At 38.9% G+C, this 217500-nt stretch overlaps 20 protein-coding genes across 22 annotated transcripts; 13 read left to right on the top strand and 7 right to left on the bottom strand.

Moving 5' to 3' along the window:
* Positions 1-4402: 4402 nt before the first annotated feature.
* Positions 4403-8415, top strand: riok2 (RIO kinase 2 (yeast)). Its single transcript, XM_079251852.1, has 10 exons — positions 4403-4559; positions 5195-5333; positions 5422-5538; positions 5958-6133; positions 6253-6341; positions 6445-6636; positions 6726-6818; positions 6958-7359; positions 7581-7680; positions 7949-8415. Exons 1-10 carry the CDS (start codon positions 4494-4496, stop codon positions 8108-8110), a joined length of 1536 nt encoding a protein of 511 aa, XP_079107978.1. The 5' UTR covers positions 4403-4493; the 3' UTR covers positions 8111-8415.
* Positions 8416-9444: 1029 nt separating this feature from the next.
* On the top strand, positions 9445-13535 carry LOC306764497 (protein limb expression 1-like; the record flags this gene model as incomplete). The annotated part of the gene is made up of 6 exons (XM_079251671.1): positions 9445-9526; positions 10098-10303; positions 11649-11795; positions 11871-11966; positions 12900-12977; positions 13080-13535. 6 exons carry the CDS (start codon positions 9445-9447, stop codon positions 13533-13535), a joined length of 1065 nt encoding a protein of 354 aa, XP_079107797.1.
* Positions 13536-15229: 1694 nt separating this feature from the next.
* epg5 (ectopic P-granules autophagy protein 5 homolog (C. elegans)) lies at positions 15230-33280 on the top strand. The gene is made up of 46 exons (XM_079250857.1): positions 15230-15366; positions 15674-15816; positions 16192-16827; positions 16936-17196; positions 17294-17492; positions 17586-17722; positions 17818-17925; positions 18018-18091; positions 18246-18348; positions 18932-19046; positions 19133-19283; positions 19401-19559; positions 19639-19796; positions 20009-20160; positions 20484-20624; positions 20725-20886; positions 20969-21091; positions 21193-21455; positions 21584-21724; positions 21818-21962; positions 22214-22411; positions 22523-22630; positions 22732-22854; positions 23833-23999; positions 24090-24326; positions 24425-24548; positions 24868-25012; positions 25343-25514; positions 25587-25749; positions 25839-25981; positions 26092-26248; positions 26515-26709; positions 26802-27015; positions 27277-27446; positions 27555-27762; positions 27873-27948; positions 28279-28376; positions 28595-28770; positions 29275-29499; positions 29626-29835; positions 30631-30775; positions 30875-31117; positions 31205-31418; positions 31511-31729; positions 31820-31934; positions 32033-33280. Exons 2-46 carry the CDS (start codon positions 15763-15765, stop codon positions 32213-32215), a joined length of 7710 nt encoding a protein of 2569 aa, XP_079106983.1. The 5' UTR covers positions 15230-15366; positions 15674-15762; the 3' UTR covers positions 32216-33280.
* A 3567-nt stretch (positions 33281-36847) lies between these two features.
* Positions 36848-46811, top strand: dnajb5 (DnaJ heat shock protein family (Hsp40) member B5). 2 transcript variants are annotated; one of them, XM_079251089.1, is made up of 4 exons: positions 36848-36982; positions 37794-38059; positions 38738-39399; positions 44812-46811. In XM_079251089.1, the coding sequence occupies exons 2-4, from the start codon at positions 37849-37851 to the stop codon at positions 45043-45045; spliced, it is 1107 nt and encodes a 368-aa protein (XP_079107215.1). In that variant the 5' UTR covers positions 36848-36982; positions 37794-37848; the 3' UTR covers positions 45046-46811. The 2 variants fall into 2 exon arrangements, with proteins under 2 accessions (XP_079107215.1, XP_079107214.1); XM_079251088.1 differs by having other exon boundaries at positions 36881-36982; positions 37791-38059.
* A 2597-nt stretch (positions 46812-49408) lies between these two features.
* akr1a1a (aldo-keto reductase family 1, member A1a (aldehyde reductase)) lies at positions 49409-51532 on the top strand (the record flags this gene model as incomplete). The annotated part of the gene is made up of 8 exons (XM_079251853.1): positions 49409-49489; positions 49585-49704; positions 50272-50423; positions 50539-50734; positions 50821-50870; positions 50951-51100; positions 51188-51347; positions 51467-51532. 8 exons carry the CDS (start codon positions 49409-49411, stop codon positions 51530-51532), a joined length of 975 nt encoding a protein of 324 aa, XP_079107979.1.
* A 430-nt stretch (positions 51533-51962) lies between these two features.
* vcp (valosin containing protein) lies at positions 51963-62145 on the bottom strand. Its single transcript, XM_079252148.1, has 17 exons — positions 62005-62145; positions 60290-60401; positions 60002-60174; positions 59774-59916; positions 59519-59649; positions 59298-59429; positions 58769-58871; positions 58485-58618; positions 58007-58142; positions 55890-56002; positions 55426-55590; positions 55199-55321; positions 54118-54330; positions 53659-53967; positions 53066-53221; positions 52792-52946; positions 51963-52549 (listed from the first exon to the last, which is right to left on the bottom strand). The coding sequence occupies exons 1-17, from the start codon at positions 62019-62021 to the stop codon at positions 52444-52446; spliced, it is 2421 nt and encodes an 806-aa protein (XP_079108274.1). The 5' UTR covers positions 62022-62145; the 3' UTR covers positions 51963-52443.
* Positions 62146-62927: 782 nt separating this feature from the next.
* fancg (FA complementation group G) lies at positions 62928-68751 on the bottom strand. Its single transcript, XM_079251520.1, has 14 exons — positions 68628-68751; positions 68131-68227; positions 67896-68021; positions 67646-67818; positions 67083-67236; positions 66516-66646; positions 66288-66434; positions 65896-66056; positions 65730-65799; positions 65286-65602; positions 65154-65194; positions 64882-65055; positions 63645-63759; positions 62928-63069 (listed from the first exon to the last, which is right to left on the bottom strand). The coding sequence occupies exons 1-14, from the start codon at positions 68706-68708 to the stop codon at positions 62967-62969; spliced, it is 1890 nt and encodes a 629-aa protein (XP_079107646.1). The 5' UTR covers positions 68709-68751; the 3' UTR covers positions 62928-62966.
* Positions 68752-71005: 2254 nt separating this feature from the next.
* Positions 71006-74626, top strand: LOC306764669 (neurofilament medium polypeptide-like; the record flags this gene model as incomplete). The annotated part of the gene is made up of 4 exons (XM_079251869.1): positions 71006-71756; positions 72917-73116; positions 73218-73342; positions 73432-74626. 4 exons carry the CDS (start codon positions 71006-71008, stop codon positions 74624-74626), a joined length of 2271 nt encoding a protein of 756 aa, XP_079107995.1.
* Positions 74627-77443: 2817 nt separating this feature from the next.
* Positions 77444-85825, bottom strand: thoc5 (THO complex 5). Its single transcript, XM_079250813.1, has 20 exons — positions 85743-85825; positions 85422-85526; positions 84231-84374; positions 82251-82364; positions 81849-81946; positions 81574-81720; positions 81354-81468; positions 81012-81144; positions 80830-80907; positions 80607-80650; positions 79970-80069; positions 79106-79214; positions 78900-79001; positions 78717-78813; positions 78522-78633; positions 78344-78447; positions 78160-78247; positions 77964-78079; positions 77662-77852; positions 77444-77551 (listed from the first exon to the last, which is right to left on the bottom strand). Exons 2-20 carry the CDS (start codon positions 85518-85520, stop codon positions 77488-77490), a joined length of 2055 nt encoding a protein of 684 aa, XP_079106939.1. The 5' UTR covers positions 85521-85526; positions 85743-85825; the 3' UTR covers positions 77444-77487.
* A 328-nt stretch (positions 85826-86153) lies between these two features.
* On the bottom strand, positions 86154-93009 carry tfip11 (tuftelin interacting protein 11). The gene is made up of 15 exons (XM_079251375.1): positions 92894-93009; positions 92258-92463; positions 92004-92169; positions 91742-91898; positions 91511-91638; positions 89375-89536; positions 88936-89127; positions 88597-88776; positions 88343-88477; positions 88097-88200; positions 87807-87975; positions 87422-87665; positions 87165-87307; positions 86872-87037; positions 86154-86704 (listed from the first exon to the last, which is right to left on the bottom strand). Exons 2-15 carry the CDS (start codon positions 92461-92463, stop codon positions 86358-86360), a joined length of 2499 nt encoding a protein of 832 aa, XP_079107501.1. The 5' UTR covers positions 92894-93009; the 3' UTR covers positions 86154-86357.
* Positions 93010-93484: 475 nt separating this feature from the next.
* On the top strand, positions 93485-95016 carry srrd (SRR1 domain containing; the record flags this gene model as incomplete). The annotated part of the gene is made up of 6 exons (XM_079251670.1): positions 93485-93630; positions 93754-93794; positions 93885-94075; positions 94157-94255; positions 94533-94684; positions 94773-95016. The coding sequence occupies 6 exons, from the start codon at positions 93485-93487 to the stop codon at positions 95014-95016; spliced, it is 873 nt and encodes a 290-aa protein (XP_079107796.1).
* An 868-nt stretch (positions 95017-95884) lies between these two features.
* LOC306764810 (clustered mitochondria protein homolog) lies at positions 95885-106589 on the bottom strand. Its single transcript, XM_079252074.1, has 28 exons — positions 106532-106589; positions 105125-105234; positions 104865-105036; positions 104238-104375; positions 103991-104145; positions 103740-103894; positions 103447-103569; positions 103221-103353; positions 103040-103132; positions 102771-102937; positions 102457-102636; positions 101915-102352; positions 101758-101831; positions 101557-101661; positions 101350-101450; positions 101110-101262; positions 100952-101014; positions 100621-100853; positions 100118-100202; positions 99811-99964; positions 99559-99698; positions 98760-98840; positions 98545-98670; positions 98300-98409; positions 98127-98220; positions 97911-98036; positions 97745-97818; positions 95885-97642 (listed from the first exon to the last, which is right to left on the bottom strand). Exons 1-28 carry the CDS (start codon positions 106578-106580, stop codon positions 97093-97095), a joined length of 4182 nt encoding a protein of 1393 aa, XP_079108200.1. The 5' UTR covers positions 106581-106589; the 3' UTR covers positions 95885-97092.
* A 1069-nt stretch (positions 106590-107658) lies between these two features.
* On the top strand, positions 107659-124481 carry ddhd2 (DDHD domain containing 2). The gene is made up of 18 exons (XM_079251771.1): positions 107659-107758; positions 108321-108494; positions 110335-110527; positions 110642-110835; positions 110976-111065; positions 111281-111401; positions 111491-111580; positions 111653-111794; positions 111923-112131; positions 112227-112288; positions 112402-112521; positions 112655-112750; positions 112992-113147; positions 113729-113884; positions 118816-118918; positions 118999-119160; positions 122281-122449; positions 122573-124481. The coding sequence occupies exons 2-18, from the start codon at positions 108375-108377 to the stop codon at positions 122652-122654; spliced, it is 2265 nt and encodes a 754-aa protein (XP_079107897.1). The 5' UTR covers positions 107659-107758; positions 108321-108374; the 3' UTR covers positions 122655-124481.
* Positions 124482-132296: 7815 nt separating this feature from the next.
* On the top strand, positions 132297-146035 carry LOC306764117 (transforming acidic coiled-coil-containing protein 1-like). 2 transcript variants are annotated; one of them, XM_079251158.1, is made up of 13 exons: positions 132297-132640; positions 134124-134215; positions 137478-137901; positions 139937-139991; positions 140081-140162; positions 141096-141148; positions 142116-142247; positions 142345-142421; positions 142656-142699; positions 143316-143476; positions 143929-144035; positions 144144-144264; positions 144403-146035. In XM_079251158.1, the coding sequence occupies exons 1-13, from the start codon at positions 132534-132536 to the stop codon at positions 144469-144471; spliced, it is 1524 nt and encodes a 507-aa protein (XP_079107284.1). In that variant the 5' UTR covers positions 132297-132533; the 3' UTR covers positions 144472-146035. The 2 variants fall into 2 exon arrangements, with proteins under 2 accessions (XP_079107284.1, XP_079107283.1); XM_079251157.1 differs by having other exon boundaries at positions 142113-142247.
* A 1144-nt stretch (positions 146036-147179) lies between these two features.
* On the top strand, positions 147180-148094 carry LOC306764495 (uncharacterized protein; the record flags this gene model as incomplete). Its single annotated transcript, XM_079251669.1, has 2 exons — positions 147180-147339; positions 147877-148094. 2 exons carry the CDS (start codon positions 147180-147182, stop codon positions 148092-148094), a joined length of 378 nt encoding a protein of 125 aa, XP_079107795.1.
* Positions 148095-152291: 4197 nt separating this feature from the next.
* plekha2 (pleckstrin homology domain containing A2) lies at positions 152292-165096 on the top strand. Its single transcript, XM_079251855.1, has 12 exons — positions 152292-152479; positions 154579-154739; positions 154874-154930; positions 155124-155172; positions 155295-155392; positions 159214-159345; positions 159767-159856; positions 159935-160003; positions 160105-160175; positions 160967-161030; positions 164058-164135; positions 164269-165096. Exons 2-12 carry the CDS (start codon positions 154599-154601, stop codon positions 164695-164697), a joined length of 1278 nt encoding a protein of 425 aa, XP_079107981.1. The 5' UTR covers positions 152292-152479; positions 154579-154598; the 3' UTR covers positions 164698-165096.
* Positions 165097-172750: 7654 nt separating this feature from the next.
* Positions 172751-182305, top strand: tbx5b (T-box transcription factor 5b; the record flags this gene model as incomplete). Its single annotated transcript, XM_079250844.1, has 8 exons — positions 172751-172882; positions 173174-173268; positions 173520-173639; positions 175128-175275; positions 177885-178037; positions 179656-179747; positions 180732-180985; positions 181722-182305. 8 exons carry the CDS (start codon positions 172751-172753, stop codon positions 182303-182305), a joined length of 1578 nt encoding a protein of 525 aa, XP_079106970.1.
* A 16934-nt stretch (positions 182306-199239) lies between these two features.
* drc10 (dynein regulatory complex subunit 10) lies at positions 199240-202068 on the bottom strand (the record flags this gene model as incomplete). Its single annotated transcript, XM_079251667.1, has 3 exons — positions 199240-199521; positions 201830-201901; positions 202012-202068. The coding sequence occupies 3 exons, from the start codon at positions 202066-202068 to the stop codon at positions 199240-199242; spliced, it is 411 nt and encodes a 136-aa protein (XP_079107793.1).
* A 2350-nt stretch (positions 202069-204418) lies between these two features.
* tpcn1 (two pore segment channel 1) lies at positions 204419-214445 on the top strand (the record flags this gene model as incomplete). Its single annotated transcript, XM_079251371.1, is given in 27 exon segments — positions 204419-205000; positions 208070-208203; positions 208630-208806; positions 209311-209424; positions 209586-209716; positions 210030-210118; positions 210272-210306; positions 210448-210506; positions 210620-210719; positions 210852-210968; positions 211092-211216; positions 211315-211363; positions 211465-211528; positions 211633-211677; positions 211762-211818; positions 211912-211965; positions 212092-212164; positions 212427-212534; positions 212636-212797; positions 212956-213071; positions 213179-213225; positions 213318-213386; positions 213675-213771; positions 213932-214071; positions 214141-214221; positions 214301-214420; positions 214422-214445. Coding segments are annotated over 27 exon segments (2478 nt in total). The 5' UTR covers positions 204419-204909.
* Positions 214446-215121: 676 nt separating this feature from the next.
* slc8b1 (solute carrier family 8 member B1) lies at positions 215122-217384 on the bottom strand (the record flags this gene model as incomplete). The annotated part of the gene is made up of 8 exons (XM_079251666.1): positions 215122-215685; positions 215769-215833; positions 215923-216003; positions 216089-216242; positions 216682-216803; positions 216914-217055; positions 217141-217265; positions 217369-217384. 8 exons carry the CDS (start codon positions 217382-217384, stop codon positions 215497-215499), a joined length of 894 nt encoding a protein of 297 aa, XP_079107792.1. The 3' UTR covers positions 215122-215496.
* Between the last annotated feature and the right edge of the window lie 116 nt (positions 217385-217500).

The following is a 217500-nucleotide window of genomic DNA, read 5'->3' as shown; positions in this document are numbered from 1 at the left end:
AGGCAGAGAAAGTAGATCTCTTCTCCTCTCCTCTAATCTAATCAAATTTGATGTTTCCAAACACACAGCAGCTGGCTGAAGGCACAGTGATGATAACCTAGGAACAAAGCCCACGCTTGTTGGAAGCTTACCTAAGCTTCTCCAATTCCTGCCTCAATTTAGCATTCTCTCCCTGAAGCTTAGAACCAGAAAACAACAAGAAAGCAATTTAATGGCCTGACACTGTATGCGTGTGTGCCTGCACGTTTGTAGGTGTGTGTGTGTGTGTGCATTACCCTCAGAACTCTCTGTGCCTGTTTGAAGGAAAAACATCAGCAAACTAATGGGAGCAAGTCCTCCATGATTTCATATTTACTCTGTGGAGAAATAGTCAGGGGAAATTCAAACACCTACAAACAGCAAACATCAACTATCCTGTAGGCTTTCCAAAAATATTCTTTAATAAAAGTGCATTATATTTTCAGTCAAGTCAACAGCACAACGACAGGGTTGTTTTTGCAAGTTTTTTTTTTTATCAACTCCCATCACAATCAAAGTAAAAGTTAAAAACATATACAATCTGGTGGTCAGGACAGAATGAAGTGGTAGATATTTGACTACTTTTAAGCTTTCATATATTATTAAAACATCATAAGTACTCTCTTTTTTCATGTGCACGTAATAATAGGGGACGGGTTGATTTCTTTGATAACCTATGTGTGCATCAAATGTAGAGATCACTTCAGTCAGTGCTGCAAAGGGCCTTTCATCACTTTGACCTACCCTGCTTTTACTTTTATCTTACGCTAATGAGGGGCTCATTAATTTCTAATCAAAGGAGCTGGATTTACTGCAGGACCATTGAGAGTATTCAACCATCTATACACAGAAAACTGATAGGATCATCAGATTTCAAATAGTTTATCTGAAGACCAGTGAGAGCATCCATAAGCTTACAAAGTGAATCTGCCCCCTGGATACCTTTCATTTAGTTATATTTATAACGTCTCATAAAAATAAATGAAAATAAATAGAATGAATAGAAAGCTGATTCGTGATGAGCCAAAGCAAAAAGAGACTTCAGCACACCTGGAAAGAATACACTGTTTGAGTCTGTGCTGGTGTGTGAGCACACAGAATGGCTTTTCCACTGTATACGTCTCAGATAATTCCACACTCAGGCAGGGCTGAGCTTTCCCTCTATGCTCCCAGTCAAGCTCAACCAACAACACTGGCCACATTGGTCTCCTCTTGTAACAGATGACAACACCTTTGTATCAGAGGTTCAGTTTTGTCTCAAGATTTAAGTGTTGCAACTGCTGAAATTCAGACCTGTTAATCTGTCAGATAAATCAATCAATCAAATATCTACCTAGACCTAGCAGTAGAAGTGGAACAGCAACAGAAGGCTTATGAGAAATTGAGTTATGGGATGGTATGATGATTTAATCTAAATCAGACATGGCCTTTTATTACTGGTAGCCAATCACGTTAGAATGTTATCATGTGCTTTAATTTGTTTCCAGAATGAAATAAAAGAGAAAAACTGTTGAAAAATCTAAGAAAATATTACCAGAAAAAGATTTCTTATAGGATATCTAGAATATACACAATGAAATTCAAACACAAGCCAAACAGAAATAAATTTTTAAGCATGTCTGACAATGTTTCAGACATGTCTTTGATCAAACTACAGAAAGGCTGAGCTATTTTACTATCATGCTCTGCTCCTTTTCCGTCATTTAAAATAAGGATATTTCAAACTTTTATACATTTGCTATAGTACTACTATGCATCGTGTATGAGGGTGGGAAAACATCTATAAGGCAGAAAATGCCAATAATAAACAACCTCTTCTGTCTCATTATTAAAGGCCTGACACTGAAACATTATCATCTGATGCTTTAAACACAAACACAAAAACACTCACGTGCCAGAAACAACAATAGAGTTTGAAACAAAAGACGCTTCAGTCTGCTGATGTCACAGTGACATCTAGCGGCCAAATAAAAAATTAACGTCATTTACAACTGCTGATTCACAGTCATAGTGGGGGGTTTTTTATTGCACAACTGTATTATCTTTAATTTTGTAATAGGTTTGTATGGAAATCAAGATAATCACGTCATAGCACAATTACATAATCATCACTTTTAGTCCTCTGCTGAGAATAGCTGCTTCCTGTTTCAGACTTTCAGTTTTGCATATCATCCAGTGGACATCTGTATAGTCTAGCAAAGTATACCGCTGCCATTTAGAAAATCTGTACATAGTAACTCATTGAGGCTGCAAATGTTTGGATTTTGTAGAAAATGTTTTGAGCATTTTGCTTTCAATTAATCATTTTTTGGTAAATTTTGTGGAAGTGGTGTGGTAATATTATGAATTTTAAAGTGGTTAAATGCTTCGATGCATCATGTCCATTACAGTGGACACCTATTTAAAGGTTTTTTTCTACTTATTGAAATTTTGCTACTTTGATGAACATTAGGAGAGTCACCCAATACATTGCCACTCGCTGAAGAATAAACAAATGTACAAAATTTCACATACAAATTATTACTACGTTTACCTCAGTGATAATATATATGACAATATTTTGTTTTACAAATATTTCCATAGAATATACAATATTAGAGACAAAGGAAAAAGTCTCTGCACATGGAGGAAGAAGTAAAATACTGTATGTAAAAAGTGTGGCATTGATTTTCTAATAATTCATGCATCAGAGGGTCAAGATGTCAACAGGCATTGTACAACATACTGCAGAGACTGGAACACCAAAGATGATAAACTCAGGTAATTTTCCCACGACTGTTTGATTCACACTTTTGTAGGTCATAAACTTCTGATGCATGACAATAACTTTAGAAATAAAGGAGCCCATTTTATCTGTTTGTGTGTGTGTGTGTGTGTGTGTGTGTGTGTGTGTGTGTGTGTGTGTGTGTGTGTGTGTGTGTGTGTGTGTGTCTTTAACTCTGACTCCCCCTGTGATCGACAGACAAGCTCTGTACTGTCATGCTACCCAAATACACCGACACACACATACACACAAGCTCTTCATACAGCCTAGCCCTGGAATGTACAGAATCCAGCTGCTAGGGCAACAGTAACTTTCCAGTAAATCTGTTTAACACACTGTCTGTCTGTCTGTCTTCTCTTTATCACACACAAACACATACACCCGGCCTTCAGATTTCAGTAAAGTTATGCAGTGTTATGTCACATGCAGAATTTCTTTAGATGCACATCTTTCATATTTTGATTCAAGATTGTACATTTTATTTCCCTTGTGGGAGACTTATTTTGTGATCTGTGATGACTAGACTATATATATAATAAGCCACATTTAAAAGTAAATAGTTAAATAAACAAATATCAGAGGAACCACAAACTGCCAGCTGAAAAGTATCGGACATATCTGCACAATAAATAATATTGAACAAATTTCCACACTGAGTCTCCCACATATTACAGAAAATTCAATTATTCTGAGCAGAAAAAGTAAATAACATTTACTGTTTATCAGTAAGCCATGACAATGTGACAAACAGTGAGACAGATGTGCAGTTTGAGGCCCGTGATTTAATAATAACTGTGTAATTTTTTTTTTTTTTTTTATTATTAAACCAAGAGCAGGACATGAAACTGACTTTGTACTTTGACTTTTTTATCCCCATAAATCCAGATTTTGATTTGTATGATTAAAAAAAAATTAAATATATATATATTTTTAAAAAAATTATATATATATATATATATATATATATATATATATATATATATATATATATATATATATATATATATATATATATGTGTGTGTGTGTGTGTGTGTGTGTGTGTGTGTGTGTGTGTGTGTGTGTGTGTGTGTGAAAAATCTCCATAAGATAACTTTTCGGTCAGTGGAAATGATGATCATGATAATAACTTTATTGCAAAAGAGTATGGTGCAAAGATGTAAACTTGGCACTGATCACTGTCAGGACATTTTATATAATAAGAGAAGTTCTAAAACATGTTAATAAAATTTAAATAGTAAAATACTCTGGCTTTTTATGCAGTTCTTTCTATTTAGCAGTATTTCTATCTTTAGGCTCCTTTGAGGTCTGACAAATCTTTTGTTTAACATAAGTTGAAGCTTTTTCCTGAATCACCTAACATGTCTTTTCACATATATACTGCACTTTTCACAAAACAAAAGCAGTGTCACAAGATGCAGTAAAGGGTGAACACTCATGCGTAAAAGTAAAATACAAGTAAAGATCTCATGATACGTTGTCTGTTTATTATTTTACTTTTTAATCTTGTGTTTCTTTTTTAAAATTGTGTTGACGACAAAGATATTAATAAAGTTTGATTTAATATGAAAAAGGAGGTGACGTATCTTCCGTCCATTGAACTTCCGCCTAACACATGTTTACCAAAATTAGCTTCTCTTTGCCGGTAGCTCTCTAAAACTCTTTAGTAACCGACAGCTTACTTACATACACGGATTTTGAATCGATTGAAAAATGGGGAAGCTGAATGTCGTGATATTGAGATATTTATCGCGAGATGACTTCCGAGTCCTCACTGCTGTAAGTAGCATGCTGACTGATCGGACTTGGCCCAACAGTTAGCCTATGCTAGGCTAACCACTGTCTGTCACCACTCTCTCTTTATATACAGTCTGTGCTCACCATCCCCAACTAATCCAGTGAAGTTTAATGGTTCTTATGAGACACTTTTTCAGCAGCACACTGTTGACATGATGTGTTGGTGTTTATAAATACTGTTATAATCATAATTACCTCAAGAATAATTAGACGTAACTCGTATATTGTTGTCTACCAATCAGTATGATTTATTGATTGTTTCCAGATCAACTGTTACAAATGACAACAAATCGCCAGAACTTACTATCATTTATAGCAATCTAGCATCTTTGTTGTGTTGTGTTTCTGCACTGTTATAATCATAATTACCTCAAGAATAATTAGACGTAACTCGTATATTGTTGTCTACCAATCAGTATGATTTATTGATTGTTTCCAGATCAACTGTTACAAATGACAACAAATCGCCAGAACTTACTATCATTTATAGCAATCTAGCATCTTTGTTGTGTTGTGTTTCTGCATGTGATTTGTACTGCTGCTGCTCTATTTGGGAATTAAGGTTGCTGTAATCACGACTGTACTACAAACACGATCCAACTCTGTTTCCCTCACAGGTTGAGATGGGGATGAAGAACCATGAGATTGTTCCAGTGAGTCTTCTGTCATCCATAGCAAGCCTCAAGCATGGCGGCTGCAACAAGATCCTCAGAGAACTTGTCAAACACAAGCTTGTAGTCTATGAACGTACCAAGAGTAAGAAAACGCAGACATGCTTGCTTTGTCTCACAAACTCAGGTGCAGATTATATCTAATCGTACGAGGTGTGTGTGTTGATTTTAAGGTGTGCAGGGCTACAGATTGAACTACGGAGGATATGACTACTTGGCTCTGAAGACCCTTTGCGCTAGAGAAGTGATATTGTCAGTTGGCAACCAGATGGGTGTAGGCAAAGAGTCAGGTAAGAAACCAGAAATGTCAGGTAAATATTAACTTAATGCAAAATCTCTCTGCTTTTTTTTTTTGCTTTTTTTTTTTTTTTTTTTTTGTGATTAGTTAAAATAAATTTATATGCTAGTATTTTTTGTTCTGTTTTATCTTTTAACATTTATGTTTACATTTGGCATTGTTCCTAGGCTAAAAAGTGTTAAATGCTTTGAATAGGTTAAATATATCAAATGTTCTGTCAAGATAATGCTAAACTTGATGGTGTTTTAAGTTAAAATGGATCTTCTGACTCCATTTTTTCTTACCTTATTTAACGAATTTTAAACTAATGCTAAAGAAAGCACCGAAAAAATTATTTAATAGATCAATAAAACAAAAAACAACCAACATAAGGCTATTATTTACTATTGTTTTTTTCCTCAATGTGTATAGACATATACATTGTGGCAAGTCCAGCTGGGCAACAGTATGCTCTGAAGTTGCATAGGTTGGGCCGTACATCCTTTAGGAACCTGAAGAACAAGAGGGATTACCACAAACACAGGAAGAACATGTCCTGGCTCTACCTTTCACGCCTATCTGCCATGAAGGAGTTTGCCTACATGAAGGTAAGGGGCCAAGGTCAAGGAAATGTGTAAGTTGTGTAGAATACCATAAAATGCCACCAGATCAGTACCAGTCATTTTGTGTTGTTGATTATTTTGATTTATCTCATTCCTCTTCCCAGGCCCTGTATGACCGAGGCTTTCCCGTTCCCAAGCCTGTGGATTACAACAGACATGCTGTAGTGATGGAGTTCATCAACGGATTCCCTCTGTATGTAAACAGGCCACTCTTCTTTCTTGCCTCACATAATAGTAAGTCTAATAATAGTCCAATTTAATGTGTCTTACTTGCATAATTTTACATTGAATTGCAGATGTCAGGTGCATGAGTTGCAGGACCCATCTGCTCTGTACAGTGAGGTAATGGAGCTCATAGTCAAACTGGCCAATCATGGCCTGATTCATGGAGACTTTAACGAGTTCAACATGATGCTGGATGACCAGGACCACATCACTATGATTGACTTTCCACAGATGGTGTCTACGTCACACCCCAACGCTGAATGGTGGGTCTATTTTCCAGACAGATTACATTTTCACAGTTGAAATGCAATTATTGCAAGATGTTTGATTTATTCACCTCTGTACAATGCAGGTATTTTGACCGCGATGTTAAATGTGTCAGAGATTTCTTTGCAAAGAGATTTAATTATGAAAGCGAGCTCTTTCCGACCTTCAACAACATCAGGTAACGTCTTAGTTGCAACTACTGCACTTGTATATACTGTTATAGGGTGCTGGATATATATAATCTACTTATTTTATGTAAATAAATCAAATTCTGTACTATGACTATTTCTTATAAAGCTCCTATTGCTTTTATACAGGCGGTCTTGTACTCTAGATGTTGAAGTCTCAGCCAGTGGGTTCACCAAAGATCTGGAGAAAGACAGTGAATTACTACATCCGGCAGGACCTGGGGAGGAAGAAGATAGTGAAGAAGAAGATGATGATGATGATGATGAAGTAAAGGCAACAGATGAGAGGGCAGAGAGAGAGGAGGAGAGTGTGGATATGGAGGAATATAAACATGCAATGCTAGAACTGGAGGGGTTAAAAATCAGTGAATCACCTGCAGTCGGACAAGATCAGGAGGAGGAAAAGGCTGAGGCAGAATCCCCAACTAGAGGTGATGAAGAGGCGTTAGAGGAAGAGCTGAAGGAAGCAGAGGATGAGTGTCCAGAGCTGACGGACCTCTCTGCCTCCAACAAAGAGTTCAAACCTTTCAGGTAAACACAAAGAATTAAGTTCTCATTTGAAAACTGTTTAAATATTCCACCTGTTAGGGCTGTGGTACAAAACCTGCAAATAACTTTAAGCTTGTTAACAAAAACCATATAGCAACAAAGTTCAGACTTTGGATATAAATATAATGTGATATCTGTCAAATTTGGGAATTTGTGTCAAGTATACAACTAAAATAGCTTAATGTTTGTTTTTTTTTCTTCAGAGACATGGACAGTCTTCAACAAATTGCAGAACATAGGAGGAGGAGAACGGACAGCGAAGCCACTGTTGGCAGTGTGGGGAGCTGCTCTACCATACCACCAGTATGTATAGACTCACAGCTCTGTGAATGTGTGGTAAAAAGATCAGAAAATGTTTTTTTATGATAATCCCTGGTTTTTACCATTAAAATGACAGCAAATATATTTTGGCACAAACCAGAATGTCACGTTGATGCTGCTAAAGGTTTTCTTCTTGCGCCGCTGTTTGTAAAAACACGACTTCAACAGAGACAACAAGCTTACATAATTGAATGGAAAGTTGGCAAACATGCAGTTTATGTGTAGTAACCTGCTGTTGTGTGTGTTGCAGGAGATTGTCCGTCAGAAAGTGCGAAGACAACTCACCAAACAGCAGAAGGCAGCACAGAGGAGACGTCTGCACAAAGGAGAGGCCAACTTGGTGACCAAAACTCGGAGGGAGAACCACAATAATATCAAGTCCAGCTTGGAGAGTGCTCATTTCTGGGGATAAATAAGAATGCCATTGTGGACTCACAGAGTGCATTTCAACATGTTTTTACTGGTTAATTTTCATCTTTTGTGGTTCCTCTTTGGTGTAAAGATGGCTAGACAATGTCAGAGCCATTACTCAGCGTTTGTTGTTTTACAATCACAGAGGAATGGCAAATTATTATGAACATCTCCTTTTGGACAAACATGATGACAGGACATTTCTCCATGCAAACAGGAGTGTGTATCGTGCTGCTTTACATAGTCTAATGTAAATATTGACCACCTATTTTATAAAGTGGTGTGACTGACTTCTATTCAATGCATGACTGCTGAGGAATGTTTTTTTTATGTTTCTAATAATACAGTAAACAACATGATCACTGTACTTAATATTTAGACTAAATCTTTGTTTATCAAGTTGAATTAATTCTGTCACATTGGAAAAACAAGTGTTGCAAACACAACTTCAACATTGATAAAATATACTTATTATTGGTTATTCTGCTATTTAAGCTGATATTCAGGGTTTTTTGTTTATTGCTGAAAATACTCTGGTAAGCAAGTAGTCACAAGGTTGTGGTAACAGACATCTATGAAGTAGCAAGAAATGCTCCTGCAACAAATAAAAATGAAGGGGAGAGTAAAGGAAAGAAAAGAGGAGTTGGTTGCCAGGAAACTAGTTTTTCTCAGAATTCGGCTAATTTATGTGTAAGAGGCTTTTAGAAAAGGGCTGGATTCAGACTTGAACAATGGCCATTCATATTGAAGAGAGTGAATGGACTCGGTCCCAGAGCTTAGTGGGTTTAAATTTGAGTTGAGTCAAAAAATGTCCCATCCCCCACATGTCCCACCAAATAATACAGTCATTCCTATGATCCCAGATACTAACATGTTTTTTTTGTTGTTGTTAAATAGATGCATCACGTGGCTTTGTGCTTTCTTTTTATTTGTGAAGTCTGCTTAACTTGGGACTTTCTACAAGTTTTAAATTGTCCAGTTCTGTTTGGGGATTAGCCAGCTGCATGACCAGAGGGGAGGGGCCCAACATTCCTCTCTACACCTCTGTGTGAGCATGCGAACAAGGATTGAGGGGCCCTCGGATGTAATTGGCAGAGAGAGTGACAAAGGTGGTGCGCTTCAAAAGAGAAACCCCAATGAGTTGTTAACATGAGAGAAGCAGACTAGGAGCAAGGAGGTTTAGGGGTGTTGTGCCTTGAGAGTTGAGATTTTCTTACATTGTTTGTACATATTTGAATGTTCCTGTCCTGTCCTGATGGTGGTTGATGGAGGTGGCTGTAGAATTTTAGGGTCATTTTATTGGTGGACCATTTAAACAGGTGAAGTTAATGCTGGATGAAGATGACTTACCTTGAAGTGGAGGAGAGCATCATGTCATACTTATCCCAGAGTGAGACCGACACCGATCCCAAAGACTGTGAGTAACTTTCTAATAAATTTACAGACCAGTTTAAATTTGAAATGGATACATATTTTATTTGTGAGGAGAGTGAAAGTGTTACAGCTCAACATGGATTTCTCTTTACCACAAATCTGAAAATGATGCTTGAATGATTTTCTAAAACTCACATCTTTCTTTGACTTGGGGCCCTACACACATCTTCTGTATTAGTTAACTGCAATGCCAGAAATCAAAACCTTGTGATCTGCATAGCATAGAGGTGTGAAAGGAGGCTCTGGAAACACTGATACTACTTCATTACATGTCAGTGCTACAGTCTGCTGGCTTGAGTATATAAAGGTGTGTTTGCCTTTAGCTCCTAATGCTTAATACATGGAAAAGCTGATACACTGTACCTAGATGACTAGTTTGTATACCTAAAATAGCAACTATTGAGTTAAACATAACCATTCGTCACACAGAGCTACATCAATATTTTACTATTTAGAATTGAAGACAATTCATGCCTTTATTTTAATCCTTACATGTCAACATTCAGTTATCTTCCATGAAAGTCTTTAACACTGTTGTATCCATCGGTGTGCAGTGAATGTGGTGGCCATTCTCCATAACTTCTGGGAGCGGAAGCAGGCAAGTCAGATACAAGATTCCTCCAGTGAATCAGACGGTTTTGATGGGAAGACAGCTGGACAGAAAGAGAGCCTGCTGTTGTATGAGTCTGCACCTTCCACTGGTCCTCCATACGTCTGCTATGTCACTCTGCCTGGAGGAAGCTGCTTTGGTAACTATAAGGTGTGTCCGCTGCCCACCACTGACATCTGGTAAAATAAAAAAATCTCAAATAATCTTAGATACAAGAAATTATATTTACTAATCTGATGGTGGTGCAGATAACATAATTTCTGCTATTAATACAATGAGAAATATCACTTATTATTACTGATTCAGAATAAATGTTTTTGCGACGGGAATTATATTTCTTTATTATTTCAAATCTGCATGTACTGCAGCTTCACAAAGTCATACTCAGATTATATTACGCCAAACGTTTTGCACTGATCAGAGCTGGTGGTGTCTTTATAAGTACATATTAATGAACAACTTAAAAAATATTTTCGATTAGAAAATAACTTGTGTTTAAATTGAATCTTTACGAAAGCATCAATATTTATTAACATGAAAACAATCAAATAAGCAAAAATACAATAGCAAAAGAAAAGTAGACATAATTATGGTGCAATTTTATAAACTTTGCAGCAGGTTAATGATTGTTGTCATACTGAAAGGTAAACATATGTCCAAGTCTGTTATCTGTAACTCTAACATCAATTCATCATCAGAATGTCTGTATGTGACACCGTCCATCATTTCCTGTGCTGATAACAAATACTATCAGAGCATAATGGTATCACTACTGTGTTCATAGCAAAGGTGGAGATGGGTCGGAATTTTTTCTATTCTGGCCTAAAAGTCAGTGTTAATTTAGTCTTACAAATTTAAACAAGCCATTTCAAATTTCCCTAAAGTTTAGGAGAAGTTTAAAGCTTTAAATTGTTTTTTTTATTACTCTCAAAGATAAAACTCTGAAGTTGCTTCCAGGATATAACACTAAGTAAAAACCACATGAGCTGATTCTGTGTAGCTTAGTGAGGATTCTGAAGACACTGAAAGATTTTTTAACAATTTTATTTATTTATTTTAGAAGTTTGTATCTGTGCTAAGTTTCATTACATTTACTTGCATTCACATTCAGGGTCAGATGTTTAAAAGTCATATTTAAAGACAGATCAGTAGGAACTATGTTACACGCACCTTTAAGGTTGGTCTACATTGTTTTTGTTCGCTTTAAATTCTTTGATGTGTTTCAATGAACTTATTATGACCCAGATAACCGCCCCCAGTCATGTGATTAGTTATCTATGAATGCCTCTCTGTCCTATTTTTAACGGTGATTCAAGTTCTGATCCTCTGCTTAGCTGTAATGAAGTGTGAAACCATCAAAAAAATGTAAGAGTAAGTGCTCACCCATATCCAGTGACCCTAAAATGTCTACTTAAAGAGACAAAGCTTCCCACATGTTTCTCTTGTGCTCTCATTTTCAAATTTGTACCTTTTTGTGTTTATATGTCCTCCTCAGGTGTGTGACACTCAAGCAGAGGCTCGCAGAGATGCAGCTCGTGTGGCTCTAATGAACTCTCTGGCAAACGAGCTGCCGTGTAGACGCATCAGCCCTGAATTCATAGCACACAGTTTGCATCAGGCAGCCAGAGAGAGTGCTGGAAGTGTAAGCCAGTGCAAACACACATTATTATGATCAGTTTTAACAGGAATATTGATCTATGCCGCTGTTTTTGTAAAGGTCTCTCTAGACGAAGCATGTGATTCCAGCACCAGTATAGGAATCTACAGTTTGCTGCTCCACTCCTACATGGGAAAGACCATGCTGGAGTTCCAGGTAAAACAGGAAGCCTTTGTGCAAAATTATAATTTTCTTGAGCTGGGCTCATAAATCATGAGATGTCGTGTGATAAATGTATGAAAGTTTTTTTTTTTTCAAAGGTTTCAGTTTCTGAAGCATTACTTTGCACCTACAGATCATACATATTGTATTCATCACCAGGTCCAAAGTCTAAGTGGTATAATTTAGCTAAATATGTTATTTCTAAGTCAAACATTGGGTGGTAGTTCTGGCATTTACTGCAATCATTACATTTATTGTTTTTCCATCTGCATTTTCTAACTCCTCTCTTAGACCTTGGCAGAAAGCCATGGCAGGGGAAAAAATTATTTTTCTGCCTTTGAGTAAATAAATGAATGTGCAGACAAGGGGTTATTAGTTGAAGGAAATAGGTTCGTTATCATTCCTGCAACAGCTCAATTCATTTCAATGAAAAGCCCCAAAACTACAAAAAAAATTATAAAACATATACACTGAAATCTAACCACATACAAACAAACAACTCCCATCATCAACTATGAGCTGTATACCTTCATATGCTTTAGTGCATGTAGTGCAGGAGGAGTTAAATTATTACAGGTAGAGTCATAAGCAAATAAGACAGGAAACAGTCTAAACAGGCCAGCAAATCCAAAGTGAACTTTAACATCGAACAACTTATTTGTAATATTTTCTACCTATGTCCTATTTGTCTGTTTAGCACGAATGTCACTTGCTCCTAACACATGGCAGCTGTTCACCGAGGCGGGGATTATAAATCATGGTGAAAATTGCATCAAACCTTAGATTTGGGACATTCTATCAACCCAATCACATGCAGTTTGGGCACAGCCTAAAGATATTTTGAACTGCTTTTTGTCAAACTGACAGACACTAATCTGAATGTTGGGGTTTGCTTATCAAGTCTCCGTTGCCTTTATCTATCTGTAGGAAATGATGACAATTTTCCAGTTGTTGCACTGGAATGGGACACTGAAGGCCCTGAGGGAAAGGCAGTACTCTCGACAGGTACATGTCTTGCCAGCTGTATAGGTTATTCCCAGTAACGCTAAACTTTGATGCGGCATTTCCACCATAGCTCAGTGATGACACACTCTTCTCTCCTCCCAGAGTGTGATCACCTTTTATTCCAAGCGAGGACTTGATGAGTACATGCGCAGTAATATGGCTCTGGATTGGCTTGGACGGGAGCAAAGGTCATCAGGGCTCCTTGGTGCAGAGCTGCAGGTGGCGCAGAGGGAGCTGGTGCTGGCTCGGCGCCGAGGCATAGAACTACGCTTCTACAAGGAAAAGACAGAGATACTAAGCTTAGCTCTGAGCCAGGCATACATTCACCACACACCTGAAGTCTTCAGCCAGCCGCCAAATCACATGTCCTATCAAGAGCAACTCCCTTTACACACATTATATAATCAGGACTCTGAGGACCAGATAGCACCTTGCAGTTTGTCACCAACCCTCTACAACAACACATTGCTCACTTTTAGCACAGAAAGGCTCTCCAACAGTTCCTCTCCATGCTCAGAGTGGACTTTTATGCCTTTAATTAACTCTGCAACAGAATAAGTAATAAACAATAGACATCCTTTAACTCTGAAAATTAGTTTTTCACTTGATTCATGCATTACAGAGAACAGAATTAAATAAACATTCAAGTTTTCTTTAATAATGCAAAGTTAAATTATAACAGAGATTACAGATATCATGTAATGTCCATCGTTAAATTCAGTTTTTATCACAACTAAGATTATTTGTTTAATGTGGTGCTTCAAACTAAAACAAAAGAAAAATAGCTTTTTAAATTACCTAATAGAAAATTTATTGACATTGTAATGTATTTTTGTGTAAAATGCATGTTCTTGTACTTTCTCTCTTTTTTTTTCACTTAACTTCTGTTTTAACTTTAGCTCAACATTTTCTAAATATAATACCATTCCGAATGTGCCTTAACTTTTTTTTTCATGGTGCTTGCTTAATTTTTTAACCCTGACCAGCTTTTCTGAATTTCTTATGTCAATTTTCTCAAAAGAAAAGATTTTGCACAGAAATGCAGGATACTGATGAACTATTTGAATAAAATTAAATGTGTAGATTTGAAATTTTGGGACAGAAAATCAGTTATGTTTAGTTTAAAATGTCACAGAGCAGCTGGGTAAAAAGGCTGTTTGTGTATTTGTATGGAGAAAGTAACAGATCAGCTCAAGAAGAAGAAAAAGAGGAATCAGAAGAAAGGAGAAGGAAGAAGAAGACTTGAAATTTTCTAAAGAAATTTTGAAAGGTGCCAATGCAGCTACTGCTCCATCCTAGTGTGGCAGGCATTTTACTAAGACTCATTATCTTTGTGAGTGTAAGGGAGAGGCTGTGAACAGACATGACAGACATCTGACATGTAGAAAGATCTACAGTATGACGTAAGGACTGCGTATGTGGGTGAAATGAATGAGATTTGGCAGAAATGAGAGTGAAACAGGGTCACTTAGGAGATGTATAGCTCAGGTTTACTTTCACTTAGAAACATCATTCAAAGTTTAAACAGGTCACCAAAGATTAAGCTTTCTGACTGAAATTATATTTTCATACTTTTTTACTGTTTGGGCACATTTTCTGGTTATGCTTCAGGGAAAATCAGAAAATTGCCCAAAATTCTTCTCGCTCAAGGCATCAGTCACTACAACCCAAAATTCTTTAATAAGCAAAATTTAGAAAAAGCCATACTAATATGTATGCCTTAATGCTTTTACCATTGGCATCCATAATTACTAACCAGTTTACAAAGCAACAAATAAAACAATCAACAAATGAAAAGAAACTAAATTAGCAATAAGAATGGTATAATAGTTATAATAGATTAGGTGTTTGGAAGTTGGGAGAGTTTCAGTTTCATGTGTTTAGCCATTAAAAGGATATTAAGGACATGTTTTAAAAGCTGATGTTGAGTTGATAGTTGTTTATTGTCTAAATAAACATTTTCTGTCATAAAGCCTTTTTTATTATTATTATTATTCTGGCATAATTCAATCCTGGCTGTGCTTGATTTAATTTTTTTTTTGTATGTTTTAGGAAATCATACACTTCCTCCATAAAAATTTTATTTTACATTAAGTGTGTAATGTTGCTTTTTTTTTTTTTTTTTTTTTAAATCAAAACGGCGTGTGCGTGTGATGACTTTTGACAACGCTCGGATTCCGTAGAGAGGTGGTGTAATCACGTGATCGTAGATCGCGATCGCGCAGTTCCTGGAACAAACAAAACAAAACAAATGACAGTCGACCAGCGGACGGAGCTGTCATGACATTCGTGGCGAGTCGTCGATGTCGTATTTACACAACGTAAACAACAACATGGAGAACACAGAGCCGCTGAGACCAAGCGGAAACACAGCATAATAAACCAAAAGGTAGACGTAGCGTTGTTTAACTAAGTGGACTCTCTTTAGCAGGGGCTTCTTTCGTTTTTCTATAAATCATTATCTGGATACTGAATTTATCTTTAGGGACATGTCGGTATTTGCCTTGTTGTCCCAAACTATTAACATATTTCTGAACAATATAACAGTATTTTGTTTACAACCAGAGTCTGTTTTTATCTTGATAACGCAGCCAGTCAGCCTTTACCTGCTTGCAAGACTAGCTAGCTGTTGTACCTTCTGGTTGTTATGAAAACATATGACGACTAATAGTTTTCAACTGATGAACATTTTGCAGTTTATTGTTTCCGCCAGTAGACTCTTCAGTCGGTCCTGTGACACTTGTCATCTGAGCTGTACGTGAACTAATGTGATCAGGCACTTAAAATGGAGGCTGTGAGACCAAAGAAGCCCAAAGCAAAAACCAGCGGAAAATCTCAGGTGAAGACACAAAATACTGAACAATACTCTGCACTTTCATCTACTTTTCTCTCCCAAGCTCTTTGGTGAAATAGTAGCCAGATCCATCCAGTGGAGTTGTTGTGAGGCAGCACAGATTTCACAGTCACAAGGATAAAATAGGAAAACAGCCATATAATCAGTAAAATGGAAGATTAAGTGTCTAGTTCAAGATACTTTTACTACCCAGAGTAAAAAATATAGGATAACTGTTACTGAGTTGTGTGTGTTTGCGTGCAGTGCAAGTTAACATATGGATATGTCTGAAACAACAACAAACAACTACTTCTCATGCTGATGTTTTTAGCCTGTAAATTTTGTTTCGTGCCTGATTGTCCCAATTGTTTATGCTCTCAGCTGGTTAAGAAGCAGAAGCAGGCAGAAGAGGGCAAAAAGGCAACAGTCCCCTCAGCTGTCTGCGATGAGGCCTCCAGCTCTGGTTTCACAGACATTCCCCTCAATGTGCCCGATGTTCTACCTCAGGCTCCTCAGGAGGAACATCAGGAACCTGTTCAAACCTCTGAGACCACAGCACAGCCATCACAACTGGCCTCCAAGAAACAACAGACTTCCACAGCACAGGCGTTATGCACTTCAGAGTTAAGTGGGACTCTGCAGTCAAGTCTACTTTTGTCTAAGGACTCAAACAAGGAGGAAGCGGAGCATGATGGTGTGGGAATGCAGGGGACTAATCTTAAAGTTTTACCTCAAATCACAGAGGTGGGAAAAGACACACAGTCGTGGAACCTTGTTTCTAAACAGTTTGAGGTCCTAAGCGCTCCTGCATTGTATCCATCTCTCCCTACACTGGATGAGGGTTCTGTGACACAGTTTTATGATGAAGATGTGAAAAGGTGTGAAAAAGAACCTGCAGTGTTGGCGCTTCCTGAGCAGGAGTCATCTCCCCCGAGTTTGCAGCCTTTGGAGTCCATCACTGAGCTTTCAAGCAGCAAACTGTATCCAGAGTTACCCAGAACAACTCCAGAGATGCAGGTGATCTGATGTTCCTTAAACATTCTATCTTTATCATTGCATACTGATGCTGAAAGCTGGTTACCTGTTAACTCCCATAACTGTGTCCAACATGTATTTTCTCTGTAGGCTTTTTCACTGGAGCAGTTGAGTGTCTGGGAACCAGGTGGAGGGTTACGAGCATGGCTGGAAGGTGTTGAGGTTTGTGCTGCCCAGTTCTGTGCTCTGGCCCGGCAGGAGAACCATGAACTGACAGAATTGTTGCAAAACTACTGGCGTTGCCGCAGACAGCTGACCCAGTCGCAGACCCAGCTGCACACACAGTCCTCTGACTGCAAGAGCACACAGAATCGCCTCTGGAGCTTCAAAGATGAGCAACTCACACTTCAGGTTTGTTTTTGTTTTTTTCCTTTTTCTTTTTTTGTCAAATAGAAAGTACAGAAAGCTATAACAAGCCTGTGTTCAACGTTCATGTTTTGTCCTGCAGGGTGTTTGTGCAGACCAGACTAAGGTCTGCGGATACCATCGTTTCCAGCAAGCTGAGTTTAGCCAGTCTGTTCTGGCTGAGCTGCGGAAATTGCTTGAGGCTTGCAGTGAGCTGCTCCATCAGAAGGTGGTGTTGCATGCATACACTGCTCTACTGTCACACCTGCAGGTGGAATCATACTTGTATCGACTCCTAAAAGGTAAGACATTTTCAGGCACTCTTTTTCCAAGTAATTATCCTCCCTTCAAATATTGTTTTTCTCACTCACAGTGTTTGTTTTGTTTTTTGTTAGATTGTTCTGGCAGCCAGACACAGCCTTGCTCTCTCCAACCTCTGAAAGAGGCCATCAGTGTCTTGTTTAGTTTCACACGCAGAGTCCTTGATGAGCCACAGTTCCAGATGGATATCCATCACTGGCTGGAGAGATTGGTAAATGAAAAACTGTTTGACTTTGGGTTTCACTAGATGGAATTATGGATTATATGTCCTGATTCATCATGTAATTGTGGTCTGTTCTCCACAAGGTTTCCGTCTTGTTGCATGTTGGAGGGTCAGGGGAGCACCTGTATCTGCTATGCCATCTTTTATGCTGTTCAGCTGGGGTGGGAAAGTGGGCTGCACCCTTCCTTCAGGTAAGTTAGGGACACATATTTTTATTATAATTTGTCATGTCAGTGGCTGTACATGCAGTTGATTAGAGTTTTCTTGTCGTTATCTGTGCCAGATTCAGGTTTGGGGGAACACCTCTGGAGTTCAGCATTTTATGCAAGCACTAGCAATCTTAATGTCCCCTGCCAGGTAAATACAGGACCCTCTATAGCAGCTCTAATATACAGACGATGAAGGTTACAGTTTAAATGTTTTCCTTTCATTGTCCAAAAGAATCCAGTTTATCTTTTAGGGCTCACACCACCTCACCATTATAATGTATGGCTCCTGTGTTTTCACCCAGACATCGTGCAGAGTTTCTGGCTCATATGAAGCCATGTGAAAGTCAGAGCTCTTCTGGACCTGAGTCAGGAAACTGGACCCTCGTTGATGAAGGTGGAGAGGAGGTCAGTGCAGGGAGGCACTGGTTAGAAAGAAAAACAAACCAGTTGTCTAAAGACTGCTGTAATTCCACTGAACTTTTAATGACTTATTCTTCAGACTGATTATGTGGAAGCATGTTATGTCATTGTCTTTATAAGTACAGTGTCTCTTTCTCTTGTTCTTCACCTGTTATGATGCAGTTAAATCCACAGACTGCTTGTCATTTCAGTAGAAGTGTTGTGTCACTGCGGAGGTGTAGAAAAGTAGATGTGTCCTCAAAACAGAATGTTCTGATGCTCTGAGTCACTTACTAAAACACTTAGGACCATTTTAATGTCAGACTGCCTACTTAAAACCATGACTGCTGCCAGTACTGATGTGTTATCTAGGAACCACTTTGTAATAAAAATCTTTATGATTCATTTTATCTGACAAAACATACTATTATTTCTTTTTTTTCTTAAATTCACACCTGTTATTTGGTTATACAGTAGTTCTTACCATCTATTATTTATCTTTTACTTAAAAATTGTTTAAAAAAAAAAAAAAGATTAGACTCAATTCAGGTTCAGGTTATTGCAATACACTGTTGGTCTGTGTGTTCAGGATGAGGACCCAGAGAGCAGCTGGTTGCTGCTCTGTGAGGAGGACCTGATCTCCCTGCTGACCCAGTTCCCATTTCAGCAGCTCTACTCGCACATGCTGGGGATGAGCAAGCAGGGTACGAGGTTGTTCTGTCCGTCCTGTGTTTGTATTGCTCATTTGGCATCATCATGGGCTAAAAAAAAAAACCCACTCTGTTTCCAGGTGTGTATGAGCCCCAGGCCTGCTCCAGTCAGAAGATGATGCGTGTGTTTTCTTTCGCTTCCTCACTCATTGAAATTCTTGCTCTTGGCCTGCAAACCTACAACAGAGCACGATACAGACAACTGGTCAAACGAATAGGACACATCATACGGTCAGTGCATAAGTAAAATAAGCAAAAGTCTACTGTACAGACTCACTCTTCTTATGGTAAATTATCAAGACAGAAAATACATCAAATAAAGTGTTAATCTCCTGTTTTTTCACTCAGAATGACAGTGTGCTATGTCAGTGACCACTGGGCCCAGTATGTGAGTGTAAGTGGTGGCGGATCCAGCTCTCATGCACAGTCTCTGTCTCTGGAGAAACTGCAGGTGGAATATGATCATCTCTTCCTCAGAGCTGTTTTACATGTTCTCAGGAACAAAAGGTAAGAAATTTTCTCCAAGTTGCCAACTTTCCAAATGTTTTTTTTTCTCTAATAACTGAATGTCTTTTTTATCTCTCAGGTTGGGCATTTGGTTGTTTATGTCTGAGATGCCATATGGGACTTTGTCCAGCTCTATGCTGTGGAAGGTCCTCTATGTTATGCAGTGTGCGGAGACAGCAGGACACGAAACACTCTGCAATGCTGGTGACACACTGTCCTGCATTCAGGCACTCAGAGGTATTATCATACACACCTGCACAAAAAAGGGAAAACAAAATCCCCTTGCAACCACATTTTGTTAATCCTTTGATAAAGTTTTGCAGTTTATTTTTCTGAAACCTAACTTCTAGTTCTTCAGGCACCTTTGCTGCATTTGGGATTTTAAAGTCAGGCATATGTTCCTCTTCATCAGGAGCTGTTAGCACTGTTTATTTTTCTCTCTGTTACAGACCCAAAGCATCAGGAGAGATTTGAGCAATGGCTGTGTGAGGTGAACAGCTCTGATGGCATCTCTCTCCTCACTGCACTGGCTCACATGGCGACACCGACTCAGCATTCGGACCCGGCATTCATCACCACCGTAACCCTGCTGATTTATCAAGTATGGGACAGACATAACTAATGCAAAAAAAGTGGAGACATTTAGAAGACAAACTAATGTGATTTAGTCACATGTTTGTTTATAATGTATGGAGGATTATGTTAATTGCCTTTACTTAATATTCAGTATATGAAATACGCATACAAAATGAATTTGGTTATCTATTCTAAGATGTAATCAGAACATGACACATTGTTCTAGTAGACTGGAGTACAGTTTGTAATTACATAACTTTTTTGCTTTTTTTTTCTGAAAAACGCTGGTTAAAGATCACATTCTGAACCTTTTTTCTTTTTAACTTTCCTTTTATTAATTTTCCACAGGTGTCTTATGTTAGTGTGTCTACCAGAGAAACTTACTCCAAAGTAGGGAGGGAGTTGCTGGCTGTTGTCGCTTCAGCTCATCCCTACGTTATCTCTGTGCTCCTGGAGAGACTGAGAGAGACCATACAGACTGTAGGAATGGTCAGTGCCACTATTTTAAAACTAAAAGTAGTGTAAACATATTTATTGTGTAATTTTGGAAGATGTCAAACTCAAAGAGTGTATGTTTTGTGTTTTTTAGGTGGCTCTGTACTTGTGTAAAGAGCTGCCTCTGAGTCTGTGGTGGCCACGGATAGACGAAATATGTGTGATTGGAGCCTGGCTGCTCCAGCACCCCCTCTCTGCAGTGGAGAACCGATTGGCTTGTGTTATCCTGGAGGGCCTGAACTGGGGTTACACACAGGTAGTGATGAATGCATTGAAAACTTTGTCAGACTTATCACCGTTATGCTTTTGTAAACAATATACCCTCTTTTGTTTGGTAGGATGGTTCGTTGGCCCTGTCGTCATTTCTCCACAGTGAGGTAGCTTTGCTGGTAGCTGAAGCCTATCAGAAGTACCTTACAGACAAACCGTATAGTGGCCTCATATCGGAGGGAATCAAACAGGTCACACTTTCCCACTTTCCTCCACATTAACTTCAAACTACCTGATTGAGCGTCACTTTTCATAGTTTTTCATCTTTTTCTTTCTTGCTTTCTATGTTTAGGTGTCATACCTTGCTAGTGTCCTGCGTTTGGGTGTATCTCCTGAAGCCTCCTTTAGCCAGTGGGCATGGCAACTCTTGCTAAGGCTTAAGCTTCATGGCAATTCCCAGAATCCTAAAGGGGCTTGGGCAGTGCCTGCTTTGGCATCAAACCCTCCTCCAGAGCTCACACGTGCACCTAGCATGCACTCTGTTCTCAGGGCAGTAAAAGCAGGCATCCCTATTGGATGCTATCTATCCATCGCCATGACAACAGTGGGGCATAGGTTTGTGATTGCATTTAAAAGCTAAATATGTATAAATTATTAATAATTATGTGTGATTTCCCTGTAACTGTGGAGTTAATTAAAATGTATGTTTCTTTTTGTTTGTTTGTTTGTTTGTTTTCTCCCAGCCTGGAAAATTTTTGCACTGATGGAGTTGGGTTGTTGAAAAACTTGATACAGTCGCGTCACCTGAGAGCTGCTGTTCATGTGCTGGATAACATCCTACCTCCAACCTATCCACTGAGCTTTTACCTCCTGAACAACGCAGAGTAAGCAAGGCACACTCTTCATACAGGACACAGAAGCTGGCACTTGCACTTCCCAGCCTAACACAGGTTCCTCCCTGTTTTGTGTCCTGCCAGGTTTGTAAGTTGTATCCAGCTGTTTCTGCAGTATGACAGTGTATGTCCTCAAGGTGTGACGCAGCAAGTCACACATCGAGTAGCACCACTCTTCACGGGAACCAGCTATGGAGATAATGTCCGTCTCCTCAACAGTGTCATTCAGGTACATCAATAAAACTTAGGAAAAAAAGACAGCATGTGTGTATAAACACCATTTACAGGCCCGATTCCTTTTTTTTTTTAAAGGCAGAGAACTGAGACCGTATTAAGAAATAAATATAAAAGATTTTGTGATGTTTTACATAGACAGTGTTTCCCTAGTGTAATGGTAAAATGTTGAAGAGTTGACTTAAGATTTATAAACGCCTCAGTCAGAAAAATAATGTATGAAGATCTTTGTTATTTATCCTTCAGAGTCACATCACTGAAAGCTCACGGCCTGGTCGGGTTGGAGCAGCAGCAGTGATGGAGTTTTGGGTTGGAATTCTGACTCAGCAGAACTTGTGGTATCGAGACAAAACTGTCCTGTTCCTCATGGATCAGATCTGCTGTGCAGCTTTCATTCACCACCAGGAAGAATGTGTGCAGAAACTCCTGTACCAACAACATAAGGTTAGGTTTTTTGTTTTATTTATTTATTTATTTATTGTTTAATTGTTTGGAGAAAATTACAAATGACAATGGTAATATTTGTATCCGTATGTGTTTTCATACTTCATATAGAATGCCTTGGGTTACCATGGAGATCGTGGTCTTTTGTCGTCCCTGGTTGGCTGGATTGCTGGAAATGCCACGCCATCCTTCATAGAGGGCTCCTCTCTGAGTGCAGAGGTAAGTGCCCCCACAGCACCAATAATATGTGCGAGCACTAGTAGTAGTATTTAAACAGTTCTCAGTCCTTACAGGCTTGCTGCTGTCTGTGCTGTTTGTAGGTTTGGTTTGCCTGGCTGGTGCTGAATATGGAAGGCATGTTTGAGGAAGATTCTCAGTTGAGACGCTGCGTTGAGCATGAACTTCTTTCAGATTCCAACATCTCCCCAGATCAAGCACTAAAGGTAGGCAAACACATATTATTAGCAAGTGTTAAATGTTAGTTTAGACTGAATCATATTACAGTTAATGCCTCTACCAGCTAGTATGTGAGATGAAGTATTTCATTTGTTTAAAGGTGTATCTCACAATGTTTTCGTGAATGTTAATGTGGACTTTTTGAAATGTCAAATTCTGAAGCAATATTTTAAAAGGTTTCATACTATTGTCTCCTGCTAGTTCATATTCTTAAGTGTTGTGTTAGGATTAAACGACAAGGAGCCATGCATTACACAGTTATAATGCATAACGCTGCACATTGTGGTGTTCTAGACTATGCACTGTGCATTAAAATTGTGCAATGCATGGCCCCTTGTTAACGTTTTATATAAAATGTTTTTTTTGTTTTTTTGAGGTTTTTTTTGTTTTTTTATAAAACCTGCTAAATATACCAAAGTATAAGAACTTTTTTGTGTTGGCCTTGATGTACTTTCTATGCTAAACAACCATTGTCAAGAGAAATGGAATGATCAGATTTTATTCAGGTACGCATATAAAAAGTGGCAAATAAACCAATGGCAAGTCAATGGCCTATATGTCATTTAACTATTTACATTTCATTATTTAGACTAATTTGGTTTTTTATTGTTGGAGTGATGGAGTTGATGTTAACGCCTTGTGTCTTTGCTTTTCCTGTTCTTCTTGTTTGCTCTCCTCCTCTTCCCATTCATCAAAAGTTTTGTTTCAACCAAAAACATAAAAATTCCCCTTAAAATCAATGTTACAGCGCATTTCTTTCATTGACTTGTGAAAAAGCCAACAGCTCTGAATCAGTTGATTCACGCTTTGCTATGGTCACACCAGTAACAGTGATAAAACAGTGATTTGATTTGCTGAACTACGTGTGCATTTATAAGAAAATAATGCACACTAGTTGGCATTAACATGGTCACCGACCATAGTATAAATTTAAATAACAAAGAATGTTTCTGTGTCTGAGCCAGAAGGTGCAACAGAGGCTGAAGTTGCCAGTAGCTCCATCTCTACAGCGGCTGCAGGTGTATCGCTGGGCATGTCAGGCCACAGCCACACCACCTGACCACCCCCTCCTTCCACTCATTTGGCAGAAGTTCCTGCAGCTTTATCTCAGACAGCCAGGACCTGAGTATGGGTAAGATGAATTTCCATTAATGTACTTAACCACAGAAATCAGAAAAACAAAAATATTCCAGTATCTCTTTTTCTGTTTGTTGCCTAACAGGCTAGTTGCAGCAGGATGTATCGGCAAAAGGTTCTTCCAGTCTTCTTCTCAGGCCACTTTACTTAAAAATTTAAGGCAGAGAATACAAGAGGTGTCTGACTTCCACCACGCTGCCAGTCAGGCCCTCAGGGTGCCCCCACCGCACACACCTTCATCAGATACCCAGGGCGATGAAAGTCCCAATGATGCCAGGCCACCTTACCTCACCTCTCCTCAGCTCCACACAGAGCTGGTCAGGTAGGTCACAGATGCTGAATGAGTCCACTGGAAAACATTTCTTCCTGTTGTTGGAAAGGTAGCTTACAGGCTGTAATTTGTCCACTGTGTTTCTGCAGGTTGTTTGGTGTGTTTGCTTTGTGGTTGGATGATGAGACTCTTCAGAAGCAGGAAGTGTACCTTCCATCTCTTCCTCCAGAGTATGAACCTCACAGGCTGGCACAAGTCATGCAGCGGCAACAAGTCAGTCTGTCTTTGTTTTTGGATGTTTACACAAAAGAAGGGGAAAAGAGAAATGCAGGAAATCATTAAAAGGGAGCTTTTGCTTTTCCACTGTCACCTCGTGCATGCTCAGTATGAGGGATTGGATCAAAGTCAAGATTGGATGTTTGATCTATTGGTTTTCCTTAACTATATATTATGATTTGGCTTGAATTAACACGTCTTTAAAGTCCCCTGAGATGCCATTGTTGTGAAGTGGTGCTATACAAATAAAGCTGAATTAAATTGAAAAAAAAAAATCACATTTTATATCATATTTTCCCATCATGTTTTGTTCCAGGAGCTGTGGCTGGAGTATGTAGATCAGGAGCGCCTGCAGTATGATGAGATGGAGGTTTTATCTCTGTGGGAGAAGGTGCAGAGTGAACCGACATTCCTGCAGACGCAGAACCTGGGATTCACCGACTATACCAGCCTCAGCAATGGTACATAAATGAAATTATTACTCTACACTCAAAGCATTAACCAAAGCCTATTAAGTGATCTGATGGGAAGTTATCTCAAATGCATAAATACAATAGATGTAACAGCATCAACATTTTCATGTTGTTATAGTTCTGTGTTTATTTGCCTACATGTTTGCTGAGGAAAAAACTCTGTTCAAAGCCAAAAGTGTATTCAAAAAATAGGAATTGTTGCAACATTTCATCCAATCAGCATGATTCAAAAGTTATTTTATATAGTTTTTTGTATGTCATTTAAAAAACTCTCTTAGGAAATGTATGTAATATTGTTTTCTGTTCATCTACGTTCAGCAAGAGAGCGTATCCTGTCAAATCTTCAGAAGCATCCGATTCCTCTGCCCGCTCCTGAGCTTCATCAGCACAAGGCCCCTGTGGCTGAAGTTCCCACCGCTTGTCTTGTTGACTCGAAAGCTGCCAATGAGCTGTTAAAGTGTGACCTAAGCATATTACAAGAGCAGGCCAGGTATATACATCTTCCACACATGCACATAAACGCACATTTCCTTTCTAAAATATTTTATCTTGTTGTTGTTAGACTTGCAGTCGCACGGGAAGCGCAGCAGGTGGCGATGGAACAGGAGCTACTAGAGAGTCTTCCACTACTCTTTAAAAACCGACCAGAACAAGTCAGCATGGCCCTGGAGTGTAAAGGAAAAGGAGGACAGCCATGCCAAGGGCCCGCAAACATCACAGTCACGGTACGACCATTCAAAACACATCCAGAAACATTTTAGTGAACTATCATACCGTGATCTGTTAATAACTATATGTGTGCACGACTGTGTAGTGTGAGTCTGTCCAGAGACAGGAGGCAGTGCACAACCAGATAACATTACTGCGCAGGGATGTGAAGAAGCTTCAAACTGATGCAATGGCACCTCCACCTCAAACCCTGGCCCAGGCTGCCGTCCACACTGAGAACTTTATCACGTCAGTGCAGACATATCTTTTCACCTCCAAATAGAGGATTAATGGTGCATATTGCAATAAGTGTAATGCTTAGAGGACACATTTGAAATATGTTTGTTTTCTGTGCTCAGGGCTCTTGTGAATATGTACAAAACCCAGAAATCTGTGGCGGTGCAGCAAGTTGGTGTGTCGGCCTTTTATCGGGTGGTCTCTTTTGTGTGTGAGGACATGCTGCGACATCCTCCAACACGGCAGTTTCTCTCTTCATGCGTGGAGATACTAGGACAGGTGACATACTCATACACCTTAGGTAGACAATCAGGATTTGCATACAAAAATCCACCCTGGCAGTATGAGGGTGCCTCTATAGAGCTTCAACCAAAAAGATTTCCAACATCTGAGTTGTACTTTGGCCACAATAAACTGTAAACAATAAAAAGGTCTTTATTATATTATAAAATATCTAGCAGGGCTAGCCCATCACAGGTCACATGTCTGTATAAAGTGACTTTTACAGCACAGCATCTGAAAGTCTGTTTATTCTTTGGGTCCAGGTGTTTATCCAGGGAAATGCACAGGAATGCAGTCTTGTCCTGAAGACAATTCTGGAGGAAAGACGTCTTTGTCCTCTCATTTCCCCTTTCTTCACACCCAACGCAGCCCCTGACCAGCTCGTCTTCCTCTACCAAAATGTGGTGACGTCCCTCCACCTTGACAGTGCTGATGTCATCTTCATGCTCCTCACTAAGGTTGCTCCACCCAAGAAATGCATTGAAGAAGCACAGTAATTAATACCACATCTCATGAGTTGCAGGAGTTACGTATGCATTTTTCTTTGCAGTTTGATTTGGTCCAGTGGCTGAACGAAGCCCATCCTGTTTTTTCGGAGAGAACGCGTTTGCTGGAGTTGGTCCATGGAGCTCTGTGTGTCTGCGGCCGGGACCCTGAGCCTGAACTTCTCATGCCTTTTCATCTTTTCACCAAACATTGGACCTGGCTTTTACGGCACCATTTTCCAGACCATTACAGTGACTGTTTACGTCTGCTCATGACCAGTGAGTTAGTCTGTCATCATCTATTCATTCAAGCAAATGAAGAAATGTCTTCTCCATATCTAATAGCAAATAATAAAATGATTTCATAAACCAGACTAAAGGCAGCTGAAGCATTCACTCACTGTAAAGAGTCAGACTTCAGTTGAAACCTGTCAATTCATCAAAATGAGAAAAACTATTTCTTTTTACTACTAATAATAGACAATATATAGTTCAAGTTTCTTATTGTGAAACTTAAAAACAAATTTCCTCTCTCATCAGGTTCATCTAACCAGTTGTTGAGTCCAGAGGTCTGGAAAGTGACCCTGCGAGTTCTGGGCTGCATACCTCCATCCCGCAGCACCAAGAGCAAAGCTGACCAATCCCTCAGCAATGCTATGGGACCCCTAGCCTCTCCTTACAGATCCCCCATCAGCCTTTCTCCTCAGCAGGTAACTGATTTTTGTGTTGTTAATTCAGACATTCCTGCTTGATAATGTTTATGTTGTTACTTTCCCTTTAATACAGCAATGTTGGGATACGTTATTGTTTGCTAACAGGTGGATGAGACCGTTGACTGGCTGAGTGATTTCTTTTTGAGGAGTCGTCTTAGTAAGCAAGACCTCCAGAGCTTTGGCCTCTACTCTGCCTGGACTCCCTACGTCAGTGATGTTGTTTCCTTCTGGGAACATTTGATCACTTGCCTAATAAATGTGCAGCTTAGCAGCTGTGCCAGAGAACCAGTGGGCAGCAGCAAAATAATGAAAGGTAACTCTACACTGCCAGGTTACAGTCATGAGAAGGCATGTAATTATTAGTTAAGTTTTAATGTTTAATTTTGTGCAAATGAAGGAAAAATGTACCTTTCCCCCTCACAGCTCTGCAGGACCTGTACAGCAAGCTTGTAAAATTATTTAAGCCATGGATCTTTCCTCTAGACACTGGGGATGGCAGGTAAGCATGGCACAGGCAATTCTCTCATATGATTGCTTTTATTGTTGTTGATTTTTGGGTCTCTAGTGGCCTTTATTTGATACTAGCTCGACAGGAAAGAGATCAGAGAGAGGGACTAAACTCTTGACCTGGGCTGCACCAAGTAGCTGTAGCCTCTGTATATGGAGCACACAGCCTGACTGTGCTGTAGTTTTTGTCTGATTTATCCAATCTTGTCTCTGAAATTCACTTTACAGTGGATACACAAAGAACATGATATTGTTTAGAGAGACAATAGTCTTATTGCATTATTTCAAAAGAATGAAAATATCACCACCATATGTGTCTCAGTAAGTGTTACCCTTGGCTGGAGACGGATGGCAGTGCAGCAGGATGTCTGGTTGGCCTTTATGCTCAACTTACTGACACACTTCATCACAAATTCAGAGGTAACTTTTCAGTTCAGTTTGAATTAAGCAATGCCAACAATATAAGTTTAATATTAACTATCAAAAATTGGATGGATAGTTTGCAAATTCAGAACATGACTGAAAAAAAAACCCATCAGTTTCACCCATTTTAAAGTTTCAGTGTAGTGGCCTTTAGTGGACTGTTGATATCATCTGGTTTTAACAGTTATGACTTTGCATGCATGTTTACGTTACAGATCGCCTGCTGCCTGGTCAGAGAGGAGCACTGTGGCTGTGTATGATGCAGTACTGTGAGAGCTGCACCTCTCCTCGCACACCTGAGTACCTGCTGTACCTGTACCATACCCACCTCCGCAGCCTGCCCTGGAGGCACCTGCACCCTGACACTCAGCTCATGGAGCAGCTTTTCAAAGTGAGATGCTTTGCCCTCTGATCCCTGGCACCCACAAGCCTGGACATGCATGGCCCAGTGGGGCTTGTTAATCTGAGACCTTGGCCCAGTTTCTACTATTAGGCTAAGTTCTGGTCATTTTTGTACTGTCAGGCTGTTTTTGGAGAAGATCTACATCAGTGCATACAAGCTGATATATATGGATTTTGAATAGATTATGAAACTGAAAACATATGTTTAACTTTTTTTTGTTTTTTGAAAAGCTAGTAAACAAAATTTTCAGTTGATGGTGAAGCATTAAAAAACCTGATGTCTCTATTCTTCTATTCTTCAATCGTTTTCATTAATGGTACCTAATGTTCATTAGGTGGGGTTTTCCTAATATAAATATATGACAATCACCAGGTTGTTAACCAGGGTACTGAGATGATATTTTATTATGTTAATTTATGATTCCTTGCATTTCCCTATTATCTAAAATTTACTTTCCAGCTTATGTAATTTTGTGCCTTTCTGTTCCTGCAGGTGGAGAGAGGTAGTCCCAAAAGCTGCTTCCTCTTTGTGGGTGAGCTGTTATGTGAAGTCAACTGGGTCAGTGTCTTAAGCGACTATTTACAAACACCTCCCAGCTCTACAACATATCCAACTGTACCAGAAATGGGTGTGCAGAAAGAGACACAGACCATGCTGGTTTATTTGCTATACATGCTTGTTTTTCTGGCAAAAGAGGAACAACTTCTGAGCCAACAGGTCAGTCAAGATTACTTTGGAATTGCAACGGGGCCAGAACACTTGTCACATCTTTCATTCATTTATTTTATTTTATTTTATTTTATTTTATTTTATTTTATTTTATTTTATTTTATAAACCTCCAGGACTCTCCTCTGCTCAGTCTGCTGGTTCAGTCCACTTCTCTGCCCTGGCATCAACTGGACCTGTCTTCATACCAGAGCATTCTGGGATATGTTAGCACCCACTATCCTCCATCTGTGCTGCTCTGTACCGATTCTCCACCTCAACTGCTGTTGAAATTACTCCGTAGGGCTGCAGGTCTCTACCCTCGCCCCAACGAAACTCCACACCAGGTGTGATGGCGCAGTCTTGTTTGTTGTATTAATGCAGACTTGATTTATAAAGCACTTTTATGCGTGTGATCACAGTAGTAAACCTTGAGCAAAATGTGTATAATTGGGGAAAAATATTCTGGTTTGGAAAAGCTACAAAACATGTAAAAAAAAAAAAAAAAAGGATTTTTTTAAACAGTAAATACCCAGCAAAATACCATAAATGTAAAAGAATGTTTTTGGCTAATTAAAGTGGATATTTTATGATTCAACTGAAACAGCAGCTATAAGTTCTCAAATATGACATCTGCTGAGTAAAGACTAGATTTTAATACTAGAGAATGTAAAGATTCAGTGATCTGTATCTGCTTTGTCTCAGGTGGGCACATGTAGTGACAATAGGAGGCTTGAACTCCCCACACTAAATTTATTTATTCATTTTTAACTTTTGCCAACTTTCTATCTCTTAGCCAAAGTTTCCTCTTTTAACTTTGCTGTGGTAGTTGACACATTTGACACACCTCCTTTTTCAGAAAGGTGTGGCATCTTTCATCTTTTGAGAATTTTTTTTTTTTAAAAGAAAGGGGTAAAAAAAAAAATCCTTAAAATAAATTAGTAATTGATTATATATCTTACTACTTGCTACTTCCATTTGGGGCAACTTTAAAACTACTTTTAGATTTTTAAATGTGATCCCTTGGTTGGAAGACGCTGATTTCACTCTTGTTTATGGCAACTTAAATGTTTTAATGAATTCATTTGTTTTGTTTTTTTTAAATATAATATTAACTTAATAACCTCACTCTTCTTCGCTAGGAGGAGACACTCAAAGCTGGAGCCTACTTGCACTGGTGTGTGCAGTCACTAGTGACATTAGAACAAGGAGGAAGCATTAACCTGAGCAGCCTTGAGGCTCAGTTGGAGACACTTCTGGAGAGTGTTGTCATATTTAACCCACCAGGTGCTCAGCCTTCAGTGACTTTCTTCATCTGCATTCACAACCTGTAATAAAATCTTTGATCATCTCAGTACTACATCTGTCCTCTTTAATCCCCTGCAGAAGTGGGTTTGGAGCAGAGGCACATGGCTTTCTGTAGTCTCTTCAGTGATACTCTGACTCTGCTCAATGGAGTGGGCGTTTCAACAGGTGAGGGGCTCGCTGCTCACGTCATAACCTGGCTGGACAGGAAGGGGAGGGGCTTGCCCATTCTGCCTCTTCTCACTGCCTGCTCCCGTTGCCTTGCATCAGTGCGACATATGACGCACATCATGGAGGCATGCATCACAGCATATTTTAACCATGGTAGGCAGTGTTTACCAAATCTATATAAATTCTACAAACACATACATTTAGCTATATTAAGATTTTTTTTGTCTTTGTTCACTTTAGCTGAGGAGGATTCTGTAGGTTGGGGTCCTGTGTTGGCATCTCTGCAGGTGCCTGAGCTCACAGTGGATGACTTCCTCTCCGAGAGCCAATCAGGAGGCAGCTTCCTGACGCTTTATACCTTCATCTTGCAGCGCCTCAACTCTGAATACACAGCAGCCAATGAAAAGAGGACACTGGCTCTCATTAACACATGGACAATGCAGGTCTTCCCCAGGTTTGGTCCTTATTCATCTTTTCCAGTTTAAGTGCTCTGTTAGCTGCAGGCTTCTTTTGCATATTAATATTGAGGTTCTCATTTATGTCCAGTGGCCCAGGTGATGAAGCCAAACTGTTCCTTTGGTGGCACAAAGTACTGAATCTCTCTGTGGAGCAGCTGCAGCCACAGGCAGGCCAGAACGAGGTGTCAGGAGTCGTAATGGGGCTGATGAGGTTGCAAACCCGGCTCCTTCAGCTTGGAGAAGAAAGATTAAACTCTGGGCTACTGGGAGCTATCGGCCTCGGAAAGAGGTCTCCGGTTTCTAATAGGTAAGTGTGCCTGCATGTTATTTGAAAATGAGAACACCCGATCAAACTGTGTTCTTTTAATGAACAAGCTGTTCATTCTTTAACATTTAGGTTTAGGGTGGTGGTTCGCAGTCTGGCAGCATTTCTGAGCGTCCAAGTGCCCTCAGAGACAGAGATAAGACTCCAGCCCGCCACTGACTTGCAACTCTCTACAAAAGCACAACAAGTACGAAAAAAGAAGAGAAAAGTCAGTGTTTTTATTTTGCAGTATGCAGTTATTTCCTTACAATAACCGAGTTTGCTTGTTTTCTTTTGTGCGTGCAGATGTTGGGGATGCTGGAGGCCATGGCCAACAATAAGCAATATGCTGACTTTGAGGAGACTGTGAACAAGGCTGTCCAGTTCATCCGATACCCAGGACACTGTCTCAAAGATGGATCTCGACTGTTGGCTCTTCTGGTCAACTTTCTATACCCGGACGTTCGATACCTACATGTAATACGTTAGCCTTGATTTGATCTGGCTTGTGTTAAGGTTCGGAGGATGTTGCACTCCTGTGGCAAACAGAGACAGTAAATATCTGCTCTGCACAGGCGAAGTCTTACTGGAGCATAAGATTTTCAAGTATTGACACAAGTGCTGAATTACCTTTGTTGTTCCATCAATGAGGGCTCTGCATGAGAGAAACTAATTTTGTGTCAAAAAAAAAATTCAATTGTGGCTGGTGATGGGTCGTGAAACCAGTCAGAACTTGAAAAAAATTAATCTGACATTTTTTAGCACTTTATTTTCTTCTGTTATGTTTCTGCCTTGTTGCTTTTTAAATACCTTGCCTGATGATTTTTCAATCACAATTTGGAGGGATGATGCATATATTTATTGAAGCAGAATATCTGAATCAGACTTCACCACTGGGCTTTTGGTGTGAGCTTCACATCTGCATGTGGAATTTAGCAGAAAGATTATTTGGAGGGAGCTGAAGGACAGATCTAATAGGCCTATAAGCTAGGTAGTATTTACTTGAAGTATGGTGGTGGGCAATGCCAAGACGGCTAGTGAACAGTGTTAATTGCCTGATACAGCTTGCTTGGCCTGAAGATATGGTCAACTTTGTCTCCGTTTTTGGTACTATACACATGCAACAGTTGTGTTTAGTAACAAAACATTTGCAAGACTTATTTTTGTTAAGCCAAAAGTGCTCTCCTTGTTTCTGCCAAAGAAATGTTATTTTAATCAGCTCCTCTACTTTTGCATTTAAACCATCAGGACCATGAGCTCTGGTTGTTTTATCTGACTCTGTAGTTTCCAAGGCCTGCAGTGTGAAAAGCACACACACCAAGTACACAATGTGCCACACCATTTGGCTTCCTTATAAAGCCGTATGCGCAGTGTAATTCAGATGGCTTATGCGGCTGGTGTTTCTCAGCAGTAATGCTGTTGAAGCTAGTTTGCAACTTGACTTTTATACACTTGTTTAAGGATAAGGGCAGATTTTACATCCATGACAGTTTTCAAAGTTAATTGCGCTCTTCAGTTCACCACTTCTGTAACCCTGTGCCATCTCAATAACAGCTGAGCTGCACTTCTGCAACCTGGAGGTTGCTTTATTTTTGGTGTTACGTGATGGCTGTTTAAAACAAAAGCATTTCTTCTTTGTTTTATGAGTCAGCCATCAGGAATGGATCTTTCGAGCTGTTTCGGGGGGTGGGGAGCTACAGAGCCAAGTCAATAAAATAGACTGAATGTTTCAACACTGGTATTTATCTCTAATATTGTGTTGCTAAACCATCTGCATACATGCAACATCTGAGACCGATCTAACCTCTGATAAGTCATGTCAATATACATCTAAGTAAGGCATTGAGCTAAGTTGAAAGGAGCCAGTTAGGACGTTGAAAACAAAAGCTAGGACGATATTCTGTGCAGACTTAAAAACACAACTACCTGGTCTTATAATCTGTTTTTTCCTCAATATGTTGCCACTGTTTAGGCGGACATCACACTTTCCTTATTTTAGAAACTTGTTGTGACAAGCATTGTTGTTGAGTGAACTGATTGACATGTACATCTTGTTGCAAAAGTACATGTGCACTCTTAAAAAAAAAAGTAGTTTTGGCAAATGGTTCAGAAGGGAATTTTAAAACTTAGCTGTGCTTTTTGCTGCATATTTACATTCATCATCCTCATTTGATACAAACATGTCTGCCAGGGAGAAACCTCTCCTCAGGCAGCGGTGGTCTCTATGGTTACAGGATGGCTAAAATTGATAAAAGGAGGTGGAAAAGGTGGGGTAATCTGAGGCTTTTCGACAGAACGAGGTGGAGAGTTGGTTGGAGATGCTTGCAGATACGCTGTGCTACTTCCTCTTTGCTCTCAAACATGGCCTATGTGTGTTCTATGAAGCCTTCCCCTGCTGCCTCTTGCCTTTTTTAAATCATCTTTCTGCTCTGCTCTCTCAGTTCAGGTGGTAAAGTACTCTGAGGTGGTCTGTATCCACATAACAGAATGTTGTTTTTTTTTTTTTTTTTTAGATATTAGCTTTACAGGAAGACTTGTTCCATGTGTACACTGCATACATATGCACGTGCTCAGAGAACCCATTGCTGAGACGGTATGCCTGGCAGACACATCACTGTCTGGCAAATTCCTATGTCACCATGGAAACCCAGCATCAAGTGAGGAATAGCTGTTCCCAGACTATTTCAGTGCACACTCAGCATCAGAGCCACACATGGATGAGCTTGCATCAGTCATCGCTGGCAATAAGGATGCAGACAGAAGACAAGCAACTGCAGAGGTGTGATCACATTCTCCAAAAGATGACCAGTTATGTAAGAATTTCTGTAAGTAAAGAGTAAAAATAGTTTATTATATAGACAGGAGATTTCAGAACTCAACCAGATGGCTCGTTCATTGCAAATCTGTATGTATCGGCGTCTATCGCAGGCTTCACTGAGGCTCCTGCATGAATAAAAGTCCGCTGCTAACCAGCTGCTTTTCTGTGACAGCTGCTGACCCCGAGGTCGCTCCCTGCTTCCAAAACACAGGCACTTAAGTTGGACACACAGCAATTTTCTCTTAACATTCTTCTGTGCTACAACAGCTATCCAACACAGCGACTTCTCTGTGTGCTCACATTATTTTGGATGCTAATTTTGTGTGTGAACAGGGGTGTGCAATATGTTTGTGTGTGTCAGACAAGACTCCTCCATTGTGACACCCACTTTCTCACACCTCCCCGACAGTCCAGTGACTCAAGCTTAAATAAAGTCCTCATTTCTCTCTTATCCTTTCTCTCCCAATGACCAATCAGAGCAGATGCGATTCACCCTGCTGAGTGTACCTTCCTGTTCATCAATAATGAGTCAGACCTTCACCACTGAGGATGAATTTATGAAACCTGAAGAGATGCTTGGTTTGGAGCTGAAAACTGTAATGGAGTCATGAGGAAAATTTGTTTGTTTTTTTTAGTTTGTTGGAAACACCAAATGTCTATATTGTGAACCACAATTAGTCCAAGAGGTTGGGGGAGATTATGCTGAAAGTGTCAGACTAAGGTCTCATTTTTAGCTAAATTTAGTGGCAGAGTAAAACTGGATCAACAGCAATCAAAGACTTCATACCTTCAGGGAGGCCAGTGGTGCTATACTTATGAGTCAGCTGCTTTGGTATATTACCAACAGTTGAAAAAAGTATTCACATTTCTTACTAACTATAAAGTACTTAAGTAAAAGTATAGCCATCCTCCCTATAGTTCTGCTGGAGGCTTCTTCCAGTTTAAAAGAAATTCTTCTTCTCCACCCACGTGCTGCCCCATTCATGTTAAGGACAAGAGAGTGAATAAAACTAGGCAGAAAGAATATAATTGAAATGAATCATATTTAAGTGTACACCAACTAAACGTGTTCAGTTTTTCTGTACAGTATCCTTAGAAGGCTGCCATTATGAATAAGCACTACTCAATAAGCTGAACTGCACTGAAATGCCTCCTTTATAACATACTGTTTTGTGCTATAACCTGGAATTACACATTTACTTTACATTTACTGTATAAGATAATCCAAAACACAATAAAGTATTAGAACTGGTTTCAGAGAAATATACACTGTGATGTTTCTCATTTCTTGGCATAACCTAAATCATTGTGCATTATCTTTTGAGCAGTATTGGAGTTTTTACAGAAGTTGGTGCTCAGATTAACAGAGTAATTATTTGAGAATTTGAGAACTTGAATTTGTTTAAGTGAGATGTAGTTTTACTTAACCAAGATTATTGTTATAGGCATGAGAGGAAGAGGTGAAGGGGCTGTGTGAGTCTTTATTCAAGTTATCAACGCTGGGATAATTTGGTGGCTTCTTGCTGCAAATGTGGGATGTGAATCCATGTTTTGACTTTATAAAGATAAATTTGGTTGTGTGTGGACTCATATGACTCAGCAGTGTTTAGACCAACTCAATACAGACAGTGTTATCACGTGTATGCACATACACACCTACACTTTCTTCTTCAATAAAGATTCTCCCAACATGACACTCCCCCTGCAGGGTGAAGAACCTCACACTTCTGACTTGATGTGTGGACTGGTCAATCTTGTGGGAGTATAAAGTTCAAACAATGCCACAGAAGCAGATTTTTCTATTCTACTTAGTTCTGAATGTGTTTGTGAGCGGATCTTGAACACAAAGCCCTGCTGGCCGTTGGCTGGCTGGCTGAGGAGACTGGGTTGGGTGTGCTCTACAGTCCAAGTAGTGATTTTCAGGAACTGAGCCAGGAACGGACGCAGCAACAGAAACAGGCTTGGTAAGGAAATGTTTCAGTATCTACTTATGCTGCTGCGATTTTACTTTAAAGTTAGTGCAGATCTTAAAGTGCAGAAGTCGAACAAGGAAAGGTCGACCACAGATTGAAAACTATTATTCAAACCACCTCTAGGGAATAATGTTTGAATCGTTTAGGTTCATGCTGTAGTCCAGTTTGCCTCGTAACAGCCGCAGTAATACTGGTTTAGATACAGGTTTGGATACAGGTTTCTCGCTGGCTCTGTGGGCACTTGTCCGAGGTTTTCCAGTGAAACGTCAGATGGACTTCTGTGTTTGATCAGTGGTTATTTCAGAGCCAGTGATCCTCCCGGTGTCCTGACGTCAGTTTATAAGGACCCAGCAGTGCCGGGGAGGAAGGCAGACAGCAGGGCTGAAGGGAAGCAAGAACCAGGCAGGAGAAGACAATAACCGGGATCATGTTCATCTAATTCATCCTTAATTACACATAATTCTGGTAGGATTTCGTTTTATTTCCTTTTTGTGTGTGTTCCCCCTTTAAATCTGGTTTTCCGTTATTTGACTGTGGTTGAGGTGCTGTGCGGAAGGTATTTTGTCGGGAAAACCCGCTAGCTGGTGGAAATGACTGGATTGAAATGTGCACGCTAAATTATATATATATATATATATATATATATATATATATATATATATATATATATATATATATATATATATATATATATATATCTGCCTGTATGCTGTAACCGAGGATCTCTTCGTAGATGCGGTGCAAGAGACGTATTATAATGTTAGACATTTGTGGCCGGGTATACATTTCTCCCTCATTGTTCTCTCTTGGTCAAACTGGAGAATACTGTGCCCAGTTCAGACACACCGCAGTGAAGGGGTTCCTGCGTGTCCAGCTGCTAATGCTCTGCTAAGTGGGAGCAAATCTGTGTGAGCTGCAGTCATGTTAGTTTTACTTTCACATCTCTAACATTACAAGGCAAGTGCATCCAAGGTAAAAGGCTCTCTACCCATCAGCCATAACTGGCAGAAAGAAGCCCTTTGATAAGGAGATGCAGGGAATTCCTCTACACTCCACCTCAGGATGCATTGCAACCTTATCCCCATAGCAACAGTTAATAAAGCAGCACTCTGTGTTCCCAACATATCACTAAATAGACTTCACCGCAAAACCCCAAAGGGGACATCTTGCTTGCATGCTGCACCTTTGCCAGGTCATACAAAAATAGTCTTGTCTGGGCAGCATCAGTCTCAGAAGGGTATTATAAGACTCTCACAGTAGCCTTGTGTCTCAGCAGTGATACGCCACAGCCTGAGCTGAAGAAGGGTTCTCAGAGTCCTAAGAGTGCAGGTATGGGGAAGGATTACTACAAGACCTTGGGAATCCCCAAGGGCTCCAATGAAGAGGAGATCAAGAAGGCATACCGGCGCATGGCACTCCGCTTCCACCCTGACAAGAACAAGGATGCCAATGCGGAGGAAAAGTTCAAGGAAATTGCAGAGGCCTATGAGGTACTGAGTGACCCCAAGAAGAGAGTCATCTATGATCAGCTAGGAGAGGAAGGTAAGGAGGAAGAGCACTCTTGTCTTGGTTTGGTCCTGTATGTCTGATCACACAGGGAAAGTTTTCAGACTGCAGGTAGAGCAGCCTTGTTAAACTGGCATTTTGATGGATTAAGCTGTTACTGAGACAACAGAGGGCCAGATCTAATATCACAGAGACGCTTGGTGGGTTTTCAGTCACTAAAGTAATAATCTTTTTTTCTTCCACGTCTTTGTATTTATTTGCAGAAATGTGAAAGATTGTCCGTTATTTTCTTCTGTAAAACACTTACCATTTCTGATACCTAATATTCTACCTCAGCTGCTAGTGGAGCGTGTCCATGTGTTCGCTGACAGACAGATGGCTAAAGATCATTACATGAACGGGACATGAATAGCAGCGACTGCTGTAGTTTGCATTCGTGGGTGTTTTGTGCGTGAGTCTCTGCTGTTGGATGGAGTGACCTGGTATTTCATAAGTTCCTCCATCACCAGCTCTGTTGGAAGATTAGTGATGCTGTGGGATTTTTCCCGCCCACGTGGGCTCCACTTTTCACTTTGCAGTAACCCACTCTGTATTTTCTGAACAGGGTCCTGCGTCTGGTATATGAGTTTGTGTTAGTGTGTTTCTTCAGCTGCTGAGTGTTCAACCATGCATGCGCAGTCTAGCATCTTATCCATTTTTTTTTCTCTCTCATAGGTTTGAAGCAAGGAGGAAGCAGCTCCTCAGGTGCTCCTGGCAACTCAACATACCACTACACTTTCCATGGAGACCCCCACGCCACCTTTGCCTCCTTCTTTGGTGGCTCCAACCCCTTTGACATGTTTTTTGGCTCCAACCGCAGTCACAGCCGCTCCAACGGTTTTTCCTTCCACAACGACCACAGCAATGACACAGAGCAAGATGTTGAAATGGATGAGGATGATCCCTTTGCTCATTTTGGCCGGCAGTTTGGCTTTCCTGGAGGGATGAACAATGGCTTCCCAGGGGAAAACCGTAGGAGGAGGGGGGCACCATCAGAGCGGTTGGGGAACAATCGAAAGCAGCAGGACCCTCCAGTCGTCCATGAGCTTAAGGTCTCACTGGAAGAGATCTTCCATGGCTGCACCAAGCGAATGAAGATTACCCGCCGGAGGCTAAACCCAGATGGACGGAGCATGAGGACAGAGGACAAGATCCTTAATATTGTCATCAAGAAGGGCTGGAAGGAAGGCACTAAGATCACTTTTCCAAAGGAGGGGGACGAGACCCCTGAGAACATTCCTGCTGACATAGCCTTTGTGCTTAAAGATAAAGGGCATGCCCACTTCAAGAGGGACGGCTCCAATATAATTTATAACAGCAAGATCAGTCTAAAAGAGGTGTGCCTGTTTCTCTTTCTTTTTTCCATTTTTATATGTGCTTTCTGTTTTTCTTATTTTTGCAAGTTTGTCTGCAGATTGTTTAGTAATGCTTCTGGGGCTTGGATTTTAAGTCCCAATGGAGCTAATCAGGCAGAAAGTTAATGCATTTATGGAGCTGCAACAATCTGGAAGAATATCAAGAAAGTATAGAAAAAAAAATTCTGCTTCTTATCTTCATAATAGTCACTTAAACCGGGCAATCAGTGACTCAGGTAGAGAGCTGTGAATGTGATTTAAAGGTAAGAAAATGTTCTGAGTGGGTGCGTATATACGCCATATATATGAGGCTGTTGCCTGAAGGCAGGATTAGTGGAAGCACAGTTTCTGCCACTGTGGTGTGAGAGAAGCAGAAGGAATGTGGTGTCCTTGTGTGACAGACTCTGAGCCACCAACCTCACTTGTTCTGTGCTGCAGTATGAAATCATATACATCAACACACAAGCAGCACACAAACATCAAGCTCTACACACCCACAAACATGCATGCAAGTACACACATCTGCATCTTCAAGCATATTTGCAAACACTCTCGGTTAAAGATGGATTGTAGTGTAACAGTGGTGATAATCCAGGCTGCTATTATAATGACTGATTGTCAGGACATTTAATTAGCTGCAGTATGAGGGCAATGGGTGCAGCCCGGCTTTAATGTTTCTAATAACATTGCCAATCACTGGCCTGTGCTCCAAGTGGTCATACTAATGGCAGATGTTTTCAAGTAGTCCTAGAAGTTGGCAGATTTCCTTTACTCAGTTCCAACCGGTTTTGATTAACTAAAAGCTGCACTGACTCTGGCAAAACATCACAGAGGCAATGCACTGGAAAACACCATTACCCACACACAGTGACACTGAAGAATACTGCACTTTAGAATTTGTAGGGTCACATTAAGTGAGACACTGCACTTAATCAAACCTACACAGGGATTAAGTTGGCTCCTCAGAACTCCTGCTGCTAAAACCCTTTGCTCTCTCACCACAGCCAGATAAGAGACTTAAGTCTGATGCAGCTGAAGACGAGATGGGGGAGAGAAGGGGAGATGTGGCTGGGGTGGAGGGAGTGTCTGGGGAATATTAGGGAAGTGGGTCAGATGATTCAGTTTCCAAAGCAAATAGGAGCTCATATTGCACTCCTTCTTTCTGCTCTGCTCTCTCTGAAGATGTGATGCTAAATGCTGCAGTGAAAACACTGCACAAAACATACTGGATTGAATTGGACTGCATCTTTAAAAGTGCCCTGATATGACTTTGGCATAAAATGGCACTACATATTAAGCTGAATTGAATTGAACATGCCACTTACTGGAAAATAAAGCAAGCACTACCCCAACAGTTAATGTAACCTCCCCAGTAAGGTAACTGTTTCCATTAGCTAAAACTCTGCAACTAAGGTACAGAGAAGTTTAGAAGTCTAAAACATATTAATATATGGGAGATATAATTATTTTGTCATATTTTGATGGAACTGATGCTTCCCGAGCCATTTGTTCGCTCACTCTTGTTTTCTGTCTAAGCTGCTCAAGCAAGCAACCCAGTTTAGTGCTGCCAAAACAGTTTAAACATGCTCAAAAACTCCTGGGAAACTCTTTTGGCCACACAGTGTTTTCACCTTGACAGCATACAGAAACAGCAAAAGCTCAAATCTAACACACTGATTTCCTTTAAACCAAAATCTATTAGGATTTATAAGCAGGATCTAACAATATGATACTGCTACAGTGTTCAATCACTGACTCTCAATGCTGCTTTCAGCTCTGCTGCAAAACCCACATCCAAAGACAAGCTATTCGGCTCCACAGGCAAAATGGGTAGCTTTTGACAGTTCCACCTCTGCCATCAAGCAAACTGCAGTAGATTGAATCTGTAGAAATGAGGCCACACATGCATTTTTGGCTGCTATTGTGTTTTTAATACTGCCACCTCAGTTAGTGTTAACATCCAGCTCTCAAGACAGGCTAGAGAGTCCATTTACATTTAACTGAGACAAAAAAAGAGAAAGAATGAAATGAAAATTGCAATTGTTATTAAATTATGGCCGTCAGAAAAGAAGGCAAGAATTTTATATAGTAATATAAATATAGTAGTTTGTTAGTGGCAGTGTCTATGGTACAGTTGTCTGAGCTGAGGCTTATGTAATCAGTGGCCACCCCCCACCCTTCAGCTGGCAGTGTATGTCGAGCGTCATGGCAACCTGTCTCTGTGTGTAAGGCCTGTGATAGTCAATGGCATTGTTCATAACGAGAAGATGAGCCACTAGTCTCTAATGCAGACTTACACTGAGTCATACTGTAATGTATGGTAGGTAAAAGGACAGTGATGTCATGAGTGGAAAACTTTGTCCTCTGAAGGATCTGTGCTGCTTTACTGAACTTCAGCAGTCCACATTTACATCCCTGTATATCTTAAAAGCCCATCAGACCCATAACAGGCATTGTGGAATACTTGCGACAAAATGACATGATTGAGGTCTTAGACGTTAAGCATGTGTTAATTCAGACTAGCGCACTATTACATCATGTAGGTCTGGTGGACTCAAAGTCAGGGGTGTTAACAGTTGGTAGGTTTTGGGAAAATGAAGGCTTCACTATCTATTAAAGTTTCTTGAGTAACTTCAGAACTTAAGCAATAGAGTCATCCTTAATAGAGCCTATTTTATCATATTTATTTTTGCATAAGACACATTAGTATGACATGACGCCTTCGATAAGCATATCAGCATATGTTTTGTTTTGTGTTGTTTGCAGTAGGAGTCTCGTTGCGCGTGTATAGTCATGGCGCTGTTGGCACTGAGTTCTTTTCAAAGAGCCAATTTAGACGAAGGTCATTATTTCTGTCTCTCTGTATTCTGTATAGCGATAGTATAACAACTTTGTAGGATGCAGTTGTGAAACTAGACAGATCCAACACATTACTTAAAAATGAATGCCAAGTGTGACAAAAGATACACTCTTACAAATGAGTACTGAAGAAGTTATTACAGATTTTTAACATCCCTACTATATCCTCCTGACTACCAGTAGTTCAATTTGTCCTCTGTGGAGGACCTTTGTAAACCTAAATATTTTAATCTCCCTGAATTCTACTGAACTAACACCTTTTGGTCTTTAAAGAGGACATTTGGTGCTTTTAAATGGTACCTATTTGTGGGGGTGGGGCTTTGTGAACTTTCTTTCTCTCTTCAAGAAAAATGGCCTCCTTTGCAACAAGCGTGTTTTATGGGAAGAGCAAAAGTGCATAATACTTTTCTTTGTGCTGATTTTTACTTGAAATTTTGTAGTTATATTTTCATTGAATATCTTATAAACACATTAAATCGTTTCTTAGATAAATATAACTATATTTTACCACAATATTTAAAAGTTTAATCAATGTCCTCCGTAGTGGACATTTTTTAGTTCCACATTTTTTTTCCTGGTAGTCAGGAGGATATGCTTCGGGACAAGATCTCAGTGGTGTTGCACCCGGTGGGGTTATAGCAGGACTGTGTCTAGTGATGAATTTTAACAATAGGTTTTAATTAAGTGCTGTTCAATTATGTCCTTTTTAACACATTGTTGACACTAAGATCTCTTTTTGACAGCTTCTTTTATACCAGAAGTTAGGAATAGAGGCAAGGTTATAAGAAAAGGGGCCTTAACTGGTCAATATAATATTTATGTTACAATTATAAAACTACAATTTTGCTCAAAGTCAAAACTGTAAAATGTTAATATCATGGATTTTACGTCTGAAAATGTGTCAGTTTAGCATTAATCATTGTCCCTGACATGGTACTCTCAGTGACAATGATTCATTATGATTTCTTCAAATACATAACAAGCTGCAAGTCATAACTCCTTCATATCTATTGTTTCCTGAAGATAATTGTAAAAATTCCCTGACTTTTCATAATGCACTAATATATTCAGATTTTTATTTATATTCTAAGTTATCAGTGTTTTTGGACTAGCACAATTTGTTGTAGAAATAGATACTTCTCAGACAATCATGGCATATTGATCCCTCAATTCCATCATGTAGCATTATTAACACAAGATCATAATCTTTAACCTTTATGTATGACCAAATATCCATACACGCCTCAGCTATATTTGTGTTTACTGCTAATTATAAAACAATTGTATACTAAAGCATAACAATAATAAACCTTGATAGTCAAACATGTTGACCAATTGATAACTAGCATTGCTAGCTTCATCACTGAAATGTATAGTAACATAATGAAATTAACATTTAGTTTAAAGTTTCCTAAGTCCAGTTTGTTTCAAGATTTCACACAGCTCAAACTATTGCTAAGATGAATCTTAACTTCTGCTAAGCAATGCAGAGCAAAGACACACCATATTGGCAGAGAAATGAAAGAAAAAGTAATAGGAATGTGTAACAAAGCTCTTTAGGCAGCAACACAATTTTACAGTTATGCTTCAAAATGCTTTTTCTGATTCCCATTTTTATATCTTCATGTTTGATCATTGGGTTAAGTAATTAGTTTCTGTTACTGAGGGTTTATGTATTTATTTATTTATTTATTTTAACACCTTTCCTACTTTCTTGATCTAAATCTTACCTCTTTATGACCATGTGCTCATCCACAACAGCACTATATCTCTTTATGAACAAATTTATGGTAATTATTTATTGATTGCATTATGTGTAGTAATTTTAGCTTGCAGTAGCTGCCCTGAAAAATTCAGTTAGAAAAGTCTGGTACTTTTGAGGCTATTCATTTAGTGAGTGGTAAGTGTGAACCGTGGTTTCTGTTCAGTGCAAATGTGGTGAATGATGCTTACTAAGAAGCCCTGTGAAGTTGTGATAACCACAGATCTCTGTAGTTCAACGTTCTGTCTGGATTCATGGGACATTGTGATAAGGAGGTGAGGCTGTGTGTGCTTGTAAGTGTTTGGATCTGACAAGCCCTCCAACTATTTACGAGCTCAGCCGATTCCTGCCTCACTTCATTAGCCCAAGATATGAGACCTTTGCTAAAATTAGTCCCCTGTGCAACACTGACACACATACACACAGGCACACACACTCACACACAGACACAGGCATGAACACAGAGACCTGAAAACTTTTCCATTGCCAAGTCATGTTTTCCTAATGTTCCTGTTCCAGAGGCTGCTCTCTAAATCTCACTGTGCTATTGTCTATGCTAAAGGATTTGTCAGGGAATACACTCTTTCTCATTTTCTCACACACATTAACAAGCATACCACATAGAAAACACAACAAAGACTGGCCTGTGATGACATAGTGTGGGGCAGATAAACTCCAACTTTACTTCATGGAAAGATTAAGTCATTGAGATATTCATGGCTTTGGCATATCCTCTAAAGATTTTAACTCTTTCTATATCCTCTCCTCCCCAGGCGTTGTGTGGCTGCACTGTTAGTATTCCCACGCTGGAAAATCGTGTCATCTCGCTCCCCTGTCATGACATCATCAAGCCAGGGACAGTGAAGCGACTCCGAGGGGAGGGCCTCCCTCTTCCAAAGAACCCATCACAGCGCGGTGACCTCATCGTGGAGTTTTCAGTACGTTTTCCTGATAGGATCCCCCCTCAGTCCAGAGAGATTATCAGACAGCACCTCCCACAATCATAGGAAGACACATGTCAAATTCTGTCAACCCGGAGAAGAAAAATATTTGTGACACTCCCTCATGTACTTTTGTATATGTCCCCTTAAATGCCCTGTATAGTAAACAGTATTTTATAGATGCTGGGGTTTGTGGGGATGAAGAATGTCAACATGTAAGGCAGAATAAGACTTACCTTAGTCGTGTTTATTTGGTCTTTTGGTCCAAACATACACGCACGCACACACAAACACACATAAACATGGATCCGAGCAGTGAAGTGGTCGTAAGGATGCGCTCAGCACAACATGTGGCTTCACCGGACCTTCTTTTCTTAACTTTTTTTTTTTTTTTTTTTATAGATTTATTAATGGTTTTATAAGCTCTCCTACTCTGATCCTTGTCTTTTTGTGATGGGGTGAAACGTGAAGTATTTTTTTAAAAGAAAGATTATTTCCAGAATTTTCTTTTGCAAATATTTTTAAAAAAAGTAGAAATCTTTATTTCAACCTTGAGTGTACCAGCAGCTTCAGTCTGTCCAGTGCAAACTCTAGTTTTAACACAGCTCCTACTTTACCTGTTTTAATCATGCTTTGAGCCTAAAAAAACATAAAGTCCGCAAGCTTTTTAATATGACCTAATTTCCCTAAAATAAATGGACTCCTGTAATACCACAGTTTACTTCAAGTCCAGCATTACATTACAATCAGTGTTAGGATATCTCAGCTGCACTGGAAAATCTGGAAATGACAATCACATACTGTAATAGCTGTGTAAGTTTGGATATTGCTGTCTGCATGTAATATGGGTGCTTTCTCTTCTGAGCTGTTTGGCTGCTCTTAGCCTGGCTCATTATTTGAGAAACATTTAGGTGCCTTAGCCCAGTGTCACACCGCATATGTGAGCGCACAGAGGTCACACTGTAATATATATAAACAGCCATTGTGAGTGCACAAAAGCAGATGCCCTATGCTGTGTTGGATAATACCAGCTGGTAATTACAGAAAAAATACACAAGAATTTGAAAGTGTTGTGTTGTATGTAAGCGAGGATCTTTATAAGGAGCGTTTTCAAGCAATATTAAGATTTTTTTTTTTTTTTTTTGTCTGTGGATTTGTGTAAAGTGCCATAAAATTCAGGTTGGATTTCCCAGGGGAATGTAAGCATGGTTTTATTCTCTGAAATAAACAGACGAGTTTCCTCTGATAAACCCAGCTTTGTTCTGTATATTCCGCTTTCTCTTTTGGCATTTGAAGGCCATGTCTTGGTGCTAATGTGAGCAGTGCCAAAAATAAACTCCACTGGTGTCTGCTTTGGGATTTCTATGAACCTTTGTGATTTGATAACTGATTTGACTTCTCTAACACTTGTACTTTGAACTTTACATATGTACAGTAGAAACCTATGTTTAGGAAACAGTTTCTCTTAACACTACAGAAACAGCTGTTCTCTGTCTCAGTTGCAGAGGGCTCTGAAACTTTCTCAGTTCTTCCTCTTCTGGTTAAAAAAAATATAAGATGTATGTATGAGCATCAGTTGGGCAGAAAGTCCTTGTAGGTTATATATAAGGTTCGTATGTAGAAATTATCTTATTTGTCATTAATGAAAATGCACTTTTTGTTGTAAATTTACTGGAAAAAAAAAAGAAAAAAAAATCATTATGGCATGATAGAAGAGACTTGAAGTTGTCTGAGTGTGTGATTGTCCATCCTGCCTCTCTAAGTCTCAGAGGACACTGAAGAGTGACTACAAGCAGAGTACACATGCTACTACTGCAGAAGGACCCACTGTAACTGCTTATCTGCAATCAAAAATACAGTATTTATTAACTTTTCAACAAGAAATAAATAAACCAAATGTGTGAAGTTAAATTTATTGTCATTTGAGTCCCTTCTGTTTTAAATACATGTTGATCATGGCATTTGTAAGACGTGCTTCTCAAACTTTTTTCCTTGTGAAATCATCAATATTACGGGTTTGTGTTAATCAGTGCATCATGATTGCAAAGTGATGCTGAATCTTCTACTTCCTATCCCTGCATACAAATTCAGAACAGTATCAGGTTCTTTAATCATCATCCAGCAGGTGGTTCTTGACCACTCACCATCTCAGCCATTTATACAGTATGTGTATTTGAACAGCTGGTGATGAGCAGAGGTTTGAATTCCAGCTGTATGGAAATTGGGAAAGGTTAACATCATACCTTTTTATTCTTTTCATTTTCATTTTAGATGTAATAATCATGTAATTACTCACAATCATACTTTTTTTTAATCACCATATTCAACCATATGGTTCTACCTGATAACTCACTGGTACAGATGATCTACAATGCATTCATCTATAGGCTTTAGTTATATCTTAATACGAACATACAGAAATTATCATACAAAAACTATACAATAACTGTTTGAAGCTTAATAAAGTTCAATGATCCAATGACTGTTCAGATACACAAAACTAATCAAATTTTTTGTTTACTTTTTCTAACATTTTATTTGTAATGTTATGAGCTGCACTCCCATTGGCAACCTCACCAGAGTGCCAGAACCGTAAGTTAAGAGCCAGAGACTAGCTTCATGTGTCACTGTGTTAATCTTCCCACTTCACTGCAGAATGCCATGTCTCAACAGATAATGCATCAAATCATGAAGCAGATGGGCTCCAGCAGTTGAAGACCACACCAGGCCCTTCTCCAGTCTGGTCATCTATACCTTTTTACAGCTATGCTATAAAGAATCAAGGCAATTCTGAAGGTAAAAGTGGGTCCAACCTGGTACCAGGTGTACCTAACAAAGTGACCAGTGAATGTATTCAATATACAAGAAGAACCTTTTTTATGCAGAACAGTTCATTTAAATTCATCAGGGATGATATGTATTTGTATTTAAAAAAAAAAAAAAAGTGACATCTTACTGTTTTTTTCATTTCCAAAAGCACCAGGTTTTATCACTGAACCATTAACCATTAATTTATCTGATATTTTCACGTAATGTGTGAAAAATGGGAGCTGTGCAGGATGTAACATTTTTTTGTTTAATTTTTTAACATAAATTTTGCTGGGAACACTCAGCAGGAATGAGCCTCCTGGAGGCTGAAGCTGGTGAACTGTCTGTGTCAGAAAAAGCACTTTTTAAATTTCTTTTGGTTTAAGAAGTTTTTAAACAATATTTAAAAACACTGAGAGGACAGTGAACACATGAAAAGACCGGGTTATAACTCCTTTTGAAACATGAACCATGACATAAACATAAAAATCCTTATGAAACATCACATTTCCTTCTGTTTTTAAACAATCTAAAATGCAGGTGAGTTTTATTTACATTTTTAGGTTATTATCAGGAGTTCCAGTGATGATCATGTGCTAATCCAGGGTTCCATATTCTGGTCCTACAAGAGCTGCAGTCCAGTTGGCTTTCATTGTATTTTTGGTTCAAAACACCTGAACCAAATTAAATGCTTTTATCAGTCTATGATGTTCTCCACAATGACTCATTAATTTGAGTCAGATGTGTTTGTGCAGGAAACATGGAAAACCTACTGGAATCCAGCCCTCGTAAGAATAAAATATGTAACCCTGTGCTAGTGGATGGTAGAGATTTCAAGCAATTAAAGCACATCTATGTCTATAAGACCTAAACCTGGAGTATTTTTATGTCGAGTCATACTGGAATTGTATTTCATCTTTCTCGTAAGTGTGGGTATGTTGAGTTTTACACATTTTTCATCAGTGTGTGTTAGAGATAAACAAACGGAAACAGACTTTGACCTCAACCTGTCAAAATTCAGTGGAGTACACGATCGTCCCAGTTGCTGGATTATCCGTCAAGATGATCCCAGGCATGATCAGAAGCCTTGACTGACAGGAACATTTTATTAACTTTATGTTTAACGTAGACCGTGTGTAAGGATTAGTGAATTACATGCTGGCTTATGTAGTTGGGTCAGGAGGCAGTCAGCTCAGGTGATTTGTGATGGGACACAGATCACGTGAAACAGCTGCTGTGCTTCGTGAACAACGTGTGCACACCACATGGTAAGTATAAAGCTGACAATTAGTGAACCATGGGGAGGATGTCTACGATCTGCTCCAGGTTCTGCTTAGATGGTGAAAAAAACATCAAGTAATTCCCCAAATGTTTTGCTTTCTGCCAGCTTGTATGATGGCTGTTGCACTGTGAAAAGCTTTTTCATGTAGAATACAGCATACATATATCTGTCAACTGCTGCAGAGCAGAGTTAATGAATCCTGCTGTGAGTGATAATCAGTAACAGAGTATTAGGACTTAGTCATGATGACTGGACGGCCACTGCACCCACTTCCACAGGAGTCTACAAGTGGCGACTTCACAGATTTCTCTGTCATTGTCAAGTCCTCAGGGTGGAAACATGAGCACTTCTGTGACTCTCTCGTCAGGGCAGAGGATGCCTATGATTGGACTTGGCACATGGAAGAGTGCTCCAGGGCAGGTAAAGCAATAATCCCTCCCACAAGTTTTGTTAAATGATTTCATCCATGTTTCTGGATGAAAGTTTATTGTTTATTTATTGTGTGCAAATTTCAGGTGAGGCAGGCAGTGCTGGCAGCTTTAGACTGCGGGTACAGACACATTGACTGCGCAGCTGCTTATGGCAATGAGCAGGAGGTTGGAGAAGCTTTAGCTCTGTGGGTTGGTCCAGGGAAGGTGAGAAACAATCTCCCTATTCTCTCAATTTAGACAATTTCACCCCCAGTCATAGATTAAGCAGTCTCCCCTTAATGTCTAAGTCAGATCAGTTGTCATGCAGGTTTTCAGTCAATTTGAAACAATAAAGATACAACCATATACAACAAAATCTCAAAGTACATATAGTTGTTCCAGAAATCAGAAGCTGTCCATTTTTGGACAATGAAAAAATGTAAATATTTAAAGTAAATGAACTGATCACTGGATATCTGATAAGGTTTAGAGATAAAGATGTATGAAAGCTATTACATTTTGATTTGTTTGCAAATCAATGCCAAGTGATGAATAATAACTTCTGAGAAAAGGTTAATCCAGCAGGACAGTGTTGGGTTAAAGATTAACATTGGTAAAGGTTACTGTGGTGAGTGAAACTGCAATCAGGGTTTAAGGTTGTCCCAGTCTGCAAAGATCCAGGAAAATTTGGGTGTGTATTATCTAATCCAACTTTGAAATCAGTAATTCAGGTTTGGTGAAGGGGATTTCAACGCATCCCCTTCCAGTTATTTGCTGCTCTCTTAAATTCAGGCTCTACGCCGTGAAGATGTTTTTGTGACTTCCAAGCTCTGGAACACCAAGCATGACCCAGAGGATGTTGAAGAGGCATGCCGAACAAGTCTGTCTCACCTTGGTCTCTCCTACCTGGACCTTTACCTCATGCACTGGCCCATGGCCTTTCAGTGAGTGGCCATATGTTGAGTAACTTTATTTCTTTCGTCCGCAGCCGTTATGTAACATGAAATCAGCATGAAAAGTAAACCCTGTTTCATGTAATTAAACCTGTGCATGTTTTAGGCGGGGGAACGTGCTGATGCCTCGACGAGATGATGGAAGCATTTGTTACTCTGATACACACTACAGACATACTTGGATTGCCATGGAGAGCCTTGTAGATAAAGGTCTTGTCAAGGCTATAGGACTGTCCAACTTTAATGCCAAGCAGACTGACGACATCATCAGCATAGCCAGACACAAACCTGTCATGAACCAGGTACAACTATTCAAACAGGGAATTTTAAACCTAAAAATCATGTTCTTGCATGAATAGTATAATAATAATCTGTCATTGTGCCACAGGTGGAATGCCACCCTTATTTGTCTCAAACTGAGCTGCTGTCACATTGTCGGTCAGTGTAATGCCTGTTTAATAAAAACAAAACTCCTTTTCCCGGAGTATAGCCATAAAAATGTCAAACCTCTGTTTTAGGTCTATGGAAGTGTGTGTGACAGCCTATAGTCCCCTGGGAAGCGGGGATCGACCCTGGGCATCTCCTGATGAGCCGAGTCTGCTGGAGGATCCTCGACTGGGAGTCATTACCCAGAAATACCAGAAGTCTCCTGCTCAGGTAATCCTCAGGTATGACAGAAATTTTCCAAATGAAACAAACCAAAAGTGTTGATCTTTACCTGTTGTAAATGTAAAATACATTAAAAAAAATCTCAGGTGGCACATTCAGAGAGGAATCGTGTGCATCCCTAAAAGCGTGACACCATCCAGGATCCAGGAGAACTTGAAGGTGTTTGATTTTTCCTTATCACACGAGGACATGAAATTGATCGATTCCTTCAACCGAAGCATGCGTTTCATTGTTCCAACAGTTGAGGTGAGCCAGTAATTCTACGATTCCTCATAAAATTTCACAGCCTATGAAGCGTGACTTTGTAACAATGGTATGAAACCATAAGAGTTTGTTTTTTTTTTTTTTTTTAACCTTTTCAACAGAAAGATGGCAAACGAGTTTGGAGGGATGCACAACACCCTCATTTCCCCTTCCACGATCTGTACTGAGAATATGATGAAAGCAACATGCGTGCTGTGAAGATGACTCTCAATTACACTGGAAAAAACATACAATAAATGAAATATAAATCAAGTCTCTGTCCAGTGATTAATTTGATTAAAGTTAGACGTTTGAAACACCACTTAAAAAAAACAAGAAAAATCCATCAAGAGCTGCACTAAGTGACCAAAGATACAACTTTTAAATCCAGACATTACAAGGTGCTTTCTTGTTCAAGTGTTCAGCCTGTTGCACTTCTAGACACCATTCAACCAAAGCATTATGAAAAGACATTTTATGTCAAACTCCTTATTTTTAAAATGATCCCAGAGCAAATAGGTAAGTGTGTCAGTAAAAAAAATAAATAAATAAAAAGGCACAGTTCAGCTGAGATCTTGCAATGTAGTCTGACTAATAATTAAACAAGATCAAACAGACTCATTTTTGGTGAAACTTTATTTTCAACATAACCTTGACAAATTTGTAATACATTTTTATGCTACTGTTTATTTTTAAAAAAAAAAGGGGGAAAAAAAGTCATCAGCAATGTTTGTTCTCTTTCAAAGTCTAGCACAGAATCCCATCAATATAGCCATTCATGTTTGTGATATACTGAGAATGAGGCCACTCAAAAAGAAAATGTCAACCCTTTTGGGAGAAAAAACATTTTGCATCAGTCAGTCACATTTCCAACATCCCATTATCCCATCCACATCAAAGTCAGGGCAAACCAAGTGGCTACATGCTTTCTCCACGTGAATTAATACAAAAAGAACCAAGAAAAAAAAAAAAAAGAAAAAAAAAAGAGGAAAAAAAAAAAAAAACACATGAAAGAAGCACAAAGTCCTAAAAATGTGGAATCTGATGAGAATTTGTACAGGTGTGATCCCAGTACTGACCACTGTGGGGCAGCAGACATTTATCCATAAAGGTCATCATCATTATCTTCATTGAACACTGGACCACTGCCAGTGCCACCTGAGCCGTGACTTGGACCACTGCCGCCTGCAGCACTGGAGGGAAACCTGAAAGAAGAGAAAACAAGCCAATGATCTTTATCAGTTTTTTCCTTTTTTTTTTTTTTTTTTTTTTTTTTTTTTAAACCCAGAGAAGAGATAATTTAATGATTAAATTTTTAGTTGAAAAGTAATGACAATTTATATAATAAATCTGTCTTTTTAGGTCAAAGTCTTCTACTTGGAGGAGGGCCACATGTTCAAAGCTAATGTCCACAGATTCCAACACAAACACTGAACGCCAAGTGTACCTGAAGCTGCCAAAGCCACGGCTCTGCTGCAGTGTCTGAGCAAACATCTCATATTTGCGAATGTCATTGTCACTGACTGAGCGACGAGCAAATCGCATTGCTTCTTCAAAATGGTCCTTCCTGATCTCTGGCACAGGGTCATCTTCTTCTACCTCCTATGAAAAGTTTAAAGAGGAAAAAGAAAAAGAAAAAAAAAAAAAGACCACCATGAACATGACAGATGACAGACAAGAACTCACGCAGATGTGAAAAGATGGGCAGAACAAGTACAAACCATAGCTGATGGGTTGGTTTGTCTCTCCCTCTCTCTGCGGATTTCATTCTCAATGCTCTCTCTGATGGCCAGTTTACACGCCCTCTGGCAGATTTCTGTGAGATCAGCTCCAGAGAAGCCATTGGTCATCTTTGCCAGGAAGTCCAAATCCACATCCTTTCAAACAAAAGCACAATTAAGATTTAAGAGAGGAGGAATAAGGAGGGGAGGGGTGTTAATTCCACTTTGTGTATTGTTATTATGTTACAACCATTTTAAACCAGTTATAAATTTCTAAACAACATTAAAGTTTATGGGCTTTATTTAGGACTCCCTTTTACAGAACTACAGAAAAGACCTACAGTGCAAAGCAAATGCCACATAGGAACATCACGTAAACTTTCACTGAGATGTTAAGCTAAAGATCCTAAAGACATGTTGACTTAATAAAGACGTGAATGTTTTTTTTTTAAAAAAAAAGGCAAAAAAAAAGAAAAAAAGACAAATATGAATTCTGAGAATAAAATGTTTAGTTCTGAACAAACTACCCTGCAGACGGGACTGTTCAAGGCATTGATGTGTTTGTGGTGTAAAGAGTGAGAAATAATACTCACCTTACTGATGGGACTCTTGCGGAGATTAGCCTTCAGGATGCTGATCCTGCTCTTCTCGTCGGGCAGGGGGATATAAATGAGCTGATCAAGACGGCCAGGTCTCAGGATGGCAGGGTCGATGATGTCAGGTCTGTTTGTGGCGCCAATGATGAAGACGTTCTTCTTACTCGACATTCCATCCATTTCCGTCAGAATCTGGTTGATGACACGGTCAGCTGCTCCACCACCATCTCCCACATTGCCCCCACGAGCCTTGGCTATGGAGTCAAGCTCATCAAAGAAGAGGACACAGGGGGCAGCCTGACGAGCCTAAAAGCACAAGTCACAATATAGTTGGGGGGGGGAAGTATTTTTTTGTAAAAGTTTAAATCAACTCGAGACTTTTACAGAAGATTTGTAATGAATTCAAACTTAAGTCTTCTCTGCGTTAAACACCAGACACCTTAACAGGACTCTTACCTTGTCAAAGATCTCTCTGACATTGGCCTCAGATTCTCCAAACCACATCGTGAGCAGCTCCGGTCCTTTGATGGAGATGAAATTTGCCTGGCACTCATTGGCAATGGCTTTGGCCAGTAGGGTCTTACCGCAACCAGGGGGGCCATAGAAGAGCACACCCTTGGAAGGGGTCATGCCAAACTTGAGGAACTTGTCTGGGTGCTCCACAGGGTACTGCAATAACAGAGTGAGGAATATATCACCACAGAAAGATCAGCATTATCAATATCTGTATCAATGTGTTACCAAATATTTATGAGTTTCTTCCTCTTTTTTTTTGTACAAGGACACTTTAACTGCTAATTGATTATTGATGAGCCTGCTGTCATGTCTGGAATGAAACCACCTTAAAAAAAAAAACAAAAAGTACCATTTCATTGCATAATTTCCACCTCCTGCACCTTTAAGATGTATGCTTTGAGACCACTGGAAACTTTTTATATCATTACAACTTCAGTAATCTATATATATATATATATATATATATATATATATATATATATATATATAAATAAAAATATCTTGCTTTTTGAGGCAAATATAGTTATGATCTTAAAATATTAGTTTTAATGAACAGCTTTAATTTGATCTTTTTTCTCTCTTTTTTTTTTTCCCATATAAATCAAGTCTCACGCCTAATATTTTGACAGCATTTGGTTGCAGTTTCTGTTGTGCACACATCAAGGGTAGACTTACAACACTCGCTATTTTGGAATGAAAATGTGATTCCCACTAATATACCAATTAAGCCCGAAAGCCAAAAAGATGAAATGTGAAGACTAAAATGTTGCGCTGTAGAAATGGTAGTCAAACTGAATAATACATCAATGTATTTGAATCTCTTGATTTTACGTCGTTTGTGAAAAGCACTCGTATATTCGTTTTAACTTTTTTTTTTAAACTATCAAAATAATCTTGAGAAAAAAAAACAAAGAAAAAAAATAAAAGTTTTCCCAGAAATTGTCAATACCAAAAATATACTCCTCCTGCTTAACTAATGCCACACTTTAGGACCACTCTAAAGGAATCATCTCACTCATACCTGCACCAACTCCTGCAACTCTCTCTTAACATCTTCCAGACCTCCAATATCATCCCAGGTGATGTTGGGAACCTCAACAACCGTCTCCCTCAGTGCTGATGGGTTGCTCTGACTCAGAGCCCACTGCAAAACAGCAATACTAACATTAGTATCGACTCAGAAGGCCATTGCTAGTTCTATACCAATTTACTCTTACTGGATTTCAAAAGATCAAATTACAGGTTTACCTTGAAGTCATCCATGGTAACAGCAAGAGAATTCATGACTTCAGCATCAATGGTTTCATCCTCAAGGTCGATCAGATCCATCTTCTTCCTAATGGCCTGAAGAGCTGCCTCAGAGCAGAGAGCAGCCAGATCTGCACCCACGTGGCCATGGGTCTCATTGGCTACCTATATATATATAAAAAAAATAAAATAAAATAATATATATATGTGTGTGTGTGTGTGTGTGTGTGTGTGTGTGTGTGTGTGTGTGTGTGTGTGTGTGTGTGTGTGTGTGTGTGTATATATAAATATATTATATTTATATACACACACACACACACACACACACACACATTTTTTTTTTTTTATGTTTTAAACAAGCATGGTTAAGTGTGGCAATTACATTAGTAAAGAAAAAGAGGGACATAAATGAAGCGGCAAATGCAGTTATGAAAGCCGCTCCAAGAGAAATTATGTGCACAAACCTGTTCCAGGTCAACATCGTCAGCCAGTTTCATGTTCTTGGTGTGAATCTGGAGAATCTCCAACCTGCCAGTCGCATCTGGGATTCCAATGTCAACCTCCCTATCAAAACGTCCTGAAGTGGTGAGGGGTGAAAACACAAAGTAGTGTCAATGAGTCATACAAACAGCCATTAACAATGTGCACCAGACATATCAAGACAATTTAGAGAAAAAAAGAAAAACACTGCACCTAAATGTCAACTTAACAAAAAATCTAAACATCAGCCAGATCCTAACACCTATCTTTACTGGAGTAAAGACACGTAGGATTGAGACACAAGAAAGAATACTTGAGACTACGGTGTAATGACAACTGTTGACCAAGGATCAGGATCAGCATTTGAGAACTGCAAGATGCATTTTAAAAAAAATCTGACTACTTCTAACAGTTTTTACAATCATATCTTTTAGGAGCACAGACTACAGAAATGTCAGACACTGACCTAGTATGGACTCTAGTAGATAACTACAAAACAAGTTACATTTCCAAAAAACTGCTATTTTTAATTCTGTACTAAAGGTTGTGACAAATCCCTTCTTACAAGGTTCTAAAGTGCAAAAAAATGTGTCAAGTGAGACTGACTTTCACTTGGGCACACCATTACGTCTAAGCTTTCCCAGATTTAGGTTGAAGACTTATCTTGTAGGATATCTATGTATTCTGCATTTATTCCCTAATTACCGAGCTCAGGATAATGACACCATGATAACAAGCCAACTAAAAGAAAAGAGCAGGGTTTTCTCTGAATGGCTTTTATTAGTTATTGAACATGATGTCAGTTCGAAATAGCAAGCCATGTTTTTTAAACATCTGGTACGACAAAGAAAAGGGGGAATTGCAGAATAGCAGAAAACACAAGTTCCAGTTCAAGAAGATGATCGTCATGAAAAAGATTGGATTAGGCATAACTATGGGGGGAGGCAATTTGCACAGCCACATTAATTAAAGCGTAGTGCCATTTACCTCAGTGAAGCAGAAATTCTTTTAAATAATGCTCTTTTTCTACTTAAAAAACAAAAAAAAAACAAAAAAAAAAACAAAGGGGGCATTTTCATATACTCCAGTCTTGTTCACAATAATCTAAATAACCAACGCATATGGGGGCGTGTCATGTCTTCTTTTTTTTTTTCGCTTGGGTGCATCAGCAACAAAAAAAGTCATGTTTTATATATTCTAAAAAAAAAAAATTTTTTTTAAATTGGGAAACCACAACATTTGCTATGGTTACATGATTTTTTTCCCCTTAAAATCAAATTAGGGTTTACATCGACAGTGTTTCTGAATTAAGGTTCACATCGATACACATCATTACCCAATTCTGCTTTAGATTGGTCTGTTTCGAAGTGTTCTGATTGGACAGAGAGCAAACATGACGTACCGTCTTCTACTTTAATTAAACAAAGTCCACTTCCAGCTTCTTGTCTTTGATCGTAACATGGAAAACTATAAAAAAAAATAAAAAAAAACATACCAGTTTTGCCTTTACTTTTTTTTTTTTTATAATTTTGAAGTACCACTCAACATGAGCATACTTCTTCCATTTCTTCAGCCGTTGTGGAGGAGAAGGAAGATAGACTACTGATGACCGAAGGCAGAATGTGTCCTTGGGACTGGACAAGGTAACGAGCATGTGCAGAATGATCAAAAATTAATTTAGAGTGGAATTACCATTTACATGACAGGGGAATTTATTATTTCAGATTTAAAAATGTGAATAAACCAACCACTTACTACAGACTTAAGTTCAATTCTGTATTGTCTTTTTTAATTCGGAATTAGGTGTTTATGTGGTCATTTTTCATCAGTTTAAAGCAGATTTAACTTCTATTATGAAATAATACTCATGTAAATGTGGTCATTTAGTTCTTAGTAATGTCAAGGGTGTTTTTTTTATTCAGTTTAATTTACATTTACATAATGGTTAGTTAAAAATTATGCTTAAACTTTTGGAGAGCTAACTATAAATGTAAACTTCTAATAATCACTCAGATTTTTAAACAAGACACACAGAGGCTTCATGAAATGAAGCGTGTGAACCTCAAAAACAAATCAAACATGCTTTAAGAAGATCATTTACCAAATCTCCTGAGAGCTGGGTCAATGCTATTGGGTCTGTTGGTAGCAGCCATGACGATGACATGAGCCCTTTGTTTCAGACCATCCATAAGAGTCAGCAGCTGAGAAACAATACGCCTCTCCACCTCTCCATGAGTCTGAAAAGCATGACACTCATTTTCTTTCACAATCCACATATTAGATTTAACTCTATACTTCTGTGTTTTAATTCATTTGGAAAAATACATGTATGCATATGCTTTTGTATGTAATTAGAATGCCTAGGAGGAATAGTTGCATCAAGCTGCTGCAGGCTAATGTGGATTTGTACTAAAAGACTTAAGTTGTAGACAGCCATCCTTAATAACAGCAGTTATTAAGGATAAAATCTGGTGTTTCTTATAAAAAGTCTAGGTTTTGGCAGGTATTGATTTAAAAACGTTCAGAATATTTAAAAAGTCACTGTACTGTTAATTTATTAAGACTTTCATTTCACTCACCTTCTCTCTCTTTGGAGCAATAGCATCCAGTTCATCAATAAATATGATGGCAGGAGCATTCTTCTCTGCCTCCTCAAAGGCCTTTCTCAGATTACTTTCACTCTCTCCTGCCAGCTTGCTCATTATCTCAGGGCCTGAAATTTAGAGGTGAATATTTTCATTCAAGAGGAAACTTTACACATGCAACTCATCAAAATCTTAACAGCAAATAAAAGTCAGTAGTATTAGGAATTAACAACAAAGCTGACCCAAGTAAAGATAAAAATGTAAATGTGTGTTCACACCATTAATAAGGAAGAAAAAGGCTCCAGTTTCATTGGCCACAGCCCTGGCAATCAAAGTTTTTCCAGTTCCAGGGGGTCCATAGAGAAGGATTCCACGTGGGGGCTAAATAAAAAGCAAAATGTTTTTAAGATAAATTTAAAAAAGAACATACAACACAGAGAATTTTATAGAATGAAATTCATACCCCAGGTCAGAACTATATAAAATATAACAAACATTACACAAACTGGAAGAAAAACAAAAGCATTAATTAAATATGTAACTTCAGTTCAGTTTCAATTCTGAGAAATGACTACATGTCATAACAAAAAAACCCAAAAAAAAAACAGCACAAGACTCCATAACATCTGGCTAAAACTGGCCAGTACTGCTTGCTGGTCATTACTACACAAGTATGATTACAGGACAAGCTTTCTAAAAATTATAGGCCAGAGTAATTTTTCCAAACCTTCTCATTAAGCAAGTTTACTTTAAAAAAATTAACAAAGGAAGCAAAAACCTGAACTGCACATCAAGCAGGAGGCTCACCTTGACTCCTATGGCCTTAAACAGTGCAGGGTGTCTGAGAGGCAGCTCCACCATTTCTTTGATCTGAGCCAACTGCTTTCTCACTCCTCCAATGTCATCATAGCCCACCTCATTCAGAGACTCTTCCTCATCCTGTATGTTCAAACCAAGAGATTTAGAATTCCTCATTGCTTATTTCGGTAAATGTGAATCTACACATTTTGTCTATACACGATACTTGCCTCTCTCCGGATTGGCTCACCCTCACAGTGAATGACTGTGTCAGGAGCAACAATGCAGTAAGGGGAAGGATCAGTCTCTACCACCTTAAACTCCACAGCACGCATGCCTCCTCTCACCAAGAAAATGTCACCTTTACAAGTTTAAAACAAATCACAAAAAAACATCACACACTTATTACTCCAGTACTATTATACTGACTTGCACTAAAACAGACTGCAAATACAAATCACTATCATCCAGACACTGGCACTGACCTTTGCGGATTGGGCGGTAAGCCTCTAGGAAGTATGGCTTCAGGTAGACCTCAAACAGGTTGCCAGTAATTCCTTCTACTGTGTCATCTATTGGGAGGACATGAATCCTCTTTCCGTACTTCACATCAGGACATGGCTGGATGCTGAGTGAAATATTAATTCAAACATTATTCATCAACTGAATGGACGGATGGAAGAAAGTAGGACAACAATGCGTTTTTGCCCCACCTGATGACATCACCTAGGCGGACCCTCAGATTGTTGCGGACAACCCTGTTCATGCGAACCTTTTCGTCAGAACATGTATCATCAGAGAGCACAATACACACAGTCTCCCGCCTCTTTTTCCCTTTCATCAGCACTGTGTCTCCACGAAAGAGCTGCAGCTCGTCCATCTTGGTCTTAAGACAAAAAAATATATATGTACAATAATATTGAGTTATTAACAATCACTGACTCTTTGGCAAGTTTTGAATTTGCTGCTACAGCAATAACCACTAACTTCTAAATGTTTACCTGAGAAAGGGAGACCACGCTGTTATCTTCATTGATGGATTCATCAACAACCAGTCTGTTGGGTCTGTTCTTTTGCTTCAGAATTGCAGTAGCTAGATCATCATTTTTGGAACTATAACGAAAAACAGGACAATGACGAACAAGACCATTATAATTAATCTTTTCACTGTCAAAGATTCATGCAGCTTAAACAATTAAAAGCAAGCATGAGTTAGGAGGAGAATGTGACCTGCACACACTGAATACAACCACGTGTCTAAATTACACTTTTTAAGCACTTAAATAAAAATGTAACCTTTATTTCTGGATCCAATCATCTATGACCATTGTACTGCACAATGCTTAGGACTATGGCACTAAAGCCATCTTGCAGAAGCAGAGTTATTCCGAGATAAGGTGACTACCATCCGACAAGTCTCCAGATCAATTTTCTGTGCGTATCTACTGTCAACTGCACAACAAGCAGTAGTTAAATATAATAAACATTTAAATACTTCGTTCCAAACTTTAAATATATTCAAACACATGACTAATTGTTTCCCCAAAATGAGTTTGCCATCAGTACTTAGCATCTAGCATACCATCAGCTAAAATTACAATATTTTAAGAGGACTGTTGTTCCGTTTGTCTTTATTTGAGCAATGCTGCACTAAAATTTAGGTTTACTTTAGCGTCTCCACACCTGCATATGTCCCAATTTCACATACTGTGCTTGTGAACGCTAATAAACATTTTCATTAAGGTTTTGTTTATTAGCGTCGTCAAAAAAAATTAATGGAAATTGCTTTACTAATTGTTGCTTTAAAAGAGACTTTTGTAAATAACGTGTACAATTATCAAATGATTCGGGAAAACTCAATGTTTTTAGTGATTTCCTTTTCATGTTGACAGCATGCTAACATTAGCCTTGAGCTAACCGGCTGGTGAAACAGAGAAGCCAGATGACACAGCAAAAGGATCTGTGTGGAAAAACTTTGCTAGCTTGCTAGGTTTTTCTTTTGAGGTTTTGCGCTATAACTGCAGCTTGGCTTTTCAAACATCACACTAACGGTTTGATACATAAAAAGGCGAAATGCTATTTCATTTTTTTAGGCTAAGAACAAATACCTTCCATGTAGAATGACGACCATGAGTTGTCAGACCCATTAGCCTGCATTGGAAGAGTAGAGTAGCCGTAGACAACCATAACACCGCCGACCTTTTTCCTTCGTAAAACCGCTAACCTGTTGCCACGTATTGTCGAAAGATCCACTGTATTTTTAAGGTTTTGATGTCGATGTTTAAAGCAAACGAAGAACTAATGTGTAGGCCGATTTTTCTGTGAGATGGTGGATGGCTTTGGCCTTGACACTCATGTCAAGCTAACGTTAGCATTCAGACACGACAGCGATGACTGCGCTTTGTCAAGTCACTGTCTTACATCTAGTTAACATTGTTAAGCGGACAACATCAACTGTATGATGACAACATTTATTTATTAATTTAATATGATTTGATGAAACTGCTAATCGTTATCCAACTGCGGGACATAAATGCGGAGGTTGAAATAGCTGACCCCATTAGCTCTATTGCTAGCAAACTCGGTAATGTATTAGCATTTGAGCTAACTTAATAAACTAATGGATTCCAAACAAATGTTGGACATTTAAAGAGTAATGGTTTATGTCCACTGTCGTAAAAAATAATACATTTTATTAAAATAAAGTTCTACTTACTCCCCTCCCGAAGCCATGGTCGTCGACCTGTACTGATAGTAATAAATAAAGAAATTCTAGCTAAATGTTTAAAGAAGCTTAACCGGTTTTCGTTACACTACGTTCTCTGCGATAGCACACGAAAGAGCAGCAGTTTCCTTCCCTTCTTTACTGTTATACCATGAGCTCGATGAAAGCTTAGTTCTGATTGGCTGTCTGTTGTTCGTCAAACCGGAGAGCCAATCAAAAATATAAGGTCTGTCGTCACCGAAGGCATTGTGGAAGTTTAGCCAGTAACAAATGAAAGGGGAGGTCATACTTTTTTAAACTTTTTTTTTTATTGGCCTTTTATCAAAATCCAATCAACCAATTAACGTTCACCGCGTTGATACTACGGAAACGTAAAATATGAAATTGATCTTGGACCGTGTAGTACCCCTGCTAATATACTCGTGTACTGAAAGTATACTGATATGTTCTCTCTTTGTAAAAAAAAAAAAAAAAAAAAAAAAAAGAAAAGAAAAAAGTGTAGTACCCCTGCTTCTATAATTTGTCCACAGAGGGTTGAAATTTCTGTTTAATATTAGGCAAGTGTAAGCAAATAATTCCAAATTTATCCAAACAACATTCCAAATACATAAGTTTGATTTAAAAAATCAGTTCCAAAAAGTGTTTTCTGTAATTCGTTTTTTACTTTTATTCATTTTATATCTTTTTACAGAGTAACAGTTTCCATCACTGAAAAGGTCAAAATAGTCCACCGTCCCTGCAGGCCAAAATATACCATCACAGTTTTCCAGAAATCTTTCATACGTAAACTGCATGTCAGTAACCACCTACAGTGTTCATTCTCAGTTTCAAACAGCACTTAGCTTTATTTTACTGTCCCCGTTGCTACAAGTTTACTGAGGTTATAGGTTTCATTTCAAAGGCCAGAGATGACAGTCCTATTTATTAAAGAACGGGGTTTTCATATTTTGTCTTCAGGCTGACAAGACAGGACAAAGTTTCTGTATTCTGAGGCGCAGTTCTGTGGAATCCCACAAAGGGCCCCACTGACACTCTTGTACATATAAAGGAAGAGTCCTGCAACATAAAAAAAAAAAACATGTCAAAGTTGAGAACAAGGGTAACACCATAGTATAATAAAAAGCATGTTTAAAACAAGAATGTGATTTAAGCTAGTAAATGCCCAAATTTAATAACACTTTCAAATCTATCTTAAAACAAAGTGTATTCCAATTGTCTTGAAAAAATGCATCATTGAAAATGCATCAGAAAGCATTTCAAATCCATTGCAAATACACACTTATCAGTTTTAAGTTTACTAAAATACACTTAAGCTCAAATAATTTTGCACAAATTATTATATTACTATCATTATTATTAATGTAAAACCTTTAAAACTGGCGAAACCATTTTTTCTAGAACCTGTCATATCGTCATCTCAGTAAACTGAATATGTAGTGCTTTAGAAAGGTTGTAATGCAACTGCTAAACATTCACTGTGAAAGTGCAGTGCACAGTAAGCTTTTACCCAAATCCCACAAGTTTAGCTGCATTCATGCAAATAAAACTTATCCATTAAATGTTCACACTACATATGCAATACACCATATTTTACAAAAATTATAAAAAAGCCAGAAAGTGTAGTGTCTTACTCAACTAAGGATTGTGTGGGGAGGCTCCAGGTCTTTTCCCAACAAGCTGTTGCCTCGTGGCTCCTTCCAAGCCTCCACAGCACTTGACCACACCACATATTTGCAACCACACTCTCTGAAATAAAATACATAACATGTCATGTCCTCATGGACCAAACAAAGTTTATACTGAGCTCCTGAGCCACGTACATGTTACATACATTTTGTGACAAAAGAAAAAAAACAACAACAACAGAAAAATGGATGCTGTGTAAGAATAAAACCAAGTCTTGTCCACACACACATTATTCTTAGTAAAGCTTAGTTGTTTATATATTTTGGCATTCTCTCGATATTCAGTTGCAGTGGAAACAGCATTGCAGACACTTACTTTTGCAGGCTGATTGTTAATTATTTGTCATTTTGTTTCCTTTCTTTACTTGTCACACCTTAATGTGCATATCTCAGCATGCAGCCAAACCTTTGCTTCCTGTTCACAGCAGGTATATGTAACCATCTGTGTGATACAAATTTTGAGGTGTGAGGTACTTTGATTATTTTCAAAATACCACAGTTCTTTTTTGCAAAGCTGTTTTTCACATTAAAAACTGTTCAAAAATATTAATGAATGTGACAATTATGCCTCATGTCCATTCAAATTATTGTAGCCAACAGAGGCCCCAGTACATACTTTTTATTAACATGCATTCTGCAGGTAATTCAATTAAAAGTTAAAAGCTTTGATGCACCAATTAACACCCAGTATTACAATGTGTTCCAAGTGTCTTGAGTTATCATATGATCAATACTCGGTAACTTGCTCTTCATGCAAAGTAATGGGTCACACGATTAACTGTCAACAGAGCCAGAGGATACTAAAACTTCTGCTGATGTTTCTCAAAAATCACAAATGCATTCAGTTATCTGAACAATGTATTAACATTCAGATATGAGCCTGTTTAGATTTCGCCTGAGATGGATTTTTTTTTACTGCCTTTTTTTTTTTTAATTTTGAAAACAGACTTGTAGAACGGACAGAAGAGAAAAGTAAAAGGACAGTGAAATAGTTGATTCATGATGTTACAGAGCTTTGTATCAGTGCATCACTGCTGACTACACACTTGCTGAAAGTCAGAAAATGCAGTTTTCAATGTAAGAATCTTAAGGGAAACAGGGCTGACATTGCTATACTAAATTATGTTATATATCTTTAAGCTTAGCTGCGTGCTCACTGAAGTTACATCTGTGGTGTAATTACCTGGGAGGACCTGCAGGCTGAGCTGGAGGTCTCTGAGCGCCTCACTCAAGTGATCCATCTGTGCAAAGCTGATGCCCCGACCAGCTAATGACAGTCCCTTCAGTTTTTGAAGGATACACAGATCTATTTCCCACTTGACATCCATATCTGCACTAATTATTTGTGGCTGGAAACCTGTAATTGACATAATGAATAAAGTTATAGAAGCTGAAATTACAGAGAAAATAGGTTCTCTCCAACAGCAAAATCATAATAATAATAAAAATACTCACCTCTTTTTTTAAAGTACACCTTCAACAGCAGATTTAAACACCTATAATGAACAATATCATGTTGTATGTTTGTTTGCAAAAAAAAAACAACAAAAAAAACACAATGGCAGAAGTAAAACCCAGTTAAGCTACCTTGTGTAGTGGCTAACAGCTTGTTTCCAGTCCTTAAGGTAAGAGCAACAGTGACCCTGGAGGAGGTAGGCAGCTGCAACCCAGAGCAGCATCCTCACCATATTATCAGCTTCTTCCTTCACATCCATGCTACTAGCCACACCACTCTCTTCTGGCTCTTCCAGCACCACTCTCTCTGGCAGCAGCTCCAGTGTTGTGCTGATAACTTCACTGCAGAGTGCGACACAGTCTGCAGGTCGCTGGGCCATAAGCAGCGCAGCTCCAGCTTCAAGGTAAATCCTAGGTAACTTGGGGAGGGTGGAGACCTCAGCATCTATCTGAAACGACATTGTAGACAAGTAGACTGACATTTTCAGAAAGTAGCCATATCGAGAGATAAAAGAACATGGCTTCAAAGCAATATATTAAACTCAATTTTCTTTATTTCACTGTTTTCACTCTTACTCTGTGTTCATCTTCTGAGTGAAGAACAGCAGCCAGCAGGTCCAGGAAATGTTCAACACCCTCTGGTGCTCTACAGATACAAGACACAGACTCATTCATCATCTATAGTTAAATTTATGTCTCCTGTTCTCATGTATATTATAACACTCCATGCTGCTTTTCTCACCTGCCATGGATCACACACTTGCTGGCTAGACTGTAAAGGATACTATAGGCAGATGGGACTGCGAGCAGAGTGTTTAATGATTGGCTGGGGAGGAACAGGGATGGTGAGAGGAGATGGATACCAGCCACAGCAGGTTCTGTAGTAGAAGGCAACAACAAAGTCTGTGGGGGGAAAAAGTAGTTTCATGTTTCAGTATACAAGCTTGCACAAAACTAAATATGTGTCAGTCAGCAATTTAACTGTAAATATACAAAAGACTATGTATTTAACCCTAAAATGATATACATACATACATACACTAGACAACATTCTTAGACTGGTTTGCCTACAGCATTATCTTGTGTCTTTGTGAATGTATTTGCTGTTAAGTGATATGTATGTATTTTACTCACCGAATGCAGTATACGAAGTGCTTGCATCTCAGCCTGTATGTTTTCCAGCTGGCCGTAGATGAGAGTGCTCTGATAGAGAGCACATAAGCATTGGGAATCTGTTTCCAAAGCCTTTCTGTAACATTGTAGAGCCATTTGATGGCAGCTCTGTAGAAAAATGCAAACATACACATACTTACTTTATGCAGAATAATCTTGTATCTTACGATACAAGTACTATGAATGTACCATCTGAGCAAAACAGGAGCCTGAGAGGAAGTGTGTGTATGCTACAAGACGTCTGGGCGCTGGCATGGTGGAAGCGGCCTGCAGACGGGACAGTGCTTCTGAACTGCAACCCTCATTCAGCCTCTCTGCACCTTATTCAAACATATATAACAGAGCAAAAACAGGGCAGGGGTTATTACTCCTTATGTGCATATATCAAACAAGACCGTTAAAGTCATATAAACAGATTGTAGACTAAACTACTGACAAGAAAAAAAGATATTAACTTAACCAACTATTTCTCCGGATTTTAATCCATCTCTTTTTAAACTCAGTGTATATAAATATTCATATGCATACCATAAAATATTGTTTTGACATCAGATTTTTTTCTCATCTGTTTTTGTAATAATAAGATGGGCCTTAAGAAAAGAAAGTGCTTATTTTAGATTACAGCAAGATGATATGTCGTATACAAAGTCCAGCGAAGAAGCCAAGACATTAGGTTTCACTTTCATTTTAAATAATAAAAAAATTACAGTCAGTCTTTTAAAATATATATTAAGAATAACTATAAATGTCACTGACCTTGGGTAATGACTGTGCAGATCTGCAATAATTCCACAAGCCTTCTTGGGTCCATCATCAGTCTTGGAAGGTTATAAAACTTTCCCTTTGCCTCATCTCTACAACTATCTCCAGATCCACCAGTTAGGGACTCAAACAGAGGGAAGATCTCCTCCTGCATGACAGAAAAAATGCTTTATTTTTATATACACAATAAAAATAAAGTAGACCAGCATCATAAGACAAAACACAAACAGGACTGGACACTTTTGATTCAGTTTTCTTGAGTGCCTATCTGTCATAAATTGCTATCAAGAGAAGTTTAATGAGTAGCAAATGCTTTCTGCAGAATGATGATGAGTCTTAATGTGAAGCAAGAATTAAAAAATGAACCTTTCATTAGGTAACTGTATATAGTTTACAACGGAATTAATCTGCAATTTAACAAACCTATTACATGCCATAATCCAGAACAGTGTTTTTTTTCCCCATACTAAAGGAAACCCAACTAGATTAAAGACTAAATACCGTGGTTGCTTTAGCACACAGAGTAAGGGAAACATATTTTTAAAACAAAAACCTACCTGAAATTCCTTTATAGTTTTCTGCCGGCAGGTGGCCAACCATATTGCCCACTGTAGATAGACAAGGTAGAGTACAAAAGGATGCAATGGTGTATTTCCCACGGATTTGAGTATTGTTCTCCAATATACAAGTGGGTCTGAAGCATCAGCATCATCTCTTGCCACATACAGAACTGCAAGGAAGCAAGGCAAGCTGTAAAAAGAGTTTATATGTGTTGCCTAAACCATTTTTTCCCAGGCAGATGCCAACCTCTCTTTGTGGCTTGTGTGATGAGTAGCTCAGCTTCCTTGAACTGAGACTGAGAAATAAAGCACACGCAGGTATTGAAGACCACTGAAAGCTCCAGCTTTGCATGATGTGCATGAAAAGGGATGCCTGCAAAAGTTGACACAAAAACAGAGGGAAACAGCGTTAGACTAAACTATGTGTATATTGAGAAATTAGGGCTTTCTATCATACATGTAGATTGAAATGTAAGGAGCACCTTGTATTTTCTCTAATAGCTTGTGAAACTCAGAGGCACATCTTCTCACATTGGTGTGAATTTGGTCTCGGCTCGAAGCACATTGCCCTTGTTGTTTCTGAAGTGAATAAAAACAAATTCATGATGTGAACAGGATGCAACATTCAATATAGTCGTGCTAGATTTACTTGAATATTTGCATTAAATGCCGATTTAATTAACATTTATTTGCAAATAATTTGGAATATTTACATCTATAATCGCTTTAAATGTAACACAGTAATATAGCTCGCAGTATTTAACAAAAATGTAATTTACATTTAATTAAAAATACAATTAATTAAAATGTAATGTATTCTACAAGTCGTGACAAAATGTATGTGTGTAATATATATATATATATATATATATATATATATATATATATATATAAACATTGTGCAAACCTATAAAGTAGCAGGTAATGAAAAGGTGACGAGCTAAGTGCTGAATAAACAAAACACTTTAACGTTACCTACCATTACATCGTTAACCAACTCGTTATTTTCCTGTGTCCACTGTTCTTGCAAAGTCAGAGGCTGATTCATTTTGTCAGACATTATATCCCTGTCTCGTGCAAAGTTGACAGAATTTGTTTGATTTTCCCTCGTTGATGAAGGACGAGCTAACACAGGAAGCAAACATTAGCGGATGTGTCGCAGCGGGGCTCGGCTGCCCACATGTGGACAGATAACGCAACTGCACATGCAGTCACTATCTGCCCAGCAGATGGTGCTGTAAGAGAGCTGCATTTAGTTGAATTTCTAGAAATTTCAGTAACTGGATTCTAAAAACATGCCACAAAGGTAAGAATTGCCACTCTGCATATGGCAAATAAATATAGGTAAGTGCATTGACAGAACAAGTTCAGCTTGATTTTGATATTATGGAAGTCAACCATTTAAGAGTATTAAGCTGCTCCGTTATGCTGCCACAGTCTCATCCATTCACATGACTATACACATATATTGGTTTAAAGTAAACTCAATCCTAAGCCAAGCCTTAATGATATTATTTATTATTGCTGAGTCATCCCTGAGACTGCCAGGACAGCCATTTTTTAGATGCCACCCCCAAGGTGACTCCCTCTTCTCTCACCCAGTTCTACTCTTCTCACATCGCCTTTATAATATCTTACGTATTCCCAGAAAATTCAACACAACCCCCAACTCTTGTTTATTTCAATGTTTGAAATTACTGAGCAGTTTAATCTACCACTCGTGAAAAAAAATGTGGAGCTCCTGACACTTCTGTATACACTCCCTGCCCCTGCATGGGTAAGCACAAGATACCATTCTGTTGGGACAAGTTTCACTCTTTAGCTATATTTTCCTTCATATCGATCTTGTTGTTTTCCACTTTTAAATCTGTCTCTCAGCAGATGCCTTTCCAGTCATCCCATCAAGGACAAGGTCTGAAGGAGTCTCCTTTCCCTCCCCTTCTATGATTACCTGTGCCAAACTGCCATAGTTTTATTAAATGTTTTGTCATGATTATGTCAACCAATTCTATGGGTGACATCATGATAAATCTGATGCATAATGGCAAGTGGCCCGTCAATCTCTGAGGGTCCAACTCTGTTCCATCTTGAGCTACTGAAATAGATTTATTTTCAACTAAAACTCTGATGCATATTTATATCCTCAATCAGCTCTATGAGATGTATTGCAAAACCGGTAATAAAGGTGTGTTTATGAAAACATGACTAAACTGTCATTGGTTGCACTTGTAAGATTTTTTAGCAGATTTAGACAAATACAACTGAGTTACTGGAGGGCCTGTCAAGGGTTTATGGGTTACACAGTAACACTGTACTGAAAAACACTTTTGTTCACTGTGACAAAGAAAGGCTGATAAAGAAACATGATTGTGTGTGAATTCCCCTGTTCTTTGTCATGGGAATCATGTATTCAGAATTCTGTATACTTCTTAAAGTATAGAGCAAACTCATTCACCCTGTATTTGAACAATCAATAGATGCTGGTTGTGCTCTTCAGACCAGGCCCTCTTTTCAGAGCAGACATCCTTTCACATCAGCAGAGGTGGCTGACATTTTTTTCTTTGTTAATGCTGTATCATTGTCGCACATCCTTATGCACATCCACTGTTAAGTTGCAGTTAATACTGCAGCTGGTTTGGTTCCTAAATGATGGTGCAACCCAAATATATAGTAATTAATTATTCCCACCCACACAACAAAACAGAAAAAAGTATAAAACAAAACCTGCTGTTTCTTTGTGTGTGTGTGTGTGTGTGTGTGTGTGTGTGTGTGCGTGTTTGCGAGTATGTAGTAAGAGTTGTCAGTTGGCCTAGCAGTTGAGTTGAGCCCCAGGAGGAATGATCTGCAAACTCACACTGCAGCAGCAAACCTATAGAGAGCATCAGCAGAACACACTGAACACCCACACAAGAAATTCACACTGGCTTTAACTATAGCCTCAACAAAATGACTTCATTTAAACATTGTAAAAGAATTAATCAAAAATGTTTCCAAGAAAATGTACAAGTTTTAAAGATATAACAAATTTATGTAAAGTGTGTGCTGGTATTATGAATAGTCTACATAAAGACAGAGGTGATGCTTGAGATGCATAATGCATACTTTAAAGGATCTAAAGTCTTTTTTTGTTTTGTTTTAGCAAACTCTACACCTCATAATCTATATCAGTTATAACACACTTCATCAGATATGCTTAGTTTATATGGCGTTTTCTCTGCAGGCAGTAGTTTCCTGAAGAAAATGTGTCTCTTTAAAAAGAACGTGTCCCGGTGCTGACTAGTGAGTTTTCCCTCCCGCCTATATAAGCCCAGCAACTCTCCCTCCTACTGCAGTCAGCCCCCCTCCGGCCCAGCAAACATGAGTTTCACGGTAGACCACCATTTCATGGGCCCGGGCTCGTACCGCAAGGCTCGGCCCGCTTCTGTGTCCTCCAGTGGGTTTCACTCCCAGCGCCGCCGCCTCGCTTACAGCCAGCCATCCTCAGTCGACAGCATGGAAACCTTCAACGGTGACCTTACGCGGAGGAGCGAGAAAGAGATTCTGCAGGCTCTCAATGACCGGTTTGCTGGTTACATCGACAAGGTGAGGAACCTGGAGATGCACAACCGCAACCTGGAGGCGGAAGCGGCGGCGCTGCGGCAGAGCCAGGCAGGACGCGTCTCAATCGGAGAGCACTACGAGCGAGAGCTGAGTGAACTAAGGGGTCTCTTGCAGCAGCTGACCGGAGAGAAGGCCCGCGCAGCACTAGATCATGATCACCTAGAAGAAGACATTCAACACCTGCGCGTCAGGTTGGAGGATGAGGCGCGCAACCGGGAAGAATTGGAGGCTGCTTCTCGCGCCATGAAAAAGTACGTGGAGGAGTGCCGGCTGGCGCGCATCGAACTGGACAAGAAGCTCCGTGCTCTGGAGGAAGAGGCCGCTTTTCTCAAGAAGAACCACGAGGAAGAAGTGTCCGAGCTTTTGGCGCAAATTCAAGGCACACAGGTGAGCTTCGACATGAGAGACGCGCTCAAGGCGGACGTCACCAGCGCACTGCGAGAGATCCGCGCGCAGCTGGACAGCCATGCGTCAAAGAGTGCGACGCACGCCGAGGAATGGTTTAAAGGTGAGTGAGCGAAGCCGAAAGCAAAGTTTTTTCAGTCATTGTCTATTTATCTGCGCTCCAGTAATATTGCATCTCTGTCCAAGGTGCTGATGCCCAATGTCCTCTGGTTGGACTGACGGTTTATTTTAACCTCACTGATTTATTCTTACTACAGCCCAATAAAATAAATGTTAATCATGATACTTCCTATAAATGTAAGGATAATAGACCTTTCAGGGTGTCTTTTGATTGCTAATCTTTTTTTTTTTTAACCACAAAAATGACAGACTGCAAACATTCTAAAGAGAAACTGAGAACGTTAAATTACCAATAAAAACCCAATTAGATTTAACAGGATTTTTCTTTATGATCTAGCTAGTTGGTGACTGTTTTCTTTGGCAGAATATGCTGCAGAATGATTTTGTTTTAACTTCAGCACTGCAGGTGTGAGCTGGCACACAGAGAAGAAACTGGCTAATTTACACTCATCATGGGGTGGCAGTGGATTTGTGTTCTTGCGTTTGACCTCAGCATATTCTTCTTTGCTCTCTGTGTGCCAGGCAAGCAGATCATGTTCATGCTTTAACAGCCATCCTCTCCTATGCATCTCTATAGATTAAAGTACGACAGAAGTCTTATTGAAAGCTGGTACTGAGTCTTCAGCCTACATCCAACAGAACTACATGCTTCCAGCGCTTCTGACCTTTACAGTATTATATGCATATATAATGGACAACTTTGAAAGCCAGAAAGGTTTAGTGTATGTGGTAGTTTAAAGGCAATGACAGCACTTGATGAGCTATACATCAACTTTTGCAGTGCCTTTACATCCCGGTCTGATGTAAAGCGAGCGAACTGAATGACCTTCTGTGCATCCAGCTGACTGCAGCAGTGGCTCTTCATAATTGGAAGACAGAGGAAGCTGAGTCAGACTGACTGACAGATGGACAGTGTCAAGGTTATTCAGGCTCCCAGTGGTGACTGTCTGTTCTGTCTGCTCTCTAAGGCAGGACTGGTCAAATGCCTTTGGACAAAAAAAAAAATCCATGAACGGGAATCCTGAATTTGTTTTTGTTTTCCATATACATAATAAACCAATGAGTTGTGTGCCACAGCTAAATATGTGACATTATAAGTGCTGTTTAAGCTCATAAGATGCTTTTTTTTTTCTCTTCCTGCAGTGCGCATGGAACATCTGTCTGAAGCTGCAAAGTCCAACCAGGATGCGATCCGCGGGATGCAGGAAGAGATCGCAGAATACCGCCGCCAGCTTCAGAGCCGCACCATTGAGCTGGAGACTCTTCGAGGAACCAAGGAGTCATTGGAGAGGCAGCGAATGGAGAGTGAAGACAGGCATCAAGATGATCTCGGCTCACTACAGGCATGACATGAACTTGTTGAAAAACAGATATATGCTCTGATGATATATCCTCTCAGAATTTAAGTGCAAAATTGACCAGTAAAGCTGTTTTAATTTTTCAGGAGACCATTAATCAGCTTGACAATGAGCTAAAAACCACCAAATGGGAGATGGCCAGCCAGCTGAGAGACTATCAGGAGTTGTTGAATGTAAAGATGGCCCTTGATATTGAGATTGCTGCTTATAGGTTAGTCAAGGCTACAAAAAAAACTTCTATTTATAATTATTTGATTTCATGTCAAATGTTCTTAACATTTTATTGTGTCTTCAAAACAGGAAGTTATTGGAGGGAGAAGAGAATCGCTTTGTGTCTGGTGGCGGTCCATACACCTATCTGGAGAGCAGATTCTCCACTCATGTCAAAGTGAAAAGTGAAGAGATCTCAGACACTGTCATTGTAGAGGAACAGACTGATGAGACACAGGTAACGGAGGTGACAGAAGAGGCAGATGAGGAGGAAGAGGAAGAAAAGAATGAAGACGAAGAGGAGGAAGGGGAGGAAGATGAGGAAACCAAAGAGGAGGAGGGTGAAGATGTGGGTGAGGAAGATAAGGAAGGAGAAGAAGGAGAGGGAGAAGAAGAAGAAAATGAGGACAAAGAAGGTGAAGAGGAAACCAAGGAGGAGGAAGATGATGATAAAGGTGCATCCTCTCCTCCAAAATCCCCTCAGTCCAAATCTCCTGCTGTGAAATCACCAGAATCTAAATCGCCAGAGAAATCTCCAGAATCCAAATCACCAGCATCCAAATCCCCAATGCCCAAATCACCCACCAAGTCACCTGCAGTGAAATCTCCTGCAGAAGACAAGTCAAAGTCGCCTGTGAATAAATCCCCTGAATCTAAATCTCCTTCGAAGACCCCTGAACCAAAGTCACCGGAGAAAGAGAAGGCTAAGCCTGTTGTTGCCAAAGACGCCCACAAAGAGGAGAAAAAAGATGAAAAACCTCAGTCTGTCAAGGAGGAAAAGAAGGAGAAAGAGCAGCCCACGAAGGAGGAGAAGAAGCAGGAACCCAAGGAAAAAGAGCTGGAGAAAGCAGAAAAAGCTGACACAAAGAAAGAGAGTAAATCAGATGAAGCACCAACAAAGGAAGGAGCTTCAAAACCTGCAACACCCAGTAAGGCCTCCGAAGACAAAGACACCTCAAAACCTGAGCCTAAAGAGAGTGCTCCCCCTGCAAAGGAGGAGAAGTCCCCTGCTCCTAAGTCAGAGAAGTCCCAGCCTGACGTGAAGGTGGAATCTAAAGCTGAACCCGAGAAGACAGAGGATAAAAAGGAGGAGAAGAAGCCAGTGGAAAAGCCTGCCCCAAAAGTAGAGCCAGAGACCAAGAAGGAGGAGAAGAAACCAGAGGAGAAAAAGGAGACCCGTACAGAAGAGAGTAAAGAGGTGAAGGGGGGAGCAAAAACGGATAAAGCTGAGAAATCCTCTGGCACAGAGTCCAAGGAAAGTAAGGAGGAAAAAGCCAAGAAGTAAAGTTTAAACAGTGTGTCTCAGCTGTGGAAGAGAGGAGGAGGAGGAGATGCCAAATAAAACTGAAGAAGGGAAGTCAGGCAAAGGCATGAGAAGGGAGGCGAGCAGGAGAAACGAGCAGGTTGCATCCAGCTATTTAGACAGGTAAAATGTTCACAGTAAAGCAGGTAACAGTATGTAAGCAATATTGATCTCTGTAGCAAATAATTCCATGCTCCCTATGTATGGCCATTACATCCCCCCGAAGCTTCTGATGTATGACTGTAATGAATGCAGAATGCTCTAAACTATCTGAATGTGACAACTGCCCTTAATGATTAACAAGTGCATTAAAAATGAATCCTGATGGGGGCAGCAGGGTCCTGCTGTGCCTACACAAGCCTTCAAGGGTAGATGTCAAAACAATATCAAGTAAAGATTGTTACAGATATTGAATATAGAAATGTATATTTAAGGAAACAGATATGTCTGTACTATATTTGCAGTTATAATAGTAAGAACGACTTGAATTTTGCTTGTTGTGCACCTTAATGCAGCTTCTCCTGACAGGTGAACTGTGGTATCTCACTCTTCCAGTCTGCAATGCTAGGACAATGATGACTGTGCTATGTATAAAACTGCTGAGAATATGCAATATGAAACAGTAAATAAAGAGTGAAAATCAAAAAAAAGGAGCTTTGTGTTGTCTTCTTCTGTACCACATTAACCTTTACTGGGGATATTTATGAAGTGTCAGTAATAATCGTAACGTGTGAGGCCCAAAGGTAAATGATGCAAGTTACTGCACTGCATTGCGGCTAAGGAGAGGGGGAGCTCTACCCACCTTCAGCAGCCACCACACCCATCCTTCCATCCTGATCACATTCATGTATGAAGAGAACCGCTGCATGTTTGCACAGAGCAGACTCAGTTTTACTCTCTTCTTCCAGATCTACCACACTACACACTGGGGCATGCTGGATCATCATCTGTATAATCTTCTTGCATCTCCCACATATATTTATAATTACCAGTTATATAATAGGAGAAGTGTCATAAGCAGGAACTATATTAATACTTATAAAGCTTCACTTAGCAAACCTGTAATATGGAAATTCTCACCATACCTGATCATGAAAAAATATATTTTTTACATTTCGGCTTCACAACTAAATATTTTATTTCAATAGGTGATCGGGAAGGTTTTGACAAAACAGAAACGTAGATATGCTTATTTTCCACCTTTTGAAAAGCTTTGATTTGAGAAAAGTCTTTGCAGCATTAAGTGTAGTCAAGCTCTTACACACTGACAGCAGACACACTGGCTGACATTGGAAGGATAATTCTTCTGTCATGCAGTCAGTTTTTTCTTTGCATCACATCACCTCAAAACAAATCCAGCTTCACTTCAGCTGATTGATTAGCTTTGTATTAAAGCTGCAGTAAATACATTTGTTAGCAAGGCAAATAAATATATTTAAAGCCAATATTATATTGATCCTCTTCTTAAAGCCCCTTACTCTGAAGTTCTTCCTAACTGACAAGCATTGGTAGTTGTTTCACTAGTGCTAAAAATAGACCAAAATCAATAAGGTTTGAGCTCCACTCTCCAGTCAGCATTCAACCCCTTCATGCAGCACGTCTTATACAGCGTGCGGTTCAGGTAGACCACCACACAAGAGGGTGTTAAAGAACACGCTACTCGTGTTAAAGGACTGGTAATTAGTAAAAAAAAAAAATTCAGACTAATTAATTTTTTGTATATGAAAGCCTGCAAACCATGCTAAGACAAGTCCACTTCCTTGTGATCAGTTGAATTATATTTTACCCAATAAAGCTAAAAAATTAAAGCTCCCTCAGGCTTAAAATGTTATTTGCAACTGCAGTACAAAACACCATGAGGGGAAGATCCAGGCTGCTTTTACTCCTGCTGTTGTTAAAACATCATCCCCTTTAATAATTCTGTTTTTATATTCAGCGATTATATTTTTCATTGAAATAGCTTACTGACAACTGTTACCATAATAATCAAACTGTATAACCGTGAAGCCATGAGTCACTTGGATTAATTTCTTTTGTCTACTAACTCATTAGTTTTCCCAGTCTCTAAGCTTTCAGATCAGTTATAAGATCTAACGGTGATTTTTCTCGAAAAGATAGAAGACTTAGAAAACTTCTCAGACTGCAGATAGGAGACATAAAGAAAGAAAAGCAAACTAACTCCAGATCCATATGTAAAGTAGTCATCTTCATCAGCCAGCAGCTTCTAAATAAACTGTCCCCTCCATGTAATTACATAAACCAAATCAAAATTCACCAAAATACATTTGTAAGATTAAATTCTGGCCTGTTTTACATTCTGTTGGACTTGGGCTGCAAATAAGTACCGGTGAATAAAAAATGAAGTGATGTTTCCCCTGCAAGCTACCTAATAAATCAAAGTAAAACTTGAAAATATTGACAGCATCAATATGAATATTTTTTTGCATATACTGAGGCCATGGAAAAAAAAAATATAATAAAGACTAACTGCAAACAATATGCCAAATATTACATTACATGGGCATCATTCTCTGTGGAAATGACTCAGCTTACTTCTGCATTGAACCACAATAGCATAATAATCAGCAGCTTTGACAAGGCCTATAAATAGAGCAGAACATAGAGAAGTTCGGGTAGAGAGGACAGTAAAAGGATCAAACAGAAAAATATGGGTTACACAACAAAAGCTGCATGCAGCAGAACCATAAAAAGATCAGTTATACACAAGGAAAATAGCAAGTTGTTTTTTTTTTAATATTTATTTCCAAAGCTTTCAAAAACTGAACTTTGTGTATCAAAGTCACAAAGATCAAAGTTACAAAGAGGAACTTGTATAAACAGGTTTAACGGTGACTAAAGAAGCCCTGTGGATGGTTGTACTTGAATGGTTTCAGGCGATTTGGACCCCTGAATGGAAAAAAATAAGTAAATATTAGAGATAATATTTCTTATAGTGTTTTTAAATCTAATTTCATTACAAAACTAGATGTATGAATAAAAACCTTTTCTCTCCTTACCTGACAGTACGAAGGCACATCTTTTCCCGTGGGAACTCGCGAGGTCCTTCCACACTGTCATCCTGTCCCTCTGTCTCCAAATACACATCCAGGCAGAAGCACAGGCGTGCTAGCTGATTAGTCAGCAGCTGGTGTCCTGGACGTGGTCCTTGCAGCTCATTTTTAAACACATTAACTTCACTTTCCATGGCCTAAAAATGATAAACAGTAAGTTAGAGCACAGAAAATATCCATCTTGCAAGTGGGAGGGTGTCTGAAACAGTGCACAAACTTTAGGATATGATAAAATGAACATTTCTAACTCGAAGATTGTCGTCAGTGCGTCCGCTGCACTCTCCCTTCCAGCTGAGAGAGAGGGAGAACAGGGGAGAGATCTCTGGGTAACGGGGACTCAGCACCACCGCAGCCTGGAGATGAGCTGAGAAACGTGATTGCATATTAAAATTAATTCATTCCAACTGCATGACTTCCATATGTTTTGTCCATTACTGGATTTACCTGTGCCTCTTTCAACCACACCCAAGAAGTACAGATCACTCTCCTTTGCCAGACCAGCATCAGTTACATGACATGTATATGGCAGATCCTTGAAAAGATATGAAATATTACAGTGATGTTGCTTTTTATGTTATTGTGAATAACATTTCTGAAAACTTTTTTCTTGTTTTGTTTGCCCATCTACCATGTACTCCTGCTGACTTATGGTGATCCAACGTGCCAAACGGGAGATGATCTTTGCTGGAAAGAGTTGCTGACACTCGCTGGAAACTGGGATGATGCTGTGCTCTGAGGACACAAACATAAACAATCTCAGTCCAACTTTCCATGTACTTAACGTGTAAAGTTGTTTAGCTACTTACCCAAGGAGGCAAACTGTTTATGCAGAGCCAAACGGGACAGGACACGTCCTCTCAGCAGCTTCATGGTGCTCTCCATGTGGCTGGCACTCAGAGAACTGCCAACAAGCACACCCTGAAACAAACACCCCACATTTTATCTTTCTAATTAAACTGGTAAAGTGCACTTTCCTCAAACACTTCTTGATCTCAACACACCTCTGAAGAATCACTTGGAAATTGAAGTCCTCCGAGATTCTGAACCCACATGTAGGGATATCCCAGCTCCTCCACATAATCAGCAAAGGAAACAATCCTATTGTTTAGATAGATATTATGGGTTAATCCAACTGGATCTTCTTCTCTTTCTCCTTATTCACCTTAATTACTTGACATCCTTACCCAACTCTGTCAAACTGGTAGCGATTCGCTGGATTGGGAGTTTCTCTCCCTTGGTCACTAGTGTACAGACAGCTGAGTAGAGTTTCTGATTTCAGCAGCTCTCTATAAAAAGAAAAAAAAAGGACACAGTTAGAATCTTTAGCCTGAAAGCCACAGATAGCTGCAAATGCTTACGTGAATACACACACACACACACACACACACACCCTGCGCTGATGGCTGAGCTGAGGTCTGTGGAAGTGGAAACTCTGGTCTTTACGGTCATAATGTTGAGACTCATCAGGTAGTAGAAGTAGAGGTGGAGGATGCTGCCATCTGTAGAGATGCAGAAGAAAACACACACTAAAGAGCTAATCCACTGTTACTGTAATACTCTCTACACACCCTCCTTTTATTAATCCTGCCAGTGATAGCTCCCTTGGGTTTACTTTACACACTGCAGTGTATTAGATAGAAATAACAAGGTGTGGTCAGAAAAGCAGCTGGGAGCACCCAGGGAGTGCTTATAATGCTGATGGTTATCTGTCAAACTCCACTCTGCAGTGACAGTGAACTCAGTGACATGATATCATTCACACGCTTCACTTTTTGCTTGTCCTGCCCTAAAACGGCTGCTGCAGCGGGCAGCAGTGAAGATAACTGGGAAAGGGGAGGGGAATAAGCATAAACACAGAAAGTCAGTGAGTTTGCTGATGAGAGAAAATGCTTACAAGATATTGTAGGTGCTGCAGACCTATAATGCCGCAAGCATCTTTCTCACCTCTCTCCCCACACCCTCTCTGCTTCCACTTAAGGTAGAGTTACGCCTGCAATGCAGATCTCCCATAATCTGTCACCATATTCCTTTTGTTGCCAGCAGAGGGAAGACAAGGGTCAAGTGGTGTCATGTCACAGCAGAGTGGGTCAAACAATCTTTAGAATACTATCTAATAGGTATCAAGTTACTGAACACTACAGCATATACATACTCGTAATGAATGAAAAAAAGAATGGTAAATATTAAGAAATGGAATGTTTCTTTCTACAGAAATGGCACAGTAAATATGTAAGAGGGATACAGAATGAGCTACCTTTACACTTCAGGTCCAAGCAGAGAGACAAAGGGTGTCTTTTTAGCATTTCTCGTCTTTTATCATCCAGCTGGCCCCCTGTGGTTGGCCGCCTTCTCTTCTGTTCACCACACAATAAAAAAAAGCAAAAAGGTCAGAGGATGAGAAGACAGCTTGGAAAGGAATCTTCAAACTACACTGTTTAAACACCAATCTGGATCAAGCAAAACTTTAGCCTGAAATAATTAAGTTTTTTACATAAGTCACAACTTATTTTACATGACTCACAACTAAGTCAATATTAAAAATCTATCCCTAATGTTGGGAATTTAGAATAGATATAATTGCTTCAGGACTTGAAGCAAGTCCTGACCATTAAAGTATGAATTGGTTTGTTGCTGAGCGAGCACGTCCCAGATGCATTCAAGTTACAGCCGCCTCACCATTCTTAGTAAATATCACTCAGACTCCCCTTCTGGCACGGGGGGTGCAGCAATTGATCAAGTGCTGCCACTCCCCTACATGCCAGACCACAGTGTGAGAAAGCCAAGACTTCAGGGAAAGTTTGTGTGTGTGGTGCAAAGACAACTTCCTGACCTGTGTCCGAGTGTGTGCGTAAGTGAAAGGGTCCTAAAGTAAAGCCAGGCCTGGGACTCACTGTTTTCTCTTGCTCCTCTTCAGCATCTGAATCACTCTCATCATCTGGATGAAATTAGATCACATGATTTAGGTTTTTTTTTATGGTCGGCTATGCATCCATTCCAAAATATAAAAAGGAACAAAACATCCATGAATGAAAAACCAACTGGTTAACAGAGCTATGGGTTTCTATTTCATGGGTACATATGTATGATAGTGGGCATATGTAGCATTGAATGTACCCTGGGAATCATCCGGAGGTTTGGACAGGGCCCTGGCCTCATCCACATCCCCAATAATGGACACAACAAGATTCTTGTCTGAAATAGAAACAAAACTGAACCACCTAGAAGCAAAACTTGCATCATATATTGACAAAAGTACGTTTTGTTGTGAGACAGTGATTTGTGATTTAGTTTCTCACCACAAGCCTGGCAATATGCATTTGCTTGGACAAACAATACATAGAGAGGTGGAGGCAGGTGGCGCGCAATCTCCGTCTGTTTCTGAGTTTGTTCATATGGCATGGAGAGATACTCCTGCACAGGGAGCGATGCCTGTGAAGATAAACCACAATGAGGAAGTTGTAGTGTCTGGCACAGCAGTCCTCACAAGTAAGCAATTTTCTTTTTTCTTCAATCACAAAAATAAACAAACATTATCAAATATCAATGAGTTCAGATCAGGTTGAAACATTAACAGACTAATAGTATGTTTGTGATCATAATTATGACGATTGGTTTTTTTTGTTTTTTGTTTTTTTTACCTGCATGATTGCATTGAGTCCTGGCTGCAGGCTTCTGAGATGCTCCTTCTTCACTTCAATGCTCTTCTGAATTTTTTCCTTTGTCGTCTGCGACTCCTTGTATTGCTCTGCCAACCTGTTTTCCACCATAAATGTTTTAATAAACAAAATGCTTTCAATTCTCTCAAATAATGGTTAAAAAATTTCAACAGTGGATACAACTGCACTATTATGTATGCACCTCTTCCTCTGCTCAAGCTCCCAGTCCAGACGTGCCAGTGTAAGCTGGTGAGGATCGCTTTTTGTGAGGTTAGGCCTGGAAATCTCCTCCGGAGCCTCCTGGTAAAACTCTTCCTCAGACACCAGGTCTATTTCTTCATGATTAGACCTGAGACAGGACAAAGGTATTATTTAGCACTATGACAACATACTTCCAATAATCTCCACAAATAATCATCGGTATCTTACTGCGTCACTTTAAAAATACACATTTTAAATGAAATATTTTGTACTAACTTGAACTCTAGACACTTGCTGATCTCCTTCTGAAGATGCATAACTTCATACAGGAGATTTTGCAGCTGAAGGTGAAGCACATCAACTCTTTGTTTTGACTGTGGACAGAAAATGAATTAAAATTAAATTTGTTGAAAACTATCAGTGATCCTTAAAAAAACTACAACAACAATATACGCTTGGCATGTTTATAAGCACAAAAGGAAGGCATCATTGTCAAAACATTAAACTAAACCAAAGAAATGATAAACACGCCTGAAAAACAACAGTTTTCAACTTCCTTTTCTTGACCATCCCAAACAAAACCTAAAGCAAATTTTAAAATCAAACTAATGACATGGTGTGAACTTGTTTTCTTTAATATCTCACAAACAGTTTTGAAGAGATATGTGCAGGGCTTACCTCATGTGTCTGATCTCTGCCTCTCTTTAGACGCATATGAGCCAGACGGTTAAGTTTCTTTAGATTCATGAAGTGAATGCAGCTCTGTATACGTTTCTGCTCAACTTCCACACACTGAAAAGAAAGAAAAATTTTGTTAGACTTTGTAGCTGTTGTCATAAATACACTGCTGTCTTGATATTTTCTGCTCTGTGGGGTTGACACATGACAACGCAAATGCTTGCAGCAGCTGCCTTGAATTTGTTGACTGAAGGTATGGGTATAAAGTCTAACAAAAAAAAGCATAGCCAAAATACACTTTTTAATAACACTTCTGCAGCTGAGTGAGGAACTGTAGTAAAACACTCGGGAGCACTGTTGCCCCTGTTGCATGAACTTTGATTTGACAGCTTGTCTTGTCTATTGATCGTTTACTGCTGCCTGCTAGTCACACAGCCTCTCAGCAGCTGATTTCTTATATTTGTTGTGATATAGAAGAACACTTGTCTATTGTTTAATACAGGACAACTTCTGTTTCCACTGCATAATAGTAAAACATGGGACAGCATCAGATCCTAGCAGTCTTGGGTTGACATTTCAGTCAGAGCGGCCCATTGTCCCACACATCCTTTTGTTTTGCTTGTTTAGTCACATCTGCTCCTCGCATGTGGTACACTAGAAGCGTGCAGAGAGCTACATTTGTAAGCAGACAAACGTTTGCTTCTTTGAACTGCATCAGAGTTTGGTTGCATATTCACACGCTACAATTTAATGCAGAGTGCTGGTTGTATTTCATGCTCAGCCATCATGTCTGTTTTATGCACGCCACATATGGTCTAGGCGTTGCATTTGTGTGATTTGGAGTTCCTTTTGTGTTCTTCAACATTTTGTTCTAAATTACCATTTTAAAAAAACTTTAAAAAAAAAAACATTTTTACATCAATTCAGAATTGTTCACGTTCTCATTTTAAAACAACTTTGCCCCATGCCTACAAGTTAGAGTAAGGATTGCACTGGAATTAAATTGCATTACAACCAACCCAATCATGCAATTCTTCTTTGATGCAAGGTCCTAACCAAGAGGGTTATTGATTCCTCCTCTTTGCCTACCTTTTCTAACTGTTGTCCCATTGCTGTCGATTGAATAAACATAAAATTACTGGAAAACAGTAATTATACACTGAAACCATGAATCCATCTATTTTATATACCCACTTAATCTAACTCAGGATCATGTTGGACACCTATTCTAGCTGCATTCTGACGAGAAGTAAACCTATAAAAGGTCACTAGTCCATCACATGACTAACACAGACAAATGAGACAAAGAACCACTCACATCATCAGTTACTCCTAAAGTCAGTTTAGAATCAGTTACTCCTGAGGTCAGTTTAGCTTCACAAATTAATTTAAGACATAATTTGTAGGATACTGAAGCACCTGCTGAGAACCTCCACATTCATGGGGAGAATTTAGAAACTCCACACAGAAAGGACCAAATCTGATCATTTTGTTGCTGTGAGACAATGGTGCAAAGCACCAGACCACCACCCAGACCTATTCAAGACTATAAATTCATTTTAACTTTATTATCATTAAAGCCCAGAATAATTTAGAAGTTTTTCTCCTTGCAGCCACCAACTCTGATAAAAAAGTGCTCATCTTTTTGACACATTTTCCCAACTATTGGGCAATCTCTCCCTCTTTTAAAAAAAAAAAAAAAAAGTTTTCTCTCTGTGGAATATATTCTTAGGTTTAACTGTGTATCTACAGGTTCGAATAGTGTACAATATGCACATATGAGGTTTGAAAATAGTTGGATCAAAATATATGTAATTGGGGTTATGAGGAAATTAGTGTTCTGCTGTACTGAAAGAATATCAAGCCACCAGAGGCTCAGGCTTTCATACAACCACATTATGATGTGGCTATAATGATGAATTAGCTTAGTTGTGTATATTTATAAAAAAAAAAAAAGAAAAAAAAAGGAAAGATTCTTACCCCCTCTTTGGCACCATTGGCTTTCAGCTCCTGGATCTCACTCATGAGTGTGGCCAGACTCTCACATGATTCTTTGTACTGCAAGTAGTCCTGTTCAGGGTCCCTGCCATCCAGTTCCACCTCCTCATTATAGACACGCACATCCTGAAAAAAAGGAAAACAAACAAATAAAACTTCATCTATTTTTCCTGTGAATCACTGTCTTGCGGGGCTTAACAGACCTGTGAGAGTTATATTATTCTATTCAACTGTTCTATTCTATTCTTTTCTATTTATATCAGTACCTAAATACTTTATCAGCATAATTTGTGCTGACTGTGAAGATTTTAATATAACCAATTAAATGGTTTCTATTGACTTCTTTTTAAAATAAAATACCGTATATCATATAATATACTTATTTATTTTTTAACCTTTATTTGACCAGGAATAAACATTCCATTGAGATTTTAAAAAAAGAATAAAAATCTGTTTTACAAGGGAATTCAAAATAGGTAGTCTATACAAAACACTATTAACATAAGTTAACGCGTTAAAACAAAAAACAATTTTAAAAAATGACCTTTACAAGTAAATGATGAAAAATAAGTGCAAAACCCTAGATGCTTTAAAACACTACTGTCAAGTGACAAAAGCTTAAATTGTGTGCATGTGTTTAATTTAAGGACTTTCATCCATAATTCACATATATAGACTTTTCAATGTTGTAGAGCCCAGTTTAAATAAAGATGGAAAATTACATTTGCAAGACTTATATCTTGTTTTCACGTTGACTGTAAGAAAACCTAAGCACAGGAGCTGAAATACACGTCCAGTTGGATGCTACAATAGTATGATTTGAAAATCTATAAAGATACAACAGGTTGAATCTGTGATAAGGATATTTTGCTTTTAACTCCCTTGGTACTATGTTTCCAAATCCTGGTCCTCAAGTACCACTATCCTGCATGTTTTAGACGTGTTCCGACTCCAACACACCTGATCCAGTTCAATTGACGGAACAAAGTGTCCACTTACAACCTAATAACTCTGCCTCTTCCCAGTGCTCTGTTGAATTGTTAGGTGGGGGTGATTATAAGTCTGACATCAACTGGTATTAACGTGATATTTAATACGATCCAATGGGATCCAACTGGATCTAAGCCTCCCCAAGTCCAACTCATCAGGACATCAGCTGTGTCCTCCTCTTACATGTTGCTCCCCCTCTCCGCGAACTCGCTTGATCTCTGGTGTTGCCGTCTCACTTCGGACAACCTTCGACTTCCTCTTCTTAAGGGTGTCGGACGACATGGATGTCTAGATATGCAAGTATAGAATTAAGAGGAAAAAACATTAGTAAAATCTTCAGACTACTTCGGCATAGCATGCCCCTAAAATTAGCACTAAAGCTACTGATTGCTAAAATAAGCTCCCTAGCTTACAATCGTTAGCTTATCGGCTCGTGGATGCATATTTCCTCGTACGGTAACCAATCAAAGTATTATTTCTTAATAATTCTAAATATAAACCTACCTGTTTAGTAGATAAAATTGCCGTGTAATTGTTAAATCGTGAACTACAATGAAGGGAAGTCTGCAGTCTACCACCACAAAGCACAACCTGCAACGGAAGCCTAGCCAAGCCAAAAACCGTGGAGGAAAAAGCGAAATTAACAGCGCCACCCACTATTGGAGGAGTTGGAAAAATAAATGGTTTTTAGAATACTGATTGTAAAAGGATCAAATATAAATGTATTGCTGTTTTGCATGCCATATATCAACCATATGCTGATTTCGATTTTCTAAGTATCAAAATGTAAAAACTGAGCAGTAATTGTAATATATAACAAAGATAATTGCATTTGAAATGAAAAGAATAAAATCCATATTTCTTATGCATTTCAAGATATTTAAAAAAAAAAAAAAAAAGAGGTTTCACTTAAACTTTTGTTTCATTCGGCTTTAATAAAAACTAACAAGAAAAAACACAAAGTCAACTATTTATTCTCAGTTTCAATGTTTAGAAAGACAGATGACAAAAAATTGGCTAAATTGATTTTAAAACAAATTACTTTGTCTCATTTTTTATTCTTTGTACACTTGAAGGATCCCTCTTCCAAACCCCCCTTAATGAGAAGTCTGCCCATGCTCACTTTGCCATATCTATGAGACTCTGCAGGGATGTGGGAACCCAGGTTTTCTCTCCTTGCACAAACACAACCCCCCTATCTATGTATATAACAATACGCCCAAAAGTGTACAGTTGCTTTCCCTCATGCCGCTTGGCCACCAAGGGCATGAACACAATGTTGTTTTCCTCTGCTTTTGTCTGGATAAGATCTTTAAAGTTAGTTGGCACACTGGTGCTGATGCCCCTGTGAGCAACGCTCTCGGCATCTCTCCGCTCCTGCAAGGCCTCATATTGGAAGTCCTTCCTTCTCTCTGTCTGTGTGAGATATGCAATATTCTCCCTTGCACCGGGCTGCATATATCCACCTGCAGATATTTAAAATAAATAAATAAAAAACGTGTTACAGGATGTTTTGATTAGAGTATAGAACATTTAAGGAGATACTTCATGTAATGTTTGAATCAGGTTTAAAACAAACCCGCTACTCATTTTTAATGTTAGCATAATTGACATAGACTGTATGAGTACCAACCCATGCCTGAAGATACTGCACGGTTCATGATGTCCAAAGCTTCATTGAATTTCTCTTTAATGAGAGGTTGTGCCAACAGGACCTCACTAAACATGCTTTTCCAGCCGAGGTACCATTTCGTGATTTCCTCATAATTAGGACTGTTGCTCAACCAGGAACACAGAACCTGTAATTATAGTTATTGAGACATACATACAATTTTAGAAAGATTTAATTGATCAAATGATAAACAGTAATAACTTTCACAACTGTCTAGTCTCTATATGCGTTATTATGAAAGTACATTAACTAACCTGCAACCATTTTGGGAAAAAGTTTTTGTCGAGAAGTGAAACAAGACTGGATGGGGACAACATGCCTTCCCAGTCCATCACCCAGTGAAATGGCTCCATCTGCTGCTGGTGAGGGTTGATAACCAGCTCTTCCAGACATAAAGCTGTGGTGGTAAACAGAAGCCATTGCATAAAATAATATTAGAAATAACTGGAGTAGGAAATAATGTTTAAATACATTTTGGCATATTTAAGGCTGTTAACAAATGAAGTCGTACCTAGTTTAGGAATGATGTTTTTCACCATGAAGGCCTCCCATGCACCTACTGTGAAGACATTTTTCCATGGCTGTAGGATGAGGCGAGCCGATGCATCACTTGGATGCCACCGCTGTAAAGCATTGGATAGCTTGCTCCTAATTGGTGGGTAAAGAGGCTCTAGACGCGACTGGAGGAGAGGTAACCAAGGGTGGATCCAGGAGTGAATGGGCACGGTGTCAGTTAAAGGATTCCAGGTATCCACCTTTAAATCAAGGAAAATAAATATATATTCATGTAAGAGGTCTATGTGTACTAACCATATTTATGTGATCCTGAAAAAATACAGGACAAGCATAACAAACACGAATGTTAGATTATTTTAATCCAATTCTGTGTGTCTTGCCTCTCGCTGAAGTCGGGGTAAGATCAGCTGTTCCAATAGGTTATCAAGGATCCATGCAGGCAGAAGGGGAGCCCATAGTTCTATACAATCCACCATTGGTCCGACCATACGAGGCTGCCAGCTTGACACAGTAGAACGCATCACTGGGACCCACACCTCCCATAAGAGTCTATCCCAACAAAGACAGTAAACACATTCCACAAACATGTAACTATAAACCAGGTTGCAATACAAGCAAGATAAATTCAATATATTATCCCACAGGCACAGCTTAATCTACTTTTGTTTACCTATGGTAAGGATCCATATTTGAATCTGGACCACAGGGGTGCATGTCTCTAGATTCAAGGATTGCTCTCCATTGACCAATGTCTTCCAGGCAATAAGCGCCGTCCTGAAAATAAATAAAAAACAATTTATATATATATATATATATATATATATATATATATATATATATATATATATATATATAGAAGAGGTAACACAGAAAGGGTATTGGACTTCTTGAAATAAAGACCACTGTAAAACAATACCTTCAAAGGATCCCAAGAGCAAAGTTTCTCTTTAAGCAATGGATGCACAACAGCCACAGCCAGGTCTGCCAGCCCCATTGTCTTGTATTCTTCATAATAATCAGTTTGTAAGGTCTCAAAGATGCTGGCACATTCCTGGAAAGTGAGAAGGAATGAGCAAAGATTCACTATATGAATGAGAAAGCAAAGCTGGAATAATTACTCTCAATCAGCAAGACAACTGTGGGTTGTCAGTGTATTTTTATAATATGAACCTGTAGGGTGGGTCCTTCCCCTGGGGCTGTCTCTCCAGAAGGAAAACGCTCAACCAATGCCAGTACGGCCTCCATTCTTTGGATAGAATCTTGCTCTTCATCCAGTCTGCTCTGCAATGCTCGTGACTCATGGGTCAGAGACACAACTACATCTTTTTCATGCTGCAGACGTCTGGCAGACTACAGACGAATAAATAGGAAAAATAAATCATATAATTGTTATAGACACTAACAAGACACTTTTGAGTCGAGCCTCAGGCTGTCAATCTGTAAAGAAGCCTTTATCAATTTGTTCTTGTTGACAAATATTTTTAGAAGAAATGTATGGTTTCCTTTTACCTGCAATATGTCCTGTTCTGTGAGGTCTATCAGCAGCTGCAGGTTATGCTCAAGCTCAGGGAGACCAAAGCCAGAGCCCTTTTGGTCCCGAGTGGACATGCTGGGTGGAGCTTCATCAGGAACACTGTGTTTGTTGGATATCTGACTGTAACTGTAATACACCTTTTGTTCTCTTCCAGTCATATCTATTACCTAGACAGTAAAAGATATGGGTTCAATGGAAATTGAAAAACAAAACTGACAGGCATCCACATATTTCTATAAATATAAAAAAAAAAAGCTTGATTTAGTTGATTTTGTATTAGGGTCAATGAATGGCAATAAAATCTTAGAAAAGTTTCAGAAGTTTAATAAAATGCTGGCACATTTCTGGGCTCTTTTGTCATTTCAATGCACCAAAAAAGTGATAATGCACATAAATGTTGATGCTTTAACATACCTTGACCTGTGCCAGTTCTCCAGCGGATGCTGTTGTACTTCTACCAACTATTTTGCCTTTTGCCTTCAGCTCATCTGCAGTTTTGTAGGAGTATTTGGGTTTCTTCTTTCCTGCAGGTCCTGCAGGATCCTTGCGCCACTGGCCAAGTTCCTTCTGAAACTCCTACACCAAAAAACATAATAACTGTAGTTCAACTAATACATGCATAAAATTCTATTCTATTGTATTATACAGTCATTTAGCAGATGCTTTTATCCAAAGCCACTTACATATGAGTGAGAACAACACAAGCACGAAAGCAAATAATAGAGGACATCATAGGAAGGTGCTAATGGACTGTCCAGTTCGACGAAAGTCCTTACATGAAGGGCTACAGGCTGTTTTTTTTTTGTTTTTCTCCTTCCCACCCCACAATATTACACATGTTAAAATACAAAGAATTAATACTATAATGTTTGTTGCAAAGAAGTTGGCCAAGTTTTCCAACTTTTCCGACAAATATAGCTAAACTAAGTGTGGAAGTGCTCCTTGAAGAGCTGAGTCTTCAGCTTGCGCTTAAAAGTAGACAAGGACTCTGCAGAGCAGACATAGTTTGGGAGATTATTCCACCATCATGGCACAACAGAGGAAAAGAGTCTGGCTAGTGATTTAGTCCCACATATTGGTGGTAACAAGAAGCGTCTTTCACTGGTGGAACGTAGCTGTCAAGTGGGACTGTAGGTCTGGATTAAAGAGTGAAGGTAGACAGGAGCCGTTTGAGTTATTGTTTTGTAAGCCAGAAGCAAAGCTTTAAATTTGATGCGTGCTGCGACCGGAAGCCAGTGAAGTGCGATTAGCGCGGAGTGACAAGAGCTTGTTTGGGTTGGTTGAAAAACAGACACGCTGTGGCATATTGGATCATCAGCAGAGGTTTAACCGAGCATGCAAGCAGACCTGCAGTAATCAATGCATGAAATGACCGGAGCCTAAACCAAAAGCTGAGTCATGTGTTCTGTCAGGTATGGTCTGATTCTATTGATGTTGTTGAGAGCAAATCTGCAATTATGGGCATTCGAGGCAACATGGACCTTAAAGGTCAACTGGTTATCTACCATGACGCCAAGATCCCGGGTAACAGACGTAGGAACAAGTGTGATAAGAGTACTGAGGATTGACCAGTGGATTTGGCAAGCCGAAGAGAATCGGTAACAGACAGGAGAGCAGTTTCAGTGGAATGGCCTAGCCCAGTGTTTCTCAATTCCAGTCCTCAGGCCCCCTGCCCTACATGTTTTAGACATGTTTCTTCTTCAATGCACCTGAGTCACTATTTAACTTCCTCATCAAGTTCTTTGCTGCCTGATAACGAGTGCTTTATTTCATTCAGGTGTGTTAAGGTGGTGTTGCCCATTAAACATGCAGGGCAGGGGGTCCTGAGGACTGGAATTGAGAAACACTGGCCTAGCCTAAAGCCAGACTAATCAAAAAGGTTTTCATCATGGAGGAACTGCAAGACTTAGCTGAAGACTGCACGCTCTAGCAGTTTCGATAAGAACGGCACTAATGAGACCGGCCGGTAGTTTTCAACCTGGGCTGGGTCGAGTGTGGGTTTCTTCAGCAGCGAGGCGACCCGAGCTTGCTTGAAGACAGATTCAAGAGAGGAGTTGATAATATGAGTCACTGCAGCTTGGATTGTAGGAGAAATGCTTTGCAGGATATCGGTAGGAACCGGATCAAGTGCACACATAGTGGGTTTAAAGTTTTGTAGAAGTTTTAGGACTTCATCCTCATTCAGAGTGCAGAAGGAGCTAAGTGACGCACCACTAGCTGGATGCGGTAGGCTAAGTTGGTCAGGCTCAGAGAATTGATTACTGATGGTAGCAACCTTTTCGGTAAAAAAAGAATGCAAACATTTCTGCAGTCAGCGTGGCTGGTGGCTGAGCAGGTGGTGGAGAGAGAAGCGAGTTAAATGCCATGAACAGCTGTCGTGTGTTAGGAGCATTGCAGATCTAGTTCTGATAGAAGTCTATCTTGGCAGCCTTTAGGCTGGGTGTGAAGAGTGAGAGTTTATGCCGGTACTCTGACAAGTCAGTGAGTTTATTAGATTTGCGCCACTTTCTTTCTGAAAAGTGAAAGAGACTATCTTTGTAAAGACTTTACCTTTTCTTCTTCTTCCTCTGAGTCAACCACAGGAAAGTCCTGAAGGCTCTGCTGTGTTCGCTCATTGCCATAAGCACCAACGGCTCCTTTTCCCTTACGAACCTTCGCCTCAATTGGATTTACAATACCTGAAGCAATACGAGTATCATATTAAAGTTTTTTAATTCTACCATGTTCTTTATCAAAAATACAAAAGCATATAATTAATATATCCTGATCGGCCATACCTACCTTGAGCATTCTTGCCCAAACCTCTTCCTGGCTGGTATCCCATTTTCTGCAGCAGTTTCTGTCCAATTCCCCTTGTGTGCTTCTCCCAACTACCAATACCTTGTCCAGACTGTATGCCACCTGCAAATCTCTGTGATGGAGTCCCACAGAAATTGCCCTAGAAAAAAATGCATTTTTAAAGCTTTACACCATAACATCCAAGATTTTTTTTTTTCATGAAGTATACTGAGCAATGGACAAAATATGCAGACCAAAGATTTACCATCTGAAGTTTCTTGGGTGCACCTCCACGAGAAGGGGGAGGTGTGGCAGGAACATCATCATCAGAGTCCTCAGAGTCTCCTTCTTTTTGTTGCTGTGTCTCTTCGGCTGCAGTCTTACGCAGACCAGCACTCACAAAGTTCACTGGAGCAGTGTAGTCTTTTGATCTAGTAATATATGAACAAAATCTGACTAAACCTCTGGTTAACAGTTACAGTTAAAATTGAGATATTGAAGAACCAACACTGGACTTACCTCTTGCCACCAAAGCTTGGCCTCTCATCTTCGTCTGAGTCTCTGTCAGCCCAAATGCCATAAGTGGCTTGCTCTTTGGTTTGCCTAAACCTGCGGCGGTCTGGGTTGAACTCATTGGCTATATCCCAGTCTGTCACCTCAAAGCTTTCAACCTCTACACCTTCCTCCTCCTCCTCCCTCCGCCGGAAAATGTGTGGCATGGACATCTATTTACAACGTTGGGATAAAATATAAAGTAATGCGATATAAACAAACCATTTCAGCCAGTTATTGCTACTAAATTCACAGTAGAAAACCTGGTGACTGAGTTTTAAAAGGTTTTACTTTTTCCCCCCATGTTTTGTACTGTATTTGGCAGCCAATTACTCATGTACGAGACAAATAAAAGTTACGATGAAGAAATCATTTGATCATTTTAGAGGGAAAAACACCATGGCTAAATAGATTCACACAAAGCAAGATTGCTAGTCTGGCTACAATGACGTATAAACTCTGGATCTACCGCTAGGAAAACATTTTCTAAACTAGTTTCGAGCTTAAGCTAGCGTTAGCTAGTCAATGTGTCGTCATTTATTTTACTGACTGCATGAGAAAACTTTGCCTGCTCGAAGAGACTAAGGCATTCATTCAACTTACCCGAAATTATATTTATCACCCTACGTGGATATCAGTTACTCATACTTTCTTATGTTGTAATAAGAGGTAAGAAGAGAGGCAGCTAACGAAGGAGACGTTTCCTTCGCCGCACGAAAATAATAGTATTTCCGGTTTAGTTGTGTCACATCAAACTGTCCCCATCTTTTTTCTCTTGTTCCACACTTATATTTTCCAAGTTTCAAAGATTTTAATCATACAATTATTTAGAATTATCGCTTTGTTGCATTGGATAGTTATTGATCAATCTTGCCCCCGGTAATGACAGTTCATACGAAATAAATTAAAATAACTGACTAAATATATAAACACGCATATGGGATATTTAGTATTTATTTTAAATAAATGTCTGCAAATGAAGATAAACGCTATTTATATATGTACTACAAAAAACAAAACAAAACAAAACAAAACAAAACAAAACAAAACAAAAACAATGACACCGGAAGTATAACCTTTGTGTTACGCTCAAAATAGCCCTACGTGTTACCGACAGTGTAAAATGAACATTTTTGTGATGAAGTGAGTTTACAGCATTTATATGTAAACAAAAAAATCCGTAAATTAGCAAAAATGTCGGACACCGGAGATGAGTGGCAGGTTGCCCGGAGGCGAAAAGGTGGACCTAGGAAATCTAAACTTAAAGTGTTTTCAACCACAACATGCCTTCCTGAGCAACTCGATGTCGGGAAACTTGTCAAACGGATCAGGGATACAGTGTAAGAAACTGAACAGCATACCAAATATCTTGCACACCCCGTGAAAATACACCTTTCCAACGGGCTTGTTTGCTAACTTAACCAAGTCTAACATTATACATTTTGCAACTACTGCCTCCTTAGATCTGAGCTAAGATGCGAGGACTTTTGGCTTGAGTGGAAAGGTGAGGTTTGTTTCTCTTGACAACTATAACTGCAAACAATTATCTGCATGAATGAGGAGTAATTGATTTTGTCTACCATCTCGTCCTCAGAGCAGGTGCTTGTATCAACGTTAACATCCCCAGTGAGACCTCCAGAGATCAGTGGAGACCAGCTGGAGAAGGACAGAGAGAGCAAGGCGAAACAGCTAAAATGTGTTTGTTATGGCCTTGGCTCCTTTTCTTCATGTGCCTCGGCCCGTTACCAGCTTGCAATGTTGCTGCTGCTCCTGGATGCTGGACAGGTCAGAGGATAAGGTTAATCTGTAGCTAAAACATTCATGAGATCCTGATTGTTAAAATGATGTCTCCCCCCCCCCATTTAGATTCCGTTCCAGGACTGCTCTGTTTATGATCCTGTATTCTCCTGTGGAGAAAAGGATGTTTTGAGAGAGCTGGGTCTCATTGTACTCGAAGAAAATGAGGTCAGCTGTCCGCGCTTATGTCTGTTTTATCATATCAGACAAGTGTAACACTGTGTCATGTATATGGGGCAGATTATGGTAATACTTTTTCATATAAAAATTTAGTTCTGCCAAGCTGCATACAGGTAAGTTTGTTATTAATGAAAATTCATTTACACACTGAAGAGCTGTTTGTTGAGAAGATTTGTTAAATATTGTCTAAAGGTTGCTGTCTAAAAATTATTAAATTAAAGCATATAACATACAATAGAGCAACTTTTCTTACTGTATTGTGCAGGAGGGGAAGCGCCTTGTTGATAAGCTCACACTGTTCTACATGATTCACTGCGGGAAAGCCCTGTATAACAACCTACTTTGGAAGAACTGGAGTGCACAGCATTTACCCCAGGTTATGATCATCGGGAACAGCTTCAGTAGCATGAGGGAAAGGTTTGTACAGGATATTCACAATGGTGATTGATGACATGTGAGCAAGCAGATGAGATATGAGGTGACATTCTCTGTGTTGCACCAATAGGACAATCGAGAGGGAGTTCAAGAAAGACTACAGATACCTCAGCAAGGCTGTAGATTTGTGCAAGGAGAGACAGCTGCCTTGTCCTTCCCATCTAATAGATGTCTTCAGTGATACAGCCTTCATCACCTTTCCTTCTGACAGCATCCCACAATCCAGTTGGTCAGATTCACCTGAGCCACAGTACCAGCACTGTCCCAATTTGGAAATTATATTGAAGGAAACTCAGAATGGAGATACTAAATAAATCATTGTAGATGTTTTTTATATGCCGACTGTAAAATTCTAATTTTTTAAAATAAACTAACTGTTCAAAACATCAGAATTTTGTACTACTGAGAAACTAGTCCTATTATTTAAAGTTTATTCCAAGGCTTCATTATGCAGGTAAAAGTATAGTGGACCATCTTGGATTAAAAACTTGTATCTTTAATTAGGGTATCTATTAGCATTTTCATAAAAAATGGCATTATAAGTGTCCTTGTTTCAGCTGCCATATTTTGCATTTGTTGTCAATTATATCTATATCACTGCAGTTTTTTTTTAAAAATGTATAAAGCTAACCTACAATGGCTTGAATCTTGCATTATAGAGAATATTTAAGTGAGGAGAAGCTGTCAAAGCTAAGATTTAAGGTTTTACTGCTGAACGCTGACTTAAGTGGAAACTGCTCTGCACATTGCATGAGGGTGAGTAGGTCTACATGCTTGCAAAACTAGTGCATTAATGTGAGATCAATTGCTGTTTCTGCTGATAAATGAATTAATTTACTTTGATTCATTGAATGAATCAAGAACTGAATGACATGCAGTGGAGTATATTTGCTTTGTCAGATGATCTAGCATTGTTGCTTCCCAACTAGGAACATATTTGCCACAAAAGCAAGATTACTGAACTGGCAGCAACATCAGAGTTGGTCTACAAATGCGAAAAGTTGAGATGAATGCTTGAAAGAAAAATAATTGTAATGGGGTTATTATATTACTGGAAGGCATGGGTTAGATTGAACTACCTTTAACTGGACTTGGACTTGTTTACTTTCTCTGTAAAGAAGACTTCGGGTTACTTTTGAATAAGCACCTGTAACAACACCTGTACACACAAAGATCATGTTTAATTCTAATACAAACATGTCTTTAACAAACAGGAATTTGGGGAACTGCCATGACTTAACCCCAGAAAGGTGCAGACTTTTATCATTGGTTTCCTTAACAGAAAACACCATTTATGTTATCCAGGTTTAATGTCTGCTTAGAAAGGAGACGGGTTGAAGGAAACACTTTCCAAAGGGAACTTAAAACCCAGCAATAGCTCAAAGCTGTGGTGGCAGTTGACATTGGCGGATTATTAAAAACATGATTTTCCCACATAAAATGTTTTTTTTTTCACATTACATTTGAAAACATTAAAAATGATATTTTTTCCAAATCCATAATAGCTTAATACATGATGAAATAAATCCAAGCGTCTCCAGCTTTTTTACTTAAAAGGCTGGTATATAAGGCACACCTTGATATGTTGTGTTAAAAAAAAGTCAGTTTCTGGCCATGACTTCATTGATACATTAGTATGATTAATCTTGTGTTAGCACCTTTCAGATTCAAAAACATCTCGACACAATTATCAAAATATGACTTCATGAAATTAGCAATTAATACAACATAGTTTGAACAACAACAATGTGATCCGGCAGGCCAAAATGATGATGTGGAAAAGCTCTGCAGATGCCAGAAATGACCAAGCTCTGTTCCTCTGGTACAGATGTTAATATGCTGGTGGAAATCTTAATGTAACAATTCTGGTTTCTGTTTGGGTACAAATCAGTCCTAAAAATAAATTATTTTTCAGGTTTGTTTTTTTTTTTTTTTACACGTGACTGCTGATAATGTCATAGAACAACTGAATTTTAATTTCATGTGACATAAATATGTATTTAGTGTTTTTATCATTGGCTCATTTATTAAATCTAAATTTTGACAACATACATTCAGAACTTTTACACATCTTGTTTACAGTATGTGCTTCTCCATTGTGCCCAGTAAAGTGAAAACAGCAAAGTTGTTGTTAAAAAGGAAAATGCACTAAGATAAGATGTTTGTTGTTCAAGGTGTGGAGAGAAAAAAAAAAAAAAAAGCTCGACACAACAGCTCTTCACAGCATCTGTGATGGTGAAACATCTGCACCACAAAGTAATACTTAACCTCTTTTTTTAAATTGTATCATTCTGTATTTTGAATCACATCACATCTATGATCCTGGAAGAGTTTTATCATACAGCAGTGACTCATGAAAACTTTTCCACAGCCATTTATGTTTTCACTATTCACTGTTCAGCAGTCCCATTAACTGCAATATCTACTGCTTTGTTTTCTTTCTCACTGGCAACAGCTGGTTTTGAAGTGACAATGTCAGCCCAGGTAAGTTTACTTTTAAGGACTGATGGGCTGGTAGTTATGTGTGCACCTCCGTTTATTTTACCGTTTTTCTCCTCTGATCCTGACATTTCATCATCTTCATCTCCTGTCTTCATTGTAACATTTGAAGCTGCTCTGTCACTGTCTACATCATTTTCACCCTCATGTTTGTTTTGGTCAGCAGGCTCCACCACATGACGATTAGCTGAAGCCTCTGTAGGACTCTCCACAGATGTGCCTTCTGCTGGCTGCTCCTGGTGGCTCACACTGTTGCTCTCCACTGCTTTGTTTCCTCCATCCTCAGTTTCATTCCCACATCCTGCTGCATTTTCCGAACTTTTCTCTTCTTCGTTAACAGAGTCTAAAGTGGTGAGCTCTGTAATCAGTTTAATTCCCAGCTCCTTTCTTGCTGCAGCCTTACGCTCCAGGTGTTTCTGCTTATATTCCTGGAACCTGTTACTATTAAAATGCATTAAAGGCATTAGTTTAATGCAAGACTTGATATCAAATTAGGATTTTTCCTCATGTTTTTGTTCTAACTTTTCTACAATAAATATTTACCTTTGAGTAAGCCTTCTGATCCCTGTAACCAGAACCATCTGCTCCAGAATGATGTCAGATGCTGGACTCAGACACTGAAAATAGAAAGCATGGTAAAGTCAGACAAATTTTTCTTTCCTTTTTTTTTTTTTAAATGTATGTAAATGAGCTGCTGCACATACGGTACCTCCACAGTGTGCTCATTGCATTCAGCTCCTGCTTGTCTGAGAGTGCGCTCCACCTTCACCGCCTGCTTGGTTATGGTGCACAAGAACTCTTTGCTGCAGTTCGTTTGTGGGTGATCCTCTCCAAACTATCAGAGGAATATGTTTTATAAGTTGTCATTCACACAGAATCAGTCTATCATGCTTTCTCTGTCAATCTCTCTCACACGGTTACTAACCAGTGAAGTGAAGGCAGTCAGGGCCTCTTTCTCATGTGTCATAGCACTTCTGTAGTCACCCTTGCTGCACCTCCACTGGGCCAACAGGTGCTGACTGCACAGAGAAAGAAAAAAAATTAAAGTAACTGACTTCACATACAAGCTATCAATGCAAGTTAAGAATAATATTTTACCTGAGAGCTGTATGCAGATCTGTGGGGCCGAAGAAGGAAGTGTTAAGTCTAAGGGCATTCTTTAGAAACTGCCCAGTCTGATCATCTTTCAGAACCAGGCCCAGACAGCTCTATAATGAAAGGACAAGAGATATTATCATTTTTTAAATCTGGACATTGTGAATGTATTTTTTTTTTAAAATTATATTCTTTCTTTTTATGCTCTTTTTATATAATTGAACACCATTTCAGTTGCTGCAACTTACATCCAATGTTGCAGTGTATGGGTGATCTTCTCCGTGGACTGTTAGCATTAGCAGTCGAGCTCTGAGAAAACACTTCTGAGCCAAAGCTATTTCCCCTCCAGCAAACGTATAGACACCCAAGAGGGCCTACATATAACACAAAAACAATATTTATCATATTGTGATATCTAATAAAAGTATGTCCTTTAGATATTTCAATCTGTAGCTGCACCCACATATTGCTGAATAGTGTCGGGATGGTCAAAGCCAAGCACCCTCTCACTGATGACCACCGCTTTCAGCTGGATACTGCGAGCCTGTACAGAGGCAGCCAAAGTGATAATAAGAGATTAAAAGCTAACTTCATGTGAGAAATGAAGGCAGACAGTGACAAGACAATCATGTGAAAAAAAATTATTAGGGTGTATAATGCAATCCGTATTATTTAACCTATTCATCAATTATTTATACAGTGGCATGTAAACAGATTGATGATGTTGATGTGTAACTAATTCAAACGTAATTAACTGTATACAGAGTGAAGTCAGAATAAAGGGATAACAGTGTTTAGCATATTTCAATGGGTTTTTTCAGAAAAAAATCTGTTTCAGTTTCATAAAACAAAAAGACTAAATATGACACCCTCAAATATAGTATGTATTACACAGGCTGTATTGATACAGAACTTTACTTGCTTTGTTACTACTCTAAGCATTTTCTTGCATACAAAATATTCATACATTTGCACACCACTTCTTACTTCACCCAATCTACACTTCAGCATTTTTCCCCAAGAATATTTTATATTTAGACTGGAAAAGCTGAGGATTAAACCACTTGATCTTCCTTTTGGTGGATGGCCGCTCTATTTCCTGACCTTCAGCCACCACCATTACCAGAATATCACGGTAAGTCTCATTACAATGTGGTTATATATTGTAATGAAGTCAATATAGTGAAGGTGTTATCTCCCACATTCATATATATAACTGTCTTGTGGAGTAAGTGTGAATGGTTGCAGAGGGGTGGACCTACCTCAGCTGACTTTCCCTGCAGGAAGGCCACCTTTGCTAACAGGCTGTGGCAGTAACAGGCCTCAGGGTGCAGATCATCACACACCCTCCCAAAGAGGTAAACTGCTTCCTTCAGGTGCTCATGGGCCTGATCCAGCAGACCTGCAATTTGGACAAACACATTTGTTTTTTACACCACAAGAAGCTCTGAAATCACAAATATCTGTTCAAAAACATAAGACACAGACACATCAGTGTGCGTGTGTTGGCCTACCCTTCTGAATGGAAATCTGTGCAGCATGATATGCTTTTGAAGCATCCACAGTCGGAATGTGAATGTGCTTGACAACAGGGAAGATGTTCAGGATGTCATCTGGACTGATGGGCGCTTTGTTTTGGATGTCAAGGAAGTAGTCTCTCAGTCTCAACTGGGTTAGACACAGAATTAAACTTTTTAAGTTTTTTTCTGGCAGCTAATTATGTGATAACTGTATAACCAAGTATAAAATATGTTTACAAGTCTAAAATAAGATTCAAACAGACTAATATTCCACTGAAGCCATGCAGTAGGAAACTATTACCTGTACACCGGTCTTCAAACAGAACTCTCTGAGCAGTGAGAGTTTCTGAAGGCCATAGTGGTCCACCAGGTGGTTTGGACCAGAGCTATGAGAAAAGAAAATGTAAAAAAAAAAAAAAAAAACCTCTTAAAGCATACATTTAAACAATCTTTTCTGTTTGTTGTGGACAAAAATAAACAGAATAAATGTTTTTTAGCAAATGGTTGAGATGTTAAAAGACAAAGAAGTTAATAATAATGTAACAACAGTGAAAAGATTGAAATGTGAAACAGTAGTGTTATAACAAACACTTAGTTTTGATTTTATATACATAAAACAATTAGTAGGGATGGCTCAGGCAGGTTTGTTTTCACATTTTTTTTAAAAAGAAGAAATTTATCAGTCACTGCAAATTTACCTCAACCAAATGGTAGACCAGGACCTTAAAGGGTTAATATGTTTTCACACTGCACAACTGTATAACTAACAAGTCAAACTAACAAGTAACAACTATGTGTTCTCACCCTAGACTGTCAGAGATGTCATAAGTTTCAATAGCATCCTGGCAGACCAGATTCCACAGCTCAGTCCCTGTGAGCATGCTCCAGGGTGTGTTCTCAGCGGTGCCTGTCCCACGACCACGACGCCTTGACTTTTTCTTGGTATCCTCTCCAACTGAAATGGCACTGAAGTGGGGAACCAACAGGCAACTGAGAAAGTGACCGACAGCCGCAGCGAGACATGACACATCCACACCCTGTAAAGACAAAACCAGATGCTGCTCTTTATTCTTCCCGAAGCAGGTGGACTCACACTTGCTGCTTTTCCACCACCCAACAGTAAGATAAGAGGTACCTGGAGGAAACTATTAAACACCCTTTTGGCTGAGCGGACGAAAATTTCTCCAATCACTGATCTCTGGTGAAGATAGAGACAGTTAACAGAATTAATTATTAATAAACCAGCTGCATTGTGAATAGTTTTACATTTTTGTGCTCTTAGATAAAACATACTGTTATATGTCTCAAGTGCTCCTTGTGTTCTGACTTGGTAATGGCCTTGAACACATGCCCCAAGTACCGGAGGTTAATTCCTCTCTGATGTAGTGCTTGTTTTAGAGAGGTTCCGTCCATCGGTGCTTCATTGGTTTGAAGACAATTCTTCACCTGTAAACACACAAATTCTAGTAAACTAATGTAATTCTCACATACAACATGCCCATGACTGCATACTAACACAGTAGTGCTACTCACAAAGTCTGGTATCTGGTGCGTGATGATGAAAGCTGCAGCTTCCCTCAGTAATCTTTCTTGCAGTTTTGTTGAAGTACTTTCGGCAGGAGGAAAAGATATTCCTAAATGAAAAACAGAAGAGGCATGTTCTCTCATAGCAGACAGCAGTGCGTGTGCTTATGAATAAATGAAAAATTGTTATTGTGAATAAATAGTTTGTGTATTTACCTGGAGAGAAAACATTTGGGTTCAAGCGCATCTCAAAGATGATGTCGCTAACTGAGCCAACTTCTCTGCATGCAGCTCGCACTACATCAGTGGCTTGAGAATCAACTGCAAGGACAAAAATATTTATTCAGAATTTTTTAAAAAAAGTCAAACTATCATTTTGAGACCATTAAAAGAAAAAACTACTGCAACACTTCTTACCAGCCGTTGCACATTCTTCTAAGCCGCCATTTTTGTCCAGCTTCTCTTTGACATACTGAGTGAACTGGTAATGTCTTCAAATAGATATATAAATAAGTAAAAGTTGTTTAAAAAAATATAGAAGTTTTAAACAACCTTTCTTTCACATTAAACTCACTTGTGTTGGACAAACGCCTGCACCAGCTCTGGTCTCAGCCTACAGAGGCCATGTGGAAAGCTCCTTGGAAGCCCAGAGGTGGCAAGATAGGTTTCTGGCCAGCCGTCTGTTTCATTGCCCTTTGTCTCCTCATCCTCATTGCAGCTTTTGCTATTTTCTTCATCACCAGTGTCTGTTGGACTTTCTGTCTCCCCCTTTGGACAGAAGTTGGCATCAGCCGGGAAACTCCTAAATACATCCAGTAAGTAAAATCTCCCGTCAGCCCCCAGCAGCCCCTGAGCGTCCACTGAGGTGAACAGTGGTACATGGTGACCATTGGGTGCCACAACAACATGTCTCTGGAGAGAAAGTGATTTGGCTGCATGAGCCAAGAGTGCCAGCAACTGTCTGCGATTGGATGACTCTTGGTGCCCAGCATTCACCCCGTACAGCAAACCTCTGAACACAGAAAGACAAAGGCATTTAGCAGTAAGAACATAAAGTATCAGACAGTCTGACATGGTGGAACCAGTATGGCTACAAAATAAGCCCACATGTAATACCTTGAGGCAGGGGTAGCTTCCTGGTCCTGCTCTGAGCTTTCCAAACCAGGTGCCAGACCCTGGGCTGACAGGCGAACTCCTCTGTAATCTACAATGGCTGTAGGCACAGTGCGCAGCCCCTGCAAGCCCTCTAAATTGCTGTAAGCTTGCACACAATTAAGCTCGAGCCTCTGAGCAGCCCTGCAAATAGAATTTAAGAAATTATAAAGCAAAAATATTTAGACAATGCAATATAGAACCATTGTACACATTGTGGACCTTATATATATATTTTTATACTTGTTTATGCTTGTGTGTGTATTGTCTGCTAATACCTGCGACCTCTTTCACCACCAAACACTGTACTTGTGGCCCCCTGGCTCATGAACAGGCCGCTCCAAAGGAAAGCTGGGTCCTCTGAGTTTCCATTTACTGGCTCAACAAATCCATCTATAACTGTCTCTGCCCCCTGCATGACAGTCTTCACAAATGCACTGTTAACCTGATGTGTAAATAAAAAAAGATCATGAGGAAATAAAGAAGTGAAAAAGTCTTAAACTATCTGGCTGCTCTAAATAAGCTAAATCATTGCATTAATGCATACCTGTAGCAGAGTTCTCTCTCTCTGCAGTCTCTCCTCCAGACTTCCTTGTGGAAGATCTCTGGCTGCTTGTAACTCCTCATTCCAGTCTGGAATCTGCACGTGAATGACATGAACAACTTCTAATGTATTTCCATGCAATATACAACAGACAGCAGCCAGCGACAGCTTTCTTGTAAATTACCTGTGTTGCTGCCTGTTCATCCACCCCAAGTCGACAGAAGTTGTTCTTATGAGTTCGAGAGGCACAGGGAAGTCCAAGCCAGCTCAGGGTATGGTAATGGGTGGGCAATGCCTCTAGTGGTGGCTGCTGAGGTCTAAAGTAAGACAGAGAAGTGGAAATATGCAACTACTCTATAAGGGTTCTGACTAAATACAACGGCATTCAAGTATACTTGATGCAAAGGTACCTGTTTTTGAGTGTGGTAAAGGTTTGTTTGAAAGCAGGGCTGACGTGACAGAGCAGGTCAGTTAAACAGTGACAAACTGGGGAAGACGGTGCAGGACGAGGATCAAAAGTATCTTCTGTAGACCTGAAGAGGACAAAGAGGAAGAAGTTGTTTTTTTTTATGTTTTCATATAGCAGCTCAATAAATTACTTTGTCAAATAATGGAAAATAAATAGAAATTATCATTGTTGTTATTATTGCTGCTTAATGTTTTTGAGAGAGTAGTTTTGTCAAAATATTCGGAATTTCTTCACCTATTGAGGAAGAAACCTTTAGGGCAGGACGTGATGTCAAGGTGTCGGCCCTCCATTGTCAACACTGTGATGTACATGAAGTCTCCCTGCATTTTCCTGTGTCCTGGAGGTGGGTTCCAACAGCTCAGGGACAAGTCCCTCAGGTAACTGGGGGGCTGACAAGGCATGAATATAGAAAAAGAAGGTAAGTGTGTGTGTGAGTCTGGTTAAACTAGCTCATTACTCATACCAGATTCTTAGTATTTACACACCACCGGTTGTGTGCTGTGTGGCAGAAGGGCCATGAGTGGTCTCTCTGAGGAACCAGGGAGAAGGTACTCAGGTGGAGCTCCATCCTGGCAGGGGGATTCTGCTTTTGTGTTGCTTGTAGAGCGCTTCAGGCTCTTCCCATTAGGAGAGGTTGAGTCTGCCACAGATGTACAAAGATTTCACAATGAATTAGATGCTATTATGTCTTTTTGTTGTCCTCCTATTTGAGTCCATAACTAGTGTGTTTACCAGGAGTTTGTGTATGCGTAAGTATCTCCAGTACACTTGGTGAACGTCCTTCTCTCAGTGCATCCTGGGGTCCACATGCTCTCAGCAGCTCCACGACGCGAGCCAGATGGACCCTGGCCGAGTGGAAGGTGTAAGGCTCTAGACAGACATGCATTGGTTAACATGAAATTTAGACTGAGCCTCTTTATGAAAGTCACAGTAATGTGGGAAAGGTCTAATGAACTTGTGAAAATGAAAAACTCTGTTGGCACAGAATGCACAGGACAAACACTTCAGCCTATTAGCCAGGTATAGTAAGTAAGGGCGAAAGTTTATAAACAAAATTTTCATAATGATGGTTAGGTAAAAATGCTAATACTCTGTGACTATAGAGCCCATTTATACAAAAATTTGAGTCATCTGTTTACATGAACCACACAAGACCTAAGTGTTGTGTGTCAGTGTGTGTGTCTGTCTGTCTGTGTGTGTAGGCGATAAAACAGAAATCCATCTACTTATACCAAGTGTGACAAAATGACCAAAACTGCTTCAACGCCACTGGAGTACACAGTCACAGTTTGTAGTCACAAATATAAAACAACGTGGGAAAAAATTAAACAAATAAATGAATAAATAAAATGAATCTACCTTCCACCAGGCGAATGATGGCTCCTGCTTTAAGTCCCTTGAGGCTTTGCAGCTCAGCAAGGGGATCCAGAGTTGTACCAGCCAGTGACAAGGACAGGCTAGAGCGTGGACGCACCTCATTCCTCGAAAGCAGATTCATTATTGCATCCTGAACAAGCCAAAATCCACGCACCTGCAAATTATAACCCAAGTAATGCCCTTATATAAATGTGCAGAACTGATGGAAATTGTATATCAAGATACAATTGTTGGCTTTGTACCTGAAGTTCAAATGACTCTAACCCTGCACCCTGGATTTTTACAGGGAATGATATGTCCTCATCTCCCTTAATACCAACAGCCTCATTGGCACCATTCAGGCAGATTACATCTGTATCAGGGAGACATTTGAGAAGCTAAATAAAATGGGAATAACAGAACCTTACAATTTTCAGTTCAAGGTGATCTTATAAATTCCTAGAAAGCAACCAAAGAATGAATGATTTATTGTATAATTTTATTTCACAATGAATGATTTATTGTATAATTTTATTTTCAAAAAACACTTATCTATTTGTGTGAGAGAGTGCTTGGGGGATAAGAGTGAAATTAAAAGAAAAAAAAAAGAAGGCCAAGAAAAGGAAAGTAGGGTGTGGTTACTCTTTGACACATACTTGCTGAACTAGAGGTAAAGCAGGACTCAGCGTGTTCAACAAACTGAAAGATGACTAAACCTGCTGAATTTGCCTATCAGCAAATGTCATCTCAGGGTGAGAGAAAAAACTACACCCAGCGCTGGCATGTGTAAACAGCACAAACCTCAAATTCTGCAGCTTGTTTGTTAGGATGCGTGCAGGCTATGTCTGATGACAGATGATCGTTTTACAGAAGAATCTCAGTTCCTGCTGTCAGTCTTGGACAACCTTAATACTGGAAAGTACCCCCCTCCCCCCCCCCCCAAAAAAAGAAAAACCAGATGCTTGTGATTGGTTGGAGAAACACCCCACCTCTCCAAGCTAAAGCCTTTGCTTGTTCTTTTCAAGAGTTGCTGGTTTATAACAACAGAAAACAGCACTGTTGTCAAACTTTACAAGTTTGCTTTGGCATCAGTGTCTGAAGCTGAGTTGTGCTATAATCTCACAAGCAAGAGTTAGGAGTCAAGAGTTATTACTATACAGCATTATATTCTATAGTAATAGCAGAAAAATATTTGTTTATAAAATAACAAACCTGTCAGTCATAACACTATGTCAGCAGATCTTATATGAAAACACCTAAGGATAATCTAATGTGGACAGGAGCCAACACAAATTCTGCATATAGTCAATCATTCTGCTCTGTAGAGGGGGGAGTGGCTGCTGTTGAGAAAGGTGGAGGCCTTTTTAAGTGTGGCTAAAGCAGCGTGTAGTAATAACATAATGTAGATATAAAGTCACTTTTCTCTCTCTCTCTCTCTCTCTCTCTTTTAATCACAATCCTTATTCCAGGAGTAAAAAATCCACCATAAAAATGATAAAAATGCACACGAGATTCTCCAAGAGAAAATAAAGCTAGCATGAGTCATATTCACAGCAGCAGTGCGGTGCCAAATCTCCCACCCTCCCTCCACACATTCTCCAGTAAGAAAAGCACCAGACAAAAGAGAAGGAAGAAGAGATAAACATGCAACTACTCATTACATTTCTCACCCGTCTTGACTTGATTCCTTCCCCCTGCTTTCTTTACTTTATCCTTCATGGCTCTGATTTGAAAGGTTGTGTTTTTTGTGTTGGAAGTTGCTTCCTTGCAAAGTCTGGCTTCAGATTGTTGGAGCACAGTGAAGCAGAAGGAGAGAGGGAGTGGAAATGTGCACAACTGGCCTGTTTGAGAGCCCAGCAGAGTGAAAGTGAATGGTTGCCTGTTCAGGATTGTGACTCCTGCCCCTCTTTACAAGGCAAACTTGGCTTATCTCGTCTCACTTTGGAAGAAAAAAAAAGCCACTCCCTCTTATTGCTCTACACAAGCTGACTGCTAACTTTGCTGGACTGGGTGTGTCTAAATTGTAGCTTCACTCACTCCTCCCCCATAAGCCTTGGAGTAGGCATGAGAATTGAACATACACAGCAGCAAAGTTTTGACCCAGTTCGACAACGAAACATTCTGTTTTTGTTATTATACTATGTGATATTAATTTCCATTATTTTCCAACCTACACATTTCCCTCTACTCTAAGGCCAAGCACGTCCAAGTGGGTGCAATCAAATATTACTTTACCGTCAATCATGATGAAAAAAGTATATTTTTCTGTTTTAGATAATATTATAAAAGCTTTGTTTGATATGATTGGAATGCATATCCCACCATTTTCACCGAAAAACAAAAACTAAACTCAGGTTATTAGACATTCATTACGTCAGTGTTGACTGCGGCGCGGCGTCCTGTGTGTTTCATGGTCCCTTCAAGTGTTACTCGTACATTTTTAGATTAATATAAAAAGGTTCAGCTCTTCTACACCACAGTTAGTGATTTTGCACGTCCTTTTGTTTTAGAACGTAAAATTAACAGCTATGCTGTGCAACACTGCAACAGTGTTCAGAAAGAAATGTGCATTTTTGTTTGTTTTAAATTTGGTATATTCATATCTTCAATCTGGACTCTATCCTCACGTATCTCCGTATAAGAAAGTAACTTTTGGACAGTTTTACTATTTTACATTTACATAAAACTTTCTCTGGGTCTATGTCTTCGTCAGAAACCTTAATTTGGCTGATCCAGTGATGTTTTTGTTTGCTTATTTTCTAGTGTCCTTATTTCCGGAAGTTACGCGAACTAGTTTAGCAGAACTTGACAGGAGGCTGTCCTTGGCTAGCCGTGTTAGCTACAGCTAGGTAAACAACGTACACAAACCCTCCGTTTCAGTCCATGTAAAGTTGTCGGTGAGTTTTTGTAAACAAGAATCAGATAACAGTGCTATGATTTTAAACGCAAAGAGAATATGAAAGCAATTACCCCAATAGTAGTGTACTGTACGGCTAACTTGGCTAGCATAATCCACAACAACTCATGGCCTCAACCTTATTTTGTTTATTTTCCGCGTCTTTAAAATGCCCTTACATAATAGGAAGTAATTGATGAAAATTAGTTTTTGTTCTTCAATGTAATGTCCAGATTTACTGATGAATGTACTGTATTGTTACTTGAAATACTCTCATCATGTGACATGTCTTAAACGGGGACCCGATTGTTAATTAAACTTCCCAGTTAAACGTCACTGGCCAGTCTGGTGAGCAGCTGTAGTGTTTAGTCAGAGCAAGGATTAGAAAGTGAACTGTTGTCTTGGTTGTTGCTAGGCTGTGCCTTGTAAGCTGACTTGTTTTTCTGGTCCATGACTTTGCTGCTGTGTTGCAAGTTTAGGTGGTATTGTTACAGGTAATGCATTAGATCTGAAAGACGTTTTGTCTCCTGTTTGCTCATTAATGCCTGTTTTGGTTGTTACAGGTTATGCGTGGATTTCACACCCCCTCCATCAGGTAAGCTTTGAGGGCAGGGCTAATGTCAATCAGCCAGAGAGAAAAGGGGGGTCTTTCACAGGCTGCCTCAAACAACAACACCCAAGACCTCTTTGACAACCCCACTCAGATTGCAGCCACAGGCAACATACCTGAGGAGCAGGTGAGGGTGTATGTGTGATTGAGTGTAGAGGTACAAATGTGTGTGTGTGTGTGTGTGTGTGTGTGTGTGTGTGTGTGTGTGTGTGTGTGTATGTATTCTTTTTTTAACTCAGCCTTACCATTAATCTCTTACTTATCTTTTTGTGTCATGAAAACTACATGGTGTATAACCCAGGATTGTTCAGCTTTTTTCTAACAGGTATTGGAATAAAAAAATAGAATATGCCCTATTATTAGTATTTATCTAGTCTTTTCTTTATTGACGAGTTATGCCTTGGCTTTGCTGATTTGTATTCAAGGATTATATCAAAACTCTCTGTTCTTATCTCAGGCTTTGTATCTAGTCTGACACCTGACCCCTTATATGTTGGAATTGCTTTTAATTGTAACTTATCGGCAAGTTGACATTCAAATAATGGAATATTGAAATGATACTCATTAAAAATAATAGTGTTTCATTCAGAGCTAACATGAACAAGTTTTTTTTCTTTTGCTTTACAGTATAAGTCAGTTCACCCTGAGCCAGAAACAGATAGATATAGTTTCAAATAGCTCATGTACTTTATTTCCTACAAAAACTGTTATGAAAATGAATCATGTTACAATAGTACCTCAAGTTGTGTATTATATATCTTTTAATTTCAGCTCATATTTATTCTGTCTTAAAATCACCAGCATTGTAAAGTAGAAACCACCATATAGCAGCAAGATGCTATGAATTATTAGGTGAGATCATACTTTATTAATTTTTACTTTAGGCTGGTGCCGCAAAAAAACATTCATTCATTCATTCATTCATTCATTCATTCATTCATTCATTTTCTTAACCAGTTAGTCCAATTCAGAGTTGCAGAGAAGCTGGACTCTATCCCTGCAATCGTCGGGCAAGAGGCAGGGTACACCCTGGACAGGTCACCACCCACTGAAGGGCAGCAAACAAACAAACAACAACAAAAAAAAAACAACTAAAGATCTGGAGTTTGCAAAAGTATAACAGCTAATTTGATGTTTCCTGGAGTTCAAATTAACATAGTTGCATAGTCATTAACTGTTGCATAAGTTGCATAGTGCCATGGATTTGTTTAAATCTAGCTCTCAGTAGATTCTAATAAAAAGTTTTTTAAAAAAAAGAAAAGCAAAAGTAATTGTTTGTTTGTGTTCTTGTCCTCTAAGACAAAACATGCTCCGGCATTCCTTACAAAATAATTGGGTGAGCTTGTATCTGGGGAAGGGAATGAGGCTATAAGTTAGACATTTTACACCATTGTGCTTAATAGTTTTCACATCTTCTAAAGTTGTGGACATAGCAAGGTGTCCATATGAGTCAGTAAACCAGGAAGGCGTTGGTGCTGTGTCAAACAGCGGCAGGCTCTCACCTCTTAACACACTGAAACAGGAGCTGTATTGCTGATTGTAATGTCTGTTGTTTGTTGACATGATAAATTCAGTCGAAATAAATTGTTCACCAGTTATAGCTGTTACAGCTGTGGTAAGAGGAGACAAGCCACAGCTTGTAGATGAGGACAGAATAAAACAGGGCTTTGTGCCTGGCCAAGAGGAGGACTGATCTTTTGTTTCCCCTTCTGTCCTTTGTCTGGTAGTCTCAGCTTGCTTGATTGGATTTAAAGAGAAGAGCACAGACTTTGCACAAGCTACAGTGTTTTCTCTTTCCAGTATCTGCAGAGTTGGACTTGGGACTGCTCTAAAGAAGGAAAACACAGCTACTTAGTTTCTTGTAGGCATTTGTTTTTCCTCTTCATTATTGAGCAAGTATGCTTAGTAATGCAGAAGAGGAGTTACTGATTTCAGATCTTGATCATTTTGCTGTAATTTTTGTTCAGGTCTCACCTGTGTTTGATGAGGCTTCTCCCTCTTCAGCGTCCTCTTTTGAGATGCTTGACATGGATTCGGTTCCAGCCCCTTATCAAGAAGTGCAGCCTCACTGGTTCTTCTGTTTTCGAGCTGATGATAACACTTCTTGGCTTCCTTTTAGTAGAGAGGACTCTGACAAACTAGAGAACACTTTCCAAACCAGTAAGAATAATTTTACATGTGCATTGTTTAATCTACACATAAATTATTGTCAAATTTGCAGGCTGTCAGAGATGACGAGTTACGATCCCTAAATGTCTTGCTGTTGATTTGCAGCTGGAGATAAGGAGGAGAACGTGGTGGTTGCGGTGGATGGTGAGCGATACGATGTACGTGTCAGGGAGAGAAAGCGCTATGCTGTATATTGGGAGCAAGCTCCCACCGAAGTCCGCCGCTGTACTTGGTTCTACAAAGGAGATAAGGACACCAGATTCATGCCTTATCCTGAGGATTTCAGCAAAAGTCTGGAGGTAGTCTGACACTACGACTGAGCTTTCATAACTCGCAGCTCTGTGCAACAGATTCTGTCATCGCTCCCTTCTTAAGTATGCCTGCCACTTTGTTTCCTTTTGTTTTATTACTCGCCAATGTAATTCTCATTTCTTTTCAGGAAGCCTACATGATTGCAGTGACCTTAGATGAATGGAAGAGGAAACTGGAGTTTCCATCTGGAGAAACTGTCATTTTACACAATCCGAAGGTGGGCAAAATTTGGTAGATTACAAAGGGAATCATGAGATTTCAGAATACATACAGTGAGTTTTTTCAGTGTATTTCTATTGTAGTTTTATGAAGCGGTGTTTAGTATAAGGCACATGAACAAATGCACAAATGCATAAAATCAAAGCAAACTTTATTTGCAAGAAGAATGGCACAAGCACTGTTCCTTTTTCATCTGCCTCTCCTCTTTTTCAGCTGATAATGCAGTATCAGCCAATAGGATTGCAGGATGAATGGGCGTCTTCCCCCTCAGAACAGACACGGCCACGTACTGTCAAGAGAGGAGTAGATAGTATTTCTGTAGAAATACCTGATGGTATGTGTATGCAGTGCACTTTACAATAACAAAGTAATATATTTTTCTTATATAAAGTGTCAACCAGATGCATATATGCATGTTTGCAGGTGAACCAGACGATGTGGACCACCTTGTCTTTATGGTTCATGGCATCGGCCCTGCGTGTGACTTGCGCTTCAGATCTATCATACAGTGTGGTAAGTTTGAGTGTACATATATGAATATTTTGAAGTACATTTATGAATTTTTTTTATCTTGTCTGTCTGCAGTAAATGACTTCAGGAGTGCTTCATTGTCCCTCCTGGCCTCTCATTACAAGCGGGCTCAGCAGGATGGCCAAGTGGGCCGAGTTGAGTTCCTTCCAGTTAACTGGCACAGCGCTCTGCATGGGGATGCCACTGGTGTGGACGAGTGAGTATAATGAGACATTCATGTGCAGTTGGTAAAAACAAAAAATACTTGTTTCTCTTTTAACTGTTGAAAAATGGTCCAGCTTGTGTTTTTGACTTTCCTTCATCCTTCCCCTCCACACTTTATAGAGACATCCAGAGAATCACTTTACCAAGCATAAGCAGGCTGAGACATTTCACCAACGACACATTGTTGGACTTATTTTTCTACAACAGCCCCACCTACTGCCAGACCATTGTGGACACAGTGGCCTCTGAGATCAACAGGCTGCATGCTCTCTTTAAGCAGAGACACCCAGAATTCAATGGAGCCATTTCAGTAGTGGGCCATAGCTTGGGTTAGAGTTGTACCAACACACAAACACAAATATACACGAAGTGCAACATAAAAATACTTAGTATAAAGTCCTCTGCTTTGTTTCTTTTTCTTCAGGCTCTCTGATCCTGTTTGACTTGCTAACCAATCAAAGAAAGGAATCTGAAGCAAGACAGGGGGTATGACATGACACTATCACTAACAGATAACAACAGATTGATGAATACATTACATATTTTTCATATTTAAAAAAAAAAAGATTGACTCATACTGTCACTGTTCTGTGCATAAGGTGCCTTCTGGTGAACCCTCTTGTCTAAACAGTGGCACATTAGAGCAGATTCTGACCCAGCTGGGCCTACAGCAATGCCTGGATACACTACAGGCAGAAAACCTTGACCTGGAATCACTGGTATCATATACACACATTCATAATAAATGTCCAAATTAAATGTGGTTAATGTACTGATTTAACCAGATGGCTGTTTTCCAGGAATTTCTTATTCCTTATAGATTTGTATTAGAACACGGTTCTCCTCTTTTAGGCTCTCTGCCAGGACAGTGATCTCAAAGATTTAGGAATTCCTCTCGGACCTCGAAAGAAGATCTTAAACTACATCAAGAAGAGGGGGCTTCCAGAGGTCAGGCATAACCAAACAATTCACCACACATCTTCGTTTGACTCATAGCTATGTTACATGATGTATTGAAATAAAAACTCTATATGCAGTCATCTACATGAGGGAAATAAGTTTACTGTTGACAATATTACGAAGCGAGCTATTTCTAGTAGCTTTTTTTTATTTTATGGCAAATTGCTCTTTTGCTGACTATACCGCTTCAAATTCTGTAACATTACTTTATATTTCTTTATGTAAATAGACAGCTGCCGTACATGAAGAGTCACAAATTCCACCTCATGTGACCAATGATGGAAACCAGTGTTCAGGATTGACACCCCAGCAGTCCCATTTCCACAGAGCACAGTCTGTCACCAGCGCTGTAGACTACGAATACTTTGACGTCGGCATTGGACAGGTAGCGCACATAAACACAAATACAGTATGGGTTTTTTTGTTTTGTTATTTTGGGGGGGCTGGGTTTTTAGATTGGGAGGTGAAGCATCAACGTCCTGCCTCTCTCCTCCTCCTCGCTTGCCTGGACAGACCAGTGGAGCCATAGCCAAGGGGCAGGTGTGTCTCACATGGTGTCCACTTTCTCTCAGGCCTTGTTCTATTTTGTGTTTGACCTCACTTTGCCTGGAGTTTCCATTTCCATATAGTACAGTCTGGTCAGAGAACTTTTTGCTGAACTGTAGTGGCAGTTTTCTAAGTTGTAGACATGATTTGGTCACATTTAGCCATGATTAAAACTGAGCTGCATAGCCCAAAGCCACACTCTGTATATGTGTTCACATGTGTATTAGTCATGCATGAATGGCCATCTTCCCAGTCTCCTCCCTTTCCACATCTATAAGACAGTGATGTAATCTAATTTTCATCATTTCTACTGGATGTACATGTATCCTCCAAGTCCTCAACAACAAATACACTGTTTAAGTCTCAGTATAAATAGCTGATTTAGAAGCTCAAGTTTCTGATTGTAACTTTTCTCCACAGGTATCCATTGATTACCCACAGCTAGCATTCCATCCGCAGACATTTTTTGCTTTTGGTTCTCCTATTGGGATGTTTCTGACTGTACGAGGGCTGAAACGCATCGATCCAAACTACTCTTTCCCAACCTGCAAAAGCTTTTACAACATCTACCATCCAGTAAGTAATCACATATGTACGGCATCTGCGAGTCCAGGCACATATCCTGCATTCATCCCAAAAAGAACTCGACTAGCTTTTTATTTTATGCAGAAGCTGTTTTCTTTTTGTACTCTTTCAAATCTGCATACATTTTTTTCATTATTTGTTTTCAGTGTTAAGTACTTTCCCTTCATTTTGCTACCACTTCAACTAGCTGTTATACTACAGGTTATACTAAACCAAATTGGTTTAGCAAAAAGAACTTTTGCAAGACGGTGCATTTCAAAGCTCTCATTCATAGCATTCATTTCGATGTCTCACTATGGGATACGCCTCCCTGCGTGTTCCTCAGAAGCGTCTATCTCATTACGCCAATCCTGATTGGCTGGTGATTGTGATGCTCACGTCACGCTACCTTTAAGTAGCCTGCGCTACAATGCAGCACCTTTCAATAACCTCTTCTCGCTTCGAAGAATGCTTATTTCAGTTGTTTGTAGCAAGCTAGCTTAACCGTCCATAGACGGATTCTTCCACGTTTTCCGTCGCCGGGCACTAGCTGCACTACTCTGTCTTCTCCATTTGCTCGGCTTTGGCACACCAGCTAACGCCATGTTTTTTCGTTTAGCACTCCAGCTAAATATTCATTTTGACTAGCACTCCAGTTAGCTCAAAATGGCTCAAAACCTCCCTCACACCAGAGGAGACGGGGACTCCGGGGCTCGTTCCTGTGTCTGTGGGAACAAAATTTCGAGCAAGGATCCACACCAGCTCTGCTCGAACTGCCTCGGGCTGGAACACGCCCGGTCAGCTATCCAAGCCCCAGGGTCATGTTCGCACTGTGCTCTTTTTACCACGAAGAGCTTCCGACGTCGGCTAGCACGCCAAGCTAGCCTGTCGGGCCAGGACCCTTGCTTGTCTGCCACGGGTCTGCCGTCCACCGGCGATGATAAGCAGGAGACTGATGCAGAGCCCGAGCCGCGCGCCATGGCTAGCTGGGGTTCCCAGCTGGGGTTCCCAGTCTACTCCGTGGCCTCCTGTGCAACATAAGTTCCCTAAGCGGCAAAAACCCCAGCCCGTCCCTGCTGCTCCCCCGAGACAGGAGGCCAGGCCCGGTTGGCCCAAAAAGCTGCGACACTGACAACAGCTCCACCAGGACAACCTGTGCAGACAGTCAGCAGGCTAGGAAGAAGAAGAGGGCAGCCTGACAGCGCCTCCCTTCCCAACGGCAAGTCGGCTGATTTTTTTCCCCGTTCACCAGCCTCACAGGTTCCGAGTGTGATTCCAGGAGTGGTTTGCCCGGCATCCCCATTGCTGCGTATGGCGCTGGTGTGGCGCCAACCTCCGCCAGCCAGAGGGAATCAAGGCTCTTTTGTCGGGACAGAGGGCTCTGCCCCACATCTGAGTCACACAAGCACACATTCATATTTGGAAATAAAATGTGTTCGACTGACGCATCCAGACCAAGGGTCGAGGGCGCACAAAAAAATGAACATAAAAACAATAAAGAGGAAAGTGACACCTCTCGCAGGAGGCAAACTCTGTGGCGAGAGGAAGAACGTTAACCCTGCAGGCTCGCAGACATGCCGTGCATGCAGTGTTGAAAAGCTGTCACGACCCCATTCTGCCGCTAGAGGGCACCCTAACAGGTTTTAGGCACAGTGAGCTCACAACTCACAGTGGAGGATGTAAGCCCGCTGTCTCTGAGAAGGGAGCAGTGGGCGGAGCTCCCGCCTTCAGCCTGGGTCCAGAAAACAATATCTCGGGGATACAGGCTGCAGTTTGCAGTGATTCCCCCGCCCTTTTCTGGAATAGTTTACTCACAAGCCCGGGGAGAACATGCTCGCGTTCTGCAGGAGGAAATTTCCTCGCTGATGAACAAACGAGCAATTTGCATGGTACCCCCCCACCAGGGTCAGAACGGCTTTTATTCCAGGTATTTCCTGGTCCCCAAGCGGGGAGGGACTGGGATTCGCCCTATCCTGGATCTAAGGGTTCTGAACAAATACCTCAGAAAATACAAGTTCAGGATGCTCACGCAGACATCTCTGCTGCGCTTGGTCCGACAGGGCGACTGGTTCGCATCCGTCGACCTGCAAGACGCATATTTCCACATTCTAATTTACCCTCCACACAGGAAATACCTCAGGTTTGCCTTTCAGGGTGTCCTTTACGAGTTCACCGTGCTCCCTTTCGGTCTGTCTCTGAGCCCGAGATTGTTTGTATGTTGTACAGAAGCAGCGATTGCTCAGTTGAGAAGATGGGGCTTCCGTCTAGCTACTTATTTTGACAACTGGCTCCTTTTGGCACGGTCCAAACAGGAGGCAGCGTCACAAACAAGCGTTCTCATACATCACTTGGTCAGACTGGGTTTTATGTTAAACACCAGGAAGAGTGTGTTGTCCCCAGCACAGAGGATTGTGTTTCTGGGATTGGCTCTGGATTCTGTTTCGTGCAAAGCCCACCTTTCAAAGGAAAGAGTGAGCACGTTCAGAGCCTGCCTTGCCCCTTTTTGTCTACACAAAACCCTGCCCTTCAGGTCGTGTCTACGATTACTCGGGCTGATGGCATCCGCTATTCCACTAGTCTAGCTCAGCTGCCTCCAGATGAGAGGTTTTCAACGGTGGGTGTCTTCTTTCAGACTGAACCCTGTGTGTCATGGCACCCGGAGAGTAACCATAACAGTGCAGTCCAAATTTTCTGCTGCAGGGAGTGGTGATGGGTGCAGTCCTATTACGGAAAGGGATCACAACCGATGCCAGCCTGTCAGGCTGGGGCGGAATTCATGAGGGCCGGTGTGTGAGAGGTCTTTGGAGCCAAGGTCTCCAGCGATCTCTCATAAACTACCTCAAGCTCTTGGCAGTGTTTCTTTCGCTGAAACGCTTTCTTGCCTTTCTCAGCGGACACTATGTCCTAGTGAGAACGGACAACACAACGGTAGTGGCCTACATCAACCGCCAAGGAGGTCTGCACTCCTTGCGGTTACATAAACTGGCATGCAGACTGATCCTTTGGAGCAGCAAGCATTTCCTATCATTAAGGGCAACGCATGTCCCCGGTTTTCAGAACCAAGGGGCAGATTTCCTCTCCAGGGGCGTGCCGATGTACGGCGACTGGCTCTTACACTCTGATATTGTGGAACAGGTGTGGTTCACATCAAGGGAGAACGCACAATGTCCGCTGTTCTTTTCAATGCGCGACCCGAGCGCGCCGCTTGGCGTAGACGCGCTGGCACACGTCTGGCCCCACGTCTTACTCTATGCCTTTCCCCCACTAGCTTTGTTGTCCCCACACTGTCCAGAGTGAGGAATCAGGGGCACACACTAATCGCTCCGCACTTGCCTGCAATGCATTGGCTGGCAGAGATTTATCAGCTTCTGTGCGGGCAGCAATGGCAGCTCCCACTTCGCCGGGACATGCTGTCGCAGGCAGGAGGGACAGTGTTCCATCCGCACCCGGAACGCCTGGCACTCTGGGCCTGGCCCGTGAGTGGTTCAGTTTGAACACGGTGGGGCTTCCTCAGAGTGTGATTAAAACTATTCAGAGTGCAAGATCTTCCTCCACTCGGTCTCTTTACGACTGTAAGTGGAAGGTGTTTGAGGAGTGGTGCCACAAAAAGAGCCACACCTCCTTTCAGTGCTCTGTGGCCGCGATATTGTCATTTCTCCAGGAGTTCATTGACAAACGCAGGGCCTTCTCTACCATTAAAGTGTACCTGGCTGCCATTTCCGCATGCCATGTAGACTTTGAGGGAAAAACGGCCAGTCAGCATCCGCTGGTCTCCCGTTTCATGATGGAAACATGGTCTCCCTGTTTCCAGGCCCTGGTGCCCTCATGGGATCTAGAAGTGGTCTTGGAAGGTCTATCTGGACCTCCTTTTAAGCCGCTAGAGGATGCTGACCTCAAACACCTATCAATTAAGATGGCGTTGCTGTTGGCTTTAGCTTCTGTGAAGCATGTCAGTGATATCCATGCTCTCTCAGTACATCCTTCATGCACCCAGTTTGCCCCAGGGGATGTGAGGGTGTCACTCAAGCCGAATCCAGCGTTTGTGCCAAAGGTGGTCGGCTCTTGCTCTACTATTATTCTTGTGGCACTCTCTTTACCGCCTTCCTCGTCACCCGAGGAGCAGCGGCTTCTTAAGCTGTGTCCTGTCTGTACTCTACAAGCTTACATCACAAGGACGCAAGGGCTCAGGAAGAGTGACCAGCTTTTTGTTTCCTGGGCTAAGCCCCATGTGGGCAGGCCCATCACAAAGCAGCGGCTCTCCCACTGGATTGTGGATGCCATTGGGGTGGCCTATAGGCACCTGCGGGCCTGCATGCTCACTCCACTAGAGGCCTGGCTGCGTCCTGGGCTCTCTTTAGAGGGATCTCCATGCAGGACATTTGTGCAGCCGCATGTTGGTCTTCACCCCTCACTTTCATTCGGTATTACAAACTGGACGTCTCTGCCTCCAGTGTGGCCCACTCAGTGTTGCTCGGTGGGCACTCAGGGAAGCAGACTGCCACTCCCTGAGTTCTGTTGGTCACCCAAGATAAGCTGTCTGGCATTCTGGGAGTCTCCATATCCCATAGTGAGACATTGAAACGAATGCTATGAATGAGAACTTTAGGTTACTCATGTAACCCCGGTTCTCAGAGTAGCATGAATGAGATGGCTCACCAGACAGCCCTTCTTGCTGGGCGAAGCGAGAAGAGGTGCTTATCTTGAATGGTGCGGCGTCATAGCGCAGGCTACTTAAAGGTAGCGTGACGTGAGCATCACGATCACCAGCCAATCAGGATTGGCGTAATGAGATAGACGCTTCTGAGGAACACGCAGGGAGGCGTATCCCATAGTGAGACATCTCACTCATGCTACTCTGAGAACCGGGGTTACGTGAGTAACCTAAAGTTTCCCTCCATACACAATGAAGGAGCCCTTGCATTATCCCTTTCATTCCTATGTAGTATGATCCCGTTGCCTATCGGATAGAACCCATGATTGTTTCTGAGGTGGATCTGGAGCCAATGCTAATCCCTCATCATAAAGGCCGAAAAAGGATGCACTTGGGTATGACTCCTTTCTTGCCTTTGTTGTACAATATGTTTGTCTAATATCCATCTAATATCCATTTCTTTTTTTTCCTGTAGAACTTAAAGATAGTTTGACCCGAATGAGTATGGATTTGAAGAACAATGTGCTTGGATCATTGCGGACAGCATGGCAGTCCTTTGCTAGGCTTCCTGTAGCTGCGCTGCCTTCAGGGGAGGAAGGGGAAACCACAAATGAGACAAACCCACAAGAATCCGAGGGTAGGGATGTACTTTAATTTACCTATTTTTGTTTATGGGTGCTTTTTGTGTCTGAGAAAGAAAGAGAACATGGACAAGAGTGTCTAATCTTGTCTCCTCGTACTCCTTTCACCCCTCTCTGCATGTTGCTTCCCTCCCCCTCCTATCTGGTGACTTCTTTCCTCACCTCATACCTCTTTGACTTGAACCTCAGCGGCACACACTGCTTCTGTTAAGAGGGAAGACAAAAGTGCTCTTTTTTGGACTAAAATACTAGAGTGGCCCAAGGCCCTTCATATGCATTACTTAAAAGGTAAGGTAATGGCTAAGCTAGAAAGCATTGAAAACATTGGTAAATGTTCTCCTGCTGTACATTTGTGATAGTAGTTCAATGATCCGGTTTACACTTGGAGTAATCTCTGTAAACCCTCAAAAGTTTTGTGAAAGCCTGTGAACCTATAAAACATGCTTTTATTTGTTAGATATAAATAATTTGGAAAACAAACTTGTGTCAATCAGGCACAAAAAGAAATGAAATGCCTGCAAAACCTAATTTCACAGTAAAAAAGGTTCATTCTTGCACGCTCTACAAGTTATGTAATACATGTCATTATTGCCACAGGCTCTCACTACTTGTTACCCCCCCCCCCCTTTCATGACTAACATGACTTTTAACTGACAATTTAATTTACTGGCACCACCCGCAGGCCTCTTCCTCCCTATTCTGTTGAAAGCTCTGATTGGTTGGATTCCTTGAACGCTTCACTAATTCTCAACATCATAAACCATTCGAGTATCTGGCCCAAGGCAATCTTTTGGTTTAGGGTCAGCAAATAGTACTAACAGTGACTTCAGTTATTTTATAACAAGCGGTTGGAGCTGAATATGCATGGAACATTTTCTATTATTAGAAGATTATTTGTGTAGCTACATGCTTGTGTGTAGCTTGCAAGGTAATGGAGCTGTCAGAAGACATTGTACATTTTGACAGCACAATGTCCTTTGTATTCTTGTTTTGCAACTTTTTTTCTTTAAGGAGATCTTATATCATCCTTACAACTATTATATAAGCGCCTGCTTGGGGATTTTAGAGAGTAAGCTCAGCTACACGTGGAGCAAGCAAGTAAGAAAGGGGACAGAATTTTTCTCTTTTTTTGGGCCTCGTTCACAGGCTATAGTGACATGTGACTTTAAGTGAATTTTGGTTTGTTAGCTCAACAACTATTTCCCATCTCAGATCTGATTACGGTAACTGACTCATTATTCATGCACCTTAGAGCCTGAGTGTTCAAACATTCATTGGTTAAAGCAAAAGACTGACTCCACCATTATTGACATGCCAAACAAATATTTAAAAACCAATCAAATCATCAAGTCAAATATTTGATTCAAAGTTATTACACAATGTACACTTTTCCCAATAAGCTATTAGAAATCCTCTCCAGGATTGCAATGGATGGTTACTCAAACACAAATTGCCTTCATCTAATGCATGCAATGTTTTTGATAACTTGTACTTTTTAAGTACAATTTCTTTTAAATTTTCAGTAAAATATCTTTTCTTGGGACTGCCCAGTATTCAAATTATTCCTGTTCTGTCATTAATAGCAAAGCTAAAGCAGGAATAGCATCCCAATTTATAAAATGGAAAGCAAACGGCTATATGGTTTCATTGCAAGGTTTGCAGTTGAGCACTGCCTACAGACCAATACAAATTGCACCATGAGCCACATTTCCTTCTACCTCTTAGCTTAACCCTACTTGTCTGCAAATTAACCTGTAAAGTGCAAAAATACTGAGCAAAGTAATAGGGGAAATATTGAATTGAAAAATTGAATATCGGGATTTTTTACTTTACCATTTTAAAAAGGTTTTTTTTTTTTTTTGGTAAAATTAGATTTTTTTTTTTTTTTAAATCAATAAAAATGATCCATTCTAAAATTTTTGTCATTTTTATAGTTTTTATTGATCTTTTTACTTGTCTTCTTGGGCATTATAGCAGCAGAATGATGATCTGGCTACTGTGTTGTGTTTTGTCCTTTTTTTTTTTTTTTTTTTTTTAGTTTTCAGCCTAAAAGAAAATTAGCAATATCGAGGAATTGTGAGATTTGCAATTAGAATCGAATCAGCACCCAAAAAAATCAGAATCGAATCGAATCAGGACTAAAGCATATCGTTACAGCCCTACAAAATAATATTGCCATTGTGTGGAACGTGTTGAAGTAACTTGTAACGTGTAAACTCTTTTTCCACTGTAAGTAACAACTAGGTCTGAGTCAAACTGTAGTTTGTCAGCTCTGGCAATGCTCTCCACTTTAGAAATACAGGGGGTTGACTCCCTTGCAGAGGTGTACTCTCTCTGGTTTCTTTAGTTCCAAAAGTGGATTGCTTGGAACCCAAAGAGGCACTGTTCTTTTCATTTTAACGTGACCAGGAACACAAACAAAGCTACATGTTCATGCAAAGATCATCTATGGTGACAAATAGCACTCTAACACAAAACCAGTTCTGTTCTTTTCTTTATTCAACAACTTCTTAGCCAACAACTGTTGTTTCTTAAAAGGCTATGTTTAATTTTGTTTGTCTTCAGATGAACATTTTGTTCTGTTCGCCACCATTTCACTTTGAAAATGAGCTTTGCCGTCTCTTACTGGTGCCTTTTTAAAGAGAGGGAGGGCTGTGAGAGGAGGCGGTGACTCACATAAATGTACATGAACGTTTGGCTCAATGTGATGATAAATAATTGGCTAGAGATCAACACAGAGAGGCAGGGTGTGATGTCATGTTATAGTCCAGATGAAATCACAGCTCTTCTTCTTCACACAGCAGTTTTTTTATTTCCTACAATCTGGCAATGATTAGTTTCTGTTTATCACCCCTTTAAATCATTTAGATCATGAGCAAACAGTAGAGTAGTTCTGTGTTTTTGCTCCCCAACAGATCAAAGGTGAATAAAACTGCAAGGTTTGCTTTCAGTCTGAATGAATGTTACTTGCTGTAGACAGCAACTCTTCTTTTTTCCCTCCTGTCATCTTATTATGTGTTCTTGTTTTGCTGAGTATGATGAGTCAAAACCGATGCTACTGGTTAATCTTTTATCTGCCCCTACAGTCTCATCTGTACTGACTTCTGTCTCTGCAGGAGTGTTTTCAGATGCTGAATCTTCAGTGTCAGCAGAGCAGGTCGAGCAACCTGAGATTGAAATGGGGATGTTGAATGGAGGACGACGGATTGACTATGTGCTTCAGGAAAAACCCATTGAGAGCTTCAATGAATACTTGTTTGCTATCCAGTCACATCTCTGTTACTGGTGAGTCATGCATATGTGTGTATTATTGTAACTGTGCCCTTTCCATTGTGCATCTAATTTAGTTTCTTTACTGTGTCATACTTCAAAGTTTTTTTATGACTTTAATATATTCTGTCTTTTTAGGGAATCTGAAGATACAGCTCTGCTGCTGCTCAAGGAGATTTATGACAAGCTAGGTGTGACCTTTGAACAGCCGCAACAGTGATAAAGCTGTATGAATGTAAACTGCTTGCATGACAGTAACTTTAACATGAAGGACAACCAACATGGCCAGAAATTTGACAATCTTCCTCCAGAATGCCTTACTGTCTGAGGGTAACCTGAGTAGCAGACGTCCTCCTTGTTTAGCAGTGGAGACTGTTTGGTACTGTCAGGTGACCTTGGTTCATGTGTGTTTGTCAAACTTCCTAATCTCCCACTGCAGACTGAGGTGCTGAGAGTTGATTCACATGCACCAAAACATTACTTTTGCTCCTGATTGCACTTTTTTCAGTATTTTACTTGAATTTGCACTTTCAGATACTAAAATATAATGCTTATATCTGAAGCAAAATATTGTGGTTATCAGAAAACGCACAAAGTTCTTGGTATTTTGTTTATGAAACTGGATTTTATGTCCAAATATGTGGCTTTGAAATTCATTTGGAAAAATATTTAAAATTACCTGAAAAAAGCTAATATTGTGTTAAATTAGATTGAGTAACTTGTAAGTTTTCCCACCAAAGCACCTGTTCTTTTGGGACTCGTGAGACATTACAAATGTCTCAATGAGGTTATTTGTCTGCTTAAGAAAATGAAGGGTGACATTTAGCCTGTTACAAGTATCCTGGCAGCTGCATTCTCTCATCCTGCATCACAGCTCTTACAACTCAAAGCTGCCACTTCTACATGTGTTTAGTGGTGTTACAGTAATGTTTAATTTTTCTTTTATTTATAAACATAACGCACAGGGTAAATCATCGTGAAAACATTTAAATCATATCATCACATTTTTGATTTGTGGTGTGTGTGCCATCTTGATCATACTTATCAGATGTGTCTGAATGAAGTAATCCTGATGAAGAACAGTTTTATTACTGAAGTAAGGTTCAGGTGTTCAGTATTATATAAGTGTGTATACGTGTGTAAAATGTGTGAAGTGAAGAACTGGACAACCCACACTTTTCCAGGTCTTTCCCATTCCTCTTTAACAACATCATCTTCTTTGGAATTTAGTGATAATTTTATCTTAAAGTCCATAACACTAATATATTCTAATATAATATATATAGATATACATGTCCTAAAATATGGTTGAATCTTAACCAGACTAACACCTCATATAGACACTCCTAATTTAACTCTGGAGTAATCTAGGGGCCAAATCATACACTTTTCTCTTATGTACTTTTTTTTGTCAGTACCTAATCACTATTCTTTCAGATCTGTACTGCATGCACTTTTTCTTTTATTAGAGCCTTTCTCAGCATATTGTGGTCCTAACCAGATTCATATGGTTCTAAAACCTTATTTCACAGAGCCAGAGACAGAACTAAAAATGCATTTTAGTTAAAGGACTCCTAATTATATAGTTATGTGTTTAAATGATTTTGAGTTTATTTTATTTTTATTTGAATAAAAAACTGTATGCATCTTCACCATGTGAGTGACAAAATAAACCAGATATTCATATAAAAAAATTCAGGTCAAGATGACAAAAATAAAAAAAAGAGAAAAATGTGTAAGAAGTTGATAACTTTATAAACTGATTTATGTATTGTTGGAGAAATGGAGCTCTTCATCTCCAGAGCTGCAGATATCCTGTTTGGCAGCTGCAACTATAAAAGCTGCACATTTAATGAATAACCCTACTAGGATGGCTCATTTTCTTTTAGAAATGTACTGAAGACGAAATAAACACAAATTCCTTTGAATGCCACGAAATGCTCTGTAGGGTTCAGTGTCAAAACAGTGAAAGCAGGATTTTATGACTGTTGACTTTTCATTCATTTCCACAACTGCTGTTGTGACATTTGATTCTTACATGTTGATATATGTGCCAAAAAAACAAAAAAAAACAAAACACTTTTTGTCATTTTGTGCCATAATAAAATATTAATTGTGCCCATTGTCTTTGATTTTTGTACTCAAAACAGTAACAGATTTGCAGTCTATTAAAGGATTTCTTTTTAAAAAAATGTTTTTATCCCACAGGCATTATTAAATATCTATAGTCCATTTCTAAAGATAATCATTTTCTGGGAAATAATTTTCAGCAAAATATGTTGCAAATGTCCTCTAGAGCTAAACCCTAGTTTGATATGCATTAGAGATTTCTTCAGACCATTCAATGTTAGAGGAACCAATACATAATTTTACAGACAACGCGTTAAGTGTCAAGGTTAACACCAAAATGCAGTAAATCCCAGCGTTAAAGGTGTTCATCGTTATTTGTCCTGGGAGTTTTGTGCAAGCAGTCATGTGGAACGAAGCATCTTCAGCGAGTGACTTCGGACAAACGCAAAGCAGGTCTGAGTCGTGTAGCTTTTAGTTTAAAACTCTTTCCAATGCCGTTTTATCTGACAAGAAGCCTGCTGCGAAGTTGTGCGTTTCTGCTGATTCAAGCTCACAAAGACACGACTCCATTAGCCATAAAAGCCTAGCATATCGTATTTATATTGTAGCTACATACCACTAAGTACACCTATGAATATGTATGTGATATAACGGAAAAAATGTGCTAGTATTGTGATACTTGGTTGAAAATTGTGGGTGCTTGTGTAGGAATGTGGAGAATTCACTCAGAAATAGAAGACATTCGTAGTTACTGAATTTCATGTGATCCATTTTAGTGGGAGGAAAATGAACCAAAGGTCCCATGTTATCCTCAAAGACAAGTTTATCCTCCTGACCCTTAAATAGTCTAAGAATTCTAAACATAACTTATTTTGTAAAATGGATATGACAGACTGATGATCTGCTACATCACTACTCTGCACACCAGGGGTTGCCAACTCCATATTGACCTCATACAGCCCTGCAAGTGTTGGGAGTGTTCCTGCTGCAACACACCTGACTCAGATCAGTGGATAATAAGTAGATTTGTGCTGAGTTTGATGTAAAGCTCTACGCAAGTCTGCTAATTAAGTCTGATATGTGTCAGGTGTGTTCCAGCAAACTCCCAATTATTGCAGGACTGTGGCTCTCCTGGACCTGAGTTAACCCCCCCACCCCTCCCCTCCTGTACACAAATAAGGCTAATATTAGATAAAAAGCATGTTTCAACGCTTTGTTTTATACATTTTTCCTCAAATAAAAGTTTCTCATAAAAACATAATAAAATCTAATTTAATTGAATGATTTTTTGTGCTTAGATGAGAGTTTTAATTTTAGGGGCCATAATTTGCAAATCAGCAAGTGAAAAGATAAAAGGAAATACATACAACATTTTAGTTAAAAACAAAACAAAACAAAACAAAAAAAAAAACAGCTGAAGGTGATTATATTGTCGGATATAATAACTAAAAATATTTGATAAAATCCAAAAATAAAAAATTTAAATGTTTCACCATGGGAAACAATCAACATTAGAAATGTTATTTATTTGTTCAGTTTATGTCATGGATATTGTTGCAGGTTTCTGTCTTTCATTGCTGGAGCCTCATGCCTACCGTCTCTGTATAAAAGGTTAAAATGTATCTAATAATGAGATTTTCAAATGAAAGTATGTGAGCAAGCCAAGAGACCTGACAGGGAAGGGCATGTTTGTTGTCATGCTAATACAAGTGGTGGGTTGCAGGGGTGGGTTTTGGGTCACAGCAGGTAGTGGGAATGTTGTACAACAAGTGGAACTGTGTTTTATCCCGCCAACTCTCCCTCCCCCCAGGATCTCGGATCTTTTATTCATCTGGCTAACAATAGAAGAGACTCTCTCTCTTGAACAATACTCTCCAACTTGCCAGATAACCATGTAGCACAGACCACCTCTTCAACTCCCTGGACTTGGTGTTTTATTTGAAACCCACCTTTCACACACATGCAGTATTTATATATATTTTTCATCTAAAGGTTTTGTTCTGCTTAATAAGAAAATGCAGTTTTCTCCTGCTTTATGCTTGCAAGAGAGAAAGGGAGAGAGAGAGAGAGTTGACAAGGCTGAGAAGTAGAGCAAAGAGGCGGGACCGCAGCTGTTTGTGTATAGTGCTCCTGAATCTGTAGAGCATTAGCAGGGGAAAGATTGCAGGGAAGATGCTCGTTGGTTGAATAACATTTACTCAGCCATGAGAAGCAGCACATCACAGGGTGGTGAAGCTGCAGCAGCTTGTCTGGAGGGGAAGCAGAGGTGAACCTTGAAGGGAGAACGGGGAATTGAGGACATCTGGGTTCAACCTGAAACAAGCACAGACTGCTGTTGCCATGGGGGGCTCCCTTAGCCAGCAAAGGAAGGGATCTGTAAGCTCTTCTAGGAAGCAAAGCAGCATGTAAGACCAGATTCATTGTTGTTTTTATGCTTGTGAGCTTGTTGGCTATGTCTGGTGGGAGAGAAAGATGGAAGCGGAGGACTACAGTGAAGCAAACAAGCTCATCCTGCTACCCAGTTTACAGCCTCTGCTGCTCCACTAGTTTGAATACTATTTAGGTATTCAAATCTAATGAGAGGCAGAAGGCAAGAAAGAGGAGTGGCACAGCTGATTACTATTGATAGATGGTCTCTAATGTGATGAACATGAACTGATCATGCTCTGCAAATCAAGACAGTCTCCTTGCTTTGCTTGCTTTTGACAGACTTTGTTATTGTAGTTTAACTGTGCAAAAGATAATGCTGCCTTCAGCTATTAATTAGTCCTGTGTGACCCTAATTCTAAAGTGGTATGTTAATCAAAACAAGCTGTGCAGTTTATTTCTGGAATAGCAGGTTCAACGATGACTTATTTTATCCATCAAGGATGTTTGCCATGCTTAAAATATAGTGGAATAGTTTCAAAAAGAGGAGTTCATTTTGTAAATATAATGCAAGGAAAGAATATAAATTATGCAATGCTCAAGTATTTATCACAGCCTAAACGTATTTATTGGCCACTGTCCTTCCTCTTCTTTTCTACTCTTTTATGAGGAAGAGCTAGCGTTTTCAGTTTGTCCCGCCAGTCATGCTTTTCATGTCCATTTCTAAAAGCATTTGGAAGCCCTGGTTGTGATTGCCTTCTGTCAGTGCACATAAATCCACTGAGCAATATTCAGATGCTCGCCTTTTAAATTTCTCAGAGGCTCCTGTCATGACAAACAGGCTGTTAACATGAGAAGCAAAGCTGGGATGTACCAAGGCAGATGTTAGGAAGATGGCAGTATGACACAGCAAGGAACAAAAACACTCAGGCTTTAACAAAGACTTCAAAAGATCAAAGAGTTCAAAGCCAAAATAGCAGTGCTCCTAATTTTACACTTTTAAGAAGATATCTCCTGAAACACAAGCACAGTCAACATCCATATGTATTAGGCCAGGTGGGGGATGGGGTTCTCCCTGTGGGAAAAATGTGAAGCCAACCAGTGGCATGAGCATTCAGCCTATGAACTAATTTTAGTCAGCTTAATCATCCATTTTTATGCCGTAACTGGAGCAGTTGTGGAGGAAATACTCTCCAAAAGCCCTGAACTTACTGATTGTGCCACATTGGGAGCAGACTGACCTGCAGTTGGAGCTCGCTACTTTCGCTGCTTCAACGTTTGATGTGTTTTGTATTCAAAGATGTCTTCTAGATATCTTGGTTGCCATTTGAGTTCATGTTGCCTGTCAGATTTCTAACCAGTCTCTCCATTCTCCTCTAACTTCTATCATCAACAAGACATTTTTATCCCGACAGAAAGTCGCTGCTCATTAGAGGGCTTTCAGTTTTCAGACCAATCTCTGTAAACCCTGGAGATGATTGTGTGTGAAAATCCCAGGAGATCAGCAGTTTCTGAAATGATACTGACCAGCCTCTCTGGCACCAGCAGTCATGCCACATTGAAAGTCACCTAAAATACAATATGTATGCACTGTTGTCTGGGAATTGCATGTATCTTCATCACAGTCCTGAATCCTGAAAAGTAGTTCAGCTGTTGTCTGCACGTCTTCCTTTTCATGCCTCCTCTGTCACTGATGCTGCTTTACTGCCTCAGTTCCACTGAATCTTAACTTTGTTCACTCTGTGTGCTATTTTTCTGCTCTGATTACAGATAACTGAATGTTCTTCATAAAAGATGAGGCTTCAGAGACGTTAACACTGCTCTGCTTCACAAAAGGATGTCAAAAAATTGGAGCATGAGTCTCTCAGTGTATTTTTGTCATGAACATTAAGATCCATTCAAGCATAGTTTGTTAAAAATCTTCAACTGCACCACCATCTTTTTTACATATATGTGTATCTAGTCTGTTTGTAGATGCTATCAGATGTTAATACACTTGAGTGGTTGCTATGGTGATGCTACAACACCCCCCCCCCCCCCCCCCCCCCGCTCCTGTCCGCTCTGTTTATGTTTCCCGAGGTGATAGCTTTTCACACATGTAGCTGCTTCATGTTCAGCCTCCTCAACTCCTTTTCTATCACCCAGTCGGTGGCTGAAAGCTTCTATCTCCACTGATCCTCGAGTTTATTTGTGGAGATTTGGACCAGTAGATGGAGCCATATCACATGAGACATTCTAAGCTAGATGGTCCATGGACTGTCATTCTGTGTAGGAGTTTTACATGGGCAGACATTTGTTAGGTTATCCATGTCTGTTTATTCATGGATAACATAAAGCCATGCTCAAGTGAAAAAACTTAATTTTCATTGTGAGGACATTAAAGGATTTACCTATGTGAAAACACAGAAAATCAAATTACTTTAGAACTGAAGGCAAATGTATAACTATTATAGTTATAAGAACTTGAGTGTTGTTTGGCTTCATAACTATAATCACTTACAACTGTAATTTATGAGCCTGACGTCACATTCTTACTGTTTTAATTCTGTATTGTATAAACATTTGGGGATCCCTAATTTAACAAAGAATAGGAAAAGGAAGCCTAAGGTTAAAAGAATTAAAATTGCAGTTTTGTACTATAATGGAAAAAGGTCCAACAAAAATATGCTGTTAACTATAATTGTACGGGAGAATTGTACAGTTTGTCTCAAGGAGGGCGCATGAGCAAGTCAGGACTTTAGAGTTACTTTCTTTAATTGTAAATTTGTCTTGCTGAGATGAAAGGTCCTTCTTGTTGGGACAAGGACAGAGATTTGTTGGCAGGGTATTGGTCCTTTTGGTGCCGATTGTTTTGTAACTGTTGCACTCCTTGGATCAAGCTTTTTCCCATTAGACTGGGATCAGGGAACTGGGAGGCAGGGTCAGCATCTTAGCCTCTGTGCAGTGTTATTGAGGCATTCCTCAGCAGTTTTGGTTTTGCAGTGGCATGCATCGTCCTGATGTAAGAGGCTGGAACGCTAATGCCAAATGCAGTGAATTTGCTGATGTGCAGCAATTTTTTAGGTAATACTCACATAAATGCCAGGGTTCAATGTTTCCCAGCAGAACATTAAATAGTAAAATTACCGTTCAATTGAGGCACTGATGACAAAAATGTCACAACCCTCTACAATATTTGATGCCAGTCTTATTAGTGGAAGAAGCAAATGTAATGCTACTCTGTTTATTTTGTTTGAATGGGGGGAAAAATTCCAAGTGAAAAGTTACTGACATTACAGAATGTCATGTGATTTACCCCTTAAGACTGTGATTTCATCAGTACAGAAACTATCACTAATATTTGTTTCCTAAAGACAAAGAACACTTAGAGCTAATCTCACATATACCAATCTAGGCTGTAGCTTTTGTTGGGAGTAAAATTTAGACTTGAGCATAGCACTATAGGAAGATTCAAACTGATAAACTTTATATAAGCATCGGAGGTGTTAACAGCAGAGATAAACAGTTGACATGCCCTCCCAGTGTGGGTGCGTTTGTGGATATCTCATCTGGCATCATCATGGCAGATTTTATTCTTAGCTCATAGCCACACATGCTACAATCCGTCAGAATCTAATTGGTGATTGGGGATGTGCATTCTTATTGGATTAACTGACCTATAAATGCATAAGATAACCAGGCTCATATACTTAATGAAGTATGCCAGTTTATCTGCTGTGTTACAATAGCAACAGTAGTTTTATATGGATGTATGTATGTGTTGTAGGTTTTTTTTTTTTTTTTTGTTTTTTTTTTGCTAGCATGTTGCTATTTGTGGCCTTAAGCTATTGCATAAGAGCTGATTCATTTTCCTGTCTTTTTCTTCTCTGTGTGTCTGTTGCTGACTCCACCAAAGAGAGGCAAGGATATTCCCACTGTGTTGTCTGTGTTTCTGCTAAAAAATAAGTTACACAGTTGGGTGTCTTTTATGGTTAAAGAGGCGTTGCAGGTTCTGGGCAGCTTTTCTTCTGTAACAGGTTTGTCTTCTCAGCTGTCCTCACAGAGGTAATGAAACAAAGGAGAGAAAGAAGCAAATGTCAGGAATGTTACAGAATCACAAACGTTTGAGATTTTAATCCTGCCCAACACTCTCTGTCTTTCTTTCCAGTTGATAGCTATCAAATCTTCATTATCTCCCTGTTTTCATGCCCAGTTTTTTTTTTTCCTGCTTGCAGTTTGTGCATATCTTTGTTTGATTACTTGTTTAGAAGCTAAATCATGTTGTTTCGTGAGTGTGTTGGTGCACTGTGTAGTTATTTTTTAAATTTTTCTTTCTGCGTGAGACATAAATATCAGGAAATATGTTTTAAAGGGGAAATAAATGGGAGAAACTGCTACTTTTTCTTTTACTCTGAACCTTTTTTTTTTTTTACAGTGGCTGAATCTCCATCGGGTTATTAGATTAGTCATGGTCCAAGTTTTTTCAAAGAGCACATCTCATCCAACCTAGATACCCTGTTTGTGTGTGTTTCAGAGAGAGAGAGAGAGAGAGATGTATTAATGCGAAAGCCTAGACTTAAAGTTACATAAGCCACCAATGCTCAGCCTCAGAGGAACATGTGTGAGCAGTGATGTGAGCTTTCGTGTAAATCACCTTCTTTCCAGTGTGATGGGCAGACGCCTCATCACTGCTGAATCTGGGTTGGTTTTTATTGATTTGTTTTTTGTCTGACCTGGATATTTTCGGTGAACAATGGAGCCTCAGTTTGATTCCACCTCGTGGCATTATCAGCATGTCCAATTTTATGTGCCTGTACGAGTTTTACATTTAAAGGCAACATGTGCTCTCGTGTCCTTTTGTACAACCAGTGAAAAGGAGATGATAATTGCTCTGTTTTAGCAAAGCTCTTTGTCATAATTGCAGCTACCTCTACTCCCAAGTAAACAAACTATTATCTTATCAGATTACCTTCAGAATACTTTTTACACCCATTGTGATCAACGGAGCAAAGCATTTCATTTTTTTAAATACACTGTGCACTACACATTGTTTCCTTTCGCCTGTTTTGTTTCTTTTCTGTTTGTTCACTCTTAGAGACAAAAATGTCTGCTCCAGAGAAACCAGACTCTTCTTTCCTCTCAAAACAGGAAACATTGCGTCTCCTTTCTCCCCTCTTCTTTTCTCTCACAAATGTTAAACCTTGATACTTAAAAGGAGGGGGAGAGGCAAAGCAAGTGAGTTAGCAAGCACGTGGGAGCAGAGCCTGATGTGTGTTTCCAGCTGATCGTCCACCCAGACGGAGCATAGAGAGGGAGAAGGAGGGGAACAGAGGGAGGAGTGACTACTGATGCTCCAGTAATCTGCACTCTGTTAGTCAGTGCTGTGGAAAGCAAAGCAGAAACAGAAGCAGCTGCAACTCTGCGAGACACGTTTGGGTTTCACGAGCGTCAACAACGGAGAAGAGCAGGATAAGAAAGCTAAACAGCTAAGCAAAAGGAGGGTGTGAGACTCTCACACAGAAAGCAAGACAGGATCCAGGTTCTCAGGCTTGTTAATTTACAGATAAATGACTGTTTAAAGATCACAGAGTTGCTTGTTTAAAGTAGCAGCTATCTAAACTGACCAAAAAAGAAAAAAAAGAAGAAGTTTACTATTAAATCTTAGAGGTGGCATCCAGCAACGATGTCCTGGTTGTCACCGGTCCAGTGGGCCAAATGGACGTGGTCAGCAGTCACCGGAGGTACAGGAGATGATGGCCACATGACAGCAAAGGAGGACAGAGAGGACAAGTAAGAAGGATCTGCTACAGAAATCAGAATGTGTGTGAATGCAGACAGGATGATGGCCTCTGCATTAAGAAAAGATTTCTGGTGCTTCTTGGATATATTTATCATGAATGTGGGTGTTGTGATGTGGGCTGATTTTCCTGAGTCATACTAGCAGGTGGTGGATAGAGTGCAATGCACACGCAGTAACTGACTGATGCTGCTGTAATCTCTGATTCTTTCCTTTGCTAGTTTCCAGTGTCAGACTCACGCTTTAACTGGCCAAAGTAAGACTTTCTGTGAAAATACTAAATCTGTTATGTGAATAGCTTATTTATAAGCACCATCCTGTTTGACTGAGATGCCAGTCACAAAGGATATAACTGTTTTGGCCTGTTTTAGCCTAGAAGGGGAGAGAGGGACGGAGGGAGGGGGGTTTTGTGGCGGTTCGAAACTCTTGATGAAAGCTGGGGGGACAGACGAAAAAAAGCCACAGTTTCCAAAGCTTTTGAATTTAGTTCTTTCTTGTCTGTTTCTAGTTTCTAAGTAACCAACCAAGGCTGCTGCCATTTGGGCCATCACTGGTATGCACCCCTGTGCCTGTGTGTGTCTTTGGTTGTGTTTATATTAGGATTATTTCTGATGATAATTTTATATTTAGCCTCAAAGTGTCTGAATGTGTCTGTGTGTACTGTTTATCAGACACAAAGTGTGTGTTTTTTCTTGTGCTGTTTTTCATTAGAGTGCAGATGTTTTGATGTGCATTCAGACAGCTGAGATACACTCATGCTCACTCTTGATGTCTCCCTTCTTTTCTTTTCTTTACAATATAGGAATTATTTGGGCTGGTTGTCTTGGCAGCCCATATAGCAGGCCAAACACGCTGTATGTGTTCGTGCGTGAATCACTGTTGTGTGAGACAGTGCTTCGTTATTGAGGAGCAAAGGATGCAGGTGGTCTTGTAGGGCTTTGCTTCCTTTCCTCTCCCTTCCTCTGACTTCCTTTAAAATAACAGCAGTTGTGTATTCTGAGCGTCATTGAACTCTGAAGTCCATTGTTTTCATGGCATTTTAAGAAAATAGAAAACTGGTACTGGAAAGCTGTTCTTTGTCTGAATGAGTCTGAGACTATCACAAATAACCACAGATTTCACAGTCATCCATGAACATACGCAGTATATTATGAAGTAATTTAGACTGATAAACCTTTTCAACATTTTCTGTTCATAATGTTCATTTGAGCTTTAATTTGTCAGTTTTAGTTGGAGTTGTTGATGTTATCTTATGTTACAAATACCCACACAGCATAACTTTTTTTCTCAGTTTCAGCTCATTGTATTTTTTTGAATTGTAATTGTTTCAGCAAATACAAAATAATTGAACTTAGTTGAAGCTCTGTTCTCTCCCACTAAATCTGCTTTATCAGTTGTAGTTCTCATCTCTATTTTGGTGTTTGTTATTTGATTCGAATGAATTGTAAATGAACAGTTTATTCCTGTCTTCTATAGCTCAGACTCAGAGGAGACCTTCGAAACTCCAGAGGCTGAGTCTCCAGGTGTCGCGAAGCTGATGGGTCAGTTGGACAACTCAAACATGACAGGTGAGACACTACACCTGAACAATAACAATAACGGAGGTGCAACATGGATAGAAAGTTGAAGTAAGAGTGGAAGAGCGTGAGATCAGAGCTCCTCTCACTTTTCTGCCATTTAGTGTGTTAATAACACCCTTTGTGTCTGTGAACCCAGAACAGCTCACCTCATTGGGCCACGTTCACAACCCCGGTTTGCAGCTTTATTTTAAGCAGTTGTTTGTATTTCTGAGAACACCATTTGCCGTTCATAGCCATCTTTAAAGTATAATGGTGATAGCAGGTTACTACTTTGCAAGGATAATGAGGCAAACACTGTAATCTGATTCTGTTTTTGTGAAGCTAAACTGTCTCCCTCTACTGTTGTCCTCTTCAGACATTCTGAATACACTAAAGGGATGGTCAGAGATTTATTGGTAGAGATGATGTAATGACTGTGGAAAATCAAACCAACTTAGAACTAGCTCCAGCACCAGTTCTGAAACATCACTGCAACCATTTTGGTTGAAAAGGGTTTCTCAGTGTGGTGTGCTGGCAGCTTGGGGTATGCCTCCGTTGAATCAGTTTCAACAGGGAAGGTTTTTAAGTACTTAGGTCAGTTATATGCAAATAGAAAACAAAAGAAGTAAAAAGAACAATACTGAAAACTTATCCTGACTATAATGATTTTTTAAAAACTTTTCTTCTAATTGTTTTGTTTATCTAATTAGCTGGATTGTTTTTCCAATCAGCTACAAAATTTTCTTTGAAAAAAACTGACCCACTACTAAAAATTTGCCCAGACTCTCCTGTGTAAAAATTCTTTTTTTTATTTTTGTTTACTAAATTGTGTTTATTTTGCGACTGTGCTGACTGCCAAAAGAAGACACAGAATGTATTGTCATTATAATTTTTTATTCGTCATTCTGTCAAATTGTTCTTGTGTTATAGGAATTTTATAATGATAATCTTGTTATAATTTGGTAAGTTTGCAATGTTTCCATTGTATTTTTTTTAAAAAAAATCTGTACAATATAGTTGTTTGTTGTTCTGGTGTCAGCATGTCTGAGTCGGATCTGCTTTAAGTGTGAATATAAAAGACAATTTAAAAAAGGAAATTAGCTTTTTTGATTAAAATGACTGGTGGTTTAATTCATCCTTTATAAAGCTGCCAAAGAGCCTCCCACCCTTTGCCCAGTGATTGCTGGGATAGGTTCCAGCTTCTTGCGGCTGTTAATTGGACTAAGCGGTTAAGACATTGAATGAATGAATAAATAACTGTAAATAAAATCGGTTTACTTTGGTTGAAAAACTCAGCTGTTTCAAATCTGAGATGCTTTGAACACGGTACATGGGGAAAGATACCAGACAGCAACAGAGATTAATGTGTTTATTTATGAGTTTACAGACAGCATCTTCTCATGAAGCACTCACAAGCTCAAAGTAAAGTCTGGGTTTGTCTCATAAATAAGAGATCAGTTGTGTAGATAAACACGTACTCACCTTCCCTATAATTAGAATACTCAAATACTTGTGTATGTTCGTGGGAACATCTATAAGCCATATTCTACACATATTCTACATATGTGTGCCTCTGAACAATATTGCAGATGAAACTTGAGAATGTTGTGTGTCTGTTTATGCTGTTCCTCTCTCTTTGGTAGTCTTACTTCCCCTTTTGTGTCATTTTCCTCTTTTTTTTTTATTGAGTGGTGAAACCTTAATAAAGCCTAATGTTGTCTATGTTGCTAAGCCATGTAGTGGAGTGTACGCTTCATGACTGGGTGTGGTTCATCTACATCTGTTCCTTGTCTCAAAAGGGTGTGCACGTTGTGTGTGTCTGAAAGTACCGAGATTTTGAGCTGAGGATAATTTAAACTTAGATTACTTGACTATATGATATAAGAAGTGACTAACAATGTGGTGAAACGATTACCTGGTGAGCTGAAAAGAGCGACTTCATCATCTGTGCTTCCTAGAAATAAAGTTGAGGCTGTTGTTGGTTTATTATTGTGTGCAGTTATGAGTTATATTGTGTGGGGGTGATTATTTTCAGCAACAGAGATTCCTGTGTTTCAGCCGCAGTGTGACTCAATTCAGACCAGCCTGCTGTGGTCGTTAACTGGTTGTTAACGGGATGTATGTGGACACAGGAAGGGAAGTGTTCTGGGAGGAAGCAAGCAACCGTTTTAGCAGCTCCAACAGGCAAAAGAAAAGTTTCATGATTCATTTTAAGGTTAAGTCCCTCATTGATGATAAAATCTTGGGTAGACACAGGCTGGAGATTAAATGATTTATTGTGCATCAGCAGAAGAGTTGTAGGAAGTGCTTGCTTGTGTAATTTTACCATCTTAACAGGGGAAGTTTATATGTTACTGAGGTATTTGGTAGCTAAAAAGTGATATATTTAATGAATGAATTACTATAGAGGCAATTGCCGAAAAGATAGAATAATCGACATGGTAAATGGACTTGTACTTCTATAGCGCTTTTCTAGTCATGCAGACCACTCAAAGCGCTTTACACTACTTGTCACATTCACCCATTCACACACACTCGTACCCCGAGAGGCACATCGGGGGGGCAGCTTGGGGTTCAGTGTCTTGCCCTAGGAAACTTCAGCCTGTTAGAGGAAGCCTGGAATCAAATCCCCCAACTTTCCAGTTGAAGGAGAACTGCTCTTCCTCCTGAGCTACAGCCGCCCAAACATACCCAGACATAAATCATGTTGTTGTGAAAAGAAATAACTTTTTGTTACAAGTCAGCAGTATTGGGACAGAGTATGTAGAATGTTGTGTTTTTTACTTAAATAGAACCCAAGTGCCACCATGGAGCAGAAGCTTATTTCCTATCAACATCTTAAGTCTCAGTGTGAGCATAATATAAAAAAATGTCATGTTCACTGTCTCCCAGGCTGGGGTTTATTTTTCTTTCAGTTTCTTGTTTGTTTGTTTATTTTTTGTTTGTTTTAAATCCCTGTTTACCTACTAAATCATCCCTGAATGCATTGCAAATGGTCCAAAATGCTGTTGGGTCCTCTATAGGACCTTGTGTGACTAATGTCTTGATTTCTTTATACACATGTCTGGAACTGGCTTGTGATCCTGTGATCATTTTGACATTAGACATTCCAGCAACATTTGGATATGCTGTGATCCAGTCTGCTGGAATTTTAATATTAATCTTGACTTGTGTTTGTTGGATGCTTTGTTATCTTTAGTTTTTCTATTTTTCCAATGCTATGTAAAATAAATTACCTTTTACCTTCTTGGGTTTTTTTTTTATCTTGCAGTTTCTCCTGATATTTCAAACATGATTCTGGACAGACCTTCCAACCAAAATGTCGTCACAGCTGCGTCCCATGATGTTGACTCCCTAAACAACTTCACTGGCACATCATCTAACAATGGCAGCTTAAGTTTGGATCAGAACCTTAATTTCACTCTAAACACCAAACCCAGTCCAGTTGAGGGTCTCTCCCCATGCAGTCCCCTGCCCCAAACTCAAGCTCTGCGGCCTCCGTCTTTGCCTGTTGTCTCTCCTCTGAACACTCCTGATCCTTCCGAGGTGGACGATGAGGCCCCAATGATGTCTGACTCCAGTCCTGAGTTAAACTTGACCGTCAGTCCTGACATTTGCTCGGATCATGATTTACTAAATGGCAACATGAGCACAGAAACGAAAATGGCCCATGAGACCAACAATTCAATAATCACGTGAGTAAGACATTATAGAAGTTTACACACACACATACAGAGCCCACTCCTCCTCAGTCATTAATCATGATCACCTTCATCCCAGTTTATGGGTATAAGTTACAGATCGGCTGAACCTGAACTTATTCCGCCCACAGTTTCTCAGTCTGAACAAATGCTTCCCTTTTCAGTGGCTGCGGCGAACAGTAGTGAATGCACACTATTGTCCACAGTAAACTTGAAGTGATCAAATGCTTCTTATTTTAAACCACTGCAGTGTGTTTCTTGAAAAGGCCATTCAGCTGTTGTTTGTCTCCTGCAAATGCATTTGTTGCTCACCAGATTAACTATTTTTATCACCAGTTTTGTTTGTGAACGAAGAGCATTTTCAAAATTTGGTAATAAGATATTAAGATAATTATAACTTTACTTTTTTAAGCAAGTGATTCATACAACAGCAATAAAATAAAACAACTTAAACAACACAGCAATATAATCAACTTTTAGAACAGCAAATTTCCCAACAAATATAATCAGTTAGTGTCAGAAAAGGCTCTTTGATAAAAGTATGTTTTGAGAAAAGATTTGGAAGCGGATTCAGACTCTGCTGACCCGATCACCTCAGGCTACTTAGTTCAGAGTTTAGGTGCTTTGACTGCAAAAGCTCTGTCACCTCTGGTGTCCAATTGAGTCTCTGAGATCACTAAAAGCCTTTACCAGGAGATCTCAAACATCTGACAGGCTCATAAAATTGTAAAATGCCTGATGAAGACCACGAAAAGCTTTAAAAGTCAATAATAAGAACTTTAAAGTAGTCTGGGGCACATCTTGTTGATGGAGAACTGTTAAAATAGACCTAAAAGACGTCCCAACAGATTCAACAACTTTGATGAAAAACTTAGTTGGAAGTATATTTGCAGGACTGAAAGACACTTTAATTTTGGAAGTAATCTGAAAAACTCACTATAGAAAATAAATGTAAGTTACTTAAAATGATCCAAAAAGATTTATGGTCATGAAGATTTGTTGAATTTGTTGGGGATTGAAGCTCTGAAGACTCTACCTTATGATTATAAAATAACAAATGAAAAATGAAATCGGCGTTAAAAATGACACAGCGCCCACTCGTGGTTTGTTTTGTCATTACATCTATTTTCTCTTTTCACCGATATTATACACTTGTCTACATGTTAAGTCTGATGTTTTTAGATTAATTATGAAAAAGCTGACATTTATGATGAACCAAAATAGCTTGTATTCACCATGAGGCACAAAGTCTTTTGGACTGATAGTCCTGCTTATTGAGTTAGGGGTTCCTCATACTCAAGGAAAAAGAAGAAAACTAGTCGCTTCTGTCTTTTATTATGTTTTCTGGGTTGTTCCTTATCAGGCAATTCTTCCGGTATCTTACCATCATCAAATTATATAAAACAGGATTTAATAAAGTTAAAACAGAAAAATTTTCATATGTTGTCTTGTGTTTCAGTTTTCTGGTTTCAGGGTTTTGGTTTACGAAATTACAAAAGCCCTACATTCATCTTGTGTTTAACCTGTCCCATCCTGTGTCTTTTCCTTCCTTTTCCTTCATCTGTCATTTTGTTTCCCTTCTCTCTGTGTGGCATCAGGACTGCTGAGCAAGTCCATTTCCTCTGTGTTTTGTTGTAAGTACTGTGTAACTGTAATGTGTTTGTAACTGGAGCTTCATGTTTTAAACACACATAACCTCGCTTTCATTTGCAAAGGGACGGTGAACACAAAGGAATGAAGAATATGTTTGCAAAGTAGCGAACAGTGTGTTAATTGAAGCCTTTTAATTTCCGCTACTCTGTTCAGATATAGCAAACACTTATATTAATCTTTTTTTCTTCTGCATAATTCATCACTTTAGAAAATCATACAAGCTCGCTACACACAAAGCAAAGCCGTTGTCGTACAGCTATGAGACTCTGTGGCTTTTTTCTCCTTTGACCATTGTTACTTGTCCACATATACATACATGCAGGGCAGTAATTTGGTTTGTGTTAATGCTAATGATGTTCTTCACCTTCATTGTCAGGAATTCTTGTAAAGTAAAGCAAAACCAACAGATGCAGAACGACTTAGATGGACAGGTAAACTCTGATGATGTTCTTGTTCAATTTTAAGCTATGGCTAATTCATGGGAAAGCTTTAGAATTATAGTTTGTTGTTGCTTTTTGAGGATGAACAACATGGAGGCCACGCTACAGATGAAGAGAAGCTGGCAAGCGGTGTCGGTGTCAAACTGGAAAAGGACCTGACAAGTGAGTAAAAGATAGATGAAAATCTATTTAATACATAATGTTTAACTAAAAGTCACAATTCCTTCTGTAACAATGGTAAATATTTCGATTGTAACACAGTGAAGGACTCTGCTATACAGAAATCAGATATTTGTTAAAGTTTGTCAACATGCATTAGCTTCAGGCAAATAATCAGTCATGGTTAATCAATACTGGACAGCAACAAGGTCTGACACACACACATACAATGTCAATTATTAACTTTTATGTGATGTGTCATATTTAAACCTTGTGAGACAGTTAAAAACTACTTTTGAAAAAAATGTTTTAAAACTATTTTTTAGCTTTCTGTTCCCAGCTGAGATGTTGTGCTGTCAATATATATAAACATCACATGCAAATAAAGGGTACAACCAGGGGTCTTCTGTTTTACAGTTTACTTCAGGCCTTAAAACCTCCTCCCCTCCTCTCAAATGCATCTCTTCTTTGTACAACAGAATGGTGTGTTTGTAGAGTTTAAAGCCTAAAGTATTGATCCAGTTGCCCATAATCGCAGCACCTCAGGATGCGTCATGGGGTGTCCATAATGGTTTTTACTGTGATAGTTATTTATTGTTTAAAAGATCTGCTGAGAATAATCTAGGCAGAAAATATCCATTTTTGAAAAGGTTTCTTATTTGAAAAATTATTCTGCAAAAGCAAGTCTTCAGTTGTCATCTAAGCTCTTTTCACTCATAAACCTAAAATGTCCAGGATCTATGTGTAGCCTGTATGTCAGAGAAGGAACAGGAAAAAAGTTGGGGACGGTCATGTTGCATTTTTCCTTCATGTACTGCCACCTGCTGGTCATGCAAGTAACTTATTAACCAATATGATTACACTACTCTAAACTGTTCTCATCATTGTTTTTCTGCTGTTGTGTTTTTTTTTTTTGTTTTTTTATTCTCTCTGCAGTCCAAGAGTGCCATATGACACCCAAATCTGTAGAATCAGACTGCTGCTCTGTGGTAAGGCACTGTTACATTTTACATCTTTTCTCTACATCTGTATGTATGGAGCAATGTAAATAATTTGTTGGTTAATCATCAAAATAGCACACCGTCATGAATAATGGGTCAGATTTTCTATCCATATTTTTTACTCACGACTGTGATGATAACAAAAGTGACCACTAGGTGGGACCGGACCCTTCAGAGTTTTGTGTTTTCTTTTTGTCTGTTTTGTTCCAAAGAAAGAAAAATGCAGCTTTGACAAGTCGAGTCATGTACTAGCAAGTGACACATTCACCTCCATGTGCTCATTACATAATGGCAGAATTGGCCGCTCTAAGACAGTAAATTTTTAAAAAAACACAGGCAAATAAGTTGTTTGGTATGACTTGAAGCGGCAACCCCTGGTTTGGAGCTAAGTATATTATTGGTTGTAGAATGATCTCATATGACAACCAGTCTATACTGTAGGGCAGCACGAGGTAATTACTGTCTGCCACCATGTTCGTCTGCTCAGGTGACAGATGGATTTAGATTATCACCCTGGAGATTAGAATATAATCTAGAGAAGGGCAAAATGAGAGAAGGGAAAGAAGTGAATGAAAGGAAGGATTGAGATGTTAAAGAAAAAGGACTAAAAGGTATGATGTGCATGAGGTGATAAATAATACTAACAGAAAATGATAAAATGTTGCAAACGTGTGTGTGTTTATTTATGTATGTATGTATGTATGTATGTCTGTATGTATATGTGTATATATATATGTATATGTGTATATGTGTATGTATATATATATATATATATATATATATATATATATAATATATATAATATATCGCAGTGTTGCCAGATGCTGTTTGTGGGGAAAAACAAAAAATTCTTTTTTGCATTCCTCAGAATTTCTTCTGAGGCTTCATGGCTGAAGCTATTATGTCTGCTTAGTGCAAGAGCTGAACATAACTGGTTTCCTTCTGCTCTCAGCAGTATGAAGACACGTGCAATATGAAGAGTTCATCAGGGGGAAGTGAGATGCAGAAAACGGGAAGTCAGGTCCTGGATTCCATCTGCATCAGCGAGGCAGAAAAACAGGCAGTTCTCACCCTTATCAGAGAGGAGGTACACAACTGTGTTTGTTTGAGCCTCAGTAGGTCATACAGGTAACTGAAAAAGTTTAATTCATGCCCGCACGTCTGCTCACAATGTTTCCTTTTAGATCATCACTAAGGAGGTTGAAGTCAATGACTGGAAGAAAAAGTATGAGCAGTGCAAACAAGAAGTCGATGAGATGAGGTCAGAGCATGAACTGCAGTTAATTTCACTATTTTTACATAGGAGAGACAGAAAATGGCAGTACTTGTGAGGTTTTAACAAACTGAAGAGAGATGTATTGTATATCTTTTTAAATAAATATGACATTTAAGGTATGTCTTTCATTTTCAATAAAAGCAATTTAGGGGTTTAAACTTTTCTGAAAATATTTAATAATAATCTTTAAGAAGGACTGCGTGTTATGTCTTATTACAGAAAAATTGTTGCAGAATATGAGAAGACAATTGCTCAGATGATTGGTAAGTAAAAAGCTGCTACCAAAATATCTGAACTGTGTGATCAGGAATATGGAACAGACTACATGATATATGATATGATATGATATATGGTTCCTTTTTTCAAACCTTGTTTAAATGATGAGTCAAACATACATACAAAATAACAGAGCAAACAAAATAAAAGGTCACACAAACTTATGCAGGAAAAATAAAAAAGAAACCAACAAAAGAGCAACCTATAAAAGGGAAAAGGGAATACTTGGAAGAAGTCCAAAATTTATTAAATCCTACTGCTTTTTCTAAATTTCATTGCTACCCTTGATATAACTCACACAAATTACACAAGCTATGCCTGTCAATCTAGTAATGTGTATAAGCTACAAACATCCCAACTATGTATGTTCACTTGGTTACTTGTATAGAGCGTGCAAGATTTTGATAGGAATACAAAAGCAACCCACATAAACACACTCTAGACTCTCAGTTTGTCGTTATAATTCTTGTAATTCAATTTGCCTTGTATTACAAAACAGCAGTTTTGAAAAATGAAAATGAATTTAAAAAAATTTACTCAAATAACTGAACCCATTAGATGTGTGACTTAACACTCTTTAATTGTAACTTCTTTATTTATCAGAGGACGAACAACGTAACACTCTGAGCTCCCAGAAGGCTTTGCATGCAGTGACGGTGGAGAAGGAAGCGGCCGTGGCAGATCTGAACTCCGTGGAGCGCTCCCTCTCTGACATGTTTCGCCGTTATGAAAACATGAAGACCACCCTTGAGGGCTTTAAGAAAGTATGCAATATTATGACAAGTTCCTGTCTTGGTACTGATTTGCAGTAAGTGTCATTGTTGGGATGACCTGCTAACGGTAGCAAAAACTGTAGGGGGTTGTAAGACGATTAAGGCCAGTGTAAGGTTGTAAAGTATCCTGAGATTAATGAGAGTGGTGGCATGAACAGTGACGGGTTTACATTGACAGATTAGACTCAAACAACTTTTGTCCCTCAGCAAATGCCAAACAAAAGCCATTTCCTTAAATCAGTTTATGCCCAACTGTTCATCCCAATGAGGCTGTTTGAAGGGATCAGACAGCTGCGAGATGGGGCTCACTGGACTGTTTACCAGGAGAAAATGTTTGTTAAAGTAGAAGATCTTTTTTTTTTTTTTTTTAATGAAAAAACTGGACAACATGAAGACTGATACAGTCCATAAATAAACAAAACTGTGTTTCTGATCTCATACAGAATGAGGAGGTGCTTAAGAAGTGTGCTCAGGAGTATCTGGCCAGAGTCAAGCAGGAAGAACAAAGATACCAGACACTAAAACTACATGCGGAGGAGAAACTAGACAAGTAAGACAAGGCTGAAGAGAAAAGTTGTACCACACTAAAAACCTACACCAATACCCCCGTGTTCTTGTATAAAAAATGTTAATTTCCTTTATTCTGTGTGCCCCATAGGGCCAATGAGGAGATCGCTCAAGTGCGTGCGAAGGCAAGCTCCGAGAACATAGCTCTCACTGCCACTTTGAGGAAGGAGCAGATGAAGAATGAGTCCCTGGAACAAGCCCTGCAGCAGAAGGTAACATTAATCTTCATCACACTGCCAACTAATTCTATGCATGACCTTTTACATAATTTGATAAACAAGCAACCACACACTTTGTTCAGTGTGCATTTATGACTTAAAATGTACTCTTCTTCTGTGGTGTTTGTGCAGAATCAAGAGATTGAGGAACTCACAAAGATCTGTGATGAGCTGATTGCTAAAATGGGAAAAACAGACTGAGAGTTTATTCATGGGAATCAGGCTTCTTTATCCTTCCAGCCCTGCAGTGATGCCCTGTGCATGCCCCCAATAAGAAGCAGCTCATGTACTGTACCTCGTGCCTGCTCAGCGTTTCAGAGCATGCTTGTGTACAGATGCCTGAAGTAACCTTCTGTATTTTACAGTTGCACTACATGTGACCAGAGTAAGGCTCTACTTGTTGATTACATGTGATCACTTTATTTTGTTTGCATTTTGTACCCGTTATGAAACCACCTGGAGCCCATCTTTACAACAACCCCCTTGTGACTCCATCTAAATTCCCAGCAGCTTAACAGCTAAATTCCCAGCAACAAACTCCACCTGTAGGATGACATCAGATTAAATTCTGATCAGGATTTATTTTGAAGTTGTATTTGCCTTCTGCTTTGATGGGCTTTTCAAGAGGATTATTTTATTTGAAAATAAAAATATATATTTTTTATATGAAGTCCAGAATTATTTTTATTCTGACAGTCCTAAGCTCAGAGGGAAAAAAGAGGTGAAGGTAAAAGGCAAAATGCAAAAGAAGGGGAGGAAAGTATTGTTTGAGGACAAGTTGTGGTGGGGTTCCCAGAGTTTGTTAGCAATTTGCACTAAAGCCAAGCAGCAAAAGACATTTAGCATATGCTTCACCTGGTTTACAGATGTTTAGTTTCTGGACAGTTCAAGTAGCTTCAACATGTTTATCATACACACACACACACACACACAGATGCTTATAAATCTCATAACTGTAGACTTTCCCATAACTGTACACCACTGCTGGTTAAATAAATTGTGTTAGAAATCCTGAACAACTGGAAAAGTTACTATATTTTGAGAAAATTTACATAATTATTCAATTTGTAAGTGCTGCTACATGTAAAAAAATAAAATAAAAATCTGATTTGTCTGAACTGCCACTCTGTCAGTAATCAAGTGTTGAAAATTTACATTTACCTTCTGTCATGAGGGAAATGTGAGTTGTTTTTCTTTAGTTTTTTGTTTTTGTTTTTTTTTTACTGTTTTCTGATGTGATGGAGATATAAGTCCCTGTGCTTGTATTTACAGTGACACACCAGCCATTCCACAAATAAAGATGTTTCTTTGCATTTTCATTGTGTTGCACTCTCACACATTGTTTTAACATACAACTAAACACTGGTTGAGTTTGGCACAGCGTTGTATTAATTTATTTGGTTGTGAGTTAGTCAGTGGACATCACCTTGTGCCAATGTGATACCTGAGATGGTGTTTTAACATGATATTTTCTCTTTAAAACATCCTTTCCATTCAAGAAATTGTGTAAAAAAAAAAAAAAAAATGCTGTTACATCAATGTGTTTTGAAGGAACTCCCCTTTGCCTCATTGTAGCACATTTATTTTAAAAAATTGCAAATCTCTCTTAAATTGTCAGAAGCATAATCAAACTGATAAAAAATATTTATTTCTGGTACCTTAAAGTTTTTGATCTCACTTTTTTAGAGTTAGCCATCTTTCATAAAGGTTAAATGTCTGATAACAACAATGATCTCAACACCACTGAACCACTATATAGTTGTTACTCATCTCACAATACTTGTTGTTTTTCAACTACTTTATTCAATGAAATATAGTTTTGTAACTAAAGTTGCTTATTTTGATGAATACGTTTTGTATTTGTGGGTGTGTTGAAGTAATAAGAGTTTCTTTGTTTGCCTGAATAAACATTAATATAGTCTGTTATACATTTTCAACTTCTTGTTCTTCTTTTAAAGTTATTTATGCGTTTTGTGATGCAGGGACTTTTTTTGTCTGCAGCTCGAACTATATGTCAGTGTGTTCGCATGTCATGGCCACATGTGAAGCCCTAAAAACAGGTTTTATTGCTCACTGATTACATCATTCATCCTACTTTCTAAATAATTACTCTGAAAATTTCTAATAATTACAAAAATAACCTTGTAGAATATAATCCTACAAATGACCTCACACTTCATGTTATTGAGCACGATGATAGCTGTGTAACAGTGAACTGTAACTGTGTCAGTCTGTTAAAGCTCGCTCAGTTAAGTCTATTACTGCAGGGTGCTGGCTGTGCAGCATAGATAGAGATTACATGGATAAGACTTTAATGCCCTCAGACACCTTCCCATGGTAAAACCTCTCCTCCCCATCAACCCCAGTGTCCTCTCCATCAGACACTCATAATTCTTATCTCTGGACTAGAAGACACAGTGACCCATCAACCAGCTGCCATGAAGACTACTTTGGCCCTGCTTGTGCTCCTCTCTGTGGCTTGCCACAGTAAGTATCTATAATATTAGATACTAAAGTTACTTTTAGCACTTTGGAAAGTTTTTAGTCAATTACTAGTTAACAGGCAGATTTCTAGGAGATTACAGTGACAATCTGATATAGAGGATGCAGATTTTCCTCATTTTAAGTGGACAGTTATGGAAAGGAAGAGATTCAGATTTAAACTAGGATGGTGCAAATAATTTACATTTTATGTTCATTAGTAGTAAGTTCAGTCTTTACACTCGTGCAACCACACTACTATAATTAAATGCAAATTGTTTATAAATTTAAGGGGTGAACCTTACATCTTTAGGTGGTCATCTTCACCTGAAAGATCTTTTGCCTTTGTGGGGATGCTTATGGGAATGAATGAAGTGATGAAAACGAATGGTGGCATGTATGCATGGTTGTCCCCTTTGTGAATATGCATGCATACTCTCAAGCCAGGTGGTCTTTCCTGTTCTGTCTGTGAAGGCTATGCTCTCAAATGTCACACTTGCGTGGCAACCAGTGAGGACGATTGCAACCGACAAGGGTCAACCTCCTGTCCTCAGTATGCTGATGCCTGCTCCACCATCACAGGGCCAAGTGAGTAAACACACACAAACATGCACCAATGAGGACATGCAACACAGGCAATCTCACTAGAGGTCACCACAATGCTGACAACCAACTGTGGTCTCGAGCTAAGGTTTAGAAAAGATTTTTTAGTGCTTAGAATAGCACTCATACTGTTTCCATAGCCTTTTTTTTTTTTATCCTAATGCATAATTCACAAGGCAATAGGAATTTGGATGGGCTGTAAATTTATCTGAGGTTTTTATGGCTTCATACAATCATTGTTTACTGTGTATGAAAGACATCTTGTTACTGGAGATGAATCTTATTGTTACTGTATGTCCAGGTACAAATCACCTAAAACGTTGGCATGGTAGAGTGTGTTTGAATGATTGTAATCCAGCCTCCAAGTCCCCCTCACAGTTTGGTAAAAGTTGTTTCAGCACCGATGAAAACAAAAAGCTCCTGTGTTCTTGTTTGTGTGCTTGAAGACGGGTGGGATTGTGGGAGGCAGTTAATCCGATTCACAGAGAGAGTGCTCGACAAATGCGTCTCACTGTCTTTCAGACACCGTGATGAAGTCATGCACATATAAGGCCTTCTGTGACAAGGCACACGGAAGCAGCTCTGGAGCCAAGATGGAGTGTTGCTTTGGTGATGACTGCAACGGGCCCCATCGGAGTCACAGCCACGGGAATCACCACAACAGCTCAGGGGCTTTGGCCTCCAGCCCAGTTGTGCTGATCGCAGCCATGTTTCTGCGAATGGCGTTTAGTCAGCTCTGAACTTTTCCACCATAACACAGTAATTCATAACTTTCTCCTTATTTGTTTTATTATTATTATTATTCATTCAGTTATAAAAGAGGATTAGAGATGCAAAGACCTCCTGGTGGTTGGAGAATGAGGTGAAACTGTAAAATGTGTCATTAATTTGTACATGAAAGGAGTACGGCATCTTTGTCAAGTACAAGCTGTATTTCAGCAGCCTCTGAGACTTTGTTGATAATCTAAGACTTGAACACCATTTTCTATAGTTCAGATAAAATGCTTTAAAGCAAAATGTGAACCTTGGAGTATTTGTGTGAATAAATAGGTGAGCTCTGGTGTAGATTCAGGTGTGGACTCAGCTGTGGTTTTTTTTTTTACGGTGCTACAGAGCACAACCTGCTTAGAACCACTTTATTCATCTGTGTCATTGCCATGGTAATCTACCTATTTTACGCTTGCAAGCTTACCCAAATAAAACCATGATCACTCCCTTACTTTTACTTGTATACGGTTTGTGTTTAGGATTAGTGTTTCTTCACAGATCTTCATAGTTTGTGTTCCTGATGTGCCATAAAGAAACCATTCAGGCAAGTTGTCATTTTAGCAAAAACAAGGTGTTCTGTGGAAATGTCTACATTTCCTCATTCAATAGTGTGACTCCGATTCAGTGCAGTTGCCGCGGGATATGAAATCGGCGAGGTAGGTCTTTGTCCTCAGACAGGTCATATGACGTGCAACCACTTCCTCTTAACAGGAGGACAAAAATAGCTCACCAAAAGAAAGAAAAGAAAAGGCATAATCTCTCCTACAAATATATGAAATTTTTATTTCAGAACTTATAAGGTTTACAGACTCCCCACAGAGAAAGTTTCCTGTCTAAAACCAGAAATCTTAAAATAATAAATAAATAAATAAATAAACTATTAGAGTGTTGAAACAATGAGGTTAGGCCAGAGCAACTTTTCTGCCTTACAAGAGTTACATCATAGGACCTGAAATGCACTTACTTGTTCTGAAGGTGGAATAATAGTAAAGTGATCCTGAGGCGCCAATGCATACAGTTTGGGGTACTGGACATCCAGTGCAAAAACATTTAGGAAACAACATCTGACAGAAAAACAGTCCATGCTATCATCTGAGGGAACTAACTCTTATCTTGCTGTAAAGATAACTGTTTGTCTTACAGAGTATAAATTCAAAAGTCTTTAAAAACGTGATTAAATCAGAACACAATGCTGTTTAAGGTTAAACAAGAAGTAAATATGATGTAATAAAAACCTTGAAAGATCACTGAACAAGACAACTAACAAGCCCTTGATTTTAGGAGATGTTTATTTGTTCATGTGAGGTTGTATTTTTTTATATAAAATGTTCACATGGCAGTAGGATAATGTCATTCATATTTTATATATGTATTATGATATATCTGACTTGATTTTGTATTATGAGGTGAGTCAGTTCAGGGTCAAGATTTCTACACACATGTAGAAATGTACACATATGAAGGCACACCTGCGATGGACTAGTGAGCTGTCCAGGGTGTACCCTGCCTTTCACCCAAAGATGGCTGGGATAGGCTCCAGCTTCCCCACGACCCTTCATTGGATTGAGCGGCTAGGATAATGAATGAATGAATGAATGAATGAATGTAGGTCTACATTTAAAATAATTTAGAGGTTCCTGATCGTGTGGTGAAATAATGTGGATTTTTTTCTCCTTTGGACACCTGGCATTGAATGTTTGGTGGTTTTCAGAACCATTGTGATTTGGACAAACAAAGATTAGGAGTTTTCATTATATGTAGGTTTTATATTGTTATTTACCATCCAAATGCTGAATGTGACTCCTGAATAAAAATGAGTTTGACAACCCCTGCCAGAAAAAACAGAAAAATACATAAATGAACAAACAAACAAAAAAGATGCAAAATTACAAAAACTACAAACTACAAAGACTAAAAAAATGACGAGAAAATAAATGCAAGCCAACCAGACAATAAACTAGACACTAAATACAAAGTTGTAAAAAGAAACACAGACACACAAAAGAACAAAGAAAGAATCACAAACTAAACCTGGATTTTAAAAAAGGCATGACATGACAGTAATGAAGTTAAAAAATTACCCTACCCCAAAAAAATCAACCATCTGCTCCTAACTTATACCAATTTAGTGCAATTTGACTTTTATTTGAATGAACATCAGATGTCCTAATTCTCATGAATGTAGCATGTGTTGTTCTATGTCCAGCTCCGGGCTTTAAGGGCCACAATCCTGCAGGTTTTCAATGTATCCCTGCTCAAACACAGCTGACTCAAATTAGGGAATCATTGTGCTAAAGTTCGTAGGCTGTTCAATCCATTTATTTTGAGGCAGGTGTGTTGAAGCAGCAACACATCGAAAACCTGCATGTCAGAGACCCTCGAGACCGACTTTGGACACCCCTATGCCAGATGTTGCTTTTTAGAACAACACAATCACATAATTACATTATGTAGCATTTATAAAATATTATCACACCAACTGCCTATGTGTGTAATATTATTTGTAATATTCTTTACATTTAATGAAAAGATAAAAGTCATAAAACTGTGATGATTGAACAAAGTAAAATGGCCAATGACCCTGAAGAAATGCTGATAAAAACTTGTGGTTTAGCTCTGAGCAAGTTTGTTGTGTGTAAATTTGATAGCGGTGAATATTATTTGTTTGCTTTTACAGGTTTTGCTTATTTTTTGTATTAGATAAGTATTTTGGATATTCAGTTAATTATTTACTAAATTTCTAGACCCCTTTTTAAGATAAAACATGTAACTTCCAGGTGCCATCTATCTACTACCTACATTTGTTTACTATTTACATCTATCAACATCTATTTACTATCTACATTTATTTACAGGTGCACAGACTTCCAGGGGTAAGTCTGTGCACCTGTATTACCCCTCCCATCAGAAACTTTAAACACTCGCTCTTGAAAAAGCCTGCATAACAGAAAGAAACACAAGAACACACACACAAAAGCATCAATCACATCAAATCTGATGATGAAGAGCTGAAAAGACACGAATAATAATGGCAAAAACACTTTACACAGAACAACACAGAAGGCCAGAAACCGACAATAAGAAGACAAAGCTGAATGAAAAAAAATGGATAAACAGAAAGCATAATGCTCACATAATTTTAATTACTGAAAGAAAGGACCTTTCTGTACTGAGCCAACAGCAATAAATTCTCCAAATGTGTCCAGTAATATTACAGAACAACAAAAAGCAAAGAGCAAAGAAATGCATATTTATTAACATGGGGAAGATATTTGAACTGTTGCTGCATCAAAGCTTCTTCTTACAATGTTTGTCATTGTATATTTTAGTTTTTACTCGTGTCTAATTTGCAGAAAGAGATTACAGTGTTTAGATATTTTATAAATGCACATTTCAATTTACTGAAAACCATCAGTTAGTCGTTTATTACACTTTATTGTGAACATGGGACTTTTATTCAGGGTATTTAAACTATAAATATAAAAATACAATACAATACAATATAAAAAATTATTGCATTACCATGAAAGATCCAGAGATCATGTAAATGTTTATACTACGACTATACTACTAAGGGATATTTTAAGGAGGAATGTGTCTTTTTGATACAACCACCATTTTGCTTTATTATGTCGTAATTGTATGCTCACTTCCCATAGCACATGAAGCAGTGATCTTCACTGTGTTCCTGTTTGACCAGGTGTGCAATGCAGTCCCTTTTTTCACAGCTCTTTCGCATGAACCACGTGATCCAGCAAAGCGTCAGTCTGTGTGTTTGAAGCAGTTCTCCAGAAATGTTTTATTTGTTTGTAACTCGGGTGACAGTTTTAACAATTATGGCATGCAGTTGCAGACAGAAAAATATACTTCCCTCTTTATGTTAGACGTGTCATATTTAAAAAATGTCTGTCACAATAAGCAGTAAGTCAAAATGACTTTCCTAAAAGCTGGTTATAACAACAGAAAACTGTGGTTAAATTTTGACAGAATGCCTGCTAAACTCCAGCTGCCGTTTCTTGCGTAAAATAAGCGAAGCAGAGGGGAGGAGAAGCACAGAGAACAAGGAGGAGGAGAGTGGCCACATAGATCATATCCGGGGTTGGTTTATTCTAATAATGAAGCGTCCAAGCCGGAAATAAGACAAGTCTTCTGTAATCCGATCTCACAAACAAACTGACGAAAGTGTAAGAGCCACTTGCACACCGGTCTTTTAGATGTCCGCTGTTTGTAAAAGTTGTTAAAGTACAAATAAATAGTTTATCTGCCATGATCGAGCTGGCCCAAGTCGGCTGTCTTCTCTGTGCTTCGTAGCGCGGCTGCGGGGCGCTGGCTGTGGCGCACACGGACTCTGCAGCGGGTAAGTCTGTAGACACAGGCTCCTAATGACAACTACTTTCTCTCTGTGTGTGTGTGTGTATGTGCGTGTGTGCGCGTGAGATACAGTAGGTAGGCTATGGCAGGCCGTTTAGTCTTGGTGAGTCAGTGTAGGTCATCTGAGCTGGACAAATGTTTCAGAGTCAGGTGTTGGTGAGTAATTCTGCCTGATCACATTTCATTTCATGCTCATGTGTGTTCGCCCATGACGATCAAATTGGATTTGGGTGGTGATATGTACTTAGCAGTCACTTTTACAATTAAAAAAGTCCGTTTATTTATTTAAAAAAAAAAAAAAAGGCTACCTGTCAGTCATCCCTTGACATCTAGAAAATGCTTAATTTGACCGATTAAACTTCCAGCCGCAGAAGGTACAAGTCCAACAGGTTGATTTTCACATTTCAGAGTTTAAATAATTGTGCCAAATAGCACTGTTTAGCCGTGTTCATGAAAACATACTGATCTTTGATTTCTAATGCTTATAAACAAGTTAGTTTGAATCCCATTTATAACATTTTTACTATCACTTCTGTAAATCTGACTAGCAGTGTAGGAGGGTTTCATTTCATAACCCTTGCATGTCTAAAGCCTTAAAACATGATATCAGTGCTGTGATCTAGCAGTGGATTTTGCCATGGAACACAAACTCTGGGTGAAAGTTCAATAAAAACCAGGGTACTTCAAGTCTTCTCCTCTCTAAATTATATTTTTCGGTTAGATTCAGCCAAAGTTGCCAAACCTCACAATTCCCCCTGCATGTAATGATTAAGCCAGATGTTTTCTTATGCCCAAAATATATTTTGTGTGGTTACTTGTGTGTGCGTGTGAGTAGGGATGCGAGTATCAGCACTAATACCTGTGTGACTTGTGCGGTGCCACTTTCTTTTTTCCGGTACACCCCGAGTTTCTGCACAGTCTTCTGTTTGTTTGACCTGCTTCAAAGACAAACATTTATGACTGACGCATCTGCAGTGCAGCTTAGTTTCAAAATGAGACATTTTTTCTTACCCATCATTTTAAAAATAGCTCAACAAGAGTTCCACCAACACAGCAAAGATGTGTGTCTGCTGGTATTTCTTTGTTTGTCTTGTGCTCTGTTGGGTGACTTGTATGATTTTTTTCATAGAAAAGTCTTGTGGAGGACTGTGAGCCAACTCAGTCCTGCAAAAGTATTAGAGAAAGGGACAGTTATTCAGGCCTGATTATATATTTTTATATCACATTAGTGAAGCCACATTTAGCAGATGTGGCCTAGCCATTCATATTACATGTGTATCTTTCATAAAAAAATTTTCTTAGAAATTTAATGTCCTGTGAAATGCTAAATGTTTTGAAAAATCTTTTTTTTTTTTTTTTTTTTTTTTAGATTTATTTATGTGTCGCATTCAAGAATGTGCACTTTGTCATCATGATTACTTTGCAATAACCCTGGAGAGATGTAACAGAAAAAAAACACCTAGAAATCCCTGAGTAACATGGAGAGAACAACACAGAGCCAAAAACCTTTCAGCTTCTCTCAAAAATAATAGCACTAAAAAAGAAAGAATTAACATGAGCTTTATGCCATTGATAAAATCTCATGGAATATGAGACATCTCTGGACATGCCAGAGATAAAACAGTATCGAAACATCAACAGCATGCCTTAAGTTTAAGCTGGATGGGTTTTCAGTGACTCACAGGCACACCATCATTTATTGAATATGTCTTCCCACCAACCTTCCACTTCCCTCCATCCTTCTTTTCCTTCTTCGCTGTCCAGTGGAAATGTGCGTGTGTGCAGATCCGAAGTGCACTCTGTAATTTTTGGCTGTGGTGAAGGGCCTCAACTCAGCCTTGGGCTTCCAGGGTTAGCTGCTCAGCCTCAATCACGTCACATGAAAAACTGCTGAGTGCGAGTGGGTCTCTTTCTTCCTGTGTGTGTATATGTGTGTGTGAGTATTTGAACACTAAATGAGAGATGATTTTTTTTTCTCCTCATATTTGCCTGTCTTTGACTCTGTCTTTTAGGTATATTGCTCTATTTACATGTTGCCATGTTATCTTTCTCACTGTAGTCTTTTTAACTGTCTCTCTGCATCAGTGATATGTAATAGTGGCAGTATGCCATATGTGGACCGGCTGAACCGTGTGTGTGGCTTCCTGGACATCGAGGAAAAGGAGAATAGCTGCCGCTTCCAGAGGAGATACTTCATCCTAGACACACAAGGAAATGCTCTGCTGTGGTATATGGACAATCCTCAGGTGCTTTACACATAAGCTGCATGCATGACACACATTTACAAAAACAGTAAGAGGAAATGGAAATGATCAATAGCAGCCGTGGGACCTTGGACTCTGAGCTAATGACAAGTCTTTGTGTTTGTGTTTGCATGCAGAACCTGCCCAGTGGAGCCAGCTTTGTTGGCAGCCTGAAATTAACCTACATCTCTAAGGTAAACTACTCGCTCAGCTATTTTTCTTCCTCTGCTGTGGGCTTTAGTGACATTCTGACCTGCTAACCACACAAATCTAGATATTTAGGTTATGTGGTATTTACCGAATGCCAAATAATTCTCTCAAAAATTCACCTCTCCTCCCCCCACCCCCCACCCCCCCCCCCCACCCCCACTCCCCCCCCCTCCCCAGGTAGGTGAAGCTACAGCGAAGCAAAAGCCCAAGACAGAGTTCTGCTTTGGTGAGTTTTCTAATAAAACCACTAAATCATGACAGGGAAGTAATACAATTTTAATTTACTTGTGTTGCAATTACATAGTGTGGTTGTTGGATATTTCATAAAACTCCTCTCCATTTATGCAGTCATAAATGCAGTTTCACGACGTTACTTCCTTCAAGCCAATGATGCAACTGACATGAGAGACTGGGTGGCTGCTCTCAACAAGGCCAGTAAGATCACTGTAAGTGCAACACACCTAATCATACAAACACACATTTTTAGCACAGCCAGATGTCTTATGAGGGGTGAGATAAAGGCAGTTATTAATGGGGGATTTGTTTCCACCTTAGCACAGGAAGCTGTGCGGTGGTGATACTGAAACCAGTTTGGTCCTGCAGTGTGCATAAGCCTGCATGCTGCCCACAATTGCCCTTTGTCATACTGGATGAATGGGGAAATTGTGAATGTTCAAGAATATGCATGATAACACATACGTCACGGTGGTCAAGATGTCAGAATTTAGTTAGCAGGTTTGCATAATATTTGTGTTTCTATGTGGTGAGCTTTTGTGACCAGTGGCATCCAGATGTGTCATTGCTCACCTGCTCACTGATACAGGAAGCAAGAGCTGCTAACTCTCTTTTTCACTTCCCCAATCGATGGCTGCTCTGCAGTATTTTACGAGGTTACTTGGCCTCAATGAAAAGTTGTGTGAAACAGTTTGGACAGGATGTAGATCCAGCAAAAAAAAGAAAGAAAAAAAAAATCACAGAAATGAAAACTACAGAAATAATTAAGATCAAAAGTCTTCATTAAGCTGAGTTAGTTTTTTTTTTTTTTTAAATGTAAGAAGAAATCTGATGCTATATTAGAAATGGACGGCACTCCAATACAAATAAATATGATTGATCTTTTAATATACAATAACAAAAGTACTTGCAACAAAATAATGATAATGGAATCAAAGTCAAATAATGTAGTTCCCCTGCTAGAGTTTTCATTCTGTTCAATATTAATGAATAGTATGATATGCAAACATGTTACATTGTTGCTAGATGGGATTCTAGTTGAAATACAGTTTCTATTCAACAATACTAAATGAAATTGTTAACATCTCAGATACATCTGGAATGTGAGTTCACTGCTTTCTGCAATATTTAAGAGGTTAGAAACCACATAGTTCTGGATTTGTAGACTAGAAAAGCACTCGAAAATGCAAACCTCCACCAAGTAGTTGAAAAGTTCCTGGGTCCAAACAGAGATCTGGATCACCACCAAAATTAAATCAGTTCTTCATTTTCATATTTCCAACAACTCCTGAAAATTTCATGAAAATCTCTCCTTAACTTTTTGAGTTATCTTGAACACAAACAGACAAACAAACAGCTAAACGCTGTGTAAAACAACCTCCTTGGTGGAGGTAATAAATAAAATAAGCACGTCTGAGCAGAATAGTCTTCCACTGATTAAGTAAAACTAGACAGAAATGGGCAATTTGCAAAACAACATGAAAAAATTATGCCAATATCATATACTGAACAAAAATATGAACACTTTTGTGTTTGCTCCTATTTCTCCTGAGCTGCACTCAAAGATCTAAAATTTTTTCTCTAAACATTCCCTTCAAATATTGTTCACAAAATCTGTCTAAATCTGTGTGAGTGAGCATTTCTCCTGTGCCAGCATAATCCATCCCACCACACAGATGTGGGACGTCAAGATGCTGATTAGACAGTATGATTATTGCACAGGAGTGCCTCAGGCTGGCAACAATAACAGGTCACTCTAAAATGAGAAAAAGGAGCAAACACAAAAGTTTTTCATTTATATTTTTGTTCAGTGTACTTCCAAAGACTTTGAATATGCCAGCATCTACACCACACAAGTATCATTAAAAGTTTTATGAATCTGAAGAAGTTTCTGTGTAAGAAGCATGGCCAAAACTCAGGAAGCACCTTATTAAAACAAGCCGGATTCTGTCAGGAAAAATAAGGCACCGCTCTGGATAATTTTTTAAAAATCATTGTCTGTAAATACGTTCAGCACTCAGTTCAAAATCCTGCTTTTCTGATGGTGGAAACATGTATTAGTGCCTTTGGAACTTGCAACTTGCACATCTGGAAAAGCACCATTTATGCTGAAATTTGTGTATAGTTTTTAGAGCAACATATTGTCCCATCCAGATGATGTCTTTGTCAACCCTTAAGGGGTTTTCCACTACTCACTCGATATGTAGATTAAAATTTGTCAAGTGGATATATTGTGATATAGCATCAGAAAGCTCTACATAAAACCACTGTATCATGGCCAGCAACCAACTGCACCTCCCTTCAGCCTTTTTTGATTCACAGCGGAAATATAAAACACATAAATATGGCTACAGATAGATAATATAACAGCTAGTTACCTTCTGACTGAGATCATACTTAATATAAATTGTTAGAGCCATGTAAAAGTTATGCTTATTTTTTATGTTTTTGTACATAACATTATAATGGAACCATATTTTGTGGTGATAAGTAATGTATTATTTATCCTGCTATATAAATTATAGGAATTTTTACGAAATATCACACTGGTTGAAATTTTTAGTTGTCTCTACTTTTGGTCTAAAATTATTATTATTATTAGTAACTATTAGTAGTTATTGTTAGAAAACAATTCAACATTGAACAATTAATCAAAAGGGCTGCTTGTGTAACTGGACTAAGGATTGTGTTACAGTCATTATATTGTCATGAGGGGGATTGAAACACCTTTTCAAACACTGAATCACTGACAGGGCCAGACCATTCAAATTTCTGAGAAGCAGTTCAACACACATCTGATGCACAGTGAGGTCATGTGACTTTTGGTCTGCCGCTGAACCATTAAAACAGTCCTTGCCTCACAACACTTCTGCAGAAACAAGCTGACGAGCTTGATCATAACATCACATCTATAGCAATCTGTATAGCAATTAAATATAACATATCCATAGTTAAAGAAAGCATACACACTGCAGTGGTGAACAGAACAACACAGGTGAGCATCAGCGGCTGACATCTATCAAATAATCAACATTCAAAGAGAGATTGAGAGTCTCTCTTTGTCTGTTGATATGTCAATTAACTTGGTCTGCTTTCATAAAATGACCTAGCATATCTGACATGTGGAGTCTTGATTCAGTAAAAACATAATTTAAAGAGAATATTTGGATGGTAGATAGTGTAACAGCTTTACATGAATGAGAAACAAGAAAATCCAGATGACCCAGCTTTCCACCAGCCACCACCTCCTGGAAGTGTTAACAGTCCCAAAACCTCTCATTCACTTGTAAACTGATCAGTGTGTGGTTGCAGTTTTGTTCATGCATACCAGTTGATTTGTGCACATGTATTTTATGATTTGTATGCATGGGAACTTTTTCAACATTAAAGTATTCAAGTATATGAGGGTGAAGGTAAACATTTTGCATGTTATTAGCATTTGTGTTATTTGTGAATGTGTAAACTTGTTATGTGTGGACAACTTCTAAATATGTGTGTGCATTTGAACATCTATTTGCAAGTGCCCCAAGTTACATACAAAATTGTTTACATGGTTTACAAACTATGTATTAAACACCTACAATGATAATTGATTTTACTTGATTGCCAAGTAGCTGGGACTGGCAAGATACTATGATCCAAAATACCCTGTAATTCTTCTGCTCTGTCATCAAGACCCCTACTCTTATATACCAAGGAATATTTTGCTCAAACATGACTCACATGTAAGATCTATGTAAGAGTGTAGATTCAAGGTGAGTCTAGATGCTTCAACTCAGTGACATGCACTTCAGACATGAGGGATGATACAAATCTTGCCACATAACACTTGTCATACCCCGGTTAAACCCAGGTCAGGACGTTGGGGTCATATTTGGCCCAAATTAACCTACACCAGTGCTTTAACTGAACCATAAATGCCAAAAGTGACATAGATTAGGCCCAAACGTGTTTGCTTACTGGATTGAAATTTGAAATGGGACTTCTCTTTACATGTCTGCATTATTATTAATGAGATCTTACTTGTCGACAGGTTCCAAAATCTTGCCCTGTACCTCTGAGGTCGGATGCTAGTGCAGTGATCAGTGACACACAGGGAGGGAAGAAACAGCAGGCCTACAAGACTGAGATCATTGGTGGCGTGGTGGTGCACACTCCCATCCAGGTAAAGCAGAGCAGCTGCAGCAGTAAATCCACTGAAACAAAATGCCAGACTGGAACATTTTTGTTCAAGAACTTGTGTTGTGTAGCTGACATGCTGATTGAGTTTAAGTCAGCTGAATTAATTTTGTGAAGAATATGGACCAGGCATATTCATAAACATTTTAACTTAAATATACAAGATTATAGCTGTTGGCTAATTTCCATCTTTGGTCCTTAGGCAGGTGGGTGGACTTAAAAACTGTAACATAGAATGACACAATACATGGACAGAAAACAATAATAACATAATATATGAACAACAATGTGACATAAGACATGGACAACAACATAATTACATGAGATGGTTGCATAATTAAAAATATTGATAGTTATCAGCGACGGTGATTAACTGGATGTTAAGATAGTTCTGTTGAAACGTTCAGAATGAGAGTGAGGAGACCGACGGGAAGGAGAGGAAAGGAAACAGGCCTGGTGTGCTGAGATGTGGTTACTGTGTCAAACAAGGAAATGTGGTGAGTACCCAGACTCTAACACCAGATTAACTCAGTGTTTGGATGAAAAAAAGAGTTTAATGAGGTGTGTGTTTGTAGAGGAAGAGCTGGAAGAGGCGGTATTTTACCCTGGATGACAACGCAGTTAGTTACTACAAGACAGAAATGGTAGGGGAACTGCGTTTCTTTTTTTTTTTCTTTGCTTTTTGATTTCCTGCCTCCAGTTGATACTCTGAAGTGACTGGAGTCTTTGTGTGGATGTGTCCCAGGACAAGGATCCTCTCCGAGCTATTCCACTGAGAGAGATTCAAAAGGTCCACGAATGTCTCGTCAAGTCGGGGTGAGACATGCATAAATTAGTCAGATTCTGTACTGATCCAGATTCCTGTCCATCTGGTTTTTTCATGTGGTTTTATAAATAAACAAATGAATATTAAAGCTATTAATACAATGTTCATAGAAAGAGGCAATACACTGAATAAGGATGTATTTTGTGTTGTGTACCATTTCTAATGATTTTGTTTTCTGTAAAGCACTTTGAATTGTCTTGAGCATGAAAGGTGTTGTAAAAATAAAGTTGCTTAGTTGCAGTAAATTTTTTACAGTGATTGTTCAGTGCAGGATGACGCTTTATGTTGCATGAATTACATTTACATTCATGTTGCAGTATTTAGAGCCTGAGGTAGAGTGAGAAGTTGTATTTGGGTGCCCTCATTTTTAAATTTCTTTCCTTTTTTTTAAAAAAAAAAACGTAATTAAATTTTGTTCTGTTTTATTTTTATAGAGACTGGCCCATTCTTGCTTTTTTTTTTTGTTTGTTTGTGTTGTTTTGCTTTCTCTTGAATGAAATGCATAATAGCTTTCATTCATATTTCATTTCATATTATATTCACATCTATATTTTTTAGACATAAAATAAGCATCATGTACCAAAACAAATTTTATACTGTCAAAACAAGGTGAACTTCATGATAGCTTGAGTCGGTATTGGTAAATGTGGAAAAGTTAAGGACTTGAAGTAAAATTTGATTTGCAAGGATGACAGTGATAGTAGTAAAATAACAAACAGTAACAAAAAACCTTTAAGCAAGTTTAAGTGATTATGTCATTCTTGACTTTCTGTGCCATCAGGGACCTCCTGCTCAGAGACAACCTGTTTGAGATCATCACCAGCTCCAGGACTTTCTATATCCAGGTAAAAATCCCTTATTTTGTTTATCACATTGTTTTAAAATGACAATTAATGTGTATTGTAAATTAAATAAGAAGGAGTCATCTATATTGAGCTACACCAGTAAGAACAGACAAGGCCTACAGTTTTATTCCCAGGTGTATCTGTCTTGATGTTTTGACATGTTTTTTAAATGCTCTGCTGCTGATGTGTGCAGCCGGGGGCTCTTTTTTAGGAGCTTGGACAGTTTGTTTTTGTGAGAATAGCCTAGCCATCTGTTACCATAACAACAATAATATCCTGTTCATCCCCCTGGGAGAGCAGCTGACTGAGATGGCAAGGGTTGGATCAGATGTAAAGAGCCAGGAGAGAAAGAAACCGGGTGCAGGCACGAGTGATTTTATGTTTGTCTATGCGTAGCAAAAAGGAAGCGTGAAAAACAAACTTGGTAAACAAAACATGTAAAAGTGAAATCACTGGTGTGAATGAAACACTGATATTAACATGAAGGAAGTCATTTATTTGTGCTTGATATTAATATTGGAGTCCTTTATATTTTAGTGTTGAATAACATAAAAATAGAATTGGGATTAATGTAACTGATGAGTGATGTCATGTATTACTCCTTACTAAATATAGTATCAATTGAATGGCTACAAAAATACCTGGAAAAAAAGATTAAAGAGGCCCAAACTTCTCATTAAGATTATTTATAACTGAATAAATGATCAATCAGATAACCAGTAACTAAACTCATTTCAAATAATTTTTTTTACCAAACTATCTGATATATTAATTAACAATCAGTAGGTAGATAAATGTTAGAAAAAAGCTTTTGCCTCTGCTGTCTTCCTGAGGAACTTTTCCATTGAATTGACAGTTACAGAGCATCCTGAATTGTTAACTTTAAATATAGTTAAGATTTTACCAATGAACACTCTTGCTAAAAAAGAACAAAAATAAAACAAATAGTTTAGAATATTTCTGTCACAGAGACTTTAAGATAACTATAAATACAGTATCAGATATCATAGAGGAGTAGTTCCCAACCTGGGGTCCATCACCCCCCAAGGGGGTCCCCCAAAGAGATCAGGGGGTCCCAAAGGCTTTAAATATTCAGAGCCATTGGGATCAATTTCCACACATTATCTCTGTTTTAAGAAATACAAGTAACAGAATAAATTATTTCTGCTCAGAATCTCACTTTTTAAAGCATAAAACCATCACACAGCATGGGTGAGGCAGGGGGTCCATGGACTTTTAGTATGTGCATGAAGGGTCCTCAGGTAAAGATAGGTGAGGAAACACAGTCCAAGAATTCTACTGTTTCTCTTAGAATTATGAAAACATATGGAAATAATGTCTACACACACACACACACACACACACATATATATATATATATATATATATATATATATATATATAATATATATATATTTATTTATTTATTTTTACCCCAGGGTAAGGCGGGTGGCTGTTTATCTCACAAGCTTGGGTTCTCTACCAGAGTCCTGGGAGCTTGAGGGTCCGACGCAGTATCTTAGCTTAGTATCTTAGGACTGCGCTTTTCTGGACAGAAATGTCTTATTTTTAACTAGGTATCTGTTGGAGCCACTTCTCCAGTGTGGGGGACACGGCCCCCAGTGCTCTGATCACTATGGGTACGACTGTTGCTTCACCCTCCAGGCCTTCTCCAGTTCTTCCTTGAGGCCTTGGTACTTCTCCAGTTTCTCATGCTCCTTTTTCCTGATATCATCATTTGGGATGGATACATTGATCTCTTCTGCTTTCCTCTGCTGCTTATCCACGACCATGTCCAGTTGGTTGGCCACCACCATGTTATCTGTCTGTATCTGGAAGTCCCAGAGGATCTTAGCCCTCTCATTCTCTACCACCTTGGGGGGAGTTTCCCACTGGGACTTAGGGGTCTCCAGTCCATATTCTGCACAGATGTTTCTGTACACTATGCCAGCTACTTGGTTATGGTGCTCCATGTATTCTTTGCCTGCCAGTATCTTGCACCCTGCTGTGAGGTGCTGCATTGTTTCAGGGGCTCTTTTGCATAGTCTGTACCTTGGATCCTGCCTTGTATGGTAGATCTGGACCTCGATAGCTCTGGTGCCCAAGGCCTGCTCCTGTGCTGCCATGATTAGTGCCTCTGTGCTGTCCTTTAGTCCAGCTCTCTCCAGCCATTGATAGGACTTGTTTATATCGGCCACTTTGGTGATCTGCCAGTGCTACATCCCATGCAGGGTGTTTTCCTCCCATGATGGTTCTTCCATCTCGTGTTCCTCCAACTCCATTGTCAGAGACATTCACTAAGTGCTTCATCCCTCGGTGCCCTCTTCCTGATGTGTTCATAGAGCTTGGATGTTTTCATCTAGGATAGTGGCCTTGATGCTCACTAGTCCCCGGCCCCTTTCTTTGCGCCTAGTGTATAGTCACTGGACACTGGACTTGGGGTGGAACCCTCCATGCATGGTGAGCAGCTTCCGTGTTTTGACGCCCGTTGTCTGAGTTTCCTCTTTTGGCCAACTTATTATTCCAGCAGGGTATCTTGTTCTTGCCATTGAGCTGACTTTTCAGCACTTGCCTCACTTGTTGCAGGTATTTAGTTGTGGCAGCTTTCCTCGTGGCTTCTTCATGGTTGCCATTCAGCTGTGGTATGTCCAGGTCCTTGTAGCTTTCCTCCACATCTGTTATGCTGTTATACTGCCCTCCGGGTACACGAAGTAGACGACAATGGACACGAGAGGCAAATAGGCAAAATATAATTATTTTATGCACACACACACACACACGTATATACATACATAATGTAAAGCTTTTTTTTTTTTATAGCAATATGTGTTTAAAGTTATAACCAAGTCAGTGTCTCTCATCTTGGTTGAATAGTTTTTTCTTTCATATTTTAAATCACAAAGGTTTTTGTGTATACAATATGTTCTTTTAAGTTCTCTGGTATTAGCAAATATACAGTAGCTCTTCTGAAAATAATTCAGGCTTTCTGCCTCGCTAGAATTAATTTTCTGGTTCTTTTCTACATAGACAGACTCTCCGGCGGAGATGCACGGTTGGATCAGGGATATCGAGATGAAAATCCAGGAATTCCGAGGTCCCCCAAAGGTAACTCGGCCTTTTTTCAGCTTTCTTTTGGAACAACACACCAAAAATAAGTGAATCCTTTCTTTTTTGTGGAGCTGAAGATGAAGTGAAAATTCTTGGTAAGAACTGTGCTGTTGTGTCTCTCCGGTTGCAGGGCTCTTCATTTAAACGTTCATCTTCCCTCTATCGAAGTCACAATGCCTCCTGTGCATCTCGTGGTCAACAGAGTGATGAGCGGAGACCTCCATTAGTCAAATCCTGCTCTGTAGCACCAGGCTGGCAGCCCTGGACGCCTGTTCCCTCATGTGAGCCTGTTATCTTGGACACAGAAGATGATGATAGCGCATTCAGCTCTGTGCCCAATCTGCCTTCCCTCTCCTCCTCCTCCACCTCATCCTCCACCTCGTCCTCCTCCAACTCCCTTTCCTCCCCGGCGCCTTCAACCAGCGGACTGGGAATCCTAACAGCAACAGCAGATGTTGCTAGCGGGCGGCGGCGGCACCGATCACAGCCTCAGCCTCACACCGCCTACAGCTTTCCTTTCAGAGTGGATGATGATGGCATCCGCACCACTGATGTCTAGTTCAGTTTAGAGGTCTCATCAGACGCCTGTATGGACTAAAGTCTTGGTACTGGTTTTGCTGTGGTGAATGTGACTGGCGATGAAAGTATTCCCTGCTAATGAAGAGACACTGTGACGACCTGGCTCCACGCTGTTACATCTGGATTGAGGCCCCCTTCTGGTGTTGTAGCTTTTTCATAGATGAAGGATGCACCCAGCTGGAAAATGATGGCAGAGGTACAGTGTTTGTTGTTCACAGGACTGTGAAAAGTTTTAATATTTTTTTCTTTGTGGTTGTTATGTTTTTTTAGTGCATCGTCCTCTAAAAACTTGAATAATCTCTTTAGCCAAACTTGTATTTGGAGATTTAAGAATCATGGCACATGCTTTTCAGCTTGTTGCACTCTAGAGCTTGTGGCTCTCTTGGCTTTTTTTTTTTTTCAATCTTACTATGACTGTTTCCTGCTAGAAATATTTTCAAAGAAGCAGCAGTGTTTAAAGGCATTTTAATGCCGTTTTAATATATATATATTATAGTTTTAATATATATATATTAATATATTAATATATATATATTATATATTATATATATATATATTATATATATATATTATTATATATTATATATATATATATTAATAAATATATATATATATATATATATATATATTATATTAATATATATATATATATATATTTATATATAATTATATATATTAATATATATATATATTATTATATATATTAATATATATAAGCTTCTTTTCATGAACATTTTTCATAATTTTACAAATATTGCAAAATATTTTAGTTTCTTTTGGGCCTGCCAGTGTTTTTCTGTCTTTTATCCTGAGACATACATTATATGAAAAATATCACATCGTCTTCATATGATTAACAAACATTGTAATTAAAACATCTTCTATGTATTCACTCCACGTTTTAACCGGGTCTTAACTTGGCTTAAAGATCAATTCTTTGCAAGCTTTGACTCCCCTCTAATGTTTAAGCATGGTACCACAGTCAGACTGCAGTGTTTCAACGGTACTTTTATGTAAAGGTACTTCTAATATCAAGGTCAGATCATCAGTTTGTTCAGCTCAGCAGCTATGTAAATGTGATTTCTCTTCTAACAGCATTATGTGGAAAGATTTGCCACTACTTTTGGTAACTGAACTATAATTCTGCACTTTGCATTTTGTATTTTTTTACTTGTGGTTCTTTTGATATGTTTTTGCCTTGGCTTTCACGGCAGGTTACTACAGCTTCCTTAGAAACTGTTTTTACACCAGTAGTCTTAGCCTTTCTGAAGTTCAGCTCATGACTTAATTGATGTGGTCCCTTGTTCATTCCTGTTTCCGTTCTCTGAAGCTGTGTGCACTCATCTGCCTGTGTGTCATGTACATTTTCTTTCTTGTACATTAAAAGATGCTTTTTATTTCTCTTGTTTGGGCTGTTTGTGTTCAACTCAAAACCAAGTTTATTTTTCATGAATATCTTTGTTTTACTCAGCCATCTAGTGCTATGTGTCAGTCCACATGACACTAAACTGCACTAACAAAAGTTTTGTAATACGCTAGAAAACCGTTTTATAGAGGTTTTGGCATTAAGACCTTTATGTGTTTTGCCCCTTAAAGGCAAAAATGCCCAACTGCTAGACAGGCAAAGGGTCACAGCTAACAATAAAATTGCCCTTTCATCCCACCACTTTAAACACATGCACGCTTTGTAGGTGTACATGTGCACATCTAGTGTGCACATACATGCCAATCCAGTAACCAGAGGCTGTGTTAACTGAAGTCTTTCACACATCTAGTACAAAGTCTATTAGGAAAAATACCTGAAGCTGTGTCCTGACCTACGTACATGCCCCCTGTCTCCCAGTGCAGCTGTGCAGTTGCGTTGGAGGAAAATGTCTCCACTGAACAGTTTAAATACTGTCACTACGTAGAGAAAGGCCCTGAGTGCTTGTGAAATGTCAGCTGTGCTGCAATGAGTTTTCACTTTGTTTCAGCCGAATCTGCTCCAGGTAGTGAGAGAAATCCAAATGTACCGGTAAACATGGAGATGACAGCTGTGAGGAAAGTTAAGAAAGGTGGTGTTGATAGGAGCTGAGCATGTGCAGCACTGCAGCACATCATATGCTGGTATAAAAATATCTCACCTTGGCCACTTAGGAGCTAAACTGAGATGATGAAGTTATCTGGTGGACTCCTGGTTTCTTAATGTTTGTACACAGCCTGATAAACAAAGAGATGAATGTGGCCTCGTACTGGAAGCCTTCAAGGTTTAATCTCTCATCCCTGTGTCCACAAGCATTATGTAAAGGTCAGGAAGCACTTCAGTGTGACGCCTGTGAGTGACAGGCAGCTCTGAGGGTGCAAACACTGCCAGCCTAAATGTTAATGTTCACACATGGATGGATCTGCACACCTCTCCTCTGCCTTGCTTCCAGTGCTTTTGTGATTCAGGTATTTTTTACTGCTTGTACACTGACATCAAACTTGTCTATCTAATAAAAACTAGGATAATGCATTTTGTTAGTTCTTTCTTTGTCCATCTCAACATCACTTCCGCGTTTACATAAGAAAACCACTAGAGGGAGCTGCTAGTCACCACACATCGTTCCCAGCACAGCTGGTGAACACTGAAGCGCTATTTATTCAAAAAGTAGCTTTACTAACTTGTAAATAATCTCTCTCTCTCTCTCTTTTTTTTTTTTTTTTTTTTTTTTTTTTTTTAACTTTTAAAGTGTTTACCAGTGTTTTCAATGACATTGTAAAAAAGTCACATACAATACATATATAAACAAAAAGCTTTAGATTTTATCCTGTTCACCAGTGGCTCTTATGGCTCTTGAATACAATGTCCAGTTATAAGATTTGTTTACACTCAAAAATCCTAAAATAGTTATCAACTTAATTGCATTTAAATAAGCATAAGCTTTTAGCTTTCAAGCTATTAAAGCAGTGGTTTCTGGTTTTATTATTAGTTCAGCTGCGTAGAAATGTTCATGGTTTGTCTCTGCTATGTGGCATCCAAAAAATGTTCAAACTGGATTATTTATTCATCAACTTAACATAGATCCAACTTAAATGTTGAAATTCAAGATTGATATTAACTGATGTACTTTTTAAAAAGTTTTTAGAAAATTCCTGTAGTTTGTACAAACTTTTCAATATGTTGGTAGTTATAAAGCCAATACAGGATCTTTCCAACATCTGCAAAATGAAGTCAGATTAATATGGAACAGGTTTCCCTTCATCTAGACTCAGAGGGCCCTGTCTGGACCGCTGCCAAACCCCCACCCTACACTGTTCCCACATCAGGCCACCTTACAAACTAGAGGCAGGGGGGAGGTTGGAATGTATTTTGCCCTGTGTGATGTGATTGTTTGCAGAGAAATGGGTTGACCTTGCCCTCTAATACCACACACACATACACATGAACACACACATGCACACAAACACTCTGGCCAAGCTGGAGGTGTGTGAGACAGACCTGCTGAGTGCAGAAGGTCTGGGACCCCTTCACCACTTCCTCCAGACAGAGAACAGAGGGTCCAGTTAGCTAAAGCCAGGATGGGACTGTAATGAGCCTTCCAACCTCCTCTACCTCCTCATTTCAGGTATGATGGAAGTTGCTTTTAGCTTTTACACTGTGAGCAACTCTAAAATGAAGAGTTTTATCCCAAAGCGCAATAGATTATATATATATATATATATATATATATATATATATATATATATATATATATATATATATATATATATATATATATATATATATATATATAATCTATTGCGCTTTGGGAAAAAATATATAAAAAATATAATTTTCTGTATATATATATATATATATATATATATATATATATATATATATATATATATATATATATATATATATATATAAAAATATATATATATGTGGTTGTGTGTGTGTGTGTGTGTGTGTGTGTGTGTGTGTGTGTGTATAAAATAATTCTATTTTGCAGATGATAAAGTACTCAAATACAATAGTAAACACCGGAGTAATTTTTTTTAAATATAGTGTGTTAAACTCAAATAGAATGTATGAAAATAACACAATAAGAAATTAATTACACCAATTTTAAAAAGTTAGAAAAGTTATTTCAAGTCGTTAAAAGTGTTATCCATATAGACATTAAAAATTTAGAAAGTTATTCATTCATTCATTCATTCATTCATTCATTCATTCATTCATTATCCTAATCGCTTAGTCCGATAAAGGGTCGCAGGGAAGCTGGAGCCTATCCCGTTAGTCTTTGCAGGGCCAAGTTTTAAAGTTATTTAAAAATAAAAAATAAATTATGAAAAAAATAAATAAATAAATTTAAAAAAAAAAAAAAAAAAAAAAAAAAATATATATATATATATATATATATATATATATATATATATATATATATATATATATATATATATATATAAATTAATTTAATTTAATTTTTTAATTAAATAAAAATGTCTGTTTTTTGAGCGAAATTATACAGCTTGTACTCAGTACTTGCTGTTTTTTATTAGAGCTAATTTTAGGGTAGGCTTTTTTTTTTGGAGGAAAAAGGCTTTTAAAGGCGTTCATTATTAAGATAAGCGTCACTTGGTTGAATAAATAATCAGGCAACAAATGTAATCTCAAATTTAGAGCAACACAGAAAGAAAAATTGGTCAAAATGCTTTTTTAAAATGTCAAATAATTCTTGTTGTTATTTTAATTATTTCTTACTATTCTTATTAGCATATGAAACAATAGAATTTTTTTACTGACCGGTGATCGGACTGGACTAAACTGGGAAAGTTGGGAAAAACAGAAGAACACCCCCACTTTGTATAATCTGGAGCTGTGTGACGCATTACTTTAAAATATCTAACTTGTTTATACGCATTTTAACACATAAATCTTCATGAAATAATTTTCTGTTTCAGAAAATATATAAACAACGCTGTGTGAAGATGCTATGAACACATCTTCAGAACTTTGGTGGAGATTTAATCGATAAGAGATTATCATGTGTCCCGGAGAATATTTTTCAAATGAATAATTTAAATAAAAGACAAAAATTGTCTGTAGAAAGAATTCATTTCTTTCAACTGGAAAATTTGTTTTGATTGGTTAAAAAGACAATAGAGTAAATAAGTGTGTGGTTGACAACCACTGGAAAACAAATGCAATCAGTATAGATACATTTGTAAACTAGATAAATTAAGACCATGTAACATTTGCTGAAACTGTCAACAAAACGTAGTTAATCCAGATTGTTGTCTGATCTTTCTAATTTCTCTCAATTCATCCTATAAATTTATTTTAGAAACATTGTTTTGTTCTTACAACATTTATTCACAATAAATACATTATTTAAGGCTTTGTTAATATGACTTTAACGCAAAATTACTGTGCCGATGATCAAAACAAGATCATTCCACAAATGATACAATATATTTTCACATTTAACAACATGAGCCGAAAATGGTCCAGTCTGGTAGTGTGTGTATAGAAAATGTTTGGCTTATTGATCGAATATCAGAATCAACGGGAAAACTTGAAGTATTTGTGTCTGTAAACGCGCACACACTCACGTACACACGCACACAGGCAGAGAGTAGCCCGCCGACTGCGTCGTTCCCAGTGGCAGAGCTCACTGAAGCAGCCGCTTTGCAGGAAAGGTTGCACAGAACTGAAACAGAGCTCTTTTACCGGGGATTTCAATAATTAAACACGGTAAGGAATTAATTTATAATCGCTTTTGGTACAAATATCGGCAAGAGATGTACAACAAACGATGAATTCTGGCTCGTTAAAATTTCCTCTAAACGCGCGAAAATTTTGTATATGTTTATTTTATTCAATGAAAATTTGGCATATATATATATATATATATATATATATATATATATATATATATATATATATATATATATATATATATATATGTATAAGTCATATTTTCCAGTAATATTTAGGACCACCGGTCACATTACCACACAAGATGTTAATGTGGAAAAATCTCATATATTTTCAGTAAATTTTTTAATCCACGCTTTGATGATAGGGCTACTTAAACTGAACAAAAAGAGACTGGATTAATAGAGCGTGCGTAGTGAGGGAACGGATTTACGTCGGGAAATGTGTGACGGAGGCATGCTGACCTCCCAATGACCGCTTCAACTTTCAATTCTGGTTGCCTCCGGTTATCAGGATCTGCTGTAATCCAGTCAAAGTGATGCGCGTCCGCGTCAAACCGAGGCTGCTGCTGTTGCCTCTATCAGCCTGTCCGTTTCCAAATCTATGATCTATAAGCAGATATCTTTAGGCTGTGTCCATCATATGAGATGAGACCTTCAGGGTTTTATCTCGGGAATGCCTGTCGACAGCACTGGATACGGTGATTGGTTGATGAGTAATGAATATCATATAATTGTGTTTTGCTCCCTATGAGGCACATGTATGCATTTAGTCTGTAATCACCAATCCTCTTTCAGAACATCAGATTAGAGTTAATTGCCGTCACGTTATAAATTAAAAACACACAGAAGATCAGGTCAGGACATCAGGATTGATCATATTTTTAAAAAAAAACAAAAAACAGTCCACTCACTGTCACTGTGGTATATGTCACGAGAACAATGTGGTAGAAGCAGATGTATTAATAATGAGTGGTTATGCTCTTATATGAGAATAACTCTGTTGATCGTGCATGAGGATCTGTGTATGTCTGTATGTGCGTCTGTGCACGTCACCGACCAGTGTCACGACCATCTTTTGGTCCACGGACATAGATGCAGACCTATGGCAGAGCAGGGAATCCAGAAGGGGGTGGGCAAAAGATGTGAGGCGGACTTGACTACATTTGTATCGAAGGGTCCGAGAGACGGGTTCAGATCAGGGCTGCAGATGCTGCTGGGTCTGCATGGATCAGAAGGAGCGAGAAAGGCAAGCAAGGAAGGAATCTAGTCACTTTGAGCAGCTCTGCGAAGCGAGTGCAGCGTGGAGGTCGAGCTGCGGTCTGCGCGCAAGGAGAAGGACAGTGGAGTGCAAAACGAGGAGAGATGATACGTCAGTGCACTGGGAACACTGGATTTTTTAAAACATTTGGAGAGTTGTGTTTTAAAATATATATATAATATCTGGAATTACAAGCAAGTCACGAGATTACACGAGTAACCACAGAGCGCGCAGGAGGAGGATGAGCGTGTTTTCTGCTGGGAGTGCGGGGCAGTGAGGTAAAGGATCCCAGAGATCATTCAGTACACGCGCACACAAAAACATTCTCTGTCATACTTGAACATCTTAAAATCTACACTTTATCTCATAACGCGGCTGTTTGACACGTTGGACCCCAATTATCAAGCGAAACGCACCGACACAACATATTTGATCCTATATGACAGGATTGTTTCTAGAATGCATCTTTAATACACTGATTGGATAATTGATAAACATACACCTAGAACATAAAGCTATAGACCTTTTTGGGGGAGTGAAATCAAATTGATGAAAAAAAGGCTCAAACTCAAGCGGGAAATTTTAATCTCCTTTTAAGTGAAGCCTTAGATTAGATTATTGGATATGTTAGCCTACACTAAATTCCCAGTGAGCCGTGGTAATCTCAGGTAGCCCAATACTCTCTCCTTATTTTATCTTTTAAAATACATATACTTCTTGATTTTATAACAGCAGATCAAAATAGTTCAGCACGATTTAACTGCTTCTTTGTGCATCTCTGACAAATGACGCTTGTTTGTCATCATGTAATCAGCAGAGAGACATTGTTGACACCAAAGTTTGCAAAGATATAGACTCAAATGTTAAACATTTCTAAAGGGGCCATTTTGAGAAAAAAAAAATCACTCAAACAAAACTAAGTTTGCTTTCTTTCTACAACTTTTATAATGCATGTTCGTTGTAAGCAAAAGTTTGTTAGATGGTGTGGAACAAATCAGGCAATTCACCCTGTGTGGGTGTATTTGTAAGCCATGTATATAATTAAAAGCCTGTACGAACATTTTTATGAATGTGTGTGTGTGCGCGTGTGTGTGTGTGTTAGTGGGACATGGCAAACGGAGGGGACCAGTTCGGCCTTGCAGAGCGCCCGGACATGGATTCTCCAAAAGAGAGCAAACAGGAGACTCCCAGCTTCACTTTAAACTCTGCTCCTTCACCACAGACACCGTCCAGCCAGCAGGTCTGTGCTGATGCTCATGACATAAATGTTGATTCTTCATTCTTCCTAAGACACAGTTTTCTAAATTTTTCTTTTTCTTTGAGAACTTACAAAAAGAAAAAGAATGATGAAAAAAAGAAATCTTGGACTGAGCATGTGGCAAAATAGTGACCTTGAATTTTGCATGTTAGTTTTAAATAGCAATTGGTTTATCATGTACCACAGCTTTCCCATCCAAACTAGAAAAAAAGCCTTAAACCGAATAGACCTGTCCTTTGTTAAATAACACCCAGATCATTTGTATTGCTGCAGGGCATGGAGGCAATCAAAGTTGTCCTTCATGACAGGGAACTTTGGACCAAGTTTGACGAAGTTGGAACAGAAATGATCATCACTAAAGCGGGGCGGTAAGAAAGAAAATTAATGCTCTTCTTGTGAATTTTGATCATTTTTATCACCTATAAGCTAAGTGAGTATAGAAATAATGGTAGGGAAAAAAACATAAATAAATAGAAAAACTAGTCCAACAATGTTGTGGAATAGTGCAGGTCTTTAGCCCCCCCTCTCTCATTTTGAGACCTTTTTGTGCTTTTAGAATAATGTTCATATAGTTGGAAAGTCAGTGTCGTTTTTTTCTTCTTGAATGTCTTCCCTCTAGGAGGATGTTCCCCAGCTACAAAGTCAAAGTTACAGGACTCAACCCGAAGACCAAGTATATCCTCCTGATGGACATCGTGCCCGGCGACGACCATCGTTACAAATTCGCGGATAACAAATGGTTTGTACATCATATCTATCAACGTTTTGTGCGACATTAGCAGTAGGATTCATTTGAGGCAGGTCGGTTTTGTCACAATAAACCTAGAAAGTTGGGATGCATGTCAAAAACAAAACATATGTAGATGAAATCCATTTAAAAAAATAATCAAATAAAACAGTCTAAAACAAGCCCATAGAAATAAATGGTCAAAGTGAATTCCGACTGTTCTTATGTCAGTTCTGCATCAGAAGCCTGAACTGAACTCTGCGCACACTGCGTTGTTGTGGGTTTTTACCCACCACTCCACCCCGCCTCTGCCCTGCGTAAAGGTCGGGTCCTTCTTGCAGACTGGGATGGCCTACTTCCCTGCGTTTCCCCCCCGTGTGTCTGCCCGCCGGTTACATCAGAATATGATGGGTTCACGGGGCGGACAGACGGCACAGACCGGATTAAATTCTCTCATTCAACTTGTGCTGAGGGGAAAATCCGAACGGACCACTGACTCTACAGTGATCCATCATTGAGCAGCTTCATCTTAGCATTAGACACAAGCTTCCATATAAGAAAAAAAAAAAAAACTTGGAGGGGGAGAAAGAGAGGGGATGTGGGGAGTTAAACACACAAACTCAGTGTGACACAAGGGGACAGTTTACAAGGCAGACTCTAGTGTTTACAAGGTAAACAGAATTAATGCTGTATAAACTGGAGGCCTTGTGGTTGGAGATAAAATCTCTTAAATATTTTTTCTTTCATCTGTCATTTTTTTGTAAAGAACACACAGACTTGCATTGAGCCATTTTTAAGTTTAGATACATTTATTTCTTTTGTCCTTCTCTTAAAGTTAAATGTCCTCGACTGAAGACACAACAGCCTATATATTACACGAGCTGTAAATAAGTCGCTTTCTCTCTGACTAACACAGACGTAGCAGTTCCAGTCGAGGGAAACTCACCTGTAGCAGTTCATTAAAATGTATGCATTCAGCTGCTCCAACGTGCGTGCGCTGCTGTCACACAACTTGTCTCCAGCTATAAATAGTAGAAACGAGAAGTGGCTCAAGAGAAAGTGACTTGTGTTGCATCTTTTAAAATATTTGGTCATAAAGCATTATGATTTTTTTTTTTTTTTTATCGGTAATTTTACATTTTAGAAACCTTTGCTCGGCACATCTCTGATAGCTGCAGTTAACAGGATCTCGAGGAGACCGTTCATTTGGGCCAAGATAAGGTGTAGCTCAGATGGGAAAATTTGTCCAAACTTTAGCAACCCCTCCCCCCACACACATTAAATAAATAAATAAATAAATAAATAAAATGAAATAAAAACACTGACGCATTTGTGTCTAATTAAAGCACCAGCCGGGCCTTCTGCAGCCCGTGGCAAATGCGGCCTGCTGTGCTGCGGATGGACTCCTGGCAGAGCCAGCTCAGACAGACCCCTACACTGCGGTTCTGTCGCTATCTGACCATTTTTCAATCTGCTTTGCATCTTCTTGGCCACGTATAGGTCGATAACAGGTAAAGCGGAGCCTGCAATGCCCGGCAGGCTGTACGTCCACCCAGATTCTCCAGCTACTGGAGCCCACTGGAGCCGTCAGCTCGTTTCTTTTCAGAAGCTTAAACTCACCAACAACCACCTGGACCCGTTTGGACACGTGAGTCTATCTTCAGAACTTCTTACACATGTCACGCGTTTCATTTTCTGTGCGTGCGCAACTTTGGTCTTAATTTAAATAAGTTTTTTTGTGCATTTTTGACATCTAAATAAATTATTATTATTATTATTATTATTATTATTATTATTGTTGTTGTTGTTGTTGTTGTTGTTGTTGTTGTAGTAAAATTACTTAACGGTATGGGACGCAAAAAGATTATCTTGGGTTTAAACTAAAGTCTGACAGCTACAGCTATTTGGAGTAATAAATCCAGATGGTTGTTTTCAGTATATGAACAATAATATTACATTACGCACACAGACACACACACACACTTACACACACACCAACAACACTTAAATATTCACAAGCGACCACCCACTTCCGGCTTTCACAACTCCACTCATCCTAAAATATCGTCTAAATCTGCATAGATACACCTGTTTGCATCCACACAGTTGGATGTGGAAACCAGGTAAAAAAAAAAAAAAAAGGATATTGTGCGTGCGCACGTTCTGGCGCTTGAGCATGCGCACGAAAGAGAAGACGTCATAATCTTTTCAGGAACGTTAAATTAGAGATAATAATTTCAACGACTCCAAATGGCATTAGCTGATGCATGCTACCAGTAGACACGCCTTTCACACGCCTGGATAAACTAACGTGCTCGTGTATCTGTGTAGACCTACAGCAGAAAGACCGTTTCATCGGAAAGGAAAATAAATAATAAAATAAATCATTCAAACCAAAAAACACATAGTGTTATACATCGTTTTTCAGAACTAAATTTGACATACTTTTGGAATCAAATGATGATTCAGGGATAATGAAGTTAGCTGTCAATCAGTTGAAAACTACCAGGTTAAGGATCAACGAAGAATAAACAGCCTTGTTTCTCAATTTATTATTTCATAAAACATGTTTCATAATCAACATCGATCAGTTAGAATTACCAATAAATGTACAGAAGGGTGTTGAATTTACATGATATTAAAAGTAACATTTACAACATTTGGGTTAAAGAGAAAAACTAGATTTTTCCCTCTTAAATTTAGGAATGAACATGTTGAACATCCCCCATTATTTTGAGAAATATATATATTATAAAAAACTTGAGTGTGACACAAAAACATTGCATTCTAGTCTTCTACAGTATGCTCCATTTAATTGTTTGATGTAAAACAGTTTTTTGCAGGTTTTTTTTTTGTGTGAAAATAATATGTGAAAATAAATGGGATCACCCAGCTGTAAAGATGAAAGTGAAAATTTCAATTAATTTAAAAATAAAAAAAAACTTCACAAGTCTAAATTGTGTAATTAATCTGAAGTTAAATGAGATCTCAGAAAGCATTTTACACAAGCTGATTGACAGAAAGCACCAATCAAAATCATAATGATAAAGTCGGTGGAAACAATGGAAAGAAAACATTTGTTCAAGAAAGTAATTTAACACATTGTGCAGTAAAATATGTTAGATGTTCCAAACCAGCTCTCTTCATAACTCACAGGATGTCAGGAAGGTTGCAAAAAGGAAAAATACAGATAAACCAAGGAAGATGTCAATGTGTAAGGAGAAAAAACTGAAAGCAATATTTCTTGAAAGCAGAAAATGAGTTCACAAACCACCAGTGTTTGTGAACTGTAAAAAAACATGGCTGACCAAAAATGGTATTTACATCCAAAAAAAAGCCATAGCTAACATTTATATAGAATAAAATATGATTATAGCAGTATAAAGAGAGGCAGTCGTGGACTGTAGATGGCTGACAGAAATTAGAATTTGTAATGAATCATGAATATGCATTAGATAAGTAAAGTAATATTAATAAAGCTGGAAGATTGGTTTGGTGGATATCCAGTAAACTATGTAAACATGACTGCAGAAAACAATCAAATTTAGTCAGTCATGTCAGGTCTATGACCAGAGGAGACAACAGTCATTACTTCTAGTCAATGCTATCAATCAGCCAAGGGATATCCAAATCATCTTTCTGGATGATATGCAACTTGTTACACAACATTTTTATCCCATGAAAGACATTAAGAGATGTAAATCAGACTGTAAATGCATGTTGACTATTTCAAAATAAAAAGGTACATCTTGCAAAGCTGATCTGGTTGAGAAAGTGGGAACCTGATTGATGAAGAATATTATTTAGTCAATTTCATGACTCAAGTAATTTGCCTGTGATAGGTCGGATAAAGTGCAAGAAAGTACTTGTCTTCTCTTGGTTTATCATTTAACCATTTGTTCTCTTTGATAAGAAAAGAAGAGCAAAAACATATTTCAATTAGATTTTTTTTCAGAGATATACATATACAAAAAAAGGAAAACTATTACTTTTGTCATGAAAATGCTTTGTTATTTTAGTAAATTAATGAACTTTCTTCAAGTTTAGTAATAATAATATGATGCTATGACTTTTTTTTTTTTTTTACCATGTTGTAACATCTAATCCACAAATCTGCATTTTAAACATTAACCCTGGCCATAAAGGCAAATTTATCTTGACTGTATAGACAGCCCGTGTCTAATAACTTGCTGGTAGCTTTCTGTAAACATGGCAGGTCTTTCACCATCTTTTTTCACTCATCTCTCCCCTGTGCAGATTATACTTAACTCCATGCATAAATACCAGCCTCGTCTACACATTGTAAAAGCAGATGAAAACAACGGCTTTGGCTCAAAAAACACAGCTTTCTGCACCCACGTCTTCTCTGAAACTGCCTTCATTGCTGTGACGTCTTATCAGAACCACAAGGTATGCAAAGTTCACTATGTAGAGGGAAAGGAGTTTACAAAATGAAATATCCATTGGTCTGCAGTAACGGGGACACAGAAAATCCCTGTGTTGACACTCGAATTCATTTGTCATTGTGAACGTGAAGTGTAGAGCCCTTTTCAATTCCTTGAAATTATAAACTGAGCCATAAAATCATAATTATTCTTACAATTGTCAGATGCTTTCTACTGAAATGAGTTATGTCTATTCACATACATAGATTAAGTTTTGTCTTTAGTTAGAAGCAAATCTCTTTGTCTCTCTCAAACACATGCACACACACACATGTCCACAATGCACAATTTATGCAAATGTATATTTATACATGTGTAAAAAAATTAACTTTCTGGATGTGAAATACAAACATGATACTGACTCGTGTGTGTGCATGCACGTGTGTGTGAGATAAAGAGCATTTGTGCATGCCTGTGTTTTCATGCCGATATAAGTGTCAATCTCTAACGACCCGTTTCTTTCCCTTGATCTTGGGTGATCCAGCTCGGTCTACTAGGAAGACAGATTGCTAAAGCTTGGAGCCACTCATTTGATTAACTTTCAAAAAGCTCTGCTTCGATCACATTTCACTTTGCCTGCATTATCAGATAGAATATATCGGAGATAATACACACGTAGGCAGACACACATATTCGAGAACTTTATTTAAATTAAGTAGCATATCGTAGCAAAGAAATAAATAGACTACTAATTAATGTTATTGATGATGCCTGCACAAATACACCTATAAGCACTACTGTTATAAAAAAAAAAGCTATACTGTGTTTCACCTTTATATTTTATTGTAACATGTAATGATCAGATTCATATTCTTTATTGTAACTATGCAAAAAGAGCAATGAAATTGTATGCAGCCCCATTCAGTGTGAAAAGAACAAACTAATAGCAGTGATGATGATTTGTTGTTGTATTAGGTAGCAGTTTGAGTAGTACAAAGTGCATATAAATATATAGTAATTATCTAAGTACTGTTTGTTTCGGTCTAAAATACTGAACCTCAATAGCTGCCTTCTTAAAAGAAGACACCATCTCTATTAATATTTGGGTATTCCAGTATAGAAAATACGGATATTGAGGCTTTACTGGGTGAAGGCTTTTTAAAGTTTGTTTGGATCTGATCTCTGACTCACTTGCATACTGTGTGATCAGCCCTGTCTTTACCCAGATTAAATCCTTTAAAACACAAAGGTTTAGCTCCATGACATCACCAAGAAAAGTTTGAAAACTTAACATCAAAGCTTACAGCTTTGGATCTCTAAAAGCTTTGGCCTGAAACCCTTAAACCCAGCGACTGTTTGGGTAAACAGTTTATTCTGTGTCAGCTGGCGAGAACGCTGTCCTGCTCGGTTGGAAGTGTCAGCAACTGAGGAATGTTGGTGGTGCAGAGCTCCGGCAGGGCTGCTTTTAACGTGTGCAGGGCCTCTGACTGATAGTAAACCAATGGTTTAGTCAATTAGGGGAGCGGTTGAAAACTGAATGCGCCTTCAGGTCTTTGGGTGTCTGTGGGCCGTATGACATTGTGTTTGACTGGGCTTGGGTGATTGCTGCGGTGCTTGAGTTAAAAGAAATGTTTTGTCTTCAGATCACACAGCTGAAGATAGAGAACAATCCTTTCGCTAAGGGCTTCAGAGGCAGTGACGACAATGAACTGCACCGCATGGCCAAGCTTCAAGGGTGAGTAAAACCTTGATTTTTTTTCTTCTTTTTGACTGCTTTCTTGTGAGCATTCAAAGGAAACTATTCCTTTCTGTCATCCTCTCTCAGCCAGAGGAGAAAGGTTGTTATGATAGAGTACATATGGTCTAAGACACAAGGCTATGTGTGAGAGATAAACCAAGAGGTATAAAAAGATGTGTCTTTGTCACCTGAAGGTTGATCTCCAACCCAATGTGCAGTTCAAACTCGCGCAGAGTATCAGCGCTACTGCTGCATTAATAAACACATGATATCACGTTGCAGCTGGTCTATTAGGCTGTCACTACCGATCAGCTGATGGCCCTACATGGTGTCTGTTTGCGTGCTGAAATAATCTCCATTCAAGTGGTACTGTTGTAGGCAGGTTAGAGATTTGTGGGAGAGACTGTTACTGATGGCAGAGAGAGAGAGAGATGAAAGACAACGGAGGAGAAGGAGAAAGGGAGCAGGGCATTAAATCCAGTACCCTTGTTTTTAATGTTGCTGTGTTGTTGGAGGAGAGGAGACAAGAGCAGAGGAGAGTCTATCTGAAGTGACACACGGATGGATGTTTATTTTTAGAGCAGTGAATTATCTCACAACAGCAGTGGCTGTGTGTGTGTGTGTGTGTGTGTGTGTGTGTGTGCGTGCATGCATGTGTGTGTATCTCTGCAGGAGTCATGAGAGATGTGGCCCGCTGTCTCCTACATACCACAAAGTTCACCAAGAGGGCAGTGAGTGCAGAAAGAAATCAGAGGTGAAAGGATGGCGAATATCTAAGTAGAGTTGAAAGAAAAGGGGAAAACAATGAGAACACACGCATTCAGCCAAGCAAAATCCAATCATGACAAAAAAACCAAAAAAAAAACCTGTTGAGGTTCAGAAAAGGCAGTTTTGTGCATCATTCTCATCTCTATAACAGCGTGAAAAGCAGACTATTGCTTCTTTCTTAATCTTGAATTGAGTGTTTTCTGTCTGTTTCAGTAAGGATTACCCTGTGGTGCCGCGCAGCACTGTCCGTCAAAGAGCTTGCTCCACTGGAAGTACCTTCAGTGTGGACAGTCGAGGTCTCCGGGGGTCCCCTGAGGCTGTCAGGTCCCCTTACAGCTGTGAGAATGGCTTGAACAGTGGCAGTCCTCAAGAGCTGCTGAGTGCTCCACCTGCACACTACACCCATCCTCATCCACACCTGCAGCCTGGCCAGCACGCACAGGTCTATCACTGCACCAAGAGAAAAGGTGGGAAACAGCTGTGTGTGAAAAATACATCAATAAACACAGGGATTTATTTAGTCCAGAGTATTTATTTACTCAACTAATTTTAATATTAATATGTCCTCAGGGGTAAAGTCTAGGATGCTCCATCGTCTAAGATTTTATAGTTTGTTATACAAAACATCCTCACCAAGGTGTTTAAAGAGAAGAACGGTTGTGTCCCTCTTGAATGCAGTATGATTTTAAATAGCTTCTACTTGTTTTTGTTGCTTAACATGATGAATGGGAACTAATGGCTCCCCAGAAAGTAAAGAAACAACTAAAGGACAAGTTTCTATTAGTCTGTGCTGATTCCATTATTTACATTCTTTGCAAATCCATCAGACTTACAAAGGCAGCAGTTAAATTAATAAAAAAAGGATTTGTTTTCATTTGCACCCATTTCTTGGTTTATGTAGAAACATCAGTCAGAGAAGAAAAAAATGAGAAAGCACTTTGCTAAATAAGAAGAGTGTGCAGTGTTTGCATTACTTCGGATCAATAAATTCAGAGAAAGATAGTGTAAAATCCTAAATGTATAGATTCTTAAATCTTTTCTAACACGGGCATTCAACAATGTATATTTATCTTTATCTGTGTAATTACTTTATCTAAAAGTAATTTTAAGTGGGAACTTATTTTTACTTTTCATTTGTACTTGATATCAAATGTAAAATCAACGTAATGTTTTAATTTTTTTTTTAAAATCTCTGTCTTATAGCAGTGGAGGAAAATTGCGCTTCAAGAAACCAACAACATCCATACAAGAAACCCTTTACTGGTGGCTCACCGAATGAGGGTGAACCCTACTACCACCCTTCCTCCTACCCACCTCCTCCTCCTGGCTTATGCAACAACCCTGCCCTGAGTCTCATTGACTCCCCTTACAGTTCAGACATGGGACAGCGTCAGGCGTGCATGTATGCCGGCTCAGAGCCCAGAATGGATGAACTCAGCTGTGCATCCTGGTCGTACACCTGCCCGCTCCCCACTCCCATGACCCCCATGGAACCTTACCCACCTTACACAACTCATCCTCCCTACAGCTCCAGCCCTCAGGGCTCTCGGCTCAGCACCATAACTCATCAGAGCTCTCCACCACTGGGAGAGCATATTGCCCACGATCCGTACCAGAGCCAGAGCTCCGGACCTCCGTCTCAGAACTCTCAAAACATTCACAGCAGGCAGCTTAGCTCACCTCTAAAAGAATACCCTCGCTATAATCTGTCTCCGCCTCTTTACCACTCATTAGACACTCACACACACTTGAAGAGTGGCGTACCAGAATGGAGCGCAGCCTCTTAACCTAACCACAGACAAACTTTACCTCTCCATAAATTCAGTTCCCCCCTCTTTCTGCTCTTCCGAGAGATGCTGCACTGTGTACAGACTAAATATAATACTTTCATAAAATTTTTGTGACAAGTGGGATCATGTGCCGTGTGAAGAGATTTCATCTGTTTGTCATGTACTGTATTTCTCTCTCTGCTGGAAGGAGCAGTGGATTGTTAAGAACTGGACCTGAACATCAGTAACGCACTAGATGCACAGATAAATGAAGCTCCTTCTAGGCAATACGATGAACATCAAATGTGTATTTTATTGTCTTTGCGAAACTCAGTGACTGGTGTCATCCAAATGTTTGCACTGTGAGCCCTTTTTAAGGCTGGACCATTAACAACACTAGCCGGTTTTTCTCTCAATGTCTCCCACTTTATGCATTGTGAAGGATGTAAATTGTGACCACTGTCAGACAGGCAGTAACATTTACTGGCCAAAATGATCTCAGCTCTCCCAACAGAGCCTGAGGGAGGCTTTTTTTTCTATCGTGGAGCAACGCACAGCTCCATGCTCATAGTCTCAGAGAAGGAGAAAAGGCATGGGTTGTCTAAATGCATGTGTGTGTGTGTGTACGTGTGCATGTGTGTATGCAAAACCTATGTCAGCTCAGTTCAGCTCAAGGATGCTTTGAGTTAAATTCCAATGAGACAGGCAGTGGTAGCTGCAGGCATTGCACCATAGAGATAAACAGTTTGTTTAGACCTCGCTACAGGCGGAAAGACCTGTAAACAGTATTTCTACTGCATTCTGGGTAACTGCACAATTCAGCGTCACACAGCTGTCACTACTGTCCTCTCTGTCACCCTCATCGGACCAATCAGCTTACTCTGTTCACTGAGAGGTGGCCAATGAAGATGCAGCTCTTTCATGCCTAACTGACCAGTCAAAGCTGGAGTGTTTTCTGTGCGTGCTTGTTGTCCCTTTTTGTTTGTTTGTAAATTATTCATGAGTCCTGTGTTGATTCCTGACATTAGACTTGCTCAGCAATGGAAACACAATGCTGTGAATGATGACGTACCAATTCTTATTGATCTCTATTTAAAATCTGAAGTGGTCTCTGTCAAATCTACAGAACATAATTTCAAGAATCGCTTTAATTACATTTGATTAAGTACACTGCCTTTGTCAGTAGCTGTAAAGATACATTGTGTAATTAATTTTGTGCTAAAGACACAGTTGAGTCTAACCTGATTTGTTTTTTGTATCATAAAGCAATCGTTTTATCTCTTCCCAGCTGTTTTACCATGCAGTAACTTGTGATAAGGTGCTCGAACATAACAAAAATAAGAACCTCGTCATTCCTCAATATGTATTTGATTTCTGTGTGTGAGGGCGAGTATGATAATGAGATGTAAAGATTGTTTTACCAGTTGTTTTTTGTTTGTTTTTTTAAATCATTGTTCCTATTAATAGTATTTATTGCTCTAGATTCATAAAAGATTAGTTTGCTGTTAACTTGTGAAACAAGACAGTTATTCAGATATATTTGTTTTTCATTGAGGGTTTGTCTCCTGTTTTACCCCCCACCCCAAATTGGTGATTAATAACTGTGATGAACAAACAAACTTTTCTGTTTTATTAAAATAAATCCAGATTTGTAAACAGAAACTAAATAAATTTTTCAAGAGAAAGCCAACTGGTTGTAGAGTTCCTCTTTGATATGGCAGAGACAAGTTATTAACATTCCCAGTGGGCTATTTAAAGTATGTTCAGCATGTCTTAAGTGGAAACTCTTAGAAGTGCAGCACTCTTTATCGGGTTCAATGCATGTATGAATATAAAGAGCCTGATAACGCGTGAAACCTCATTCAACAGGGCTGTAACAATGTTTACAAAGCTGTCATGTAGTCTGTATTGAACCCCAGTGTTTTTCAGTATTCCACTCAGCAGTGAAAGACCCATAAGAGGTCTGGCTGTGCTGTGCATACCTTGTCCAGCCCCTCTTATCTCTGACAGGTTGTTTAGCATCTCCAATCTCCACCAGCTGGACTACCTCACCAGCAACCTGTTGCCTGGAGATGGGAGGGGCTCTGTAAGGATGGAAGACAAAGACAGATGCTGTGTCTACAGGCTGACATGTTTCTGAGTCTTTTGCAGAAAATTTAGTATTGGCATAAAACCTTAAACCGTTTGTATAAAAACAAAAAACTAAAAAAAAATATATAGCATATAAATGCAAACGGATTTATTTGCAAATTTGGATAAATAGTTAAACTTTTAACCAAGTGTATTTACATTTGCTTGTATAGTTATGTGTTAGAAGTTGTCAACCCTCCATTTCTCTCAGTCTCTTTTTGTCTTTCGGCCTTTCTGTCTCTCTCTCACACACTATGAGGTCAGAGGTTAAGCAGGCAGCTCCTCAGAGGCTCTGATCCTCCTTAACCCTTTTGTCTCCAGACAAACTTAGCCTAGAACATGAAGGGGGGAGAAAGAGGAAAATCTTAGGGAGCTCCTGTTCAAAAAGGTGGGCTGCATTGCTACACTTTTGCATGTACACTTACAGAACTCTCTGTATAGCAGGGAATGAGTAGAGAGAGTAAAGCTATGAGGGATGTAACACCAAACACAGCAAATGGAGGTGTGTGTATATAAAACGCCCCATGCAGTCTATTAGTAGAATACTTTCTTAGACACACTGGTTGGACAGCAGATTGATTAACCTTGGCAATCAAAGAGCCTAAGTGGTGCTTATCATTACCGTCATTGTTGCTCCCCTCCTACACATGTACACATATGCAACCAGCTCCTTTTCTTGAGGCATGCACTCATTTTCTTACCCAAATCTACTTGAGCATGATGGTTTCTAACAGAAGACCACAAACACAACTTTTTAGCAGTCATCTTATGTTACAAGACTGACATTTTAAAAATGCCACCTGCTGAGCCATGTTTTATAAAAAACTAAATGGTGTTCCTGCTGGATTGTATTTTAAAGCCTCTGCGTAGCTATGTAGAGCAATTTCTCTTGCGCAGAAGCTTTTTGAAAAAACATACCAAAGAAAGCTCTTTTTTAATTATGGGCTAAATAATTTGTTTAAATATATAAACTGGAGTCTCTTGAAAAACTCTGAAAGGCATTTGTGTGATGTCTAGCATTAGTGCTGCCATTCTGTGTGGAATAAGTGGTCTGAGATGAAGTGTAATTGGAAAAGCTGATTATGGTTCATCTCTGTGGAACTGATGGTGGTCCTTACTGTCTGGTTTAGCCCCCATGAAACAACGGTTCCACTGGGATGGGATAAAAATGCTTCAATCTATTTTTTTAATTTCTTAACAGTTGGAATATAATTATTCAAATTCCACGTATGCGAGCCTTCAGAAATCGCTGTTCGTCAAATTCTATATCTTTTTAAGAAACTCCAACCTCCTATGGTTTGTTCAGATTAATGGAAGCTGCTTTAAGAGCCTCATCAGAGCTAGTTATAGTCAGAGGATGAGGACGTCATTGTAAAATGGGCTCATGGATGCATTAACCCTTCTTTCAGCATGTGTGTTTCTGTAATTAGAATCAGAACGCACAGTGCAGCGCTAAGAGAAGAGCACAATGGCAATACAATAACATAAAACAATAAATGCTTGCCATTACATATGGTGTGACAAAGTATGATGGTAGTGGTTTATTCGAATGGTGCAATTTATCCTTGTTGGTATTTAAAAGCCACAAGAAAGGCCTAATGCTGTTAAGGACTGTATAGTAACAAGACTCCGACCCAAGCTAATTTCCTCCTAAATGAGAGTTTATGGCTGAAACAGCCCTGAAATTACTGAAGTAGATCTTAATATGAGCATAAGGGATGTCAAGGATAATAGGCCAAGTAAGAGTGCGTGTGGTAAGTGAGTGCGCTTGGGCGTTGAGTCTGAAGACAAAAGAAGGGGTTAAGGGTCAAACTAACAGCAGACTGGCTAGCTGAGGGTCAGAGGGCGCAGACTAACCTGATCAGTGATGTCTGTTTATCTAAAGACCTCTGAACTATCATTCTGATAAAGCTGCAGCAGCTTTCTTGTTCAGTTCTGGACTCTCACTTTTAGGTTAGTTCCACAACTCAAAACGCTTTTTCTTTTTTTCTTAAGTTTTGTAAAACAGATGATAGCTCTGAATGAATAAATAAACATGCAGCATGACCTCAGATGCAAGAATTGGGTCAAACAGAAGGGGAACATTTTCTTTTGCTCTTGGGGGGGGGGGGGGGGGGGGGGGGGGGTTGGTAATGTCTGATATGAGCAGAACTAATTGTTTTAACTCCTAACATACCACCAAAGTCCCAAGACTGGCAGTCAAACATACATGACAGGGTGAAAGGGACAGAGGCACTTCACAGTGGGTGGTGGTGGGGGCTTCAGGCCGTCATGGAGCCAATGTCCCGTCCGATTACAGCCAGAGGACTGGTGAGGCACGCTAATCCTTAACTCACACACAGACAAACACAAATGGAGATGCACAAGTATGCTCTCTCGAAGACAAAGACACAACCGGCGTTACAGAGAGATGTGCCCACATGCTAAGTCTGACACACACAGACCTATTCAATACCCCAAGCACGCTGACCTCACTCGCCCTGTCCAGTCAGGACACAGAACAATGATATCACTTGCAGGACTTTTTCTTGCCACCATGCTGGTTTGCTTATTGCAAAAACTGGCCACAGCCTCAAAGATTCTCAGTTTGGACAAATGAGTCCTGTCATTATATTTGTGTTAAGAACAGGGCTGAAAAGGTTTTAAGTTCAAGTTCTTTGTAAGCATATACAAACATTTCACAAAAAGGCAAAACTCTCAACAAAGCAGAGTCACAAATGATATACTGGAGTTATAATCTTTTCATTTTTAATTTAGCTTCTAACACGGGAAAAGGACATTTAACATAAAATAATGTTTCAGCAGAGGAATTTAATGAATCTAAATCACTCTCTGTTCCTCTTTCTTAGAATTTTATTCTCAGTGATTAAAAGAACTTTTTAGCGTTATAAAACGCATATTGAAAATTACATCATATCGATGCACTGTTTATAAACATAGCGTTATGAACTATTCTCAGACACAAGACCTGCTTATAGTTGCAGCCCCCACAGTTAAAACAGGATATTAAATCAACCCGTCAGGATCTTTTAAATAAGCAAACAACATAATATGCACTTTAACATTGTATTCAGAGAAAATAAGGATGGTAGTTTTGCTTTTTTAATATGTAAATATAACATTTGCCTCAGTGTTTTTTTTCCCTTGCTTCCCTTTACTGTAACATTTCTGTCACCATTCTTGCAAGCTTGCTTTCACTCTTGTACAAACAACTTTGCAAACAGGCTGAACAAGACCACTGCTGTGAGACAAACACAAACATCAATAAACAAACAAATCCATTCATACACCCCACTACCTCCAATCTCATGTAGCAGTATTCCAAAGCACTCACTCAGCTGGCTGTCAGAGCCCACTGTTTGCCGGAGGCAGCATTGTTTGGCTCATTCCCAGGGCATTTCTATGATCTTGTCTTATTATTAATAGATGGTGTCAGAGAATCGTTGGCCTCTCTGTCTGACAACGCATTAGCATAAACACAGTCTTCCTCTCAAAATCTGTTTGCACCACATTGTTGTTCTTAATTATAGATGCTGAAATGTTTGTTACCTCTCCACTGGACTGTATGAGTCTAGCTGCTGGTCCATGAAAGCTATGAAACTAATGAAAGGCTTTTACTAACTGACTGCTTTTAACATTTAGTAAAAATTTTTTACATAATATTGCAAACAAAAGCAGAACTAAACATAATGCCTAAAATCAGTCAAACATTTGCCTCAGTGTTTTTTTTAATAGAGCATCAAAGTAACCTAAAGATTAGGGATGAAAAGATATTGTGAGTAAAACAAAAAAAAAAAAAAAAAAAACAGAAAAAAAATTGAAATTCACATAAAACATCTCATCAAGTCAAAGTCCAGAAAAGCTGAAACTCCTCTCGGTGCTGAGTACAACTTTAAAACTATGTCAAAATCAAAGCACAACTCATGTCTACTACAAAAAGCTTTTCTCATTCTCTAATCCGCGCCTCCTCTGTGCTCCTTCCAGCGAACAGGTAATTGAGTGGCAACAGGACGTTTAGCACAACACAAGCAACACATTTAAGTGAGGAGAAGGGAGGCTTGAGAAAGACAAAGGAACTAGAACTGAGGATGCACAGATGTGTCCTTTGTGGATGTTCTTTGACCACCACAAAATCTTTTAAGTCTTCCAGTCCTACTTTAGATTGCTGCACAGCACAGAATCAGCATTACACATGGTTAGTGATGACATCCTCCAGGCAACTGATTCTGGAGATTATGTGGTGGTTGTTCTGGATTTCACAGCATTCAATACCGTGGACAATGGGATGTTATTGTCTAGGGTCCAGAACTTGGTGGGGATCTAAGGAGAAGCACCAGACTGGTTTAGGTCATACTTGATATTATGTGTGTCAGCATAAGTGAATTTGAATCTACCACAGTTCCAGTGTCTTTTGGGGTTCTACAATGATTGGTTTTAGGGCCTCTCATGTTATATTAGCATCTTTTTCTTTTTTTTTTTTTTTACATAGATTTATTAAATATAAACATATGATTTAAAATAGCAGTCTATGTTTTGGCATTGCTGCTGACATTAGTCAAAAATAATCATCTCATATCAATGCTGAGCTAAGTTTTGATCCAAAAACTAAATTCTTGGTAAGTTTTATTATGTTTTTATGCAAACATTTCTGCTCCTTGACACAGTTCTTTGCTCTAAATCTCACCATCTAATCAGGGAATGGCAACTACGTATTGTGGTTCCTTATAAAACTCAAGCAGCCATGTTCCTCATGTTCTTTAGTCTTTAAGCTACTTTCAATTTAATTAAAACTTGAGGCCAAGCCCATCTCTTGCCCAATTGCAGCATATTGTCTGTGCCAATACAGAAGGAAGCTCAGCTCAAGTCCAAGCTGGATAACATTAAAATTACTTCAGAACCCAATGGACCAAAGGGAGGGAACATATTACACCAGTTTAAAATGGTCTGTGGAACAACTTGCCAGAGAACCTCAGGGATGCAGAGACTGTTGGTGGTTTAAAAGATGCTCAAAACCAACCTTTTCGCTTAGTTTATGGTTGAACTTTTTTTAATTTATATATTGTGTTTTATTTAGTTTACATTTATGTCTTTTACTTATTTTATTATATACATATTATATTCTATACTTACTTCTGTACTTATTCTTTGATGTTCATTGTCATTGTTCTTCTTGATTTGAGGTTTATTTAATCTTGTTTTGTCCTTTTTAAGTTGTCTTTTTCCTCATTGGGGAATCTCCACATTTGGAGCTATGCCTTCTTAGTCTGCTGGGTCATTACTATGGAAAGCTTCCTTTTCAGGGATTGATGGGGTCCTGCACTGCAGCCTTGGCTGTGATGTAGACCCCTGATCTGGGCAGTTTCCATGGTAACACCCTCAGTGCTTCTTGTTGAGGCAGCTGCTGGTGTGGTTGGATCCCCAAGATATTGTTTCCTCACCTCAGCATCAACAAGATGTTTATTCTCAGATGTTTATTTCACGTTATTTATTTTTTTATATTAATGTTTTGGTGAAAGTCAGTTTATATTTGCTAAATACGAGGTGGGTCTTGTATATATGTGCTGCAGGTGTGGCTGGTGATGTGTGTGAGAAAGACAGTATGATTAAAAATGTGTTATTGAACTTCAATGTTCTATACTTGAGTTTGTGAAGTTGTATATATATTTAATATACTTTGCACTGCTTTTGGAAGAAATGCGCTTTGTAAATCAAGAATATGTGTGTTTTTAATATGTGTTTTGTAGCTGTGTGTGTAAAACATCCCCACGGTGATTGGCCAACTTAAATCTGCAAATGTCATTTGTGACAAGCAGTGAACTAACCAGAAAGTGAATACACTAGATTATCTGAACATCTACATTTCTCTTTTTCTATCAGCTATTTCAAAATTTAGAAACAGTCTTTTCACCCATCATTTCCTATAGCTAGAATACCACAAAAGAATACATTAAATTCACTATAAAGAGCATAAATCATCCAGGAATTCAGCATTATTTCAGTTTTAATGAAACGAGGCATTAATTCAAAAAAGAAATAGGGAGTGAAAAGGAATGATATATGTGCAACTTCTGACTACAGGGAAAATGGCTAATGTCAAGGTTAATAAATATAGACAATGCCATCTGTATCTTATTTTACTCACAGACGAGTGTGTTCAATGAATTCTGACCTATTCATCTCCCTCTCCTCATCCTCCTCAGCTGTTAAAAGGTCTGCTGCTGTTTACATGGGTGTGATACCTCTATCTCCACTTCTTCACACTGTACTCGTCACCTGACACAAAGTGCTTTCATTCCATTAGTATTAATAAAGTACTTTGCGTGTACAGCGAGCCACCCCTTTCATTAAAAATGGATAAAGCAGCATCTCTGTCTGCAGCTATCCGTGTTGTTGTTTTTTTCCCTTCATTGACTTTTGGGTATGCTTTTATTTCTATTTCTTCAATAATCTCAGTAAATTTTGTGTGTGTGCATGTGTGCAGACACTTACATCTGATGCATTCTTCTGCCCATGCTGTTAATGTCATCACGCACATTTTTATCACACCTGGGGATTATTATTCAAAAATAACATCACACAGTATTTCCATTAAGTGTGTAGATGCCACCTCCTTCTGTCACCATATGGAGCAGTGCTTTCAGTATGAACATGTACTGTATAATTACTATCACCTCACTCTTAAATGGTTCTTATTCTTATTTTAGGGTGATAACAACAAGTCTTCAAACATATTGAAGGCAAGAGTCATGACATAAATGTCCTGAAAGAGCGGCATTATTTATCATTTGGTGAAGAAAAGCTGAAGTCAAAACATTTATACCAGTCCCTAAAGAAAGGTTTCTGGAGATCAGTTTTTATTAAATGCACATCTCTTTGGGAATGATTGGTGCATATTATGTTCTAGCCAGAAATGCTCCTTCAGCATGTTAAACACGGTGACAGGCAGAGGGGATCCATAGGGTTAAACCTATTGACAAAACTGCATATTTACAACTAAATAAACAAGTAGTATAAATAAAACAAAAAACAAACAAACAAAAAAAAAAAAACCCACCAAATGTTTTGATGTTAAAACTGTCTGCTAAAAAATTCTGCTTTATTTGAACTGTGGGATGACTGATCAGATCTAATGGTCTGTCTTAAATGACAAATTTAAGTGGATACAAGTGGTCTTTGATTTTTCCAGTGAACCCCAAGAACTTGAGAGAAGGTAACTTGAGATATTTTTTGGCGGCTACATTTCACCTCTCATCTAAAAAGCTGCTTCAGTTCTAACCAGCTGATGGGGTGTTTCAAGCTCATAAACTGTGGTTGGGGCATCAGGAGAGTCATGAATGTCATAAAAGTCATTGAAGTCACATGTGAGTTCCTGACCCAGTATTCTGTGAGTTATTCAGGTTATATGGATCATTCTCACCTGTGAATACCTATGTGTTGGTTAACCCAGGGTGTCAATGGTTGTGAAACTACCTGGGGAAAAGAGTCATGGCTGCTTTGTAAGTAATGTGTCAGTGATATCTAAGCTGTTTTTTTTTTTCCAAAAAACATATTGCCTTTAACTCTTCTCCCAAACTTTCTGTCTTCTCTATCCAAAATGTGTACTTTCCTTCTTCTTCAGCAGATGCAGGTGCCACTGAGTTTTGACTCAGGGACTTGGCACTATGAATGATCCTGCTTACAAATAGGTTGTATCACTTTACTGCCAATATAAGGATCTGTACACTCCTCTGAACAGGTCAGTTGATGTTATTTTCTGTGGCTTTTTATCCATGCCTGTCTTTATCCTTTACTTTGACTGATATGTTTCTTACTGTGACCACACTGTGTCCATATACTCCAGTATTTTATCTATTAGTTGTTTTCTTATTTTTAATGTTGGATTTTTGGCTCTTGCTGTATGTAAGTTCATTCTAATTATTTCTTTCATTTAGATTGTCTTTTAGAAAGAAACACCTCCTTAATACCCTCAACATGTTTTTCCCCACATTATTTTCTCTTTAACAGTTTCATGGTGATTGAAATACACTTTTTTCAAACTGTTCATGATAAAGTGAAGTTTTTGGAAATATTGTGGCAACTTTTAAAATGTACACATTGCATTAACAAAAACAAAACAGAGGTGATCGTCTTCCGAGCCAAAAAGGACACAGTAAAAGGTCACCACAGAGTCTCATTCTACACACCTAAACCACCAACCAATACAGAAATCTGGGTGTTGTGATGGTCTCAGACTTACATTTTGTCATTAGCCAGCATGATTACGTGATTATTATAACAGTGTCTTTACAGGTCTACTTACAAAATTAACTAGACAACTACAGCTTATTCAGAACTCTGTTGCTTAAGCCATAAGAAAGTGGACCACATCAGCCCAGCTGGCTGCCTGTCTGTCAGAATATAGACTTCTGAGTTCTGTTGCTGGACTATAAAGCTCTGAATGGTTTGGAACCAAAATACATAAATGACCTCTTGACCCAGTCTGAACCTACCAACTGGATCTGATCTTCTATCAGTTACAGGAGTCAGAACCAGAAGTGGAGAGGGTGCATTCTACTTCTGTGCTCCACACGTCCGGAACAAACTCCCTAAAAGCCTCAGATAGCTGAAATCCAGGTAAAAGACACCCCTGTTATGAGCTGCGTTTGAATAGTTTTTATTTGAAAATCCAAATCTTCACTGTTTCTTTCAAGCTTTCAAGCTTGAACAGAGCACTGATACACTTACCAAGAAATCCAGAAAGAACTTTGTTGTGTTTACATTTGGGAATAGAGCATACACTCAAAAATCCCAATCATAATCTTTATGTACTACAGACAGTTAGAATAATTCAGAATCAGTTAACAACAGTAGTGAACGTCTTTAGGTTGGTAAAGATTAAGTTTGATGCCTATTTTGTATCAATGGGTTGGTTTTGCCCCATGGGTTGACACACTGAAGCTGCAGACAGTTCTTGGGTCATTACATGGAATATGATTTCTATCTGCATGAAGAATCCAGAAAGAATGATCTCTTTCCTGTGCTAAGAATCAATGTTTTGTTTTTTTCAGTGACATTGTCTATGGGCACATTCACATCATCTTTTTTTATACAATATGAATCCTAGTCTGTTTGCTCAGAAAGTCTGCTTTGTTTTGGGAAATGTGAACATGCCAAACAAATTCTGATTCAGATCAAAGAAGCGGACTTGGTCTCCCTACAAACCCCGGTTTTGGTCTGTTTCAAGTGGACTAAATGCAGGAAGCGGACTACAAAAAAAAGTCACTACCTGCATTTGATGTAGTGTTACATTGTGGATAAATACATAGCGATCGTGTTAAGAGTCCTCTGTCTCTTCTGTTGTTCATACTGCACCCATTGTTGCAGTTTATTTCTGCAGTATATTTGCATAAAACAAAATAAAATAGCCAAAAAAGTGATAGTTTCGTGCTCCATGTTAATTTTTCCAAAAGGAAATGAAGTTGTCTTCTTCACGCAGGTCTTGTTCTCTCTTTTGCTAAATACAAAGTTTTTTTTCCCACGGGGGTTTATAAATTCCTGCAGTGGTAGTTTCACCTGCATGTTTGTATGTTTATATTTTTCTAGGTTCTGATACAAACCCAACGCTATAACTTGTCAGAAATCCTTGAAAACACCAAGCTTATATCGTTTGATCCAAAGTAGGCTGAATAATTTCACGCCTGATCTTATTTTTGAAATGTTTACTGCAAAGTGTCATCATGTGTATTCATCAGTCTAGTGTATCATGAAGCGAGTGGTACACACATACATGGGTGCAGAGCTGTCCAAGAGTTTTCTGTGAAAGGTGTGACACTACGTGTGATTTTGGTGCATAAAGTGAAAAAAATCACACATCTTTCTGTGGTATCACCTGTCAATCAGATGTCTAAACCGAACATCAGTGGAGCTCATGCTGTACACACACTTGCAAAAGTTTTTAATCATAAAGGCAGTTTGGACCGATTATGAAGCAATGAAGCCAGACTAAAGCCATTATGCACACATATTCCGAAGATACTACGCACAGCAATACTTTTTATTGAATCACTGTCAGGTTTTTGGGAACATTCACATCAGTGATGAGATTTTGTCCAGCAATTTTGCTAATTTAATTTTTTCTGGAGGTTACTGGAGGTGTTGAGAACAAAGACGGAAGAGGCTGTGGTAGCGAAAATGAGACAAACAGGTAGATGAGGAAGTGAAGCGAGTACAAAAAAATTTGCCAGGTGATTAGAGGTGTGGCCCTCCTGAACTTCACACGTCAACTCCATTTATTGTGTGAGTTAATCAACCAGGTGCACAGTTACACAGACCATATAAAATACAAATTGTTATAATTAAAAGTAATATGTTAGTCTTATAAATCTTCTGTATGGATCTTTAAGTAGAAAAAAAAAAAAGTCAATCGTTAAAAATCCAACTTCTGTTTTCTATCATTTTTTGGCTCTAGTGGCCTTTATTGAAGAGTAAATACACAACGAAGGGAGTCGAGGCAGAGATTTATACCTCGATCAGCTGTGTTAAGGATCTATACCCTTGGTATATGAGGTGGCCACTCATGCAGTTGAGCTAAAAGCCATCCTGCTGACCTCTGATTACCTAAATTAAAAAGAGTCAGTGATTAACACAAATATTTGTCATACATAGTGATTTACTATATTATTTTGTTTTTTGTTTTTCTCTGTGAGGTTGTGCTTTGCATCTCTGAATAATGAGAAACACAGAATGTGGTTTTGTAGCTAAAGCTAATGTTTACATGAAATGAAAATTAGTTTTGAAATTGGTCAGTGTAGATTGTTGCTTCGTTTTTCTGAGATGTCCAAGGGTCTTTTGGCCCTGTCACGAGCTGCCAGAGAAATTATGGACAGGAACAGCAGGGATGCACAAAACTAAATTGAAATTTTAGTTGCATATGTGAATGATGACAAAAATAGAAAAGAAATGATATTTGCTTTAAAAAATCCAGCACATCTTGTATAAGTGTATGTGATATTGGAACAAAACTGGCCTGTAGACCAAATTCAGCAATCCAAAAAATAATAGGCAATGTTTAATATAATTATAATAAACATTTGCATCACAAGTTTTACTTGTGAAAATCCATAGAAACATCACATTGTAACAACTCAGAAAAACCATTCATCTGTATCTAACAGAAATATTCACAGTATTGTTGTACAGTAGTAAAGAGAGTTGGCTGCTTTACCTGTCGGTCATCACTTATCACTGGAAAAATATGTAGAATAAAAACTCAAAACACTAAAATGAACAAAAAACAAGCAAACACTCTAGAGTAGATGCCCGACAGAACAATGCCAGGCGTATGTAAATCTATGCTGGCACTTTGTTAAACAACTCTAGCTTGCCAGATGGTTGAACCTAAGCTGACCCATAAATAAACCAACATCCAGCTGACTATGTAAGCATGTAGGAGGGTTAACCAGCACATATAGAAGGAAAATCTTGCTAAAGTTGACCTAAATGTGTGCATGTGCAGATTATTGTCATTGACTGGTCATTACTGGAATCAGTTGTCTCTTTGTGGTACTTCTTCAACATTTTCAAGTACTTCTTTCAAATATATTGCCAGACTTGTTATTTAAAGGAAAACATCCTTGAGAAAGTGTGAAGCATATAGTGTGGTTGCATTGTAAAACATACCCCTGATCATCCTCTTACAAACACACACCGACCCAAACATGCACACACACATACATGCACATGTTACTCCTCCTGACCTTTCACCTCCTGTCAGCTGTCCTTATTGTCAAAGGGAACAGCCCGCTCTGTCTGATCACGTTTCTTCCACCTAGAAAAGCTGTAGCAACCACAAACTGTACTGGGAGGTAAGATAAAAACACTGACCCTGACATACCTCTTACCACACTCATGCATTTGAATTTTATGTATTTATTTCAATTTTAATGTGTTAAAAAAAAGCCCCTGCAAAGAGTTTGGCATCTGAAGCCTCAGCCTCACTCTCAGAGACAGGGGTCAAATGTTTCTAGTTCCTCATTTCATTGGACCCGAACATGTCTTGTGGCAGAACAGAATATTAAATAACATATTACGAAGGAGGTAATGTGAGGTTCTTTGTTGCCTCTGAGAGACTCACAGTTACGTGAAGCAAGTTTATGGAGAGTGATTCGAGTGTATAAAGGCTTGCTAAAATCAATCTGAGCGATCAATGCTAATAACTCTTTCTTCTGTTTGAGAGTGAATATGATGTTGATTGACAGGGTGAGAGCTGTGAGGGCACCAGAATGTGAGACTAACTGCATCCTCTCTGATCAGCAGATGAAGGTTAGAAATATAACTTGTGTAAGAGCATAGAGGAGGAGTATGTATAGTTACAGAAATCATTATCATTTTGCAACCTGAAAGCTTGGGTGTTTAACAATCTTATACATTACAACTAAGAGATGCATTTTGATTCTTTATTCATTTAAAAGTACTAATCCAATTTGAAGTTTTAAGTAAATCTCCTGCAATAAATCGTGCAATGTAATCAAGTTGCAAGAGTGCAAAGCATAAAATCACATGATTACAAGTCAGGGATTTCTATCAATGGTCATTATTGATTATGCAAGTTTTCTTTCTCTTGCAGTTAGAAACCTTTGAAAATAATACTTTATTGATATCTTTAGGTTACTGTCATGATAACTACATTGTTCAATTCATAGAAATCAAACAGGAGTGAGATCATAGTTATTCAGACCTAAATAACCACCATCACTTAAACTACCAGGCAAAGCTAAAAGTCTAAACACCACTTATTAGAAAAAGAAATACATTATTTAATGTAAAGGAAGCTTATCTACCATTATTTTATTTTTGCATTGTTTGAATGTGAGCACCAAATTAAATTAGTTAATTTACATCAAAGAATTTTATAAGAACTTCAAACCATTTGTATACAAAATTCTCACATTTATACAGCATCTAGTTCCAAAAGCTGTCAAATAAATTTTTGCCTTTGAAATATTTAGGTTGAAACTTAAGGTGGCATTAGAATTACATTCTCTCATGAAACATTGCTTAAAGTTTTACCTGAGACTGTGTGAGACTGCTCTTATGCATCTTTTCCCCAACAGTTTAATAGTTAACATTAAAGGGAAAATTTGTCCTAATTACCAATTTTTTTAAATGAAGTCAGTTCTTGAAGGGTGAACAGTGACATTTACGTTTGCAACTACACCCCCATTGTGTGCATGATGAATAAAACCCTTGGGTTTGTAAAATGTGGATGCACTTATGGTGTCATTTACAGTCTTTTCCACTGAACAACTCCATTGGCCCTATGTGGAGCAGAAGCAAGATGACCGGCAGAGAAAGCTCTGCTGACACCAAGAATCAACATGGCATGTGACTTCAGAAGACAACCAGCTGTTCCAACTCATGACAGAGCACACTTGCTGTGTAGCTCCGACATGAGTACCAGACATTATCCTGTAAATCCAGCATCAAAGCCTAGATTAAATCAGACACTGCCTAAGGTTTTCCCAGTCTTTGATTCAATGCCAGTTTTTTTGTCTCATTGGGAAAACCATTTGTACCAATTAAATATTTCCGCTACTCAACAGTTTAGGGTCTTTGTTGTGTTTTCATCAAGCAAAGGTTTTCAGTATGTGACTGACCCTGGACTAAAGACAGGCCAGTTTAACACCTGGATTTATTTGCGTTATCATGGTAATGATGTTGAAGAATGTGATTTGGCGGCTGCATGCATTGTCCCAAAACAAAAGCATATTCATAAAGGTTATTTGGAAATGAATACTCGCACCACCAATGATGTTTTCTTGCACTCAGAAGGAACATCAGATGTTGGGGTAAAGATAAAGAGGATACATTTTCATGATTTCAATAAATAATTTCAAAGCCTTGTCAGATTACAGGTAAGGTACTTGTTACCTCAAACCATCTTATACAGGAACTTTGTTGACTCGCTGTGGCTGACTATGTCCAGTGATTTCGACTATAAATAATCTTTAAAAGCAGTCAGGATCCAAAGATTGTAGCTATATAATGCTGATTTTCAGTCTTGCTTACTCGTTCTATCTGTACTTCTTTACCCCTCTCTCAGATTTTGTTCTGTTTCAACATATTGCTATTCACTAGATATAGTTTTGTTTTCCTATTTGCTTTTGCACTATACCACCTCTTTAGTCTTTTATTGTGCCAACCATTAAGATATTACTATTATCAAACTAAAGATTCTCAGTTCCAAGTTGCTATGTAGTCTTTATCTTTTTTTAATCAAATAAACAGATTGAAAATGTTTAAGAAAGTACTTCATCTGCAATACATTTTTGTTCACATTCTATAGTGTCCTAAATGTTTTTGTTGTAACTTGAACTAAAAGCAAATGGTGCAATCAATGGGGTGCACTGAATGCTGGGGAAAAAACTCTAATGACCCAGTAATTTAGCTAAATATGCTCATAAAGCCTTTCATTGTAATTAACAGAATGTGACAATAAATCTCATATCAGTTTAATCATTTTAAGTGGGTTTGTTCTCATTTGGTATATTTCAGTTTACTATATTACAACTGTCAATGGTGCTAGTTGCAGCAAAATAAACAGGATGTAGGTAAGTCTGAACAGGGAAGCTTCTGCTGCCTCCATGTGGACATCAAGTAAAATAACTTATTTGCCTGATCAGGGAATTAATGTTTTATTTCCTTTTTTAATTGAACACATATACATCAATATTGTATATTTAAAAAATAAATTACAACATTCAGTATGCTTTTTTTTGTAAATAAACATGCTTTACAGATAAAGTGTGTGCTGTAGATCCAGAGTAATGAAACTGGTTAGTGGTTCATCTGGTCTTTCTGCCTTTTCCTTTTTTGCCTTTTTTGCCTTTGCCCTTGTTCTTCAAAGCCATTCGAGTACGGTAACCTCTCCACCAGGACTGGGCAATGATAGCCGCTTTGGTTTTCAGCTCCAGCTCTTTCATCTCCTCCCTTCTCTTCTCTTCTGCCAGCCTCCGTTTCTCCTGGATCTGGTTGTACTTCACCTCCAGGGCAAGAAAAGTTTTTTCCAGCTCCTTCAGCATCTCCTGTTCATTTGCATATTCACTTTCTGTCAGCTCCAGCTTGGCCTGAAATGCGATGGTGGCCATTTGGATATTGAAAGGATGAAGAAGAGAGACATAGTTGTGAATCAAGAAGGCAAATAATAATTGAATACACTTTTTTCCTGAAGATTTTAATAATAATAAATTTCCCTATGCAGAAGTGCTAAAATAAGTCAAGCATAAATTAGTCTCCATTGTGATTTAGGAACAGTTTGCAGATGGTAAACAAGTATAAATGATTCTGTCGTGTTCAGTATTTCAATGTGGAGGCACACCTGAGGTCATTTAATGAAATGCTAAGGTATATAAAGAACAAAAAAGACATGTTTTAGAGATGGTACTGTTGATTAGCTCATTCGAACATTTATCATCACAGTTGTGTAAATATTCAAAATGATTAAATATTTTCGGGATTTCACACCCCTCCAAAGTGAAGAATACCCATGTGATGAATAAATTATCTTTCTATTAAGGACTTTTTATATTTTAAAAACCACAGAACTTGGATCTTTGTGTTTAACTGCAATTTTAGTAGAATTAAAGGTAATACACAAGCCTCTTCATAGTTCGGTACTGCATCAATCACAAACTTGACATGACAAAAATTAGCCAGAACATGTGATGTTCATACTGGTATCTCTGTTTAACCATTAAGCTCTGAGATAACCTCCAACTAAAGCACAGATGCATTCATGTTGCATTGGGTTTTAGCCCTTACCTACTTTTTGAGTCAAATTTGGCCCATTTGGACTTTTGACAGTGGTAAAATGACCATATAAAGGTATTTGAGCTGTTTGGTAACCAACATCATGGCAACAAGACATAATGTGATATAACCCTTGGTTTGATCTTCAAAGATAAGTGAGAAGAGTAAGAAGACAATATGGAAGAAAACTCTGATCACAGTACCTTGCTTTTAATGGAAGAGAAGGAAATATAATTCATGTTATTGAACATAACATATAATATATTTTGCTTATAAAAAATAAAAAAAAGAAAAGAAAAGATTTTTCTTCTAAATAATAAATGTTGAATTAATACTGATAATTGAGGGGGTTGCTCAACTGGTTGAACAGCCAGTGCATGTACAGAGGCAACAGCTTTTCCACAGGGTGGCTTTTTGCTGCATCTATATATCTCTCCCACCACTTATTCTGTCCAATGACTGTATAATAAAGGCTTGTTGATTACTTCGGAAATAAACTACTCAACTGTTATGAATAGCAGAATTATTTTATTAAACCAGCATCATCTCAGCACATGCTAAATTTACCTCATATAAAATACCATGCAGTTTCTTAATCTAAAAATTATACCCCCCACTGATATGGTTTTAACTTTAACTGATGAGGTAGTAGCATCCAGTAAACTAAAAACTATTTCTCTGCTAAACAATACCATTTACCATATTATTATTCATTTGTTTCATTACAAGTGTGTAGGTGCATGTGGTAGCAGGATTGGGGGGCTTGATGTTGTTGTCAATGAAAAGGTGCCGTTGCAGAAAAAGCATGGAAGCCAGTGAGTTAAGATTAAATGTGGCCTATGGGCTTCCTTAGAAAGGCACTCTTTATGGAATATTAATAACATGACAGCAATTACCATGAACTGAACAGATTTTTAACTAATTGGGTTTAATTAAATATAATAAATTGTATTGGACTGGATTATAACTGGATTGAATTTGATGTAAAGAGTTGTAAGATTATTTTAGCTGTGAATTAGCACTACATAAACAGACTAAAATGAATTGAATCAAAGGTAAAACCTCCTTTTAACTTCACAAACTGGCAACAGAATAAATTATTTATCTCAAGCTGAGTAGCTCTGTTTCCTAAAGTGAACAAACCTTTTAACCACTCACAAAAGCTAAAGACCTTTAAAGGAGCATAAAATAAATTCTTGCTTATGAATACCCATGATGCCACAGCTGACTACACTACATCTCAGTCGTTATTCTGCTTGAGGCATCAGGATCCACAAATTTGGCTTTTCAGCCTGTGCAACAGATCTCAAATAAAAAACTGCAGAAACACCAAACCAGTCACTGGAGCAAAAGTCAGGACTTGCTTATGCAGCACACTCACCATTGTTGTCCTGTGGTTTGATTCTTGCATCTTCTTCGTTATGCTTTAGACTGTGTCAAGTTTTTTATTGTACTCATAACGGCTTTTTTATTTTTTTAAAAAAAATAATATTTAAAAATTATTCTGTTTAGTGTGACAAAAAAAATCTGAACTAGCTAATCTCCACAAGCTATCAAAGAGCAGCTCATGCATAAGTTGGAAGTAACTTTAGCCACTTGCAGTGGCAAGTTTGTCTCCGTTTGTACCTGGGTTTCTTCCATTTTATCATCAAACACCTGGATCAAGTCTCCAATTTCCTTCCTCAGAATTTCATTTTTCTGCCAAAAAGGAAACAATACAAATCATGAATTATTTTAATAAAGACAGAATTGTTTCCACAATAGAAGTATTGTATAAATGTTACTGTATAGTGTCATGTTAAACTTACATCCTGGATAATTCTCTCTCCCTGGCTGTTTTCAAGCATCAAACTTCTGAGCCGCATCTTCAGTTCATCAGTTTCCTGTTGTAAACTGGTTTGCTTTGTGCTTGGTGTCTCCGTAGTCTTCTGGCCCGTTTTATCTGGGAGAAGGGATAAATCTTCTTCTTGTATATTTTTCAGATAATTCTGGTGATCCTTTATCTCACTTTCCTTCTTTGCAAACTGGAACGGTAAAAGAATAATCTTAAACATGTGAGGAATGATACTGTATATTTCACATGCCAAACTGAAGTCATGTGTCAGGCGGTTTTTCAATGTTCAGCCTGAATTCTCACCTCGTCATTTATTTTCTTTAAGGCTGTAGCTACTGTGTCTTCCTGTGAAATCAAGTGCTCCAGACTTTGAACAGAGGTTGGAAACAGCTGAGGTTCCTCGTCCATACTGGTCGACATTTTCATCGTGTGGCTGTGAAATGTTTTTAGGGCTCCGATTAAAACCGACTCACTCTCTCCAGCTTCCACATCCAATTTTGCTCTTAAACTAAAAAAGGCACTTGGATTCACTCTGAAAAACCTGAGCACTTTTCTGACTGAGCTTTTTATAACCTTCTCAAGCTGAGCTCTCTCTCTCCTGCTTGCTTCTTCTGTTTCTCCTCTTTGATCCGACTCCTGAATGAGACCTTCCAGTTTCTCTAGTTTCTCATTTAGGATTTGATGTTCTTGAAGTACATGGCTCAAGTCTTTGTCCACAACACCAGAAAACCTGTGATGCAGGAGGATGCTGGGCAAGGTTGCTGCAATCTCAACTTTACTAATGCAGCTTTTTATGGTGTTTGAAATGGATTGAGCCTCAGGAGAAAGCCCTTTCTTCTCTGACCATAAAGCGTCATTTGACTGACTTTTTGCTGACGCCGTTGCTCCTCTTGCAGACATATTGTTACTAGATGACAGAAAGAGACAAAAGGGTGTAGAAAATTTATAAGCAGTGTACATATTTTTTTTTTAAATCATCTATTATCTACAGTATTCATATTTACTTGTTCTTCATACAAATAAAATTATTTCAGTATACAAACAACAATGAAGGGATTAATGGCCCCCTGTTTTGTGAAAACTGGGTGGCCAATAACATGAAGCTTCCAAAACTTTTTCACTTGTTTCCTCAAAATATGAAGCACCATTGAATCAAAACACACATTGAATCTGAGATCTCTTCTACAGTATTACAATTTTATTGTGTCATTGAGGGAGAGGTGGATGTGTCCGAGAACTATACATTTTTTTATGCCCAGCGTTGCCTGACTCGACTCTCCTCTACCATACTTTCCAATGTGGACAGTATTCCCTGCCATGGGATCGGCTAAGAAGAATTTTTGCTGCCATGTCAAGTTGGAGTCACAGTGAGGCAAGACAAAAAAATTATGATTTATTTGTCAGAGATTGTGTCCAACTCTATTGGACGTATTGTCAGGTAGAGTATAACAATTGTGTTAGACTAAACTCATCTTTTTCAGTGGAGAAAATACAATTAATTTGTCAATATAATTGTACAGTTTTCAAATTTGTCAATAAATTTACAAGCATGTTCCATTGTGAAGATTTTGTCTGTAGTCTGTAGTGTTATATTTAATTTTACATCAGCTTCCTAGATATCTCAATTGAAGTAGTTATAAAATGACCTTAGACACAATATATTCTCTTATATATTATTGAACAAACAAGATTTATACAAAAATAAATAATGAGTCAACCGTGATTTTTATGAGGAGTTTGTCCAATAGTACAGATCAGACATTTTACATTTCCAACTATCTATATATAAAACACTGTACCTCAAATATTTTCCAAAGAAATGCTTGTATTTATACTTACAATGTTACATTGTATCTTTGTAACATTCCTGCCATTCAGTCTCGTGCTAACTAGCCAAGTTGGGAAATACTGTTATAGTCCAAATTAATATTGACATTCATTCTATGAGACTTCTGAAATGATTTTTTTTTCTTTTATGGGTTTTGTGTATATTATATCATTTAGGTTTGTTCATTAAAAGCTTAGCGACGTACCTGCTGACTACAGTCCTTCATTTACCAACAAATGTTTGTTCTGTTGCTATGATACCATGTTTTAGTAAAAGTTAAATAATTACTTCTTAATGTAACGAAAGCTTTTTAAATTATTGGAACTTAAACAATATTAGATAGTATTCATTTATTTATTATTCTCAAATATATACAAATAAAGGAATATGATTAACACAAAATTACCAACACCTAAAAAGTAATAACTTGCCATTGCACTATCGTAAATAGGATTGCTTGCCTGACGTAAACTGCTTTAGTGTCGTGAAAGTTTGTTTATCTATCTGTAGTTATAATGGTGTATCACTGTTGTCGTCGTTTGCAAGTAAAGATAAGGGATTAAACAGATTACTTTTGGATTAAACCACATGTGCCATTGTTAATTTAGTAGTAGGTGATATTTTTTCCAGAATGCAGCAGACAGATCGCGCGCTGATGGTGTGATGGACGCAGACGGACTGCTTCAGCTTGTTAGCCTGAGTGACAGTAAGACGGATAGATCGGTGGCAGATGTCATGCGTGAAAGGATAAAGATCAAATCGGCAAACTGGCTCCTCGTCCACCTAACAAAACTTAAACATTCCTAACTGCAAATGATACATTTGGACCTATAGACAGCAATCATCTCATCACTGCGTATGCAGTCTTCGCTTTGTTAGCTAACAGCTACCTTTCGTCTTTTCTTAAACTGCGACCACAAAGATGTGCTGTTGCCTTGGGATTTTCAGAAGAAACCGTGCAGTTATTTGATCAGTATAAAGCCTAGAGTATCTCCAGCTGGGAGCTGGAATTTGAAACAGACTGCAACCTGTTTATCTACGAGCATGGAGTCTGACGACGATGTGCCTCTTATCTTAACCTGGGACGAAACAAACAGTGGTTTGCTCAATGAAGAGACTGAAAGAGGAGACCTAAGTAAGTTTGTACATGGCTAAAGTATTAATTCTACTGTGGTGTCAGGTAAAGGTGTATACTTACACGTATGTATACTTAGACATATGAAACAGAAGAGGATGTGCAGAATGCAGTTTGTTATTAGGTCTTGTGAGGTTAAATGGTTCAAGTAATGAAACCAAACTGTAAGTCTTGTGAATGAAATTCTTATTTTATGTTTTCAATTTTTATTTATTTATTTATTTATTTGAGACTGCTACCCTGTAGTGTCTTATAGTGTTCCTCAGTTGGGCTGAATTTTAAATCTAAACTTGGATTTAATGGGAAAGTGATCTCAAACCTTTAAACAGTAGTGTATGAAGATTACCAATAAACAGCTAATGACAGATGTAATCAGACTTACATGAAGGTTTCTGTATGGGGAAAAAAAAGTTTATTTACTTAAGTTTCGCATTTGAATAAAAAAATATGAATTATTGAAACATTACAGTAGTTTTGGTGGGCAAAATTATGATCATACCCCACCACATTTTAAAGAAAATGACTACATTTTTTTCTCCATTGCATGTATCGATGCAGCTAATGCTTTTCATATTGTGTTTTTTTGTTTGTTTGCTTTCTAAACATGTTTTCTATCTGGTGAAAATTGTATATCTCCAGATTTGATTATGTTTAAAAAAATGTACCATAACAAAATAAACTAAAGGAAAAAAGAAATCTTGAAAGTAGTCACCTGACCCTGTTGGCATTAGGAGAGTTTGTGCAATTTGATATTTTGCTGTTGATTAAGCCACTTATTACTGTATTTAAATAATGCCTAATTAAAGCAAATTGAAACATCTAAGGCAGTAACATCCATTCTAAACATTCATAGTGCTATAATTAAAAAAAAAAAATCACATATGATAGTTAAAATCAGATAGAATTTCAGATATAGTTGTAATTTAACACTTAACACCTTAAATTAAATGTTGCTTTTAATACTCATATTTTTACACGTTATATCTTTAATGCAGGACTTTTACTCACAGTAGAACTATGCAGCAGCACTTGGAGAATCTGTATTCTTTTTCCATTTTGCTATATTGCATATTTAACAGTTTGAGCATAATTTATATGATATCTACTCACCATATTGACATTGGTGCACTCTGAAGCTATCCAATGTTTAGAATAAGCTGTGTATGTGCTTCACCTCCGGGCCATGCTGCTGTTAAACATATTGTCCACCAGACTCAAAGATCACATGTGCAAGTGTGTGTGGCATGTATGGGAATCCACACAAATACAGAACATTATAACCCTTTGTTTTGCTCACATATAAGCTACAAAATAACCCATCTGAAAAACTGCTGGCTCAGCAGACCATGTCCCCGTCTACCCCTCCCTGGCCAGCATGTGTTGTGTATGTGAGTGTCTATGTGTGTGAGCTTACCAGATTCATTTTGTTTGGCTCTGAGGTTAAACAGGAAGAGGGAGAAGAATATCTTTTTTTTTTTTCCTCTCGTTTTTTTCTCCCTTGGAATATCTGGGAGTGGTGTACAGATGGAAAGTATCACACTGTGGCTGCCGATTGCTATTGGAGCCTTCTGGAACGAATGAGTTTGAACCTGGACGTTGAGGATTATTTGGCGTTGTATCACTTTAGTGACAAATCACATCTGGACAGTGGAAGTGTGGAATCTGAATTTTATTGTTGGTGATTTCAAAAGTAGATATGGTGTTTTTCTAGCTGGAGACATGGTCCTGACTGCAGAGTGTGTTTGTGTCTTTGTGAGTCTGACCTCACTGTGTTTTTGACTGGGAGCTCCAAACATGTTATTGTTCTCAGACAAATGAATGGTTTGTATGGCAAACAGCAGGCGTGCGGTGCACTCCTGTCAGGACATCAGACAGGCTGCTGCTGGACTGGAATTGGATCTTCACACTTGGGCTCAATCTGCTGTGGACAGCACACATCTGTGATTATATTTTGGAGACTTACATGGGCTGCATTTCATTTGATTCCATTAAGTTGTGTGCCTGAGGCGGAAACATGTGATGTGCAGTGTGTGGGATGAGTGCTCAGATAGACCGGCACATGAGTGACATATGCAGCTGCAGAGAGATGCCTGGAGGGGCAACTTATTCAAAAAAAGAAACTGAATAATTTTTAGTGAGAGATCAAGCCTGTAAATGACATTAAATAGAAAATATTTAGTGGATTTTCTGTTCGGTTGTTGTTTTGACTTGATTCAGAACTATTGTGTCTGTTATTTCCTACAGTAGCATGTTACCAGGATACTTGATGTTTTCTGTAGCTTTGGATGTCAGTCACTGTCTGCTGCACTGCAATATTAATTCCTCTTGTGGTATTTTTGTCTTGTGTCTGTATCCTGTCTGTGGCAGGAAGGAGGTGTTATTGGCAATATGACATCAGTGCAAATGCAACCTTTTTCTTAATGACAGGCAGAATTGGATTCAATGTTCAGACTTGGCTGAAAGCTTCGCTGTTCAAGTATTCAAGTACCCTTTTAACTATTCCTCATGTTGGTGCCTTTCATCAAAGTGAAAGTTTTCCTTGATTTCAAATAAGTACTCAACTTCATAAGCAGTTTTGATGTTGAAAATGGTGTTGTGTCTCCAGTTCTTCTAACTGCTGGGATATTTCTGGAGCTGTGAGGGTCTTAGTTATACTTTACTCTTGACTCTGTTTCTGGAGTTCGCATCAGGCCAGAGTGGAATGTTTGCTCCTTTGCGACTCCAGATGCGTGCGGATGCTGGAACAAGACCAGCATAGTGTGAATGACATGCACACGTGTGCTGCAGGCATCTGGGAACTGAACGCATTCACACAGCTGGTGCACACAGACAAATCCAAACTGATCAATGGAGTCTTTACATGGACAGCCAGCTGGTTCCCATGAAAATCAGAGATGCAATGAGAGTCCAGCTGTGATTTCCTCCTATACCTTACCATTAGAATTAGACTTCACTGGTAGGCATGAACCTTTCTGGGCACTGTTTGTGGGTTTACAGTATGTGTAACTTATCTGTATAAATAAGGCCTGTGTCAACACACAAACACTCTTATTTATTTATTTTTTTCAGATGGAGGAGGCAATTATGACATAGTGAACAACGCTGTGGTCTCAACATCAGGCCCACAGAACAACAGAACCCAAAATGTGTCACTCAGACAAAGCTGGGAGATGAACTACCAAGAAGCTGCCATTTACTTGCAGGTATTCACAAGCAAAAGATGGTGGCTTTTGCTTTTGTGTGTGCACACACTCACGTGATGTATGATTTAATAGTTTTATTATACCTTCCAGACTATAATGCTTGTAGATGATTAAACTTGTACCTTCCCCGTTGACTGCATTTGCTTGCTCATGCAAGAACAGTTACAGAAGTCATGAATATATTAATCAACAAAGCTTTGCTGAACACAAATGAAAATCTGGACTTTCAAACTTGGAACAGGCTGTTCTTAGTGGTGGGATTATAAGTGGACAGTTCATAGTTTAGCATAACTCCAGTACAATAAATGCATGAAAGGTTTCAATAAAAATGAATTTATTTGGTCACATTTACCTCCTGCCTCTGTGTGTGTGTGTGTGTGTGTCTAAGCACAGATAAGTGTCATAACCTTTTAATTTAATTTACAGGAGGGAGAGAACAATGATAAGTTCTTCACTCATCCTCGAAACCCAAAAGCACTGGCCGCCTACCTGTTTGCTCACAACCACCTGTTTTACATGATGGAGCTCCTGACAGGCCTGCTACTGATGATGCTGTCGCTGTGTGAAGCTCCTGCCGTTCCTTCTCTACGCGTGGATGTCTATGTAAATTAACTGTAATCTGTCCTTTGAATGTCTTTGTAACTGTTCTGCTTTTTGAGTTGCACCAGTCCAAATGAAAAACAAAACTGCAGCCACTGATTGTTGTCTTCATTTGGCTGATTTCACTCTCACTATCAGCAAAAAGGGCAACACATTTCTTGGTCTGTACAAGGTTGACCTGAATGTAAATCATACAAATAAAGACAGCAGAATTAGCTACTGTTACATTGTGATTAAAAGTGAGTATATATGTAAGTTAAGCAAAGGAGCTCTGTGACGGTGACGCAGTTTCACAGAACAGGCCGTCGCATGTTAGACCATCATTATTAGAATAACTCATCTTTTAATATTACCAGAATGCACTACAGCAAAGGATAAAACTGTAATATATAATCACATCAAAGAAAATTGGAACAGAAACGGCTCTGACAGATCCACATAAGCTTAACACCCTGTTTTCTAAAAAAAAAAAAAAAAAAGACTCTTGTGTGTTTGATTTCTCCGCAGGTTCATGCCACTCTGGAGCTACTCGCTTTGGTTATGGTGGCATTTGAGCTATGCATGAAACTCCGCTGGTTAGGCTTCCACACTTTCATACGGCACAAGAGGACCATGGTGAAGGTAACATGCTGGATATTTTCTGATGGGATAAGAGTGTAATTTCACAGTAGCCCCTTAGCAGTGTTTGTTTTTTCATGGCCTTGAAGGCTGTTTGCATACCTCAGGCTTTGTTATCAAGACTTTGCTGTTTGTTGCCTGTTGTGTCTCCTGTCTTTGTACAGACATGTGTGTTGCTGCTACAGTTTGTGGAGGCCATTGTGGTTCTAATCAGGCAAACATCTCACGTGCGAGTAACCAGAGCACTCAGACCCATATTCCTGGTAGACTGTAGATATTGTGGGGCTGTGCGCAGGTGTGTACTCTCCCACGCATTCACACACACACGCATAGGTCAAAGCCAGAGTAAGAAGTATGAGTTCTGGTTTTCCAAAAAAAAAAAATCCCTTTTTTTTTAAGGTAGCTTTTTTTTTTTTTTAAATAAAAAAAGTCCTCGCGAACTTAAAACAAACTAAGCTATCCTCCCACTCTATTTAAGCTTAATTTTGGTACACTAATTTAACACAAATTAATAAACTCTTAACAGTACCAGGTAAATATCTGCATTTTGCTATAAACTGCACGGTGTTTTACCAAAGTTTCTAGAAAGGTGTCTTTTATCCAATCAGGAACCTGCGGCAGATCTTCCAGTCCCTCCCACCTTTTATTGACATCCTCCTGCTGCTGCTTTTCTTCATGGTCATATTTGCTATCTTAGGTAAGGATGTGTAAATCACTGAATGCATGTGCATGTTCTCCCTTCTTTTCTGTCCTGTCAAACTGAGATGGATATATTAGTATAGCCTGTACAGTGAAGTACAGTGAAGTTTTTGTTAGTATGTGTGTTAATCAGCCTTTTGGACTCCTCCAGGTTTCTGCCTCTTCTCTACAAACACTGCTGACCCGGTATGTTGAGTCTTTGCTGTGCCTGACAATAGTTTATATATTTTATGCAAGTGTGGAGACTTGGGTGGTTCTTCTGCCTGTGCAAGTCATGCATTTGTTAGTTTTTGGTGATATTTCCTGAGTTTAATTCTCTCACCACAGTACTTTAACACCCTGGAAAACAGCCTCGTCAGCCTGTTTGTGCTGCTGACCACAGCAAAGTAAGCACAACAGCCCATATCATACTGTTCAGCTATCTTTACGCGCATGGCGTGCACAGTATAGTTCCTACTTTTAGGCCTGTTTTCTTCTGTATCTCGTGACTGTCTTGTAGTTTCCCAGATGTGATGATGCCAGCATACTCCAAGAACCGATGGTCTTGTGTTTTCTTCATTGTTTATCTTTCCATAGAGCTCTACTTCATCATGAACCTGGTACGAATGGATTTGTTATCAGCACTTTTAAAATGTATTTTTTTAAAAAACCAATATGGCTTCCAGTTAGCTGCTTTACATAAATTCTCACTAGCATTACTGTCTTTCTTTTTTTTTTTTATTCCCCTTTAGCTCCTGGCAGTGGTGTTTGATACATTTAATGATGTAGAGAAGATGAAGTTTAAGTCTCTTTTGCTTCACAAGCGCTCTGCTATTGACCATGCTTTTCAGCTTTTAGTCAGCAGACAGGTTTGTGTGTTAGTTTTATATTTAAAAATATTTTATTTAATAAAACACACATAAGACTCTGTAAACTTTTAAATAATGCTGCTGTTCCAAAATTTGATTGTGTTTCTGTTGTTTTCCTTTCAGAGGCCGATGGGTGTGTCTCTAAAACAGTTTGATGGTCTCATGCGATTTTACAGGCCACGCATGTCTGCAAGAGACCGCTTCCTCACATATAAAGCTCTTAATACAACCGGGGCGCCAATGCTCAGGTTTCTGACATTGATTTTTAAATGAAAATCTTTCTGCATTTAATTTCACTTCCAGATTATAAGAGAACAAAACTGAATGACGGTCTGTTTTCTTACAGTCTTCAGGATTTTTATAAGTTCTATGAAGTCATTGGCCTCAAATGGAAGGTAAGTGGTTTTACATTTCTGCTTATTGGTTTAAGTTAGTTTAGTTTTGTTTCCCTCTGTCTGATGACCACAAACATGGACTGAAATTGTGTGTTGTTTAGCCACGACGGAGTGGAGAACACTGGTTTGATGATCTTCCACATACAACCTTCCTTATTTTCAAGGGTAAGTTCCTTTTTTTTATTGTTTATTGTTATTATTATTGTTATTCCTTTAATATTATTATTATTATTATTATTATTATCGTTTACTGCTTTCCTCTCAAACAGGCATCAACTTGCTTGTGAAGTCCAAGGCCTTCCAGTATACCATGTGTAAGTGTAATAATTTACATTCTCCCATCTGTCCTTTGAAGAAATAACCATCACAGTCATTTTTATTTGTTACTGTGACTGCAGATGTGGTGGTAGCCATCAATGGTGTGTGGATCCTTGTGGAGACATACACTCTGAATAGTAAGCTCTTTTCCAATAATGATTTTATATGGCATTCATAATAGAAGGAAGGTGTCTAACACTAAAGATTTGTTACCTTCCTTCCCCCTGTAGGTGGGTATTCCTGGTCCAAATTGGTTCCTTGGAGTTATATTGTCTTCCTGACAAGTGAGTAACGCTTGCATTATCCCCCATTCAAACACTTAAATGGTGTAAAATCTCTCAAACATGATCAAAAGCGGTTTATGTCCACTGGCACTGATGCTAGTTCTATCTCTGTCCTTCCACTTTTAGTTTATGGTGTAGAGGTGTTATTGAAAATAACAGGTTTGGGGCCAATGACTTATTTCAGCTCTGGGTGGAATCTGTAAGTTATACATTCACTTTCCTGTCTTTCTTCAAGAAAAAATCAAAACAAACAAAAAACAAAGCTATATGAAAACCTTCTAACTTCCACACTGTCACTGTTTGGATTCAGTTTTCTTCAAGGATGTCAGTACTTCATTGTAGAAGTATTTCAGCATTTTTCTATGAACAAATTGTGAAAAGTAACTAAATGCAATAAGGAAAATTACCTAAATGTGGTCACATGTTGGTGGTGGTCACCGTTACTGTTCTTGTCTGTCCAGGTTTGACTTCTCTGTGACAGTGTTTGCCTTCCTGGGTCTGATTGCTCTCGCCTTCAATATGGAACCCTTCTACTTTATTGTAGTGCTCAGACCCCTCCAGCTGCTTCGGTGCCTATTCTTTTCTGTTTTTAAACCACAATGTACATTTTGCAAGTGAAATCTCATATATTGCATATTTAGCTCAGACCTATGACTGTTGTACCTCACAGGTTGTTCAAGATCAAGCAGAGATACCGTAATGTTCTGGACACCATGTTCGAACTCTTCCCCAGGATGGCAAGTCTGGGACTGACATTGATCATCTTCTATTATTCATTTGCCATTGTGGGAATGGAGTTCTTTGCAGATGTTGTTTACCCCAACTGCTGCAAGTGAGTAGTAACATCATCTGTGGAAATGTGTGTTTTGTCCTTTGTGATTCTACAAGCCGTCTTATTAAAAATGGTTTCCTGTGTTTTTTTTTTACAACTTGAGTTTAAAAAATGCGACACAAATTTTTGTTACTGAACTTCATGGGATTTTTTTTCAGCACCAGCACAGTGGCAGACTCTTACAGACAAATCAACATTACTTATGGCAATAAAACTGTGTTGGAGGAGGGCTACTATTACCTCAATAACTTCAACAACATTCTCAGCAGCTTTGGTAATTTCCTCTACTTTTAGAGTCGTACTTACTTTTTTTTCCTCACTGCTAAATGCATTTATTAGTATATACAATTCATTTGCCGTATGTTTGCCATTCACCTCCAGTGACTCTGTTTGAGCTGACTGTGGTCAACAACTGGTACATCACCATGGTAAGATCAAGTCATTTATCTGTGGTTGTTCTGCAATCTTCCTGCTGATCAGTGGGCCTTGGTGTTTAACTGTTGTTTGTTCACCCCTAAAGGAAGGAGTCACTTCTATGACGAGCCACTGGAGTCGTCTTTACTTCATGACTTTTTATATAGTAACTATGGTGAGGCCTGTGAATGTTTTCTGTGCTCGAGTATTTCTAATATGCTCTGCATCTTTCCCCTTTAGCTGTTCCTTAACCGTAAATGTTTTACATCTCTTTTCTGTTTTTCACCTGGATATCTGTTCTGTATATAATATTTTTGCATTTTATAGTTTTACTCTTTTCTCTCTTTGATTATATAATGCTGCTGTAACAACCAGGTTTCCCAGCCTGGGATTGATAAAATATGTCAGATTCTTATTCTGACTTTACTTCAGCAGACTGAGTTTGTGTCTCTGCCCTTATCAGGTGGTGATGACAATCATAGTGGCTTTCATTCTGGATGCATTTGTGTTTCGAATGAACTATAGTCGTAAGAACCGAGAACCAGTGGATAATCCAGAGGGTACGTTTAGTTCTTTGTATTATATGTACATTTGGCATTCAGGCATTTATGTTCTTTTGCATGGAAATATTTGAATAATTTATTGAATTGGCAACTGCAAAAGAGTCACATGTGATTATGTGGCCCCTGAATGATCATGTGTGATTTGTACATGTTCTAGATGAGAATGGGATAGTGTTTGAGGTAGAGGTGAGTCGAGATGAAGCTCTGGCTACTCTGGAACTGTACAAGCAGACGTGTCCAGGACTGTCCTCCCTCAGTTCTCTGGCAGGAGTCCTACAAGCTATGGACAGGAGTGGGGTAAATAATAATCTTTTTTCTCTGCTTTACATGTAAACCATAACTAACTCTCCCTTCTGTCATGCACAGCACACGTCACTGTTGTACCTGGGCCGCAGATCAAGGACAAAGAGCGACCTCAGTATGAAAATGTATGAGGAGGAGATACAGGTGAGGACCTGAAATTATGTTGTGTCACATGATGGTCGATTGATTAGGACTTCCTTTGATTGTAATCTTGTTTATCCAGGAATGGTATGCAGAATATTCAAGGGAAAACCTTCCTCAACCAGACCAAAGCTTGGAACCAGATTTGGACAGTCCAATTTCTGAACCATCGGCCCTTCCAGAGACTCAGCTGAACTTACAAGACTGGACATCACAGTATTAACTAATGCATATTTTACAAACTGTATGTACAAAAGAAAACTCATCTTGAACAAAGAAACCCCAGCACTTTTATTTCCACAAACCTTACCCTAAGCCTGAGTAGGAGAGGAATGGACTCCTGGGGCCTTTTGGACTGATGTGCGAGTGAGATGGGTTGATGGTGACTCCATCCTTTAGCCAGTTGGAAGTGTTGAATGTTACTGGAAAACCTGTACTAGCACAACCTGCTGTTTATGTATTCAGATGTAGAATGTAGGGCTTGTGTGCCCTATTGTTAATCATGTAGTACTTAAACCCGATGCCTTAGTTTAACAGCTCATCTGTTCAGTACTAACACAGACATTACTCCTACCAAGTTATATAAAGACCAAAAGACTACACACTCCTTTTAGCTCAGTCCATCAAATTACAGTGTGCAGTTTCTCCTGACCCAGCAAACTTAAAGGATTTTATATAACTTCTCATTCTGTTGTGTATTTGAGTTAAAAAGAAATTTTAATAAACTATTCACACTTAAGTGTATCTATATTTTGTTGTCCATATTATACTGATGGAAATTATTGACACATATATTACGTGAGCAGTACTTTCAATCTTTGAAAACAAATTTTTTTTAATTCTCAAAAAGCAGCTTTGTTTAAGTCATAAACATTTTGATTTACAGTACATTTACAATGGTTTAAATTACAGCATTTTGTGCCTCTCCAGACACAAATGCCAGCTCCAGTGACAAAAATAAGAAGCTGAACAAAGGCCCAGTGTAGTTAGTCCCTGAGCAGATAAGTCTGAGCTCATTGTTGGTTTGCTGCTTGCTTTTAAACAACCAATGAGTTTTGGGTAGCAAGCCTGATAGGTATTTAGTGCATTGATAATTTCTGCAAAAGATGTCATTCATCTGCACTCATTAACACCTTCCCTTTGGGATAATTGCAATTTGCCTCAAGGATAAATACAGCATTTTTCCATTTCATTGCAGCATTTTTGTTGCTGACATTCCAATTTTTGGTCAAAAAACAAGCTAAACCTCCAAAGATTTGTTGCAGATCTGCTGTCGGGTCAGGTATGGATCTTGCCAAACTCTGTGAGAAGTGCAATGAGAAGAAAGATCCCATAGAACACAAGGAGAAAGATCCCGTAGCTTTGACCCAAGTGGAACTTCCGCAGGGGAACAATGATGAAAGACAGGACCAAAGACAAACCCAGAAATCCTGCAAGAATCCACGTCAACAGCCCCATTGAGTCAAACTGAGGAAGACAAAAAGATAAAGACGTATCATTTCCATGCTTTATATTCTTATAATTGTGACATAGCTGCAAATGAGAAATACCTGCACAGCAGATTTTGTTCTAACCATCTGCACCAAGCATCCCAAACCTACTCCAATCAGCATGTCTGAAGAGAATATAGTCAAGGACGCAATCTTCTTCAATACCTGTCTCTATAAGTTGTGTTATTTTAATGATGTGGAAAAACAAGGATACTGAATATGATGCCGCCAAAGCATGCAGATATAGCCATCCGAGGGTAACCCTGGCGAGCGATGGTGATGTCAGAAAAGCAGTCTGAAACCGAGAGATCATGTCAGGTCACCTATTTCAAGTGTCTGTGTATATTCTGGAAAAAATCACCTGTTGATTCAGGTTTCACCTCCGATGCTGTTGCCCCAGGCCAAAAGTGTTAACCCCAGCACAGTGTTGCTGAGACTCAGCACCACACCGAGCATGTGCAGAAGACTAACCACTTCTGAAGCTACTGCACTGATTAACACTGCGCTCACCACAAAGCCCAAAAGTGCAAAGAGCTGGAGAGAGAAAGGGACAGAATTAGATTCACAGCAATACCTCAGGCTTTATTACGCTGTTAAAAAGCTGCAGTCATAAGTACAGCAATTGTGATCAAAAGTAATTGTGATGATTAATGAAAGAGTGCCATGTCTCAAAGTTAACTGAAATGGTTGCACTGACTTGACTTATTTGACCTTTAGTTTTGCTTTTAATGTAATCAAATTGTCAAATTCCAACTAGGACGGTAATCATTATACTTGCATGTTTGTATGCTGAGGTAATCATTTAACTCAAAGATCTGATGTGCCACAGTGACGCTTCACCGAGCTGCCACAAGGCTTCAGAAATAATTTAAATACGTTATTATTCAGGACAAGGTTTTCACTTTCACTTCTAAACGGTGTGTATCTTGAATGTTACCTTTTGTTTTGTTTTTTTTAAAGAAACTATACATACTGCATGATATTTTGGAGGAGAGTCATTGGTAGTCGTGCAGAAAACAATTGCAGCTAAGAAGAGTCCCAGCAGAACGGTCAGCAGCCAGAGAGGAAACTGCCCCTGGATCATGTACTCTCCATCTTGGCATTATTTGAGAGACAAAAAGGGGAATTAGGACAGAAGCTCCATTAATTGCAAATATTTCAGCAGATTATATCATGCCTTTATTATGAAAAAATGATGCACTTACATTTTCCAGACTGGAAGACAAGCACACACACCACAGGAGCAATGATCAGATGAAAGCAGTTTAACGGCCGTCTCCAGTTTTTGTCTTCTTTGTCAGGGTCGACTACAGGAATACACAGCAGCAGCAGAAGCTCCAAAGGTGTCTGATGGGCAGAGGATGAAGCTAAATATTGCAAGAGTTTTATGTGGACTGATTCGAACAGTGCTATGAACCCAGTTTTTACGTACCTTGAGGACTTTAAGGACTCTCCAGGTCCATGATTTTCTCCTCCACTTCCTGCTGTCCACTGGATTCAAAGAGCTCAGCAGGATTTGACTTGTGGACTCAGTGTAAGGCAGAAGTGGCCTGTACTCTGCAAACCAAAAAACATTTAGGGAAACCTGCATATATGTCAATGCACAATAAAAGTTATTTTACTCCACATTAACTGCTGTTTATAAAGACAGAATATTCACTCCTCACATTATTCATTGGTTTTCTGTTTATGACTAATTTCTTTCTTTCTTTTTCGTGTACAGGGTCATTCACTCTGAACTTACAGAGCTGATCACTTACTTTACTTACTACTGCTTACACTTACTTTTACT

The sequence above is a fragment of the Telmatherina bonti genome, assembly GCF_933228915.1.
Source record: "Telmatherina bonti genome assembly, chromosome: 13".
NCBI lineage: Eukaryota > Metazoa > Chordata > Actinopteri > Atheriniformes > Telmatherinidae > Telmatherina > Telmatherina bonti.
Note: the sequence above shows the minus strand (reverse complement) of the source record. Positions and strands in the feature narration are given on the sequence as shown.

What these genes read in the sequence shown, in the direction of transcription:
- tfip11 (XM_079251375.1), bottom strand. Translation starts at nt 92,463, where the DNA reads ATGTCCATGCCACACATTTTCCGGCGGAGGGAGGAGGAGGAGGAAGGT. An exon ending in CACCCAAGAAACTTCAGATG is followed by an intron (nt 91,899 to 92,003) that starts GTAAATCTTTGG and finishes ATTTTTTTCTAG; the next exon opens with GGCAATTTCTGTGGGACTCC. An exon ending in TACCCCGACTTCAGCGAGAG is followed by an intron (nt 87,666 to 87,806) that starts GCAAGACACACA and finishes CTTGATTTAAAG; the next exon opens with GTGGATACCTGGAATCCTTT.
- plekha2 (XM_079251855.1), top strand. Translation starts at nt 154,599, where the DNA reads ATGCCATATGTGGACCGGCTGAACCGTGTGTGTGGCTTCCTGGACATC. An exon ending in ACAAGGCCAGTAAGATCACT is followed by an intron (nt 155,393 to 159,213) that starts GTAAGTGCAACA and finishes ACTTGTCGACAG; the next exon opens with GTTCCAAAATCTTGCCCTGT. An exon ending in GTTACTACAAGACAGAAATG is followed by an intron (nt 160,004 to 160,104) that starts GTAGGGGAACTG and finishes GATGTGTCCCAG; the next exon opens with GACAAGGATCCTCTCCGAGC.
- riok2 (XM_079251852.1), top strand. Translation starts at nt 4,494, where the DNA reads ATGGGGAAGCTGAATGTCGTGATATTGAGATATTTATCGCGAGATGAC. An exon ending in AGTCTATGAACGTACCAAGA is followed by an intron (nt 5,334 to 5,421) that starts GTAAGAAAACGC and finishes GTTGATTTTAAG; the next exon opens with GTGTGCAGGGCTACAGATTG. An exon ending in TCACACCCCAACGCTGAATG is followed by an intron (nt 6,637 to 6,725) that starts GTGGGTCTATTT and finishes TGTACAATGCAG; the next exon opens with GTATTTTGACCGCGATGTTA.
- vcp (XM_079252148.1), bottom strand. An exon ending in CCCAGCTCTCAGGAGATTTG is followed by an intron (nt 56,003 to 58,006) that starts GTAAATGATCTT and finishes TCACCACTTCAG; the next exon opens with GACGTTTTGATAGGGAGGTT. An exon ending in CGTGGCTTTGGCAGCTTCAG is followed by an intron (nt 52,550 to 52,791) that starts GTACACTTGGCG and finishes CTCTTCTTTCAG; the next exon opens with GTTTCCCTCCAGTGCTGCAG.
- epg5 (XM_079250857.1), top strand. Translation starts at nt 15,763, where the DNA reads ATGGAGGCTGTGAGACCAAAGAAGCCCAAAGCAAAAACCAGCGGAAAA. An exon ending in TTGATGAAGGTGGAGAGGAG is followed by an intron (nt 18,349 to 18,931) that starts GTCAGTGCAGGG and finishes CTGTGTGTTCAG; the next exon opens with GATGAGGACCCAGAGAGCAG. An exon ending in CCATACAGACTGTAGGAATG is followed by an intron (nt 20,625 to 20,724) that starts GTCAGTGCCACT and finishes TGTGTTTTTTAG; the next exon opens with GTGGCTCTGTACTTGTGTAA.
- fancg (XM_079251520.1), bottom strand. Translation starts at nt 68,708, where the DNA reads ATGTCTGACAAAATGAATCAGCCTCTGACTTTGCAAGAACAGTGGACA. An exon ending in AGTTGGTTAACGATGTAATG is followed by an intron (nt 68,228 to 68,627) that starts GTAGGTAACGTT and finishes TATTCACTTCAG; the next exon opens with AAACAACAAGGGCAATGTGC. An exon ending in AAGTGTGTGATCCATGGCAG is followed by an intron (nt 65,800 to 65,895) that starts GTGAGAAAAGCA and finishes TTGTATCTGTAG; the next exon opens with AGCACCAGAGGGTGTTGAAC.
- thoc5 (XM_079250813.1), bottom strand. Translation starts at nt 85,520, where the DNA reads ATGTCGTCCGACACCCTTAAGAAGAGGAAGTCGAAGGTTGTCCGAAGT. An exon ending in CCAATGGTGCCAAAGAGGGG is followed by an intron (nt 82,365 to 84,230) that starts GTAAGAATCTTT and finishes CTTTCTTTTCAG; the next exon opens with TGTGTGGAAGTTGAGCAGAA. An exon ending in TGTGGTTGAAAGAGGCACAG is followed by an intron (nt 78,080 to 78,159) that starts GTAAATCCAGTA and finishes CACGTTTCTCAG; the next exon opens with CTCATCTCCAGGCTGCGGTG.
- LOC306764810 (XM_079252074.1), bottom strand. Translation starts at nt 106,580, where the DNA reads ATGAAGGATAAAGTAAAGAAAGCAGGGGGAAGGAATCAAGTCAAGACG. An exon ending in AGCACTTGAGACATATAACA is followed by an intron (nt 101,015 to 101,109) that starts GTATGTTTTATC and finishes TATCTTCACCAG; the next exon opens with AGATCAGTGATTGGAGAAAT. An exon ending in TGACTGCCTTCACTTCACTG is followed by an intron (nt 98,037 to 98,126) that starts GTTAGTAACCGT and finishes TTCCTCTGATAG; the next exon opens with TTTGGAGAGGATCACCCACA.
- LOC306764117 (XM_079251157.1), top strand. Translation starts at nt 132,534, where the DNA reads ATGTCCTGGTTGTCACCGGTCCAGTGGGCCAAATGGACGTGGTCAGCA. An exon ending in GGACAACTCAAACATGACAG is followed by an intron (nt 134,216 to 137,477) that starts GTGAGACACTAC and finishes TTTATCTTGCAG; the next exon opens with TTTCTCCTGATATTTCAAAC. An exon ending in GCGGAGGAGAAACTAGACAA is followed by an intron (nt 144,036 to 144,143) that starts GTAAGACAAGGC and finishes TGTGCCCCATAG; the next exon opens with GGCCAATGAGGAGATCGCTC.
- ddhd2 (XM_079251771.1), top strand. Translation starts at nt 108,375, where the DNA reads ATGTCAATCAGCCAGAGAGAAAAGGGGGGTCTTTCACAGGCTGCCTCA. An exon ending in CAGATCTATCATACAGTGTG is followed by an intron (nt 111,581 to 111,652) that starts GTAAGTTTGAGT and finishes GTCTGTCTGCAG; the next exon opens with TAAATGACTTCAGGAGTGCT. An exon ending in AATCTGAAGCAAGACAGGGG is followed by an intron (nt 112,289 to 112,401) that starts GTATGACATGAC and finishes TCTGTGCATAAG; the next exon opens with GTGCCTTCTGGTGAACCCTC.
- dnajb5 (XM_079251089.1), top strand. Translation starts at nt 37,849, where the DNA reads ATGGGGAAGGATTACTACAAGACCTTGGGAATCCCCAAGGGCTCCAAT. An exon ending in TGATCAGCTAGGAGAGGAAG is followed by an intron (nt 38,060 to 38,737) that starts GTAAGGAGGAAG and finishes TCTCTCTCATAG; the next exon opens with GTTTGAAGCAAGGAGGAAGC. An exon ending in GCAAGATCAGTCTAAAAGAG is followed by an intron (nt 39,400 to 44,811) that starts GTGTGCCTGTTT and finishes TCTCCTCCCCAG; the next exon opens with GCGTTGTGTGGCTGCACTGT.